This window comes from Amia ocellicauda, chromosome 7 (assembly GCF_036373705.1).
Source record: "Amia ocellicauda isolate fAmiCal2 chromosome 7, fAmiCal2.hap1, whole genome shotgun sequence".
NCBI lineage: Eukaryota > Metazoa > Chordata > Actinopteri > Amiiformes > Amiidae > Amia > Amia ocellicauda.
This window is the reverse complement of record NC_089856.1, coordinates 10,269,127-10,507,225: the sequence shown is the minus strand read 5'-3', so window position 1 is coordinate 10,507,225 and position 238,099 is coordinate 10,269,127. Positions and strand designations below refer to the sequence as shown.

The following is a 238,099-nucleotide window of genomic DNA, read 5'->3' as shown; positions in this document are numbered from 1 at the left end:
CCAATTTCTACCTGAAACTACATATTTTTCCCCGATGCAGAATGAGCCGTGCTTATTGTGGGAGTGTGTGATTGTGTTGCTTTCTACCTGTGCCTGCACATCATTAGCTGGTATCCTATTGGGGATTATTTAGCTGGAAACAAACCTTAATTTTAAAACAAAAAAGCGAAACTAACAGAATTCTGTTGTTTCTTGGCAACAGCGATCGCCAATAACAAAAGCTGAATGCAGGAAGTGGAATAAAGAAACAAAAAACTAATTAAGAAAATACTTAAATTAAGGGTTTAGTAAGTGATTAAGATCTCAGCTGGATAGAAATCCACAAGACACAGGGGGTCACTGAGACCAGGATTTGGGTAGCCCTAGTTTATTACATGTGAATTTCGAATGCGTACCTTCAATCCAAGTTTATAATACAATTTCGGGAGTAGGCAACTGCTATTCAACGCTCTCACTTCTGCCCAATGAGGTATAAATACCCCAACCTTATCACACACCCCCAGCTTTTGTCGTTCCGCATTCCAACGCCTCCCCAGTAAACTACTGAAAGTCGAATGACCGGATATCTGACCTGTCACCTACTTCAGAAAACAACCTTTCGCCTCAGTCCGTTCGCCCTGAGCTCCACCATTCAGCCGCCGCAGATGGTTTTCATTCCAGCACAGAGCACAGAGTTTAACTTCAGCCTCCGGTGAAGAACAAAACCAACGACCTGTGCGAATCAATGAAGGAAAAGACATTGCGGGGAAAAAAAAAACAAGTAACAGTTAAGTTAGCAGAGCGTTGCCTCGCATAGGCACCTCCAACTTCTGTTTTGATTCAGCATCCCATTAATAATGCAACAACCTCTCGTCCCCTTTCTCTCTCTCGTTTTTGTTTCTTGTTTTCGTTTTTAATTTCCCATCCCAGGCCACCGTCAGCCTCATCCCGTATACTGTCAGGGGGGAATCCCGTGTTTGGCTGGCGGGAGATCGGCTCCGTTTCCTCTCGGTGTTAGTTTGCACTAGGAGCTCGTCCCAGAGTCTGCTGGAGTGTGACAACATTGAGCCCAATCTGCTCATTTAACAGCCTTTAATTGCAATTAAACCGCAAGGGAAACAATCGATAGAAGCCCAGGTCTGGCAGTTCTGAGAAGGTGGATTGGGGGGAGGGCAGGAGAAACGCGATCCGTGCTGAGGTTGGGAGATCGATCCAGGACAGCTGTCAAGCGATCGTCGTCTACCCCGGGGCCGTTATTAGACATTCCTCAGCCTCCTGGTGGAAATCAGGAGACGTTCTGATCAGATAAAAAAGAAATAAAGATTATTAACACTAAGCACTGCTTTCCCTTAATGATATGGATTATATTTGTGTGTGTGTATTGGCTTTATTGTGCTCGGGAGCACAGCTTTTAATGATTGCAAAGTTTAATCCGAGCTTTGAGAGGGCTCACTTTCTCGCTTCTGGTAGCCTGTGTGAGGAGTCGGTGTTGTCACTGAAATGACTCACTCTCACTCTCCGTCCCCTTCTCCCGGTAAAAACTATGGAGGCTTAAAATTGTGGGGCATTTCACTTAGACCAGTCGAAACAGCTGAATGAGAGCTAATCGCTAAAAGCTAGGCTCCAGAACCTGACGTCTTAATCAAGTCACACACCCTTATTACTAATTAGAATTAGTCACGCTTTATTTGGCGGTTTCTTCGATCCACTTGCCCAACCCGTACTACCCAGAGATCCTTAGTGTAGAAGGTGTAGTGTAGACAGTCGCACCATGACCTCCTAATGTGGGCTTCCATATACCTTAAACACAGCACACGGGAGAAGACCTCAAACAGCTCATGCTAGACTTCACACGTTTACTGCAGAATCGCTGTCAGACTGTTGACAGCGGAAAGACCGCTGTATTAGCAGTCTATTGTAGAGGTGTGCAGAACTATATGTTTTTGAATGGTCCTACTTCTGCTTAAAAGAACCTTTTGCTGTACAGTTTCGATACATCAGTCCAGGAGACGCAGAGACGAGCAAAGAAACCTTCTTTAGTTGCGACGCACACACTACCGCAGTAGTTGACAGGCAGAACTCAAAGACGCTTGGTTCAAACAAGTTTATTATACAGTCAGTGAAGCTAATATTGTCCTCAGGTGGATATGGAATCTGTCCGAGCTGGTTCCTATTCCTCTCTTTTGACCACTCTCGTTATTCTCGGACCATAGGTAACCTAGTCAGCCTTCGTGAACGAAAAACTCTTCCCTTTGAATCTCATGAGTGGAAACACTATGTGCCTCTTCATTAAGTAAAGGGGAAACAAGAACAGTGCCTAGTACAGAACATAACCTCTCGTCTAATTATATAAACAAGAATAAGTCTTCCCAATTAGTGCAGGAACTTATTTTTGCTCTTCTTATCTCATACATACTGAACTCGCTTGCAGTTCCCAGCAGTTTCTGGTTATCTTCAGCCTTCCCTCCCGTTCAACACACTTAACACTGACACCCGAAGCTTTCTCAAAATGTTTGTTCAACAGCAAAACCTAACCTACTTTATACACAAGTATCTTTTAGTGTTGCCTATTAGCATTCAGAATTGTATATATTTATTGCTATCAATACCAAACCCTCAATGCTGCAACATAGTACAGAAGCCGCATGTCCGGCACTCTTGATATTTGAATTGGCACACCTGGGGTTACCAGTCAAGCAGGGAATTCAAAAATAAATAAATAAACACACACTGCGTGACTTCTCCACCGAGAGCTGCGTTGCCGAGCCGAGGATTACGTCCTCTATCCAGAAAGGGTATAGAGTTAACCTCCTTTCACTGTAAAGATCTGATATCTGACAGGGACTGCAGCAGCGTTGACAGGAAGGGAGCTTGTCAGAGCCGTTGTATGAAATGTGGCATCGTAATCAATCAAACCCCTGTTCTACAGTCAAACCGAGAAACATGCTGCGGTCTCTGTTCTTTCTGCCTTAAGCGACACCTAGTGCAGTACAGTTTCATGGGTAAGGGTGTCCAGATGTTTCTGAATGACATGAGGTCAATAGCTGCAGGGACCCAGACAGGAGGTTTTAAAACTTTTTAGAATCTATAGGCAGTTATTGACCCAGAAAGTGAAAAAACAAACACTTTAGCGGGGGTGTGGGGGAAGCAGGGCAGGGGTTTTAAAGTTCAGCATATATTCTACCTCTGGTAACCAAGGCTGCAGTCTGCTTAAGCCTCTCTTCTGCACAGTCTGAAATTATCTATTCACAGTAGTGCTTCCTGGTGCTGTAGGAAAAGTGCGCAGTGAAAGGAACTAGCCTGGGGGAGTTGTATATATATAATTCTCCTGGGCATTATATATATATATATATATATATATATATATATATATATACATACATACATACACCGATCAGCCATAACATTATGACCACTGACAGGTGAAGTGAATAACACTGATAATCTCGTTATCATGGTACCTGTCAGTGGGTGGGATATATTAGGCAGCAAGTGAACATTTTGTCCTCAAAGTTGATGTGTCAGAACACACAGTGCATCGCAGTTTGTTGCGTATGGGGCTCCGTAGCCTCAGACCAGTCAGGGTGCCCATGCTGACCCCTGTCCACTGCCGAAAGTGCCTACAATGGGCACATGAGCATCAGAACTGGACCACGGAGCAATGGAAGAAGGTGGCCTGGTCTGATGAATCACGTTTTCTTTTACATCATGTGGATGTGACCGTGTGCGTGTGCGTCGCTTACCTGGAGAAGACATGGCACCAGGATGCATAGGTGAAGAAGGCAAGCCGGCTAAGGCAGTGTGATGCTTTGGGCAATGTTCTGCTGGGAAACCTTGGGTCCTGCCTTTCATGTGGATGTTACTTTGACACGTACCACCTACCTAAGCATTGTTGCAGACCATTTACACCCTTTCATGGAAACGGTATTCCCTGATGGCATTGGCCTCTTTCAGCAGGATAATGCGCCCTGCCACAAAGCAAAAGTGGTTAAGGAATGGTTTGAGGAACACAACAACGAGTTCAAGGTGTTGACTTGGCCTCCAAATTCCCCATATATATATATATATATATATACACTCACCTAAAGGATTATTAGGAACACCATACTAATACTGTGTTTGACCCCCTTTCGCCTTCAGAACTGCCTTAATTCTACGTGGCATTGATTCAACAAGGTGCTGAAAGCATTCTTTAGAAATGTTGGCCCATATTGATAGGATAGCATCTTGCAGTTGATGGAGATTTGTGGGATGCACATCCAGGGCACGAAGCTCCCGTTCCACCACATCCCAAAGATGCTCTATTGGGTTGAGATCTGGTGACTGTGGGGGCCAGTTTAGTACAGTGAACTCATTGTCATGTTCAAGAAACCAATTTGAAATGATTCGACCTTTGTGACATGGTGCATTATCCTGCTGGAAGTAGCCATCAGAGGATGGGTACATGGTGGTCATAAAGGGATGGACATGGTCAGAAACAATGCTCAGGTAGGCCGTGGCATTTAAACGATGCCCAATTGGCACTAAGGGGCCTAAAGTGTGCCAAGAAAACATCCCCCACACCATTACACCACCACCACCAGCCTGCACAGTGGTAACAAGGCATGATGGATCCATGTTCTCATTCTGTTTACGCCAAATTCTGACTCTACCATCTGAATGTCTCAACAGAAATTGAGACTCATCAGACCAGGCAACATTTTTCCAGTCATCAACTGTCCAATTTTGGTGAGCTTGTGCAAATTGTAGCCTCTTTTTCCTATTTGTAGTGGAGATGAGTGGTACCCGGTGGGGTCTTCTGCTGTTGTAGCCCATCCGCCTCAAGGTTGTACGTGTTGTGGCTTCACAAATGCTTTGCTGCATACCTCGGTTGTAACGAGTGGTTATTTCAGTCAAAGTTGCTCTTCTATCGGCTTGAATCAGTCGGCCCATTCTCCTCTGACCTCTAGCATCAACAAGGCATTTTCGCCCACAGGACTGCCGCATACTGGATGTTTTTCCCTTTTCACACCATTCTTTGTAAACCCTAGAAATGGTTGTGCGTGAAAATCCCAGTAACTGAGCAGATTGTGAAATACTCAGACCGGCCCGTCTGGCACCAACAACCATGCCACGCTCAAAATTGCTTAAATCACCTTTCTTTCCCATTCAGACATTCAGTTTGGAGTTCAGGAGATTGTCTTGACCAGGACCACACCCCTAAATGCATTGAAGCAACTGCCATGTGATTGGTTGGTTAGATAATTGCATTAATGAGAAATTGAACAGGTGTTCCTAATAATCCTTTAGGTGAGTGTATATATATATATACACCAATCAGCCATAACATTATGACCACCTGCCTAATATTATGTAGGTCCCCCTTTTGCTTGATTGGATTGAGATCTGGGGAATTTGGAGGCCAAGTCAACACCTTGAACTCGTGATTCGTCAGACCAGGCCACCTTCTTCCATTGCTCCGTGGTCCAGTTCTGATACTCACGTGCCCATTGTAGGCGCTTTCAGCAGTGGACAGGGGTCAGCATGGGCACCCTGACTGGTCTGAGGCTACGGAGCCCCATACGCAACAAACTGCGATGCACTGTGTGTTCTGACACCTTTCTATCAGAACCAGCATTAACTTTTTCAGTAATCTGAGCTACAGTAGCTCGTCTGTTGGATCGGACCACACGGGCCAGCCTTCACTCCCCACGTGCATCAATGAGCCTTGGCCACCCATGACCCTGTCGCCGGTTCACAGCTTTTCCTTCCTTGGACCACTTTTGATAGGTAATGACCACCTGTCAGTGGTCATAATGTTATGGCTGATCGGTATATGTGAGAGAGAGAGAGAGAGAGAGAGCGTGTGAGAGAGAGAGCAGATAAGACTGTGCCACTGTTTCACACTGACCACTCCCTCCCCACTCTACCTCCTGTTGCCTTCACCAAGTCCCCCTACACACAGTGGCATTTAAATGTTACAGGGAATCCCCCCCTGCATTTGGTCAATTGGGCAGTTCATTTTATGTTCATGCTACCGTGTGTGTTTTGTGCATGTGTGCGTGCAGTCTATCAGTGGGTTTCTGTGCTGGAATTAAACAGAGCACTGGGAAAAAGGGGGGCTCATGTACTGTAGAGTCACTGCAATCCGCTATTTTCAACTGGTCTCTCTCAGAGTGAAGCCAGGAGTCTGTCCTAGAGTCCCACCATCCAGCAGGATAGTTAGCAAATCCATTTGTAAGGCACCTGACTAATTTCTTCCTCTTAAACACAATTGCAAGACAGTTGAAGTAGACAGCCAAGAATTATAATGCAAAGACGTGTAATGCAATTATGTAATCTGGCTAAGGTGTAAATCAGATCCAAATGTTAACCCATTTACAAACCCAAAACATTATAATGGCCTTTCAATTACTGCCCAATGGAGACCAAGGAGGGGGTCACTGTTTACTTAGCAGGCCTTGGACTATGCTTTAGAATCAAGTCATTTCCAGCTACCTAGAGAGTCCCAGTATCTAGACAACCAAAGCGTCCGTTTTGACAACTGAAACACGCAACTGGATCATTTTAAGTAGCCAAGAGCTAGAATTGAACATAAATTAGGAAGGCTCAGTGCATCCTAAGCCCTGGACCTGACCCCTAGGCATCGAAAACTCATGGCCAATTATCCAGACACGGCAACTTCTTCAGATCTGACAAGCTGACAAGCACACTGCCCCCTTAGTGTTACATAAAGTGCGTCAAGCTCTGCTGCAACTCGGCTCTGTGTGACATAATCACTTTCACGAGTGGAGCCACTTCGCTCCGTCTGTCGGCGCCTATTGCCGCACCGCTGCCGTGTCGACTCTTGACTGGCTCGGGAATGCGTGCAAGAAAGCGAGCAAATGCCAACCAACTCGCACCACCGCGTCCTTCAGAGCCGGCGCCGAGTCCTTGCCGGGGAATGACTGTGCAGCCCACGTCTCCAGTCTGAAGACGCCTAATGAAGTTTTCGCTCAACCTCAAGCTGCTTATTACGTTGTGTTAATTGTATTTGCTATAAAGTTAAGTCATAGCAACTGGCGATATGCTCACCCGTACTGTCACTGAATCTTAATTTGTTTTTCTCCCTCCCTTTTTCAATTGATCATTTTGTTCTCTGCTATCCTCAAAGGGCATTTATAAGACTTTGGGCGAGATTAAATTCTATGATGTTATATATATATATTAAATCACATTCTGGAGCATCATTTTGAATCAAGTCCCTGCATGTGTTGCTCAGGCCTGGGTACAAAGCCCTAGACAAAAAAACGAAAAATAAAGGTTACACTAAAAAGCAAAAGACCATTACCATTATTTTAACATATCAATATCTCAGCTCTATATTATGTCATCAAATGATAACAATACAAGGACTAAATGCACTTTAATCCACCACTGATCCACCAAATTACTACAATAATTGTCAAATATTATCTGTGAGTCATTTTACGACATCATTTAATGGGAATAAAAGGGTAATCAAAAACATACAGATTTATGTTGTTCCTTACTTTGGGGAAAAAAGGAACTAAAATCTACTAATCTGATAACCAAATCCTGCAGTCGGTGACGGTAGGTATTGGTTACACGCCTTATTAGCCTTTCCTTTCATTAAAAGCATTAGAAAGCTGACTATAATTTCCCATTTGTCCTCACTTACCAGCAATCAAACAACGTAATACTGCAATTTCCCTTAAAAGAAATCCAGTCCTACAATCATGTTCAATTTTACCACTGATGTAATTGGTGTTTGTCTCCTAATCAGTTTGATTTCCCCCACTGTGCGCCTAGGCTCACACCATACAATTCCCGGGTATTGAAAGGGAAATCAATCTTGCGGACTGTTATGTTCTACTTATCCCGTTTTCTTCTGGAACGTTCTCGTGTGTGGATGGTTTTCTTTCCTTTTCTTATCCACTATAGTTAACCACCACCCCTTTCTTTTCTGACAACCTTTAATAGCATATAGTTATCCTTTGAGCCACTTATTTATGCACCTGTTTCTGTTTGTTTTGTTTGTTAGTCAGAGATATCTGGCAAGGGTGTTGATATGGTACTGAATCAAAATCAATCGGCATAAAACGAAAAAGCAATCCAGTGTATCATCTATATCATTACAAATAAATAAAAAGAAAAGAAAAAATATCATACTGATCTGCACATCATAATTTAAATCAATGCAACAAATCCTAATCTTTCCCACCGGGCTGTGTTATTGTTCCTCACTATGGGCATACGTCAGTATGTTTAGTGCCCTGGCACAGTTATATCTTCTAGAGTGGGGAAAACGCCATAGAAATCTGTGTAAAATTACATTATGCTTTTCCCTGACCTGTCCTTTCCTTCTGTATTGTTTACCAGAGCAAAACCTTCCAATCCAGGGTCAATATGTGCCCAAGATTTGTTTTATGCATTGTGTGAGCACCAAGCACACTGCCAGTATGGTGCATGATGGGTGTTTATGTACCCAGATAGGTTTGCTTACGGAGATGTAAGCCATTCCCCACACAACTTTATACTTTATACTTGGCGGCCCTTGGGTATTTACAATTGCAATACTGACAGATTGCATCAGAGGTTTTGTGCTGTGTAGAACAAAGATGGGTTGATTTGTGTGGGCCTAGCCTGAAATGTAGGTGTTGGCATGGGTTGTGATTCAGACTGCTGTTAGGGTTTATGTTTAGGTTGTTTAAAACACACATTGTTTGTTAGTAAATTAGCAAAATTTTGCATTTAAATTAAGTTGTTAAAATGAAGGTTATGTTTTTCTCTGTGCTAAAGTTAGGGTCATTTTGGTCCCGGTAATCCAATACACTGCCACGTTTTTTAGGTAACCCTTTAATATTATCCTATCAGGCACCACTACTTGACTGGAAATATTTTCCAAGGAAGTTATGCAAATTAAATAAGTAGTTAAAAATATATATTGACTGCAAAGCACCATTTTATGCAACACTGTCACTGCCAATGCTGATAGAAATTTAAAGGGTCAGTATATCTAGCATCACCATAAACCACTGTCACTCAGGAGCCATTACTACATTTCAGGGCCTTACGTCAAGGGAAGACAGAGACCTGCTGTAGTAGAATACAGAAACCTAAGAAATAGACCCATATTCCACCAGCCATCTATCAAAAGGTTTACAGCAGCCATTAAGATCAAGACAGTGAAGGGGGGTGGAGATATGTGCCTTTAGTAAAAGGTAAAAGCATGTGCATTCCAATGGTCATTAAAATGTTATGATGAATCGATTGAATACTTATTGCTTCTCAGCTGTTTCTAGAAGTATACTGTTAAAGTCTTTTCTGTTTGTGTGTCGGTGAAGTCTTCGATTTCGAGTGATTGGGAAAGAAGTGAGAATACACACACACACACACAGGAATGCCACAGGTGTCTGGCTTGTTCCCCACCCCCCAGTACACTCTTACAGATAAGAGAGACGCACCGTGTTCCTTTACAATTGAAATGTCAAGAGTGGAGAAGTGTGGGCCGAGTCATGCAATTGGAGAGCCTGAGATAATGGCAACATCAGAATGCCTACCAGCCAGCAGAGGCCATCCGACCCACCCCGCTCAGCCAGTCAGAAGCGGTTTATTGTTCGGGGGAGAGGGGTCGGGCTGCCATTCTACGGATGAATCACCATCCAACAGACAAGGCCCTGCAGTTGTGCTCCACAGAACCCTGCCAGCCTGATTTTTCCTAAGTTGTGAAGGGGATTCACTTATGTGTTATGTGTTAGGGTGGTGCCGACTGTTACATTCTTACCATTTATCTATTTGCACAAAGTAATTGCAGCCCCCAGTAAATGGCAAATGCCTCTATAAATGACATCAATTTATAAGAAGCCAAATCCAAAATGAAAGTAAGTGTATTACAAATGAAGTATTTTACCAACTTTGACAAATCAGGCTGTTTTCATGTCAGTTACGGTCTCATCTGCCTGTGTTGGTCCCCTTGAGCAAAGCTTTTGAATTAAGTGGTGATGGGAGTTACAATCACATTTACCCACAGCATGGCAGCCTTGACCAGGACCCCTCGCTCCGTGCATAGTTGAAATGACACCCAGGAACAGAGTAGCTTCAAACACCCCTTGGGTTTTGTGTGCTTTCAGATAAACAGCTGTCCCCTACACCTACAACACCGTCACTGTGGCCCCCCACATGGTTTCTCCCCGAACTTTTGCCTAGTCTAGCTGTCCTCTCTCCCTAGACATCATGAAAAATGCCACCCCGGGCCGCTTTCTAACCATAAGGTTTTATGATCTCGTCTGTGGATTCTGCCGAGAGCATGTTGACTCCATTGAGGGGGGTCTGTAAGGAAGAGGAGGGGAGGAAAACACACATGCACGCTCATCCCCCATTAGAGGGAAGTAATAAGCACACATCCGTGTCACGCTGAGCCGCTCTCATGCAAAAATACCATCTCACGGGGGGGTTTCTTAATTACACTGGTGGATTCCGTACCATCTAGAAGGAGTCGCTTGAAAATATCCCAGGTAGCACGGCAAGCCTTTGTCAAGGGGGTTGGTGGGGGGGAAATAAAAGAATGCAGGGAAAAAATATATATATTTAGAAAGAGAGAGAGAGACACAAACATATAGAAAGACACACAAACATAGAGAGGCACACACACAGAGAGAGAGAGAGAGAGAGACGTAGAGAAAGATGCACAGGGAGAGAAAAAAGTGGGGGACAGATGTGGGAATAAACATGGAGAGATTTTTCAGACAAGTGTAAAGTAATAATCATTATCACCTTTTCTTCCCCCCAGAGATGTCGAATCCCACGTCTCAATATAGCAATAAAAACTGTGTAAACATGTAACAATCTAACAATGGCATGTTTTGTCTATACAAACTCACCCTGGAGAATAGTATTGTGGATCAAAGCATTCACATTGGGGAAGAGCCTCTATTTATCCCACAGCAACAACACCGTACCACTGAGTACAGCATATTCCCAAACATGTATTCTTTTATTCTTTTTTCTTTTATATTCATCCTATGAGGGCCTGGTCCCTATTTCTGAAGCATTAGCGAAGCAATAAATGTGTCAGTTAGGATCCCAAATTAATCCTTTGCGTCCTAGTTACCACACAAAATAAAATCCTATATATCGGATTGAATTTCACAAGAAGCTAATAGGTATACAGTTAAGCTATAGGGTAGCTGTCTGGGTGGGGGAGCGTTAAATCTACAGAAAATGTGCAGAATATATTTGCTCACAAACCCTGTAGACCCTTGTCTAATTCAGCCTTAACATGATCTTATATTCAGTCATATTTTCCTGAATTCTTGTTTCAGCTATAAGAATTTTGAAATGGCCTGATTTTATATATATATATATATATATATATATATATATTTAAAAAATACTAGTATTTTTTTGTATTCTTCTTCTTTACATCATATGCTGTATGTACAGTATGTATATATATTTTAAGCATCCAAAGGGCCCCTTAGGCACATTGCACTAGAATCACAGAAGCAGACGAAATACCTAAATATTTGTACATCCAAACTCCAAAGTCATTTAATTTGCCACGGATTTGCGAAATCAAGCATTTGAAGTTATGGATTAGTCTGGTCGGGGAGTGTGGGGGTGGGGGGGCTGAGACGGATCACCCTGTCTCACTCCTGGTTTGGGGAGAGAAGGTGGGGGGGGTGGAAGATGTATTGCAGTCGATGCAGTCTCGTAAACAGCCAGGGGGTCCACGCCTGCTGACAGACATGTCTAATAGCAAGCTGCAGCCTCAGACTGGCTCAGAGTAGCTCTTGGCTGTACACTGGAGCCTGATAATGTACTACAGGAAGTCCAAGGCAAATCTACCCTCACTTCCCCATCCTGCCCTCTCAACACCCCTCAATCCATCAGCTTTGATTTGCAAAAGGGAGACATTTGCAATCCAGGGAGAAGAGACAATTGAACAACTAGCTGCTTAGTGTAGCATGACACTCTCCCTTCGTAGCAAGGAAGATGTCCCATCAATAATGCACAAGGAATGAGGTCCATTCTCCCATTCTCTGCCTCTGGACTTCTGAAGCAGAGGTCATTGCTGGATGGAAAGAAAAATAGGGAAACCATATGGAGGTGACAGGACTTTGCAGACAACGGGCCAGATTAAATCAAAAACATTGACCCACCCGCTAATAGAAAACATTTTTAGTAAGATGACACTTTCTTCTAATCAGAAATTTAACCGCTATGATGAACAGGTTTGTAGTTTGCTTTTAGCAGGTGGGTCAAAATTTTGATTTAAGCCGGCCCAACGTCTACAAATATTGTTTGAGGGAAACTTGTCTCTTGGCTCTTGGTTTACCCCTTGAGCATCTGTGTTTTTCAGCTTCAATTTCGATACAAGAAGCTCTATATGTTTACTAGGTACCCTGGCACATGACAGTGTGCAGGCTGTATGGTCACCACACCAGGAATGTTTGCCAGATTCAAATGTGGCCGACTGTTGGGACCTCCCATGTAGACTCAGGACTTGGATGCAAGACACTTGCATAGTGGAAATGAAGTGAAGCTGCAGAGTCATATCCTACTCTATAAAAGCTGAAACTGGAGGGTAGTCAAATCTTGGATGCTTCTTGTTTATTTGCCTTTTGTTTATAAAAAACGTACTTCAAAATATCAGAATTGAACAACTTGTTAAAAATAATAAAACAGGCTGACACCAAACAATATTTGCCAAACTGCACTGCCTACAGCTTCTTCTAATTGATATAAAACAAGTCAAATACATTTTAGAAAATAGAGACCGACAAGAAAGGAAATGAAAAATGTCACTGCAAGGTGGCCTTAACTCGTACCGGGAAGAAATCTGTCTCCACTTTCTACAACTAGCATAGCTGATTCACTTTCAATTACTGCTTGTGTGCTGGTATCCAAACCTAGGTTGTGGCGGCCCTGTGCACATAATCTTCTAGGGGCTAGGTGAATAAATTAATAAAAAAAAACATGTTCTTTAACCCTGGGTTTGGATTCGCTGCAATGATGTAAAATGTAAGAGTATTTATTTACTAATGTGAAGGCATCAAATGGCAGAAACCCTCACATCCTTTAATTTGAGACTTTGATGAGTGGCGTGTTATAATGTATTTAGATATGACTCGATCTTGCTTGGCTGAGGAAACGATGGCCTGGCTGTGTGGACAAGGCATCATAACTAACCCCCCCCCATATGACACAATGCAGAAAAGCCAGAGAGTTTGCTGCAAAGGCGGTGCTTGGGGAGGATGAAGTCTTGTGAAGCAGTGAATGCTAGTCATTTATTATGCTGTACAATTACACTGATTCAATGTAACGTTTTGACATACCCCTTGCTTTGCATTACTAGTACTCATATTGTTTATTTTGATTTTCCCTATGCCTCCTTTCCCTTAGCTCTTAACGATGCCTGCACTTTCTAGCTTTTACTATCTAGGATGTAGGACTTGTCTTGTTTACTGTATATTTCCTACACACTTGTGTAAATTGGAATTTGTTAATTACATTATGCTTTGAACTGTACTGCACTTTGTATTGCTCTTATGTTTTGTAAGTTGCCTTGGTTAAGGGCATCTACCAATAAATTAATAATAATAATAATAATAATAATGCTGGGAAAGTAGTGTTCTGCCAAAATATTGTTTACAACACAGTGATGTAAAGTAAACCTTCACAATCATCATTGTGAAGAATAGAATTGTAGAATATCATTGAATATCTTTGTAGAAAAGTATACAGAGATATATATATATATATATATATATATATATATATATATATAAATAAACACAAATAGTAATCTTACTACCCACTCTTTGAACAGCTAGGGAACTACAGAGTGCCAGACAATGGGGGTGGGGGACGTTGAGTTTGCAAATTAAGATCCTAATAAGACATATGGCTTCTGTTCAGTGACAGATGTTCACTGGCATGCAGACGCAGGCTCCGTTATTAATTTCAAACCCTCAGTGTTCAGATCCGCTGTTGAGATTGTTTTCCAAATAAAGTTGCTAAGGCATCTTCCTACTTCTCCAAACTATTATTTTCATAGCTCAGGAACCCCTTTCCTGACCTTCCCCCTTTTTCTCCTGACACCCTCCATTGCCCCAGCATGCAAAGCATATCCCTTGTGGTTGAAGAATCCACGCAAAGGTTTCTTTTATTTTTATTTTTTTAATTCGCTGTATGTTAAGAGTGGCATGGTGTCTCACAGCTACTGGGACCCGGGTTCAGTTCCGGCCTTGGACCTGTGTGGAGTTTGCATGTTTTCCCTGTGGCTGTTTTTGCCAGGTGCTCTGGTTTCCTCCCACCAAGCTTGTCAGGTACAGGGCTGAAAACAAAATTATATTTGATTTGCTGGAACATAAAAACAAAGCAAGTTCAGATAAAATGAGAAGTAATCCTCCAAGCCTCCATCATATTCTTGTAAACAGCCTCATACGCAAAGTTGTCATTGAAAGGATTCACACCCCTTGCTTGTGAATCCTTTCAGAAGAAGACTGAACAATCTTCTTCTGTTCGTTAAATAAAAGCAGTTTTTTAAACTATACTTATGTGTCACTGAAGATTTGACCGTCACTGTTGATTTCAGCTGCAGCTGGATGTGCGAACAGCAACACTCTCGGGCGATAAGCATCTCCAATTCAATATATTGTTAAAGGCACTTGAATGTTGGAGTGGTCCTGCTAAGTGTTTTGAAGAGAAAGCGAGGGGGATTGGGGGGTGCTTTTTCTTCCGAATCATCTTTCCTGAAATGACGATATAGCGCGCCTCGTTATTACCTGTTTAATCTTCCATCTCTGAATAATTATTGCAGGTTCATCTCAGAAATGGACACGCAACGTTTTTCTTGCTGTCGTCACTGTTGTCTGTACTTGTCTGTCTTTGTCTAGAGCCAAAAATAAATACAAAAGGCCCTTAACCAGCTGGTAAGACGGTCAGATCATGCTCACACAGTACAGCTTCCCAAGTGACAATCTCCCTGCTCTGTAATCACTGTCACTGAGCTGGCTCTTATGTCTGAACCGGGGTGTGTGTGAGGGGGTCTTGAAAGTGGCTCTCAGTGAGCAAGTAAACACGATTGTCCTTGAAGTGTAGGCTAGTGTAGCTACTGCACGGAGACTAACAAAACGCTTCCGACAGGAAGTATGGTTTTGCATGACTGCCACCTGATCTCAAAGCCAGTCTGTGGAGTCTTTATTCCAAAACACACAGATATATCTGCGCTTGTTTATTCCCAGTCGAAGGAAACTAAAGTGACCCAGCTAGGAAATCACTTGTAACCGTGTTCCTGTCATATCCAATATGTTATATAACAGTGGACACACAACTGCATTCGCTTCACATAACTGAAAGTAAGCGTTACGGTATCTCGGATCAAAATCAAGTTTTACTGTAGTTTCACACACACACACACCTGCTGGAGCCAGTGTTATTACTTTCTAAATATAAAAGCTGTCAATCAAGAATATGCACATTCATCATCTGCTAATGAGTTTTCAGTTACTGGTAACTGGGTGACTACAATGGGCTCAAAGATATCCTCGTTTGTTACTTTTACACTTTGTTCTTTTTTTTACTTTTTGTTATTCTCCGTACGAACCTGCCCTTTAACAGCCTACATTTTCATTATTAATTAAACTTAATTAGCCGCACTTAATTATCAATCCTGTTCGCTCCCCAGCTCAAATACACCTGCTGCTAATAACAAAGACAGCTACCAAAAGAAGATGACCAATTTAAGTTTTTAAGCACTCTGCCTGTTTTAAACAAAGCTTTCCCCAGTTATATTTATTTGATGCCTTAAAAAAATATATAATGTTAACAGATGGGGCTCTCCAGACCGGAGTTTCATCAGAGAGAGGTGGTGAAGTTTTCTACTGGGCTCCTTAGTGGTGCATCTGGTAAAACATTTCTGATTAGAGTGCATGTTTGGGCCCTATACTACTAATATTGCTTGGCCAAATCTGGGCTGTAAAGTAAAATATATTAAAAAAGGTATGCATTTTGCCATTAGTAGACCTCATTAAATTGAGTCATTACATTATTACAAGAAGAATCGGGAAGAATTACAAGAAGAATCGGGAGACTTCAGTTAAGCAGATTAATCTTGTTGTTATTATTATTACTGCATGTTTGTAATGCTTTAAAATGCTTCTTGTGTAAACTGTTAGTCGCCCTGGATAAGGGTGTCTGCTAAGAAAGAAACAATAGTAGTAATAATCTCATCCAGAACACCCTGGAGCTAGCAAAACACACACTGACTCCAGAGAGTAAAGATACATCTAATATACTTTGCAGGGATTATGTAACATATTGTATGTTAATGGTTTTAGCAAAGTGAGTTTTTCCAACAACTGTCCCATCCCCCCAGGTCAGTATTGGTGTCCTAGAAAAGGACAAATGCTTTTATTTCCTTGGCCAGTCCTGTTGACAGTGAGGCTAAAGGTTTGGTGTTGTAGGGAAACCTGCCTCTCAAGACTCACAAACAGAACTCTTTCTCCACATGCAATTTTGAACACAAAGATCAGTCTTGAGAGGAAGATTACAAGCTGTTAATCTCAGCTCGGAATTCCCTATGAGTTAATGTCCAGAGCCCTTCACCTGATTGCTGTATATTACAATTCCAAACTATAGGCAGGGCCAGCAGGAGGAAACGCACGCTCACTCTCTCTTCTCCTGATCTTGTCTTCTCATTGCCTGGGGTGTTGCAAACGTTTGTCTGCCGCTTTGAATAAAAATGCAAATTTCAATCACCATGATGTTCCTTTGAAGTCTCTGTGTCAATGGCTTTCACGTTGCCCGGGGGCTGGTGAAAGTGAATGGGGAATAATAACCCGTGTCGATGCCTTGCCCTTTAAATCAGTGTACCCTGATAGCCATATCCTTCCTGTATGACTGTAGCAATAAGTATGGCGGGCAACTAATTTATTTTGCACATGCAGTCGCAGTCCAGAGCATAGGGCTGCACTTCAGTCCAGCTGGTGTTATACCACCTGATTCATAGGGTGATCGAGGGAGTCAAGGGAGTCAGGGAGTTGAGGTTCAGCTCCGGCTCCAGGCTTTTTTTAATCCGTTCCAGCTCCGGAGCATCAAAAAAACTGCACAAACTATGATGGGATCATTATTTAAAAGTTTTTTAAGTTGTGATGCTTTGCTATACATTTTCTAAGATTATAAAAGAGATAAGAATATAGGAATCTGGTATTAAAACTTAAGTGTTTTATCTACTATTTTTTTCAACTTTTGTGTAAATAACTGTTTAACAAAACCAAAATATGAATAACATAATCGTCTGTTTAACCATTCAAACATGAAAAAGTCATCAAATTGTAAAATGTTGTCAAATCACCACCAGCACAACCCCCCTGTCCTCAAATCACCAGCACAACCTCCCCCCGGTCATCAAATCGCCAGCACCCCCCCTTGGCTTACGTTTTGCCAGCACCCCCACCAAAAGCCAGGCGTCCAGTATTTTCATATCTCAAAAGTGGCAACCCTATTGGCAATCAAGGTACAGGGGGCAGGACTCCAGCATGTGACTTTAACTTCCTGGCAACCAACTTTTGGTCAATCTAGAGTCAGGACATTTCAGATAACAGTTCACTGTAAAATTAGGTTAATTTAGGCAGAATGTGGTTGAAATAAAATAATTTGGAGATACTTAAAATAATTAAAATACAAACACAAACAAATAATAATTGTCCAGCTCAGCTCTGGCTTCAGCCAACTCTACTCTCGAGTTCACATCCCACTAGTGGTGACTTCCCAGTCTGGCCTGCATTTACAAGTGAACAAATCATTGATTGCTGTCAGAGCACTCATCCGTTTCCTCATTTCCACGATTTCATTACGGTCCTGCCCATCTCACTCATTTAGGTTATAGTAACGAATCAATCCCAGGGTTTAATCCTGGCATTTTTGGGGGGTTGTTGTTTTTATTAGAAATCCCAGGAAGTCCACTTAAGTAAAAAAAAAAATGTTGGGGTAGTTTCTCCCAATTCCTTACACCACTGCAGTTTAAACTGGTGGCTCCTATTCGTATGTTCAAAATGCATTTGTCCGCTTGCCCTCGTGAAACTGAAAGGTTGGACAAAGCCAGGGAATGTCAAGGCAGGGGGCAGGCTAAGTTTCCCCCCGGGATCTGCGTCTGTGCCCATCTGAAGGAAGAGATGCCACGGGAACATGTCAGAGATAAAATGTGTGTTCAGAAGGTGTAGCGTGGCCCTAGGCTCTTACAAAATGGATGCAAAAGAAGAACATAATGTGACAACTGCTTTAATTTATTTATACACATCAGCTGCTATAATATGAATATGCAGGAGAATGGTGGTGTGCGTTTTTTGTGAGATAAAGAAACACTAAATCAGAACACAATGTATTGTTCATTTGTATTCTGTAAAAAACATGTATATATATTTAATTAACTATAGTCAAATGCTGTGGGCCAATCAGATTCATTGTGCAGTTTTTCTCCATAGTTCATACTATCTGGACTTGCCTAATTGTAAGCATGCCCTGGGCACTTGTAGCATACAACAGCTAGCCACTTCAAATTGCAGTCAATTTTCTAAATGCTGTGTAATAATCCTTATGGGTTTGGCAACATGTGGAGGACTAGAGAACTGGGTCTACAAATGCCAGGGAAATGCCAGTGGAGAATGTGCCAGCTGCAGCACTGACTTAGCTTTTGAAACCAGTCGTGCAAAACAAACGGAAGGCAAAACGATGCAATATTAATAACGCTAACAGGTATTTGCCAGCGCCCCATTTGTCTTGCTCAATCTAAGATGGGCAGTGTGAGAAAAAGCCCAGTGGCACAATGGCACAGCTCTCATCAAGGCGGATGCAGGTTAATGCAGTGGCTAAGAATAGCTCGGTGCCTGGTATTTCTGTGGCTGTTTCTGGTTTGTTTGTCTTTTTTTTGGGGGTGTGGGGGGACTTCTTCATCAGAGCCCATCAGTTGAAGGATCATCATTGAAAATTGCTGTGAAAAGCTTCCCCTGCCAGAGGGCTATATAACACTGCCACTGCGTCTGAAGCGTTTAAGCCTGTGTGAGGAAGGGGCCGTGTTTAGGATTGGATTGTGGTCTGTGTATCCAGATGGAGAATGTCCCCACCGAAGCAAACAAGGCCCAGGTCGTCTATCCCTTCTAATAAGGATGCCACGGATCACTCTCTGCCTGGTGTGTGTGGGAGTTCCTTTACTCACCTCTCCACGATGAGCTGTCAAAAGGAAAACAGACGGCTCCTCTCAGCAATTCTGCTTTCATCCATCGGTTCCAGTTTTTCCAGCTTGTCTTTGAATGGTCTTCCACACGAGCCACTCACTCTTAACAATGCAGACTATAGAAATATGCGTGCGTGTTGTATTGAAGAACTCCAGTTCTGCAATAAGCCTGGATCCTCTTGACAGTGTCCTGTAACTGCAGAGAAAATCTGACTTGCTGGAACACGGAATTAATTGGAAATGGTCCACTCTGACCCCAGTATGGTGCCATTTCTATCCCAGTGTGAGACACCGCTCTGCCCAGTGCCGCAGTCTCACAGCCTCTGCGGTGCTGGCATGCACTAACCCTCCTCTACTTGCCGCTAGGACCCAGCACGACCACATTACAGCTAATAGTCCATCTGTCCAGTCCACTGAGACCGCCAGCTCTCTGCACTTGCCCCTGCAAACCGCCCTGTCAGCCCTTTTCACGTAGCTCAAGTCTGTACTTCTGTAGCCAGACAGCCTGCCTGCTGCCCCTGTCGTAAAACACACAGTATCAAGCAGGGTGTGCATTTATCACTGTCTCTACCCTAGGAGCTGGGAGCATATGTGCACCTATGCCTCCTCTACACATCTGCTATCGCCGCATTACTACCTCTGAGCTCAAGTGCAATTCGATCAGCTCCTAAACTGCTACTGGGCAGGTCACTGGTGTGGTGAGATAAGATCCCAGAGGTCAAATGTGATTCACAATGAAAATGTAATGCGAACTTTAAGATGAACAGTTTGCCCAGCTAGTCTGAATGGTTCCAGTCTTCTTTGCATCGTAACTCAACCACCACCTGGCAAACACCACCAGTTAGACACAAGGGACCTCTCGCTACAGAGAAGCCATGCAGATCTCATGCTTTGTATCCACTGATGCACTGCTCTCGCTGGTCACGGCTGTCTCTTCCCCGTTCCGGTTCTGGCACTGTGATTTGAGGAGCCTTGAGCGCTTTGCCCCAGGTAGAATTAAATATCACGCGAGAGAGGGGCAGATCTTGCTTCCTGAATGTAATTACACCACATTAAACCTCCTGGGCAATAAGCTCGTTAAAACACATACAAGGGCACCAACTCCACCAAGGCTTTATTTATTTTTTGTTTATTTTTTTTCCTGTGATAACACCCCTTCTGCAAAATGCCTGAAACCTGACTTGCAGGAAAACGCCCGGAGATGGATGCCTGTGTTGAGATTGTGCATGTCCTTGTGGTAACAGACTGCAAGTCTGGAAGTTGCTCCCTGTTTATACAGCTGGGTTGATTCAAACAAGAGGGGTAATCCCAGTTTGTATTAGAGAGTCTCCATCGATTTCTGTTTTGAAATCCCAAGTCGGTACTTGCCAATGTGAGCTGGCATTTGTATTCTGAGTTGTGTACCATGCCTTAAGGTCAGTTGCTGTCTGAAGGCACTATGTACTACTTTTTAATTGCATTACATTGTATTGTAAAGCATCTTTCTCAGGTCTAGAGTCTGAACCACTGCACCATACTGCCCCCATAAATAACTATTTGTTGCAGAGGTGGAATTACTTTTCTTGGCCAGTTGCCTTGTTTTTCATCTTTTTCTTTTTTTCTTTTTCTGATTTACCTTGCCTCTCATTACTTTACAAAATCGATGCGTGACTTAATTCCCCCTCTTCAATCGGCGTGCAAGAAAAAAGAAAAAAGACTCCCTTGACATCGCCTCCTTCACTGAGGAATTCAGTCTTATCAACTCTCTGCCTTGAATAACTCCGAGGCCCCACTTACACGCAGCAACCAGCCATTTAATTTGGACCTTGCAACACCGTGTCAAGTACATTATTGCAAAAGCAGCCAGATCAGGAAAACTACATTAGCAGGTGTAATGGAACTCCATTCACCAAAGAACATGGAGGCAAATCAAAACCGCTTCCTCGATATTGTATATTTAAAAAAATGGCTTGCGAAATCTCTGATTGACTGTCTTGTTAAATAGATTTGTAATAAAAAGGAGTAAGATGTTTGCAGTGCCATGGTCAAATTAAGGTCCACTAATGTTCCAACTTCCAACTCAACACATGTATAATTACTTTATGTTGTTACTGATCTGTTTATTTACAGGTTGTCCAAAGCTTTCAGTGAAACTAACTCCCCCCTAGCGGCCGCTTCTGATAATGACATCTGCAGGTGTAAATCACTTATTTATAACAATGTAATAATAATATTTTATTGAGGAAGTCCAGTCGTTTTGTTTTACTCTTGCGGGCTAAACTGACCCTCAGGTTTCACAGCAGCATATCATATATTGTAGGCTAACAGCTTGTGGCAAATGTTTCAATTGAATTGTATCCCAGCCTCAAGCTAGAAATCCAAGTTTATATTGGAGTGAATGAAGTAAGTGTTCTGTATTATGTTTGCTAAGCACAGTCTGAATATTTTATACAAACTTTATACATTATTTCAGCCAGACCAAACCTCTAACTGTTAATATCACCGGACACTGAGGATGAGTCACACTTGAATAATTTAAAAAGTGTAAAAAAAAAAATCCAGATCTAAATCTTTCAACACGGGTAAGTAATCAAATTTCGGTCAAATATAGATGTGGGGAAAAAAATCAGTCTAGTAAATTTAGGACGGTCGCGTTGCATATTTAATGCATACTCATGTATAATAAATATTTCGGTTTATATTAGTACAGCCTGAACGGTTTCATAAGTTACGTAATATATTTTTTTTACACGAAAATGGACCAATAATACAGCCTCTAATTTCTGATATTCGTTTATATAGGCTAGACTTGTTTTCCCTACATTGGAGAGTCACATACTGTCAGACATGTGGTGTGTAATTGTACTACTCGATTAAAAAAGGATTACCGCTCCAAATAATAAAAAAGCCCTAATGTAAATGCCTCAATTAGATATGCATGGCATAGTAAACTAACGATTGGATCTTCAATGAGAACTGCAATGCACTGGGAATGTGCGGTCATTCCTCACGGGTAAATATTTAGCCTGGCGAGTTCAGTGACAATTACAGTGTTTTCTAATCCAATAACTAATTATCATGTTGATTGCAGTATGAAACCGACATTTTCTCACGCTTCTCGTAGGCGCAACACGCAACTGCTGGGCTAACATCAGGAATATGTCAGTGATAGACCTGTACCAAACCAATGTCACTAACGATCAACGGCGGATCGATTATCGATCAAGTGATCTGCTACGCCCAGGGATCAATATTAGCATGAATCGATGCCTTGGGTTAGAGACAACGGAGTGGGGGCCATTTCAGAAATGCACTGTTCGCCCGTAGGCCAAGCATACAGATTTATTTGTATTTATTTAATTATTAATGTGATCGAAGTGGATTTATCAATTGCACATACACGCGCACCTGACAATTGGCAGGTGCGCGTGTATGTGCAATTGATAAATCCACTTCGATCACATTAATAATTAAATAAATCCACTTCGATCACATTAATTGGTATACACACCGGATTCCCGGGATTTTCTATGCGCCGGCAGGGTGGATGAGTTTATATATATACGCCGGCCGCTTTCTGTTATGGGTGATAAAGAAGTGCTGCTAAAAAAACCGTGAAACTGTCTCAGATAATGGCACTGTGTGTGTGTGTGCATGGATTATTATTTGACTCCAGCGTTTGAGATTCACAGACCATCCACGTTGAGAGCGGCATCAGCAGTCGGCACCCTCCACTCTCTCTCTCTCTCTCTCTCTCCCTCCCTCCGACGAACAGCACCGCAAGCAACCCAGGCAGCAGGCGACCGCGGCGCAGCAGGAGCATCCCTCCCTCCCTCCGTCCCCCTCCCCTTCCGCTTCCCACCCCCCACTCCCCGCGCCTCGGCAGCGAAACAGCAGCCCCGCACTACAGCCCGAGCCCGAGCCGAGCCCGCGGGACCCAGAGGCCACCTCCACGGCACCGAGCTCAAGAGGGAGGCGGGACCCAAACCGCTCCAGGGTGCCTTTTACGCATTTGGCACGGGTGGCGTGTGGCATCAGACTTGTCTTTGCAATTGTGATGTTGTGAAGAACTCAACTTCTCCTTCTGCTGCGTGATTTTTTTCCCCTCCTCGGTCGCTGGTGTGTTTTGTTGTGATCGTCTGCGTGCCTCGGCTGCCGTCGGCCGGCTATTATATTATTTATTTTTTTGCCAGACTGATCTCAAATGCTTTCTCGCAGACCGGGCTGTTTCCACCGCCGGGGTGCTGGGATGTGACAGGCGAGCCGCGCTGCTGAGACAGGGGTCTTCTAGCGAGACGTCAAAGCCACGCGTGGGCACTCTTGTGAAATACTTCTTCACGCGTAAAAAGGCAGTCAGATGGGGGGCTTGGGATTGCTTCACACGCACACAGACCCCCACATGCCTTTGTGAATCAGTATAGTCGGACAGTTGTTGTTTGTGTTTGTTTTAGTTTTGCAGGAGTGGGGGGGTGGGGGGGTGGTCTTACTGAATCTGATTTTCTTGGGAAACGCAACACATGTGGGGCATTTCGGGTCAGGCATGCCCAAGCCTTACGCGAGAAGAGACCCAACTGGTGTGTTGGTGAAGGAAAAAAGGGCGTCGATTTAAGGAGTCATTCCGTGCCATCCCACCACCTCCTCTTAAGCACTTCATAAGCAGGACTTCGTCTTCAGGGGTTGTTTTGTGCGGAGGGGCGACCGCCAGTGCCGTCTTCGCAATGGATATCAAAGTGGAATCCGAGGAACTGGATTGTAACCGTCCTGCTCCCGTGGAAGTGTTCGCCGGCTCGTCCACGCTGCACGGCATCTCGCACATCTTCACCTACGAGCGGATCTGCATCAAGCGCTGCCTGTGGGGGCTCTTCTTCCTCGGCTCGCTCGCCTTCCTCGTGTGCGTGTGCGTGGACCGGGTCCAGTACTACTTCCAGTACCCGCACGTCACCAAGCTGGACGAGGTGTCCGCGCCGAGGATGCTCTTCCCGTCCGTCACCTTCTGCAACCTCAACGCGTTCCGCTTCAGCCGCGTCACCCGCAACGACCTCTATCATGCGGGGGAGCTGCTGGCTCTGCTCAACCGGCGGTGGGTATTTCTCCTCTGGGCCGTGACCGCAGTTCAATGCGCACCACTCAACGCATGTAGGCTACGGTTATTTATAGAGGGGGGTGTAAGGGTATGAGGTTGAGCGTTGCAATTCACTTTATGTAAAACAGATTGTTGTACTATACAGCGATGGCCCACTGAATTGGTAATCTTCATATTGTAACGAAAGTGAAAAGTGTGCAGCTGTCCTGACACCCGTTTCTTAAAGTTGGTCTCAGTACCCTGGACAGCACCCCGCATGCACTGCCAGGCGCAAACTGCTTTTTACAGTTCCTGCACCGATCAAGCAATAGCTCTGTCGGTCTGTACACTTACAGTTGCCATTAAGAAAATAAACTTTATTATTTGGCAAATCGGCTGTACAAACCTCCCAGGTAGTTCATTAGAATAGGCAGCAACTTCACTTTAAACTTGACAGGATAACTTTCCCTAAGACATTCTCTGTCTTTTCACCTGTTTATTCATGTACAGTTATTTTTCCTAGAAGAATGTGATGGAAGATTGACGAAGCTTATTTACTCAGCGACGGCGCTCTTATTCATATTAATATTAGTATTGTTATAGTAGTAGTAGTTGGGCACGCAGGCTTGGTGTAGTCATTGCTAATGTGTTGCGAAGTGCGGAGGAGTACTTGAAGTGATGGATGAGGCTCTTGGAAACTTAGAGGAATTGCTCTGCTCGGTTCAGGGAATGAATTTCGCTTTTAATTTACCCTCCCGCACACTTTGTTGCGCACTGTGCGAGAGTGCAGAGCTGGGATGCAGATCTTGTTTATCACCGCCGCCTAAATAACGAGGATCAAAAGCAAAGACGCAAGGCTCTCTACTCCAAACTCATTTGCAAAAATTCCTCCTTAGTATTTTTTCTTCCCGAAATCAAACAAACAGTACAGTTACTTAATGCATTCATGGTCTCTACTGTATTCGCTTTTTGAAATCGTGTCCTCAATGCCAAATTCGTGATAAATCCATTCAGTGTGGAGCCCACTGCTTCCAGCGCAAGAACTCTACACGCTTTAATATTCAACAGGTTCTTGTTGTAGGATTTGATTCAGGATATATGTATGTATATATGTATTTGTTTGTTTATTTGTAGGGTGTGGTGAATGCCTGTTTGTCCATCTGTCCATCCTCACCACAACTGTACTGCAGGGCAAACCTTCCACAATAATCTTAATCAAAGCGTTTTTAATTAGAGGAAAGCAGATGATCTGCTAATTTGATTGCATCTAGTTTGCTGACTTTTCTGTGCATAGTTCCCCCCAGGCGCTCCATGCACAGGGATCCACTCAGCCAGCCTGCTAGTTAGCTGAACACTTACCTGAACGTGGTGGAATAACCTATAATATCCAAAGTTTCTTACGTCAGATATGACCGGTTCAGTCGTTTGTAACATTTACCTAAATCCACCAAAATGACATTCCTTTGAAATATGAGCATACAGTTGAATTGATACAGTAGTCATGATATTAAAACAGATTTTATTTTTCTTCCTTACTAAACTCACACACACACACACACACACACACACACACACACACACACACACATACAATAAGATTATCAATACACTGGTGAGTGAAAAGAGGTCAGCCCACCATGCTTCACCAGTTATTTTTAGATCATTGATCCACATCTCAAGCTATTTATTAAAAGACAGCATAGAAATAACATCTACAATATGGCCTGCAAACATCCTTCATACACATACCATTAGTGTAGAGGAGCCGTATATCTCAAGCCTTGAATGTAAAGCCATACATACATACATTTCTCCTGGGATTTCACTTCACATTTCTATCTATCGAGCACACAATTTGTAATTAGCTCTATAATCTCTGCCTATTAGGTGTATATTATCTCTGGAGCTCTCCATCTCTGTATCTCTCTCTGTCTATGTCTCTCAATATCACTCTCTCTACACAGATGTATATACAAATAAATAGGCTCATAAATGTTTGCTTAATTACCTTTAAAACTGGATAAACAAATTACTATATTATTTTCTTTCCTGTAAAACTGTAAAAAACCTATAGGGAACGTGGCTGTTCTGAACATCCAGTGTCTGATATTTGTGTGTAGTCCAGTGTCTCTGATTCAATAAAAGCACAGTGGGGTTTTCCTTCTCAATCCTTTATATTCAATGTTGTGAAAGCGGGGGTGGGGGGACCTGTCCACATCTCATAACTGTAATTACTGCATGTTACCACGAGTAACACTCAGTGGAACAGATTTCAACCCTGAAAATAAGGTATAATCCCACAGATCCATTTGGTGGATTTTATTACAACTAGCCACGACTAGAATATATGAAGGAAAAAAAAAACGTGATCAGATAGCTAGAGCTAAGAGATGCAAAAACCCAGCATGATTTATGAGGAGCATTAGTATGCATCAGGAGCAGGCATGCTTTCTTGCACCTAAGTCTGTGTAAGCTAGCTGGCGTGAAACGACAAGACACTGACACTGCAGTCGGCGAGGTCAACGTCTCAATATGAACATTCAACTGTTTTAGTTTATGGAATCACTTATAGAGTGCTCTCTGAAAGATTAAAATTCAGATCTGTTTGTGTTTTTTTCTTGTTTTTTTCTGTTATTGTAACTATTAATCTCAGCTCATACCATCAGTTACATTGTTCTTGCGTTATGATCATATGCACAGGTCAGAGGTTAAGGCTTAAAACACAATAACCGTGGCTACCAGACTCTTTCGCTCTGAGACAGTCACAGAGGACACTGATTCAGCCCAGCAAAAACTGTAAGGTTCCCCTAGGTTGAAATGAGTTAAGAAATCAATTGAGTGGGAGTCAAAAGATTATACTCCTTAAAATAAATGCAATCCTTACAGTTTGCTTAAGAAACAAAAGACCTTGAACTATAACAAATAATAAACAAGTCTGGATTACATAACAATATTGTTTTAAACTAAAAGAATCCCAGAATGTCATTATTTAAAATGACGGGTGTGAATAAATTTGACCTTCTTTGTGTGTTATACCAGCTGAAATACTCTAGGCCTCCAACTTGAGTCTTGAGGGTTGCATAAGGTCAATGGACCATAGTGATCTGCAGCAGCCAGATGAAGTCAAACAGATGCCCCTCTTCCACTGTTGCCTTTTAAGAGTGCAATCAAGGAGCTGAGGGATTCACAATATGTATTAGTGTGTCCCACCGAGCGGAATGCAGTCAAAATCGGTTTGTGTCCTCTTTGGGGACAAATGGGAGAAAAATTAAAATTGAGTAATAATAAAAACATACAAACCGCTAACCAAAAATAAGTTGCAAGACTTCAGCACAGGACTTCTGAAGGAGAGGAATCGGAAGCAATTAGTGGCACTTTGCAAAAACAGCATCCGAATGGACTTCATCCCCATGTTAGCAATTAGCATCCTCTTTGAAACCTCTCTGTTCTTGCGCTGATAAACGGAACCCTTGTGTGCTTTTCTGCGTCTCGTTTAAAAAAAAAAAATCTTCTCATCCCAGCTATTATTGATGCGTTTATTTCTTTTTTTAAATAACGTTTCTTCCTTGTGTGATCCTTCCTCTGCATCCAGAATTAAACAAGAAGCCTAAATAAACTAACTGTACTGTTTAAAAACAAATGGGGTGCTTTATGGCCTGGCATAGACAATCCGATTCCTCCAGGGAAGCAAAAGATCAGACGACAGAGGGTGTCAGTGCCACTCATGCAGTTTTTTCTGTGGTGGAAGAGATGCTTTGCTTTTATGAGCAAAATGGGAGCTCCTGACTAGAATCCTTTTCTCTTACTTGGAAAGTCTTCACCTCTGGCTCTGACTTAGTGCTGCTGCTCTCTTCTTTATGTATGTATGTATTTATTGCTCATGGATTATTTCCCCATTGGTTTTTGAGAACTTTCAAAGTATCTTTTAAATAAAATAAATACATATATAAATAAAAGCCATGAGGTAAAATGTAGGCTGCTGTGTGGTTTTCTTTCCTTTTTCTACAGTCCCTGACCATTTTCTAGCATCTGCTTAAGACACACCTGTTCACACTCCACCTGTAATACCTCGAAATACTTTCTTGGCCTTTACACCAGTCTGCTCCCTACCCAGAATGCTTCGCTCCATTCCTCACTGTTATTTATTATGCATTCTTGCCCTTTTAACCGACTGTAATCTGCTATTGGTAATCACGCCTGCTCCAGCCCCACTGCACACACTTGCAGATCTTTATATAACTTTATTGATTAGGATTTTTATGTGGGGCGAGGTTAATTTATGGACAAGTGTATGAAGTGACTTGTGTAGATCGGTAGGTGCTTTGTATCATGCGAGTAACATCCAGCTCTGATGTGCTGAGCTGCAGCGTCTGGGCTTGATCATGTTTGACCTTTTGGTAGAAATCAATACATTTTAGTGGAACACTTCAGGCATTCACAGTGGGATGGCGGTGATGGGGGTAGGGGCTGACGAAACACATAATGTATTTTTCTTAATGAGGAGCAGTATTTGTGTGTGATTGTTTTATTACAATCTCAATTTGGAAAGCTCTTTCCCCATCAGGTTCTGTCCAAATGAAGGATGTTTATTGTTGTGTGAAAGGATGCTTCAGCTTCCGCGGGATCTGTGCTGTGAGATTGCGAGCCCTGTGGGGGGGGTGTGAGAGAGTCAGAGATACAGCAGCACAGCTTGTATTGCAATCAGTCAATCAATCCATTTTATTTGCTATTGTGCCCTCTGCGGAGCTGTCACAGTGCTTCACGGATTAAACCAACAGTACAAGACTGTGAATAATACAAAATGTAAAAGTAAATTACAAGCTTTGGAGGAGAGAGAACCAAAAACTCATACAGAAACATACTGCTTGTGTCAAGGGTGGAAAACAGACACTGAGCCTGTTTGAGATGTTACTGGAGTAAATCTGAGTTAGTGTTACGTAGCCCTAATGCAACAAAAGCAGGAGACCCTAGCATTTTCCAGCATGCCCTATATAGTTTGGTGGCTGACGACTACAAATACAATGCCACCCCCCCCCTCCAAGTCAAAACTTTTTTCTGCTATGCCTGGCCATGGGCTTATAAGGCTTAGAATCAAGTATGGGAGCCCTGTTTACTGCAGAGCCCGGGAGAGGTGCAGAATATCCTGCCTCTATTTATTAAACCTTCATCCGAAATTAAAGTGCTCATGGCGTATAATCCAATTGAACCACCCTCCCCCACCCCTTCCCATGTGCCTGCTATGATTGCTCTGGGGGTGGTGGTTGGGTGATATTAAGAATCCACACATTGTTACTCTGATATCTGCCTCCTCAAAGCTCCTAAACCCCTGGGATATATGAGCTCCTTCAAAGTGCTGTTCTGAGACTCTTATGTTGCATTCAATAAAGCACAAGCGAGAGGGAGGGTGGAGGGTGGAATGGAGCAGAGGGTGGGGGGGGCCCTGAATCAATTAACTTTTAATCAGACCAAGGGTGGAGGGAGTGAAGCCAACCCCCCCCCCCGCCAATCTCATCCCCCCAGAAGCTGGCTGTGTATATCAGCCCTGTAAACACAGCACATCTGCCTCTTCACAGAGTTGTTGAAGGGATTGGAGGAATGCTAGGAAATGTACCAGGATTGCAATAGTCTCTCTTTTAGATTACATTTCCTAGTGCAGGACAATAAAAAAGTATGCTTCCCACAACTGTGCAATTAAACCTTGAAAGGAATTCTGCTTTATATATTATATAGAAATCCCATGAGCACATACAGCTTGTACTATTGAATATTTCCCTCCAGGTGTCTTTCCTGATATTGCGCACACCCCTAGTCAGACTGCACTCAGAGTTTTGCGATCCTCCTTTCTGTCCAGCCTTGGAACACTGCATTTTGCCCAAGCGATTCCTAGAGATGGCTGCAGTACTGCATTCAAAGATTTAAAAAAGAAAGAAATGCACATCCAGAATCTTGGTGCCAGTTGAAATGGAAAGACAAAAAAGAAATGTAAAAGTAGAAATGGTACCCACACACTTATAAGGATGCTGCAAACAAGTTTTATTTAACCCAGAAACAGCTCAACATTTCAATCTTTTGGATATTCGTCAGGAGTGTGACATTCCCACAGCATCTCGTGGAGAGATACTAACTTTTGGCATGCTGGCAAACCGAAAATGAGGAAATTTAGCTTTTTACATCCCAGAAGGTATTAAAAATAGATTTTTGAATGCTGACCATCACGTTGACACAGCCCCTCGCCCGCCTACCCTGTCGTCTGTCTGCTGCTGTTTGTGACTTTCGGCTTCAAAAAATGTCTGTGTGTGTGGAAAGCTCAACCTGCTTGAGAATGATTGCAGCTAATTGGATTAATTTGCCGTCCATAATTGAAGCATTTCTAGAGCAGGTGTTGGGAGTTGGGCTCGCTTCTGGACAAATGAAGAGCGGGCTATAAAAACCCTTAAAAACATAAAAAAAGAGTCTTTGTCTGTGTCCTTGATGTGTAGGAGGACTTTCATTCTGACTAATGCTTTGAGTGAGTTTCCCTTTTTGTGGCGGAGAGCGTGAGAGCAGACACATAATAGACACAGGGAATCGGCCGCCCAGACGGTCATCGATTGCCCCTCTGTGACTCTCTGCACTCAATACATTCGAGCACCAGGTTTGCTCAGAAATCTCTTGTGGCTCTGAGAGACACTTAACTTCTTACCCCTGGCACATTCCTAGCAGGGCATTCGCCTTTCTCTTTCAACAAAACACTGAAACGGTGCCCCATGTGAGTGGAAGGTGTGTTGTGGTGTAGAGCAGGTGTTCCCAAAGTGTGGCCCGGGGGTCAAATGCGGCCCCCGAGGATGTTTTGTGCGGCCCCCCAAAGCCAGCCTTCAATCACACCTTTACTATACTTTTTTCACACAAATATTCTGTTACAAATTGCATATGTAATTTGGGGGAAAATAATAAAACAACTATTAAAGTTAATAAAAGTTCCCTAACAGAAATGTATAGGAAATAAAAAGGTATGATTTTGGACATACTTCATTTTCATCGGTGGTTCATTTTCTACTGCGCCCCCCCCATCCCTTGCAACCTCTGGAAATTGGCCCTCCATTACCAGGCATCGAGAACCCCTGGTGTAGAGGAAGCAGTTATGGTGACATCACTTCCTTAGACTTGGTAGAACGTTCAAACCCACCAGCCTCAAGGCGACATCTTTTGACATTATGGGTTTGTGTCTAGTTTGGGGCAGTCAGGTGCTCCGAGGTGGGCCCAAGACATTGTCGAATAGGAACAAACAATGCTGTAAACTTTGGAAATGGTTCTTGCTGTACAAAGCATATCCTAGATGTGTAAAAACAAACTAACAACAAAACCAGACAGCTGCCCAGATTAGATATAAATGATGCAACAGTCCTGCTGACTCAGAAGCTGATTTTACAGGTTGGATAACAGCTGAAAAACCCCAGACACCCGCTGATTTGAGCCAGACCAAATATCCGTGCACTGCGGAAAATCGTTTGAAATGGTCTAGCTGTCCCGAGGTGACTGGGGGGAAGGAGGGTTAGGAGAGAGGGTGCCATTTGGGACGTAGGCCAATGTGTGTCTATATGCAATGCAGAAATGCCGCTCTGAACCTTTGCTCGATTGCATTTGAAGTCCATTTGTTTCCGATTGCTGTGTATCGCCATTTGCAGTCAACACCCCCACCCCTTCCCAAGCTGTCACACTGCACAATTCCCAAGGGAGATCACTGTTTATAAGGGGCTAAAGAAGTGTGGGAAGAATTTTCCCACCATGCTTTTTGAAACTCTGCCAGTCTGACATTGGTGTACAGAGAGCTTTTTAGTAGAATGTGTTTTCCAAATCTAAATTCCCCCCCACACCATCACTGTCACCCTGCTCCAACATAATTAACAGACAAAGGATTTGCAGCTTTATAAAATACTACCTACTGTACATACTGGGCTCCCTGTACTGTCATGTACATACAGCACCTTACAATGGTCTCGCTCCACCTCTCTCTATCTCTTTCTCTGTCTCTCCCACTTGCTTGATGAATCTTTTAAAATATAATCTTTGAAAGTATGCTAAAGCTGGCTGACAGTCTGGGTTTGAAAAGGCGTCTGCGGAGGGGAAACAATATTGAGGTGGAAGTGCGTTTCTTCTATCATTTTCAAAACTCGTCCCTTCTTAAGTCAGAAAAAAACCCACATAGGTAACAATCACAGCCGTTTGGGGTGTTAATTAAGGTCAGAGCCGGCGACAAATTCACCCGTGTCCAGACCTGCGGGTTATTGAAGTTTTTTTGCCGGCCAACATCATTTGGACAATGAGACATGGACATTCTTCAAGTCTGACTGTCAGTTCAGTTCAATGACAGTTTTGTAAAATGTCATCCAATTGAAGAATAACAGCAACAATGTTTTAGATTAAGATTTCATTCGTATCCTGTGCCAAATCGAGGGATGTCTCAGATTAGACAGGGAGCAGTAAAATGCGACAATGTTTATGTAACAAATTCTGTGATTTATTGGATTCTTTTCAGGGACCTTGCCTGGTCCAGTTGATGGTCACCCAAAAGTGTTCAGAATAGTAATCAAAGTATGTCTGAAGCCAGCCTTGAAGTTTGCTTGTCAGCTCCTAATGAGACGATTCTTTTTCCCCCATTAGTGCACTTCCTTGTCGTTTTGGCCTCTTTTTCCTTTCTTCTTCTTTCCTTTTTCATTAGTAAGACGGAAAGCTAGGAAAAGAAAATGACGGGATTATCTGAGAAGTGGTTGAGTGCTGTTGAGGAGTTTCTAATTTATTTATGATTTTTGGGAAGAGAAATCCCCGAGCTGCTGACACGGTCTTCAGCTGAATCAGGACATGAAAGAAACCATCTGGTAATGCATGGTTCGACCCCCGTCCTCGCGGGAATTTGAAAGATTTGCAGCTCCACAGATTAAATGCCTGCGCGTGTTTGTGTGTCTCGACAGATCCACCTGTCAACATTAAAACATTGAAATTAATCTTTAATTGAAATGCAGAACCGGAATAGTGTGATGTATCAATTAGGTATTTCAGCTAGTTGTTGATCGGTGCCCTAACTGAGGGGGATAGCAGGGACTCATCCAGCCAGGTGGACTGGTTCAATAATCCTTCTCGTTACAGAAAAGGTCCCCTGGGAACAACACAAAATGCATTATATTCAGATTGTTTCTAAATCGAAAACAAATACTTAAGGGCTTCCCAATGATTAATAATAATGTTAAGCCTGCATACATACACTGTAAAGTAGTGATTTTAGATTACTTTATATAGGATTTATGCTAAGTATTGTACTTAATCCTTTAGTCTTATTACACTGCCTAGAACGTTACTTCTTAGCTTGCAGATCTGACACCATGGTGTGAATAATTCCACTTACTGTCATATGTCATGTTTCCAGAAAAGTATTTGTTGTGATTACCTGGTTAAGGGCAAATAAATCAACAAAATTAATAAATTATAGTAATAATAACCACAAATACATGTTGTTATGGTTCAGGAATCTTTACTGCATTAGTCCCTGTTTAGTAATTGCAACCGCTGTACAATTCACACTTCTGCTGTATCTAAACCGGCAAAAATACATTTGAATTCTTGCACTGTTAAATAAGAGATATACTTAGAAATCATAAAGGCAGTTGAACACGGCTTTAAATTCTCAATAATGAAAGCACTCAACGATGAAGGTCCCTGCACACCCAGGTATTCGCGCTGGGAACCAGAACAGGATGGTTCTGCATTATGAGCAAATTCAGAAGCACCTGGAGGGGCCTGGTGGGGTTACTGCTCTAGTTGCGGAAGTATTTTATTTCCTCCAAATACCTATAGTCTTTTCACTTCAAATTGTGTCACTTCCCCCTACCTCATATTACAATGGATAGATGTTACATCCATGCTTGCAATCGGATGCCATGGTGCTAATACGAAATCGAGCAAGAAGCTAACCAGATTGGGGTTCAAATGCATGTGCAGACACATTAAAGATTGCGTACACCTCCAACAAATTCAAGCCGGGCTGAACTCTCCTGTGTCTCACCTCTGCTCTGCCTTCTGATAGGGGTCAGTCGCCACAGTGGTCGAACGTACTGCACATGAGCACTTTTTGATGCGGCTTTATGGATGGGAAGTGGCAATAAGAAGTTCTCACTTTTATTAATTGATTTATTTATCTGTGTATCAGACTCTACCGAGGCGACCTCCACAATGGAATCAATAAGCAGCACTGTATTTTACAACATTACACAACACTGCTTATTTTATAAAACACAGCAGTACTGGAATACATGAAAAAAATACATAAAACATTGAATAAGAGTAAATTATCCATAGCCCAGAGTAGGCATGCGGGGAGAACATCAGTCTATAATAGGCACAGCGGGCAGTGCGTGGTACAGCAGTCAGAGGTGTGGGAGGAAATTCACAGGGTCTGCCAGTGCAGCCTGAGCAGGCGACTTCTGTGGAGGTACCAGCAAATGATGATGTAATAAGAGTATGGCTCTGAGCACTCTTCAACATGTTGGTCAACCGCATGAAACCAATGCTTTCTCTTGCTCCCTACCTGGCAGGTACGAGATCCGTGACCCCCACCTGGTGGAGGACAGCGTGCTGGAGACCCTACAGGTCAAGGCCGACTTCCACAACTTCAAGCCCCGGCCCTTCAACATGCGGGAGTTTTACGATCGCACCGGCCACGACATCAAGGACATGCTGCTGGCCTGCCACTACCGCGGGGAGGAGTGCAGCGCCGAGGACTTCAGAGTGGTGAGTGGGGCCACTTCCCTCCCGCTCTGTGGGTCTAAGTTTGTGGTTCTTTTAGTGCGGTATCGTGTCTTGCTTAGGCAAGGAGATGGGCTTCACTGGATTGTTTGTTGTGTTTGTCTGTCCTGTGTCATTGTGGGGTCAGTGTTGGAGTCCTGCTGGAATGTGAAGGTCAACATCAGCGTTGGCAAAATTGGATATATCGGTCTGTTTTAAGAAAATATATGGTGAGGTTAATTTCCGATTAACACAAATGGATTACAGACTAAAATCTGTTTTGAAATATAATGGATATATTTAAATGTAGCCAATAGGTGTTCAATTTGGGTATATGAAAAATATAAGGATATTCCATATATAAAAAAAAGTTTCTTCCATATGGGTAGGTCTTTGCCCTTACACCCGTTTCTACTTATAAGTATTCTTTGCTGGTGTCCGGTTTCATCCAGAATTAATTTAAAAGTGTTTGCAGCTGGTTTGTGTGTTGTATCATGGTATTACTGCCTTAAATTTTTATATTTCTGAACGCATTCCTTTGTAAATTCTTCAATCAGCTGCAAAGCCGGTCTCTTTGTTCCACTGCTCTGACTAGCAGGGATCCACTTTTGTCAAACCCTCTTCCTACAGGTATAAATTAATTTACTTGTATTTTTTCTTTTTAATGTACTAAAGCTTTTACTCAGGCTTTTTGACATAAAGTACCCTGAGGTGGTCTCTATAGAAAACTAAAGATGTTTTTTCGAAAATCTGTCTTATGTTTGGTGTTGCGTTGTCCACGTGAGAATCTCTCAAGAGCTTCTCCCGCAGAGCTTGGTTTTGGATTAAGTTTGTCCTCAATGGGGATCCATACTCCAAGTTCTCTTGCAGACATAGAAATGGGTGCTGCTGGATTCTCTGATCTCAGAACTGGCGCTGGCCTGTTCATTCTCAGCAGTACAGGTCAGTTGCTTTGGAAATGAACACCTGCGATTGAAAGTACAGTAATGATAGCAAGAGCTTGGTCATTTAAAGCTAATGTGAGACAGAACCTGTAGAAACCACCTGCCTTGTCCACCCCCATACAAGAAGTACATCAGTAACCCCCCCAGTGACCTGTAAAGGCATCAGGGTAATCGACATTTCCATGGAGAACCATGTGTGCTACCCATCTGTCCCCATGAACAGAGCTGACTGTGCAGAGAGTGATTGTAATTGACAGAAGAGAGTGGAATGGCCCCATAAAACAATAATAATAATATAATAATAATAATCTTTAAAAGCAGTCCCCTCCAAGAGCTTTTCGATGAAATATCGACACAATAAAACACTGTTAAAGCAAACGGGCACACAACCACCCAAGATCTGAGACTATTGCCGGTTTGTCTCCTGTCCTTTCGTCTCTCCCAAAGTATCCTAACTGGCTGCTTCGGAAACAGGTAATTAATGAGCCCTAACAGAGAGGATCCTGCATTACCGAAATTGAATGAGGGATCGGTAAAGCAGCACAGCGGAGAAGCCGTCACTGGTCAGGGAATTGGAAAAAGGAGGAGGCTGAGAGAGTAGAGGAGAGGGGACATGGTGAAAAGGCCGAAAATGTCACTGAGCCCAGGAACGACTATGAAGTGTTTCCTGATAAGTCCCAGATAGGGACTGGTTCCAAATAATGGACTGAACTGCAAGAGGCAAATTAAAACCCATTACTCTAAGTACCTTCTGTGTAGCACTAGCTAGGTGGAGATCTGCAGTGTAAGCACCCCCTGAGTTATACAACGAGAGGTGGACTTTGTGCAGAGGTTCTCTCTCTCTCCCTCTCTCTCTCCCTCGTAAACACAGTCCCGTCCTGCTCTTTCAATTGCTTTCTAAGGCAGGGTAGTGAATCTGTCGCTGTGCTCTGTGCTAAACTGCGCATAATCCCATACTTGACATTAGAAAACCACAGCCATCTAGACATCGCAGGGGTAGCATGAGCGGCCCATAGCAACGACAGGCATGCAGCGGGGGCGATGGGGTGTAAAATCACTTGACTGCACTTTATTCATGCCAAATAAAGAGCAGTATGATTTCAAACTCTAACAGACCCGAAGCCCTCATGTTTGGGGAAGAAATCAAATGTATTACCTTGCATAGAATGAAGTTGAAATTATTTGTGCATTGTGTTCAGTTGACCGCATCAAAGCAAACATTTTGATCCAGGTTTAGGTAGATTCCATAGCCTGTGTTACCAATGACTATGTAAGTCATCATTGTCGATTTATAATTATAATCTATGTCTCCTCTATTGTGAGTGAATGTATACGTTTTTAACTGCTATTCTGGCGTTTGCATCTCTATATCTACAAAGGCATCTCGCTATTGTGTCAAGAGTTGGCTGGCTTTAAAGTAGAGCGAAGGACGTTTCAGCATCTGTCTCGGGTCTGAGACGCCAAGGATAGGCCTACACTAGGCTTGTCAAGCAGCCGCACGTGCTCCGTACACAGTTCGTCTGTATCTGATTGTGTGGATTGCGCCAGAGCTTAACAGATGCTTTTCGGTATTTTCCGTAATCAGTTCATACTGTAATACATATTACACTTTAAAATGTTCCTAGAGGCTTAAAAAATACCCCAAAGGCAGGCAAAAACAACAACCCTTTAATAGTTTTCTGATAGAACAATGGAAAAACTGTAGCCCTAGTACAAACACTTTCTGATTATGGCTTATAAAGCCATTGCAGTCAAAAGCCTTATTAGCAGTCAACAGGGGCTATCGTTTGCAGGTTTTGTTTTTAATAGTCCTTCTTTCCTCTCACTGTGAAAGGATATCTAGCTATGCCAAACTGTTTATTATTATTTTTTTTTTGCAATTGTTGGCTGTTTTCCATCCTTCAAGTCACCCGAACAGACTTTTCTGCTTTCATTGCAGCATATAAATGTGTGTCCTCTGGATTACACTTCTGGTGGGGGAGTCATTTAGCTTAATTCTCCAAAACCTGGCCTCTTTTACAGTCCCCGGCTTCTGCGATTAGGCCTACAAGAATGTCGTAAAGAGCAGGGGCAGAACACCCCGGCCCATTAGAGTTCACTTCCTGGCCATGTGTTTAAGGAAACCCTTGGCACCACATCCACGGCATTGCAACCATTGAAACAACTTGGCAAACTATCATAGCCTTTTCATCGGCTTCCTGTTTAAACAAATGTTTAAATTTATCAGCACTAACATTGTTTCCCTAATCTGTCTTTTTTTATTGTTTTATTTGAACTTTACCACATCATACTGGACTAATTAAGTTTAAAATAGCAGCCTGAATCACATGCATACAGAGACGAAAAACAAACCATGGCGTAGGCAGAGTTGCTCCCAGGAGCCTTTGTGGGGCTAAAACTCCTTACAGACTGATCTTGCCTCTGGGATTTCTGCAGGATATTTGCAGAGTTTCTGAAAGGACTCTGGTTGGTTCCTTTCTAGACTTTGAAAGAGCTCAGTCGAGTCTCTCCGTAGTCAATGGGTTTTGAGGCTAGATATACACTCACCTAAAGGATTATTAGGAACACCTGTTCAATTTCTCATTAATGCAATTATCTAACCAACCAATCACATGGCAGTTGCTTCAATGCATTTAGGGGTGTGGTCCTGGTCAAGACAATCTCCTGAACTCCAAACTGAATGTCTGAATGGGAAAGAAAGGTGATTTAAGCAATTTTGAGCGTGGCATGGTTGTTGGTGCCAGACGGGCCGGTCTGAGTATTTCACAATCTGCTCAGTTACTGGGATTTTCACGCACAACCATTTCTAGGGTTTACAAAGAATGGTGTGAAAAGGGAAAAACATCCAGTATGCGGCAGTCCTGTGGGCGAAAATGTCTTGTTGATGCTAGAGGTCAGAGGAGAATGGGCCGACTGATTCAAGCTGATAGAAGAGCAACTTTGACTGAAATAACCACTCGTTACAACCGAGGTATGCAGCAAAGCATTTGTGAAGCCACAACACGTACAACCTTGAGGCGGATGGGCTACAACAGCAGAAGACCCCACCGGGTACCACTCATCTCCACTACAAATAGGAAAAAGAGGCTACAATTTGCACAAGCTCACCAAAATTGGACAGTTGAAGACTGGAAAAATGTTGCCTGGTCTGATGAGTCTCGATTTCTGTTGAGACATTCAGATGGTAGAGTCAGAATTTGGCGTAAACAGAATGAGAACATGGATCCATCATGCCTTGTTACCACTGTGCAGGCTGCTGGTGGTGGTGTAATGGTGTGGGGGATGTTTTCTTGTCACACTTTAGGCCCCTTAGTGCCAATTGGGCATCGTTTAAATGCCACGGCCTACCTGAGCATTGTTTCTGACCATGTCCATCCCTTTATGACCACCATGTACCCATCCTCTGATGGCTACTTCCAGCAGGATAATGCACCATGTCACAAAGGTCGAATCATTTCAAATTGGTTTCTTGAACATGACAATGAGTTCACTGTACTAAACTGGCCCCCACAGTCACCAGATCTCAACCCAATAGAGCATCTTTGGGATGTGGTGGAACGGGAGCTTCGTGCCCTGGATGTGCATCCCACAAATCTCCATCAACTGCAAGATGCTATCCTATCAATATGGGCCAACATTTCTAAAGAATGCTTTCAGCACCTTGTTGAATCAATGCCACGTAGAATTAAGGCAGTTCTGAAGGCGAAAGGGGGTCAAACACAGTATTAGTATGGTGTTCCTAATAATCCTTTAGGTGAGTGTATATAGAGGTAGATTCGATATCAGTCAGATGTTAGAACACAAACACGCAGCTTATTTTATTTATTTATTTATTTATTTATTTATATGTAATTATGTATTCCTCAGGTGGATAGTAACCTTACCTTCAGTATGACCTCGCTATAACCATGATTTTGTGAGTCATTTTCAAAGCTAAACTAATCCTCCAAGCACATTGCTTTTAAAAGGATAATCCCACTCTGACTACAGGTTCTCAGTGCAAGCTGGAAGGATTTCCTCGCTGTGTTAAAGGCAATAATGAAATCTAGAGGGGGGTCTTAGGGTGAAGGTGTAGGTTGATCTTATTGACCTTTAAGACGGGTTGATTGTGTGAGTGTGAGAGTGTGTTTGCCCTGATAATAGTTTACATTACAATGACAATACAATTTTAAGAGTAATCTGATCGTAGGGTTCTCGGTAAATCTACAGCAACGGCATCGTATCTGATTTGAACGCCATCATGTTGCCTTTCAAGGCGGGGTTTAAAATCTCGAATACATTATGTTTTGGGAGCTCAGTGCTGCTTAGACTGGGGTTTCTCTGGGCGCCAAAGGAAAAAGCAAACAAATGCTTCGTCTTACAGATTGCCCCCACAACCCCTTAACCTCACCGGCTTCTGCACCACTGATTTAGTTTTTAAATTCCTGTTAGAATCATTATTTTAGCTTTCTCCCCTCCTCGAAGGTTTAAATCACCACAGCGACTGTACATTACCAGCCAGTTACTCTTCACTCCCGCCTGAGGCAGAATATTGCAGCCACTTGCAGGAAACGAAATGAACGCGAACCTCACAGCTAACGAGCAATAACTGCGATCTCACTTCTCCCCAGCCTGCAGATACCAATCATACCAACGCTGTGCCTTTTATTTTTATTTTTTTTAAATCATCAGTCTTCACAAACTCACAAGACCTCTGTGTCCGTGTAAAAGCATTCACACTGCAGTGGGAGGCAGGTGATGATTACTATTAGATTTCTTCACAGATGCCCCTCATCCAGGGCGACGTACAACGGTTACAATATCTGTCACAGTGTAAAGGGCTGAGGCCCGCGACGCTGTGCTGACATTGGGAGCTCATAGAGGAGGATGCCCCCGCTGCTGCAGATGTAACCAGAACCCCGTGCCTGCCTGGCCTGAACTGGATTTCGTCCCTATTCCCCAAACGTCTTCATAGGCTTGGATTTAGTCCACTGTGAGCTCCTGGATCAACAACAGGTAGCTTAATTCCTGTTCTTTTCCCCTAGTGCTTTTCCTTTTATCTTTTCATCTTTCTTTTTTCTTTTTCTTTTTTTGTCCTGTGCATTCCTTGTGTGATATTTCTTTCTGTTGGGAAGGCATATATTGCACTTCTCCATCCAGGCATCCTGTATCACTGCCCAAACCAAATCAATTTTACCGTACAGCACCTGAAAACATCACTCTAGTTTAAAACCAGAAATTGCTCAGTGCATAAAATGAGGTTTATGGATTTAGCCCAGGGCCTTCCTTTCAAACACATGTATATGACGTGTCCAGTAGAGCATCTTACCACCGCCTGCTCTCCTCAGCTTTCGAAGCCGAGAGATATGAAGGGAGCTGACTTTTCTCTTCCTGATTAGAAGAAAAAAAGCCCACTTGATCCTGTTCAGTTGCTGAGGAGATTTGGCAGAAAGGTGACACCTGAGTGACAGCTGCTCCTCCACAATGCCAGAATGCCCTGCCAGCAGGGGAACAGAGGAACAGGGCTTTCTGTGGAAATAGTCTCTTTGCAAAAGCACCAAATCATCACCAAAGCATGAAAAACTGGCAGGGTCAACATAGGTCAAAGCCACTTCAGACCTTGGTGCTGGCTTGCTGATGCAGCTGCTCTGCGCACACCTGCTTAGACCCATAGAGCACATGGGGACTGTTGCCAGCAGTAGCTGCACAGCTTTGGCGCAAACTGACAGTCCACGGTTGCGCAATGTTTTAGCTGGCTGCGTTCAGAGCTGATTGGAAAACCCTCCCGTCTGCACATAATGGATGCCTTTGTCGGGATGATTACATCGGGGGCATTGGAAATTTCAGGCAAGAGCTAAATCGGTAATGACATTTTTTTTTTCTTCCCTTTCCTTCCCTTGTTTGAAAATGATGGCTCCCCCTATTCCACTAAAGCAATTTTCGAGAATGTCAGATGTTATTAGCTAGACAGTGCGTCCGTTATGCCTCTCTGAAACAAATTACATCTCCCCGGTACACTGTGCCGGACAGAAGTTCAGACCCTTCCACAGGCTGCATGGTGGGCCCGGTGACCCGTCTTTGCGTCACTGTGTTTGAGAGACTGCGGGTCATCCCACAGAGCGCGACAATATCTCTGTGTGATCGGCAGTTGATTGCCACACCGTCTAACTCCCTCTGCTGCCGAGACCTTTAGCTCACGAGTTTCTAACAAATATTCATTCACCTGGATCTTTTTTATAGATTGTTTTACATTGCGGTCAAAAGCAGCGCTCGTAAAAAATGGGAAAGCCACTTTTACAATCCTCCCTGCTCCCCCTTCCCAAAAAAGTTTTCAAATTTATCACAAACCCTGAGAGTTGCAGCTTAATCCAGAGCCAGCAGCGCTATTACTTTATCCCCAAAAAAACTTTGGCTCAGCAACAAGTAATGCTGAATCAGGCAGATAACTCTTTCTCCTCTCTAAATACCCCTGATTGCTCAATGGAGATCCTTTGAAAATGTCAAAAAGGATAAATACTAATTTTATCACCTGCAGAGACTCTTCATAAAATGAAGTGTGAAGTGTAATAGCCATGAGTCAGATTATTGTTATTCAACTAAATCAACTGCGTGTGTGTGTGTTTCGCCCCCCTCCCCATCCTTATCAAAATGGTGCACTCCTTGATAGAAGTGGAAAGGGAGATATTAAGTTATGGAAATTACTGGTCTCTCATGAATATGTTTGGTTGAGCAGCTTCACTCTCTATCTCTCTCAATTCACTCCTCTGTCCCTGCTTGCTAAAGTGCTCAACTCTTGTTCTGAAAGCTATTTCCATGACAACAGTATATGGCATTTTCCCTGTCCTCCTCCCAGTGTTTTTCCTTTGTTTGTTTCTTTCCGGGGAACACCTGTTTCTCTCTCTCCCCTCTTCATTCTCCCTCTCTCTTTCTCTCTCCATCTTGTTGTTTTCCCATCCCATCCCTTCCTCTCTCTTGTCAAACTCCTTCCTTGCTGCGTGCCCATTTACAAATGCATTCTTTATATGCCGTCACATTCCTGTTGGACACACAAACAACATAGCTTCTTAAACATAGAAAGACTTCTTAAAGTTTGATGAGAGGAAGTGACCAGGGGAAGTGTATTGGTGGTACACCACACTACTTGACCAATAGTCTCTATAAAGTGTTGGACATCATTCTCATTCATGTGTTTTCCACTCTCTACCTCTCTACATGTGCCAAATATTCCTGGCACAGCACAATCAATGCCAAGTGTAGTGTATCCATTTGTGCAAAACAGCACAAAAACATAGCTCTCTCACTGTGCCTAAGAGAGAGAGGCCACTTGGTTTCAAGGCTTGGTACCTCATTTTTCTGAGAAGGGTGGCTGAAGATTGGCCAGTGATCACTTGAGGGATAGTAAGCCATTTCACACAGGAATGAGAATAACCCTCCGACTCCCATTGTTTCACAGTGACCTGATCTGCAAAAGGCAGAGTTCTGCAATCGTGAGGTATGTAAGATGATGGCAGCAATGACAGGAGCAGCGGGGAAATGCTAATGGCAAATCTGTCTTCATCCACTTGATCATGACTCCGACACAAATAATCACAACACAGAAAAAGCACAGTTCCGAGATGGATGATCTTGGAGTGTGACATTGAGGGGTGCATAATTACACAAATTACAATCAGTGACAGGAGCGGCCTTTTTTTTTTTGGTCCAGACTGACAGATCAAATATAAATCTGCAGAAGCGTTTGTTAAGCCCCCACAAGACCGATCACGTCTCTTTTATTGCACCGATTCCTGCAGTGCTGGTTAATTGGGAAATTGCTATCAAATGGCGCTTTTGAAGCCGCTAAGATCAAAGGTGGATGTGCTCAGTTACCTTCAAAGATTAGATTAGCATTCAAGCGAGAAAGCACAAGAAAATAAATAAAGAAATCAAGAGTTACAAATTATAATGCGTGTCGTCCACTGATGAGTTTGGATTACCCAGCAATGATGATTGTGTACTTACTCAGCAACTATACAGATCAATACTTTCCACCTTTATTGAGCCCCTGCTGTATGAAGACCGTGTAAGACTCTTCCCCAATCTCCTGTCTTTGTCTATCACAATCCATTTGACTCCTGCAAACCTTTTAATTTCACCTTCCCATCTTCTTTCTTGGATGTTTAATTTTATTTATTTTGTCCCTGAGGATTCAGTCGAGTATTTCCTTCAGCTGCTCTATTTTCTGTGTGTGCAATCCCTTGCCATTGGCCGTCTCTTGAGTCAGGCCAGAGTTTTTCCACAAACTCCCTTTATGCAGTTGGAAACCATGCTTTTCACAGATATCGTTTAATTTAATGAACATTGTTCTTTTAAACCATACTGCTTTATCAGGGATGTTTCTGCTAGTGGGTAATGTGATTGCAGCTCTCTTGTGTTCGTCCAGCCGGTGATGCAGCCCTTGTTGAGGCTGAATTGCAGAACACTTCTCCGCCTTTGATGAGTTTGAAACCTTGCTTTCAAATCTCTTACACAAAACGGATCAATGTATTAATCCCAGTCTAGTTGAAAGAAAATAATAGTTATAACGACAGTTGTACGAAGAAGAAGAAGAATGCCCTTCCTCTTTTAACAATAACGAGCCCTTGACATATGTCAGCACAACTGTGGAGGGATTTAATAACAGCCTCTACATTCAATAACACTCTCCCAGCTGCAGGCGATCTAGCTGAAGCTTGGACATGCTCTGTTGGAGCAGCATTGTGATATTCTTCCTAAGGCCCTCCATTGACATAGAAGATAAGTGATGGGTGGATAGGTGTCCATCAGTGTGAAGTTATGGGTTTGCAACCGTTTAAAAGCAAAGTAAATGAAAAGCTGATGCCAGGTTCAAAAACGGAAACCATTTTAGTTTTCCCACTTCCCTTTATGTCTCAGATATGTCAGCAGTCCTGTGTAATTCCCCTCTTTTTTGGTCTGCTCGGATCACCAGCACCACCATCAGCCTCTGCACAGACTGTGATGCGCTCTATGAGAGGAAATGACACGGGGGAACGTTTCGCTTTTCCTGCCTGGCTGAGTGCGTAATGCTTTTCACTTAGCGGGCCCGGGGCCACGGTTCATTCGTGTGCTCGGCTCTCTTTCCGTCAATCAGCAGACGAGACGCCTGCCCGTCGGGAGGCTGATTGTGCCGGAGTAGGCCTTTACCGTGCCGAGAAGGGGGAACGAAAGACCTCTAATAGGAACGGAGCAGAGAAGTGAGAATCACACGCAAACCGTGGGGAAAGCCGAGGCAGACAAGTGGCTGCTCCTTCAAAAACACTGGAGCGCTATCTGCTTTGATCATCACCTTGAAAGGAGTCACAGACTTGGCCCTGTCTTCTTCGCAGAGGAGGGAGCTGTGGTGGATCAGAATAAAATCGATGGGAAAGTTGCCGGCGCTGTGCTCTCACTCCATCTGCGGGTCTCCATTCCACATGAGCCCTTAACGAGCAAACTCAACCCCTCACTGGCCAATTTAACAGCATTTAATCACTTTAAGGTGCTGGTGGGTCAGAGGGGCCTGGTATCCCTGTCTAGATTGTGCTCCACCAAGCCTAGAAGTACACAGTCCACTTCTGTCACCGTGTTAGTTCAGTTATGACTCTTGGGTTTGTACAGGCCCTTCAATTAAGTCTTCTGATGCAGATACTCAAAAAACTGTTAAAACAACACGGATTTGTAAAAGCACACTTGAAAACCGCTTTCCCGCTTCACTTCACTCAACAGCTGTATTTTCCATCAATAGTGCTGTGCAGGATTAACCCACAATAGACTTCAGTTCCTGAGAATGACTAAAAAACCACAACCACATTTTCCCATTCCTCCTGTCCTGTGAATCAAGATGGAGAAGATAATTACAGGGTAAACAAACTCTCATTCATGTCATGTTTTCATTCCAGCACATTTGACAAGGTAGAATCAGGATTTGATTTCCTATCAAGTGAAATATCATTGAATGTTAATCTTGAGGTGTTTTTTTTTAAGATAAGTGGCAGTGAGTGTGAGAATGTGTGTGTGTGTGTGTGTGTGTGTGTGTGTGTGTGTGTAGCCTAGTGTCTTTGTGTGTGTCAGTCAGCTTCTTTTTATCTTTTTTTGCCACCTCAAACTTCATGAAAAGCTCATTACTGATGTGTCAGCAGTATTTGCAACTTAAAAGTTTTTATAAAAACCCTCACTGATTTTATAACGTCAGCTTTTTTTCTTCTTTTTTTTTTAAGCCAGTCTAAAGAGAAAAGAATGAATCAAAAGGACTCGCTCTTCTCAGTGTCAAAAGAGATGAACTGCGGTTCAACCAAATTTACAGAGATATCTAAAGGTCTGCATCACAATGAACACATTAACTGGGTTCGTATGAATGTGCCTAAGGTTCATGATTCCATACAATGCCTATCAAGCATATTGACAATACCTATTTATTTTTTTGGCATATCCCTCTGTTCTTTAACATTTAAACAAGTTTGCAAACTGGACCAGAATCCAGCCTGTCGTATTGCACCATCAGAGCTCATATTTGAACCCAGAACTCCAGAACTGGAAAGTCTGACTGAGGCCAAGCCGGCCTAATCTTGGTCTCCCATTCTCCGTCACAGGCAAAGCCCGAGACTAAGAATCGACTCTCTAGCATCCCGGTGTAAGTGACCTGGACTGTTAGCCAGATCAGACTGGGGAAGCAAGACTGTGAAAGGATTAGGGAGGATTACAGAACACAGCAGCCCTTAATTTGTCTCGCTGAGAGAGCGTCTGGCATGGCAGGTCTAAATGCCTGGGATTCACCATTTATATATATTTTTTTATTTATTTATTACACAGTTTCTTCTTCTGTTTCACTCAAAAATAAATAAATAGTCACACGGGAGGGCGTAACGCTGTGAAATGGTTCTGCTCCACTGAGTGTTGCCCTGAAATGACTGATCACTAGCTGCTATAGAGAGAGTAGCTATTTGCAGGAGTCATGATCAAGGCTAGAATATTTTTTTTTGTTGATGTTGTTAGAGGGGGGGTGTGTGTGGAAAATTATAAATCAAGTAACCCGACAAGGCCCTATCCCAATCAGCAGGTTAGGCATGCGTGGGGGAGCATATAAAATCGCTAAAAGCTATCTCAATCTGATCATTACAGATGCACTCAAGAGGGTTTTCAGGGGGAATTAGGAAGTAGCATGTAAATTTTGTTCTCTTGTCAGCCCTTTAAAAAAAAAAGTCTTTCTGTGAGGCTCTAATTGTGAGGAGACTGAGTTGTATGTATGAGCTATAAATGACTTTGCAAAGATTAAATATGAAGAGATTGCACGGGTTATGAACACCACGACTCAGAGGGGCGTGTGATGAGATGAAGGAGTAGAAAGTTAACATGAAACACACAGGTGTATAGCAGGAAAACAATATTCCCTAGCTTAATGCAATCGACGATCTACAGGCAAGACAAATACAGGGCTTCACTGGAGCATTTGACAGCGGTTATACTATTTAAAGCAATTTTTTCCTGCCCTTAGTCCTTGAGTCCAGAAATACTCCACCTTCACTGTGTTTTGGCCCAGACATTGAGCACATCATGTGATACATTTTTGCTTTATTAGAGCTGTATTAAATAGCTCATAATGGGTGTCCAGTTAACGATGTCCAGATGCACTTGGTCATTATAGTGTAATAAACCCTCCCTTAGTAAGTGTTGTTAATTCTGCTGTGGCTTCCACTGGTTCAATTCCAGACACTTTGGTCAATGATACGGCTCACCACCATGAAGAAGCTGCACTTTGCTCCAGGGTTATGGCTATTTTTGAATGCCACATGATCTTATTAAGGACTGGAATGATTTTTATGTTTTATTTTATTTTTATCAAGCAAGTATCTAATTTAAAAACGTTTGTTTGGCCAAAGGGGTCAAGATGAAAAGGTGGAACTAAAAACAGGAGAGATGGGTTTCCTGGAGAAACACTGGAGCATGCGAGTTTCCAACCCTCTGAGATGGGCACGCAGACACACAACACTACTGCTATCCTATTGATTTTTCCCACTTGCCTAGAGCATGCAAAATCAAGTCTCAGTTCTCTCCAGTTCCTTTTGAAGTCCACTTCTCTGTGTTGGTGGCTGTGAGCTACAGTTCTCTCTCTCTTTTCTGAAAGTGATCATGAAGATAACATTGGGAATGGGTATTGTTATCCTTTGCAATGGGCAACAGCAGTGGTAGTAAGAGGGGAAAATACATCTGTCAAATAGGTTTGAAGCAAGGGTCTCCAACCTTTTTTAACTTGAGAGCTACTGTGATAGCTCTGAGATGCCCCGTGAGCTACGGTAGTTTCTCCGCTGGGATCCGGGGGGAGGTGAGGGGTGTTGTGTGTGTTGGAGACGCCTGGTGTACACCCTGCAAATTGACATTCTGATAATATATGATTACAACCCTCCGTGTAATAGGAATGGACACACACTGGATACACTTACAATCCATGCAATGTGGAGCAATTTGTGTCCTACTGGAATCACTGTACACACGAGGGAGTGGCAGTTGTTGATTTTGTTTATCTACTATATTGATTCAGCTGTTCTGTTTTTTTGTGTACCTGTCTGATGGTAACACACAAAGTGTATCTGGAGTTAATTCTATCTTAAGATTAAGTGAAAACTAAAAATAAAATGAGAAGGTACAATAAACTATGATAGAGGTTTGTCGGAAAACCCCCAGTGAAACTACAGACAGCTGCACAAATTTTATTAAAACGGCCACAGTTATCTTGTTAAAAATTGAAGTAGGTCCCTATTGTTCCTATTGCCATTAGTAAAAAGCTTATTTAAGCTGTGCGGGTATAAACGATTGAACCTGAGTACAATTAATGACCTGCTCTTAACAGTTTAATTAAGAACACCACATGGACTCAAAATGTGTTAAATGATAGTATTTCCTTTTAAAAGGGGTTGAGAACAGCCCAGCAAAACATTGATGCTAACCCTGAAATGAACAACTCTCATTACGAACACAAAGGCTGCCATCAGTCGGCAAACGGGGTCTCAAAAAGCCCCTTCAGGATTCTCCTAAATGATCGCTCTATCCTCTGCAATGCCCCTGTCACGACTGTAGGTGCAAGGAGGCCTGCAGCTTCCTTGGCTGCGTTGTGGCACGGAGCCAGATATCAATAGCTTCTCCTCCAGCAAAAACAATGATTATGGAAAAGCTGTCCCGTGTATCGCACTCCGTATGTAACAGCAGAGAGCCCCATTAATCCTGCTGCGAGGCGCACTGCTGCAGAGAATGCACTCCAGGCAATACTAATGCTATAGATCTCTCACTGTGGACTTCACCTCATCATCAACTAATAAATAACACCCCAAATTAGCAGCAATTAATATTAATACATGCTTGATGTCTTGTTTACCCTGGTATTTGCAAATCTGCGTGCTGGGGAGGGGGGGAGTTTCAAAAAATGTCAGATTACCTTGTTTTAATTAAAACGCACACGCATAACCGAATCAATCACACACACACGAAGACCGAAACGAGGGTTTTATTCACACGCACAACTGGAGATTTCTTCTCCAGCCGAAGTTGATTAAGAGTCTGCCATTTCTTAATTACCGGGGGATGGGGAGGTGGGGGTGGAAGGAAAGAGAACGGGAGGAAATGTTCCGGCGTTTGATTATTTTTGGTTTTAAACCAGACCCCGTCGAACATGAGGGAAGGAGCCTTTTGTTTCTGGAGCCTCAGACGAAGATCTTGTTATTTGATACGTGGCAGATTGTAAATGCAGTTGGCGTGATGGAAGACGGACAGCAGATATTCTCCGGGGTTATCAGTTATTACTGTAATGGTAATGCAATCTAATGAGTGCGGGAGATATAAATGTCAAGTGTGCTTGAAATAACTCATGAGGGTAGATTAGCACATTGACATTGACATACTAAACTACAGGCTTCAGGAGACACCTGTACGTCTGTGTAGCGTCTGTACTGCATATAACCATCACTTCAGGAAGATTACACTTTTTTCTTTGGCTGGCAAAACAAATCTTTTTTTCTTCTGCCCAATCCCAATCCCATCCTAGTCTGAGATTAGAGTGTGTATTAAATTATATAATTCAAGCCTCACTTTGATACCCCGACCTTCTAACTGGATGATTCCAGATTGAGAGAGATTAATATTCGATATAATAAAAGCCGACTACAGATCTGTTGGATATTTTGAATCCCATCAGAATAGTAGTGTGAACTTTGCTGTCTATTTAGATGGGTCATGTCACAATTTACGTATTGGGATTTTTAGTTTTGAGCAATACCTCAATTCAGCAGCCAATCATGATTTGTTTTATAATGCTCCACACAGTCCCTATGCCCTCCAGAAAGTCAGGCTACAATGGAGCACGGCACAGTTTGAGAATAAAGTACAGAATGTAAACCCACCTTTAGTTTAGATTTTGATTCTTATTAAAGCTCGACCCTTAAGGACTCGATTCCATGCCATTAAATTGTGAAATGTACGCCGAGCTTGTAGAAGGGAAATGGAATATGATCAGAGACTGGACGTATTTAGCAACCGTATATGTTGGTGGCGTGCTAGATTGTTGTCATATCAAATAGCTGTCAAAGTGGGAAGAACACACACAGAAAACCGGGCAGTCCTAATAGACTTAGAAACTCAAAAAGACGAGAGATTTAATTAGAGGAGATGCCAACAAGATGATCTCCTCCTCCTTGGCTGGCACTGTTGCGTCTAGTGGCGAGACCTCGTCCCTACGTCTGTCAGCAACTCCTTAATAGATCTGCTTCTGTTTTATTGTTGTCTTTCCCCCTTTGTGAACCAGGGGCGAGAAGTGCCTCTGATCTAGGCTAAAGCATTTCTAATTGATTTTGAAAGGATAAGCGGTATGGATTGCTTCTGATAGCCAGTTCTCTTTTTTCTTATTAAAAACAATATTTTAAGTGCAGAATGACTACAGGGCGACAGCTTTAATAGGTTTTGTCGCAGCTCTGTGCTGTCGTCTGTGACGTGTCGCCAATTCCTGCACACTCTCTCTCTCTCTCTCTCTCTCTCTCTCTCTCTCTCTCTCTCCATCATCCTACCTTTATTTCTCTCCACATCTCAGAGGGGAGAGAAAAAAAAATCAGAAAAGGCCATTCTTCAAGCAGGGCCAACCCATGTCTTTATTACCTATAGATGAGGTCCTGGAGCCCCAGCTGCCGGGGTGCGTGAAAGGGTGATTGAGCTCAGCTAGCGGCTGGAACAGAAAATGCAAACCTATTTTATGCTCTCCCTTCCCGGGGGCCACCGAGCTTATGAATTATTTCCTTCCTGGCAAAATGAAAAGTGACAGCCGCCTTGATTAAATCATAGGTTACGGCCCCACCTTTAGCTCTCTTTTCGCAATGGCAAGGGCACCGCCATCACCGTCGTTTTTAATCACATTCAAGCCTGTGCTTTGTCTTTTTTGTACCTGTGCGTGCCATGTGTGTATTTGCATGTCTGTGTGTGGGTCCGGTTCACTTTATTAGGACCCTGATGCAAGGGGACGATGGAGTGGGAACGTCAGCCAGTGCGTGACACAGTATCCACAAGTCCAGTCACATGTCAGGCAATGTCTTGAGAAACGCCGCTGTGACCGAGGCCAGCTGTTTGACCCGAGACCAGACGAGACGGGCCTCGTTTAACCACCTCTGTCTCTCGCCATTAAATCTCTCCTAATGACTTTCCTTTGATCGGGGCAACAGAACGTTTGATATGAAGTAGGGTTGACAGCCTTAATATGGTGACTAAGAGTATCATAGTTAAGGCCAGGTACTGTAATGCACTACTGTATGTGAAAAGAATAACTGAAAACTGCCTGGCAATCTGCTGGTTTTAAAAGTACAGTAATCTCTCTCTATCCATAGTCTAGTTTTAAGATGTGAAATGATTTTAGTTTGTTTATATCTTTATATTAATTATTTTTTATAAATACATTCTCTGAAGTATACTTGTGTGCTGCCTAAATGAATATTAATGTTTCTATATTTTATATTTTAAATTCATTAAATTAATCTCAGAATTTTTATGTTATTTTTAGAGTGTAAAAATTGAAAGAAAAGGGAGAAACACCCATGTGTCCACCGGGATTTAAAGGGCTGATGGCTTTAAATGTTGAAAAAAAAAAAATCAGAAACAATCTGCTGTTTATTCCGACGGCAGGCGCATAACCCTGACAGAAACGGGGCAATGTCACTCGGATTTTAAGCTATTCACATTAGGCCTTTGTGTTTTGAATACAATTAATTTCCACTGCAACAAGCTCATTTGAATCCCGCTGTAAGCGCCGGTTTCTGTGACTCCTCTGTCATTTTGACCTCCAGAGACTGTGAGTATTTCTGTGTCTGTAAATATTGATACATCTTTCTATGTATGTGTATGAATTAACATATTTACATACATATATACATTTGAACAGTCTAGATTCAGTTATAGGCTTGAGAATGATGTGGAAATATATATACCCTGTATAGGAACATTGGGAAGCTAGCCTATATGTACATGTAGTGTACATTAACAATGAAACAAATGAGCAGTGGAAAACAAGCTTCTCACTAATAGAATATCACAGAATTATTATTATTATTATTATTATTATTATTATTATTATTATTATTATTATTATTATTATTATATTTTGTTTTTTCCACCTGTATGGCAAATTGCAGCTTTTTGATCATACTACCAGTGTTTGACTACATTACTACTATAGCAGACTGCATGTAGAGCAATCTAAAACTGCATAGTACATTTTTAATGTTAGTTATACATTTTTCTGTTAAGCATTCAGGTGTAAAACAATAGAAAATCAACATTATAATTGTGTGTGTTTGTGTGTGTGTGTGTGTCCCACCTGTGTGTTTACCAGGGCTTCCCAGCCATCCACATAAGGCCATGGGCTCTTGCTTCGCCTCCCCATGTATGTGATGCAGGAATACGAACTGTGCCTCTCCTTACCCACAGTGGGCTAATTGCCGGTGGTGTGCTGGCGTGAGCGTTGCATACACAAGCTGCTGTATTATTGTCTGCACTCGGCAAGAAAGCCTCGGTCCAGGTCTCCCGCTGACAGTCATACCCCCCCCCCCCCACCAGTCGCAACCGTCCCTTAATTGCTTGTTTACCATTTTAATTTTTAGCACCCACTTAACCTGCTGGCCAGCGTCTCTTCCTAGCTCTCGGCAGCTGCAGAGCCACCGCTGTGGGAGGCCGGGGACAGGAGTGCGCTGCTGTCTGATGGAGGTCCCCACTCGATGACTGAGATAATGAATGGTTTTCAAGCGTGCAGGCAGGAAGGGAGGGAGGAGAGGGGAGTCTGGCTTGCAATGCAGATAAAGTGCTCATTCAGTAACAGGAAAGCCTGATGGAGTTTAATTTGCACTCCGATCATTGGATTCTACTGGTGCGCGTGGTCAACGTGCCATGGGAAAAGACGGGAGTGGGACACAGTGTTTCAAGGATGGCCTCGGGGGGAAGCTCCGCCCCTTCAAACACATCTGGGATCAACTGGAATGGAAGAAGGACACCGCAGAGACTAGCATCTCTCACTGCACTAGAAAACTGTGCTGCAGTGAAGGAAGTGTGCCGCAGTCCCCCAGCTCTCCATCAAGAGGATCACAGCTGCCATTAAGGCCGAGGGTTGGACTGCACCCAGTAAAGCACACTGTGAACAGCTTGTGTCTCTTATTCTGCCCTAATTTCTCTGTTGTGCTGAGGGTAATGCTGACATTTCAACAGAAGTCTCCTCTACAAAGGATGCCCTCTAACCTTAATGTCCAGCCACTGAACGGATCGATCAAAACTCTCCAAACTCTCGACTAAACAATCTAGGCTTCAACAGTGTGGCGGCTGATTTTAAACCATATCCATTAAAGCCTTCTTGTTCAGAGAGTAGTCAAACAGTCAAGGTCTGAGTGTGTTACAGTCTGTTTTAATTTCCCTTCATTTTGGGTGGTGTAGAATAAAAGGTTTTTCGACCTGTAACCTGAGGGAGCGATGGTTGAGGCTGTTGTTACCTGTGCAAGCTTAATTATCCCCTTTTCTCCAGCTGTAATAAATGTGCCCCAGCATCCCCTCCCTAGTTTAACTGCTTGTTACCACAGAGGGGCTGGAGTAGCTCAGAAAGCTATTTCTGCTCCACGGAAACGAAAGTCCAAATAAACAGCCAGTAATATAGATGGGGTGGCTGTAGGATTACTGAGAATGAGATCAATACCACAATGAAGGAAAACAGGAAAAAAAAACTACAAATCAAACAGAAGTCATTCTTACTGAGAATAGGCATGACTCACAGCTGTGCACAGCGAGAGCCAGGCCCCCTCTGAACGCCGCTGCTGCCCACACACCCTTCACTTGTCATTGAATTGCACTGCAAGTTGGTTCATGATTCTTCTCCTTTCACACAAAATGCGCTGATCATTTCTTCATGATCGCCGTGCCTTAAGTTTTAATAATAATAATAATAATAATAATAATAATAATAATAATAATAATCTCGAATTAACTGTTTATAGAAAAATCTACATAGAAAAACACACCAGTCAAATCTACATTGGATACTTTTGTAATACTCTCGATTTGAAGCTTGTGTGGTCAGGATTAAGGGGTCAGGTCTGAGAACAGAACAATGCAAACGAGCAACAACAACAAAGACCCGAAAAGGTCAACTATGTGGATGAAAGCGGCTACTGTGTTAGCAAAGCCTTTCAGATGGCCGGAGTGCGATAAAGTGCGTAGTGCAGTTGTGTTTCGGGATGCGCGTGACGAGGCCAGGCTGTGACAAGGGTGCGTCTCTTCCCTGTTAATGGGGTGAATGACACCTCAGAGAGGGATACCCAGCAAAGAGAGATGATTTAGTGCTTTTCGCTGTTGGTGGTGGTGGTTGATGGGGGTTAGGGGGTGTTGGTTTTTTGTAAATGATTGTACTTATTATTCAGGACTTGGCCTTTTCATTAAGAAAGTATTTATTATTCAGTAGAATGGCCCTAATTGATCGTTGTCTTATGTGCGCTCCTGTAATAAGCAATTGATTGGACGGTCCTATTGGGAGCAATAGCATCGGACAGACTAATAGGATTGCTAAATTTTCCGTGAAGGGAGTTCTTGCCACCACCAGTGGGCTTCTGCTCGAGACCGATGTGGGTGTGTGTGTGTGACTGCCTGACACCTGCAGGATCACTGTGTGCCAAATAGGCTACCATTCAGTGACCCCCATAGCTCTCCAGAACACCAGTCCTCCAGTCCTCCCCCATCGCCAAAACTCTGCCGTTTGTGTTTTGGTCCTGCAGTGTGAAAAGAGGATCATGTACTAATGGTGCCTATTTCAGGGAGCCCCACATCCTCCTCTCTCTGGTAATAAAAGTTATGAGCCAAATTTAATAACATTTGGCAATTCCTGAAACTGGAAAGGAAAAATATTTGATATGAAGTACAATACAATCTGAATCTTTTTTTTTCCCCTTCCTTTCCGTATTTGTTGGAAATTATTTGTTCTCGTTACAATGCCTGGCAAATTACAATCTGCGCCATAAGAGAATCACTCACTGCACACATAAAAGGAATGCAGAGGTAATATAACGGGCAATCGCAGCTCATTCAAAGGGACTCACCATAATACAAACGGTGCGGCATATGCAACGAAAACACAACACCTCCTGTTTCAGTGTCATAAAGAGAAAAGCTAATTTTAAGTTTTTAAAAATGCATGAAGCCAGTGGTTTTGCTGCAAATGTATACAGTTATCAGCTAGGGTGTGTGTATCTATGTGTGTCTGTCTGTGTGTATCTATTGGTGTTGTGTGTTGTATATATGTGTGTTGCAAGAACCCATCCTGTTGAACAATTAAAAGTGAGAAGCAGAGCATGCAATCAGAGCAGCTGTATAAATCAGGTAGTGTTCCGAAATGCTTATTGCTGTTTTGTAGCCTTTTGTTCATGGACTAGGATTCTGCATTTCCCCCCCCTCGTTTTGGGAGAACGTACGCAAGATTAATTGTCCTTCATCAGAATGCTTCCTTAAGGAAGGCAGCCTTTGGGAGGCATGGCGCCCAACTTGCCTCATAATTATGATGAATCTGGCTTTGGTTTTTGTTTTTGTTTTCTGTCCTCAGTGCCATCTATATTATATGTGTCATATATATATACATATATATATACATATATATATATATATATATATATATACATATATATATATATATATATATTTCATACAAAGGGTTTATATATATATATTTATAAAAACACAGTTTGTTTTGTGCCAAACAGATAATGGGGCCATTGCTTACAGAATAGATAGTGATCTTTTCTGTAGTGGCAGTGCTGCTCGAGATGATTGCAATGAAGCCACTCAAGGATGAAAAGACTCCAATGTGTTATGGGCTTATTGATAAGGGAGAGGCCTTTACTTGTCATTGTTAAGAAGTGAGATTACAGTCCCCTAAGTGATCTGTAAAGGAAGAGCAGTAGTGAGGCCATTCTGAAGGGTTTTCAGGGTCCAGGGCACGCAAAGTGGCGTTGCTTTTAAACCTAACCCTTTCTGTCTCCGGTTTCCCCAGTCCCTGCAAAAACATATTTCCGGCAGAGTGCCTAGGGAACGATTGCTGTTCTGTCGCCCAGTACAACATCAGTGCTTTGTATTTATACCTTCTTGCTTTGTTATTTCTCCTCTCACACTGAGCGAAATTGGTTTTCTTGTTTTCTCGTCTTTTTTTCTTTTCTTTTTTTTTCTGCTTCAATACTGTGCACCTGCAGGTTTATTTACAGCATGTCATTGTGTCACCAACTCAGTAACTAACTTCACCAGCTCGGCCACAGAACTGGACACAAGCCACATGGGTAGTGGGGTTCCCAAGCTCAACATCAGGGTGGAATTGGGGTCCAGAACTCCATCACCGCTCTTCAGATCAGAGCTCAGTTTCCTTAGATTTGACCAGGGACTGGAGGGATAACTACTTATTAACCAGCATGAGTCCTTCTCCACGAAGCCCTACAGGAGATGCAGTCCCCAGTGTGCAGGAATCAGTAGTGAGGTTAGCATCCATCCCGGCACCTAAAACACTCCAGCCAGAGCTAATGGAAGACAAGCCGCCCCTGGGCACACAGAGATTATATCTAATTGTCTGAGTCTAACAACATCCGCAAACCAGCCAAACAAATTTCCCTTTTAATTTAGATAGGTGCCCCTTTCGCATCGCACTACAGGAGGAGAGGGGGCATGCTGGGAAGAAGTAGGAGCCGCTGCTGAAATAAAGACTCGCTTTCAAACACAGAAGCTGTTCATTTCACCCATCGTGTGAATAGCGGGCATCAGAGGTGGACGAGGGAGATGAGCACTGATACTTAGAAGTCACCTCAGTCACCCACATAGAGTTCGCACAACACACTAGAACCAAATGTATTTTTTTCCTGCCAGTGATGTAATTGGCCACTTAAAAATGGCAAGGACAGGGGTAGCAAGAGAGGTGAGATTGAATTGCGTGGATGACGTCTCGTTTGCTTTCGCTTTGTTTGCTTTATTGTCATTTTGTTTTCACCCCCCCCCCCCCCGATTTATTACAAGAGATTACAGGCAGAAATCGCTATAGAGAGACAGAAAAGACAGATATAAGACTGCCCGTTTCCCTTTTTTTTTTACATTCGATCCAATCCAAGAAAGCAGAAAAAAATAAAAAAAAACACACCATCCCAGCACTTCGAAGCTTAAGTGAAGGGATGTGGAGAACAAAAGTCAACGTGCACGCATCGTTGCCATTACATGACATTCATTTTACTTTTACACCCTTGTTTCTCCCACCCTGGCTAAACCTGGCCAATTTACATAGTTTACATAATTTACATCTTTTTATGTGGCATCATGAAGGATATGTCCGGCATGAATTCTATAGAACTCCCCGCCCCCCCAAAACACACAATCAATTATATATTCATCTCACTTATGCAACCTGTAATGGGACATAGCAGCTGTGATGTCATCTATGCACAGCTTTGCAGGAGTAAAACAAAAGAGGCTTCATATTCCAGTGTTCAATACAGGAAAGGTGAAGCTGGTTACCAGGAGGGGCCCAGCTCGAGCCCTGTGTCTGTCACTGTACGTCTCCCTGAGCAAGTCACCCAACCGTCACGAGCTGTGTGGAGGGGACATTGCCCAAGGCCCCCATCATAACAGACTTCTGCAGTGGTGGTTGTTTGCAGAGATCACCTGTAGTACGTGGCCAAAAGTATCTGCAAAATGACTAATGCTGTGGACAGTGGGCTTTTCTTTTTACATTAGTTATTAGGTTTCCTTCACCACATTTATGAACTGAAAATTACATTGAAAACCAAGAAAGGACAGCTTTTTTTTGCATGTGTGGGTGTTTATTACAATTTTATTTGAATAACAAGGATATTTTTTTCCATTTATGTCAACGTTTTTGTTCATGTTCATTAATTCTACAAAATGAATGATTGGCATTACAGTTGCGTTCTAATGATATGTTTACACTGGAAGTTTAATATGGGCCTAAAAGGTATTTCTGAATTTCAGGTTCTGCAATTGTTGATGTTTACATATATATATATATATATATATATATATATATATATATATATATATATAATATAGATACAACATTAATGTATTAATTCAAAGTGTTTATTTTGAGGAAATAAGTTAGTCTTCTGAACCTGCGCCTCTGAAAATGCAAATTTCTCCATTGCGCCGTAATTACTCTTTTTAGATGTGCTAAGAGAGAAAACGGTGTCAAACAAAAACAGTGAGAGAGAGAGAGAGAAGGAATAAGTAACTCTCCAGTGGCTTCTCTCTGGGGGAACGCTGCTTCCTTCAAAACCGTACCGGGGGAACCGCAGAGTGTTTAAAATTAGACGCGTTTGAAGTTTCCAAGTTTGAAGTTTCCCCTAACCCCTTATTAGCTCCCAACTATTCTGGAGCTGACACTGTTCATCTTCTGTCGTAACTGATCTCTCCGGCATCTCCACGTGGAGAGGGGATATTGTATGTAGGCTGCATATGCTGGGGAGCATTAATTATGAATGAGTGTGTCTTCAGCTGCCACAGTCCCTAACTCTTTGGATTGTCAATATGAAAGGAAAAAGATGGTTAATGACACTTTAGTCAAGCTTATGCAGTGTAAGTGGGTAGGCCGGTGTGAGGATGACCATGTGTAATTATCCTGCACCTGAATGCACCTGATTACATTTTTTCCTCATCAGCAAGAGTTCCAGCTTGTCTACATGGCTGAGATCATTGAGTTCGCTAGCTTTAATTCAATTTCCATTGAGAAACGCATGTGCCGTCTAAAAGAGGCAGACGGAGAACCAACAAACGACAACACGGCCGACTGCCAAGGAGCACAGTCAGGGGGAAAAACAAATCTGCAGGATATAGTGTTGTGCTGTGGACAGCTCTGGCTAATCTGATGGAACTGAATGCTCTCAGCACATGATGACTAACAGGCATCCTTGTTTCACCTCACGCAGAAAGATTCGGGGGTTGTTGAAGCTAGTATTTTTTTTTGCCATGAGCGAAATGGCCTGATGCCTGCAAAATTTAACATTACCAATACATATCTGGTAGCAGGTATTGGAATGGAGGCAATTTTACTTAAAGAGCTATTGCTTCTCTTTTATTTTATTTTTACTGTTACTTTCCAGCATCCACTAACGATCTGTCATTGTTTTTGACTTTTCTATTTCTTTATTGATATCGGGACTCTGGAGCTTAACTCACCACGATTAAGAATTATAATGCATCTGATATCTAAATTGGTCTCTTGTCCAGTTGCTGTCAGGAGTTTGTGTGACCTCACGCTTAGTTTGTGTGACATCACTCTCAGTCTGTGTGACATCACTCAGTCTGTGTGACATCACCCTCAGGGAGCACCTCAAACTCCACCCACTGAAACAAAGTTGTTTTTCAACTGACAGTCATGTCAGTTAGCGCAGTGGTAAAGGAACAGAGCTGTGAACATGGAGATCTGGGTTTGATTCCCTACCAGTATGTGTTATTATCTTATTTGTAGCTTTTTGGGCTGCAGTGTGGAGTAGTGGTTAGGGCTCTGGACTTAGAGCACAGAGTTGTGGGTTCAATCCCAGGTGGGGGGGCACTACTGTTGTACCCTTGAGCAAGGTACTTTACCTAGATTATTCCAGTAAATGTCCAGCTGTATGAATGTAAAAATGTATGTGATATCTTGTAAAAATTTTAGGTCACCCTGGATAAGGGTATCTGCTAAGAAATTGAGTAATAATGTGGACGGGTCTTGGCAGTGACCAATTGATGCCCCTTGATGCCCCTTTATGCCCCTTCCTATACTGTAAATGCAAGCCCAACATGCTGAACCATACCGGGCTGGCACGGTGCCGCCCCAGCATGGCTCGGTTACGCTAATGTAAACGCAGCAAAAGTGTACCTACCAAGGACTGTATGGTTGCCATAGCACCTTTGTTGCCATGACATTTAAGTAGGTGGATTATATAAGATTGTACTAATTAGTTATCTAATGGCAAGACACCGAATCAAAAAGTACATTTAGCAGGGTAATAAGAAAGATGAAAACAAAAGCTCAGGATAGTGCATTCATTTCCACTTTATCAGGCAGTGATGGTGAGATAATAGGGGCTAATTGCGTTCTTTATGATCGTTAAGAAGAAAAGAATACAGTAAATGAAAATTCCAGTTGGAACAAGTAAAAAGACTCCAATTAAAATTAGGTAATGAAGCTGTAGAGATATCACTTATTAAAACTAATAATAATAAACTTGTTTTTTAGGGGGGGGGGGTTTGGCCAGCTTTCTTCAAATGCGCTCTCATCAATCAGTTCAATTACTGTGTTCAGGTCTGTGTTGAGTTATTGCCCTCCCAACTCAAACCATGTGTGCTTCCAATATGTTTTTCACACATGTGGCTATATTCAGAAAGCTATTATCACCGCGGCAGTATTTTTCCCATCGCTTAGTAGCGGAGGAGAAATCAGGTCCTTGTTTCTTTTGTTCTTTTGCTTTAGAAGAGTAATGAAGTCTAAAAGGGATCCCAATCCAACAGTTTTTTTAATTAATCCCCTGAGGTAGCGATTGCCAGCTTTTTGCTACAAAAGGGGGAAAGAAAAAGGGTTTTCAACAAAATCCACAACTCGTCTGTAATTTCAGCCATTTGGCGGCTTAAAGACATCGGTGTAATGGGAAGCGTTTCATTTTGTGTTGTCTTTTGCTCTTGAATGGATCTTTAATCCAGCTGCCTACCCGAGAGCAAAGACAACACGACGTGTGCCCACCCATCACATCTACAGATGATGAGGGAGAAGACGATTTCAGCATCACACTTCCATATTTAGGGCTACCCCGTTTCCCAAAATGTGGGAACAGAGCTCCTGCTTCAATCTAGACTATTGTGGACAGAAGCTTGTGTTCCCATCATTTATCTGCACTGTTTTAAGTTTTTGATCATTATCATTAGAAAGATCCTCAAATGGAATAAAGGTGTTCATGGATTACATTTCAAATGGGCTACAGATGTTCTGGAGGACCTTGGGTCGGCTGAGTTTGATTATGGAGATATTATTTCTCCTTTGCTTGCATATAGGGGCTCACTCAGTACTGTGAGGGAGATGAGTTCAGCAGTTTTAGTTAAGTGCAGCGGTGAGGAGTTTGAGCAGTTTGGGTAGCTGTGACACCTGCCTTGATCCCCTTGGATGCGTGTGTGTGTTTGCGTGTGTATATGTGTGCGTCAGGGGAGGGTCATGGAGAAACAGCCGTTCAGGACCAAGGAACCGCTTCTGGCTGCAGTTTATAAAGCCTGCCATCCTGCACTTTTTAAGGCTGCAATTAAAAGCAGTTATTAATTTAATGCTGTGTACTATTCCCCAGTGGCCCTATCTCTTCTGCCATCCTCGCTCCAACTCTCTCTCGCTCTCTCGCTCTCTTGCTCGCTCTCTCCCTTGCATTTGCCAGCCTCTCTATTCTTCAGTGTAAAATACTTCAGTAAGGTTGTGAGGTGAAGCGTGATTTTGAAAGCTGCCATCACTTGAACTTAAGAAGAGTGCTGAGTTTTTCGTTCCTTCTCCGGGGAATAAAAGCTGACAGAGGCGCTGAATTAATAGATATGTAACTATTTCTTAAGGTCTAAGTCATTTTTATAATTTATTTCCTTTCTCTCTCTTTTTAAACCATGGATCAATGGAACCAGGAAATCTTGAACCACAACGAGTACAGACTGTACGTTAGAATAACCCCTTGTACCTGTTCGATCATCATAAATTTAGTTGTTATGCACAGCAAACAAAATCCTAACAATCCAAGAAGTTACACATGTGGTTGCAATCCTCTGGTTGCATTTGTAGAAACTGTCATAACTCATATTTGCACTGAGATTGAGCGGGGTTTGTTTACAACGTTAAATGCGGACAAATGCCCAGCCCGCTTTTGAAGATCACCGAGTAGGCACGGTTTTAATGCATCGTGCTGTAGATATGGATGCCAATGTGGATTTAATCTGGGGCCCGAGCTGTATCGTCACTGGCAGGATTTTTAATATCAAAAAGTAATTCTCCGCAAAAGCTGAGCTGACAGTAACAGCGGATGCTCCGTGCTTAAGGTAGACATTGGGAGATTCGAAATGGCAGCTCATTGTACTCTGATGAAATATCGTGCTTTGCCAAACTGTGCTTTCCTTTATTGGTTTTATTGCCGCTGCCGTCGTTGGATTTGTTTGCTGGGATCTTTATTTGTTTTTCACCTGGGAGATGTGCGTTTTTGATGAAGAAAAACATTCCCAGGCGAGTAATTGTACAGATGCGAATTGATGTTTGTATAACAGCAATAAGCCCCACCACACAGTTTCTGTGATTCCCAAACAAAGGAGCAGTGATGCTTCTTATATGAAATCGGCAGGGCCAGGACAAGGGTGCACAAATGTGGCCACCAATAGGACTTTATGATGCCATTGTCCCCTCCCCACTTAGCACTTTCCCAAAATATGAGAAGGTTACTTGAAACACGTGTATATAGAAGGAATTTGCTCAACCCCTGGGCCACAGAGCTGAAACACTATTATTCTTAAAGCCAGCCTTCCCCACAACTGTCGTACTGTACCAGCTAGTGTGGTATAATATTTTACATTAATGTGATTATACGATGGAATAATGCCCAGAACATGAAAGTAATAATTATGCCTTGAAAATCCCCCTTTACTCTTGTTTAGCTATAATACAATGTAATGTAATGTAATATAATTTAATGTAGCCTTTCCTTTTCATTCTAATTCTGTTTTTATAAATTGTCGCTGTCACTGGCTGCATGTGGAGGCCAGCACATTGTACAGAGACCTGGCTTTCGCATACTCCTTGTCTCGTAGCTGGCTCTGCCTACTTCTGTAGACATGTAAAAATAGCAAAGGGCTGGGAAAACACTAGGTAATTGGGTCAGGCCACTGTGCGGTATTGTAATGTGTGCCTGGGTCAGTGTTGGGCATGGTAACATTTTTCGTATTCATTTATTTCTAGTCCCCAGTGCTGCAAGAAAGATAGACTGCTGTGTCTTAGATTAGCCGGAGCTGCTGTCAGAGCTGGGGGAGGCGAGTGGGGCATTGGGGGTACCGGAGGTGAGGTTGAGGTAGCTGGACTGACTGCTGTGGCTGTGGAGTCAAGAGGTCGGGCTCAGAGACCAACCAAGATTCGAGTCCTTCTGGCTGTGATATTGCAGCTGCAAAGAGAGCATGAAACACCCACAGGCTGCCAGTCCTGGGTACAATCTGTCTGACTGTGAAAGTTGTGTACTGGACAGAAACCGAAAATTAGACCTTTTGGTGGGGGGGAATAATTTCCTATTATTTCCACTGTAAGGAGCGTTATTAAAGCATGGGACTCGGGACAATGCTATCTCTGTCTTCTGCAAGGACTCCATTAGGAGAAGTACTAGTGGCATTAGGCTCAATTTTTCACTGCATTGTCCTTGGGTATGAGGGAGACAAAACATCTGTTCCTTTTCAAGATGTATTCAATAATCTTTAAACCTCTAAAATGTTGCATGCTTAATATATATATATATATTATTTAAACAGGACATTCATATACATCGAGAGGCCATGGGGTCCACCGATGAGATTGTGAGGTTTCCACTTCTTTCCCTTTGCCCTCGTTTCACCTCGTCTCACGCCTCACAATCGCTCAACAATGTGTTAAATAACCATGCAAAATTAATGTTACGTATTAAAGGATTTAATTAATTCCGAGGTAAAGCAAACGCGGCACCAAATTACACTAGTCGTCATGGGTTGTCCTTGTATAATTGAAAATATTAGTCACGCTTTTGCGAGGACAATCAACCGTGTAGAGTCGAAACATCAGAAATCGGTATAACATTAATCCTCGCCTTTAATAATATATTGTAAATGTTCTTATGTGTTTTGACTCTGACAAGCTTTTGTTTCCCCTTTTCTTTATTGTTCTCTCTGGGAGCGTTTACAAAAAATGTACTCGAGGGAACTTGCATGCAGATCCAAGCAGGGGAGTTGGGTTTTTGTAGATTTTAGATGGCTTGACAGCTGATGATGATTTTTTTAATAAAACTTTTTTTCCCCCCATAGAGAAAAAAAATGTTCTTTTCTTCTGTTGACAGAACCAGTTATTAAGCTGTGAATAACCCACATTTGAATCTTCACTTCTTATATTGTAATCTGACTCTCTGAGAAGATTTGAGAGTGTTTTGATATGCCAAGACTCCCTCCAAGGGCTCATTGTCTTTCTGTACAATAGGATGATCCCCTATTTTCTTCACATATTTTTTTGGTGGATATCACAGTCATATATCCAGGGTGCTTATGCCTGAAATCCTAATTAGTGGCCTTCAAGGAAGTGGAGTTGCTGCTGCTTTGAATTAATTTGCCTGTAACTTTCCCATGCAGGTTTTTAAAGTTCAAAGGGCTTCGTGCTCGTTTAGTAGAGATGCCAGCTTGCGTGGCACTGCACTTCAGTACAGTTGTGTGTCCTCCAGGCTGCTCCCTTGTCTGACATCAATCACGGTTGTTGGAGAAACATCATGCCAGGGATTCTCGAACTGTGGTCTGGGAGGAGGCTGGTGTGAATCCTCATGAATGTATGAATATAATATAGAATACTTCAGGATTAACATATGAAAATGTCATGCACTTCATCTGAGTTCTGATGTTAATCACATGTATAACAGTGTTGGGGTTAGATTGGGAAAGGATGATGTGCACAAGGTATTGATGTGTTAATCCTGAGGTGATCATTGTCCGATCCTTCTGTATCGTCAACCGCTGCTGTGTACCATACAAGCACCTGTATTTGCCAGGACCCTGCATTCAATCCTTGTGGCATCAGACAGAGGGCTGCCTTGATCGCACCCCTTTAATTCCTTAAAATGTCTGCTGTCCTTGGTGCATAAACTTTGCAAAACAGGCCTAGCGAGGGAGGCTGGACGCTGGCTGGGTGGTCACTAATGGCCTTTCCCTGTAAGAGAGGATGTTCCTCTGTGTTACGGCTGATGCTACAATCTCCAGGCTTGTACAGCGCTGCATGTTGTTTGGGGATGCGATGGGACCCAGTGAGAGGGGAGAGCTGATTGCGGCAGAGACGGTCCCTCTGATCGTGGAGTTGTCAGTCAATCCCCAGTCTCCTTGCCCTGCTGGGTAACTATGGTTACCCCTAACCAGGCACCTCGGTTCTCAGTATTCCTACTTCAGTGTGCGCTGTGTGAAGGCTATGCACAGTCAACACATGACTCCATTAGCGGGGGCCTGGAGCTCCGGTAAATTGACGCGTACTGTCATTCCTGCTGCCGTGCTGCAAAAAGACAAACACATCCGTTCCTTACCCCGGATTATTTAAATGCATTCGCCTTTACTTGAAAAGGACCCGCTGCAAACAGTGTGCGTACAAAAGCAGATTAAGACAATCTAAGCAGTTCACCTGGTCTTTAGGTTGTCAGTAAACCTGGATTAGTGCAACACACACAGATGCTTTTGTCACACTCAGAGTCTATTAAATTTGTAGGATACATTGTGTCAGTTTTCCCCCAGGGTGCTGGAGCTTCCTGGCTTTCTCTTCTAGCAAACCTGAAAGAACATTAAGCATCTTTATGATTGGTCTACAAGCCTGAATGAACGATAACTACATCAGTGCTCTCCTGTAGTGTATATTTATTCAACTCCCTCAACTGCGGCTAGTCAGTCCGAGCATCTTAGTTGTTGGGTACATTTACCCTGACTTCTGTTAAGCAAATAGTGCGGATTCTCAAAATGAAGGAACAAAGATGGTGTATCTGAAAATAACTATTCAAATATTACCCCTATCATGGTATGTATTTACTTATTTCTTGATTTTTTTATAATTTCCGTTTTGTTATGTTTTACTCCCTTGCTATATGCCCAATTAGTAAACGCCGGTTGTTAATCAATTAGCTTTCCTACTATCGCTAATAGAGACAGAAGAGACACAGATGACTCTTAAAACATGACCTGCCAGCGCAAACTGCACACTGCCAACCCTGCGGCACAAACCACACAGCGAAGGCGCCGGGCCGAGGATAGTACTCCCATCTTCACTTGATCATTTCAATTTGATTAACATACATACACATATCTCAATAAGGTACCCAAGGAGGACTGTCCCCAGACTTCATTACCGTGCTCAGTGAATCTCAATGGATCTCCTCCAAAACCTCTCCGAAATTACTCTGGGATCTCCTCTGACTGCTCCAAGCACTGTGTGTGCGTTTTAATATCCTGTACCTCAACAGAAAGGATGTCTGAATTAGATTAGAGTGATGTTTCCCAGTCTCTTCAAGCCTAAGTCACAGCTATTTAACATTAATTTTTGCACCATACACCAAGGTTCCCTTCCGTCCGTCCAGTGTGTTAAAAACTTTATAACATAACCAAGTCTCAGTTAATTAATTATCTATTGTATATTTTATTTCTCTAGTGTATCTCTTTTCCCATTATCAGTGACATCCCTGAAATTAGAAAATTTTACAATGGTGGTGTAATAAGGGATACAGGTGAATGTCAGAATATTCTTATGTTTTTAAGGTTTGGTTAGAGAGCATTATTTTGAATAATGTATTTACCTATATTTTGCATTTCAATTAAGTGTCAAAATTAGGGTAATATTTTGATCTGGGCTAGGGTGAAGTTTAGAGTCCCCAGTTAACACAGGCTTTAGATAAGATTGTGGTTTCCTTTTTCCAGTACCATAACCGGATTGGGTGTAGATTGGTGTGGGTTGGCCTGATGTTTTGATGATAGCTGTGGTTGGAGCTCAGGCTGTAGTTTAGCAATAGAATGTGCAGATAAGCTACAGATGTAATACAGTGTGTTATAAGTCTCTCCTTTCTGCTCTGCAATGCAGCATCACAGATTAGAAGACATTTTTCATTGCTAATTAAGTGTGAGATGAAGACGTTTTGATCTGTGACAGAAGAGACAATTTCAATATTAAAAAGGAATTTCGATAACTTGTTCATATAAATCACATTTGCATAACTTGCCGCACATCAATGTTTTTTGAAAAACAAAACAAAATCTCGAACTTCTTTAATTGAAATAAATGAGAAGTTTATACTTTGTCATTTATTTATGATGTTCTTTTTCTCATGTGCATCTTCTCGCCAATTCCCAGGCACACCTGTTCATGCCTCAAGGCACATCAATATGTCATGGCACACTGGTTTGGAAAGCTCTGGACTGCAGTCCTGAGCTATTGTGAGGAATAGAAAGAAGTATTTCACAACATGTTCAGGCCTGGGAATAACAATATTAACAATAATGATGATCAAAAAAATGTATAATTCTAATAATAATAAATTCCTCTCTGTTGCTTCCAAAAGAAGACCTCTACTACTTCCCGACTATCACAGCGATCTTGTTTACAGTTTCCCCATCAGATGATTTGTTTGGTCCCCCCCAGGCACAATGTTAGTCTGTGTGCCTCAGGTAGCGGCTTATCAAGATGTTCCCCGGGAGTAAACTGTAGAAGACTCTGTTTTGAGGGGCCAAGAAAAGAAATACAAGGTAAAATGAAATTGTGGATTTCAGTGGGAGATGTGCGGGGTCTAAAGCTGGCTGGGTCCTGTGGAGGCGGCAGCTTCATAAAACAAAATGTCCCAGGGGTCACTCCTGCTCAGGGTCAATGTAAAAACTCTCAAGGAACATTTTATCTTCTTAGATTCAAGGCAGGTGACCCAAGCACACAAAATATGACTTTGCAGCCTTTGAAATGCAGTCTTACCAGAACCTCAGAAGATAAGAAAGTAAACCCAGAGAAGGCTGGTGGGCTCTTTGATGCTCATTGAATTTCTATAAGAAATGTTATTTTCTTTCTTTATTTTTTAAAGATAGGGCAGAACCTAATAAAATCAATTCTGAACAAGGACAGCTGCCATGCCTCTTGTCCTGAGATGTGCAGAAAGATGTTCAGAAAGTTGTCAGATTCTTACATATTTATAATTGAGCTGAAAAATGGCAGATACTTGAGTCTCACACTCCTACCAACGCATGTGTGGACAGGTGAGCCAGTCGTTTTAGAAACTGTTACAGTGATATATATGCAATAAAAAATACCCTGTTCATACAGTATCACAGCATGGCCTGTAATCTGTATTCTAGACCAGCGTGATCTGATCTGGTTGCTTTACAGCATGTCCATTTCCATGTTGTTTCTTTTTTTTTTTTTTTTTTCTTCCCCACCCCGTATCACAGTTTACACTCTCTGTTGTCATGCCGCAGGAGACTTGCGATTTGCGAAACACATTTGTTTATTTCTTTCTCCCTTTTCTGAAGATTTTGCAAATGCCCCTGCATTTCAATGTCCACCACTGTCCACCACTGTCAATCGGAACGTTCCATCGTGTTACTTTGTTTCCAATTTCGTGGGCAGGCTTTTGGAGAGAAGGAAAAAAGAAGAAGAAAGACTAGTGCCAAATACACAGGAAAAAAACGTCCTTCATCTGCCCTTTAGTACCTCCACACAAGCCCTCTGTATTCTCAGCAGGCTTGCTCACAAGCAGGCTGCAATCCCGCGGATGAAGGCTTGGCCTGGGGAAATGCAAATATAGCTGGCAAAACAACTTTGATTGTGTAGCAAAATAAATCTGCTTCTATCTGGGGCGCTCGACGTGGGAGAGACAGCAAGGCAAGGGGGACGCTACGCCACAGAAACACTGCCGAACGGGCCGCTCTCAATTTAAATCAAATATGTTTTGCATCCATCATCAGGGATGCTCCATTTCTGTCTTTATTTCTATTATCCCCTCTCTTCCTTTTTTTCCTTCCTTTAATAATCTAGGAACATAAAACCAGACATTCCTTACAAGCTGGTTAAAAAAGAGCAGAAAAGAAAAAAGTGAGAGGCAATGAAACCTTAATAAGTGCACTTCAGTCTCTGTAACAACCGATACTTAACATAGATTGACTGCTTAATTGTGTGGAATGACACTGAATAAATAGGGTTTTGTGGCCTAGCTGGGACCATCAAACGCAGGCATTCATATTTAAAATCGAATGCAGATACTCTTCCTTCTCTCTTTTCCTCTCCCTCCTTGTTCTTTTTTAATTGAATCTTCATCATTTCATCGGAACGGAGCGCTGCGTTTCCCAACAGCCGAAGTAATATCTTCCCAGGTTCTGATCAGAGACTCTTTTTTTAATGTTTTTTTTTTTATTGCTCTGTCACTAAAAACCGGACTGGTCCCTGTAGCAATTAGCCAATTACGTGACAGAATCTCCCTTCTGACTCTCTCACTCTCCTCTCTCACTCACCTCTTTCAGTTGCTATCATAGATAACCGATGGCCATGAGAGAGCCACGACATCCTTTTCTCCTTCTCTGTTGTGTTCTATCCAAGCCAATTGTAAATAAACTGATAATTGTATATAAATGACAGCCCTGGACATGATCACAGCAGCAACTTCCAAGGAAATGTAAACAAACAAACAAACAAACATACACACTGAGATTTGTGCAATATGTGCAGTGGTGTAGCACAGTTCCATACAGCTTAATGTTATAGTTACACAAGAAAGCCAAAAACAGTACACAGCAGCTGTGGCAAAAGAGTTGCCAATTTAAAATACAACACACTTGATAGAACAGAAACTCTGTGATGTGGCTTCCCAGAAACAGTCACCATCTCCTGCTTCAAATTATCATCGCTTTTTGCCTTATTTTTTATCATAGGTATTTTACTAATTAGTTATTTTCCTAAGTTAATAAGTATTAGCTCAATCAGCTGGGCTCTCTTGACCTGCAAATCCTGCTCACTAGGTTAAATGTAAACTAGCTTGAGTTGAGCTCCCCACTTTACCTTGATCCCATGCGTGGATTAGCAGAACTGGGTGTCAAAAGGATGGGAAATTAAAAGCACCCTGATCTCCCTTTGTGAGCGGCTGGAGATTAAGAGGAATGATCTGCACATCACATGAGGGTTATACTAGACAGCCTAGCTAGTGGAATCGCACGGATTTCCTTTCTGCTTTCTGTGTATCAGCTGTATCTACATGAGTGTGTCGCTTCAGAAGGCAGAGCATGCTCTGTTTTATGCCGGGTGTTGTGTACAGGCCAGGTGATCGGAGACTGAGCCACACATGGGCACTCAGAACGCTGTTGTGGGTAGTGTTGGAAGTGGAGGAGGGAGACAAAAGGGACTAAACACTCCCACAAAGCATGTGAAAGTTTTTTAAATGGGAAAATGACAAGGACAGGAGCAGGGAGGTGGGGGAGGTTACATTTGGGTCATAAACATCCCTTGATACTGACTTACAAATTGCCCTCTCTTCTGTGTCTTGGTAAATATCAGACAGTTTGCTAGGGAACAAATTAACATGTTTGTTCTCACAGGCAGTGTCACTCAACAAGATCCTTTATTTATTTATTTATTAGTTAAACTTTTTTATATTCCACCCAGCGACCCTTGGGGACAGTTGACAACGAGTTGGTTATCAGAACGCTGGAAGGAAGAAGCACATGGTGACATTCAACACATCAGGGAAAGATGCGAAGCATGGCAAAGCACCACACTCTGAGGGGAAAGCTGATTAGCAGAGTGCGATGGCAGGTGATATTGATATTTGTATTGCACCCAGCGGTGCGTCTTTTGTAGTGAAACGAGCAATTAAGTGGTGGTAGGGCTGTGCGATATGACGATATACACTCACCTAAAGGATTATTAGGAACACCTGTTCAATTTCTCATTAATGCAATTATCTAATCAACCAATCACATGGCAGTTGCTTCAATGCATTTAGGGGTGTGGTCCTGGTCAAGACAATCTCCTGAACTCCAAACTGAATGTCTGAATGGGAAAGAAAGGTGATTTAAGCAATTTTGAGCGTGGCATGGTTGTTGGTGCCAGACGGGCCGGTCTGAGTATTTCACAATCTGCTCAGTTACTGGGATTTTCACGCACAACCATTTCTAGGGTTTACAAAGAATGGTGTGAAAAGGGAAAAACATCCAGTATGCGGCAGTCCTGTGGGCGAAAATGCCTTGTTGATGCTAGAGGTCAGAGGAGAATGGGCCGACTGATTCAAGCTGATAGAAGAGCAACTTTGACTGAAATAACCACTCGTTACAACCGAGGTATGCAGCAAAGCATTTGTGAAGCCACAACACGTACAACCTTGAGGCGGATGGGCTACAACAGCAGAAGACCCCACCGGGTACCACTCATCTCCACTACAAATAGGAAAAAGAGGCTACAATTTGCACAAGCTCACCAAAATTGGACAGTTGAAGACTGGAAAAATGTTGCCTGGTCTGATGAGTCTCGATTTCTGTTGAGACATTCAGATGGTAGAGTCAGAATTTGGCGTAAACAGAATGAGAACATGGATCCATCATGCCTTGTTACCACTGTGCAGGCTGCTGGTGGTGGTGTAATGGTGTGGGGGATGTTTTCTTGGCACACTTTCGGCCCCTTAGTGCCAATTGGGCATCATTTAAATGCCACGGCCTACCTGAGCATTGTTTGTGACCATGTCCATCCCTTTATGACCACCATGTACCCATCCTCTGATGGCTACTTCCAGCAGGATAATGCACCATGTCACAAAGGTCGAATCATTTCAAATTGGTTTCTTGAACATGACAATGAGTTCACTGTACTAAACTGGCCCCCACAGTCACCAGATCTCAACCCAATAGAGCATCTTTGGGATGTGGTGGAACGGGAGCTTCGTGCCCTGGATGTGCATCCCACAAATCTCCATCAACTGCAAGATGCTATCCTATCAATATGGGCCAACATTTCTAAAGAATGCTTTCAGCACATTGTTGCATCAATGCCACGTAGAATTAAGGCAGTTCTGAAGGCGAAAGGGGGTCAAACACAGTATTAGTATGGTGTTCCTAATAATCCTTTAGGTGAGTGTATATCATATGACGATAGAAAAACGTCAATCGTTTCATATTATGCTCTATCGTTTATATCGTGGTGTCGCAAATCCCACTCTTTACTGTAATATTTTTCGTCATTAGGACGCTTTGCGTTCTTCCCGGTTCTTCCACACGTGTCAGATGCGGCAAGAGAGCAGCATCAGAAACACAAACAGACCTGGAGGAGAGAGAACTGACACACAATAACCAACATAGACAAAAGAAACTTTAATGCGCAAGCGCACACGTTCCGCCCCGCTGTCGTTGCCGGGCTAAACGAACTCTGCAGGCACCCCGACAATACGTCATTGCACCCCCACCCCTGCTAGTTTAGACGGATATAATTTGTATAAAAATTAAAGAATAATAGTTTGCATTTTAATGAATTGCAAAGTAATGCAAACAGAAATTTTCATTAGATGGTGAAGTGGTACAACAGCTTTTATTATTATTATTATTATTATTATTATTATTATTATTATTATAACTATTTTGTATTAACAACGTGCTGTACTTGTAAGTAGAATCGAGACGCGACAGTCGGAGGAAAAATGTCTCTGTCCAGCAGATGCGCCACTATAGACCCGGCTGTGCTAAATCTGCCTGAATCTGTACCTTTACAGCGCATGTGTTGCGTGATCACTATTACTGGTGTTATTGTTGTTATGTGACAGTAAATCATACTGTGTGTATGTATATATGTGTCTATATTTATATATGTGTATGTATGTATCCCATAACATAACACACGTAATAGTAATCACACACCACTTGCGATGTAATATGTTGCATTCTGCATATATTTACTAAGACAGCCTGCATGTAGTATTTGTTATTTTTGTATATTTAATGATTAACGAAATACCTGTAGTTTGGATGTGTTTGGTCTTATTTTGTAGCTTGATTGGATAAAAACAAGAAATATGGAGATATATATTGTGTATCGCCCAAACTTCTAAAAATACCGAGATATTACTTTAAAGTCATATCGCCCAGCCCTAAGTGGTGGTCATTTCCAGCTTTTGAATTATTCTCTCTCTCTCTCCCCCAGACATTCTCTCTCATTCTCACTCACTGTCTCTCTCACACATTTTCTCTCTGAATATATATATATATATATATATATATATATTAAATCCATCCAAGATCTTAATTATTTAACTTGACCTTGCAGTGGTCTCTAATGACAAATGGACAATGTTAGGTTAGGTCTACAGAGGAATGAAAACTGACACATTGTACCAGTTTTAATCATAATTATATTTCTGTACCTCTGTAGTTCATGGCTTCAGATGAGATGTTCTTGTTTCTCACGTCAGTCAGGGACAATTTGCATTAGGATAGTGTGATCTTTACTTTCCAAAATCCATAAGTGTTTGATCAACGTATCTAAAAACATATTGTGCAGAAAGTGATTTAATAAAACACGCAACATTATTATTACAATTCCTATTTTGACAGATGCCTTTATCTCAGGTGACCAGTTCCATAATAAGAACATTCAACAAATTAGATTAACATAAAGAAAACATAACACAACATGGAATGAAAAATTAATAACCTGAAAACAAAATCCTCACAAATGTGATATTTAAAATCAGATTTCCAACAAGCCGGGTCAGATTCATGTTCCAGGTCACTGATTAGTGGGATTGTTTCCCCAGTACAGGCTGATAGTCAGTGGCAGAGAGCTCTGGCAGAACCCACTCTAATTACACCGAGTCGTGTCTGTCAGTAACACACAATCCAGCAGTGGGGAGGAGGGCGGGGAGTGGGAGTCGCAGCGCAGGCCAGCCGGGCCAGCCAGGCCATGACACGGGCTTGATCCCATTTCACCAACGCGTGGCTTATGAAAGACGATCCCTCTTAAACCACGTAATAAAAAGCAATTAAAGACTTGGCCTTGGGAAGCCAAAACAAGGGGTGTCAGACACAAAAAACTAACGATCGCCACTGCTGTGCCTCCTGGAGCGCTTCTCTCCCAATCGATGCCTCCTGTCATTGCATTACCAGCCAATGCATTTTAAATGATCCGTGTGGGCAAACTTACACTTACAGTGTCCTGTTCAAAGTGTTTAACCATTTATTTGTTGAATGTAATACTCATAATGGTCATGGAAACAGTAACCGTAATGATGAGGATAATTATAATAATATTAATTATAAATAATAATAAAGGAAGACCCTTCTTGATGTACAATTTTCTATTTCAGATTTCTCATTGATCTGTAGCGCGGACAGGGATTTATTTACCTGCATAGTGCGGCTTTTGACGTCATACTGTAACCTGATAGAGATCACATTTCTGGAAATGTTTCTGTAACTGCAGACTTTGCCCCCCCACTAACTCTTACATTCGCAGTGCAGGGGTCAGGTTATGGGGGTCACGGAAGCTCTACTTATACTGGATTTAGGCTGCATTGCAGCTTGCAGAATAAAAGTTGCATGTGTGAACAAACTGACTGAAGTCTTTAGTGCCGCGATGATCCAGACTTCCTGGAGGGCTACCCAGAGCGCTGTTTAAATGTATGCAGGCCAAGATAATCCCCAGGTGAGCCTGCCTTCTGCCGTCTAAGTACTGATCATTTACCATGCCTGCCTTGTCCCAGATTGGATTTTGTTTTTGAAAATTCCCATAGAAAAAATAAAAAGTCTTCCTTGTAGCGATTGGCATCATGTAGGAGTTGTTGCTTTGTTTGGTTTGTTTCCAGTATTTGCAGTGTTAAAAACAAATCTTGAGCAGGTGGATTACTTTCCCTTCATTGCATCGCAGTGTTCTTTCTAAAGCCGCTTATTTTGATATTTATAATTATACTCTTATTTCTCCTGTGTTGTGTTTTTCTGTCTCCTCCCCCCTCTCGTGAGTCAATAGTCTTTTTCACAGCCCTCCAAAGGATCCTGGGTGTGCATCTGTCACCTTCAAGGGTGACTTAAAGAGCAAGTTACAACGGGAAAAACAAAGTCTTCCATTGCCATTTATCACTATGAATGTCATTGTACTTTTACGTTTATACAGTACAGTTCATGTCATTTCTGAATACTAATTTGCATACCTACCTACACAGTCTGTCTTGTTCACCCAAACTTCCACTGCGTATGGAAAAATCCAATTTTCACTGAGGTATTGTAATAAAGTTTATATTCCGATAACAGTGGTCTAACCAGTGGGATTGCGATTTGTGTGGCTATATTAGGTCCCTGTGGTTTTGAATAATCACCCCTTCTGTATCGGTGTGACAGGCCCTGTGTGAATTCCTTTATTAGAGAACTGACAGGGGCTGCCGATTTGAGTTTGGCCCGATATGATCTAATTCTCGCTCAATGATCCAGACTAATTTTTCGGTTGGCATAAATGGTGTCCTTTGGTGTCACGCTGTCGGACTGTCAGAGAGAGAGGAAAAATATTACATTAATTAACAACTGCGAGAGAACACGAGTGTTGCAGATTTGACCGTTTTTTCCACAGGGTTGCAAAATAATTGCCCTAATGGGTTTTCTATTGGTCCATAGCTGTTGCGATGGCTTAATGGAAAATGAGGGATTATTTTGTTGTTTGTTTTTGATTTTTCCTGGGGACCTGATTTTGCAGCCTTTGTACAGGAGAGCGAGCAAAAACTTCCAGGTCCCTTTCCCTGCTAATCTCCTGTCTGTGATCCAACAAATAACACATACTGTATTCAAAAGTCCACTATGTGAACATCTCCTTTCCAGAACCATGCAGGAGGATTCTGGTTTTCAACAGGAGAGCCACATGTCTAGGAAGCCTTGGTCAAGAAATGGAATCTTCTGTTCCCTCGTCGCATTTCCAGCCTGATTCAGCACCAGCCTTATTTGCCAAACTCTTGGTGTGGCCTCCAGAAGTGTCAGTCAAGTCGGGCCTTTAATATTCATGGCTGCACAGTGGGATTGAGATGCAGATGAGGGCACTGCTAAGGTCATCAGTTGCCTTTCTCATTTCTGGAGAGATAAAAAGAAGAAAAGTAGAGAATAAGCAGGTGGCCGCCCCCCCGAGGAACTCATTCTGATCAGGACAGCTCAGCAGGCCAAGATTACTGCTCCAGCTCCACAGCTCCCCATAAAGGACACATGCGTCCGGTTAGGCCAATACATGGCTGTAGACCAGGCAGTAGAGTGTGCTGAAAGAGCACCCCCTTGCCCCCCCACCCCCACACACACACGCACACACACACACAGTCATAATCAGCTAAATGAAAACCACTCCATTTGATTGTCTTAAGTGCCTTTGTGTCATCCCCTCCAAGAAAAGGCTTCGTAAATGAATCGGCAGAATGAAAATGCCTTTCAGAGTGCTTTCCCACAATGGCAGTTTTCAATCTCTCACTGAACCTGGCATTTCTGGAATTATAGAATAAACCACCCACCCCCCGGCCTGACCCCTCAATGCCAGTTGGACATCTTGTGCTAATTTTGCCTTTTTTGGTGTTATAAAATGGATGCTGTGTTCAAGCCCTCAAACAATGTGGAAGGAGCTGTGCACTCCGAGACCAATTGATTGATAGATAGATAGTGTTCTTTTTAAACTGACCGGCTGTACAGTCCCTCAGAACCTCCCTCGCTCCAGGGCCTAAAGACTTCAGACACTTGGTGGGCTAACATGAGATTTTTGTGTTGCCATATTAACTCGCATTAGGAGTGGCAAACATCTCGTTTACATTGGTTTGGATAACTAGCCAGCTTGTTCTCCAGTCGGCATTTAGTTTGCCTTACCCTTACCTTCTTTTAGACAAGTGGAGAAATGGAGCAATAATAATAATAATAATGCAGAAAGAACATGGATATACAGTAATTGAAAGTTGGCGTATTATCCCCACAGTACAAGGACACCTGCCTGGGCCATGTGGCTCCTACAGGCTGACGGTAGAATCTGCCTCCATGATCGCAGGAGGTTGTGCTTTGTCTGCACGGAGAGAATTCGCCCTTGGCAAGGACGGCCCCTGCTAAGCCTGGCAGGAGATGTCAATACACGGTCAATACACAGGTTAGCCTGGTGTCCGCATGGGGAATCCTGGGCAGAATATCAATGGCCATTAACCACCTGGAACGAGCAGGTGAGGCATATGTTGGTAATGATGACAGGGTTGGGCAGTCAATGAACAGAGCTGCTCTCCCTCACCCAACCCTCTCATGGAATCCATGTTAATAACTAGCTGTTTGGCCTGCGCTGGGATGCGATCCGCTCTCTGACAGCAGCTGCAGGGCAGAGCCGAGAGAGGAGGGTTTTTATTACTGTGAGATTCGCAGCTTTTTGTTTGTTTATTTATTTTTTGTTTCTTTTCCCCCACCTAAGTGATAAAGTGTGATCGATTTCAAGCTTCCTCGCCAGTCTACAGGCCTTGTGTATTCGCCGGGAGGTGAGATGTTAAGTGGGTGTCTTGCGATCGCACTGTCAATCCACTCTCTCCTATCTGTCTCAATGTGCCATCTGCTCCCCCAGGCCTCCTCTGCTCCTCAGTACAGCTGCCCATTGTCCCCCATTTTCCATGAATGAAAATGCAAACCAGATGTGGAAGGTGTTAGACAGAGCTCCTTCACTGGGACTGAGATGGTTTGTTTAAGGATTGATCGTATCAGTGGGCATTTAAAAAAATTCTTGCTGGTTCTAATTATTGAAATATATTACTGGATTCAATAGCTGGCAGCATGGAGCCTCGGGGGGGTGTTTATCTGAAGCTGAAGTGGACGCTGTGCTGACGTCGATGAAAGAACACTGTTCCTCTGTGTTCGACAAGTCGCAGGCGATCAGCCCCCCCGCCAGCGCCCCCTCCCCTACTGCGCATATATATAGATGTTAAAGATGGAATAATGTTCTTCACCGGATGAAACTTTAATGGTCCTCGCTCTATCCGGAGTGATTCGGGTCATAATCCTTCAGCATATTTCACACTTATTAAAGACATCCGTATTTGGGCACTGCCTGCTTTTAAACGTAATTCAGGGAGTTTTATGATCCTCCCCAGGCCACTTTTGCTCGACCCTGAGTCACAGAGGGCCACAGGGAAATCTGATTTTCACTCCAAACAAGCTTTTAATTAGGTGGTTGGAATAATAATTCACCTAATTGCTACAGTTTCACATTTCCCCGCCTCCCAGGTGATGTCTTAAAAAATATCTAGCACAGACCTGCTGGATTTGTTCCCTGGCGCTTTGGGAACATTGCCACAGGTACCTCCTGCATAATACAAGCATGCTTTCTCGATTTCTCCGTCTTAAACGTCCCTCGAAGTCTTTGTGTGCAGCATCTGCTTGGTCTCCTCTGGGCTCCTGCCTCGGGTTGAAGGAGGGAGGGGATTTGCAGTTAAGGCGTAATTTATGTAGAAAACAGAAAACATCCATTAAGCTCTAAGTCACCAATGAAAAGCGAAAAAAGAAAAATCCTCAGCAATTCTGCAGTTCGCTTCAGCCCAGCCTGACCCGAGAATCTGTCAGCAGTTCCCTTTGAAAAACAAAAATCAAGAAAACAACCCTCTCCCTATTAGGTTTGATCAGGGAAGCAGGGTCACCGCAAATTACTGAACCCACAGAAGTTCTGTGACAGAGGTGGCTTCTCTCCAACAATTAAGTATTAAGACCGAAATTACACCGTGCGCTCCTCTATGATAATTTGTCATCCTCCTGCCTGCCGACTTTCACCTAGGCTTTGCCGGCTCGCGCCTGGAATTGCTACCTTGGCAGTGTATAATTGGGCTCTCTGTGCAACTTAAGGTCATCCCTTTCCAAATCAGTGCGAGTGCTGTGGGGCTTTTTGTGTGTGTGTGTATGTGTGTGTGGCCAGACAGTCTTGGTTAGACTTGGTTAGAATCAAATAAGGCAAAAAAAAAATAAAAAAAAAAATGGGTAGATGACATCTTGGGTTTAGAAATTGCTTGGCCCTGGCATTTGTCTTCTGATTGAGCCCTAAGTGAATCTTTGTAGAGGGTTTCATCAGTGCTAGTTATCAGGGAATGACGAATGCCCTTTTAGGAAACAAAGTGTAAGATGACACTTAACAGAATGAGTGGGTCCTCCGTGGCTCTTACTTTTGGCTCGAAAGAACTTGCTTTCCTGACTCACTTCCTATTATCGTTAATAATTCCCTCTCCCTAATGGCTTCCGCCCGCCTCCCCCCTCCATATAAGTGCCAAGCGACAGACATTCACTACAATTCTGGAATGCTTTAACGTCACGTTCCAGCGGCGCCAGACTGATTTCAGTGAAAATCTGAAAATAGGCATTTGCTGGGCTATATAGGGAGGAAAGGACAGCTCGGAAAACTGCAAATCATGTATTTATTTTAATTTTTTAATAAAAAAAAATCGCCAGCTTGGGTTTCTGATTTTCATTTGCTGGGACCTGACTAAGCACCTGCTAAACTGCATGCAATAGAATTCAGCCTGGAGCTCGGTAACAGCAGGACAGCGTCACGAGAAGACGAAGAAAATTCTTTCAGAAAATATTTCAAAATCAGCAGTTTGATAATGTCGTCTTGCAATACAATACAATCCAGTACCGCATTTGAACACCAAACAAAAATAAGAACAAACAGATGCTTTTCAGTATCATAATAGTACATTATGGAAGTGCTTTTTCTCTATGCATACAATTATACCTCACATAATGAACCTCTGAGAATTGTCCTCTGATGTAGAATTGCAGGGGATTTAATATAGGGATTTTCTTTGACTTGCCTTCCTGCTTAATGCAATCATTAACCAGTACATTTTGTGCGAGGTAATCAGTAATAAAAAAAAAACCACACAAACAGTGCTTGCCACAGCCAGGTGATTTGAGAACAATCCTGGTTCAAAATCACTCCTGGCTAGCACGGGGCTGGACATTACAGGCTGTGTTACAAAGTGTCTCGATTAGGGAAGCTGGCCGTCTTACCCCGCTTTACATGGCTGCTATTGAAAGGATTCCCAAAGGTCGACTTATGTCAGCGACGGAGAGATGCTGCCATCACGTATGGGGGCTCATTTGATTTCTGCAATGATACAGTAAAAAAGCGTGCGGGTCCTAAATGGCTTTTGCTTTGTGTTTCAGGCCCCCTTGGTGTTCCCGTGGTGCATTGCAGTAAAGCACAGTAAAGACCAGGCATGTTGAACCCATAGGAAAGGACTGTTGAAGTATGGTTAAAAAATACAGTGAAACCATGTTAAAAGTGCAACGCTTATGAGAAATTAGGTAACCTTGCATATGGGTGGAGTCTGTCCTTATTCTCTTGCCCTGTACTTAGAGTCTGATTTACAGACCTGTCATTTCAAGGTCTAAGGTGTTCGCTCTCAAGTCTGTAGTCATGTTGCTCATGCAGGGGGTTGAGGGTGTCCTGGAGACGGCTGTCTATCTTTAGACATTCATGACTGATGCGGTTGTTTGCTTGTATGCAGTCATCTGATTTCAATATCTCCTCTTTTATCGGTCAATCAATGTTGAATCCAGGCTGGGTTTTATTGTTTTTGTTTTTGTTTTTGGCGGGGAGGGGGTTGCAGAAGGATTCACGATGATTTATCCCTTCATATTGAGTGTCAGCAGTGTTGCTTCTCCTCTGTTCTGTTCTCATGCAGTGTTTTTCAAAGACTCCCTATGAACTGAGCACATTTGAAAAGTCTGGAAGTAGATTTGACCAAAGAGATCAGAGACCCTGTGAGGACAGTGTCTAGGGAGATAAACTACAGCCAGTATTGACGAGAACTGGTTGATTTTCAAAGCGGTTCATGTCCAAGTGAAAAACTTTGCTCCATTTTTCCAGTCTCCAAATACAATGCTAGTGAAATTCAAAGACTGTCTCTGATTTTCATCTTAACTTTTATAGTTACTATCAGTAGATCAGGAGCTGTTTCTGTTCTAGATAACAAATGCTTTGGAAACTCTATTGAATGTGCACAGTAAGGCAAATATTAGCAAATTGTTTAACTTGTAATGTGGTACAGAACCATGAGGGAATTTTTTGTAACCCTTTTGTACTGGTTTCTGTTTAAACATAATGGTTGCCACAGTCATTCCATCTGCGCACATCTTTTATAATATCAATTTCACCTGTACATATATATATATTTTTTCTACACCATATTCGTATCTAAGATTAAGGTAATTTCAGTATACAGGTCACTGCTAAGGAGTGTAGCAAATCAGATCCACAAGTCTGCCATGTGTGCCTCATTCAGAAACACAGGCACGGACACATCAACACAGATGTGTTTGCTTCCACACGCTTCCACAACCCAAGTTCACCCCTTAGCTGGTTAGCAGTCTGTGCTTCAGCACATCTGTACACCTCAGACTCTCCTGGAAAGTATGTGATTATCCTATAACACTACTTGACATTGTTGCTGTACACTCACCTAAAGGATTATTAGGAACACCTGTTCAATTTCTCATTAATGCCATTATCTAACCAACCAATCACATGGCAGTTGCTTCAATGCATTTAGGGGTGTGGTCCTGGTCAAGACAATCTCCTGAACTCCAAACTGAATGTCTGAATGGGAAAGAAAGGTGATTTAAGCAATTTTGAGCGTGGCATGGTTGTTGGTGCCAGACGGGCCGGTCTGAGTATTTCACAATCTGCTCAGTTACTGGGATTTTCACGCACAACCATTTCTAGGGTTTACAAAGAATGGTGTGAAAAGGGAAAAACATCCAGTATGCGGCAGTCCTGTGGGCAAAAATGCCTTGTTGATGCTAGAGGTCAGAGGAGAATGGGCCGACTGATTCAAGCTGATAGAAGAGCAACTTTGACTGAAATAACCACTCGTTACAACCGAGGTATGCAGCAAAGCATTTGTGAAGCCACAACACGTACAACCTTGAGGCGGATGGGCTACAACAGCAGAAGACCCCACCGGGTACCACTCATCTCCACTACAAATAGGAAAAAGAGGCTACAATTTGCACAAGCTCACCAAAATTGGACAGTTGAAGACTGGAAAAATGTTGCCTGGTCTGATGAGTCTCGATTTCTGTTGAGACATTCAGATGGTAGAGTCAGAATTTGGCGTAAACAGAATGAGAACATGGATCCATCATGCCTTGTTACCACCGTGCAGGCTGGTGGTGGTGGTGTAATGGTGTGGGGGATGTTTTCTTGGCACACTTTAGGCCCCTTAGTGCCAATTGGGCATCGTTTAAATGCCACGGCCTACCTGAGCATTGTTTCTGACCATGTCCATCCCTTTATGACCACCATGTACCTATCCTCTGATGGCTACTTCCAGCAGGATAATGCACCATGTCACAAAGGTCGAATCATTTCAAATTGGTTTCTTGAACATGACAAAGAGTTCACTGTACTAAACTGGCCCCCACAGTCACCAGATCTCAACCCAGTAGAGCATCTTTGGGATGTGGTGGAACGGGAGCTTTGTGCCCTGGATGTGCATCCCACAAATCTCCATCAACTGCAAGATGCTATCCTATCAATATGGGCCAACATTTCTAAAGAATGCTTTCAGCACCTTGTTGAATCAATGCCACGTAGAATTAAGGCAGTTCTGAAGGCGAAAGGGGGTCAAACACAGTATTAGTATGGTGTTCCTAATAATCCTTTAGGTGAGTGTATATGCAGCACATTCATTAGCAGGGGAAGTTGTCGAAGCAAGGCCCAGCTGGTCTGTACCTGGCCTCCCCTCCGCCTCTTATCTGCAGCGACAGTGAGAAAGCAAATCAGATCCAGTGCCCTCTGCCTGCCCTGTGACATGCCCGTCGAGCACAGCGCTCCTCAATCCGACCCTGAGCTTCACAGATGCACACGTCAGCCGAGATCGGGCTGCCACTGCCTGTTAGAGTTTACCTCTCTCTCTCTCTCTCTCTCTCAGGTTTTCTTCTCTGTCTCTCTCACACTTTCTCTCTTATAGTCACTCTCCCTCTTTCTCTCCCTCTCTCTCTCACACTTGCTCTCACTTTCTCCCCCCCAGCTCTCTCTGTCAGAAATGGACCCTGGAGGTCTGAAAGCTGCCTCGCTTCCTTGCATTGGACTCGGCAGATTGCTCAGGACAGGGATCAATGCTTTTCCTTTTTAAAAAAAAAAATATATATATATATATAAACAAATCCAGTTGCTGCAGAGCCCCAGAGGCTTGGATTAAAATAAAATAAATAAGTAAAGGAGGGACCAGGGAGAAAACTTTTTTTTTCCTTTCTTATTAAAACTTGAAAGGACTAGGCAGGGAGAGGACCTAAGGGCAGCGGGGGGAGGACTGACTGATTTCACACTGCCTGCCCTGTGATATCCCAGACACAGTGCTACAAATCTGTGTTGGTATTTGTGCATCACTACCTTCTCCCTGCCGCCAATCCAAAACAACTTGGTGTATTTGCTAAATACATGCTTTTAAATGCACTTCAACCTTCAAATGTTTTTAATTGATTTATAGTACCAATCATAAAGATTATGTAGGTTTGTATACATGCATTTGTTTGACAATGTTGGTCTAAACCTTGCTTATGCAGTTCCAAGTTTCTTTTGGGACCCCCACCTGACCTGCAGGTGTCAATCAGGGCTTCCTGGGCAACGTGCTTCTCACACCGACTCTGAAAGCATGATCAAAAAGGGCTCTGTGTCGGCCGTGTCTTATCAGAGCAGGCTGAATACTGATGAAGGACATGCTGGGTTAACCAATGTTTAACGCACTGTAACACACTGAGGATGTGATCAAGCAGACAGGCTGAAATGTACAAAGTGCCGTGTCTTATTTGCAAGTCACAACGATCACAAATCAAAACTCCACAGAGGGAGCTATCACCAATAAGTGTTTCTGTCACAGTGTTTTATAATAAGCATTCACAGAGTGCTGTGTTCTTAACTCTCATCGGTACCGTCTCTTCTGTTATTGTTTTACAGTCTCTTATTGTATAGTTTGCAACAGGCGACAACTCCCTTGTGAGAATAGTGTTAATCGTTTGTGTGTGTGTGTTGTAACTTCACAGTATTGCATGTTGCTTAATAATAATGCACACGTACAGGCTGTTTTGTTCATAGCACATTGGTAGGGGGCTATGTGTTTCACCTTATAATATGCCTTATAATAGCTAATCTTATATACCATAGTTTTATCTGTAGGGGTCAAATATATTCCCATTTTATATTCAAGCAAAATGGCCTTTCAGTGAAGTTTATAATCTGTAGTAAAGTTTTTACTGTATGGTCCACTCTTTGTGCCTTCCTCTTTTTAAACCTCAGTCCCTACCCTTTCTCTAAAATCTCAATATACTTATTTCTAGTCTCTTCCAGAAATCTGTTACACCCGAGTAGAGCTATGGGATTTGCTCATTATGCACAATTTCTATGGAACTGTATTCCATTATAGACGTGTGTGTGTGTGTGTGTAATAATATGGGCTGCCAGTTATGCCTTTTACATCTAATTTGAAACCTTGTCAGAGCGGGTCTCTTTATAGCTCTGTTTACCCCAATATACATGAGTTGAACTGTGTATTTCATTGTAAACAAAACAATGAAATCCTGCTTTAGCTCCAAGAACACTGTCTATAAGAGAGAATTGTATTATCGCAGATCGATATGTACCTCCGACTCTCGTTGCTTCATGTGTAGATGAAAGAGTCCAGATCTTAAAAGGATAATTGCGTCGCATTTGCATATAAAAGCCGGTGAACAAGGTTGGAACACTTAACTGTGTTCATTTTGTTTTCTCATCTAGTGGAATGGCCAGCTTTGAAACCCAGTTATAAGAGCATTAATGCCTTGCTGTTCTTCGCAGTGCAATCCTGCCCTGTTAACATGCTTCACTCATCCATTCATTTGCATTCTTATTCAATTAGATGCTTCTGTGGCGTCTCGGTGTCACTGCTCCCGTTTGCTGTAATGATCCTTTTCTTCCCAAGCGCAGAGGAAGCGAGTACAGAGGATGCCTGTGGCACACTAGTAGTCCTCGACCAAATCCTGTTATTTTCTTGTGTTTCTATTATGTGTCCCTGGGCTGAAAAGCTAATCAGAGAGAGCGTTGATGAGGTCCACCTGACAATCGCACAACGTCTGTATGCTAATGACTTTGCATTTGTACAGGTTCTTTTGTTATTTGTTTTTATTTGCGTTTCTTGTTTTGTTTTGTGGGGGATCTCGGAGACCTCCTCCCTGGCTCCGAGTCAAAGAGTAGCCAGGCAGAAGGTGTTTGTCTTTCCCTCGCCAGTTTCTTATTAATCAGAGTCTGCTCAATCCGTCTCGTCGCGCAAAGCCGAGCTGACTGTAACAGCGCAGTCGGTGTTTCCTCACCGAAGTGAAAAGGTACATAACTCAGGACAACCTGGATGCACATTGGACTAAATATTTAATCGGTTACATGGACCCGAAAGACACTTGTGTGTGTGTGTCGATGCAAATCACGTAAGAGGGAAAGGGGGATACGGATAAAAATGGCATCCATCGCCAGGTCTTGCATCATGTCCCTAATGCATGTCTGGGATACTGTCAGAGTGGGGATCTTGTTTTCAGGTGTCTTGCATAATTTTGGAGATATTTAATTTCAATGCCTAACGAGAACCTTTTTATTCCTGGGGGGGAGATGGACATATTTGAATTAATCAGTGAAAACTCCCAGATCCCCCACAAGGCTGCTCTCACTGGGTCCTGATATCTGTATCAAAGACAAATTGAAGGCAATTAGAGGACGTTCAATATCTGTGGACAGTTTAATTTCTTTCAAAATCCTGCACGCCCACCTCCCCTAGTTTCCAGTTGTAAATTACGTCCTGAAACCGTGAAGAAAATCTGCTTTGTTACTCTCCCCTCTGTTGCTTTTTCAGTTCTGCTCTTTCTTTTTTAATCACGGTAATTTCAGCCCGGAGTACCTCTGAGCGCACGCATGGGAGCGTGTTTTAGGTGCGGGAGAGGTGTTCTCTCTGATTGCATTATTGGTTTTGCCCTGGGTGTTAACTCTGAGATGGGGGATTTCTCTGATGGTGATACAATGTTTATCACTCCCCTGGGTTTGTGAAAGAACAAGGCGAGAGAATTACCCAGCCCTGGGCAAAAGAGATTTGCTCAGGATAGTGCTGGCTGGCTCCCCGTGTGTAAATGCACTCCACTTTCCAGCCTCTTTATAAGGACTGTTTATCCTGGCTCCTTTGATGTATATAGGACAGTGCTCCTTTACAATCCTAATCCTGGGGACCCACTTACAAAATGTTTTCGTGTGTGTTTTTCCAAATCCATAAAAAATAAAACTTCTCAGTTCTCGTGTACGGAATCCACTCTTGTTATTATTATTACTTTATGTACTTTTTTAAATCAACCAGCACCAATCAATTTTACTTTAAATCTGTAAAACCGTGACTGAGAATAAAAAAAACTTCACTGCTTTCAGCTGTAGTTTTAACAACCTCATCCTTTTGGGTACTGAATCTGCTGATAGAATTTTCCAGAAAATAAATATCCTTACATACTTTTGGAGAACTAGGAAAGAGCAAAATGTCAGACTGACATTTTTTGAGTGAGACAAAATAAGGTAGGACTAGGGATCTGAAAGCCATGTTACAACAGCAACCTCTATTAGTGACTGTCTCACAGCAGGACTTGAGCCGAGTCTGTGAGAACTGGTCTGGGTCTTTTCAGTGGAGCTGCTTCTGTTTCTCCTGTACTTTTGATTCACACGTAAGACTGTCTGACTTTGCCTGGGGCCATTACTCTCAGAAAGTTACCTTGAAGTTCCCAGTGCAGGGATGTAACCAGTGTGTGTCAGCAGTTCACGTGAAGTCATGGGGCTGGGCAATCCCACTGGAGGAACATTTTGGCACTCCTGGATCGAGGCGGGGATGTCCACAGGATATCCAATATGGTAATATTGGTTGTTTTACAGCCGTAGCAGGTCCACCATGCATGGATGTTTACATCACAGCAACTGTGGGCGAAACCATACGCAGGTTGAGAAAGAAAAGGAAATGGATCTCACGTCTTTAAATGCCCTAACCATGCAGGACTGGAATGTAAACCGCCATGACAAGTTGGATGTTTCTGGATGTGTTTGACGTTGGGCAGATTTGAGTCCGTTCACGGTGACAGCTTCAATCACTGTCAACGGCTCCATGGTGCTCTCTCAGAGGTTCCCCATCTGCCGAATGAAAGTAACCGGGTGTAAGAAAAAACGAACAGATTGATCCATGACTGACCCATGTCCTAACATGAGGAAGCAGCAGGGGCCACTATACTTGTTACTGGCTGCAGGTTAACTGCACTACATGTAGTCAGATTTGGGAAAGGAACAATCCTCGGATGACTGCCTTAAGTATCGACACCTCCGATATGCATCAGGCAGTAACTCAAGAAATTTAAGATAGCATTACAAAACAGTAAAAGGATCTATTGTGTAAAGATTGCTCTATTGAGATTCACAGAATGACAATATAATCTACAATGCACCGTGAACAAGAGGAAATAACTCATCAATGCATTTTTTAGCCATATTCATTTTGAGTGTCCTGGAGAGCTATAAATGGGTCATAATGAGGATGCAAATGGAAGAAGAAGGGTAGTGAGGTGCTGATAAAGAAATGGCAAAATTCCATTTGAGTTTTGAAACGTATTTCAGTTATAATCCTAAAATTATCACTTTCAAGTGGTCAGCTTGCATCCCTGCCTCCTGGCCATTGGATGACACACCCTGCTGCTGAGGACACAGACTCTGTCCTACCTGGGATTTGATCATTGAAAGGGCTTTACGAGAAATAAAAGATTGGAAAAATCTGTAAAAATCTCCATCGCTCCCCCGCTTTCTGTTTGTTTGTTTCATTCGTTATTTAAAGAATAATAACACTATCCCCCAGTGATTTATCCAGCTCTCTGGCTATTTAAACCCCAGTCTTTAATTACAGCATCTCAACAACCCTCATTAAAATCTGTCAAAGACTGAAATGCAACTACTCACTGAACAAACTTTTCACCCCCTGTTATCTACAGGGATATTTAAAGCTAATTAGCCGACCCAGATGTTTGCTCGGTGCAGGAGAATTATTTGCCAGAATTCTTCTCTGAGTCTGTGCAGAAAGACTGCCAAATTTGAATCCATCAAGAGAAAAACATTTGAAACTTTAACATTTTTCTATTAAACAGACACATATGAGCAGTAATAATGATAATAATAATAATAATAATAATAATAATAATAATAATAATAATAATAATAGAGTACCAAAATCATATTAGCTGTTTTTAAAATGTTATTAGTATACTATAATCAGAAAGGCCGCAACAATAATTGTGCAGTGTGAAGTGTTGATGTACTATTGTCTATGCGGCCCTAATCTCAGCCTGGCAGAGGTGGTGCTGCCCGGTCCAGACCCTCATATGGCAGGGAATTCATTTTTTTAAAGACGGTTGGCAGGTGTGGGAAACTGACGCTCTCCCTGAAAGGATATGATTAAAGTAAGTCTCTTGGCTGGGCCACGATAAGACTGAAAATCACAGCCCAGATCTCTAAAACTGCAGATTGAACCCTCCTGCGGCTTGGTAGTCTGCTAGGCCTCGGCAGCAGAGACACACCGAGACAAATCTCTCTCCTCTGGTTCCTGGCGTGGCAAGTTGCAAGAGGCGGCTATGTGTGCTTGGAGGTGAAGGCCAACTTCCCAAGGCCCTGAATAGTCTTTTGGATCTCGAAATATATTCATTTTGCATTCTGTTTGATTTGTGTCATTGTGGTTATTGTTGCCGTTGAGCATGGATGTCTGAGATGTTAACAGCAATGTTATTATGTAGATGATTTGTCTTGATTAATAACACACTTAATAATACACACACACACACACGCACACTTTTCCTACACCTCATCCAAGTGTACCAGGGTATGATGTAGCCCTGACTAGAGTGTGTTTGTGTGTGTGAGAGTTTGTGTTTGTGACAGATGACCTGCCACACCAGACCTGTGCTGTGTGGCACTGGCCCATTGGTGCACCAGCTCTCAGGTGCAAGGGAGGAAATTGAAGCCATGCATCACAATGCTGGGGTGACAGAAAAACCCCATTAGACCCGGCCAGTCCTCGGGAGAGAGTGCACTGCTGTGTGTGTGTGTGTGTGTGTGTGTGTGTGTGTGTGTGTGTGTGTGTGTGTGTGTGTGTGTGTGTGTGTGTCTTCTCTTTAGTCTGAGTCTGTTCTTCTCTCTCACCCCCACTGCCACTGAGGGAGGGCCAGAGATCAAGTCCCTAAAAAAGCCAGATCTTCTGAGAAAAAAATTGAACCTCTGTGATCTGGGTACACCTTAACAGAGCGCTTTATATTCTTGAGTGCTGAGCTCATCAGGTCTCGGAGGCCATGTACGACTGGATCATGGAAGGTATTTTATGTGTCGCAATCCAGTTCCAGGTTTGGTAATACTTATGTATTCACTCCAAAGCCAAAATATCCCCAAAACCTGACACTTGACTTTCATAAATATCCCCCTACCTTTACAGGGGTTCAAGTTGTTTTCCTGTCCCTGCTTGCAGATTTCCCTTAAAAACAACAACAACAGATCTTAACATTGATGGAACTAAAATCCTAAAGAAGTATTGCATTTTGCACTGGTTTGATCATTTGCTCCTTGGCTTGTCTTTTAATGGCAATCCAACGTGTGCAATTTTACAGCATCGCATTCACCCTGGTGTGAACAGACAACAACATAAGATCCTTGGGAAATTATGTCTGGCACTCGCACTAATCCCAGAGAGCTCAGACAGTGGGTATCAGTTGCAGAAGAGGATCTTTGTGGCACTGTACAGCCCACATGGAGACCAGTAATCAGATACAGTAGCTTGCGGAGCCTGAGGTAATGCGAGTTGATTAGTTGATGCGATAGTGTGATTGTCGAGCTCTCTCAGTAATTATGAGAACTGGTATGGATGATTGAGAGTAGGGGGAACCGCAGGGAGGGTGACAGAGGTGAAAACAGGATGCCTGAAAACAACTGCGGGGGGTTACTCCAATCCCTCCCCCCCCTTGTCTCCCCTTCTTGTCTCCTCATCTCTTAAATCTGATGATGATTGTTGCTGTCTCTGGGGTGTCTGCAGTTCTGTGTCTGGAAATGTCGATCAGTTAATCAATCAATCAACGTATCCTTGAGTTTTGAGAGCACCGTTTGTTCACCATTGAACTCGTTAACCAGAAAACGCCAAGAAGCCCAGCGCAGGCAAAATGTGGCCTTATCAGTCACCAGTGAAGCAGGGAGGAGATATATTGTGTCTGGGATGATCCAAAGGCCTTGGGGCACAAACACTGAACGCTCTGTCTGCCATCAGTGTGTGTTTAATTACAATAACGCTATGTCGGCTCTTCTCCGACAGTGAGAAGTAAGGAAATGGACTCGCTTTGCCTCTCAAGTCAAGTGCTGCAGTGGTCGATTTGATAGCGCTGTCATCTGAGTATTTGCCTTCAAAATACTGTAGTTTAATCATGCCTACTGGTGGGCTTTGTCCACAAGGGGTATGGATTGTGCACTTCATCGGCCTTGCTCGAAGTCAAGGGTCAGGGGAGACGCCGTTACAGGAGACAGCTTGTGTGCAGCTGCTTTAAGCCACGTTGAGAGTGCAATGCTTCATTCAGACATTTATTAGAGGAAAAAAAAAGTGAAGGATTTGGCTAAGAAAGGCCCCCTACACAACACACAAGGAATTGAAATACTGTGCTGCAGTATTAGTGTGTTTTAAAGAGGTGTATTGCTGTCGTACTTGTTAATAAGGAGTTTTTAGTGCTGTGGTATTGATGTGTTTAAAAGGCTCCATGTGAAATAAACAAAAAAACTTCAGATCTTTCATTATCCATGACAGCTAATGATCATTCCTAAAAGCAAAAAAAGGAAAAGTTTACAAACAGCAAAAACGCATGCATTAATGCACAAATTCATTAATTATACTTAACGAATGAATTAATGAGTCCCATATGCTGTGTGAATAACATCCTGTCGCTGTCACAAACAACGCTGGAGAAGCGTGGGTGGGGGGTAGGAAACAGAGGAGGCCTTGATGTTGGAAATCTGTCCCCACTGCAACACAGCATTTCTTGTTCGACAGAGGACCCCCCCTCTTGACTGTGTGTATGCTTGCTTGCTCTGCACAAAACAGATCCTGAGGAGTGTGCTTTGGCATGGTTCGATATCGTTACCCGGTCCCACACTGTGAAAATGCGCAGAGAAACTTCTCTCCCAGTCTGACTCTCTCTCTCTCTCTCTCTCTCTCTCTGTGGTGCTGTGTCACTCTGTGCACAGAAGTGGGAGTGGGGGGGGAGGACACAGCTTACAGATTATTTACAGATCCGACATATTGGGCTAATTCGCAGTGTGCTCCTGTCAAGCTTAGACTAACATGCAAAGCACGGAAGACCAGAAGTTTTGTTCTTCTTCTTCTTCTTCTCGTGAATTAATAACGTCTTCATCTGCAGATAAGAGGTTAATGGAGGGAGGGAGGGATGGAGGGAGTTCTCAGGTCCACAAGGAGATGGTTTCGGCGGGGGGAGGTGGGGGCGGAGGGGCTGGCGCTGCCGCTGAGAAGCCAGGCTGTGTGCTGGAGATAAGAGACTGCCCTTGTCAGCACTGCCATCACACTCATTCACCGACAGGCAGGACGGATAGAGGGAGGGAGGGAGAGGAGTGGAGGGAGGGCTTGACAGAATTGTAATGGGGTGGAAATGGAGGACGAGAGCAGGACTGAAGGGAAGGGGGTTTGGCAGAACAGAAGGACAGATGAAGATGGAGGGGGGATAGTAAAACGTGGAAGAGAGGCTGGGGAAGGAGACAGAGTTGGGGAAGGATTGGAGGGAAAGCTGCAGGCAGGGTGAGCGAGGGAGGGATGGAGGCAGGGAGAAGAGGAGGGAGCGAGAGAGAGAGAGAGAGAGAGAGAGATAGAGGAGGAGGAGGAGGATGGGGGGTAATAAACTGATGAAAGGAGCAGGAGGAGGGAGTGCAGGAAGTTAACGGGAAGGGGACAGAGCTGGAGGGGCAGTCCTCCTCCCAACTGACTTCTGTCTCTTCTCCTTTTTATTTTCTCTCCCCGTTCCCGACGGAGACTTTGCTGAGAGTGGAATCGGTGTGGGGAGTCCCCAAGAGCCGCCTGTAATCGGGGTGAAGGGAAGGACGCACAATGTGTCAGAACGCATTGCACCTCGAGACGAGACATGACTGCCAGCACACAACACACACACAGTGCAGTTCTTAAGGAGACAGATAGGTTATCATTTTATATTTTTCCCTCTTTCTGTTTCCCCCAAGCACCAAGCACAAAAGGGAGTGGACACCAACACATGTGCATCTGATAGCTTGACTTCATCAGGAAGGGGAGACTTACTGTGGGGAGAAAATCTAGGTAGCCATGTATGTTTACAACATAACAATCAGTTCACAATCAGGGTTGTAAACTATTGAATACTGAAACACATGTTTTAGGTGAGAACATTATAAATCATGGGCAAGGGGAATTCACAGCTCGCCCAGGAAGTGCTAAGTGAGGAATCGTACCCCCGCCAGCACCCCGTTCTCCCAGTCGTCCCAGTAGAGAGCCCCATTAGCAGCTTGCATACAGGGTAAATTCACAAGTGTGTGGCCGCAACACATATGGTCCTCCTTTCAGATCTCAGCAGGGGAAACAGGAGTATCTTTGCAGGGGGGCAGTTCTGTACATCTGTTCACCTGGTGCAACATACTGTATCATTACTATTATTTTATTATTTATTATTTATTTATTTGTATTATAGTTGTTCAGTAGACGCCTATATCCAAGGCAGTTCACATGGTATATAGGCTTACAACATTGCTTCCAACATAAAATACGTTTTTGCCCACATTGCAGAAATTGCAGCTTTCTATGATAGGGAGTTCATACACACACACACGGGAGTTAAACAAAACAAGTAGGAAAAGAAGGAGAGGATTGCATGGAGGAATGGAGGAATGCATGTAAAGGAACGTCAGGAGTAGCGAACAGGTGTTTTATTCTGGTTGTTTTTTTGTTGATGCAAAATAGCATTGCCAAGGGAAGTTATTTTAAACATGGGATCCAATTTATAAGAAAAAAACATCTTGATTGACAACAAAATACTTAATTGAAATAAAATTTAAAAACCACAAAGTTCATCTGGAATTAGAACTAGTATCAATGCAAAACCTGCTTGTCCTGTTTTGAAAACGCTGTCTGTGTTGATTGTGTGCACTGTGTAATGTCTTCAACTGTTATTTCTTTGATTATTAGTGGTAGATGGGCTGACAGCTTTTTTCTCAGCCAAACTGTAGTTTGACACAGAAACAGGATGAAGAATGAAACAACTTAGCCTGTGATCTAATTTTCACCTCACAGCTCGCAGAGGAGCGAGATGGTACCTGTCCTTTTACTCCAATTGAAGAAGCCACTAATCAGTTACTGGCTTTGAAGGTTTGCGATTGGCTCACAGACAGTCTAGATTTTGAAGAGAACAGAAAGATATATATTAAAAACTGATTTCATTTGTCTTTAATGGGGCCCATTCCAGGTTTCAGACATTAGGAACTGGAGTCGGGGCCGCTGGTGTATTCCCCAGGCGGATCAGCTGTCACGTTAGTTAAAGGAGTCTGGTCTCGAAGAGGCAGGCGAAAGTCACACTGATGTATGGCTCAATTTCTGAGGAGTGTATTACAACTTACTCAGCCCAGGAAATATAGTTTGTTAGATGGCAATGTCCTTAATGTGGCTCGCAGGGTCATTACTTGGAGTGTCTGGAGATGAAGGTTTATGAGGTTTTGAGGGATCTGTCTCCGGAGTGTTATTAACCTAACATTGTGCTTGCGCTCACAATAAGATGTGGCAAAAAAAACCAACAGGAAAGTAGTTTGCAATCTCAGAGTCAAAGAGTTTTTCTCCCCATATCACCCCTTCAGAGCTTCTTAACGGTTCAGCTGAGCAGGACTTTGTTCATGCAAATGTTGCGATAAAACAGGATTTTCTCAATAAATCCCAGGCACTCATACCTAAATCCTCCAGCACGACATCAACCGAGTCCCTTGCCTTTCTTCTAGCGACACAGACTGATACTCAGAGTGGGTCTTAAAACAGGATTCGTTGGGTTTTCTGTGTTTGTTTGTTTGCCTGTATTTATTTTAAGCCTGGTCAGATAAGGGCTCACACAGACCTTGAGGCGTGGATGTGAATATGTAAAGAAGCAGTTCAGTTCAACAGCCATGCTTTACTACTGGGGATTCAAACTCATTTATTTCTAAAGACTTACTGTATCTTTTGGATTCCTACGATCGCTTGCCTTGAAATTCTTAGAAAATGTGTTCCCCCATTCCTTCAGAATCGTCTAAAATCAAGTGTGTCTATTCAATCATCACCCTGAACGTTTCCTAAGTATGTCCTGCTGAGAGAAGAAAATCCCATCATCTTGCAAAACCAGATTTTAAAGGTCAAGCGACCAGCCAACGCAAGATATATCCATGCAGTGGATGTATTAATGCTCGTGTGTTTATTACATCTCCGTCTTGAAATGTCGACCCAATATTTTGCAACAGTGCGTACGAGAACGCACAGTGGAACTGACACACGAGTAAGAAAATGTTTACTTTGTCCGTTGGGTAGCCGTTTGACCTTTGAAGCAAGCTTGAAATCTAGAAACCCCCGTAGGCCCCAGAGCTTGCCCGTCTGATACCTCTGCTGTAGAGTCCGATTTAGTCTCTGCTCCAACGGATGCCTCTGTCCGGGTGGTGTGGCTGCGATAGCCTGACACATCCCCCCCACCTTTTCCATGTCTGATTTGCTGATTTAACCACAGTGGCAAGGCACTATGGGATACGGCGCAATCCCACGATGCCAGGCCGAAAATCTATGCAAAATATGAGGACTGATTCAGCATAAGTGGGTGCACTAACACACAGCAAGAAAAGGAGAGTGCTTACTCCCCCGTAGCATAATGTACATTAGAGGGGGGGTGGAATATTCCCTCCTCTTCCAATAAGCAAATAAAGTTGGGGAGGGTGTGTATGTGCATAGGTGGGTCTCCGAGGAGAAGCCATCGGCTGTCAGTCTCTTTGATTGACGGCTCTCTCACCTCCCAGAGTAATCGCCACTGCGGAGCCCAATCCCAGCACAAACAGCACATCACGGCTCGTTAGACCAGACGGCCAGATTCCGTCAGCCCCAATTAGCTTCAGCGCTGGAATTCCATTCTGTGCGCCTTCGATGAGAGAGAGAGAGAGAGGAGGAGGGGGGCTGTGCATGGTAAACACACATTTACTGCTGTCACACTCGCAGGCAGTACAGCGGCAGCCAGTGCGGCGTTGTTCCTTTGAGAAAGCTAAACCTATCTGAAACCAACCTCCAAACAGGCCTGATCGCTTCTGACACTCACGCAGGAGACCTTTTCTGCTCCCACCGAGCTGCAGGACACATTAAAGTCATAGGACTCCACGGTCCTTCCCCTGATCCCCCCTCACCGCAACCCAGGCTATTTGTACGGTCACACGGTCTCTATCGATGTCTAAGTGTGCCACTTAATTGCTATTCAGTGTCTCCTGTGCTTGTGCTGCTTCTTGTCCCCTCGAGTGATTATGTGCACATCTCTGGCAATAGCAAGTTAACTTCATCGGTGCACAAGATAACGCTTATGTCTCCGGACGTAAAGAAGTTACTGAACTTCTCGGGGGGAAGCTTGTTATAAATCACAGAAACATGTAAAGCAAAATGGGGTTATAATTTTAGTCTTCTAAAATAGTATTTTTCCAATTATATTGGGTTGGATGGAGAGTCATCATCTCTCCTGCTCTTCTCAGAAGACCTATGTAAAAGTGTAATTTTGAACTGTTTTGCAGCTAACTGTATCTCAAGAGAGGGAGGACCTAAACACAGGCAATCGTCTCCCATCCTCTTGATTAAAATACTCAGTATTTGTTAAGGCAAACGAGCAACACTCTCTGATTGCTTCCCCGTGAAAAATGCAGATTCCCTGTAGGGAAGTTCTTAACTGGCATACGTTGTCAGTCATTTAACCAGCATGTTCCAAAACCGGAAGACGAATCTGACAGCCGCTTACTTTGGAGCGAAATCTCTTCTAAACATGTCATGAAACACACATTGGTGGAATCAAGCTAGAGGACTTTTCTCACTTATGTTTCTGTTCATTTTAATTTGCGCATATGACGTACAATGTATGCTGACCTACCCAGTAAGCTATTTCAATCTCGGTCCTGCAAGTTGTTTTATTTTTTTCCTACGCCCTCCAATGTTCTGTCATAAATGGCTTTCTTGGCCTGGGGTGAAGGATAGTGTTAAGAGAAGAACAGTGGGGATCTTTCACGGGCAAGTTGAAGTGTGCATCCTCAGAAATGACTTCAAAGAGAAGAGGATACAATTGGCATGTTTGCATGTTAGGCTGTTACCAAGCAAAGCAAAATAAATGTTGAGTCTCTGTGTGCTACAGGAAATAATGACCCAGCCTGGGATCCTGGAGTACTTGGGCAAGCAGACAGCCTTGCGTGAAACGGAGACTGCATTAATCAGTGCAGGAGATGTTGTCAAATCCATCCTAGGTTTATAGTAATGCCAGAATTTCTCTGTGGCGAATGATGAGAGATGCGCAGATCCAAATCGTCTTCTTTCTTTTGTTCTGCATTTGTCTTTAATGAAATATCAACAAAGTAACAGATGGATTCGATCATTGGTTTGGATGCAAGTTCACATATGTTGTTCAGGGAATTGAAATCAGATTGGATTATTTTTAACCCTAAAAATATATATGTTGTTGATTTTATTTCCGGACAAAAATACTGGATCCGGAAAAAGCAGATCTGATGGAATGAACGATCAAGCTATAACTGGGAGAAGGTACCTATACCAATTTAAATGATATAAATAATAATACATTTCTTACCAATCCATCCATGCATCTGGTCTCATGTATTTTTCCAACCTGATTTGCATTCAATAACACAATTGGAAAAAGTTCAGTAGTGTGAAATTGATGTAGCATTGTGCAGTGAGCCAAAATACACAAGGCACTGCAATTGTAAGGGATCGAGCTGGAGGGTTTGAATTCATTATGAAGAACGAACTTTGTGGTGGAACTTGGACCCTCAGACCCATGAGTGTTGTCCCTGACAATGCCACTGGGTTGGCTGAGAGACTCTTTCAAGCGCAGCACAGCAAAACGTTGCCCGTCGTGTGCACAAACTGAAGGATTGATAGATGGCCTCCCACTGTCTGCAGCTACCTTGACCCTTAACACAGGCTTTGTTTCTCCATGCATGAGCCCATGTGCTGATAGAGCACAGAGCCAGCGAGGCAGGAAGTAATAGGCTAAGAACCCCCCTCCCTCAGAGATTGCATCTTTACATAATCCAGCCCCTGCTTCCAGCAGTTAATGAAAGCTGCGAGCGCCTGGAAGTCAGCAGTGCGTGGAGCCATGACTGTGATCCAGTGCGTCTTATAAGTGCAGTCTCAATTACTCCTTGGTTATGGCGGGCGGTCTGGGCGCGCCTCGGCAGGGATGTGCTGTCGCATTGTGCCGGCACTGTTCGCGTGTCGGAGACATGTCCAATTAGCCGAGCAGGCAGAGAGCGGCCCGTCATCGAGCCTGACTCCCTGCTCCCCTAATAAGTGTCTTTCCGTGATTAATGCCTTCTGATCAAGTGTGCCAAGTCAACGGGCTTCTGTCATTCATGGCCCGCACCTTAACATTTATTCAATATGAATCCCATAAGAGAGAAACGCAAATCACATAAGGGCACGGTGTGACTGAACTGGAAGTGCTGGTGTCGATTAAACGAGCAGTTTGTGTTTGGTTTTTTTTTTGTGACTGTGTCGGCGAGCATGGCAGAGGGGATAAGGTTATTGTCTGTTACTAATGATCAGATCTGGGTGGAAACTATTGCTTCTTGCATTTGTTTTGCACATAATCTTCTCTTTTATTTTCCTCCTTTTTTTCCTCCTGTATTTGACAATGTCATTAGCGTAAGAATCAAAACAAACAAGAAAACATCAATGGAGTTTTTAATGAAAATTTGCATGATTCATTACTGTAGAGCTTCCTTATTTGAAGACAGCAAGAGACGCAGCTGTAGTTTGTAGCTGTGCTGGCGAGCTCAGTTAGAGAGAATGATCCTGACACCAATGGTAAAAGTTCAAGCCCCAAGTTAAACTCTACTACAGATCCCAGTTTAAATGTGGCCTAAAATATAGATCTGGGACAGAGATTGTAAAAACTGCTAACTACTGTCTCATGTTTAAAGGGATACTTTGGTATTCGGGAGTCATACAAATCCATGGAAACCTGTTTTAATTCTGTGTGTCCAGTTTGAAGAAATTAATTTGGGATAGTTCCAAAAGAAAAATACCTTTTAAACATATTCATCAAAATACTTTTGATTTTGTATAGAGAATAAATAATGTACAAATGTACTATCCACCCAGCTTTTAAGTATTTAAAAGGTCTATTAGCCGGCTTTTGAGAGTCAGCAATTTGCGACCATTGACTTACAGCAATTGTGATAAACTAACTAAATGATACATTCAAATTTCTACTGGACGCACAGAATTAAAAAGGTTTCCATGGATTCTCATGACTCTGGTTGAGTAAGACATTTGTCTATAATGCCAAAATATCCCTTTAAGAATTGTGCCCTTTTCCTTTGAATGTGAACACCATTATTTCCAAGCTGCACTGTGTTTTATTTTGTTTGGGGGGGGGATGTTTGCATTTAAAATTTATCACAGGAAAAATAAAATCACTTTCCTGTGGTAAACTAAAATGAAATAAGTGCATAATACAAACACCATAAAAAGCCTGTGTGTGGGAGTCCAGAATTATCCACTTGCTATGAATGGCACAGATTCATAAAGGGATGATTGATCTACTTGATTATGGATGAATTGGCATCCTTTCTGAGCATCATTGCCTCATTATCACCTGCGAAATGACAAAACAATTGAGGTCATCCCAGCCATTGAATTGTTTTTATTAGATTTTTATCTCTCCCCCCCTGCCTCCCGATTCACAATAAGAAACTTTGTCTCCATATCTGTTCAGAAAGTAGGTTCGAAAGGAAACAGAAGCTCTGATCTCGGGAAATTATCCTTTCCTCCGGTGTACCAGTTAAGCCGTCAGCCCTTCATCCAATTAAGAAAAAAAAAAAAAACAATGGCAAAGTTCTACGTCATGCCAAATCCCTATCAAATGCCCATTGTTGGACAGGATCAGTGTGCAGCATTTTCAAAGTACTTAGGCACTTAACGTGTCTCTGCAAAAAGCTCTACAACTGTACAACAAAGAGCCGGCTTTTCATTTTAATTTCTTTCAATCCATATGGAAGAAAAAAAGAACTGAAAAATACAAGATCAGAAGATTTGACTTCCTATAGCGGTTTGCATAAGGGCCACAATTTTTAACAGTGCTTTCCTCTGCGCACTGCCTAGCTCCGGCAAAATGAATGGAGGCGACAATCTCTATATGTCCCAGGGTCTGAAAAGCTATCAAGTGGATCTACGCTCTCTCTTGCAGATCAGTGAGGTATTGTGGGTGAAGTTTTTAATTTAGATTTTAAGAATTTGGGACCCAAGCGAGACTGTGGATTTTACCGTCCGCCGACGCTACTCAACTCGGCTGGAATGTGTCCTGTATCTGTCCTGGCTCATCCTTGCTAAATTGGGCCCTTCTAATGCATCTCTGCTGCTTGAGATTCAGCCACTTTTTACAAATCCCTGTAAGTATAATGAGTGGAAGCCCGGCTCTGGGGTGGCTACCAGAGGGAGAAGGTTGATTTGAGGGATTTAACTCATGCTGCCTACCCACCTGTCAGTGTCATTTAAAGCAGGGATCTCAAGCCAGTGCCGCAGGTGTCTTCTGACTTTTGATCCGAGCTAAGCTCCAAGTAACTTAATTGATCTGATTAGACGATTAGCTGGATCAATTAATTACTTCACTACAGGCTGCAAATTATGGTCCAGGTAGTGGTGATCTGTAATTGACCTTTAAATAACTGTGTGTGTGTATATATATATATATATATATATATATATATATATATATATATACACTCACCTAAAGGATTATTAGGAACACCATACTAATACTGTGTTTGACCCCCTTTCGCCTTCAGAACTGCCTTAATTCTACGTGGCATTGATTCAACAAGGTGCTGAAAGCATTCTTTAGAAATGTTGGCCCATATTGATAGGATAGCATCTTGCAGTTGATGGAGATTTGTGGGATGCACATCCAGGGCACGAAGCTCCCGTTCCACCACATCCCAAAGATGCTCTACTGGGTTGAGATCTGGTGACTGTGGGGGCCAGTTTAGTACAGTGAACTCATTGTCATGTTCAAGAAACCAATTTGAAATGATTCGACCTTTGTGACATGGTGCATTATCCTGCTGGAAGTAGCCATCAGAGGATGGGTACATGGTGGTCATAAAGGGATGGACATGGTCAGAAACAATGCTCAGGTAGGCCGTGGCATTTAAACGATGCCCAATTGGCACTAAGGGGCCTAAAGTGTGCCAAGAAAACATCCCCCACACCATTACACCACCACCACCAGCCTGCACAGTGGTAACAAGGCATGATGGATCCATGTTCTCATTCTGTTTACGCCAAATTCTGACTCTACCATCTGAATGTCTCAACAGAAATCGAGACTCATCAGACCAGGCAACATTTTTCCAGTCTTCAACTGTCCAATTTTGGTGAGCTTGTGCAAATTGTAGCCTCTTTTTCCTATTTGTAGTGGAGATGAGTGGTACCCGGTGGGGTCTTCTGCTGTTGTAGCCCATCCGCCTCAAGGTTGTACGTGTTGTGGCTTCACAAATGCTTTGCTGCATACCTCGGTTGTAACGAGTGGTTATTTCAGTCAAAGTTGCTCTTCTATCAGCTTGAATCAGTCGGCCCATTCTCCTCTGACCTCTAGCATCAACAAGGCATTTTCGCCCACAGGACTGCCGCATACTGGATGTTTTTCCCTTTTCACACCATTCTTTGTAAACCCTAGAAATGGTTGTGCGTGAAAATCTCAGTAACTGAGCAGATTGTGAAATACTCAGACCGGCCCGTCTGGCACCAACAACCATGCCACGCTCAAAATTGCTTAAATCACCTTTCTTTCCCATTCAGACATTCAGTTTGGAGTTCAGGAGATTGTCTTGACCAGGACCACACCCCTAAATGCATTGAAGCAACTGCCATGTGATTGGTTGGTTAGATAATTGCATTAATGAGAAATTGAACAGGTGTTCCTAATAATCCTTTAGGTGAGTGTATATATAATATATGTGTGTGTGTGTGTGTGTGTGTGTGTGTGTGTGTGTGTGTGTGTGTGTGTGTGTGTGTGTGTGTGTGTGTGTGTGAGTGAGTGTGTGTGAGTGAGTGAGTGAGTGAGTGAGTGAGAGTGTGAGAGTGTGAGTGTGAGTGTGAGTGTGAGTGTGAGTGTGATAAAATAAAAAAGGTTAATCAGGTAACTGAAAGCTCCACTTAGAAGACACTACAACCCACCAGGGTTCTGATTTCCAAAAAAGTCCACAAATGTCCCCTTGCTTATTTATAAAAACACACTTCAGTTTGTAGATTTTTGAACAGTTTTGGCCTGCTACTCATTTCAGATGGTGTCAGTAATTGATGTGTACTTTGGAAAAAGGAGAAAAAAAACATCCTGTTTGCAAGAAATATCACTTCAGACTCAAGATCCAAAGGGAGCATCCACAGCACAATGCAAACTCTCATCTTTCCAATAGCTGCTTCTCGGCTTACAGTAACAGCTTGGAAAACAAATGTAGTTCTTACCATAGTTTTGTAGAGGATTCACTGTGCTTTCCTACACTAGAGCAGAGGAATACCATGATAGACCAGGACAAATATTTCTATGGCATGTTGACTATGGTAGACCATTCTGGGTAGAGTGCAGTATAACACAGTGAAGGGATTTTAAAATCATAGGAAAGCACTGTAAAACTATGGTAAAATCATGTTAAAGGGTAAATTAACATGAGAAAACATGACCCACTTGAATACCCATATGCACAGATTCCCAAGAGGCCGATATCTCTTTCCAGTGTCCCCTCCTTCTCCCCGTTTACAGCCAACCTGTAAAATGACCTTCGACCCCAAGTGGGCAGATGTTCTGCTCATCCAACTTTACGCAGGGGAAAGCCAACGGCTATCTGGCCTTGAAACAACAGACATCTGTGAAGAGAGAATTTTAAAACCGAAGTTATGGTTCTGCCTGGCTCTCCTTCAAAGTTGGCTTCACTTCAGAGTCACTTCAGAGATCTGTGTTAGATGGAAGCGCTTCCCCACAGATGCTTCAAAAGATTTTTACTTTTCATTTGATTATTTTGGATTGTCTTTCTTTCCTAGGTTTGACTGTTGGTTTTCGTGGAAGTACTGTGACAAAGCCACCTCGTGTTGCTCAGCTTCCATCTGTTGCCCATGGCCAATTCCCCATCCTGTTTTGTTCCATGCGCATCCTGTCTGAGTGTGACCTTGACCTCTTAGTACCAGAGTAGGCTAGGAACTGTCCTGGCCACGTTAAGAAGCACTTCCCAATGCCTGTGCCAAATTTCAAACACTGAAGTTTAGCATTGTGCAATCAGCAGAAATCATTTTAAATCATTTTAAATCAGAGCACCATTTTATCCTTTTGTAAAACTAGAATAATTATTAATTTGGTATTTTATCTCCAGTTGTTGAAAAGGTGTAAAAGTAAGTGATGGTTGATACCCCCCTGCCCAACCCAGTGTGAAAACAGCAGGAAACATTCCCTTGTCTCAGGCTGACTGACAGACAGAGAGACAGACAGGCAGGCAGGCGGGCTGGCAGGCTGGCAGCGGGGGGGGGACTGGCACAAAGACAGGCAGCCTAGGGGTTTGTCTCTGTGATGAGTGTTAACATTCACATGCAAAGACTTGCCATCAGCCTCAATCTGTCACTGCGGAATGACGGTGAGATTGGGGGGAAATGAGTGCTGGGTTGGAGCTGTCACGGGCCTTGATTGCTCTTTAGATAATTGTCTCAAATTCGGCATTGGGATCTCCCCACCAATCCCTTGCTCTTGTGCAGCATCACGAGCGCTCCTTCTCCCGGGTTTCACTAATGACTGCTTTTCATGGTGTTCAGTATTCTAGTACGCAACCTTTTCGTCATTAAAACAAGCTGCCTTGACACCAAGATTATAGCTGCTTTTGAAGTGCTTAGGATGAACCAGAGGAGACATGTTCACATTTGGCAACCCTGCTGGTATCATGCAGGGCCAGGTCATGCAGAAGGGTGATATTTATACCAATCAGTTTAAGGAAGTGAGACAGCTTCTGTATTTTTCGGGGCACGCTCATTGTGTTGTGGCAGGACTGTAGAGGAACAGCTGCAGTCTCACTCCCTTGCTGAGAATTGTCATGGTATAGTGACTTACATTTTTAAACTTATGCTCTGATATACAATGAGGAAAGCACAGTAATGTGATTTACCTTGATGAGGATTTCCAAAAGCCAAGTGCAGCAATGTTTCCAGACGTGTGCAAAAGTACCACACAATGTAAACAAAGCTGATGATTGCTTAAGTTGGCATTGGACTGCTATTTTGAAGAAGTAAAATCACAAAGTAAAATAAAGCAGATGTGCTAGGGCAATATCTAAGATACAGTATCACTTGATGATCCATGACCCACTGCTAAGCACACAACATCTGGATCCACTCTCCCCCCTGTTGTGTATGCCAACAGCTGTAAACAGAACCAACGACAGCATCTACACATCTGTAATGCACACTCGGCTTGGCATGTTTCCAACTGGACTGTGTACTGTTTTATCGCATTGATACATTGTGTGAATAATGCTCTCTGGAGCTGTTCACCACTGACCTTTCCTCTGAACTCATGATTGTCAAACGGCAGAGCGGGTCGTGTTTTGGTACTAACCGCAACTTTCACTGCTTATGCAACAGGGCTCATTGTGAAACAAGCCTGTGACAGTGAAATCAGTCCCCTTTCAGAAGAATATGGGTTTAATATTTCTTCACTTTAAAAGAATTGGCTTTGATTAAACTAAATAGCCAACATCCCACATATGTGATTGGTGTATTTAAATGGACGTCTGTAGTGATTGGCCAGTGAGAACCTCAGTTGTGATTTGCTAGCGGGAATGAGACCACAGTGTGTTAAGAGGCCTAGTTTTAATATTCAGAGTGGATTTGTTCAATTCAAGATAATTCAAAGGTTGATTTGTACTTCTCAACTGCAGACAGCTCAGAGAATGACCTTATGGTGTTGGAAAATGATCATTTAAAATGATTTGTACCTTCCTGAATAATTATGTTAATAAAAAGAACCATATAGTGTAATTCAGTTTTTTGTTCTTCAGTGCGGACAATTGATTCTTGAGTTGATCTTGTGAGTCGACACACCTGCTTGAGATTCTGCTAGAGTGAGTTACTTCATAACAAAGTGCAGAGGTCTGCTATGACATTTGTCCTGGTACTTTAGTGCAATTATACTTCAGTGATGAGGTCAATAAGCAGTTATCCTTTTGAGGTTGATGTTGAGTGTAGAACATTCCCCAGTACAAAACATCTGATTGTTGTTATTTGTGGTGTAGAAATGTGTGTAGCAACAAAAACTGAACAGATAAGCATAGCATTACCTTTTGAACCATGACCCTTGTCACCCAAAACAGGACAAAACCTAAACAGAGAACATGATCATCTGAAACCTGCTTGTCTTGCTCTGTTTGCTTCTTTCTCAAGAGCCAAGATGTTAGAAATGACCTGTGATGGGTGTTCCTGTGTGGAAGACAATGTCTGGGGTTTGTTGAGTCTTGAGTGTCCATTGATTAAATACTGCATGTATCTCAATGGTAGCTTCCGAGATGATGTTGGTATGGTGAGAACACTTGGTCTTATTACTCTCTCCTTGAGTGCTCTATGGAAATAATCCTTTTATTTTCTTTCCTTCTCTCCTGGGCATAGGGGCTTTGGTGTTAATTTGTAGCTTTGTGGATCAGGCTCTCAGAGGTGTGTCTGAGGCAGCAGTTTGGAATACAAGGTCTGATGGCACAACCAGGGCTTTTTCTGTCGGTAACTAAAAAGCCATTTTGTTGCGCTTCATTCGCCCACATCTGGCGACTCTTTAAAGTTCAGTAGTTTATGTTAAACAGCTCCCTGGCAATTTGTTACAAAGTATTGGCAGTAATTAAAGCCCATGGGGATGTGAGGTGTGATTGAGGAGGGAGCTCCAGCATCTATCGGATCCGCGCAGCCCCGCTTCCCAGAGCGTGGGATTAATTAAGGTGTTCCGCCACTGATATTTTCTTTTATTTATATATTTTGCTGTCAACAGCTGCTGGAAGAAGCCAATGCTGGCTGTTGTTGATTTTTTTTTTTTTTTTTTTCTATCCCTCTGTGCGGTGGAGTCTCGGGGGGGGGGGGCCCTCTTTGCAGCAGACGTGTGAAATCACAGCTCTGACATATTATCAGTCTGGGCACATTAACACACACACACACACAGATAGACACACACACACAATTAAACTGCTGTTGGTTGATCAGACTTCAGCTACGAAAGGCTTCAAGTTTGACAGCCAGCGACTTCTTAGCAGCAGGTAGCCAGACAAGCAATCAAGGAGATTCCAAGGTTCCATGCAATTAAGGGAAATTACTTTTAATCTGAGCCCACCGGCGTTATTTATCCCATTATAGAGCCCCTGCCTAGCTTTTCTTACCTTATCTACCTCTTTGCTTGTCTTGGAACTTTATGAGGTAATTGGACAAAAAGACAAAAAAAACACACTAATGAATGGTTTGATGTGTGACAATTAAACCTGACTGGCATTGCATTGAAGCTACATTTGAACCTGGACTTCCACTGAATGCTGATATTTAGAGCTTGCACTTATACTGACCCCACTTTATCATCCAGAGGAATTAATTTTATTCCCATCGTTTAGTAATACTAGTCACACTGAAAAGCCTTAGAGAAATTTGTCTTGAGGACTACGGAGTTAAACTGTTTTCTCTATCCTTCAGGTCTAAGACTTGACAATCATTTAAATCTTTTAAAACATTAATCAAAATACACAATGATTTCCCTTTTCTAAAATTGAACTTGAATTAACGTTGTTCAGAAGCAGGTTAACCGAAAACTCAGGATACCAGCTTCTGCCAAGTCTGTGTTAAGAAGACGAGATTAAGGGGCTGTCATTGTCTCACTGGATCACACAGGGGAATGATTACAGACAATATTGCTGTAGTATTTTTAACAGTAGGTAGATGGATTATTTTATCACTCAGTAACTAACTAACACTTTCTGTATTCTGTTGTCATCTATTTAAAATTTTGTAACAGAAGAAGTATTAAATGCCAAAGCTGTAGCTCCAAGTGTGGAAATAATAGCACCAGCTAAATTTGTATAACAAACAGTCAACACAGAGCCGCAGTATTTGCCCCCTGGCGTTACATTGTACATATTAATAAAATAGGAGATGAACAGAAATGTTTCAGATATATCTTGTAGATGGTCTGGGCACTGATGTCTTGAATCAAATTATCTAAAGAAATCATATATATGAAAATGGGGGGACAACGATGACTTTCCTTCTCTGAATCCTTGATAGACTAGATGTTTCTAGGTCGTCAGCGTTTAAGTCACCACGCGTCCAGCACCGCGGAAAATGCTGCTGTACACAGACTTGCATTCGCAATCACAGCACAAGTGCAGTGTGCCGTATGTTTCAAGCGCATCCAGGACAGTGGCTTCAGTGCACTGCCAGCTCTGGCTCATAAGCGTTGTTTTGGGTGGCTTGGCAGCAAGTGCAGAGAGAGTTACCTGTGGAAGCATCTGTTGATCAGAGTTGTGTATTTAACAATGTTGAGAATATTGGTGAATGCTGGCCTTCTCCGATTAGCACATCGGTTGCTCTAATAGGGTATTGTTTGCCTCTTGGATTGACTAGGCCCTGCCTTGATCAACCTTTGAGACGAGGGAGATGAGTCTTAGCATAATTACAAGGTCAAAAACCATAACTGCTAGCAGGAAGATGATGGATGATAGACACCTTCTCCCATTTGTTTACAGCACCTCCTGATGAGGTTTGCCCCCTGCAGCTTCAGACTTGACCAGCGGAGATGATATAGACGTGTCCTTTTCACCTCGACCAAGGAATGCGCTCTGAGGGGGCGGTAAAGCCAACAGTGATGATAACCCAGTGGCTGTTATTACCTAATAATGTTCTAAAAATGCTCTTTTTCATACGTGAAAAGGGCAGTTGAGTAGATGTCTAATCTGTCTCAGCCACAGCCCTTCCTGCCCCGGATTTGATCACCCCCCACCCATGCAAGAGGCCTTCACATATTTAATACCCTCTATAATGGCTTTCAGATGAGCTAATAACAAATCTGTGAATTCCTCCCCGCTCATGGCTAGACAGACAAGAAAATGGAATTGACTTTTGTTTTTATTTTAATCTGGATATAACTTTTTTTTAAAGTGACTGATTGTATGCACAGTGGAGATAGGTATCTGGATTGGCTTGGAAGATCAAAAGTGAATTCCTGCAGTCCAAGGGGGGATTGGTGCCGATCTTCATCATGCTTGACACATGCCTTTTTCAATCAACTGCTAAATCTGGGGTGGTCGCAATATATTAAACAGGGTGTCAGAGCACACTGTAGGGCTAACATTGCTGGTCAAAATCTATTGATACATGGCCTGGGCAGTTTGTTGCCATTACTCCCAGTTTATAGACCAGGGAGAGATGCTGGTCTCTGCAGTCTCATCCTTTAGACCCAGTGCTGATTAAAAGGGTAGATGTGTGGGCCCTTACTGTAACATTGAATCAGTTTTTGTTGTTGTTTTTTAGACTTTTGTTAGGTTGGGGTTATTTTTCTACTGCCCAAACAGTATTGTGTGTCAGTTCTCCTGGGTCTAGCTTGACAAGGTAGTGTTGGCTGGAGTGTGTGTTCAGGGCTGTTGTTCGGCCTTAAAATGGAGCAGATAATATAGTGGGTTATATTGAAACGTCTCTGCTTTGTGCACAGCGGTGCATTATCACAGTTCAGCAGTCTGAATATTTGTGCGGTGTTGAGGCCTTTGCACACTGGATCCAATGATGCATGCGATTTTTACATGCATGAAAAGAGAACAAAACGAGTGTATGTCAGCATTCACACCTAGTCCATAATTGTCGTACAACAGTGATGCTTCAATTTTAGATTTGAAATATGTTCATTCCAATTTTATGTCCGTTCAAAATTACATTGAACAATGAGAAACGGGAGGAAGACATGTGGATTGATGGAAAAGCTTATCATCTGTGTGTCTAACCACGAAGAATTAGATAAATATAGCCAGACAATATATGGCAAGCTATCGCGGAGGAGCTGGGCATGAATGGTTCCTATTGATGTAGCGAGAGTTCTCCTAGAAAGAAGTGACTTACATTATTTACAGAGATTTGAACTTTCAAATAAATAGTTTAATGTTGAACCATGCACTCTGCTTTTGTGTCTTTATGGTGAGGTGTAGGTTTTGTGTTTTTTTTTTAATTTTATACTTGAGGAGGTAAAGAAACAGTGGCGTAGCTTGAGAGACACACACCAGTGGATGGAGGGGACAGGCTGTGTACCTGGTACAGTTTAACAGATCAATGTGTAATTTCCTTCACACACTACAAATAACGTGTCAGATCCAGTGTGCAACAGCCTTTAATCAAATCAATTGCCAAATCTGAATGAAATGCTCTCACCCCAGTCTTGCCTGGGTCACTGCACACTTGTTTGGGACACACTTGTATAGTGTATTACTTTGGTCCCATTACCCTGAATGAAGTCACAATTGTAACCCAATAGTCCTTTTTGCTTGGGGAAATAAGACCCTGTGCAATGTATCAACTCTTTCAGCTGCATTTTAATCCTCACTTATTTTCCCATGCTCACTAATGTGCTAATTCAAAATGCAAGTCCTCTGGCAGGCTTCAGGGGCAGAGGTAATGTAGTCTATAGTGGGGGCATTGCTAAGGTTGGCAGAGTTATCAGTTTCTCTGCTGGCTCCAAATTGCCAACTAGATGTCTGCAGCTGTGATGCAAAATAAGCTGCTCGCTGGTGTCAAAGTGTGAATCTACAACTGACACGAGAGACACTGGCATGGTGCAAAGAAGGGATTTGTTTGTTTGCTGTTTATTGCTTTGCCAAATGCAAATTAAGTAGATACAATACACCCCTCCTCGCCCTCCCCCTTTCAATTTAAATATTTTGAGGCTTTTGGCTCAAGGGTCATTTTCTCCTATCCTCCACCTCTCCATTTCTCTCTCTCTTTTCCCCTGGTTGTTTAATGTGAAATCCAACACTCTGCATCAGTATTGCACATAGTACACTAAATTGGGTACAGGAGGGATTGCTGCAAAATACCACACCATGGAAAATAATGTATCACTTTCTCCCAGACATCACCCCGTCCCCCCGGTCCCCCTTCCTGACAAGTTTGAGATTAAAGAATGTCATTCCTTATTTATTTATTTCTGTAAAGGGTCTCCGTTACCTAAAGTCCTTCGTCACTGGCAGGGCGACGCAATGCCATCGTGGCGGGCGCTTCTGTGAGAAAGGTCAGGCGGTATGAGGAATGAGCTGTCTCATTTTCGTTCGCTGTGGCCATCAGGTATAGCAAGGTGCTATAAATCAGTTACACAGATTTTACCGTCTGAAATTTCAGTTTTCTCTATGTCATACTAATTGCAAATTATATTTCATGCGGATGGGTACTGCTCTCATGGGTTGTTTACAGTTCTGGAAAAAGAAAATGGATAGGGCCAGAAAACAATATTTAACCACCTCTTACTCAAGGAATAAAGTATTGTAGTACCTTTCTTACTGATTTCAATAAATTATGGTTTTACCACTAGTATAATTACTACACAATACATTTATGTAACATAGGACATAATATAATATAGTGTCAACGAAAGATGCAAACTACGACATTGTTTTTCACCAGGCAACCATAGATGTCAGTGATAAACAGGTGGACTCCCAGGAAACAAACCATTTCTATTTGATTCAGCTTGATTAATCACAAAGAAACATTGTTTAAAAAGAAGGATGTGTCTTTCAATTACAACTGCATGCAGAAGGCACTCACAGACTAATCCTATGTAATGAAACGCTGTCATTCCACCATAGATTTCAAACTACCCAAGTTATGGTTTGTACTGAAAGAGAGGGTTGCAGACTATTAAACTCCAGGGCCTAAAGTTCCAGTCTGCCCTGATTTTGGAGGGCTCAGTAGGCATCCTCCACACTTCTGGAGAAGTGTGTGCAAAATGCACGAAACGTGTCCTGTGACAGACACTGAAAACATGCTGAAAGGCCCTGTGCAAAAAGCATACCGTAAGGAGCAGGGGAAAATTGATCTGCGCTGAATCTCATTTGCGCGTGTGAGAGCAGCAGGGGACTTCCTGCGGGTTAAATTTGCAGAGCTATATTCTGCAATTAAGAGGCACGAGCTGAGTTGTGTTGTTTGCACAAGCGCCGCGGGAAGCGTTTATTCGGGCTCCGTAACAGCGCTTCTTTACACTCGAGTCAAAAAGTTTCTAATTGCCCCGCCAGTCGCTTCTTTATCCACAGGAATTCCACACAGCTGACGTGTCTTTTTGGCGGAGGCTGTGATAAGTATCTGCGCAAATATGCCAGAGCTGCTGGCACAGTGGATCTTGGGGAGCAGGAATCACAGCTGATACAGTGTAAAAAAGAGGAGCTTCGGACGTCGGCACTCCAGTTGCTCCCAGAGGTGTTCTGTGCCCTTGAGGTCAGGACAGTGAGCAGGCCGTGACCACATTTTTCATGCTCTTCCCACTTGAATCACTATCTTCCACTTTCTTTTTATTTATTTTTCTTTGACTTTGAATTGCACTTTCTCGCATTAGCGTAGCCCAATTCTGGCCTGCTGTGCAGTTCTGTTCCACTGCTGTGTGTCAGAGCTCCTTAATTAGGGGGGCAATGATCTTTTTGTGGAGCCTGTTTGGAGCTGGCGAAGTGCTCTGTTGATTTCTCCTCTTGCGAGCAGAAGGCAGCGAGATAAGAAGCCTGTGCTGCCAACCCCTACCTCTGTCACTGAAGAAAACCCTAGTGAGGCGGCACTGAAGAAGACTGGACTAAATTAGACAGAGAGAGAAAGAGAGAGAGAGATAAGGGAGTCCATGTGCTTTTGGATTCACTCAAAGGAAAATGACCTCATGCGGGAAACTGAGGAGGACCAAAAATAAATAAATAAATCTTCAAAAAATAATTGGACTTTCAGGTATAGGACAGAGCTTAAATATTTGCCTGGAAATAGACTGGTTTCAGTCAATCGCAATGCAGCAGTAAAATAAAAATAAAACAATTATAGACCACATCATTTATACTGCAAGACATCAAAAGGTCCTGTATTATCATCGGGCCTGGGACTGTATGAGACATAATATCCCTGAATGTTACCACTCATTTCATATGCATTACCTCAATATTGGAGTTGGTTCACACACTCCCCAGAGATCCCATCTGAAACACGCATCTTATTAATTTATTTATTCATGCCTTCCTCCATGCAGTTGATGCTTTTCCCCAAAGTGACTGCCAGTTAATCAACACAAAAGGATTATATTTAGCGTAAGATTATAAACTCATTAGGAAAACCGTTCGATCGGCGCAAGGGCATAAGTGCTCCGACGGGCTGCCAGGTACCAGGTAACCGTAATGCAATTAGTTGCACAGAGGAGCCAAGAAGACGGAGCCAGATACAATGAGGGCATCCACAGCAAATAGACATTATCACAATTACAGGATGCTGGAGGGAGATGAAACGGACTTAGGTGGGGTGCAGCAGAAGAGAGTTAATTCACAGGTGATCAGAGCTCCTAGACTAAGAAATGTAGACTTCAGAGCTGATCCCAGACATGTGAAAGCATAGACTATTAAACAAAATGGGCACAGAGCTATCTTTAAAACTTGATCTCAGTTTGTTAGCCTGACCCTAACCCTCAGGGAATCCACTCTCTTGAACATCTAGTTTGAATACGAGGGCTCATTTTTAGATGCCACCTCAAACTAAGAGGCCAAACCTGATGGCTTGTATTCAGTTGACTTGGTTTCTTAGTGAACCACGAACTAAGTGTTTTAAGCACAGCATAACACTGCACACCATGTTTAGTATTGACAGTGCGTGTTGTATGGAGGAGGAGAAAATACTTCCAAGTCCACGTACAGATTGTTCTGCAAACTTGCGGTGAGGTACAGGTGGTCCTTCCAGTGCAGGGCTGTGGGTGGGCAAAAGCTGACAAAGCATTCCTTGGATAGCCAGAGGACTTGAGATTTCATGTGCTGGCTCTAAAGCAGCTATCACGAACGCTAAGTTTCAAAAACATAAATAAATAAACACACACATACACACACACACACAGAGGCCAGAGCATAAAATACCATTCTTAGAAAGAGAGTTTGTTACCACAACCAAGTCTCCTGGGGCTGCAATTTCCCTGATGTTTTCTCTCTAGCAGACTGTTTTTTGTTTTTTTCCCATTGTTTTTTCTAAGCCACGCTTGGTCTTGTGGTTGATGTGATTCCGGTAAATTGTTTTTTAATGATACCTGGAGGGGCGGAGGGGCAGGCAGAATGATGGGGAGATCCAGGCAGCCCTTGGCCTCTTATTGAAACGGCTGAAAGGAGCCATCCATCACTGTCTGTCTGCACTCCAGATGCCCCCCCTCACACACACACAAACACACACACACACACACACACACACACACATACATACAGTTCTCTCCTTCTCATAACCCTGGATCTCGCTCTCTCCTTCACATACACATATGAACTGACAACACCAGCACTCTCTCAAGCTCTGCACTCTCTCACTCTCTCCTCACTCGCCCCCAGTCTCCTCATTCTCCCTCACCCTCTCCCCACTCCCCCATTCACCTCACTCTCCTTCACTCTCCCCCAGTCTCCTCATTCTCCCTCACCCTCTCCCCACTCCCCCATTCACCTCACTCTCCTTCACTCTCCCTCAGTCAGCTCACTCTCCCTCACTCTCCCCTAGTTCATGAATCCTAGGCACCTTGACCAGATAGACACTGCTGCTGCACACTTCATCCCCTCGTCAGTCTACTCTCTCTGCATCCTGCTCCTTGGCAGTTGATGGCACCGCCGGCCGTATAGAGCTGACATTCAGCGGTGCTCATTGTCTCTCGGCTCTTTGTTTCTTTCAGCGCCTGTTCTCGATTTTAATGAACCTTCTCCTTGGAACGTTTCTCTCTTTTCTTCCCTCAGCGGTATCACCCGGACGCAGATTGACCATGCCCAGATTGCCATTGTCAAGGCACAGAGGCTGATTAAGCCCGGTGTCAATCCGTGGTCAGCAGTGCTGTGAACTGTGGTGGGACTCCTTTCACACAGCGAATGAGAGCTCTTACAATGCCCTCCCCCCATCCTCACCCAAACCTGTGCAAAGACACAGTAGAATATACAGGAGATTACACATGCCATGGCACTAGCAATGGAAGCTGTCGAATATATTGTGTCCTATACCTATGCTAGAGCAGTCAACGCTACAGGGGACCATGGTGTTTAAGTCTAAGGTTGTAATACCAGTGTACTGGTATTGTGTACTACACAGTGCAGCACACACACTGCATGGCCAAAAGTATGTGGACACCGGAACATCTCATTCCACAATCATGGGCATTAATATGGAGTTGGTTCCCCCTTTGCTGCTATAAAAGCCTCCACTCTTCTGAGAAGGCTTTCCACTAGATGTTGGAACATTACTGCTGGGATTTGCTTCCATTCAGCCACAAGAGCATCAGTGAGGTCGGGCACTGGTGTTGGGCGATCAGGCCCGGCTCACAGTTGGCGTTCCAATTCATCCCAAAGGTGTTGGATGGGGTTGAGGTCAGGGCTCTGTGCAAGCCATTGAAGTTCTTCTACAGCAATCTCGACAAACCATTTCTGTATGGACCTCGCTTTGTGCCCAGGGGCATTGCTGCCACAAAGTCAGAAGCACTAAATCGCCTAGAATGTCATTGTATGCTGTAGCGTTAAGATTTCCCTTCAGAGGACAGCCAAGCCCGGACCATGAAAAACAGCCCCAGACCATTATTCCTCCTCTGCCAAACTTTACAGTTGGCACAATGCATTCGGGAAGGTAGCATTCTCCTGGATAACCCAGATTCGTCCATCGGACTGCCAGATGGTGAAGCGTGATTCATCACTACTGAGAACACGTTTCCACTGCTCCAGATTCTAGTGACGGCAAGCGTTACACCACTCCAGCCGACGCTTGGCATTGCGCATGGTGATCTTCGGCTTGTGTGTGGCTGCTCGGCCATGGAAACCCATTTCATGAAGCTCCCGACTAACAGTTCTTGTGCTGACGTTGCTTCCAGAGGCAGTTTGGAACTCGGTAGTGATTGTTGCAATCAGTACAGATGATATTTAAAAGCTATGCGCTTCAGCACTTGGCGGTCCCATTCTGTGAGCTTGTGTGGCCTTTCACTTTGCGGCTGAGCTATTGTTGTTCCTAGATGTTTCCACTTCACAACAGCACTTACAGTTGACTGGGGCAGCTCTAGCAGGGTAGATATTTGAGTAATGCCTTTTTGGAAATGTGGCATCTTATGGCAGTGCCATATTGAAAGTCACTGAGCTCTTCAGTTCAGCCCATTCTACTGTCAATGTTTGTCTATGGAGATTGCATGACTGAGTGCTTGATTTTATACACCTGTCGGTAATGTGTGTGGCTGAAATATCCAAATCCACTAATTAGAAGGGTGTCCACATACTTTTGACCATGTAGTGTATGGAAAACATTGTCTATGTAGGCCTCTCATTGGCCAGTATAGGCCACAGTAAAGGCTCCATGTGAGGAAAAGGAATTGGCTAATAGTGAAAGATCAGAGACTCTGTCATAACCTTGCCTTGAACTTACATCCAACACAAGCAGAACACAGTTCTGTATCGCCTGGAGAAGATCCAGACTGGGCAGCAGGCCATTGGATTGTCAAGGGAGCAACAGCCCACCCCTCCAAATAAATCACTTCAAGACATGGACACAATCAGCTGTTGTTAACTTGCCACAAGGAAACTGGAGCTCAGACTGGTCTGGGATGTGAGTGTTGTGACAGTCAGAGGATTGTTCCAACTCTGTGTGCACTCTTTGTTTCTCGCTCTGCCCGTCCTCTGGTCTCCTGGACCCTGACCTTTCTTAATCATGTTTCTTTCGGTTGTTTTTGTGTGAGTACATTTTGTTTTATTTTATTTTATTGTAATGTACAGCAGCAGTTTCATTGTTTTCCCATCTTTTTCTTTTCCCTCTCTCCAATTACAGAACACTTTGTGGTCCCAACTTGGAGAATATAGGGTCCTATGGTAATGCTACATTGCAACACACAGTAAATGGGTCACTTCTCACTTCTTGGGGTTTGATGTTTTGGGAAGCATACCAGTCTCCAGCCAGCACTCACTTTACACGCACAGATACGGTTCTGCTCAGTCAGCACGTGAGCTCACAAATGAATGGTTCGTGTTTTGCATACTATCTCTGTGTGCTCAACCACAGCAGAGATTCATGAGAACACCTGGTGAATTAGAACAATTAGGCCGAAATGAGAAAGCACTCTTGAAAAGTACCTTTTATTCTCCCAGGATAAAGCTCTTTTGCAATTCCTTAACATACATACATAAATAAATAAATAAAAAATCTTGGTTAATGCATTCATCTGCCTTCCGTATTATTCATTCATAACACGAGCCGGTCTGTTTCTGGGGCTTATCTGTCCTGGAGTGAGAGAAGGAATGACGGTGTGTGAAGAATGCAAGAGAATCCTCTCTCTCCAGCTGTGCCCATTGTCCATCCGTTTATTCCACTTTAATCAGACGATTCTTCTCCTCAACTTACCACCACCTCTTTTATGCATTACCTTGAAGACACCTCTGTAAAAAAGAAAATGTATCTTTCCCTTCCATTGTTCAAATTCCTGGTAAAAATGCATTCTTGTCAATGAATACTTAATGATTGGCTTTTAAAGGGATTCCTTTTGGTTGCATTCCATTGCCTTCATTTGAAATCTATCCCTTGTGACACTAAAATTGTTTGGTAAATGACAAAGGACTTGCTGATTTATGAATTATGCAAACCTGTGTGTACTGATAAATTAGAAACTTTTTGGTTATTTAGAACTTGATCATAGATACCTGTGAAGTTATATTTAGAGAATCGCGACCTTTCTTGCATATGTAGTATTTGAGGTGTGTGTGTTTGGCTTGATCTCAAATGCAAATTAATATTTTTTAAGTAGGATTGCATTTTATCTGGCATGGCAACAGGAAAGCAATATGCACATAATAGAAAGAATGGGAAAAACATTGTCACATAAAACATATATATACCATATATAAACTACTGGAATTAACTATAGTTCTTTATTGTAGTGTATAGTTTCTTTTTACTTTTTCTGCCATACAATATTCACTTCTCTACTCCCCATAAACCCCAGGCAAAATTCCCAAATTAGCCTTAAATATAAATGTTGCTGATTTTCACAGGAGTCACATATTGCCTGTTGGCTATCTGTCTTCTCTTTCCCGTGCATTGCAATCCAGAGAAAATACACTATTTACATTCTCCTTTCAGAAACAACTGAGAGAGAACTGAGCCATGTGGGGGTCTAGGGGAGAGAGGAGAGAGGAGGGGAGGAGTGATTTAGTTGTATTTATTTTTACTTTTTTTTTTTTTTGTTGGTTCATCTGCCAGAAAAGATGACAGTGTTTTCACAGTTAATACATTCTCAATGTGTCTGTGCGGTCGGGTTAGCCCGGAGGTATGGGAGAGAGGCCAGAGTTTGATGAGCCTGTTCTCGGGATGGATGCCAAGGCAGGGGGATTGACTGCAGCCTTTCTGGGAATACATTGCCCCCAGAGGCACTTCCTGTCTACAGAACACGCTGCTCCTCTCTGTGATGTCTCATTCCCTGAGACGACTCCCCAGATACAGGCGGGCGGGTGGGCCGCGTCACTGACGTTCTGGTTGCTTGCCGACACAGTGATCTGTCACACGGAGTGGAGCTTCGGCCACAGCCATATGCCATGCATGCAGAGGTGGGCACGGGCTTTGCTTTAAATCACCTCGAGTCCACCGCTGCCACTTAAACAGACGTGGAGACAATGTGGTACATTCTGCAATTAAAAGATAAAAAATATCAACAAAATTAAAAAGTTAAAAAAAAATTACATAGCTCAAGACACACAGTGCTCAGCTCGGCTGCAAACTCCACTGCAGACATATAATTGGGGCGCAGTGGAGCTGCAGCAGATGCTACTTGGTTTATTGGCCTATCATACATACAAATATATATAGCTTGAGTCTTTAACCCAGTAGAAGAAAACAGCCCTGAATTAGCCCAAAGTGTGGGAACATTCGTGTATATCCACACTGCCACGCATGCTGGGACTGGGCAACTGTGCGCCAGTCTTCTGTCCTGAGCAGCAGCTGCGTACAGGAAGGCAGTGGCCGTGCCTGGGGGCAGTGAGCCTCGTGTGGCCAGTAGAGCTCACAGAATGACAGCTGGTCGACTTACACTGTTTACGACGCAACCACTCTGGACGCAACAGGCCTTTTGTTATGCTATATTTAGAAGCAACTGTATCATGTCAACTATTGCATCTCCAGAAGTGACTCGGGGGGGATTATAGACACTCTCCTTGCCAAGCGTTCTTCAGAGACCGATATTCGGAAACCTGCCATTCAGCTCCTGTACTTGAACGCTTATGAACACAGACTTATCTCTACGCGATCATCCGAGGAATGCTATAGACTTCCCCCTTGTCCTGTACGTGACTCATCCCTAGATCCTTCAGTAGTGGTCTCCAACCCTGCTGCGGAAGAACCCCAAGTCCAGTTAGTGTGATACAGTCATCTGTCATCTGTCTAGTAAAGAGCTGAAGGGCATTCACACGTTGGTCAGAAATGGCCTCCATAAGAGCGAGTTTAACAGAACTCCCTCCGATTGCTCAGGAGTGAAATGTTTGTACTACTTTATAAGTGGATGATTTGAGGGTGGCGAGTAAATCCTGCCAGGTTGGGTTTCTGCAGGACCAAGGATGGAGACCCATGGCTGATTGGAACCTGTGGAAAGCCTGCAAGATGGTATTGAGCCAAGGAGTTATTGGTATTAATTTCCAGATGAAAAATGAGCAGTCTGAATTTTGCTAACCTACACTATACAACTTATGTATTTATGTATTCATGTGGGATGAGTGCCAGTATTTTTATATATTTATTTTAGACAAGTTCCATTATTATTATGATTATTATTATTATTAATTAATGTGGCAGATGCCTTTATGCAAGGCGACTCACAAAGGTTTACAAGAGTGCAATATAATCAATAACCACTACGAATACAATACATTGCCAGCGCTTATGCAAGAGTAGATATAATACTGCAATACATGGAGTGTACAAAAGTGCAAAGACATACAACTTAAAAAGCACACAGTGTCCATAACCTGGAGTGATTCATTAGGCAGGGAAAACAGGAGTCCATGTAGGCATTAAGGGCAGTGCGTGTACACAGGCTGTCAGATTAATTATGTTATTGTGTTTATATTTTATAAAAGAACAAAGGGAACATACGAATACAATCCTACACAAATAAATGTTGAAAACAAAGGGAAAGGAATAAAATTGGACCAGAAATTCCAGTATAATGTATTTGAAACACACAGAAATTGAGATATTCAGCGGACAGCGTGACAAGCAAAGGGAGGAAGAGGAACTATCCAGCCCAGAGTGCGCTGCGTCAGCCATCCCCTCCCTCTGCTCACCTCCAACACCAGTCTGACAGAGCCCACAGAAAACCCTGTCTCTTTGTTCGCTGTGATTAGCTCCCCAAAGACATCTTGCCATAAAAGATGAAAAGTCAAGTCTTTTTTTTTTTCTTTTGCATAATTACTTTCCATTCAAAAAGCCTGTCTCCCCTTCCCTCTCCTCTCCAGCTTAGTGTTTGTGATTTTTTTTTTTTTTTAAATGAAAGTTCCTGAAGAAAGAGGACTCTTCAAAGGACACCATGTCCTCTTCACGTTGAATTTGTATCTCGCTTATAATGATTTGTGCACAGCAGGCTCTGGGTAGCCCTGGTGTGATTTATAAGCTGATGTGGCTCTAATTAGGACAACATTGTCAGACTATCGAGAGGTCTTCAGATGGTGTTCACTGAACAGCCCTCAGTCTCGATGGAAACCCAGTACACAGAGCCTGGGAAATATAAATACATCTCCCTGAACTGTGGCACTCTGCATCCTTAATCTTAATAGAATATGCTGTTCTTGTGTCCTAAATCCGCTGTTCACCCCTAACGGCTGCTTTTGTTGAGCTATGGGAAGGGAAATGTCTGTCTTTGGCCAGAACTCTCTCTCAGCGGTATTTCTGTGTTTCCGTATTCAATCGGGGGTCATTGTCCTGAGCCGCTGCTTGCTACCCCCAGCTGCCCCTTCCTATCTCTTCCTGTCTTGTCTCTCCTGCATTGCATTCATCAGGTGTGTTAGCTGGGCGGATCCAGATTTCTCTTCAAACCTGGGCTTACAAGACTTTGCAGACATTTCCCATTCAACCCTATAAAACCATTGTTTATTTTTTCCTATTAGTAGGCTTCAGAACAGAGCTGTAGGCAGGGCAGGGATTACATCCTCATCTCTTTGCTGTAATTGTGCTTCTGTCTTGCTGGATTTGTTACAAAAAAATAAACAAGAAAACAAACAGGCACACACACGCACACACACACACACAACACTGTAATTGTGTTAACTGTGTTAGGAAATGTTTCACTGCCTGGTTCACGAAGTTGGCAGATGTGACAGGGAGCATAGTGGTATTTAAAATACGCCAACTGTAGCAGATGAAGAAATGAATTTGGTCAACATCTGTCCTGCCAACCAGCCAACAGGGAATGCAGGCTGGGGTTGCAGTAATGGCTCACACCTGAGCCGAATTGCTTGAGCCCCAGAGAGCACTGCTTTTGGACTGTGAGCTACTGTGAGAGCACATGCCATGGAGCCAGGCTAGCCAAGACGCAGAGACGGCCAATTCTGGGGGTGGCATAGGGGGGTGGGTAGGAGTGGAGTCTTCCAGTTCAGTTCCAAAAGCAGAGCAGAACTTCCCCAGGACATTTCAGTAACTATCTTTGAAACAGATCACTTTGCACCCCTTGCCTACTCTTTATAAATATATGCAGTCTTGTGGGCCATTGTCTTTCTCGAGGAAGGGAAAGGTGTAAAGCAGGTGTTTCCAGCACTGGTACTGGAGAGCCCCTTCCAGCACGTCTCTGGTGGCACCAATGTAGACACACCTGGAAGTATTTCCTTCGGATCCATTAAACTGGTGATTTGGTACATTCAGCCATTTCAAATCCCCTGGGAACACTCCTCTGAAAACCTTCAGCCTCTCAAAGCAAGAGTTCCCTCAGCTTCTTTGATTATTAACCCATGTGCTTCAAGTATTTCACATTCAATGATTTTTTGGCTTTAAATTGACTACAATTTTATCAGCAGCTCTGTTAAAATAGAGGGTTAAAATAAATGGAAATCATTGGAGCCATTGCTGTCCGCTCCTGTGCCGTAGTCAGAAGGCAGTGTGCGTGATCAGGCTTGACGTTTGACTGACGTCACACACCCCACTTGGGCCAGAGAGGACAATGAAGGAAAAATCAACCCCCCCCAAGAAACAAACAAACAAAACAAAAAATGAAAGATCATTGCAGTGCATAGCAACACGTATACCTATACGCTTGACATTATGATGCATTTTAACACAGCAAGAAAACCCACACATCACAATCTCTGCTGAGGGGAGGTTAGTGGAGAAGCTTTGTTATGGAATATTCACTCTTTAATCATTTATTTTATTGCATTGATTAAGTTAATTATTTTATCCCAGAGCTGATGCCTTGATTTTCCAGCTGCTTCCTAGGGGGTTAATGTGACTAAATTTCAACTAATCCTAGAAGTGTAGATGCAAAAAATACAAAAGAAGGAGAGAGCACTCTTCATCTCAAGTCAGGGGTTTCATTTCTATGTTTTAGTGCACATCCCTGTACTTCTGCACTGTTTGTTTCTCAGCAGGAACTTCCTTTAAAATGTTTAGATCACTTCCAGAAATGCATTACAGCAGCTTCCCACAGTGGGCGCCTCCTAACGCCACCTTCCCGTGGTTATGATTGACCCAAAGGCACTGTTTTGGAGAACACAGTGAGGAAGGAAAGTGATGGTTATATTTGTTACACTAAAACCTGTTTCTGGCTTTGCTCCCTTTACACGGCTTGTCCAGTTTAATGCGAAACACTGCAACGGGTCAAAATGTGACCAAGGTCTTCCGTCTTAATCTCTCAATGTATGCCGCCCCCCTCCAACAACTCTCTCTCTCCCCCCTCGGTTTCTTGTCACATTTCTCATCGATCGCTATCAGCTGGAGGTTGTGTTACCAAGGACAGAGGCGACCACAGGTGTTCGCGCCAGCCTTTTCTTTTTTCTTTTTCTCCTGAGAGTGAATTTTATTTATCTTTTTTTTTTTGCGTGAAGATTGAATATTGAAAAAGCCACAGGGAGCCGGAGTGGGGAGACCTGTGTTTTGGAGCACAAGCAGTGGGAGGGGAGAGAGGCCCAGGGGAGAGAGAGACAGCCTCCCAGCGTCAGGTCACTCTCAGCACCGCGGACCATTAGGGTTTCTCAGAAATTCTGAAGGACATGCTCTTCTTGGAAGGAAAATGCAATTTTTACACACGCACGATGCCGGAAAGACACTGCTGTCCCTGCTTGTGGAATCACCAAAAGGGTACAGAGATGTCAGCGATTCCAGGCGAAAAAGCCTTGTCTGTCATGTTCTTTTTAAAGCAGGCCCTCACCTGCATTTTTGCAGATGAACTGTTTGAAGACATCGTTATCGCTGGCAGAATGATCAAGAGTCAAAGGTCCTCTGCTTTCCATTTCCACTCGGGCTCTTAATTAGTTAATTGAAGTGATCGTTAAGCATACAACCTTTTTTTTGTTTTCTTTCTAATCAATTGGTTTTTTTCTGTAAAAAAGGGTGCCAAAGGATACTGGCACTATAGCCAAAATGTTCTTTTGGCACCAGTTTTCTATAGAGAAAGAAAATGATTAATCAAAGTAAATAATGAGAGATGGGTTTTATTTTTCACTGCATCCTTCTTTTCCTCTTTTCTTATAACTGTATTGATCCTTAGGACTAGGCATCATTTCACTTTGTTTGAGTGAAATTGTTAGGAATAATTTTTGACAGCATGGACCGGATCATTGTCCTCAAGAATGCATTTTCAAAACCACAGTCCGGGATAGAGGACTTGGATTCTCTGTCCATGGCTGTTAGATATCCATTAGGTTGCAGTTACATAAAGACATTCATTGTGTATTGAATTAAATTGGTCTATGTGATTGTCTTTTGCAAACCCTGGGGATATAAAATGCCAGTATCTGTTTTCTCATTTTAGATCCATTTGTCTGAGCATCATCCATTTTTAAGATTGAGTCTTACCATTGGGTCATTGAGTGCTGCTGAACACTGCTCTAAAATTCATACTTACAAAGCATCAGTTTTATTAATGTTAATCAAAAATCAATGACTATTATGGCACAAGGCTTTTTAAGTGGTGGTCCAAGTTATTAGACTTGGTAATGAAGCACCGACTTTCTCTTTTGAAGCTGCCCATCATACCAACACATGGATTATCTGTTCTCTTTAAAAGCCTTTGTTTTGAGTGTGTGCGTGTGTGTGTTTACACAGCGTATCACCCGGCAGATTCAGTCAGCTGACAGCAATACTAGATATTCAATGTAAGTGCAGTGCTATTCTCCCTGAAGTGTGATAATGCTTGTTATTTGCTTGAGTACAAGGTTTGTAATTGATAGCCCTGTGCTCCGAGCTACTGTATATTGTCCCAGCAGGGATTCTAACCTTTAGCCCAGCACAAAGTGGATTTGGATACATATGCGCAAATTGTTTCCTCGTTAGTGCAAAAGTGTAGCCTAACAGCACTTATGGGAAATGTTGTGTAATTTGGAAGATTTCTGAGATGCTGAGTTAGATATTAATGTAAGAAATCCCTCCCCCTCCCCTTTTTTAAATCTGTAATAGGCTACTCAGCTACTTGGGGGTCCAATTATTTTTAAAGGGGGTAGTGGTAATAATTTACTATAATGTATGGTAAATGTATACTGCAAACACACAATGTATTCAAACTGCCACCATCTTCATGTCGGCAAGTGCTTAAATAAGCTACTAATGCTTAAAAGGCGAAAGGTCAGTTGCATACATTTGTTTTCTCCTTTTCGGTGTTAGTTTCAGGGTGCTATCCTGAAAACGCCAATGTCAATATGCCAGTGAAACACCAAGCTGTTCTATGGAAAGCTTCAGTAATTCAAAAATTCAAAACTCTACTGAAGCGGTTTGAAGCAGTTACATGCAGGGATGTGTGCACTGATGAGCACCCTGGATTTACTGTTAATTTGCCTTGATTTCTACCTGAAGAAACAGTTACTGGGTTAAAGGAACAGTGTGTGGTCAGCCCGGCGAGGAAGTGGACAGGGGAATCAAATGAGTGTCGCACAGAAATCTGAAGCACACGTGGTAAAGCATGGTGTATTTATTTATTATTTACTTTATTGTTTTGCATTAATTGTTTTGTTTCCATTTGGCCTTTTTTTTTCATTGTTTAAAAAGGCTCTGAAAGACCTCGGCAACAAGTATGGACCAAGAACAGCCGATGGTAAAATTTGCCCTAACTATCGTAGCGCTGTGAGTTTGAATAGCAGGATTGCTGCTCCTTTAATGAAGCAGCCAGGTAAATGCACTTCCGTACAGAGCGAGCGCGAGAGAGACGAGCAGGCTGCCACAAGGGTGAAATAAAGATCCAAATGGAGACAGATGGAGACTGGTGTAATGGCTCTGTGTTTTCTGTGTTGGCTAATAAAGCAATCTGGCCGAAGGGGCTCTCTTAAAAACAAAGGAGGTGGGGGCATTCACAGGCTGTTGCAATTTCCCCTTCGATTTACAAGCACTGCAATATGTGAGAGAAGCTGTGGAGGGAGGGGGAATAAAGGCAGGTGGAGTCAGGGTACTGAGAGGGAAGGGAGAGAAAGCAAGAGAGAGATGGGGGAGACAGACCAGATTGTTTTGGTGTGTGTTGGGGGGGTTCCCTATGCAAACAAATGGAAGGAGTTAATCTGTAGACCCTCCACACGTGAGTGATTACAGATTATAGCTCGAGCTCTTGTTGTAGGCATTGACTGCATATGTGATGACTGCCTTCCATTACTTAGTCCAATTAATGTAGTCCCTACAGTGGATGCCAATAGATCTCAGACTGTAGGTGCTGTCTGTTTACTGGCCTTTCGATGACGTGTCCCATGTTGAATAAATTGACAGCAATGTAAGAATCGCAGAAGGGTGTGGCTGCTTTGATGTGTCAGTACTCTTCTCATTCTTAATTTATGGATTTGACCAGCAGATTGTCTTGTCCAGTTGATCTTCAGATACAAACTCTTGCTCTCTGGACCCTCATATCTTTGGTGCATTCTCCTAAAAAAATGAAATATTTTCCTTCTTGAGTGGAGAGGCCTGTTCACTATAAATAGATGCTAATGGATGGTCTTTTGCTTCCACTGTAATACACCAACCGTTAAAAATGTTGCATCATTTTATTTCCGTGTGTCTGTGATTTAATTGTTTATAAAAGCATTATTGCAGTCATCAGAGTTCCCCATAGGTTTTATTTTGGGATTAAACATAGAGCTGTACATCAGAAGCTATTAGGAGGAATGGCGCTTGAGTATCAGTCTCCATATGGAATTCAGCAGTCCGGACGTTGGCGACCAAGACTGAATATGGGTACTCTCTCATATCAAGGAAAATGCATCAGGCAGTCCTGTTGGCAATAGCATCACCCTCTCAATCTGGCCGCCACAAGCTGTCAGTTTTGTTCCCGTAAGTCAAATTACGCGGTAATGCGTTCATTCATAACTGAGGATGACAACTGTCCTTATCAAAGGCCACCCTGCATCAGTCCGATAGGCTTACCCAGGCTCTATAGTAGACTGAGACGGGAGTGTGTTTCCCCTGTGCCATAACACAATGCAGACCTCTTGATTTATATGTTTACAGGCCTTATAGACGTAATCAATTTTATCGGTCTTTGGCAGAGACTGTTCGCTGTCTCGGAGGAATACCAATTACCGAAAACTTGTTTCCATCTTTCTGCGTTTTTTGTTGTTGTTTTTTTTGCTTCACATTAGCGCAGCTCATGATTTTAAAGCCAGGAGATGGGGATTTGTGAAGTAGCAGGTTTTATTATTTTTCTCACGCAACAGCAGTTTGTGATACCAGTCTCCACCTTTTGATTTGGTTTTCAGGTTCACCTCTTGAAGTACTTGGGAATAAATAGAAATGGGCTGCAAAGTTTCAGTACGCTTTTGCTCACCAGAGCCACCAGTGATTTGATTTGAGAGTTCCTCGTCTGTGGCAAATTGCAAATAAAATAAAATGTGGAAATGAAAAAAAAAATCCAATAATTCGCACTCCAAATACATTAGTTATACTCAATTAATCTTTTAAGTTGGCGTGGGTCAAAAGAAAGCAAAAAGCAAAAAACAATTACTAAACATTCTATTTGTAGCTTACCATGGAGATCGTGGAAGTTAAAAGTGCGTATCAGTGCTTAGTGCCCCTGATTGTGTGTGTAGATAGTTGTTGAGACTAAAGTAACACTTGCGACAAAGACCTATTAAGCGAGTTAATTACCCCTTCAGGTTCCTAATGAGCTAATAATAGATCTGGATGTGTTGGGAGACTGCAGCGCCAGAAGTCATGTGATCTGTGTTGGAGTGCCGAGGCTGTGGGGTGAGAGCGATGATTTCGCTTAGTAATATTCTACCATATGTGACTTGGCTTCCTGCCACTGCCAAGGCCTGGATCTCCTGCTCATCTATCATCCCCTGATCTTGTGACCCCGCCGCACCCTTCTTCCATGTATTGTATTTAACCCATCACCTCAATTAACATCTACATCTCTTTTCAGGTAAAAAACTAAAACACAGGTAGCACTTATTACACCACCTGTGTCCCATCCTGGCTTTGTGACAACAAGGGACAGACTGGTGCTTGGCCAATCCCAGGTGCATGTTGGAAGTGTTGTCGTGTGGCAATTGACACATGGCATCATAAGAACCATGATTCCAGTTGCCACTCTTAACGTTATAGATCTTCAGAACATCGGGGCGTGAACATTTCTGAGTACCCACCTGCGGTGATCTTAGATGTTAGATCTAGTTCAGTGGAATTAAGCAATGACAAGTGTGTGTCTGCTGTATTAACGAACAATTGCCGCTCTCTCATTCACGGATTGCATCACACCCAGGGAGCTCCAGACCCGATAAACATGTTTTCATTAAGTCCTGTTCAGTTGACCTTTGAAGGCTTTTAAGGCTTTGATATGATGCATAGACATAACACGGGGGATCCATACTGCTGCAGGGTCATTGACAGCTGTGAAAATCAATGAACACTGATCTGGTGTGCTGAGTGTGTTGACTTGAACCATTCGGTCAGATGTTTGGCCTAGACGTCTCGGAAAAGGAATAGAGGGCAGTAGACACCCTAGCGTCTTCTGAGTGCATTGATCATCTGGGGTTAGCTCACTGGGGGGCTTTAGCTCACAGCAGTCCCCAAAGATTGACGTAATTCAGCTGTCCTACTTGTGGGGAGTTAGGTGTCAATTCTGATTTTACTCTGAGCCACGATTCGGCACCTTGTACAGATACTTAAATAATGGAAAGAAATATACACATAAAACAAAAGTCACATTGGATCTAAAAGAAACCACACAAAATAAATGACATAGAGGCTCCTGAATACTTGATATAGACACAGTATCTTATCAATATTGTGTGTGTGTGTATATATATATATATAGGTCTAGGTGCACAGAGTCATGCGTTCATAGAGTGAGTGTGCAAGAGAGAGAGAGAGAGGAGAAAGTTGGAGTGAGGCCATAATGAATAAACCAAGTGCAATGTTCTTCTCGAAGACATCAGAGATTTGCGTTGTGGCTGTTGTTGGTGTGTTGAGGTGACAGGTGGAGTTTGTGGTTGTGGAGAGAGGAGAAGGAGGAGGAGTGGGGGGTTGTTTTGTGGTGGTGGGGGTGCATTGTTGATGTTTATGTTCATCATGTTGTTTTTATCCTCTGTCCGTCCGCAGGATACATCCTATCACTCTGTCATGCTTTCACCAGCTGAATTTCCTTTGCTGGGAGCTGCAGTCTGCTTATCTCCCAGCACAGGAAGATGCTCAAGGGCTTTGATATGTTGTGAAATGAGATGTGCCCCCCCCCTGCCCCAAAGGCCACCTCTCTGTATTAGAAGGGAACACTGTTCTGCTGTAGCTCAAGGGGAGGGTGGCTGCATCACAGTCCAGGTGTATACAGGGCTGTCAGTGTGGCCTAGTTGGAAATATAAGATTTGCGCCCCTGCTTCCGGGATAATTGGCATTCTGATACAAATCAAATTCCTTGTTGTCAATCAGGCTGTTATATTATGTAGGTTTGGTGTAAGGTTTATTTAGAGTGATGTATACGGAGGAAGCTCCATTCTTGAGGGGCCAGATTGAAATCATGGTGCCTATCTGGCGTCAGCTGTCAGCGCCTCCCTTTTTTGAAGCTCCGGTGTTTGCCGTTACCGCACAGACTCTCATTACCAGCCGCAACCCCGACCTGTTCCTGTCCTCCTGGTGGATCTTCAATCTGGGGAATGATCGTGTGTCAAAAGCAAGGCTAAACAGGTGATGAATCCTGAAAGCATGGTGGCTGCGAAATCAAGAATGATGTATCAATAAGCAGGAGGCATGGCGGGTGAAAGGCATTGAGCAGAAGCAGAAGATTAATTTTATTTATTCTTCCCCGAGACTTTGTGATGCTCGGCAGGAGATATCAAAGGCTTTTCTCGTCACTGCCAATGTGCAACTTTCTTTTATGTTGTCTTCCCATTTAATGCTGTCTTGCTAATATGATGCCTGTCATGTAACACGAGGACTGCAGAATCACGGTGCAGTGTATTACAGGGCAGTCAAAAGCCTTTCTCATGCTCTTGTTTAGTTTTCCCAACATCTTGTGAGTTAAATCTGCCCGAGCGTGGGATGGTTTTAATCTGCAAAAGGCTCAAGCTTGCCTACGGTTGCTTGGTTTTGACTCCTAGCTGGTAGGCAGCGGTGTTTACCAGAACGCTCCCTCTCCCCTGTCAGTCCCGGAGAGATGGCAGTGCTATACCGTAGTTAGGCTCCAGAATCATTAAGAGGCTCATGGTTAATCTCTCCACTGTTTGATGAGCCTCGCGCGCCGGAGGAGCAGGACAGCTTGTAAATGCAGCCAGCCAGGCAGGTAGGCACCAGGAGGCTGACCAAGGATGAATCACAGCACTCCAGACAACATTTGCACTGTCTCCCTGTGGGACTGCCTTGAGAGGCATGCCTCATCAGCTGGAGGACTGCAGCTACGAGCGAAAAATCTAAACAAGCAAAGATAACTTCAGGATGGTTACAAACAAGGGAAGTCCGTTCTACCTCATCTCTGCTTCGAGCTTCGTTGATTGCCAAAGTCAGGGCAAGTCATGTCTCAAAGGATCCCCAGGGAATTGGCATCTGATCCACACCCCAACCCCCAATAACATCCACCTCCCACCCAAGCTAATTCACACTCCTGTTTGTACAGCACAGAACCTGATTGATGGATTTGGGAGATCTTCGTCCTGGGATAACTCACCCCTGAAGTCTCGTTGGCTGCCAACTGAAGACACTGCATACTTTTAAACAGTTTGCTTGTGTGCATACATTTCCCTGTCAGATAGTGATGAGCTCACCCCAACCCTCACCTTGCTCTAGATGGGGCAGATGACAAAACAAGAATTAGCAATCAGCCATAAACCATGACTGCCCCCAATTATATCAGCCAACTGTAGCCACCCATCAAAAGACACTGACAACATTGGCACAGCAATTACTGGTTATCCGGGAAAACATTTCAGTTCACCACAGGTCATTTGGCAGTGGCATAATGTCAAAACACTTTTTAGCTAAGCGATCAAGACATATTTTCTTATGTTTCCGCTTCCCACGAAGAACATTTAAAGCTAATTAGTGTGTGTAAAACATGAATAACTTACAAAGAGAAAATAAAATCTTGTAAATTTCCTTGAATTCCTCAGTGGTTTGCTGATTCATTTACAGTTTTCTGGGTTGTTGTTTTTTTAAAGAAAAGCTGTTTGACTAGATCAGTCGGGAGTCTTTGATGGTTTTTGCAGGTTTGATGATGGTCCTTGATGGTGCTCCTCCGCTCCTGTTCATTACATTGTGCCTGTAGTGATGTTTTTGAAAGTGTTATCAGACATCGCTCTCCACTGCTGTGATTTTAACAGCTGCCTGTTCTTTTCTTAACAGCTGAAAGGTTCTTTTTTTACATTTTCTTTCCTTTTCCCTTTTTTTTTCCTAGACTTTTTCTCTTCCTGGCCCGCTCTGTGTCGTCTCCCCCAGAGATGCGATTCCGTGTGTATATCGTCTCTGATCTTTCAGAGTCTGAACACTAATCGAGACACCAGAGTTGGCTTCTTTGGAACAGTCTGATGTGTTTTCCCCCCCAAATCACATCTTTACCTTGATGTTTGATTATCGAAAGTGAACTCGGACAATCCTTGTGACCAGGTAAATGCACTGATTGTCAGCTTTGTGAGCCTGCCTGAAACTTGAGCTGTCAGTATGTTGAAGCAGCGCAAGGTAATGATGGATTCTCTGGCTATCTCTCTCTCTCTCTCTCTCTCTCTCTTTCTCTCTCTGCGTCTGCTATGATTGCTGTTAATAGGAGTGAAGGGGCCGGTGCTGGAAATAGAAAATCCATCATGCTACCTACACAACACCGACACGCTCTCCCCCATTCATCACCATTGCCTGCCTCCGACAGGCAGGATAGACTCTGAAGCTGTGTGTGTGTGTGTGTGAGAGAGAGAGTCGGGATTGTGAGCATAGGGATAAAGAATCTATGTCCATTTCCCTCGTTTGTGTGAAGTGTTTGATTTGTTCTGTTTTTTAACATCTGTGTGTCCACATGAACTCTAAAGCCCGCATGTGTGTGCAGTCTTGCCTGGTCCCTTACAATGATATGTGTGTTCCTGCCAGTATGGTAGTGTATGTGCAATGGGGGGATATAGTATATGTTGCAGTGTGTTTGACTTTATTTTCTGGTGATTTAGTCATTCAGAAATGCATAGCTCCCTACCATCAGGGTTTCCCCAAAGACTTGCCTATTTAAATCACAATTACAAGCTTCTTAGTGACACTGTTAGTTTCCAGACTGTTTTTGGAAAGTGGCAGCTGCACGACTGACAGAAGAGCCAATACCTTTACTCCCAGAAGTTTTGTTTTTCAAATAATCCCTTTTAACAACCCTCAAACGTTGCTTAAAACATGTAGAGACTTTGCAAGATTTCCTGCTTGTCTTTTTTTATTTTTTCTTCTTCCTCACTGACAAAGTGTCTTGTGACTATCTGATTTAAATGCTTTCTGTGCACACGTTTTCCCCAGTTTCTTTGCTGATGATTCTTTGATGTAATTTTGATTACATTTTTTTTTTTTGCGCCCAACTGTGTGGGCTGACACGGATCAAGTTATTTGCTTACAATAAGAGAGATTAAATCATCTTCCTTTTCTGATCTCTGCCTCCTAGGATTGTCCTTTATTATTGCACCTCCCGATGCGTATTAAACTGCAGCGTCAATCACACGCAGAAATAGCTCGCATTTTGTGTGTGCCGGAGAAATTATCGAACCTCGATTTGTCAGGAGACGCTTCTCTCGTTATCAGCAAGCACTCCCGCCGACTGGAAAGGGAAGGAAGCGGCAGGAAATCACACCTGAGAAAAAGTGAATGGATTTTTTTGTTTGTTTGCTTGTTCCTTGAAGTGGACATGAATACTTCAAGGAATACTCTGTCATCTAAAATCCTATTATTTTAAAGGCTTGATCCCAGAAATCACTATATCAGAAACCACAGACCAGAGAGATAATTCAGGGATTAAATCTGGTCTTAATTGCACTTGTTAACTGGTTAACGCGTAAAAAACAGGATTATCTGGAAAATCAGCTCCTGAGTCCTTCCTCTTCGATAACCTGATCATTGGCTTGGGCTCACAAGGGGTCAGGCAATCAATTGCCCATTACTATGGGTGGTGAACTCTCAGTGTTTTGCAAACCATCGTGTAGTGAGATAAAACGTGAGTTCAGCTCAGTGAGTCCCTGTATTCAGCTGGAGAATACATCTGGAGAACTGATTGGCTGGCTGACTATCATGTGCTCACACTTGCATCCCAGTCACAGGAAGATGCAGTTGGACCTTCTGGGCTGTGTCACTCCTGATGACATAAACCCTGATGCCATTTCCTGTTTATCTAAGTCACAAGAGGTCACTTGGAACAATATGCCATCGTGGCAATAAAGATATGTGGGCTCCAGGGGACGTTGTCAAAACGCTGTAAAAGAACATGATAAAACTACATTCCAGAGGAACCGTATGACACAATACTGAGAATGAGAAGTTGGCTTCACATTAAATGGAAAGCGAGAAAGAGAAAAGGACAAAATATACTGTGTATATGCATGCAATTTAAGCAAATTTGTTTGCTCTGTATTGTAGTTAGACCTGTGACGTGCGCAGGGTGGCAGTGTGCGAATATCGGAGGACATTCAGCTTGTGCTCAGGGTAATCTGTTTCAGTAAGATCTTACTCCCGTCATAATTGTCGAAACTAAAACCTCACTCAGTGTTGCCTGAACTGGGTGGTAGCGTTACAGCAGGAGAAGTCCGTACCGTTCTGTCTGTGCGTCCTGCAAATAAGACCCTCTTATTCCCCTAGCTTTCCTAATTGTTTTAGTTTTTTTTTTGTTGTTGTCCTTTGTGGATTTATTTATCTCCCCCATCCCCCCCCCAAGGCCAGAGAATCTCAAGCTAGCATCGTTCGGGACTTAATGGGTTTTAATTAATGACAGCCACCATATGTTCCCCTTCAGTGAAATGCACAGCCACTTCAGCATTACATCAATAATGCAAATTGATCTGGATAATACACAGACACTGGTGACAGCCGTCGATACGAGGGAAGAGGATTTGCTGCGAGCGGAAAGCCCCTTGTTTGTCACAGAGAGGGCCAGCACATGTTTCAGTAAGTGAATCTCATCATGATGAAACCATTGCAGTCAACAATGCAGTAGATAATAATAGAGCAGGTTACATGCTGATTGGGTGATTTAATAAAGTGGCCATACTCTGACCTGGTCTAGGACTTCAGACCTCAAGAGTGAACCATATCCAATGTGTGTGTGTGTGTGGGTGGGGGGGACTTATGAATTGTGAAGATATCTGCTCTGACATTTAATTCTACATCTAGATTAGTCAAGTGAGTGTCACGAGCCGGCGTGACTGGCTTTAGCTAATTATCACCAATTATTGTTTTGGGTTTTTTCTGTTTAATTAATTTACATATGCACTCATTTATTATTGTTACAGGGTGAACTGTCTAGTTTGTTTTTGTTTTGTACAATTAACCTTTTGTCTCCAAATATTTCCCTAACTTCCCTTCTTGTGTGACAATGTGTGAATGTGATACGAATGAGGCATGTATGAAGATTTACCTTTCCTTCCCATAAATCACTGCAGTGTTTCCCCCATATTTGGATATTAGGTTATATTGGTGAACAGGGGTTGAGTGAACTTATGAATTGAAAGATGGCCGCCTGGGCTTATCTAGAATGCCACATCAGCATTCAGAGGTCAGAGGTCAAATGAGTGTTTGATAAAAGAAATGGTATATGTTTTTATGCTTTGGTTTGTGTGTTATTCAAAGACATAATGGATATTGTCATGGTAATATTACATAGCAGTAAGATTAGAAGCCTGATGTATTAACCTTAACTGCAGGTGCAGAGAATTATGGGTAAATGGGCTATAATAGGAGCTGGGTCTCCTCGGATGGGAAAAGAGTGAGGGCCTGCAGACAGCTTGCTGCAGAAACTGTGAGAGATAAAGAAACTCCAATCATTTGGTTTTTTGGGATCCTGTTTCCTTTGTTTTGTTTTGATTAGTTTTTTGTGTGTGTTTGTTTCAAATAAACTGTTTGATTGACACAAAATCAAGTTGATCGGGACATCCTTATTTTGCCACACCCTGCTCACAAGGGACTGCTACAATTATATATTCACAGTTTTTCTTTGTTGTTTTCACTTATTTATAACCTTGTTTTGGTTGTGAGTCCTTCCTCTTCGATAACCTGATCATTGCCTTGGGCTCACAAGGGGTCAGGCAATCAATTGCCCATTACTATGGGTGGTGAACTCTCAGTGTTTTGCAAACCATCGTGTAGTGAGATAAAACATGAGTGCAGCTCAGTGAATCCCTGTATTCAGCTGGAGAATACATCTGGAGAACTGATTGGCTATATTGTTGTTTTGTTGTTTTGTTTTTCTTTGTTGTTTTCACTTATTTATAACCTTGAATTCGTTTATTTCCTCACAATAGTTGTATTAAGCTATTAGTCGTACACTCGCCTGGTCGCATTCCCACATGGACTTCCCCGCATCTCCTCCTCGATTACCGTCACCTGCACCCCTGACTCTATTGCCTTGCCTATAATAGCAGGGAGCTCTGTTTCTTTTGCAGACAGACCAGCAGTGGAGCACAAACAGGATACAAACACAGTAACGTAAACCTAAGCTTGCACTGGAGGAAAGGAGCGGGGATAAAAGATTGTGGAATTACAGCCTCTGGGGACCTGGGTCAGAGGAGGAACCCAGCAAGCCGACTACTGAAAAGATTACGCAAACAAATACTTGACGTTTGGAGACTGTGTAAGAAAGGCGGAACCTCCCTGCATGGATAAGTACTTTGTTTTCCTGTGGATGGAAGAGTGATTGCAGTAACGAGAGGCTTAGGAACTGGCACTTAGAGCACTTTATTGTACACACTAGAGACTGATGGAGGACGGTTGGGGTCCTCGGGAACCAGAACTTTAATTGTAACCTGTATCGTTGGAGGTCGCTGTTTTCCCTCGCTCTCCTCTGGTGGCTGTATAATTATTAACCTATGAACAAACCAAGAAAGAAACACTCAGATTGCGGATTTGCACACAGACAGTCTTATGGATAAACACTACTGACCTGTATCTCCTTTTAGAATTTGAGCGTTCGGTGCGGAGACAGTCCAGGTTTTGCCTAGCTCGAGTCGGCTACCTGTCTGGAAGGCACCGAACAGTAATTGCGTCCCGCAGTAGACCACTCCCTTACCTGCAGGTGGTTTGTGGGCTGACTACTACCTGGCAAGACAGAAGTTAAATAATTATAGTACTTTGACGAACCCTTTAGCTTGTACTGTTACTAACTCTAAGAGAGCAAGACGCTCCTGAATCTGCTGCTGCTTTTGTGTACTGTCTTTATATTGGGAACATTAGTGTTAGGTTTTAAATTGTCTTTTAGCTTCCTTATTTTATCATTTCATTTGGGTAGGGTATTTTAGCTTTTATTGTGCCCTGATCATTAAAGTCGGTTTCAGTTCTATTAGTATATTTATATTTTGATTATCTTCCCTGGTACTTACTGTTTGAGCACAGTCTCCCTGCCCTGTGCAATTGAAACCGACCTGTGAATAAAAATTATCACTTACTCCTGCTGTTGTGTCTTGGGGTCCGATCAAGCCTGCCCGGGGGAAAATAAATAGGGGGTTGTGAGTTCCTCTCTCGCTCACCAACTGAGGTGATGTAGTTGGTTATGTGTTCACACTGAACCCCCACCAGTCGTGACATGATTTGTAGGTGACGTTGGAGAACTATATTGTTATGGGGGGAGGGGAGATTTTCCGAACAATAAATCTCAGGGTTCAGGATTGGTCTTCTATAATTAGATTCTATTCCTTGCATGTGGGAAATTGTCCGGGATATGCAAATGAGAACCTTGGCAGAGTGGGCTGAGTTATAATGGCTTCAGTGGATTGTCCTGAGGAAATCAAACAAAAGCAAACAATTATAATCATAAAGAGAAGAAAGGCAAACAGCAAATAAAATAACAATAAGGGGCTGATAGGAGACCACATGATATTGTAGTTCTCAATAATGCTTCAGGTGTTCTTTAAAGGAGTTTGGTTATTAACTCTTCATGCATTAGCTGTTTTGTATGCACACGTGGGCACCAGTTTAAATATTAGTGCACTATAATTAGCCAGATGGTATAAAATGTATGGTTTTAATTAGATTTCTTGACCCGTAGCCTTTCGCTGCCATTAACGTATTCATTCTCGCTCAGTTCCTTTAATTATTCTGCCAGCTGGGATCCGATTAAATGCATAATTTCTACATGCTGTAAGGAAAAACAATTGCTGCTTCTTTACGTGGGGCTCATCTCTCAAAATCATGTGCAAATCACTCCCGAGTCTAACTACTTGCACATGCTTCCGGGCATATATACACTCTGTAATTAAATCGGGTCTGTATAGGTTTTTGACAATGCTGGTTTTGGATGTACACCACCAAAATTCTGCATGAACACAAGACTTGGAGAGGTCTTGAGGAACTGAAAGAACTGACCTCTCTCCGGGCAGGTGGGTTTGTGTTTGCCGAGTTGTACTTAAACCGCCTTTCCCCATTAGTAGTCTCTCTCTCTCTCTCTTTCGTCTCTGACTTCAGCCCTGCATGAGACAGTGGTTTAAGCAGCAGTGCAGAGAGACCAGCTGTGCCGTGGAGGCTCAGAAGTAGCTTTGAAAGGATGCCATGGGATCTTACTCTGCCGCTGGCTGCTGAGGGGTGGGGGGGAGGAACAGCAATAAGTAAGAAGCAAAATGACTCATTATGAGGGACCAGTCCTTACAGGAGGGAGGAGAGGCAGGTGAGAAATGGTCGAGTGGGGTGTGGGTCATTACTTTTAGACTCCTGAGCTATCCCCAGAGTTGACACTCCCCAGTTGTATGTGTTCTCTCTCCCAGCCCCCTCAGTTTGGTGAATCGCTGAACAATCCTTCAACGAAGCTCCTCAGCACCAGTTTATGAGTCTCAATCCCCATGTCTCCTCAAAGGGAGCTCCGGGATGGGGAGCACGTAGGCCTCTATTCGCCCTCGTCTTCAAAACGCAATCCATCACTTCTCCTGTCTTGCGCTTCGTTAATGGATGTCACAAGCCCCCCAACACTGATTGTCCTGTCTTTTTTTTTTTTTTGGAGTGATGTAAAAAGCAAAAAAAAGAAACAGAGATGAGACTGATCCGCTCGCTTCTGACAGGCAGAGATCACCTTTAAGAAACTATTTGTTGTTGGAAAATGAGTCATTACAGTTAATTATCAGTCATGTGGAAAGATCTGAGCCACCTCCTGAAACAGTCCTGATATCCCCTGTGAAGGGACGTCAGACACGGCTCAGAATCTCGGTGGCCAACCTCAGTGTTTGTTTTTCGTTTTAGAGACCCCAATACAATTTTTTTTTTTTACCTACTCTAAACATCCAAGGGGCAGGCATTCAACTCCAGCAAGGCTGCAATTCCAGGAAAAAGCGAGCAGCATTCAGCTTCCTTTTGACAGCCCTGCACCTTTCAGATCTAAACTAATTTGCCAGACGTTCGCTATTTTGCTAGGGCTTTATCATGCTTGCTCAGTGCCTCTCTGTCCTAGACAATAAGATTGCCGTGAATTACCATAATACACAGGTGCACGTGTGGCACTGCAGAGTCTGTATAAACACACTTCACGGTAAGTGCTGGTATTATCATAGAGTAGTCTGCTAATGTACAGCCAGAGCTATAGGGGAGATTTATAGCAAGACAGAGTGGCCGAAAAAGATGTCCAGAGTGACCGTTGGGTGGGGAAAGGGTTGGTAGTTAGGGGAAGGCATGTCCAGCCCACTGCAATCGATAGGGCTGATTCATTCAGGCCAGGATGAAGTCGTCTGTAAAATGAAGTATCCCGGCATCACTGCTAACACAGGAGGGAGGTCCGTGCTGGCAGACGGTGCTCTGGGTGCACTGCAGGAGACAACGTGCTCCGGCAACTTAACGACTCACTCGCTGCTCTCCCTGAGCCCGATTTGATTTCAGGTTCTGTTGTGTGTGTTTTTTTTTTTTTTTGCACAGACTGCACTGCAAGGTTCCCTTTGACCGTGGTGCAGCAACACACTTTGATGATCTGGCTAGTTTATTAGAAGGTTTTGCCTGTGCGGTCGTGCGTCTACCCACAATGCAACTGTGGACTGTATTGAAATGAGTGTGTGCGTCAGATTGGTGTTTGTGTGTGTTTGAGTTTCGGTGTGTGTATTTCTTTCTCATTGATTTTAACAGTGAATACTGTTAGCAGGTTTACATTTAAGTGATGTTTTTACCCTTGTAATGTGTATATGTGTGAGCAGTGGGCAGCAGTGGGTGACTGCTTTGGAGTCCTGAGTGGAGGGTCAATCCCAGGTGGGGGACACTGCTGTTGTACCCTTGAACAAGATAATGTGTCTAGATTGTTACAGTAAAAACACAGCAGTATAACTGGGTAGTTGTATTTTAAAAATGTGATGTATTGTAAGTTATCCTGTATAAGGGGTGTCTGCTAAGAAATATAATAATACAAAAATAATAATGTATAACGAATAAACCCCGTCAGTCTCCATGTAACTTAAGAAGCAGCAGCATCTATTTCCTTCTTATCTGTCTGTAGGATAGGCAACACCTGTTGTAAAAGTAATGGTATCAATCATGCAATAGTCAGCCACCAGTGAGATTCAAATATCATCGGTGGATGTAAACAACTTTACATTAGGGGAGTAAAATAGGCTAATACATACAAAATGAGTCGGTAGAGCCATTGAACATTTTATTCATACATTAACAAACTTGTTAGCACTAGTTTGTGCAATTAGCTGTGCGTCTTTCCATTAAACCATAATCAAGTGTGTTGGGCTTTTTCAGGAGCATTATAACGAGGTAAAACTTACTTAATTAAGTACATGATTTTCACAGTAAAAATGGTGCTTGTTTTTGTTTTGTTTTTTTTAATCTTGAAGTGATTTATTTATTTCAATGCATTAACAGCCAAACAAACACGGGTAGCGGGGGGGGTCTGCGGTGTGGTGAGCTGCTCTCCTCGCAAACACTCAAGGGTTCCGTGGATGTCCTGTTTCCACGGCAACAGCAGGTTTGATAACCGTCAGCGGTGCTTATCGGCGGCACATCAAAGGAAATGTTAAACAGCACTCTGCCCTCTCCAGGAGCTCTGTACAAACACGCACGGACACTTGTGCACACCGCCCCCATGTGGCAGTAGCCAGACATTTAGAGACGTCTTTGCTGTTTCACATTGACATGTGCCTACCAGGGCTTTTATATGGAGATCTGATCATATAGAGATTATACTGGTTGATGCTAAAATAAATTAAGACCTCTCACCAGAAACGTGCTGAACTGTGCACGTCAGCGCAAGTAGACACATGTACTAATGGACCTCAAAAAGTGCTGATGACCCGGATTGGAGTATCTCTGGTTTCTTGTCCAGTCCATTCCTTATTTCCGTGTTGGGATCTACTGTACACCAGAATGTGTGTCCTTTTTTAGCAGTCAGGCAGTTAACCTTGCTACTGTCACTTACTAGCACAACCCGAAGTGCCAATTCCCAAGTAAACTACAGTACCATCACCTTAATAAGCAATATAGTTTTCTCACCAGCTGCATTCCAATAACTATCTTTTCCCTGCACACCATTGCAAATTAGGCAAACACAGCTACTCCAGTTTACCAGTTAGACAAATGAACTAGCTTGTGCCAGACTGGTTTCATAGATGCAATTCTGAGTTAATCCCAGTCATAGTAGCAGCAGCAGTAGCCACAGTGAGGAGAACGAGAATCTTCTGTTTTTCTTAGTTTGTGACTGTCGGGAGCAAATCAACCAGCTTTGTATAGGTCTAGTTTAAAGCACTGCCTGGCTGCTTTTGCTGTGACACTTTCTGTTGTGCCCTGTGTGCACTTTTGATTATCACTGTGCCTCTCTTCATGGCAATCCTGTCTCGGGGATGTCACCGCAAACGAGCAGCCCGATCTGCCGGGGAGAGAAGCGCCTGCTCGAGCATGGTCTGGCCTGTCTCTGCGTGTGAGCGTCAGCCCCAGAATAACAATGCGAAAGGGCCTGTGTATGTCTTACCAGGCACAAATAGCTCTGGCAAAACTATGTTGCACACACACACCCACTTCATTTCATTTTCCCTTCTACGGACTGTACACGGTTTAAATAATCAACAATCGTGCGTGGAAGAGTGCATTGTCAGATGCCTCCTGTGGGGTTGCGCTTCCATCTAGTGGCACCAGAGGGAACTACCCTGATTTTGGAATGAGCGCTGTGGCCAGTTTTCTCGGAGCAGAGTGCATTATTGAGTGGTTGTTTATGATGTTGGGGTGTTTATCAAGGCAAGGTCTTGATTTGTGGTTCTCATTATTCCTTTAAATTAAATTACAAATAGTGAGGATATGACAAAGGGATTGAATTCCGATCTTCACAAATGTTGATAGTCAACCCAAAGGAATATAACTGTGACATCAGCATCAGGGGGTCACAAGTAGAATATTGCAGAGACTGAGAATAGGGTGCACTTCTGTACGTAAAGAGTTGTGAGGGTCTGTAACAAACAAACCCCAGCCATGCCATAAAACTTAATTCTCTTGGTTCTTCTAGGAAACTGCCGGATGAAATTCAGGGGTGATTTGGATGATCCCAATGTGTCAAATTGAGTCTTCTCACGTATGATCTTCCTCATGCTTTTATATTCTATTGCTTTTATATTGGTTTTGTTTAATTCCTCTGACACCCTTTATCTGAGGGGCTACATCTGTTTAAGCCAATAGTCATCCAACAAAAAGTGTGTGCAGCGTACTTCAAAAGAAGGAAAATATTCCACAGGGATCACTGCATATCTGTCCACTTCCTGTTTTCATTGAAAATAGTCACCCAGTGGGCTTGACACTAAATGTAGGTGTCAGTGAAGCATTTTCGTGAAGTCAGGGGCAAGTCACTGCCCAAGCAAAACAAGCAAGACCACTATCAAAGCAGCTTTGAAGAAAAGGCTTTGTTAAGTATTACTTTGGCTGTGCTGGAGACACTTGGTAGTGCTTCTCTCGAGTCTGACGGTATATAGTTTGTACAGCCGAAACTTCGACCTTGTGCATTCTGGGTGATCTCTGCAGCATTTCTGTGGAAATGCTGAGGCAGTTCTCTAGGGTGTTATATGAGTACTTTTGGAAGGAGGGGGATTTTCACAGAGTCTGGAAGTCGCTGATGTATGAAACCCAACCGCAGGACAGTGATTGAGAAAGAGGTGGGGAGGTTAAAAGGGGTATGTGGAGTGGGACAGAGGCTTATGAATCAATGAAGAGGACAAAGATATGACAGATGTGATCATGTTTCTGCAGCAGGAGCTGATAGTTAAACCCGAGATTTGACTCTGCCGAGGCCAGACTGTAGCTCCGAGTGAAAAAAGTGTGATTAAAAGCATGAATTAAAACCTTTGCTTTTCTCTGATGTAGCATAGATGTGTCTGGTTAGGCTGAAAACCTTGAATTCATAAAGGTGTTAATATCAGACCACTCGTGGCTCAATGCAGACTGGGAGGAAGTGCCCTGGGGAATTATTTTAGTGATGCACAGACCTCCCAGTGCAGAAAATGCCTCTAAGTCCGGTAGCTTGGCAATTGATAAGGGTATGTAGGAGTTGGAGCACAATCAATGAAGCAGACTTCAGACTTGACTGTGAAATGCAGGGAGAGGAATGGCCTGAGTATCAGTTTCAGCTGTTTCAAGTTTCCCAAGCTGTAACCGTTATGCTTGTTAACATGTTTTAAGGCCATTTGAACAGTGAAAACGGCACATTTTCTGCTGCACCAGGACAGTTTTGCCAAATGTGGAAAATCTGAAACGGATCAGCCTGCTACACTATAAGAGTTTGGTTTACAGTGTATGCAGTGTGTATGTCTCTAGACTAGGCTGTTGGAGGCCAGATCAGAAACAGCCAGACTTGATTATTATTAATGTCAGTTTGACTGCAAAAGAAAAAAAAATAGTTTTTCTGATCTGGTGGAAGGGAAAGTAGTTTGGCTGAAAGGATCTGGTTTTGCTGGTGCTTCTGATGGCAAGGCACCAAAACATAGAGGCTGTGTGTTCAACAGATACAGATCATTAAAAAAATAAAAACGAGCTTGTGATTATGCTGAAGGTCAAGTGAAAATAGGTCATTAGCTGATTGAGAGCGAGTGTTGTCACGGCTGTGAAGGATTTGTGAAATTGCATTGCAATGTGGCATCCCTGTCTCTCTCACCATCCTGCCCCCTCAAATTCCCACGACCACGTTTGCAGTTGAGGTAATGAAACGAGGTGGGAAGACTGACGCAGAGACGATTGTGGCTGAACACAAATGGCACACGGGCCCGGACTCCTGCCAGTTTGTAAATCCAATCCAAGAGGGCTCGGCTTTTTATATCACAGCTCCCCGTTGCCCAACACTGCAACCTTTTATCCCAGCCATCCCCCTGTGAAAAGCATGTGCATTTCAGATTGATGTGAGACAATTATAATCCCTTACAAATAATCCCTGGGTGGATGCAATCTTTCTGTTAGTCTGATTGCGATAGCGGTCGGTCTTTGGGCTCGGAGAAGGTGAATTTGAATAACCTAACAGCATGGAAAGAGGTTGGTCGGATTTTAGCCTCCCCCCATCCCTTCTTTCTCTGGTCCCCACATCCCTGACCCTCCTCCACCATCCTCTCTTTCCCTCTCTTGCATCCTGCCAAAGTAGAGAAAGGGGATCCTTATGAATCATTAAAGCAGGCTCTTTAATGAGCAGTGCAGGCAACTCTCAAGGGGAGGATGTGTTACAGACCTGAAGTGTGATCCCAGTTTTTCTTTTTTTTCTTTTTTTTTCTTCCTCTAACCATCTCCCATGTCAGGGGAAGGGATTTTGTTCTTCCTGTATTCAACAACAAAGCACTGTACCTCTGCCTCACAAGAAGACGAGCCGCGACCTGAGAGAGAGGGAGAGAGAGTCCCTCGGACTTTGTACCCTCTGTACTCCGTGGCCTGGACTAATGGTTCTTCATTGACTGCTTTATTTTTCTCTCATGGTTTTGTTTGTTGGCAAAACAACCAAGTCCAGTTGAAAGAAAAAACTGGAGCCAAGGAACTTTTCTCCTCTAGTGATGGACAGAAAGGAGCAAAGATCTGAGGTTCTGAAGGACAGTCTTTGGGTCTGTACTTTCCTGCTTGCTCTCACCCTTTTCCTTTCATAGTTCAGTGTTTTTTGGCTGTTTTTAGTTTTTTCCCCTGCAAATAATTTGAATTGCAGTCATCCTAATTCCAGCAGGAGGATTTGTGATACATGGGTCATCGATGGACGTAACCAAACATCCTCAATCAAATAATTTATTGCGGACAGCAAGAGGGAAACCTAACACTTCCTTTATTTAATTATTGTTGTTTTCTTTTGGATTGTGTAAACCATAAAGACTTTTCCCTGTGACACACAGTAGATGCAGAAGGGTGAGAATAGATCTTCTGACATGGTCCCGCTTGATTGGGTGTTAATCTCTGGAATTGTCTCTAAGCCAATCAAAATACCAGCGACAGCTTAACAAATCGGACTTGCGTTTGCAGCATTCATAAAAATTCTCCCAGGATCTTCACCAGACCCCTTGTCACGTTTCAATCTGTCCGACTCGCATGTACCAGCCGGTTTGAGAAACGACGCTCCCGTGTTCCCGTGAGAGCAGCCTTACAGGGGACCCAGAGGACACTTCTTGCTGCAGCTTGTGAACACAGGGTCGCCCAGGTCAGAAGCCATGCCTATTCAGATCTTCTGCACCATCTCCTTCCAGGCGGACGATGACTGGAAGAGCCAGAAGGATGGAGAGGACCGCTACGGGAATCCAGGCTGGGACAGGGGCAGTGAGGGGCGAGAAGGAGGAGGAGAAGGAGAAGAGGGGGAGGAAGAGGAGGATTTTGACGAGGACGACGAGGACCTGAGTGACGTGGAAGACTTGGCCAGCTTTGCAGGCAACTGCTCTCTGCATGGGGCCAACCACGTGTTTGTGGAGGGGAAGCAGTTCGGTGTGCGACAGGGGCTGTGGGCCACAGTCTTCCTCTTCTCCTTTGCTATGTTTTTATACCAGGTGGTGGACAGGGTGATGTTCTACCTGCAGTACGCCCATGTCACCACCCTGGACGAGCTGGACACCTCCATCATGACCTTCCCCGCCATCACCTTCTGCAACTACAACACCCTCCGCCGCTCCCAGCTCAGCTACAACGACCTGCTCTTCATGGCGCCCCTGTTGGGCTACGAGGAGAGCATGGCCCCAGGTATCACCCTGGCCCCCGAGCCGGACCGCCAAGGGGCCGGATTTAGCATCGCTGAGGTCTTCAACCGCACCAGGTACCGCATCGAGGACATGCTGCTGGAGTGCAAGTACCGGGGCAAGGACTGCGGAAGCGAGAACTTCAGAGAGGTGAGGCCAGAGCTGGGGGGCAGGGGAGGGTTGGGGGAGCATGGCGTGAGAGGCAGGTGTGGAGTTGTGTCTTAGAGACTCCCTAAGGGGCCATAAAAATTAATCCCAGACATTTTCTTGCCCAAAATGTTTCCCTCTGCTCTGTGCCAGCAGAAGCACAGAAACAATAGTAAACCCCACAACCCCCTGGCCAGAAGACAACTCTCAGATGAACGCGCTGTGGTGGGCATGGCAGCCTACTCCGATGGGCACCTGCTTTTAGGTGAAACCAATCTGAAAGTGCAAAAAGACTATGATAAAATTTACACTGGTTTCCTAATAAATTCACAAGCTGCGTCGGGCAAGTAACAAGGAACGCAGCCCTTCAAACCAGTTAAGCCACAGAACAGTGCGTTCCCAAAATCCCAAAATGTGTTTGTCACCATCTGAGCTCTTAATTATTTGAGCTAAATGATCCTTTAATTAAAGTATATCCTTAATTAGATCTCTTTAAACTGCCGTTGTGTGTGCAGTGTGGTTTGAACATTAGTAGTTGCGGAGACTTTGCTTGGGTCTGTCTTCAGCTTCCTGCTAGATCAGTGCTGTATAAAAGGTGTATTAGGGATTGGTGTTGGGGCTGTTACAGTTGGCGTAATGCAGCACAAAGACGAAAAAAAATACAGAGGTCATGGCTGAGCATTCTAGGTTAATGTATGCAATAAATTACATTTAGTATTAGAATGTGTATTGGAGTTACAAACGGTATGGTATGGATAAGGTGGCATTTTTAAGTTCCCGTCCTACTTTGACTGAATGTAACTGTAGATGTCCATTTGAACTGACTTCACTGGCACACACATACGTATTGCTTTGGTTTAGTTTCCAGGAAATGTTTGGCTAGGGTCGGATACAGTGTTTGGTGTAAGCATGGGGTACAGTTGGGGTTGTTCACGCTTACTTCCAGTTTAAAGGACAGTTTACTCTGTGAGCTCAGTTCAGTCATTTGAAGTGAGGTGGTTTAGCAAAGTCTGTTTGTGTTTGTAGGACTGAGTTGTTCTAAATGGGAAGAGCTCTCTAAGACCTGAGCAACAGTCGAAAATCTGTGTCTTTAGACCGATCTTGCTTGTTTAGGAGCTAGTGCTCAAGTTGACTCAAAAATCTCCATTCCTCAGTTGATCCCAGCATCAAAAGCATGACTGAGCAATGTCTTCCCCCGTACTGTTGGACCAAGCATTAAAAACAAAAATAAACAGAAAAACACATCTGTCTTTTTAACTCCTTTCCTACCAGCTACATCCTATTCACTGTTTCTCAGAATGGACAGATCAATCATTTTAATATTTTTATGCTGTTTTTTTGACACTTGACAATTAAAACTCCCCTTGAAATGTAAGTGATTGATTGATCACGGACAACTGATCTCCCCTCCCCTCGCCCCGCCCACACAGAGGCTGCTGCGATGGACTCCGGTGCTTCAGTGCACTGCTGCTGGTCTGCAGTTCCCATCTCTCTCAGCGTCAGGTCTTATATTTTCCCCTGCAGGCATTTTTTTTCCTAACTGGTGGCTGTGTTTAGGTCCCGCTCCCTGGCCTGCAACCTATTTCCAAGTCATTATGCACAGTAATTGAGAAATGTGCACTATCAGATCCCGGTCCTGCCTTGCTGTGCTGTGTGCCCTGAGGCTCAGAGGTGCTGTAATGAGATCTGGGCCATCAGAAGCCCCGGCCATTATGAAATCCTTAAACCCCCTACTATATTCCACCTCTGGCCCTGGCCACCACTTTGATGGGACATTTTATGTGCTGTAGCTGAAGACTGAACTTAAGTGAGCAAGGGAATTAAACCTTACATTTTGTGTTTTTTTTTTTTAAATACAAAAAGTTCTTCCCACCCAAGAGGTCTTTGTCAGAAAACAAATGCCAACCTCTCTCTGCAATGATACTGGTATTTCTGCGAACTGTAGTTTGTCCCAAGCTGAACTGCTTTGTACCCTGCTTTCTGCCCCTGCTCCTCTGCTGCCCAGCGTCTGTAGCCTGTCGCTCTCTGCGAGGCGACTCCACTCATGGTAGAGTGGTAGGGAGCAATTGTGCAGCAATTAAGAGCCTGTACTGAGTTTAAAAAAACATTAAAAAACCCACACAATAGCAATTGAACTTGTCATGGAGGGTCAACAGCTCTTGAAAGAGGAGCGATTGTCTGCTGGTGGAGGAGGCACTTAGACCAGTTGGGATCAGCCTTCATTAATTTCTCATAGCTTTGCTCTTTAGTGTGGTGGAAAACCCAGGATACTCATCTGAGGAGCACTTTAAGCAGATGGAGATGGGGATGGGACTGACTAGTCCACATGGGCAAGGGTTGAGGTGACCTGAGAGCCGACCTGAGTTATCTTTCAGTGCCTCCTCATCTATATTGGGTAGTAGGTCTGTTTAATGTGCATCTATGATACTTTTGTCCATTGTCATATCTCAATAGACAACCAGTGTGGTAGGGAAGTGATTTTCCCTGTCATGATTAAACCTTCACGAGTAGAGTCTGGAGGTAATGTGAGCCATCAACACCCACTAGGAGCCAGGAGGAGCCATGGGGGCCCGCAGACTCCTAACAGGCTAACAACTAGTGACAGACAATGAATGGGCAGCCGAATCCAACATCAGTCCTCTCCAACCAACACATTATGAGCTATTATGGGTTGTGTGTGCGTGTGTGTGTGTGTGTGTGGTCATGCAAAAAGTGGCATTGATCTGAAAGCGCTTCCGAATTGAGGACCCTCATCTGTGTGGGGGGGGGGAGTTCAGCAAGAGCCTCTGTTTAAACAAACCTCAAGCAGAAACTCAATGCTGTGAGAAAAGGGGAAAAGAGGACAGTTAAGACAGGGGAGAACTCAGCTATAAGACTATAGAAACTGTTGGTAATAATACTTAATGGCTGAAATTGAATGTTACAGCCTTTTATTCTCTTGTCTTTTTTATCATCTTTGCCCATAACTCTGCAAGCTGTAACTTTAGTGTTTCTCTCTCAAATGGTATTCATTAAGGTGGGCTGGCAGTGGGGTAAGTGCTATCTTCCTCTATGTCAGCTCAGCTCAACCCTGTACTTCCACTTGATGACTCTGGGAGTATGAAGGAGAAAAAGCAATTAAACATTATTGGAACCCTTGGCCACCATGAGATTTTAAATGTATATAAAATCAAGACCTTGAAAGTGTAAAAGAGAGAGAGAGAATCAGAGGAAATGAGCTGTCTGCTTTATGGGGAGGGTGTCCTGCTAATTGGAGCTAATGGATCAGGGGCTGACGCACAGCGGATGTGCGCCCCTGTACTGCACGTCTCGTCTTATCCGGAAACCGAAAGCCATCACCGCTTTTGTCTGGCGTGTGTGGTCTGATCAGCCCGACTCAGTTTACCATCGATCTCCTCCTCTCTGTACAATCAATCCCTGTATTAAAAGGCATCTTGCTTACAGAAATGGGACCAGGGTTATGAGAACGAGGAGACAGGGAATGGGTGAGCAGCAAACACAGCATGGAGGTATGGGAGGCTGGAGAGTTAAAGCTGGTAACCACTGACTTCAGCATCACCACGAATAGGCAAAGAAAATCCCAAAGGGTTTTCATGATCAGTCTCAAAAAGTCAAATCTCTCTATCTCTCTCTCCACACACACGCACACATTAACAGACAGACAGAGACAGATACACGCACACACAGACAGACAAACATACACTCACACTCACAGTCGAATCTCCTCAATTTGGGATTCAAGCTCAAAAACCTAATGCAGCTCCTCCCCAAATGTGTCTTCAAGCAGTTTAAGTAAACAAGTTTGTGCTTGTCTTTCACGGACACAACCCCCTCATTCCCACACCCAGTACGAGCGCTATCACTCATTCTTAATAAAGAAAAAAAAACATGCAAGTCCTCAATTGGAACCAGCCTCCTCTAGTCTCTTTGGCTTTTCCTGGCACTTTAGCACGGACTAATCAGGTTTTCAGACAATCTATTTTAATTGCTTTTTTGTGCATCCATAGTGCACTTTCTATAATTTATTTTTACTTTTTAATGCCAGCTGCTATTAAATGAAAAAGTGTTTTGTTATTCCTTTTGGGTAGGCAACGTGGGACAGAAAAAGCTCGATCTCAGTACATTTTAGCAGGAGTAAAATTAATGAATGAGGAATGGTGCTTTATTTTTCCTCCATGGGAATATTGTTTCCCAGCAGCACTGTAAAGAGCCGCGTTTTGATGGGGTCGGTTTGCCCTGCTCCCTAGGCAATTTCCTTATTCAATTTGGACAAATATCACGCTACACTTGATCCTCTCATCACATGACTTTCGGTTTAATATCCCCCTCAACGGCTTTTATTTAGTCACCACGCCCTGATTGCTCCATCAGGGGGGAGAGGCAGTCATTGTAAAATTATGTTTGGCACAAAAGTGTAATAGAGCTCATCTGATTCTGGCACGCTGTGGGCTAATGAAGTGTAATGCAGTTCCTCGTTAAGACAGGAGTACAGCTTGTGTTCTCGCCGGCTCCAATTAACGCAGACTTGTACATCGATGCGCAGCAAACGAGGATGCGAATAGAATTGAACTAGCAACCATTAGGATGGTCTGTTTGTGCCTCTGAACTGTGCATGTTATCAGAGTGGCGGTCAATCATCTTCATTTTCCTTGCTGCTTCCTGTCTCACTATAAGGGTTCGAGTCAAGGAAGCATGTGTGAAACATTGGAGTGGGCTCTAACTGATGTTTAGAGCAAGAACTCTGACCCCATGTTCCAATCAGCCCAGTCGTTAGCCTTTGAAGGGTTGATGAGTAAATCCTATAATATCATTTACACACTCCAATTTTCTTACTCTGTTTCTCTACCTTCACTTATAATGTTTAACTGTAGTATACCAGGACACAATCACCCTTAGAGACACAATATAACACACCGTGACCCATACCTTTGAAAACCGTGGCAGCATGCACGCTACAGCCGACGGGAAAACCACCACGGTGTACTCAACTGCACTGTAATCGGATTTAACGAGGGCAACCTTCAAAGCATAGCTGTAGATTATTTTTAATGCCTACTCTTGCAGGACTCTCTCTGGATTTTGCCCTGCAGGGTTCCTCCAAAACACGAAAAATGGGCAAACCGACTCAAACCAGTCTTGTGGGATTTAGGCCTATTTCAGAGGGGTTACAAAAACAAGCCAGCCAATGATGGATGGCAGCTTAATCACCGCCAGGAAAACAATAGGAGCCAAAAGATAGCCATTTCGAAAGCATGGTTCCGAAAAATTGTTGCATTCAATGTTGAGTTTGAACTGCCACCCTCCCGTTTCTCCTCTGTGTCTCTGCCAGGCTGCCGCTATCTCTCTGTGCTGGGTCCCGACAGACTGTGATTGTGTTTCCATGTAACTGTACTCTGGTGAGAGACAGAGAGCTAACGTGCCCTTGACTTGAGAACACGTCCTGTAACAAGAGCTCATCTCAGAGAGTTTAATTAAAGCTCCTGAAAATGTGTGGTCCGGAGGGAGCTGACGACAGCACCTCATCAAACATTTACCACCATGCAAAATTGTTGTAAAGTGGTTTTTGGTCTGCAATTCCCTCTACTACGTCCTTTTTTTGGTTTGTTTTTAACCCTTTTCATGTGCCATTCAGATGTATTATGATCTGGCTGCTGTGGCTGCATTTGATCATTATATAATAATACTGAGTTCAAAGACCTTTTCATAATGCCAAGGTATTGACAGGGAGAATGTTACTCTCTCGATAGGCAGACGAAGAAGGAACTGATTAATTGAATACCAAAGTAGGTTATTCATCAATAGCACAGCGCAGAGTTGGCGAGACTCGTTTTAAGTTTAAGTCTATACAATATCTTATAGAAGAGGACTCCCTTGGTTACATTGACGTGAATCAGATTACTAAGCTGCCCCAAACTTTATCACAGACTTCTTCTGTGTATTTTGTTCTCTGTATGGCCTTGATGAAATCATATTTTCTTTCTAGAAATGGACTACACAGACAGTGTACTGAACTTGGCCTGCCTGGAGCCAAATGCAAAGCTGAAATTCACACACAGGTTACACAATGTCGCTGCAACAATGGAACACATTTGGGATCTAGACCGGGCCGTCTTCCACATCTGTCCTAAAGAGATTGTCTTAACTGTCCTAAGTTCCAGGGACCTTGAGTGATATACACCTCAAGGTCCCTAGCGATTGCAGGGAGAGGGAAAAAAGGAAATTGTTCTCCTGAGCATAAATTAAGACATCAAGTTTGAATGAAAAAAAAGTCCAGCTGGTTTTTGTAGCTGAACTGTTATTCTGCCATTCGTTCAGTTGCATAAATACTGTCCATTAAACTGGACTCACTCAATGAAACCCTTTCAGAGTTTCACCCCGATTCAGTCTGGAGAAAAACTGTCAATACTCCAGCTGAAGGGTATGAATGCGCTTTGACTGCAACAGTACGTTATTAATAACAGAATAATAATAGCGGATGACTGAGAGATTTATAGCCACTCTCATTTTTCTTCATGGATGTGATTGTGGGAGATGGATAAAATTGCTGATCTTCGGTTTGCCGGGGATGATCGATATGTGTTAATGGCGTGCTTTATGGTTTTATATGCTCCGTTGCCTCGATAAGGGAGGGCTTTGAAGGAGACTGTGTGCGCCGTTCTTGGCAGTGTTGTAAAATGTGGCCAGTGGGAACTAATGAAATCAAAATGAAAGACAATAATGGTGTAGAAGCATAAGGATCAGCACTATCTGAGACTGAAGCACTCACTTAGACTGCGGGCCAAAGCATTTCCAGGAGTGATATAATTTAATGTCGGGTGTACTATTAAATGGCTGTTAAGTTGTTGGTTTTTATATAGGTATAAATGCAAATAAAATAATTAATCGATTTTTAAAAGGCTGTCTATTTAGTTTTTTGCTTTTCTTGTTGCCAAGCTCTTGATATCTTCGATGGAAAAAGTGCCCACAGGAAATTAGACTCTAGTGTCTGCTTTTCTCCACTAGAGGGAGACCGGCAACAGGACAAATGAATCCATCACTCTACCTCCTGCGGTATAGGGAACATTGGGCTGAATGGGACCAAGTGAAGTGTTCTCTCTCGCTCACAGTGTGTCTTGATGTGTGTGTATATGCCCAGTGTGTCACCAGAACTTTGAACCATCTTCATAAATCCCCCTCCAGTCGAGTGAATTAAATATGCTGCCCTATACAATCTAAACGAGATTCAAGTGGGCACACAGTGGTGGCCAAAAAGCTGTGCCAGAGCTGCTGCACTGCTGCCCAGAACTGTCATTTAAAAGGCAGCAACACACAGGCACGAATAATAGACGTTGGGAAGTAACAAGCTGTGCAAACTCTGGACTGCTGCTGCTGGCGTTAAAAGCTAGATCGGTATCACATATTTCCAGATCCGTACTGTGCAGCAATAAAAGGCAGTTCTGCACCATTGTGACAGACAGTCTGTGTTGGCTTTTTCCTTTCCCTTCCTCTCTCTCTACAATCTCAGCACAATCCAAATATATATACACATTTTGAAAAAGCATAAGTAGAAAAACGCGGCCAGGAATCTTTCATAAGATCTTTAGTTTCAGGTGGTCTCCATTCCTCACTGCTTTAGTGTTGAAGGGTCTGAATGACGATGTAGGGGCTGAGCATTTCTGACAAGGTGAAAATTGGTATTTGTTAATATTAACATTGATCTATCTGATTAGCAGGTGAGACAAGAACTCCTTATCGCCAAATTACTGCCGGTTGTTATTGTGCTTGACCATAACGCACTGTATTTACGCTCTTCTCACCTGTGACTCTGGCTGAAAGGAGGTCATATGACAGCCAATGAGATTAACCGGTCTTTCCTCCCATTGAAGAACTTCAGTTTAAGCTCTGATCTTAGGGAGACCCCTTCCTTTGTGTGTTCAGTGTTAGGGCTAAGTGACTCATACGCTCCCATGCTGAGTTCAGGGTCTTTAATAGAGGCCTGAGTTATAGTGTAGCCATCTACTGTGCGTCAGAGATGAGAAAAACATGTTCAGTGCCATCTCAAATTGCCATTTTCTTCTGCGACACTAGAGGGTGCTGTGCTCTCACGTATGGGTGGGCATTCGTGACAGCAGATGGAAAAGTAAAACTGATTCCCTGTGCGGATCCGGAGTGCCGGTTGCATTACATAAATTGACACATTTGCGGAGCGAGCTTGGCTTCGGCACACTGTAACACGGCACAGAGCAGAACGGATGTGATTTTGTGCTGTTATATGCAATCTGTGGTGCGAAATAAGGAAGTTATGTGCCGTATATGGGTGTGTGTGGTTGTGATTTCTTTACATTAACTCTCTGGGGCAGGATTTTGAATGCAGGCCCTCTATTGCTCCCTATTATTTACGTACCTATCCCTGCACTTCCCTGAGTTACTGTAACAGCTTCTGTAGTAGCAGTTTTACCCATTCTGACCTCCCTGAACACAATATCAAAACTGTTGTACTACTGTATTTTGTCCTTTTTTTTTCTAGTTCACGTGAAGTTGCACTTGTGCTGTGTATTGTACTTAATTGCAGTATTTATTGTGACTACTGCATGCCAGTCTGCTAAGAAATTAATAATATCATTCAATAATCCCTATTCCTGTCGGTTTTCTGTGTCTCTGGATCCTTTATCACTGCATCAAACCTAAAAGAACAAATACACTGTGCTTCTGGGCCCCAGGGTTAGCTGTCATACTCAGTGAGAAACCCAACAGCTCGATCACACCCTAGGAAGGTTAGGGGTGAAACTGGGATTTGTTTTTCTCTGATGAAAGCCAGGCCACGACTAACAGTGGCAGCTGGCTGTTAACTGAGAGCTGCCATTTGCGCTTCTTATTAAAAGAAAAAAAAGCTAAAAGCAGCATCACGTCTCCAGTGGACGTGACTCACTGGGATGCAGCAGAGCTGTGCGCTGTGGGGAAGGTCCACTTTTACAGAAATGAACGTTAATCATCTTCGCAGCTTACTCATCTCATCAGTGCCGGATCCCACTCATCTCCTCTCAAAATCTGCTCTTTATTGAGTCGGTGATTAGTTTGTCTCCCACTTTCCCCCTGGCTACTGAGCGCAGTTGCTGTCTTGCATGCTGTCACACTCTCTCTCTCTCTCTCACACACACACACATGAAGGGGAGTGGCTGATGTAGATGAGGTGACAGTCCCGTCCCCCCAGTTTGGTTTGGGACTGTGCGCTGACTTCATTAACAGACTTGCACAGCTCTCCGAGGATGACGTGGAAGCTGGCGATTCAAAGCACAGCCTCTTTACGGATCAGACCAAAGCAGATACGGTTTCGCTGCAGGACACTGTTGAGTCCAAATAACTTTCCATGATCATTATTCATGTCTAATATCCTCTACAGCCTCTTTTTTATGATTATGTTCGATCCCCGCCTGGGTCTCGGACGCGAACACACGTCTCTATCTGTCACATCAGGCCTATGGGACCCAATTGAAGTCTAGTCCTTCCATCCTCCAAGATATTGAGAGCCTCACACCATCCCACCTACTTGTCTAACCCTCTTCTTCCCTCCGCACCTGTGGTGAGCTTAGAGACAGACAATCGCTGAAAGCCTAGAACATTTGATGTAAGCCCATATACAGTACTGTGCAAAAGTTTTAGGCAGGTGTGAAAAAGTGCTGTAAAGTAAGAATGCTGTTTTGAGGCCAAAGGGTGGTCACACCAAATATGGATTTGATTTAGATTTTTCTTCTGTTCACTCACTTTGCATTTAGTTAATTGATAAATATATTCTATTAACATTTATGTATTTTTGAAAGCATTCTTACTTTACAGCATTTTTTCACACCTGCCTAAAATTTTTGCACAGTACTGTACATATTTATATAAATATAAATCTCACTGCTGTTTGACCACTACTGGACCCTGATTTTAAGCAGACTGGAGGCAAGGCCAGCAATGCCCCTCCCCCAAAACAAAAGAAAATATAAAAATAATAAGGACCATATTGATATCTTCTTCCATCTCTTAATAGAAGGGAGAACAATCACCAAACTCTGATTGCCACGTCATTGTTAACCAGCCTGCTTAGCTGAGCTGGGAGCCCAGGGGTCTCGAATGAGAATCTCCCACTGCAGTTCTCCCTGCTATTGGGTAGGGGGGAGAGAGAGAAAATAAAGGCAAAATTCTTTTTATCTCCTGCTTTCTTCACCATGTCCTGATTGGATGCTGGTGGGTTTGGATTTCCCCAGGGGTTCCGGTGAGCAGAACCTAGTTCATTAAAGACTGACCCGAGACTGACAGGCAAACCCAAATTGGAGAAGCAGTCCCTAGCGACTTGAAGTGCCTCCACTTCTCGTAAAGGGTTAAACAAAACAGGCTTTTGAGCTTATTTGGACCCCCATCAATCTGACAGGGAATCCAGAGAGATGAAGAAAAAGAAAAAAAATCAACTTAAGCTGAAAACTGAAGAAATCCTATTTTGTATTTAGCGATTTTCACAGCTACCAAGCCAAGCAGCAGCCGAGGAGTTCAGATTCGCAGTAATGAGTCCACCTCCATCTCCACGTCCACGGAGGGGAAACTCCTGGATTATGTACAGCATCCTAGATCAAAACCTATAATGAATCTCACTGCAGCAATGAGGTTTAAATCCAAACCTACACAAAGGGATAGAGATTTCTGCAGCATCGCTTTACTAAAGTAATTCATTTATCTATAGATATATATTTTACAGTAAATGTACTACTGGTACTTCTTTCAGTCTTTGAAGCTCAATTCTACACCTGCATGTTACTAACACGTTTCATGTTTCAGGTGTCTTATGTAGACAGTGTGTGTGTTTCCTTCCAGGTGACGTATTTCTGAAGTAATATGGAGCCCATTTTGAAATATATACCCATCGTTTACAGAGATTTGTGGTAAAGACATGTGGAAAGAGTGGGGGGCAGACTGAAAGGAAAATTCCAGCATTTCCATTTCAGAAGTGGGCACTGCAGTGGCATATTGGGACAGATTTCACACAGCAGCCTACCTTAGTGGGTAAATAGCTATCGGCAGAATAAATGCAGGCTTAGAAGAGACAAATGCAACTCTGTTTTTCTTTGTGTTTGATTTGCTAATGTCTTTCATTTGCAATCTCATGGGCAGCATGTGTTTCAAAGCAGGCAGGTTCAGATACCATGCTTTGGCACACAAGGACCACTGTGGACTGCTTTCATTATTGAATGTTTTTTTTAAGTCTTCATATTCTTTTTTTTAAATTTTTTTGGGGCTGGCTTGTGTTCGTCTCCAGGCCCCAGCTCCTGAAGCGGCGCAGCTGTGAACCGGAGTGCAGTAAATCCACGCGCTGCCGGAGCCACTGCTCTGAGCTTCACGGAGAGAGGGAACAGCGAGAGAATTTCTAAAGATCAAGCAGCGGAAAGCTCCCCTCTACAAAGACACATTAATCTTCTCCCGGGTCCCGCAAAGTCTGTTTACAACTGGCTGGCTCTGAAAAGCATTAATCAGGGCTGCACACACACACACACACACACAGACTTGCCACCGAAAAAAAGAGCAACAGCTTTTTCTGTGCCCTGCAGGCTTGAGCACAATCCTCTACATTAAAAGTTAACTGTCCTGCTATTTATTTTTAATTCAGTATTAACACTGGCCACTTTGTTATTCATATTAGGATGATGTGTCGCTGATTTGCTTTATCGCCTTCTGCTGCCCAACTTTTGACAATGAATAATTTACATGTCCAGCGTCTGAAGCTGTCTCTCACTCAGACGCTTCGAGGAGTTTATGCAAGGGTTCTGTGTGATGTCACTCTTCAGCGCCCCCCCCACCCCTGTTTTAACCCTGTAGCGAGTACAGAGAGAGAGAGAGTTTCACAGGGAGGGGCTCTAGCTGTCTCATGAGAGGGAAGTCGCACAAAACCCCTCACACCGACTACGAGCAACAATGGAGTGCAAGACTACGTGGGGTTGATGACACTTTATAACAGTTAATCATTGAAAGCTGAGCTCTGGAACACATTACAGCAATCAAAGAGCATTTGATCTTAATACCAATGAAGAAATTGAGCGTTTATACTCAATACTGTCCTGTAGACCTTCAAAGTGGACCCAGTACTCCTTCAGAGTCATTGTCTCTTCTGGTTTGCATCCCTGAGAAATAATTGACCTTGAAATTGATTAAATCATCATCATGTCTATACTTTTCGCATGGTATAAATATCTTGTCCCTGTTCTGTCTTGGTTGGGAGTGGGGGTGGTTTTTTATCAATGCTCAGCTGACAAAACAACAGTTAAGGAAACTATTCAGTTGGGAAACCATGAAGAAAAAGTAAAGAAAACATTGTTATATTTAAGAAAATAAACATAATAAGCCACTACAGTTTTTCTCTTTCGACAGCTTTGCACAGCACTTGAAGTGAAACCTTTACTATTTCTGGTGATTTGCGCCAAGATTGACATTAGGGATGAATGGATCGTATCCAGCAGTGTCGGGAATGATGTAGCGAGGAACCAGAGCTGTCGAGATACACAATGACTGACGCAGTCAAGGTGTCATGCATTGATCAAAGCGTACACGAGGCCTGTTTTCATGTGTTTTTGTCTGCATGCGCATGGCATGCATGGCTCAGTGCGTTGTCAGTGCGCAGCTTCTAAGGAAAGCCATACACAAACAAACACTGTGTTCATAATACATGTTGGCCTGATGTGTTATTTAAAACATACTTTAAAAATAGGCCGTGAGTAGTGTTTGTGTTCGATCTCTACAAATCCACCTCAGAGAGAGGAATAAACCAAACAGGAAAAGTATATTTGATAAAGTCGCTCTGAGGGTGTTTACGTTTTGGCCTTTTAACTCTTTCTACAAACTGGGTAGCAGTATCTTGGGTTGAATCCCAGGTAGGGGATACTGCTGTTGTACCCTTGAGCAAGATACTGTACCTACATTGCTCCTGTAAAAACCCAGCTGTATAAATGGGTGATTGTATGTAAAAAAGAATGTGATACACTGTAACAATTGTTAGTCACCATGGATGAGGGCGTCTGCTAAGTAATATAATAATAACTGTTTCCTCACCATTGCACTGCAGTGCATCTTGGCTTGTCAGAAGAGATTTAATGTTTATTTTTTCTTTTTTTAAGCACCTGTTCAAATCTCTTTGCTGACATCCCAGACGCCCGTGTTGGCACCGAGCAGAGCTGTGCGCCGGCGCCTTCCTGCCAGGGGCGCTGTACTGGCAGGAGCGGGGCTGTGTCTGCATGGGCTGCATGTCTTGTGTCTGCCGGTGCTGACAGGTTAATAAGCGCGGTTCCTAGGCAGCCCGCAGACCAACTGCTGACAGCTTTATGAGCCGCGAATTAGCATGGGCGCCGGCCAAGATTCAGAAATCTATGTAGGCTTTTTCATGTCCTCCCCCCTCTCCAAGTCCTGACTAACCTCCCCTACTTTCCATCAATGTCATGTGCTCGCCTATCCCTAGAAGCAGCGGGGATTAGGAGGTGGGAGAGGGGGTACAGGCAGATGTTTGTTTCTTTTACAAGATACATTTTATTGTTGTGGTGATGTCATTTTATGGCCAAGCTTTATTTTGAAGCACAGTTAATTAAGTTAAATGCATTTAGTTAACAATAAATACCCAACTTGGCCTTTGTTTTCCTAGTTTTGCCCTTGAGCTCCCCCTTGTGGGTGTGCAGAGAACAAAAATATCCAACACAGGCAGCCCCTTTTCCTTCACACACCAGTGTTCCCACAGCGCTCCACAGCACCTACCCGAGGTCTGCGATTTTTCACTGAAGCGCAGCGGAAACTGGCTCTGAGGGCGGAACTCTACCGGATTCTGCAGCAGTTTTCTCTGCACTCTACAGGAAAACAGAGAAAGGACTCAATCCCATTAGTATTCACTCCTCATAAGCCCCTTGGCCTCTCAATCACAGCCTGGTCAGAGGGGAGAGACAGACAGAGAGAGAGAGAGAGAGAGAGAGAGAGAGAGAGAGAGAGAGAGAAAAACAAAAAAACAAAAAAAAGGCAGTGTTTCAAATTTCTTTCGCAGTTTTGAGGAGCCTGGTGATTGCAGCACCCTCTCGTCCCCTGTTCCTGACACCTTCTTCCTCTCTGTGTATCGCACCACGTGGGAGTCGGCCCTTGGTGACGTGCCGGAGAAGCGCTGAGTGGCTGAAGGGGCTGTGCATATGTAGAACACGTCTTTTTTTTCCCCCAAGCGTCATTCACAAAGAGCGTTTATTTTTCTTCTCCTCATCTGGGTGCAGCTCGGTAGGTTGTGGATTTCTCGGATTTCAGGAGCGGTCTGGGGGGCTGGCTGCCCATGTGGGTCTGGTTGCAACAGTGGCTTATCTTGGGTCCCAGCTGTGTTGTGTTGGATATATTCAGGGTCTGGGGCGTCAGAGAATTAAGCTAATCTTCATCTAGTTACAATATTGTAAAGTCTGAGATTTTTACTTTACAGACACAGATGCAGGGTGGTTATTTGTTACTGAATGGATTGATCCTTATTAAAAGCACATTCACAATTACAGTAATATTTGACGCATATTTTGACAACCCGAACAAAGCCTTCCTACTATTACAGACACTTGTTGCTCCTGGTTCTTCTCTGAGCTGAGTAACCAAATCAGCCTGGCTCCTTTACTGGAGAAAGAGCACGAGCCACTTTTAAAACATCCCTTTAATCTTTGGAGTGGCCATGTGCAAAATAAGCTGCGTTTTTTAATGACCAGTCCACATGCAGTACCTTTTCCGTACAGTAGGGTTTCATGAAGTATCGGAGCCAATTCCCTTTTTTATTGCAAATGTCTTGTTTAAGGAACAAAGTGTGCTGCTGAAAATGTAGCCAGCAGTGTGATTTGCAGAGCATGTGAAAACCTGCACAAGATCTTCAGCAGCGTGAACGGTGGACTGAAAAAAAATTATCAAAGAAAAGAATCTGGTTAAAACAAATAATTAAAGGACCATCGGTAGCCCACGTAAAGGAAAAGCACATCCTCTTCTGGCCTTCGCAGGTTTGATGTCTCATAATTCCTGCTCATTATAGCAGAGGCACATACGGAAACAGGCTGTCGAGCTCACTTAATCAGCTCTCTCTCTGGACCGGAGGGAACAGGCAGGTATTGATTTGAATCATCTGCTTGAGAATGAGCAGCAGTTCATGGGGTGGGGGGGTGATGGAGGGAGGGTGCCTGTGTGTGTGTGTGTTGGTGGAGGGGGGGTGCTGGGGATGGGGGGGGGGTCCTCTCTTGAGAATTGGGATCAGTTTTTCTCCTTCATCTCCCTGCCACTTAATGACATTCAGTTTTAATTATACCTGTGAAAAGGGCAGATCTCGACAAGCTTTAATTGGATGTGTGTGGGGGGGCGGTGAAGGGGGTATTAGCAAATACTACTGGTGGTGGCAACTGTGGAGGAGAGAGGGGTGGGGGTGAAGGAGGCCAGTGTGGATCTGAATTAAACCAGCATCGCGTTTGCAAAATCAATTGGCCAAAGTCCTGCCTTTGCTCTCTAAATCACCCCAATGAAGGGTCTTCAAATTGTTTTGAGGTTTGTGTTTTTAAATGTTACCCTTTGCAAACTAGCTGTGCTTCTAGATGAGTATGTAGTATCCTTTTGATTTTGTTTTGCCTCCAATGCCATACTGGATGGTGCATGTAAACATAAAGCCATTTGGTATGCCTTGCTGCCAAAGGCGCTATATGAAATGAATCGGTTTGACGTCAGCTCTGATCTTGTTTTTAGGTGTCAAAAAACAAACCAAAAAAAAACATGACGGTATGACGCAAGGCCCGGGTGTAGTCTGGTTCGCTCCGAGCCGCGTGTACCTCCCTCGCACTGTAACGGCAGCGTTCCATCATAATTAATCCATCATATTGAGAGCTCTAATGGGAGAACGTGTGAATACAAATATGCTTCACATCGATTCCCTGTCAGAACCTGTTTGTTTGCGTGCATAATTATTACTCACCCCAGATCAGTTAGGGGGGCTGCTGAGCCCATTACAACACCAAAACAACAGGGGGGTTCATTGTAATTGACTTGGTAGCTACCACTACATGTTTGGTAGGGATTATTGGTGGGGGAAGGATTCCACAGGATGATGAATGATAGAATGAGACCTCAAGACAGAACAAAGAAAAAGTCCATATATGGGATAAATTGGAAGACTCAATGAATATGCATGAAATGCTGATTAATATGCAAGTCTAAGAGATTATTTTGGCTACCGAAAAATCAACAGTGTAGATAATGAGTAAATATGGTGTCCCATTGGGTAAAATTCCACCCCTGTGATCTTGTGGATGACTCATAGAAACAAAAGGAAGGTTTGTGATGAATTGACCCATGTTTACCTCCTCCCCTGAACTTGTCAAAGCAAGGAAAGTGAAATGTTATGGGAATCCAGTGTCTGTCTGCTACAGACGTCTCAAGGTTCAGACAGAAAGGCCCTGTATAAGCCAATTGGAATTAGGTGCATAAGTTCAATAAAAGTGCAGCTGGCAATTCTCACATTGGGAAAAGAAAACAAAATGTTGCATTGTGGGTATAATTACATGAGCCTCGTGGGACACGGACATCTTCTCTGCCTTGAAGTTCTGGTCCGTGTCCTGCCCGTTGGGATGTAGGGCAGTGCAGTAGCGTTATGCTCAGTTCATTAACTCTGCCTAACTTGTTGGATTTGGCAGCCCAATCAATGACCCGCGGTGCGTCATCAGCTGTGTTTCGAGCTGGTTGTGTAAGAACTGCCCGGCGCCTCTCTCCATGTGGCATGTGTAGGCTGCAAGGATGGCGCTGCTCATGGCCCATCTGTGACTTCCGTGACAGAGACAGACTGACGGTGGCAAGCGACAGCGGGATCGGAGGTGTGTGTGAGAGAGACAGAGAGAGGAGGCGGGAGGGCGGCAGGAGTGGGATGTACAGTAATTTTCGGCCAGACAAATTCCTCTTGGGCTTTCGACCGCCACCATCAATGCCAGCTCCCCTGCCACGCTGCTCCCTTATTCCCATAAAGTGTGACGTGGTTAGCAAGATGAGGAGAAGAGGGCCTGAGGAGGTGAATGGACTGGGCTCCATGTTGTGGCAGAGGATACAAAACTCGGGCCTAGATTAAATCAGTACTTTAAATCAGAACCACCAACCACAAATTAGAAATATATCCTATTATGTTTGAATTTGTAAGTTGTAGAAAGCAGCTCCTGGCCACAGCGTTTTAGACTGCGAGAAAGCAAATTAAGGGCATGGTAGTCAACTATCCAAGAATGTGTGTGTGCATAGAATTAATATCTATCTGCGTGAGTATTGTATATTGTCATTTATAAATGTGCGTTCGTCTGTGCACAATACATCCACTGTGCTGGCACAACACATAGACCTAATTAAAATAATTAGTTGCAAAAGTGCTTCAGATGTCTATGGCACGGAGGTCAGTATACAGCCGAGGTCGTCAAAAGAGAGAAATTGAAGGGTTAAATGCGGAAAACCTGCAGAAAAAGGGTACATTGTTCAATAACTGGGGCTGAAATCGCACACTGAGCACAGCTCCCATCACTGGACTAGAAGAAAGGCAGGAGAAGGGTTATTCGACTCGGTATATGCAAAGTTAGAGACAGAGGTTTGCGGTTCTGCATGGGGGGGGCGGAGAGAGAAGAGCTGCCACAGACGGGAGGGGGGGCGCGGAGAATAGGTCTCGGATGGTTGAAGAAGCGCAAGAAAACAAATGGTTTGGTGGAACAAATAGAGAGAGAGAATGAATAAAAAGCTTGGTGGAGTCTGAAAAAGAAAAGTCATGTATAAATTGATAACAATGAAAGGGTTAAAAACGGGGGGATGAAGAGAAAAGAGGGGGGGTGAGAGAAGAGGGGTTAGAAAGCAACAGTCTCTCGGAGAAACACCGGGCAGCACACGGAGAAGTGTCCAAGACCAGGGGACGCGGATGAAAGAGGGGCAACGGGTCGTTTTTCAGAAGAGAAAAGGGAGAGAGAGCAGCAATCCTACAGCAGGAGTGACAGACCGAGAGAGGGAGAGCTGTAGTGCTGCCGGAGACGTCTCTAACACCGCCAGCTCTGCACACGCTATCCTGCGGTACACTGGGACCGTGGTCATTATTTTCCCACGCCCGGGTAACACTTTATCGGTTTGTTTTTTTCCCCCCTCAAATAGCTGGGTACCATGCCAGCGAAGTGGGCTCTGCATTAAAGCCCCGGACCTAAGAAAAGAGTACTCGTTATGAAACTGGATTTCTGAAAATGGATATTTTTCCGACTGGATTGCAATATCTAAATACAACTACACGTGTTTCATTGGGAGTTAATACCATTCTCCGCAGACTACAGCAATAGTCTAGTTGCGCTGAAGATATCTCGGTGCGGGCGTACATTGACCAACCTGCAGCATTACATATGGTGGTAGCATGTATATGTCATATTTCTGCTTTTATCGGTGTTTTGTCTATAATTGCTCGTTTTGAAATGACACACACATTTAAATCCATGCTCTGCTTTTAATCTGTCATGTCTGCCGCGTCGTGAAATGTCCAACTTAACCAAATAATTCACATACAGAAACAGAAACGTGCCGATTACAAGCCCGAACCTATTGGGCGTTTTTTTGATTCATTCATCCAAGAATGAATTAGCTTATTACTCAATTTATGTGTATACAGTATTGCTGGAGAGTTTATTGAAATTGTAGATATGCCACAGTCTTATTATTGCAGAAGAGGGATGCAAATTATATAACTATAAAACAATTATATTATTCTATATTAATGCAACATATTGGTTCATTTACTATACAAAATGAATTTTCGTTGACGTCTTTGTAAATCCAATGGTTTATTAAGATAGAGTAGTTTTCTGTTATTATCCGTCTCCTATCAAAAACTACCTGTTGTGCTCAGTGCATATCATCTGTACAGGTAGGCCTTCAGAATTAGGTATACAATCTTATCCTGTTACATGATTAGGTCTTAAATGCTTTTTTGTTTTATGCCTGGTGTCTTTGATTATGGAGTCTGCGCTAAACAGTGCCCGTGTACGTCTAATTAAGCAATTAAATATCTATGCGTGAAGTGGAGAAATCTGTATCCCGCGTAAGATTCAGCAGTAGGGGTGGAATATTTAACCTCTTTTGAAACTGTGTAAACACTGCCCCTGCGCAAGCCTGGACACTTAACTCTCCATCCAAAAGACATCACCTGGTCTAAGCCATCACCTGCTGCCCGGAGTGTCCCCTGAACTGCCCCGCACTTGAGACTCTTGCCCGTCGCCAATTCCTACCAGCGTTTATGCGTTTCCCCTCCGTGGCGAATCCAAGTGCCAAGCGCGCCGTGACGCACCGTTTGGGTTAATGCTGGGAGATGCTGCATGTCATGCAAGGTTGCGCATAGCCTCCAAATATGTGCCAGTCCAGCGCTTTGACTAAAAGCAGACCGGGTTCTCTGATCGAAGCGGGACAGCTGTTCCTCAAACACACCACTTTCCACGGGCTGCGGCACGTCTTTCTCCTCGGCTCGTACCCGCGACGCCTGGCTTGGTTGCTGGCTTTCCTGGCGGCGCTGGCGCTGCTCTTCACTTGGTCCTCCAATCGCGTCCGCTACTTCCTGTCCTCGCCAGTCCACACCAAGGTCCACATGGTGTACGCCAAGCGCCTGGTGTTCCCGGCCGTCACCATCTGCAACCAGAACATCATCCTGCCCCGGCGCATGGAGAAGCCGGACATTTTCAGCGCGGGCCGGTGGCTGGGTCTCCTGGGGAGGAACCTGCAGGTGTCGGCCGGGGCGCGGGAAGCCCTCTCCACGCAGGGCGCCTCCGACCCCCGCTGGTCCCCGCTGTCCCGCATCCTGGATTTCAGCCACTTTCTGCCCCCGCCGCGGGACGCGCAGCCCACCATGAAGCAGCTCCTGGACCGGTTGGGCCACCAGCTGGAGGAAATGTTGCTCTACTGCCGTTTCCAGGGGCAGCTGTGCGGCCCTCGCAATTTCAGCACCGTGAGTTTCAAAAGGGGGTCAATAAGTGCAACCGCCAACATACATCGCTTATATCGACAATCGGCCATGCTTTGACACGTTAGAAAGTTACATCCACTTGACACACATACATTATACCATCTCCGTACTCTAAAGTATTTATACCGCTATGTGAGCGGCATACAAATATGCCCATTTATTTTCCTTGCACGTATTTTGCAGTAAAGGTCATGTTTCGTGAGGAATTCGTCCGCAAGAACATATATTAAATTGCCCTCTTGCGTTTGTTTATTGATGTATTTTTCCAGCAATGTACTGTTTAGGTGGAGAACTTTATTTTCCACCTTCTTCTTAAACCAATTTAAAGGGTGCTTGGAAGGTATCCAACAATTCCGTCCAGACGTGCCTGGATTTGCAGCACACATCCACTCCAATTAAACCAGTCTGCGTTATTTCCGAATCTTTTTATGAATTAGGAATTATAGCTTCCAGTCGGAAAATCAGGAATTACACCTTGGCAAGATTAGGTATTTGCATAATTAAAGTTTTGTCTCAGGTGCTGATTTAAAACATGTAAATGAGGGAACAGTCACTAACTCACTGATTAACATCGGTTATTTATTTATTTATTTACAGGTTAAATTCACAATAACAAATCCACTCACACTTTGAAATGTACTTTGTTCTTTTTTTTTCCAATTATTACATTGATTCAAGGTCATTGTAAGGGGACATTCATGTGACTGACTAACAATTTGTGGAATTGCATGAGCTTCTGCAATTTTGCTTGCTATGGAAGAGTCTCAGCAAATAGTTACAAAAATAAAAAGCAGTTCATTCTCCAATATAAGATTTTGATTTTACACTTTGGCATATATCAGCAGTTTTTGTATAGAGTTATTCTTGCATTAAAGAAAAGCGATTCAACTCCCTCTCTTGCTGCCAACATTTTATTTTGTTTGTTTTCAATCTGGAAACACATTCAAATTGTTATATTAGGCTAATCTTTTATTTTGGTTCCCTTGGTAATGACATCTTTTTCTAATAGAAATCCTCACCTCCCCACTCCCATTATGACTTTGTCAGCGATCTAAAAACGTACAGTGTTTGAAAGGAGTTGCCCACTGTTGATGATTCATTTTCATAACAAAAACCTTTACAGCCCGCTGCCTGCTGAAATGTCAGAGTCATCTCACTTTCTCCTGAAAGCCCACAATTAGGCCTGTTCTAGTAAAGGGGAACCTTCTGCTGATCATATGTGAACAGATCAAGTACATGTTCCACTCAAACACAGTCAAAGCCTGATCAGTCAGCGTGTCACTGTGGAGGACTGAAACAGCACCGATTTAGTGGTGGATGTGGGAAAGGATAGGAAATGTACACACCAAAAAACGCCATCAGACTGTGCAGTCGGTGCTGATTGTCTAGGGTCCTTTTACAGTGGACGTGATACATGCCAGTGAACTGAAAAGCCTCTGCCCCTTATCTGCTGATTTTGGCTTTTCATTGATATCCAGGATGGAAGAGGCTCTGGCAAACATTAAAGAAAGAAAGAAAAGTAAGCAAATACCACTGCAGGGTGGCTTAAACGCACACTAATCATTTCTCCGAGCTGTCCTGAAAATGGCACAGACAGGAGAGCTTCCATTTTAATCTACCTGTAATTGAAGAACTTCAGCTCTCATCAGCCAGTAATTAAACTTTTTGACACGTGGCAAGAAGGCCATTTCAGGGGACGGCCTCAAAGTAATGCTAGTTGACCGAGCTAAGAGCTTCATTGATAACACATCATTTAGCTAAAGTAATGGACTTCACTTCATATTCAATTTCTGTTACATGTAGTGGTACAGTCAGTGTCACAAGATCAAGACCAAGGCACTTTAGTGAGATATTTTATTATGAGGCCGGTCAGTCCTCAAGATCAGTCTGGATTAAATCCAATACTGAAAATAACTTGTGTTTTAGCAGGTGCTTGCTGTGCAGACTGACTTACAGAGACGAGGGAATGAATGAAGCAGCTACTATTGTAAGTCTCAATGCTGCAGGAAATGAGCAGACATCACACTGATGGAAGTTTATGTCCCTGTCAGTATACAGGTGCATCTGGGCAAAGTTAGAATATAAAATAAAAAACGTGGAAAAACAGAATGGTGTTTCTTTTAAAACCTCGCAGATGTCCTTGGCATGTTGATTTATCCAGCCAGGAGAGCTTTACACTGAGATGCTAACCCAGGGAAAGAAAAACCTTCCTAGATGCGCCATATACTGTAAACTGAGGCTTGTACACTGGTTGACATGACAAGAAGTTATGGATCTTTGAGAACCGATTAGAATCTCGGTGCAGGAAATGACTTCGGGTTGTGTGCTTGAGAGAGGGAGATGGAGAGAAAGAGATTGAAAGCAGGGTGGCAGAGTTGGAGCAGTTTTGAAAGTGGGAAAGGTCCACCCCCCCCTCCTAATCTGCCTATCTATACTCACCCTTGGATATTTCCATTGATTGTCCTATTGAGCTGGGCTGGAATCATGAGGGAGCCGCACAGCCATCTGTGTAACTGCTATCGATCTGCGCAAACACACTGCCTCCTATCTCCAGGTCCTATCTCGCCTGCAGGCAAGAGCAGGAGGCTTCTGCTACCATGAAGGAGCATACCCTGCAGGAGGGGTGTTTGTTCAGTGATTGTCCTTTCCAGTGCAAAATACTGTGGTGTGAGCTTGAGGAAATATCTAGAAAGAATGGAGCTGCAACACAAGGTGACAAGTCACAAAAGAGAACCTGCATTTTGGTTAGCACCTGCAAGTGATAGGAAGAACACGGAGACCAATGTAATGACTTCTTGGGAGAACTCCTTGATACCATTTGCATTTCCCCATATTATCTGATTTCCATGTCACATGTCCTGTTATACCCAACGTCGTCCAAAATAAGAGTACAGTCCCCCCCCCAACTACTCGATTTTACCAGTGTTCTGCCTGTTATATGATGTTGGTTTTTGTAAAGGGTGCACAGGTGAGAAGCAGGATGGGTGCAGGGGTATTAAAAGTGTTGCGCCATGTATAAGGTGCAACACTCAAAACCTTCCCCAATATAGTCCTTCCCCTCTCTTTTTACTTCGTACTGGAGTAGGCTCTTAACTGACCATGTTACAATGTAAACAGACTGGATTTGTTTCCCAGGAACTCAGTGTGACTTTTACAGGATTAGTTTAAGGGCAGGCAGGCTAAGGGGACTGCAGTCAATATGCCCCAAAATCCCATTAGTATGGCTGTTCCAGCTTTCCAATCTAAGTTGGAAAAACATATGTGTTTGAGTTGGTGTACCCTGAGCTGGATTGACCGACCTTTCCGAGTGTTTTTTTTTGTTTGGTTTTGTTATAATAAACCCCTCTGGGACCACCTGGCATCGGTGTCAAGAGTCATAGGGCGAGAAGAGTCCAAATGTGATTTTATTGCAGCAGCAGCAGCAGCAGCAGCAGCAGCAGCAGCAGCAGAGAGAGCTAAAGAAATCTGCCACATAAAATCGGAGCGAATGGACATACCCAGATGAGGCAGGTGACAGACACCAATTGAAGTGTCATCTTGTTCTGCTCTTCCAAAGTTGGCGGCTTCAATGATTGATTTCGACTCGAGCAAGCAAGTTAGGCGCTCTGAACATCCAACTGTACTGCCGCGTTAGACTGGGTCAAGGCTGTAACTGTTGCAATCAAACTGTATCCACGGCAACATGCACAAACCATTTCACCTGGTGTGTCTGACGCTGAGAATAAGTGGCACCAGGCTCTGTGAAGGTACCCTGCAGGATATAGATGTGTGCTCTGGAGATGCAATCAACAGGAATGATATGCATCTCTGGGTCTGGAGAGGCCCCCATCCAACAGGTTTCATATGGCGCACTTCCATCCACAGATCTGTTTGATTATTGCTCGGTCTGATTTTATTTATTTTCTCTCTCTCCTTATTTATTTTCTGTAGTCCTCAGCTGCTAATTTGCTCAACGGAGACATTTTGAGATCTCTCCTGAGCAATTTGCAGCCCTCTGGGACAGTAAATGCCACTTTATTTTGAGTTCACTTGACAAATGATTGGATCGCCAACTCACATCTGTTCGCACTTCATTTGAATGTAGGAATAATGCCCAGCTATGAAACCTGCTGGATTGGAACTGGATTGGCACCATAGTTGGGCACCCCTGAATCATACCCTGACTGAATGTCCTACGCTGGCGGGCTTTTAGACCAAAACATCTTCACCATGGAAAAAAGACACCATAGGGGAAGATTTGCTAGGGATATTCAGAATGCTGGAAGTCACTACGCTGAATAAAAAACGCCTGTTGTTCAGAGCAGGAGCAAGGACACACATGGAAATCAAAAGCAGATGAATCCACAGTGAGAAACTGTGAAAAAATAGTTCCTTTACTTATTCCACTGCACTGCCCACTTCCTGGCCAAAGGGCAATAGTTGGAAATCTAAGAGGAGTTGCTTTACTGATTGGCTCAAGGCTCTAGCCCTGTACAATGATGGGGAGGTCCAGTGGTCGAGGTGAAGGGCATGTTATCATGAGGGGTCGCCAGTTCAGACCCCAGTTGTGGCAATTTCTAACTAAGGATGTTCTCTGTTCTTTGAGTGAACTATAGGTGTATATGTGTTGTGAAAAGTGTCTATTATTGGATAAGAGATGTCATCTTGTGCAGTTTGGGCTAGAGAACCACCAAGCAAAGCTCCACTTTGTCTTTGTTGCACTTTGTCCGTGTTTGATGCACAGTGCTTTAGTCTGAGCTATAATTAGTCTTTTAATTTTGAATTACTGATCATACTCTGCATGGGATGACATTGAGAAGAGGTAGCGTCATGTTAGGCAATGCGGCTCTGTGACTGGCCTGTTTTCTCATCTGTAATTTATAATGTAAGACCAAGCTCTTGTTGTGTGCGGCTGGCGCAGCAGTAGCTGTGGAAGTGGAGTTGGCTCAGTAGGCTCTGTGGTCGTTCTGGATAACGTTGTCTTCTCCTTCTGCTTCTCATAACGGTCTCTGTCAGGGATGACAGCTGAATTGTTCCCTGAGTTGATCTGAAAACGTGAAATACAAGTCAGGATTCTAACTTGTGCTTTTTAAGCTAATGACGGTATTATGACGAGTTCCATCACATCAATGCAGCCCATCATGATACACAGACGTATCGGTAGTGGCATTTTGGCTGACTTATTCCCGGTGGAAGCACTCTCTGTCAAATGGATGAAAACTGATGAGACACAGTAGAACAATGGTCCCTTAATAGTGATACTGAAATAGCAAATAGCACTGCAGGGCAGGAGGCAAGCAGCTGGTTAATGTGTTTGTGCAGCAACACGTTTCCAGACCGGGACTTGGCACCCTAACCTCCACAACGGCGACATAAGTTACTTGACACATCAGACCATTCCTCCTAATTAGTTTAATTACAGATCCTTCTTTTTGTTCATGTTGTCTTTTTCATTACTTTACAAACCTCTGACCCCTCTTGCATATCCAGCTCCCTCCTCACTCCTGCCTGTTCATATAATCTAATAGGACAACCTAATAAGATTCTAGTAAATTATGGATACCAAAACTAATACTGAAGAATGGAAACTCAGACACTCATAGAGACAGATAGATAGAGAAAGTGGGAAGTATTAATGCATAAGCAGGTAGCAGTGACATAAAAACTATTATAAAGTATATCCCTCTAGATCCATAATCTTTTTTTTAAGAGATTGATTTGACTTTACTAATAAAGGTAATCACAGCTGCCTGGATGCACTATGATCTAGTGAGGATGTTAGTGCTGGATGGGATTTTCTTGTGGTAACAAAAACTGTTAATAAAGGAGGGCTTATATATCTCAAATGTTATAAACCCAAGAAGATCAATTTCAAAATGTTAAATTAGTGTTATTAATCATACAGCCCAGGCCCAGCCTTCTGCTCTGGAGTGAGAATAGAGTGAGTGACGGGTTTAAGAGGACTAGAGAAGGGAAACAGACCCATTCTGCATAACAGAAGCAATGCCTGGGGCCGGAGACTGTCTAGTCACTGGCATTACCCATTTGTCCTGTTTAGCCAGACATACTATCAGTCCCTGTACAGCAGAATCTTACATAGTGTGGAAACATGTGCAACAATTGCTAATGACCATAACACAATCTTTAAAAAATAATAATCTGTAGACAGACCAGCCAAAAGAACTGTAGATGAGTCAGTCCACTTTTATCTTCTGTAGCGTTTTTTCACCATGCAGCATCTCAAAGGTCTTTACCCTGTTTATGTAACAAGGCACAGTACGTACCGAGCCCAGCTGTGAAGTAAGTCAAGCGGCCGAGCTGTAGGTACAATGGAAACAAATAGAGATTGCATTAAGGTCAACAGCCGTAGATAGCGTCTGATTATCCTCTGCTTTTGTAATACAAATTCCTTCTAGGCGATATCAATAAGTGCATAAGCAATTTGTGGCGGCTGCCTGTTTCAAATGAAAACGATTTTAATTATGATGCATATCCCTTTGCGCATGGGGTGCTCCTCTTGAGTGCAGCTAATCGATAGAATAATTGAATGATTGATGACTGATCTCGTTGTGTTCAGCTGACGATTCTCTTTAATGCGCTCTTGCTTTTGTTGTTTCCCATCTCTCCAGTCCTGGCGATTATAAAGATTGCTATTTGGCATGTAAGGACCACTCTGTGAACTTGTTTATATGTGTAGGCATAAGCAAGTGGGGATTAACAATGTATATCCCATCAACAGCACAGTTTCAACAGCTCTCTCTGTATCTGCCTCCCCCTGCTTTCCCAGACCAAGGTGTCAGCTAATCCAAAAGCACCCATCTATCTCCCTGCTGCCACCCAAGAAATGACACAACTGATTTAAGTTAGAGAACATGACAATTAGAGAGATAGTTTAGCGATGAATTACGAGACCATTCCTTTGTTGGTGATACTGTAAATTGTAAATTTGTAAATTGAAAATGTATGCTATATATGTATATTCAGTTTCTTTGTTGTTTTAAAAGCAACAGAATATGCAGTTTGTGTTCCGTGACCACTATTTGAAATGGATAAATTTCATAGTGCTCTATTTCCCCCTTTTTATTTTATAGTTCATTGCTGATATGTTGGTTTTTTTGTATGTACTGTTTGTCAGCAGTTATGAATTTTTCATGAGTTTCACTCTTCGCAGACTTCTGGCCAAGGCTGGTTTCCGATACACTAAAGCAATGGATTTTCAGATCTTTTTCCTTTTCATCCCAGCGTTTGCAGCATTTTCAGTCTGGCATTGGGAAAAAAACAGCAACAATGTAACCCATTACCTTATTAGTATTAAACGCACAAACCCACTACTGAATTGGCCCGGCCGCGTTGTCTTCAGTAGTGACTTCAGCTGTTCACGAGCAAAAGAAAATAAAATCTAATTGAGTCATTGCTTTGGAGCAACCGAAGTTCTGTTCTGCAAGCAAATGAAGATATTTGCAAGGCTTGCGACTCTGTAAGGGTCATTGAGTCTTTTCTTCTTGTGCGCGTTGGAATAATTAAGAAAGGCAGGCTGTCATTTGGACATTCTCCCAGCAAAAGATCCCCTAGCTGCTGTCTGATATCGCACTTGTCCCATACACTCACTCAAACGCACACACACACAAACATGCACACACACACATCTTCCGTCTCCTCTCTTATAATCGAGAAATAAGGTTTCTGAAGGAGCGTCACTTTTAATTCAACTTAACCATCCGGTGGAGGGTGGGGCGGGGGGGTTGACTGTTGTACAGCTGTGTATTAAAAGAGCCACGTCTCATTTTACTGTGCCTTGACAGCTGGCTTTTAATGGTTACATATAGGGCCCCCTTTATTCTTGGCTCCAGAACACAAGTTATTAATCTTTGCCATTATGATATTAAAGATTATATTCCAGTCCGGTTATTTATTTATTTTTATTTTTTCCTTAATGGAAAGAATAGATTTTACATACAAACGCCCATAAAAAAGATGAATCCGCAAAGCACTTTTACTGCGGCGAAAGGCTAAGAAGACTGCCTTGCATATTAATAATAAAAGTGAATCAATTCATAAACAGGCATGGTGTGAAGCCAGCTCATTTTGCTCTTTATTTATTTTTAACTGGTTAGTGTAAAAAAACTAAAAAAAAAACATTAAAAAAATTACATAACCTTCTGGATACAGGCAGTCATTTAATCAGGGCTGATATATTTTATCTGAAGGGTGTTTGCTTAGTATCCATCTATCAGTCTGGCTGGCTGGCTGGCCGGTTGGTTGGCTGGCTGTCCATCTAATAATCTGCATGATTCTTTATGTATGTATGCATAATATAAACATATATGTAAATGCAATGATCATATCCAGGCAGGGTTCTGGGATTTTCAGTTGTTACTGTGTCTTGGACAGGTCGTAAACACCCCAGTGCTGCTGACTGCACAGCCCTTCATGTTTTTTTTTTCCCCTTCATCATTAACAAGTAAAACCCTGAAGCAGAATCTGCAAGAGGGAGAGGACAGGGGCAGGGAGGGGGTGGGGGTCTATAAAAGCACTGCAAGAATCACCATCTTAAACTGGCAGCAAGAGCTCAGGGATATAATTTAAACCAACAGCTGAAAAAAGAAAGACACACACACACAAAAACTAGAGGACCAAATAAAAGATGGGAATGTGAAAAAATAAACTTTGCAGGTGTGACATTGTAAACGGAAGCTATAGACTGAAGCTAGCAGAAACATCTTGGGGAGGCCTTCGTCCAGCAGGGGATCGATACAGGCTGCTGCTGCTGTTGATGATGATGATGATGATATAAAACCCAACAAAGATCTGCCTCCTGTTACGAACAGTTGGCCTGTACATGAATTTTGTCACCGACACAATTGACGACTCTGTTCCCAGTCTGATTGGAGGATTTCTTTATTAGCATTGTCTTCAGCTTGCGCCTGTGTCCTATAGATTGGCCAACCCCCGCACTCTTAATGACCCTCAATTGGCTAAGGTTTTTATATATCCACAGGGTGATTTGTTCCACTCCCTTTCAATCACTCCTGAATCCCCAAGCTTATAGATGTTCACATTGCCCCCCCTTCTGAATGGAGTACAGTTCTATTGATCTGCCCAGCTGCCAGACAGCGAAGCCCAGATATCAGCCTTGGGTTGCTTTTGATCTCTGTTTCTTCTGAGATCTTTAATGTGTTCAAGTATGTAACCAGGCAAATTAGCCCTCGCCCTATTATTATCCCTGATCCAGCCAGGCCCTGAGAAATGCGACTGTTTCCATTTGTGAAGTAATTCAGTGTGTGCCGACGTAAATATATTCATATGTATTTACGTTTATATATCAATAAAGGTCAGACTTCAATTGGATTGCAATGTCTCTGTCCCTACATGTCACTGTGTGTGTTTGTGCGTATGTTTGTGACATGGGACACCTGTCTGTTATTTCCAATCTAGTGTGACTCTTTTCTTCTTTATCCTACCCAGCTCTTGTTTGCTTGTTTCTTAAACTGAACCAGTTATAGGTATAAGTAAGTGGTCCTTAGCCACTGATTGAAGATTAATCTCAAACTGGCCCCAGTTCATTCCCAGCACATCTATAATTTTCCAGTACAGAATGAAGGTTTTAATTTTTTCTATGTGTCTTGTCCTTATCGCCGCTCGCCTTGAAATCTGAACGGTGTTAAGATGTTACCCGTGTCCTAATTAAGAAAAATGTGATTAATTTGGGGTCAGCTACAACATTGAATGCAGAACACAGACTGGCAACTAAATCACAGTCAATTTGTAATAGCCAGTTGGATGTGATGGGGGTGGGGTGAGGGCTAAGTGATTGATGTGATTGGTTAACACTGGCAAAGTGATTTTATGTGATTGGTGGTTGAATGACAAAGGCAAATAAGTACCAGAGCTCAAACAAGACATGAACACATGTTCAGTTTAAAATACGGTGCAGTATGTGACCAGACATAAATAAGGGAAAAAACCCTATATTTCATATATTGTGTGATTCTCTTCTTATCTTGACTTCTCCCCTCCCGTATTGGTGCTGCTGTGTTTCGGGAACCCTCTCTTCTAATTGGTTCAAATCCTGACCAGTCGCTCTTGTCTTCGCAGATCTTCACCCGCTATGGCAAATGCTACACCTTCAACTCGGGCCAGGATGGTCGCCCCCTACTGGTGACCATGAAGGGTGGCACTGGGAACGGGCTGGAGATTATGCTGGACATCCAACAGGATGAGTACCTCCCAGTGTGGGGAGAGACCGGTCAGTAAGCCACAACCCCCCCAGCCATTTCTGTGCATGTATGTAGTAGTAGTAGGTGGATTTATTAGGACTGTAGGCCTCCTTCCTCTGAGGTTTGGTTTGGTGTGTGTGTGTGAAATGCAACTCACCGGTATCGCAAATGCTGTCATGAGAGGCCTACACTGATTGTCTGAGGGAAGGGGTGTCCTGGTCTGTAGGACTGGGGAAAGCACCACCTGATCACAAAATGCCATGGGAAGAGTATTGATTTGCTGTGCTTTGCAGAACCAGTCCTGACAGTAGTTTGGATGCCCTGTATTAGTCCACCTGGGCAGGACGCCCTTTTGCAATTCCTGTAAAATATATACACTGGTCAAAAGTTTTAGAATGCCTAAATTCCTCCAGTTTTTATTGAAATGTATGCAGTTTAATGTCTCAATGTACTCTGAAATTAAAGCATAGAACAAATAAACAATTGGAGATAAAAAAGAAATAATGGAATCGTCTTGTTTAACAAAATATAACCCCTTAAGCTGACAAACCCTTCTTGTACCAAATCCGTGTGCTTTTATTTAATCCCATGTGTACTCTTCACTGTTGTTTTGTTTGCCAAATGTTTGGTATCCCATGAAAGCTGAGACTCTCAGCTTTCTAATGATGTGAAGCATTCTCTGATGTGAAAATTTTAGTTTTTATACCCCCCTGCATTTACACCCCCCCCCCCTCTGCATTCTGAAAAAGGGGGGATACTTATTATAAGTAGGAAAACAAAATCTCAGAAAATATTGACAATTGTGACATATTCTGGAACCAGACAGTCTACTGATTAAAACAAGAACACCCACGTTTTGGTAGAAGCAACACACACCCGTGGAGAGCTCAAAATGTCAAGATGGAAAACTCTGTTTACAGTGTACTAATACACGATTTTACATAATTGGATCTGAACTTCTCTGTGTTTGATAGAATATCAAATAAAGATAAGATAAAACACCCAATTTGCAAAGAAATCTCATCGAAACTGAGTGATCTGTGACTGTTTGAATTAGACACACACACACACCCCAGCAGACTGCATATTTACCCCCTGGGCTCTGAATGACAGCGGGACACACGGAAACTGTAAATCAGATGTGTTTGAGAATAAAATGTGCTGGTAGCCAAGAGAATAAGCTTTCAAACGATGTGCGCATTGTAGGAATACAGTGTAACTTCTATGCACAGGAGCTGCGCATAACACTGCCAAATAATGCTTAAGGGTGTAGTATATAACTCTGAAATGTACATTATTTTTCAGTTTTTGGTAACCTAAACTTTGTTTTTAACCTCTGGCAGTTTACCACTTTCCTTTGTACCATTTCAGGTTATTCACTGAACTTGAACTGCTTAAATTTAAATAAAAACTGGAAAAATGGGGGTGTTCTTAAACTTTTGACTAGTAGTGTATATATATTTTTAAAGAATCGCATGCTGACCTTATAAGGTGAACATGTTATTTAACCCAGAAATAGAGACCTGTTGCTGGGTTAAAAAAAAAACCGTACCATTGTGGTTCTAAAACCCACTCCTGAGAAAAAACTTTTAGTCCAGAAATTTGGGCAGAGCCGCACAGAGACCTAACAGACAAAGCAGGCTGCCTCTCTTACCAGAAAACCCCTGCTTTCACAGCTCAAGGCCAGACAATATCGTCTATATAAAGACACCACACCAATACATTCTGCACTTTTCAGCGTCACGCAGCAGCCAGTATGCACATAGTGAGGCAAGCACTGAACCCAAGTGTGTTCTTGTCACCACAGAACGCTGCACCTCAAGGGGGTTGCATACATGATTTTCTCAATTCACTCCAGTCGTTATTAAGATTTGTTTAAGAGTCTGATGGTTTTTTCCAAGTCAAGGCCACTCTCATTTGAAACAGGCACTGTAAAAACAAAACCAAAAACAAAAGATCCTGTTCAACAGCTACATCTTGAGCATCTTGAATGCAGGAGAAAAATCGTGTTCAGGATGTAGACACTGAAGCAAGACAACAGCGCTCTTGAAAAGCAAAACGCATAGGACTGAACACATCATTAAAACGTGTTCCCCCCAAGGTCTGTTACACTGGACCGCTGTTGACTCAGTGCATGGTATAACAATGAAACCTTGCCGAGGCCCTGAAGAAAGGAAGTCTAAACGTTTATCCGATTTATCAGAACCAATTAAGCAAGCCAAAGCGTGGGCGCGACATAACGACAGACAGGGAAAGTGAGCTGGAGAATCCTGTGCGCCGCTCTCCCTTCCCCCTTCAGTCTCCTTTACATCGCAGCAGTCCGTTACGTAAGCAAGCTGACCTTGGTAAACACCATATGAGTTTTGCCCTTTAAACACAGTTAACATTAGCAATAGGGAAAGAATAGGAAACTGTTATTGTTATTATTTATTTCTTGGCAGACGTACTTATACAGGGAGACTGAGAGGTTACATGAGCAATAGAGAAATGCAGTGATACAATACAAAATTCTAATTAAGCATTACTTAAAAATGACAGAAGTGCACTGAAATTCCTTGTGCCTCCCCTGTACTCCCTCGCCACCACCAGGGACATTGACAGAAACGACCAGAGCCTCTGCCAAAAGACAGCACGTCCTCTTCAGCAATCCAGTCTGCGGCCGGCGGCGGAGCTCTGCGGCTCTCAGATGCAATTAATCTGAGGACGGTTGAAGCTCTTTGCATGTCAGTCCCGGTTCACCTCTTATCGTCACGCCGCTCTGGCAAAATAACACCCCGTGTTGAGAGACAATGCCACCTGCGACCCGCCCCCCCCTCGCCTGCCCCTCCACTCTTCCATTCTTCTGGTGGAGACGGACAAAAAAACTACAAAATATCACTCATACCGTGTCTCCCCCAGAGCAACTATAGGGCGTACCTAATCGAGAATAGCGAGCAGCAGTGGGAGCCCAGGTAATGGAAATATCTGCTTGGTTGAATTAGGAACCTGGTTTTTGTATTTATCATATCTTTTTCCTTCCCTTGTTTCAAAGAGTTACACACACTCAAATTAAAGATCAATTTCCCCCTTGACACCCCCCCTCTAAATCGTAATTCTAAATTCTCCCCATAGACAGATATCTGACATGGTTCTCCCATAATCAGACATTTCACAGCAATGCTTGGCAGTTCTTTTTTCTCTCACCCCCCCACTGCTGTTCACCCACTCTAAAGCAATCTGGCCTTGTAATGTAAAATCTATTATCCAATACTTAAACAGGAGAAGAGACCATGGGTTGCATTGATTTTATTTAATCTTTTATTTAATTTATTTCTGTGCAGGATCCCAGCAGATCTGCAGAAAAGAGGCGTCTTGTTAACAAATTGTGTGCATGGTTTTTAGTTTTTATTTTATTCAATTTTATTTATTGTTGTTTGGTCCGAAGCAATTGCCCTAAGCTGGTCAATGAAGACATGCGTAACTGCGGCCGTCAAAGTGTTTACGTATGATTTGATCACATACTTTCACAGGGTTTAAAGTTGTGGATGTGTACAATGTATTTTCTCATTTCTCTAGTCTCAAGTTGTAATTAACCTCGTTTGTTGCATTCACCCCAGGCAGAAACGGGAAGCCGCTATTCTAACAACCCTGATATTTAAACCACTCCACAATCACGCCTCCTCTGTGTATCCAAATTGATCATCATCATGCTAACTACCATTTCTGATTGGAGCATCTTTCCCTGAGCCAGTGCATCTACAACCTGCAAGAGCAATAAAAAAAAAGTAGATAACAATATTTAGACAGTCAATAAAGGCGATCGATATGTGTCTCATACAGGGCCAAATAGCAGATGCAATTAGCTCATCAGAATGATTCAATGACTTGCATTGGAAGATGTGACCTGAAACACAGGCGTTGTTTGGATTACATCATTATTGAAGCTCGGCACTAAGTATGGGTGATGATTTGTGATCAGAGTGTGGTGGGAGGAGGCGCCCAGCTAACCACAAAACACCGTGGCAACATTGTAATACAGTGCCAGAGAGAAAAATAGAAATAAATGGCAAAAAAGGAATGAAATTTAATTTAAGCTAAAAGAAGAATATTTAACAAAAGTGAACGTGTCTGTGCATGACAAGATAACTGCATTCTGGTTGAGATTGTTTTGCAATTCCAGAAATAGACATTTGAAATGGGCAATCGGCATTACTGTGCAACGATCAGAGAACTTTACCGTTCCTAGCACATTTTCCGGTGTCGTCTTTGGGGGAAACCAAAATACCAATCTTGCACAAGGTGTCTGAGCCAGGCCTGTGTGTTGTCTCTCCACCCGTCCTCCTTCCCCTCTCCAGACGAGACGTCGTTCGAAGCCGGGATCAAAGTACAGATCCACAGCCAGGACGAGCCGCCCTTCATCGACCAGCTGGGGTTCGGGGTGGCACCAGGATTCCAGACCTTTGTGTCCTGCCAGGAACAGCGGGTAAGAGAGGGGCAGGGGCGGAGGGTGGCAGGTAGGATGGGGTACTATAGGGAATAGGGTTGGTGTGTGACGGCAGATTGTTACCTGGATCCAAGTGGGTTTTTGGTGATTTAAGCCATTTTGCCTTCCCCTTTGACATCACCTGTCACCCTCCCCTCCTATTCACCACCAAAGAGATGACTTATTCATCTGCTGCTCAGCTCAGGGGGCTAGTGGATTGATGGCAGGGCGAGGCAATGGACTGCAGCGTGCCTGAGGTTTATTCACTGGGATCCTCGAAGCTGAGCTCAGCTTTCCCAGAACATTACAACACGTGATTGAGGCATTTCCTATGCGTTATTACAAAAATAAAATAAATAAACCTTTCATATTTTCCATATCAGATGTAACAAATATGCAGATTAAACCCAGACTGCATGCACTTCCCCCCCAAAGAGATTGCCAGTGTTATGAAAAATACATAAAAATAAAAAAAATACGTGCATGCAATCTGGTTTATTGCATGCCGGACGCCCAAAAGAAAGACTGAGATGGCATCGGATGTACATTAAAATCTATTCATCACCCCGGGGGGTAGCTGTGTATGTGAAGTGGGACGTGTATTGCCAGTGTTATTTACAGCCAGGATTAGGTATGCGTGTGGCATTGGGGCCGGCCAGCCTTCAGCGCCATCTCCCCGTCTCTGCGCCCATAGCGGCACAGTGTAATACCTGGCCCGGCCTTTCATTAATTGAATGAAATGCAACAAGATCCAACCTTTTGCCATTGATACTAATAAACGCTCTCGGGAGTAAATAAACTTTGAAATGGATTTTGCTTGTATTATAAATGATGTTACAGCCAGGAGAGAGTCTCTCCTTGAGGCCATTATGGAAAACAGGGACTCTTTGTGTCTCCAGGTAATTATAATGGAAGCTTTTAATCTGCCTGGTTCCATGGCAATGCATTTGGGTCTTTTTCTTTCTCTTCCTCTATCGCCCTTTACTCTCTCTTTCTGTCTCTCTTTCTCTCTCTCTGTTAGTGCATCAGATGTAACATACTGGCTGTACATAATCACAATTAATGTTTTTTCTTGTGTGTGTGTTAACACAAAAACAAGCACTCACACACGCTCACTCAAACAATTTGAAAGCCTGACAATTCTCCATTTAGTTGGGCCGAGCAAATCAAAGCACAACGTGACTAGGGTCGGATTTAATTTGGAAACGCAACAGAAGATGATCGTTCTTTTATTGATGGAGTCAAAAAGCATTCCTCTGCTGTAGCTGGTGGGACATAAGCTGAAGTGACAGTGGTTGTGTTTACATGCTGGTAAAAAAGCCATCATGATAGTAGAGGTAGTGGCACAACTGGATTAGGGTTTTGCTTAAAACTGTATTAACATTTTTGTGTGTGTTTATTTTTGTTTTATTTTTTTTCCAACCAAAACTATTTAAAACAACACCTTAAATAATTGAGGAAAATACCTTTACTGTAATGACTTATTAACCACCATGTAAATACAGCCATTGTGAGAGTTTGTAATTGTAACACTTAAGAAACTATCAGTGTCAAAGCAGAAATCGGCTTTGAATCCGAATCAGTGTTTCAGAATCACTGTTACTATGTTTTATATTTTTATATTGTTGTTGGTGTTTAGCATCTCTCTGCAAAATAAACACCAGGCAAAAAACACAGCGCAAGAGCCAGCCATTCCTTTTACAAACTCTTGTGAATGTAATTGAGCACCGTGTGGGTCCTAGTTTTGAGGGGATTCAGGGTCTTCCTTCCTAACGAGCTTTTGATTACTTAATTGATGTAATTAACAATAAGTCATTTAGCAGTTGCTTTAATACCAAATATGCCAGAGGTTGGGGGGGGGGTGGATTTACACATGAGCAACTGCTGCTGTAGTCGAGTCAGTGACACCGGGTTTCGTGATTCAGCTAAAAGGCGAGATCACAAGAATGGCAGGGCCTTTATCTTGACCACTGAACCATTTTGGCTCCTAATGCTTCCTTTTTCAACTGACCAGTTCCCTTAGGTGTCAGGCAGTTCTAAAGTGACAGAGAGCGTTACAAACAAAATAAAATGCAGGAGACTTAGCCCCCTTGATGAGCTGCTTTAAATCAGAGAAATCAAACACTATTCCTTGAAGGTGCACTATGACCTTTTGCCTTTGACCTGCATTGCCTGAACTGATCAGAGTATTGAACAACCTGGAGAAAGGTAACTCCTCTCTTGAGGCCTCATGTGTCATGTGTTTCATGTGTATTTCTGGATCAAGTACACTTGCTGCACATCAGATCTGTATGTGGGAACTGATGTGGCATGTGCAAAGGGTTAAATATCTTGTTGAACAAATTACTTTCCTAAGATAACCAGTTTAACTGCTTTTTCCAGGGCCTTAATCTGTGGGATAATATAAAGAGACCTATAAAAACTGCTGGGCCTAGATGACTTGAGAAATTGATCATTAATAATAACAATAGTTATAAATATAAATATCACTTCATGCAGTGCTGCAGAGTCCCCATGAACTCGGGAAGCTTTGTAGTACCTTTCTGTGTCTGAGCATACCAATACAGCAGAGTGTGCCGTAACCTCACACTGTGTGCTTGTTTGCTGCCAGCTGGTGTACCTGCCGCCCCCCTGGGGAGACTGCAAGGCCACGCCCATGGACTCGGATTTCTTTGATACCTACAGCATCACGGCCTGTCGCATCGACTGCGAGACGCGTTACCTGGTGGAGAACTGCAACTGCCGCATGGTGCACATGCCAGGTGGGGCGGGCGGGGCAGGGGCCGACGAATTTATTAGCAGCCACTGAGTATTATGTGGGCAAAGTGCAGAAGAGTTGTGTGGACAGACAACTGCAGCAGAAAAAGTATCTTGTTGTTATTTAAGCATGTATTTATTATTGTTGCTGATACCTTTGTCCAATAGTTCAAGGATGAACTGTAAAGAAGGACAAAGTGTCAATGTTTCTTAAGGCAACTGAGTGAATGACAGAAGAAAAAGGAAATGGCCCCTCCTCCATTCTTCCATCTCCTGCTGTTCTTCTGTCTCCTTCTAAATAGAAGTAGAATTAGTGGGCAAAAGCAACATTTTTACGAAAGCAAACTCGAAACCCTAACCAATCCATCAGTTGGCCCAGTAATCGTATGGTAATCTGCTCCATTTGCATGGTCAATTTCATGCTGAAGGATCTCTGAGAGCTGCACACGGAAGGTATTTGTTTTTCTGTCAACCGAATCAGGAACCTGACATGACTGTTGAAACTAGAAGTCACCCAGACAGAATCAGGGCTCTTGTTACTGGTGGGGGGTCCAGAGACAGGTTTTAGCAGTCCAGTCAGGTTCCTGTGTCCAAACCCCCAGGCTTGGGAGAAAACATAGATGAAACTTCAAATTGTTGCAAAGATAAAGTCCCCGTCCTCCAACCTGTCTTTTCTTTTCATTAAGAGAATGATCAGGAGTGGAGTTGATTGGGTCGTTTAATTGCTCCGGTGGGTTCGGCAACAACGAGAGTCATTATAGAGGGGGGAGGGGGGGGTGCCAGTGATTCACGCCTCATCCATTTACTGCCCTTTTCAGAAACGGAGGAGTTTCCCACTCAGATGGGCAGTAAATCAGTCGGGCGCTGAGCTGGGGCACAGCCGTGTCCTGGGGGTTCATGCAGACCGGGCCAGAGCATCTCCTAGGAGCCAGGAGTTATGAGGGAGTCAGTGAGGTGGTGACACTTGCACACCGTACACCTGCTCCTAATACTCAGCCTGTCGTATACTCCTTTAACATGGGACCAGGAACAGCGGATCGAGCAATGGACGTGTAGACACGTGGATGTGGGTGTCAGTGCTATCGATGGGCAGTTTTGTTTCTGATCTTAGTCTAACTCTGAGTATGGAGCAGAATTTAGTTTGATCTTTCAGGTATTCTACTTTTTTCTTTTTTTTAACCTCATCTGTCTTTTCCCAGGGGATGCACCTTACTGTACCCCAGAGCAGTACAAGGAGTGCGCGGACCCAGCTCTTGGTAAGGCCTCTTAAGCTGATGTCTTCTAGAATGTGATTCCCACCCTTCCCAGTTCACATCATTGCACAGGGTCCAGTGTAACCAGCTGAGGCTCCTATTTTGAACCAGTATCCCCACCCCCCGCCCCCGCCCCCGCCCCCGCCCGTCTCAACAGATTCAACTAAACCGTTTTCTTGGCAAGGGCAGGAGTGTTGATGCCACGGCACTAACAGTGATTTATTCACTGCCACGGCAAGAGAACATGGCCCTTACTGGGGCTCAAAAAGGAAGTGTGGCATTTTAATAAATGTATCACAGTTCTTCTCTGCAGCGTTATATATATATATATATATATATATATTTTTTTTTTTTTTTGCATCATTAATGTGCCAACTTTTAATTAGAATTTTAACTGTAAAAGTGACATCTGTTCTCAAGGTGTCTTTTCTCAAGCACTGTCTCCACTCCCTCCCTTCCTGTCTCCCTCTCTCCCTCACACACATACACACACACACCTTGCCTCCCCCTGTTCCCAGATTTCCTGGTAGAGAAGGACAACAATTACTGCGTGTGCGAAACGCCGTGTAACATGACCCGCTATGGAAAAGAGCTGTCCTTCGTCAAGATCCCCAGCAAGGCTTCGGCCAAGTACCTGGCCAAGAAGTTCAACAAGTCCGAACAGTACATCGCGTAAGTCGCTGTTCCCATCACCCATCTGCTTTGGATGCATTTTTTCTTTCTTGCTGTCATTATTATTATAGTGGCCCCCTTAGCCAGTGCGACTTACAGTTGTCACATGAAACTCTTCAAAAGCATTCAAAAATACAGGAAATACAATAAGTGCAAAATACAATAGGTTTCCTCACATCACTACATGTTCCAGTAGATATGAATGAAAATGCAGAATACAGCCGAGTCCCATCCCTGATGTGTGCAGAGAGGGAGAGCAGGCGTGTGTGTCAATATTACAGAAGCAGCTACAGTGAGATGCTAGAAATACAGAGGTAAACAGGGGCAGAAGGGAGCATGGCAGTGCAAGAAGGAAGTGTGTTAAAGTCAGATTGATATCATGTCCAGGAGAGGTGGCTGAGGTATCAGCAAGTGGTCAGGGATCGTGTAGTCCTGACCTTGGTTTGTAGGTCGGTCCACTGCTGAAGGGCACAATTCTAAAAAGGTCCTCAAAAGCCAATGGGCACATGAAACATTTAGTCACTTCAACACTCATGTGTGCAAGGAGGACAAGTGGAAACTAAATGCTGAGTACTGAAAGGCCCAAGTAGGAACAAAGTGCTGTGCTCAGAGCTGTAGCCATTAACCATTTCCATCATAATTACTCACCGGCTTTTTAGCTGATGACCGATCGATAGAGCGATGGTTTCAGACTGTCTGTGGGAACAGTGCCGACGAGACTTAAGATTTTCATGGTTCATTCCTGCCCCTCCCAATGAAATGGGCAATTAGTAATCATCCACTACAGGGGACTGATACACAAGTGCCTCAATACAAGAGTTTCTGGGTGTGCAGCAATGTGAGAAACACTGTCTTCAAGCCTATCCCACCCCTGTGACCTCTCGGTCAGTTGTGTGCATCCCCCTTGGGAAGCCTGGTCACAGCAGGCAATGACATAGCCTTCCCTGCCGACTGGTGATTGGACAACGGGGCGCAATCTGTGCTCCAATCAGAGGTGTTCACCAGCTGTAAGATTGTAGGAGTTAAAATTGGCTGAACAAAAGACATTCACACAATAACTGTTTCCTCAATATAAGAAACACCCACACCCAATCACTAGTTACGTATGAGCGCAAACTAAAGGCTGCTACAGAGACAGGTGTCTTTTTTTTTTTTCTTTTTTGTCGGCACCAAGAATGACAGTTGATTTGCAGGAAGCGTATTAGACCGTCACGCTGAGTGTTCTTCCTAGTCAGAGATTTGTTCAGATATGAAATTGGATCTGACGATGCAGGTGTTGTGCGGGAGTGGTAAAAGGGAGTCTGTCTTCTTGGCATATTCAGTAAAGGCTTGTTTTTTTTTCCCCATTTCGTTCAGCAGCCCACTTGTTACTTTGAAGACGTAAACAAGTGGGCTAACAGGACAGAATAAAAACAAAAGACTTGATAAAATAGTACTGCTTCATTTTTTCCCCTTAGACATCATTTGCTCTCTGGAAGCAGAATATCAGGGTATAGGAACGGGTCCTTGCAAATGGAACTTAAAGTTGGCATTGCTTCATGAGTTGGGAAACAGGAAAATAGATGCACTAATGGACTAGCCTCCAGCTTTAAGACTCAGAGTCCTTGCTTCCACATCAAATGCATTTGCAGAATGTAGGCTAGTGGAACTGCCAGCATTGAACCCGTGGCAGAACTGCTTCCCTTCCATTACCTAATCCCTGCAAACTAAATAGCTATCTGTCATGGGATACTGTGGTGGAACTGATGGAAAAACAGAGAAATGCAGAACCCCCCTGCAGCCCTTTATTTTTCCAGCCTTGTGCATCTTGTGTTTTTCAGTCCTTCGGCCAGAGCTAAAAAGCATTTCTCAAAGCTGTAAATATGTGTGTGTGTGTGTGTGTGTGTACGTGTGTGTGCATTTGTGTGTAGGCATGTGCATGTGTGCGTGTGAATTACTGCCATACGATGGTGTAAAGATCAATTTGGTGTTCTCTCTAAGGTGCCATCAAAACTATTTATCACACTGGATTAGGTTCTGACAGTATGTAATACTCAATCTCACCCCACAGACTTCCCTTTCTGTGGTGAAACAAAGCCCCAGGGTCAGGGGAATGTAAGCAGAGGCATTTAGGACTGAAATACAGGAGGCACTTCTTTACACAGGGGCTTTATGGAACAAAACGCCCACCGAGCTCTTATTTTCAGTTCCTTGGGTTCCATCAAGAAAAAGTGGATGAGATCCAGGGATCTGTTGAACAAGAGGGGACCAGCTGTCTCCGCTTTCTTGTAACAATTTCACCTCTTATTAGTCTCACAAAAATAACAAGGAGGCAACACTGTTAAAAAAAAAAAAAAGTGACCACAGGACAATATGATGTTGTGCAGATTGTAGACTCTAGGGGACGTTGTCAAAACATTGTACAATTGTTATAAAATGATTGTTATATAATTGCATTCCACAGAAGCAGACATTCACACATAATAATAAAAAATAACTTTGAATGCAAGTTTAATTTGAAGAGAATGAAAGAGATTTAAACAAAAAGTGTTGTATACATACATGCAACATGATAGAACTGCCCTTGATATGTATCGACTTCCGATGATGGACACAACGTGCAGACAATGGTACTGCACCACATTCAGAGAACATTTAAGGAAATCCTGTGCTCAGGGGTAATTAATTTGGAATTCTCAGTCCAATCGCCACTGCTATGAATCTTAAGATCTTAAGATTTCTACTTCTACAGATTCTTTAGCAGCCCTCATGTTTAACCATGGATCTCAAAGGAACTTGCTGCATTTACCCCTATAGGGAGATTGTGGTCTGCATCTGCTGTTATGAAACAATTGCTGCTTGATCACCTGGCACCTAGAGGTTCAGAACATTGTTCGATAGCTGATATTGCCATTTCAAAAACTCACCCCCTAATATAAAACTATGGTTTGCCTCTAAAGAGGATGACAACGGAAGTAGATATTGCTGCTTATGCAAATGAGACCACAGTTAGCCCTTGTTGTCAAAATACCAGGAAAGCAATGAACAAAAAAAGGCTGCATTAGCCTTAGAACACAAGAGGGTTAAGTCCATTGAGCTGGCCATTAAAACATCGTAGTACTTTGAAAGTCCTCATCTCTCTCTTCTCCCATCTACCTCCATAAAAAAAATGTATAAATCCCAAGGTAAAGAAAGGGCCCCTTTTATATCGCGCAGTGCTGCTTCCCAAACAAATAAACTGGCCGTCCTTGAGTCAAGTGTTTAATGGCAGGACGAGACGCTGACAAAGGGATTGTCCTTGGGATCTCCTCTCTGCAATTTACGGTCTGGCTGTGGTGGGGGCGGGGCTGGCTCCAAACATTCCTCATGCATTCAGGCAGAGGGCACGCTTCTGCGATGCTGTGAGACTACCGGAGCTGCCGCACAGTCTGCTCTCAACCGTCCACCAGCTCCCGATCTAGCCCTGTTTCTCCTGTATATTTATCTTGCATTTGTATGTTTCTTTTACAATGCTTTCCTGTACTCTGCTGTGTTAAGAGTGGGTGTCTGGCCATGCTTTCATGTTTCCAATGAGCCCCACAACACTAGCATTGTAAGTTAGACAGGATTATATGATGCACAAGACCACACTGTAATATGACATTGCAGATCTGAATGCTTGGGTGTTTGTCTTAAAAAACAGAATTGATTTGTTCAAAATTGACGAAGCAGAACTTAAAAGCGTGACTATCTTCTCTCGGAGCCAGAGCACAGTGTCTGTGCTCTAAGACAAATCGGACAGGTTCCCAAGACACCACTAAGCTGCTTAAGGGAATTCAAATTGACTTTGCCAGGAGATATGGAGGGTGCCAGGTCCAACAGATCCATCTCTCCGTCCTTCTCTCAACCCTTGATTTGATAATCGTTCCACAAAGTGATTCCTTTATCATGTGCAAATCCCCCCTCCCACCCTAAGTCAACCAGACCAGTGCATGAAGTTTCAAAACAAATTTAAGGAGGAGGACAACACCTTCCCAGTATTCCGTGCTTTGCCTTTTTCTTCAGTTTCAAACTCCACCTTTGTAGCTGCTCATTGGTTCATTCCCATTGGCGGGGTTACCATGACCTCATGGCCTGGTCATCATTCCCTTAGTCGAGCGAGTCTGGACCAAAATCAACTCTATTTACCTTCTACTGCGTATGTCTATTGGAGTTGTCCAAACTTCTGAAACTAGCCTCTAATGGGTGCCTGTCTACTGGTGTCTATTGGATGACTTTGCTGAGCATTACAGCCATTAGTATGACCCATCCTCAATCAAAGTGAGTCTTACCCATGCTCTCTCTGACAGCGAGAACATCCTGGTGCTGGACATCTTCTTTGAAGCTCTGAACTACGAGACCATTGAGCAGAAGAAAGCCTACGAGGTGGCCGGACTGCTGGGTAAGAGTGTAAACCCTTTGGTGTCCTGGAACCTTGGTGTATCAGGGCCATATCATGACATGGCATATGGTAATCGACACAGATACTAGCTGGTAAAGACATTCATCACAATGGGCTCTCCTTCCATTCCCACCCAGTGGCCAGCCAAACAGAGATCACTGGGAGAGTGGCAGGACAGGATTTGTGGATGTTTTCTGTGGTACAATTGCCATAGGTGTTTTGCACTTTGAGTTTGGTTTTGCTGTTGTTTGTACCCTCATTTTACAGTGGTTTCCTTTGCATTCAACATGCTATCACTGTGCTTCACCACACTAGACTGTTGGAATGCCAAGATATTTCAATATTTCTAACCCTGTTGAATATGGTACACTCAAGAGTGCAGTAAATCACAGTGAAGGCAGGTTATAACACTGTAAAACTATGGTACAACTGCAGTAAAACAGTGTTAAAAAATCCTGTTGTAAGTTTGAGGGATACAAAGACAACCTTAAATAGCAACCAACATCACAAATTGGATCTTCAGCTTCTTTCCTTTATGGCCTACTTGTGTCTGTCAGCAGGATCAAAAGCGCTGTTGTAGAAATGTATAAAGCGATATGTTTGAAAACAATCACTGCTAGCAGAGAGATGTATCCAGACAGGTGTAAAGCAGCATTTCCACTCTGGCCTGCTCTCGAGGAGAGACACTTGAGAGCTTGCAGTAATTGATGTGTATCTCCTGAGGTGGATCTATCCAATTTACAGTTGGAAATAACCACTTAGTATATATCAAAAGAAGCCTTGTCCATTGCATAAGCTGCATGTTTTTCCATTTTTCCCATAAGAAATCCCATATTTTTGTTTTGCAGGCTTCGTTTTATTATTTTCATGGTTGTTCTGATGAGGAACTGTATCTAACCAGGAACTGTCTGAGTGTGATGAATAATAATCCACGATCTTCTTCCTTGACAGGTGATATAGGGGGTCAGATGGGCTTGTTTATCGGAGCTAGCATCCTGACCATTCTGGAGCTCTTTGACTATCTGTATGAGGTAGGAGACGTGCACCCAGCACTCAGCCGCATCTTTATATAGCAGTGATGAGGACCCTGTCCTTGTCAGATCACACTGTTATCACAACGCTGCCTCCCTTTAATCAGGCATTATCACTGCAGCCTGGCAGCTTGCTGGGAAATGCAGGGGATATTTTGTAAAGGTTTAAAATCCCTTATGGTGGTTGCATTTTATAGAGATGATTCAGTTATATCCATCGGCTAAGCTGCCAAAAGAAAAAAGTTTATTCATGATTTGAGACAAACAATGTGTAATAAATTGTGACGAACACCACTCGTCATAATGTTCAGTGTGAAAGGAAATGCCATTAATACAAAACTGCTGTAGGAATTCTATGTTCCTGCTAACTTCAATCTTTAAAGGACATCAACAGGGTATGAACAGGTTCACCAGCTCACAATGTTATTATACTATATCCAACCACACATGTGACCTGGATCAGATTTTCCTACAGCTAGTACAACAAAACTAAAACAAAATGGATAGTCAAGCACAGTTTTGCCCCTGGTTTTGAAAAGTGTTAGTGCTGCAATGCACAACTGGTCCAGCATCTGGAACAAAACAGCTGGAGATATTGACTCTTTCTATTGTTTCTCTGCTTTTTTTCTCTTCAGCCTGACTTTACTAACAGACACACACAAATCAGGCTTTCACTCTGGACAGAAAAAAGTGTGTATGTGTGTGTGTATATATATTCGTTTGTGTGAGCATTTGTGTGGTGGATTGCGAATTAGCATTCCAAAGCAGTACCTCTGTATATAAAAAACAAAACAAAGCACGAGATTCACTGATTTATTGAAAATCCTACTCTGCAGAGTCTCGCCAAGGCTTTAGAGCTTATCTCCCTGACTGCTATGCTGTCCAATAGTTCTCGCCCTCACCCTGCAGTCTCATAGAGACACTGTATCAGATAATGCAGCCGGCGTTTATTACCCCGCTGTGGTGTGGCTGCTCTGTGCGCCCTGCCGAGAGGTATCCAGCCTGATATCCTGGATTTGTTTTGTTCTTGCTGTTGTCATCTCTGGCCGTGAGCGCACAGATAAGACACGTATAATAAACCCCAATTATTCTCTTAATTTAAAATCAATCGTGCAGTCTAGTGGCTCTGCTGTGTTCACTCAGGTCCTCCCCCAGATATTCAAATTAGAATAAAACGTGCTCCCCCCTACCTCCATTCAGCCCTGCCTGGGAACAGCAGTGGCTAGAGCTGCACAGAAATCAACATACACAAGTCCTTCCAGTGTTGCTGCCCAGTGTAAGAGCAGACCCCAAGAACAACTGTGGACTGCTCTTCCCTCAGCCTCACTCTTCCCTTGATCCAGCACTGGGAGACAGCAAGGGCTCCTCCGCTTGAGTGGGATTAGTATCTCCGCTCTAACAAATCTGTGCGAAGAGATTGAACAATGGACCAAGGCTGGCCGCTCAATTATCAGCCAAATCCCCCCTCCGTCCCACTGTCTGCCCACCATGGGAAACGCACAGCCACGATTCACTTCAGATTCTGTTTTTTGTTGTTGTTTTGTTTATTTTTTTAATCGTCAGGGGTGGAAGCAAAGGATTAGGCATATAACTTAGCATTGTCAGCCTAGATGGCATTGTTCCGTAAATTGCTTTGCAGTTCCAGACACACACAAAAAAGAAAAAGAAAGAAAGGCAGAAAATGGGTTTGTATTCATTGGCATAGTGCAGTACAGATGAGAATAACCTGACATCTGTCTTCCCTGTTGGTCTGGTGTTACTGCAGCACTGCAACCATCGCACTGGGACGTGCTTTTGCTTCAGTTGCAGTTTCTTTGGATCCACTTCGACTGAGTGTTTGGTTCGGGGGAAACAACAGTGCCCTCAAGCCTAACAGTGTTTGCAACTCATCTCTCTGGGGGGGGATGATGCGCAAAGGGCACCTAGATCTGACAGCTGGTCGGGGACAGTTTTGTGTTTCTGAATGAATTTAGATGATCGTTCATTCTAGATTCCTCAGAACACTGTGAAATCAGTGCCTGAAAAGACCAAACGCACTCTGTAAATTCCTACATTATTTAAGGCGTATTTTTGTGAGTATAATTATAATTTTTTTAGAAAAGCCCTGTATACAAAATTCTCAGCACCTTATATTGCGCTTTTAGACATCAATAATGCACAATAATCTCAGTTTAAGATCCGTTTTGTGTCAAACTCTCAAAAGTAGATTTCTGCTACTATAATTTGTGTCCCCAGTAGATTAAGTGGATTCACGGATTCAGTCCTTTAAAATTAGATACAAGCAAGATGTTTTTTAAGGAAAGGTGCTTTTCTAATACCCGGCAAGATTGTCTTATATTTCAGGTACTAGTTAAATGAAAAATCATATTACCTCCCCCAGACAATACACTAGGTAAGATTTTATGTTTTACAGTGAAGGTGGTGGTGGTGGTGGTGGTGTTGGGCAATAATAACTACTCTGTTTTTCTCCCTCCCCAGGTGATAAAGTATAGGGTGTGCCGGTGTACACGGAAAAAACACAAACGCAGCAACAACAACGACCAAGGCGTGGTGCTGAGTCTGGAGGACGTGAAGCGTCACGTCAGTAACTATCACTTGGTATTGTGCTGCTCCGAAGGAGCCTGACCTAACCCCCAACCACCTACCTGACCCCGCCCAGCAGCCCAGACAGCCATTGAGTGAAGGACAGGAGGAGGCAGGAGAGATGGGGAGGGGAGGGAAGGGCAGCTGGAGTTGTAAGCAGCTCAACGCTCCGTTTGATCATATTGCGCTATGAGAGATGAAAGCCTGCGGGGACTCGTGTCATCGGAGCGTCATGTTGTGATGGAGTGATGGAGACTGACAGCAGAGAGCCAGACAGAAGGGACTGTAACCTTTATGAAATGCTAATAAACCTGAAAGATAGATGAGTGAGTGAGTTGAGGTGAGTTGAGCTGAGCTGAGCTGAGCTGAGTGAGATGCAGGAGCAGCAGCCTTGTTTTAGAGGGAAGGAGGTAGAGAGAAGAGAGGGAGAAGGCTACTATTGCATTAGACACAGTGGTAAGTGAGGACCAGAGGGGGTAAGACTGAGGAGGGGGCAGTCCATTAGTTTGTCAGGGACAGCACCTGATTTCTTTACTACTTTATAAGAGCAGCTAGGTTGTGTAATAGGTCTGGGGCTGCTGGACTGTAATGCTATACTGTGTTTCTCACTAACATTACCACCTCTCTCTCTTTCGCTCTCTCTCTCCTTATAAAGGCCCCCTGTGAGAGTCTCCGCCCCCCTTCCACGTATCCTGGCAACATGCTACCTCATCACCCAGGGCGGGGCAACTTTGAGGACTTCACCTGCTGAGCCATGCGTGGAGGAGAAGAAAAGATTAAAAAGAAAACAAAATTTAAATGGGGGAGGGGAGGCGGGAGGCCCTCCCAGAACTACCAAAGTCACAAATGTATCCAACGCAAAAATGGCCTTCCGTTGCGCAGCAGGACAGGGAACAAACAAACAGACAAACAAACAACAACGCAACAGAACAACAAAAGGCCGAGGGGTGAACACACCACAAAAAGGAGCCGAACATAACCGAAACATACATTCAGTGGAACAATGAGCGAATGGAGCCTGAACTGTTTTTCCAACTGACCCTTTTGTTTCCCCAATTTGAATGATGTGAGGGTCTTGTTTCTTACGTAAATAACTGCTGCGCAAAGGTTTTCCCAAACGCACAGCCACCTTACCACAGCCCCGAACCGTTTCCACCCTGGCTCTCCGTAAGAAACTGCACTGCTTCTCCAACTCGTATTGTAGCAGCAGCTGTGGCAGCCTTTTGAGCCCAGGCTACAGACGAGGCGTATTTCTGTGAGAATGTACCTTTCCAGTTTCAAAATAATAAGACAAATAATAATAAGCCGGAGTTACCAAGGCTGGGGGGTAACGAGATTGGGGTAGGGTTGGTTTTGGGGAGGGGGCGGGTGGGGTTTGGAGGGAGCTTGAGTCTGCACACGCGAGGAGAAGGCGTGTGTTAATGCGAGTGTGTCTCCGTGTTCACACCTGTACTGCCAGAGGGAAAAAAGAACAAAAAAACTTATTTCCTTCAGGTCTCTATCCCGTATATGCATGCATGTCTTCGTTTTCTGTGCATGTAACTTTCTGTCAGTGTGTTTGCATCTGATACGTGTTGGTGTTAGAATTTTGTTTAGTTTTTTGTTGGTTCGTTTGTTTGTTTTCATTTAATTTTGCTTTTTTTCTTAGTTTAATTTGATTTGTACTCTGTATGTGTTGTGGGGGGGAGGGGGGTTTGACTTCTGTGTCCATCTGCGTGTGTGCTCTACAGGCTAGCTGCAGTCTGCACTGGGGAGAAAGGGAGAATATCAAACACACAAAATAAGAGATACGTACTCCCTGTAGACTGCAGTACCAGGATTCTACATTACATGCTGTGTGTCTAATGATGATCTGGAGAAAAAAATAATAAAAAAGTGTAGCGTCTTTTCTTACCTTCCTTCCGCACGGAAGTTTTTGCCATTGATTCCTCGCACCCACCTGCTCTGGTTGTCGAGAGGGTTAAGAATGTATCAGCTCCAGCAGCCTTGAAACGTTGATCTTAATTAATTATTTGATGGAATTAGAAACACTGAGAACTTTCCTGCATTAGTGGGAGGTAAGGAAAGTCTGTTTTCTTCGCCTGGTCTGAGCAGTAGTCATTTGTATGCAGGTAAGTAGGTAGCAGGGCCCAGATGTACACGGGATAATAACCACCGTATTTAACGCTTATGTGGCTCTGTTCCTCCCAGAGGAATTTCAAGGTGGCTGTGGAAACACGATTCACTCCCCAGTAAAAAGTTCTGCTCCCACCTTAAATTGTTACAGCCTTGAAGGGGATGGAGAAGTGAGGATCGATTTGGCCCATTTAACGTCAAAGGAAAGTGAGATGCTCTCTCTCTCTATTAGTAGTGCCAGGGGGTCTGTAAAGAGCAGTAGTCACCCCCTCAGTGTCACATCTACTCCATAGGACCACAGTGCCCCCTGTCACCGAAATATATTGTCTACATGGAGGAGTGCCACCTACTGGTCACCACAGGTCCAGCAAAGCAAAGCCATTAGGTTTGGAGGTCTCCTTTTCTAGTACAGAACAGCGTAGTCTCAGATAAGACAAGATCCCCTTTTTAAAGGCATTCATTTCACAATTGAAGAAACCAGAAGGCAGCAGCAAGATCACAAAGGACACAATCAAGGGAATGTATCATAGGAAGGCATACTTCGCTGGGGAAAGTTAAGACAGAGCAGTAAATCTAAACAACTGTAGGTGATGATGTCTAAGACAATCTATACATATAGCAATTGTGCAGTGAGTATGTAAAGAAAAAAGAAGCACATTGATTTATTGTTTTCTTTCTCTTTCTTGTTTTTATTTTAAGATCATACATTCTGGATAAAAAATATATATAATACCGATATACCTAGAATAGGGAAGAGAGTTCAGATTTGGTCTCAGGGATGTTATGACAGAGGTGAGAAAAAAGGGAATCCTGGCTTGTAGCCAATCAGCTTGTGACGTTCTCCAAAACCCAGCCAATGGATGAGCAATTTAGGTGTGGGTGACAGATGGGTGCGCCAAAGTAATCCCACCCCTGTTGAAGGGTACGTATGTCTTTTTTTTGGTTAGTTAGTTTTCTGAAATACAGCTACTAGAAATTAGTTAGTCCAGGAGTTGGTAGAATATCATACCCTTGTCTTTTTTCTGTATTCAACACCATTAAGAGTTTCTGGGGAAATCCAGCCTGTTTGCTATCATCCATGAGGTTTCTTTCTCAACCAATTGAAAAACTCTGACCTTTTTAGCCTTCAAAGAAATGGACTGTGTAGACTTCTGTCTGTTATTTACGCGAATCTCATAACGAAGCACAAAGTTACCACCATTATTGTAAGGTAATGTAACGGAAATGTATTTATGAAGATTATTATTCTATTTACTATGATCATGAATATCATTATTACTCTTATTATTACGAGGATTATTCTTATTATTCCTCTATTATTGGACAACTTTTCTTTTTCTACGACGGAAACGTACATATCGCCTGACAGTCTTGTTATCATTTTTACGAATAATTGGCTGTCATATTTACCTGACGATATACAGTAATAAAAAAAAAATAATAATAATAATTCTACACACGACTTGCTTGGCTGTTTATTTACATTATCACACATTTTGATTCAAGGATATGTTCATGGTCTTGATGTTATGTATTTTCCAATGCATGATTTAGAAATGTCAATTTGTGCATCAATCTTCCTTGGTGGGAAATAAACGGGCTTAGAAAGCGGAAGTGATGTAATGACCCACTTTTGGTTTACTATGGATACCAGAAAGGAACATTTGCATATGTCAATCATGTGAAACTGGGTTTTTGAAATAAGTGTGTTTGAGATATGGAAGGTGTACGAAGGAAACTGAGGCTCCGGTACTGTCAATTTTGTAAATGTTATTATGGAAGGAGGGCATTTATAAAAGACCTTTAAAGCACTTGTTCTCAACCCTGGTCCTGGAGGGTTTTTGTCCACCTATTTTGCTGGTTTGTATTCCAAGTGACTTTCAATTACTTCATTGAGCCCTTAATGGAAGTAATTATTTTGCTTACATTTGACTTTTTTAATTGTGTAACTGATAAAAAAAGTTGGTTCCTTAATAAGTTCCAATTTTATACTTAACTTAAAACCCCTACTGTTTAAAATAATGAAAAGGCTCTGATGTAGGAATTATGAGTTAAATTAAGGATTTGATTAAGTAATTGAGAGCTCGGTTGGAACAAAAAACAGCAGGATGGAGAACCACTGCTTTAAAGTGATTGGAACCAATGAGGTGAAGCCATTTTTCACAGTTTGTGAATCATACATTTCTCACTCTCTCAAACTGATGATGGCATCACCTACTTCAACCCAAGCAGACACCACAGGAAACTGGTTAAAATCACATGAGCTATCATCCCACATGTAGAACAGCTTCAAAATCCATGACATTTTTCTTTTTTTTTTCCTAAAATAAATAAAAATCCCTCGTCATTTTAGTTTTTTTAGGAGGGTCTATTTTACTTCACTGCAGATGATTCAGAATCCATCCCATCGAGTTCCATCACTGTCCTGTCTGCATTAGTATTCTATGTCACACACGTGGACATGTATCTATTTTTGGTATGAAGTAATGAAATTAAGTATTAAAAATGCATTAGCCACAGAGAGACAGAGAGAGGTTTGGGGGTGGGTGGGAGTAGCGGTTCCTGTAGTGAAAAGCCCATAATGGAGTATATGAGTGAGCAATGATAGGGGGGCAAGAAGAGGTGGGGAGATGAGACGGAGCGCCCATCTACACAAATCTCTCATATCCCAACTCCGAGGAGAGCAATTAGAGCCGACGCCGTGCTAACCTACAAATCCACCAAGATGACATGAAGATGGATATGAAATTTCCGGCCGGGGGCTTTATCACAGCCGAGACGCCGCAAGCCATTATCTCTGCAATTACTGGCACGGCAGGTTGGCTGCCCGAACCCGAGTAATTTCTCCAGATGTGGGCCGTCCTGCCTGGGCCCAACCATAACTCATAGTATACAAAACTCCATCACCAGAACCAAACTTTCACACACACACAAAAACTCACACCTGTGCATGTGGAATTAGTCTTCCGCTGGATCAAATAAAATGTCAACTGTAAGCCATAATCATACTCAATGTATCCAGCCCACGATCACAATAGAAAAAATTAATTAAAACAGCAAAATAGTTCTACCACACACAGCACCTTTTGTGTGTATTATATAAATATCATAGACGCACCCTATCACTATGCAGGTATTTCCATTTTACAAAATAATAACACATCAACAAAACACAGGGCATGAAATTAATAAATGCATCTTAAGACTTTGACAAGGACACTCTGGTCAGGCCATGGCATATTTTTCAGCGCTGCTTTGTCCCACACAATGTTTTGTGATGGTGCCTCATCCTGTTTGCATCAGTACAGGACCTTACCACTAAATTCAACCAATGCTGGTCACAGACCTGAGGGCAGACCTGTAGCTCAGTGAATAATTATTATAGCAGATGTTCCCTCATGCATCACATTATTACTTAATTAACATACTTTAAACAGTATATTTATTTTAAACAGTACTGATGGAATAGTGATAGTACAGTAGGAAAGAGAATAATGCAAATAATAGGCACTAAGTGCTGTTTCCCTAACAAACCAATCAAAAGTCAAATTTTATTTTTCATATAAAAACTTGCTCAGACCAGAACATTTGTGTCTTGTTCAATGTGTGTGTGTGTGTGTAAAATACTTACATCTGGAACTCAAAAGCAGTTTAAATAAACAAATGAATAACTACAAGCTAAAATATGCAATTTAATGCACTGTACCATTCATGAGAGGGGCCTCAGGGGTGCAATAGTTAAGTAATTACAGTTTCAATATCAACCATTCATTCATAATCCAAAGCTTAATTTGTAGTAGCAGCAGTCACACATTTTTCTGTGGGAGGGGGTAATTCCCCTGCTTTGAAAGGAAATGACCCACCCCACCCCCCGATCTGCGTGAGAGGGAAGGGCAATGGCCAAGTAACGCAGCTCAAATAATAAGAATAATTTAATAACAAAGAACTAACATATGTAATGCATTGTATATTGATTTTCTGTAGTTGGATTGATCACAATTGTCTCCACGGGAGATTCTGGCACAGTGACCCCAATTACCCATGCCATTCCAAGGGTGGGTGGGGGGGAAACAGTAATACAGATACCAACAATAAATTAATAGCCCAAAGATTTAGTATGTGCTGTAATGCATTGTACATTAAAGTTGTGTAGTGGGAGTGCTTACTAATTGTTGCCTGGGAGGGGGTGACTCGGTGCACTGACCAGAAATGACCCGAGCCCTTTCACGGGACGGGAGGGGGAAGCAACGGTTAAGTTTCAATATCGACAGTAAATGAACAGCCTTGCCTAAATCTTGAATACGTAATTGACTGCATTGGTCATTCAGCTTCTGTAGATGGTGCAGTCACTCATCTTTCTGCCCCCATAGTGTGGTTCCCTTCACAAAGAACAGCCTGTAATTGTTATGCATGCCAGTGCTTCGCAGCTTGAAAGTCACACCTACTTAACATGAAATTTTGTTCGGCACATCAACCACTTTCACCCGCCCAACTCATTATAAACCAGAATAAAGAAAGACTTTGAATAATCCTTATGTGTTGGGCTAATTAACTGCGGTTTCTGTATGAACTGAAGCTTTCACAATGGCAAAAGCAACATCCAGATTTACAGATGAAGATACGAATGGTGTCCCAATTACATTTAGATCATATCCAGTGCATTATTTTGAATACTTTAGCTAAATTATACATTCAAATAAATCGGGGTCACTTTTTGGTCTGGGCTAGGGTTAGGTTCCATAGCTAGGCTTTTAGTTAAGATAAGGGTTGTTCTTCTGTAGTCATAATCTAGTGTAGAGTTTTTTGGGTCATTTCAAGGTTTGTGAGCTGGATTTTGTGGTGTTTCTGCTGAGGTTTGGGTACAAGCTGCCGGGTAAGCTACTGATGTACTACAACAGGTTGCAGAGAAACATCTGTCCTTTCTGCACTGCAATGCATTATCACAGTTAAGAAGGAAGACTGTGAATGTTATTGGCTCATTAGGCTCATTAATGCCCACGTCTGTATGAAAAAGATTTAGGATATTTAAGATTTGTTTTTTCTGGTTTAGGTAAGAAATTGAAAACCCCAATAAAATCAAATTTGACTAAGTTTAGTAGGCTATTCTTTAGTATGTGACCTCCTCCTACTCTGACAGCTCCTGGTTTACAAATAACCCCCAATTCTCTCATATGAATGAGTCAGTAAACACTTTGAACATTCAAACCAAAAGAGTTAAATCCCCAAAGCCGTACATCTTAATTCTGTGCACAAACTCAATTATAAACTTCCTTTTTTATCCACTACAATGGACGTGTTCGCCCGTGATTGCTAGAAATGAGCTCTCTGCATAGCGGCGGCTTATCTCAGCAGAGAGAAGCCATTAATCTCCCTCCAGTCTCCTATACTCACAAGTGTAAATGCATTACAAATAAATTACACCCCCCCCATTTCACCACCAACCCACCATATACATTCCCTCCCCAGGAACGGCCTGTGTCTGATGAGCCTGATTTTTGTTCCACTGCCATCTGACTGGAATTTATCCTGTTGGATCACATAGTGCAATTAGAGCGACCTGTCGTTCATCACAGATAGGGCAATATCAGCCTTCTCCAGCTCCGCATGGCAAATGATTCCAAAAGGCTTTTCGAGGGGGATTAATAATTACAGACGAGAACAATTCTCTGCTCCCGCTGCAGACTGTAACGCCGCAGTAACGGTACCGGGCTTACATGTATGTATGCAGGCCGGCGTGCTTGTGTTTATTTACTTATTTGTACTCGCCCTCCCGTGATTCGTGACCGTTCTCATCGACCTCTCATTTGCTCTAACGGCCACATCTTTGAGTTGCAGGCTCTGCTGGAACGGCAATCGACAGTGAGATGACAGTAGGCAGTTACCCATAACGCATCTGTGCTCCCCTTTGCCTCTGGTGGCACCCCTCAGGCAGTTTGGGTCAGAAAGTCTCTCCGTTTTGGTTCACTTAGTGTGCCAAGAAATATTATCTGACTCTATTTTATGGCCAGTATTATTATAAACATCATTATTTTCCTGCTTCTACTTCTCACTATTATTAATAATGTGTATAAAAACCATCAGTTGTTTATTCTGTTTGTGTTTAGTTTTTTTGTCTGTGCATCATTTTCCTATTTTCTGTCTTAGGGATAGGAAAGAGCAGCCGAGTGTCTCTCTGTGTCATCAGTTTTGGCGCACACTTGAAGTCGATACCAACATAATAGGCTACGCATGATGGGAGCTGACAAACTAACAGGGAAAAACGCAAGCGGATGCAGCTGGAATCTTAAATTCAGCCTAAACTCTGGCTGTTCCAGTTGAAGTGTGTCTGTACACACTGTCTGCACAGCGTCTGCTGATTTGGACCCAAGTGGCCCCTTTAGGGTTGTGTTGTGTTTCTTTGGTGATGCTTTTCAGACCTTACGTATAGGATGGGGAATGTCAGCCGGGCTGAGGGAAGGCGCTGCGGCTCTGAGTGCTAGGTGGGATTTTTAAAGCGGGATCTTTAGACTGTTCCGCTGACACCTCTGTCCGAGGGAAAGTAACACAATAGAGAAACATGTAGTCTGACATTTAGGACGTATAGAGCGTAGAGTAAACCTTATGCACGCCTGCTTATATAATCTGCTATGATAACAGGCATTTAATTAAGATACAAGTTTTTGCAGTGCATTTGCAGCACAATGTGATGTGGAATTGGGGGCGTCCAGCCCCATTGCAGCAGACAACTTGGTCCTGATGCTTTTGTATCCCTCAACGATATTCAGGTTTTTAATCTACGAAGAACTGTTTTTCTTTTTGTTTTGTTTGTTTGTTTTTCTCTTCTCTGTGTCTTTGTTCTCAGTGCATACGCCATAATCCATGTCTCCCAAAACAGATGTTTTGCCGGGGCTCTCAAGGACACGTCTGTCCCCCCCCCCCCACACCTGTCAGGAGCTCGCTTCTGTCCTGAAGTGCTGACTGCTCCCGTCTCTCCAATTCTCCTGCTGCGGAAGCCATAGAGACAAAGCAGCGGTCTTTCCAATACATACAGCAACACTCCTCGCCCCCATGTGATGCCACAGCAACATACCTGTAACTTTGGGGGGGGGAGCAGGGACTGTGGAGTCAGGGTGGGTGTTAAAATCGACACTGGCTCAGGGGAATGTGGAGATAAACAGCCTGATGATGAATCAGATCTTCACAGTGCAGGGAACCAGAATGAACCATACTCACTCTTGTCAACGAGAGCTCCAGGGGGCTCGACAGCAAAGTGCCGGTCTTTAATTTAAGACTCCCTGATCAACAGAGGCCAGAGGGGCAGCTGCCAGCCTCGCCTTTAATGACATCATGGCGGCGGGATGAGATTCAACCCGACACAAAGGAAACCAAGCAGAAGGCAAGGCAAGTTCTGAAGCTTTATCTTGAGAGTCACGACGCCAACCAGGCAAAGACGTTTTCTTCAATCACATTACTGAGGAGTAGGAATGACAAAACAGGATGGGGGAAGGGCTGTTTAAGATTCTTGTTGTTGTGTTGTTGTGAAACTAGTTCAGTTATGGATGCAGGCAAACCTCTTAACAAGCCGTTCGTACCACACTGCAAGCTGGCATCAGTGATACCCTGAGCGGAAATGTGTTCAAGTAAATTAGTGTCATGGCTCTTCCGTTGGTGGTTGGTTGGTTTTGTTTATATTGTTTACAAAGGGGGGATGATTGTCGTCAGCATCCCCGGAGTGTGTGTGTGTGTAGCATTCACAGAGCTCAGCGCTTCTAGCCTGTTATTAGCGCTGTGTCGGATTGGGGGGGAGCTCCCAGGCAAGCTGTTGGAGAAGACGTGTGCCTCCAATTTCCAAAGGAGGCATGACACCTACCTCCCGCCTTTATAATTGCTTCGCCTTGAGGAGTCCTTCAATATTTTCCTCGGAGAGTGAGTCAGAATGATAAGCTGTGATTGGCAAGCCAAAAGAAGGACAAACAAACAAACAAAAACTCATTCAAAAGGAAGTTGACCAAACAAGCGGTGAAGCCAGGGGAGAAATCTGCAATAACAGACTCTGTCAAGTACCCCTCCTCTCATTAAATCATGGCTGGAACAGGTGCCCCGTTTAGGCCGGTCAGCCAGAAGGTGAAGTAGCATTATTTGAGAGCTAGTGGCAGTGGAGTGATGCTACAGTCATCAGTGGCAGCGACCATAAAAACTCTCTCTCATGCTCACACAGAAAGAAACAGAAAGAGGCCTGTCATCGATTGCTCCGGATCTGCAGCTGCTAATGGATAGAAAGTTTAATGATAACATCAAGGTCTATAAAAGTCATCCCCTGATTAATGCCCCCCCATTACAGAGTGCTGCCGGTGGGACCTGAGTTATTATCCAGTGTCTATAAGGAAACAGTGCGGCCCTTTTCATCAATCCTGTTGTAAGGGGGTTATTGGTAAGCCCAGGAAAGTGACTTACTGGGACTGTGCGCCGCTGGGGAGGAAAGAGCTTGGGGAGCCGAGGCACACCAGCGAGAGTGAGAGCGAGAGCGCAGTTCACCCAGGCTGCGCAATGGATTCCTGCCGAGGTGACGGACGTTCTTACACGGGCATTTCACATGACTGCAGGCAAACATTGTGATACAGCACCCTGGCGCTGGAGATCATACAGAGCTTTATAGCATAGCTTTCCTCTCGAGCAGGTACGTCTGTTCAGGGTCGCTCCTCCCCGCTCTAGCCAGTGTGTCATTAGCACTGCTTGCACTGCTTTGTTTGCCTGGATCCGGCCTAGTCTGACGACGCACCGGTTTCATGCTAAAAATTTCTGCCCCCATCTGCGTAGGATTCCACTCAGAGACCGTTGCCTTTCAGATCCCAGCATAAACCCGTGACCCAAGTCCCTTGTGCCCGTCGATCAGCTGCTGGCAAACGCCCTGTTCGTCAACGCCCTCCGCCCTTGTTACTACCACAGGTGCACTCCCTTTGAGTTCTGTACAGTTTTGGTTTTAGTCTGGCAAGCTGCAATGACGAAGACCACGGACATCTCATGTCAATAAAAGTCTCAACAAAGAACAAACACGGTGGGACTTCACCTTCAGTGCTCACCCCGTCTTCAATTCCCAGCACGCACTCCATTACACTCTGACAAGGTGAAAACGCTGATCTGACACCGTTTATTATCAACCCCCCCCTCTACTACTCCCCATCCACTCCACAATCACTTCATTGCAGTTAATTAAAGTGAATGAAGACGACAGGCTTTTTAAAATTTTATTTATTCCGACTCTGCCAAGAGAGACCTGTGTTTTAATGCCTGTAATGAATTATTTAATGGCCCAGATGAATGGAGGAGGTTCAGCCTGCTAATGCGAGAGGCCGCCCAGTGGTCAGTGACTGGGAGCTGTGGAGCTGAATGGCGGATGCATGGCTGTCACCTTGGCAACTGCATCCCACCTACCGTGGCTGCAGCAGCTGTCCCACTGTGAGTGCCCATCATTCCTGTAAGGGGTTTGTAACCCTTCAAGGCCAGGCGTCTTTATAAGGAGCTGTCTAGGATTCTTGGATCAGGAATCTTGTAAACCTAACAAATCTACAGAGTCTTAAACAGTTCATCCCAGCGGTGTGACAGCCAGCTGTCAGATGTTCAAAAGAACAGAGATGCAAGATACTCCAAAGGGTTTCCCAACACTAAGAGGTAGCCATAGAGTGGAAAAGTGCACCCATTTCCAGCTGTAGCAGTGTAGGATAGAAATGTTCTAGTAGCACAAAACGTCCCAGGTTGACTTCTACTTTTATAGAAATTTATTTTGTAATTTACAATGTTGTTATACAAGTTCACTACATTTCTGATTAATTGAAGGTGGGGAAAGTGTTTGAACTGTCTTGTCACCCCCAAAGTACTGCTGGAACATTTGGGGACAAACTTGCCCTCTGCTTCTTCTTAATGGGAGTTAATTTGTCATCTTCAAAACAGTTGTGGCCAGACCTACAATTGTAGTTCCTGGCTGGTTTGTTACACGGCCCTGCCATTTTCCAACAACGCAACACAGCTTTTGTAAAACATTGGAGCTGAAATTCTGGAGTATAATTTAAAATAATTACACAAAAAGATGTGAAATGCTGAGTCACTATAATCACATATTAAATATAAGGATTGCAAGCTACCACAGAACAGCGGGGGGGAATACAACATGATCCTGATTTTTTCTTTTTGGAAATAACTTGGACGGTTGCCTTTTCTTTCCCTGAGCCCGGGGGAATGGGCTCCTTGTGTTTGCTGTCACTATCGTGATGTCGGAGGAGAAACAAGTCTTTGGCAAGCGCTTTGGTGATTGTTTCTGTTGCATATTTCCATGAGTAATTGCTACAAGATGGGCGGGGGAAGCCTTGATCCGATTATTGCATTGATTGGGTGTAATCCGGGATATTGTCTACGGGCCAGAGCTGACTGTTTTGGAGAGGGGAGGCAGTCGCCAAACTTACTCTCTTGAGGGTGGAGGGGTGGGGGTTAAGGCAACGTCGGACCTGCTTCCGAGATTAATATGCGAAACATCCTCTTTCCTGCACGTCTTTAGCGGTTGTCTCCCGGTGTTTGATTAATTTGAAGAGACAAAACTCTTGTTGTTCTAATTCATTTTCTTTTTTGGCTCTCGTCTGTGCTGTGGTTGCTCTTCTCAGTGGGTGAGCAGGTATTAATCGGTGGGGGCAGAAGGCGGGACAAGGAGAGTGTGGGAGGGGGGTGATGGGGGGGCTGCTCTTGTGAGGGAGCAAGGGATGTCGTGAGGAATCGACAAAGCATCTGGTGCCATCAAGACTTCAGAGAAAGCGCCAGAGCAGAAACTACCAGATTACATTGCCATTAATACCGTTGGTTCAAGGCGGGCTCACTGCTTGGCACTATGGGGAAATAAAACCTGCTTTTCATCTCTCTGTGAAGATTTCCACTTATCCATTTCCACAAGCAGAGATGGACACCTTTCAGATCGCAACATAAAACCGAGGCAATAACAGTAAAAACTGTGGGCAACTGTTCCCTATGAGAAAATAACCCCCTTTTCCATTAGCCCATTCTCTCTCCACTGAAAACCACTTGGTATTCAAACCCAGTGTCAAGGGTAAACACCAATGCCCCTCCCACCTCCTTGACATCAACTCTGACGTACTCTAGAGATCTCATCCCCCCAAACCTGCTCAGATTTAGCTAGTGGAACATCCTGATTCAAACCAGCGACCTCCTTGTAACAAACCCAGCTAATCCTTTTACCTGATGAGTCTTCTAAGGAGCCCCTGGTGAATTGTATTGCTGTCTCTATTGTGTGGCTGTAAATCCCATGAGCTCCCCAGGCTACAGCTCCTTCACATCACACCAGCTATGAAACAGCTTCGGTCCTTGGCACTGCTGTACCCTTATCAGACACAGATAACAATCGCGTTTCAGCCCTGCCACTCCACGGACACTGAGAGCGAGGGCTACCCTACTCCGAGCTGGGATTCATTTCACCGATGCCCTTTACCGGTAGTAGACTTGGGTCTGTCCGTCCGTTCTGCCTGACTTCTCCAGCAGTCGCTTGCACCTCTAGATGGAACGCACCTTATTGTCCGGTGTCTCTGTGCGCACCATAGGTCAGCAGTGTATAACATCCATAGCCCCTAGACAATGGGAGGGAAGGGGACATCAGTCTGTTAAATTGGGTTTCATAATAGTTTTCCACTATTGGTTTTCTTGTCCTGGGGAGAGCTGTCTTCTCTGGGGGTTTATAATGGAGGATGAGCTGATCAATCAAGCTTAATCAATGAGCTGATGGCTTTGACTTCTGGTGACCTTATTAAAGCAAAGCCATTTTCCGGAGAAAGAAGGGTCCGTTTGGAGTAAATGGATTATAAGACATCCTGCAGGCAGCGGACTTTTCCCTCCTGAAATGTCTCTCTTTATCAATCCTGTGTTTGTTTGCCTGTTTGTTTATTTATTTATTTAAAAATATGACTTCCATTAGCTGATGTCTGGCAGCAAGCAAGACTGAATTAGTGTATTCATTCGGGGGGGGGGCTGCCTTCTTTGGAACGTGAAGGTGGCCAGAGGGAGACGGGCAGATCGATATGCAGGAAGCACAGGGGCCGACATTGACAGAGAGCAACAGATTGACCCGCGGGAGGCAACATCATGATAATGGACAGTCTGATACAGGGACTGACCGATTCCAATCATTAACATCTGGGAGGCTATTTAATTGGTTGTCATGGTGTCTATAGCTGGTATTGCCCATTATGCTGACTTGGTGTGTGTGTTATGTATAAGGACGTTAATTGTATTTATTGAATAGGTTATGGCATCAGGCAACCTCTACCTGTCATTATCTTTTTCATAATTTATTCAGCAATACGAAGTGACACTTAGGTCAAATGGTCAATCACCCAATGAAGGTCTATTAACAAAAATGTTTGTGATTGTTTATACTCTGCTTTGAATAAATAAGAAATTCGGAGTTGAGGACTTGTGGTGCACCTCCATTAATCTTTTGGACAGTGTGTTTTGGTCTGTCTTGCCAGGGAAAAGATTTATCATATTCAAAACGGCTCAAAAAAGCTGTATTTATCACCCTTGCAGAGCTGCCCCCCAAGACCATAAGTAACCCCCTGTCAAAGTGATAAGTCATTATACCTGTTCTTCTCCTGATCACATTACATAGAGGTGAAACTTGAATATGCAATTAAGGAATGACCTTCGATCTTCGTTGATATAAAAAATAAAAAAGCAGAAACTCCAACTGTGGTTTAAAGTAGCCTTCGTCCCTCTTCTACTTTCATTGCTGTAATTAATCTCCTCGCTCTTTTTTCAGTTAATTTGACCAGTGCTCATAATTATCCCTAATTTGAGGGATCCACATTAATACACAGCACGAGATGAATCATTACTGGACAAGAGGCAGGGATTTCCATATTACACAAACAACGGCCTCTCTGGTCTGTATTATGTGGAAACCCCTGTATAGCTCACTGTGTTCGGGTCCTGGAATTAAGACACTCACTCAGAGCGTCTCCCAGTGTCCCTGTGTCCCCTACACACTCACAAACAGTCTGCTTGAGTGGATTTAAAAGGGGCAAACCACAGGGGATACCAAATCAGCCAGCTAGCAATATGATCGGCTTACACTAGAAAAGTTTGTACCTGACAGGAATTTGTATTTTCGGCGCCAAGTGGCACACATTTGCTGGCTTCTCCTGTGCCTACAGATTAGAGTAGCCAGTTGTGTTTCGCTGTACTGTTTTCTTTGTTGCAAGACCAGCATTTCAACAGGCGTTTCTTAACCCCAGAAACCCACGCACACAGACATACACGGATACAGTGCTCTGTGAACTCGGTTGTATTGCTTTTTCTCCCTGATCCTATTTAGTTTTGATCACTGTTGTTAGACTTCTATTTATTTTTCACAGGGTTTATCTGACAGCACTAACGGCAAAGTCTCATCTGTAAGCAGGACTGCCCATGTGACCTCTGACCCCTAGCTGCCCATGCTCGTTAGTGAACCCTTCCCAGCCAGGGGGATTGATTTGAATCACTCTCCTCTCTTGATGTCACAATCAACCCTCTTGACGGTGTGACCTTTGACCTGTGAGCCAGCCGAGAAGAGCTGAGGTTACAGAAACGATGTCTGTTGTCAGTTAGAATTTCTCTTGATTCCCCCCGCCCCCCATCTCCATTTAAAGCTTAAATTGACACAAGCAGTGAGGTATGGGGGGTCTTGTTAGGGGTCGATAGAGAGGGAGGAAGGTATGGAGGACGGGCGGGGGGGGTGGTAGTGTAGGGAGGTTCGGGATGGGGGGAGAGGAAGTGTCAGATTCGATGCATTGTTTCAGTATAATTATCCTCCCAGGATCTGAGAGTGTTCTTTTTCTTCCGTTTCGCTGCCTTCTTTTTTTTCCCTCTCTCTTTTCTTTTTTCATCTGCCAGCATTGTATTATTAAAATGCCCGGTCCTGCTCTGCTCTACTCTTGTGGCTAATGGCGCACTCAGCCAAGTGAAACTGAACTTTGCCGCCCTCGCAAATGGGCTGTCAGACAGGGGGGAGTCCGGCTCTTTTATCTGGGCTGAGCAGAGACTCGCCGCGTTACGCAGCCCGGCCCAAACATCAAACCCAACTGCTGAGCCGCCCCTCTGTTCACCCTCACGTGAAATGGCCGAGCCTGTAATCCAGCTCTTAAATTAGGCCCTCAAGGAAAACACTGACACAGTGTGTCCTCTGCCTGCCTGCCTGTCTGTGTGTCTCTGTGTCTGTGTCTGTGCCTGTCTGTGTGTCTGTCTGTCTGTGCTTGCCTGACTGAATACTTGCCTGTTTTTTGTGTGTGTCTGTTTGTCTGTCTGTCTGTATCTATCTTTCAGATTGTGCAGGATATTGAACAGGTGTGTTTATTTTTTACTCACATGTGGGGAATGTGCTTGTTTTGGGGAGGGGTTTTATCTTCAGCTGATGATGTGGTTTTATTTTCTGGATTGTGTTGTTTATTTTTGGGGACTACTGTAATTGTATTTGGATGTAGTACATGTCATTTTTAAAATAAAGCACTATCTCGTCTTTCTATCTATCTATCTCTATCGTCTATCTCTCTTCCCACCCATCTATATTTTATATTTGCCTTTCTGCAACCGTGTATCTAACTCTGTATATGTCACTCTATTTGTCTATGTCTGTATTTTTGATTGTCTATTAGTCCATTAGTGTCTGTGTATCTGTCTATATATCTGTTTTTATAATGTCTATCTCATATATATTGTAATATATGCATCAATCTCTCAGTCTATCACAAAAGTGTATTAATTTCTGATGTGTGTGTAGCAAGTTCTGTTTGTGTTCTGATTTCCACATTTAGTATCTACCTCCTTCCACAGTCTGTTCCCTTTCTTCGGTTTCAGTTGATATCTACTGGTTTTGACAGCTGGTAAGGACTGTCAGTGTACTTTGTTCTCAAAGTTACTGGCATTTGCTCTAGACAATTTTGGTTATTTTTATGTTTGTATGTATGTATGTGTGTGTGCCATTTTATATGCTTTGCTAAATCTACTTGATATAACAGAAATTCATTCAAATCATAACCAATTATTCTGCTGGGGTAGCAGCTACTTCTAAATACTGTGATGTATGCTAATGAGGACGTTTCAAATATTATGATCTCTTTTTTCCAGTCTTCTCCGAAGTTCAATTCCTCATTGCAAATTGCCTTGTCTCTAATCCTGTTAGCAGAATGCCGTATTTAATTTGATTAAAACATGATTTATCTGATGCTGTACAGTTTAGGCCACCCATTTATGCGATAAGTTACTTCATCTCGTACTGCACTTTGACTACATATGCATCCCAACGATGCTTATAGAATACAATATGTACAGTCATGTCATATCTTGTGAATTATTCATCAGAACTCATGTTTTACTTATTTAAAAATAGTCCATTGATTTTACACGCACAGCAAATCATTTAAAATTGGTCATGGAGTGTCACGATACATTTGCTTACTCACTTTAATCCAAATATGATGTTGTTGGTATAATTAATATTTTAATTGAATGGCTTTAAAGTTGCTGCTTTTTTCTCTGTATTGGAATACATCGAAGGCGACATCGTGTGGTGGTTAATGCTTACTACAAGTACACAAGAAACATTTGAGTTTAAAAAGCAGCTTTCTGAATCTCAAAACCATCCTTCAGTGTCATTGGAATGTCCCTCAAGAGAAATCTGAGGTCTACATGTACAACCAAGGATGCCCAGAAACACTGGAGTTGTGCTAGATAATGCAATGTTTTGATGTCATAACCGAAATCATAATCTAGATTTGAGGAATTAAATCCAAAGCTACTCTTGTTTAAGGAGAGCTGAGTGGAGAAAATGAATCGATTATTATTAATAATTATTATTCCACCACCTGATAACTGATATAAATCAATTGCGATACTAAACGTCGTAAACCTAGTAGAGTTTTCATCAGGGAATAACCTTTTTGGAGCGTTTATTATTATTATTATTATTATTATTATTTTAGTAGTAATAGTAGTAGCTAACCTAAATAATTAATTGTAGAAGGAGCGATATACAGTCCAGTACAGCCGGTTTAACTGGATCAGCATTACTTTACAGTAGTACACTGACTGCACTGCATTTTAATTTGAAAATCTGGACAATAGCGGAAGTATGTGCTTTCCGTCTTTCCTTCAGCAACATGGCTGCCTTCGGCTTCAACGTGATTGGGCGGAGGGCGAGGGAGGAAGGAGTATTTTGCAGTCTCTATGGAAACCTTTGACTGAAATCTCGTACCCCCATTCTCGCGAGAGTCTGTCTGTGGTCTCCACTCGCTCAGCAGGGAGAAGATGGCGGCTCGCGGCGGCTTCCAGGCAGCGGCAGCGGGAGGCGGCGGAGGAGGGCTGGGCCCAGGGCCGCAGGGACCCGGGGCGGTGCCGGGAATGGGACCGGGGACCCCCTCAGGCAGGATGGGACCCTCGTCGGGGGCGCAGAACCACCTCTACCGCTCCCCCATGCCGGGGCCCGGATACCCGGTAAGGAGGAGGAGGAGGAGGCGACGACGCCGGGGGAGCAAACAAAGACAGCCGGGGGAGAGCGGAGCAGGGAAGGGGAGCGAGTAAACTAGATGCAAAGTCACCGGTTATTCCGATTTAGAGCTTGAACGATTTAATACTGGGAGGGGGGTGGTAAACGTCCACGCCGACAATAACAACTTTGAGTGGGAAAAACTGTTAAAATAGTTCTCCCTGCAGCGCCGCGTTATCGTTGATCAAATGAACAGTGTAAATGCGCCGCGCATCCCAGTATCAGCGCAGTTACAGACCTGATGCTGTCTGCTGGGTTTCCAGTGAGAGCAGGCCCAGCCGAACAACCCTGGACGAGGTGTCTATATGGGCATCTCTTCTGCACTGTTGTTCTATAGCAGGTACAGAAGTGATGCTGGCAGAAGTCCAGTTGCCGCTGTCTGTGCAGCTGTCATTGCCCGAACACTTGCCTAACTTTGATCCTGAAGGGACATCGTGGCCGACCAGCCCCGGACTTTGGCTTTTATATGGGAGAAGCGCACAGAAGCGCAGGTCCGAGTCCGGATGCTGTGAAGTGTTGCAGGCCTCGAATCTGAGAGTGAAAGCCCGGGGAGCCACACGTGTGACTAATAACCGATCCAGATGGTGGGGAGCGGAGGCAAACAAAGGACTCGGGGGCTGGCAGCGTTAGGGCCTGGAAAAGGAGCACAGACGTGATGTTCAGTCCGGGTGTAGTGGGCTCAACATTGCAAAGCGTAGGACTTGTGCACTGTGTTGTGTACCGAAAGTTAAATTTAGCGCCTTGACTTCACCTACCGTCGAAATAATGTATGAAAGTAAGATTGCGATGTTGAGTTTCCCCCCCCCCCCTTTCCTTCTCCATTGCGTTTGTTATGAGCGATGATGGTGTTTTTGTGTGTTTACACACACACACACACACACACACACACTTATATACAGGATTGTGACCCACTATTCGAAGACTGGACTATTTCCAACAGTGAACGGTGGGGGCGGGGGCAACAAAACGTATTAAATGCATTCACATGTGGGAAGAATCAGTTTATTTTTTCTAAAGCAAAGCTCTTGTCAACAGCTGTTAGTACCTCAGTTAGTTGGTCAGAAAGGTATCCTGCACCAGTATTAGTATAGATTGAGGGTTTTCAAAATCTGAGGGCTAGTGGTTGATTTATTAAGTGGCCGGGGGGGGAATTCTTATTGATTGGTACAAGTAAAGTCATTTGAGCTCACATTATGATCTAATGTGACTTCCTGAAACTGGGTCTGAGTAGCTGAGCCAAACCTTGCAAGAACTATAACTTTTTTTGCAGAGTGTTTTGGGAGGAAATGTTATGCATTAGGCTACATACAAAGGAAGCTTTCGTTACTTGAATTAAAAGGTGCAATTAAACTCTCTCCAGTGTTTTGCATCTATTGCATCTTGCTGATTGAGGCAGACCAATAAATTGAGCAATGCTGTAATCCAATGAGACAAAGCGTTGTGGAGAGTCTTTGCAGGGGTGCAACAGTGGCCAGAGGAAGATTACAGTAGTCAAATGTATTTATCATGAAATTTGAAGAGGATGCTGAAAGAAAGCTGGTGTGTGTTAGAATCAGATCAGGGTCTGTGTTTACCAGTTCACGAACAAGATGATTAATTTTGATCAAAGCATGCATTTTAGTTTATTCACCTATATACAGCCATAACAAATCAAATTTAATACATTCATTTTTTTCTGAACAAAGCTATTTTGCTTTCCACAAATTCCACAGCGGTGGGAAAACTTGATAACATAGCTACAGGACTGTAAGCTTAAGTTTTGAAATGGTTCATGTCTTGCTTTAATTTGGGTGATGTGCAGAAGTGAACTCTATGCTTTAAAGGTGGAAGGATTTGTTTTTGTGGTTCCTGGACTTTAGGCCTACATTGGCTTCTAATTCAATTGTCATCTTTCTACTGTTAAAACCCATGCAATAAGTTGTAGTGTTATCGAGCCAATCAATATATTGTAATAAATGGATAACTTGGCTTCTGTGCGCATCTCCTAACACTGTAAGCTTTCACACGGTCTTTTAATATTGAGGCACATAACTGCTTGGCTGTGTTTTGAAGCCTGGAAAATAAACAGCCCATTTCTGACACACCTGAGGTCATTAAACAAATGGGGAAACTGTATTGTCACTCAGGTGGTGGGTGTTATCTCTGCTTTTATGTAGCACTGGAATTAAGAGTCATAGGAGAATGCAGTTAATTTCCCTTGTCTCGCTGGCTAGCGTGTTTTTCTTTGTGCGTTCATGGTCAAATACCTTTGGAAATTAAATAATTGGCTTTCGGTTTGACAGAAGCTCATGCGCATTGTAGACCGCGCACGCGCACACGCACACGCAATCTCTGAAAAGATGTTCTGTTCTTCCCGGTGTCCTTCACCAGCAGCACAATGTGTGCCTGACTGCCTGCATTTAAGCAAGCGGCTCGAGAGCCTGCGTGCTTTCATAGATGCACTGATTGTTCAGGGAAGCCCAAGGTTAGCTCTGCCGTGTATGAAAGGAGTGAAAGGCGGCAATGTTGCGGGCGAGAGGGGGAGGTTGTAGGTATCTGTGATGTGAAATGTTCCTATTTGCTGTAATTTATAGTCGATGGGACGCAGAGACCCGGCTCTTCCAGAAGTGTGTTTTCGAATGGAGGAAATGCCCCTACTGGGCATGTAACTTTTCCATTGCATTTGTAAGAGGTGAAAGGAGTGGAGAAAAAATGCACTGCTTTGCTGCTATGGAGCTGAAACATGCTTACTTCTCCATATGTGATCTTTTAAGAGCCCAATGACAACTTGAATTGAGATGATCATGAATATGATGTGGTCATAATGGTCCAGTTGCTATTCTTTTTTATACGCAGGAAAATAGGGGAGGGGATTCAATACCAGTCTCAGCCAGGAGGATTCCTCTTTATGCGCTGGAGTTTGTGCTGTTCTGCAGTCTGTATGCTGTGTGACAGAGCCAGCGTGCTCTGAGTAGCGTCTGCTTGCTTGTTAGGTACGGTACTGGTGTTGCAGAGAGCAGCGCAGTGTCGGAGATGTGCAGGAATGTGAGCTGACGGCAGGCAGAGTGCTGGCTGACTGCTGCTCATCAGCTCGGTGCCTCTGATGCAGAGTGGCTAGGGGGGGCATTGCCCTGTGTTGGGGACAGTTGCTGGCTGCGATGCACTCGGAGACACGAAGCAGACTCTTTGAGTTCCTGGCACACGGCTGGGTGAGTGGTCCCGGCTGCGGTTAAAGCAGTCTGTCCTTGTCCTGCTTGTTTCCTTGTCTCCGTGACGTTGAATGTTCTCTCTTCAGGTGCTTGTTTTACAAAATAAGTGTAAACCTCTGCTTTTTAAGTGGAAAGTCAGCCAGAAGAGTAGCATTTCAGATTTAAAAGATTTTTAATAACTGGTGAATTAATGCACTTTTGCTTGCATAGGTTTTCAAATTTTTGTAGTGGGATTAGATTTGATTTTGCATAAGCCTCCCTTTTTCTTGTTCAGGCTCATGTAGTAAAATGGTGTTCTCGCAAGTTGGTAAGACCTGCATAGGGGTTTGTGATTTAGACTTATTCTTCTCCGTTTGTGGTTGACCATACTTGTGTATTGGAGTACAGTTGGCAGGGATTTACTGTTAGTTGGTATTTCAGCTGACTGGCCCTGCTTTGTCTCAAGGGTGTGAGATGATGAGATTGATGGCATTAATCAAGACCTGCTTGATCTATTAAATGGTACAAAGAGGCTGCACCTGTGTGTGCCATTAAAATGTAATCTGCAGTTCAACTGCAAATATAACAACCTAACAAGCCTTTATTGTAATACTGAAATCTCAGTGTACCTACCATTATCTTTTATTTGATTTGTAAAAAGGCAGTATTTTATCAAATTGAAATCAAGATTTTATGTGTAAGCCTTTGAATATACTTTAATTTTGTTGGTCTGTGTAGCTTTTTTTTTTTTTTTTTTTTTATACAGTACAAATTGAATTTAACTGCTGTGGAAATGCATTGAATGTCAAACACATTACACTGGAATTAAAGCCTAGGCTTGCATCATCCCTTGATGTAATTCTACTAGGCACACTGCAGAAATCAAGATACAACATGCCCAGGGGGTAAAACACACCTCTTTCACAGCAGAAACTCAATGAGTTGCACTCTTCCCCCTCTACAGCGCCCAGGGATGCCCCCAGGTAGCCGGATGACTCCCCAAGGCCCGTCGATGGGCCCTCCTGGATATGGTGCCAGTCCGGTCTCCAGACCTGGCATGCCAGTGATGGACCAGTCCCGGAAGAGACCTGCCCCGCAGCAGATCCAGCAAGTCCAGCAGCAGGCAGCACAGAACCGCAACCAGCAGTAAGGGAGGCAAAGAATGCTTTGCCGGTCTTAACATATTCGCTACACACAGTTAAACACTGGCCAACCTGGGGAGGGCGATTGGAGCAGGGCTGGGCTGTAGCAGATGTAATCAATTAAGGGGGAAGGAAAAAATGCTCAATTATTTGCAAAAATGTGAAGTTTTGATTTTAAATGGAACAGGCACTTCATAATGGCATAGAAAGCCCAGTTCAGACTGGCACAGTATAAAATGAAGCTTTTTCACCTTCTGTAATGTGTATTCCAGTGCAATCCACATATGGCTAGCTTTCTACAGCATAGCTAATTTAAATGAGCCATCTGTGTTTGAAAGAATAAGATACTCAGTAGTGGAGTTGAAAGGAGCTGCTAATGTATGAAGAAGGAAAGACTATAATGATAGAAACTGCCTGGAGATTATAGAGCTGTTTTCATTTTATGACTTTGAACAAGAGACCCAAAGCGCACATGGATTTTATTTGCAATGCAAATTGCAAAATTGAACTTCAGAATGTAGTTTAGCTTATTTTAGTTGTGGTTTGGGGGGGGAAGATTGTTAAATTTTTGTATTTAAAATTAAGCAAATTTCCTCTTCTACACAGCGCAAAGAAGAAGAAAATGGCTGATAAAATTCTACCTCAAAGGGTGAGTGTCGTCTTAAACACGTTTTCAGTGTCCTTGGAAGAAAGAAAGAAGGAAAAAAATACAATTTTCTCGCTGGGTACTTTAAGTCTGTATTATAAAGACATGTTTCTTTTAAATCAGTCCAAGGAGAAAAGCAGCAAGAGTCATGGTTGCTAACCCAGTGGGAAAGCTTCAGACACCTTTCTGTTGTTCACGTCATTAAGGCCACGGAATAATTAAAGATAACAGACGGTATTATCCAGCACTCTGTCATTGTAAATGCTATTTCCAAACTATTATCTTTCAGTGGTGGACAAATCACTTCTATGTGTGGTAGTCCAGTGGGTTACCAAAAGATAAACTATGGTAGCCCGCCACAGTTTTTTGTAGCCCACATTTTTCATGTCCATTCAACGCTCCAATAAATTAATTGAATGAGAGCCAGGGGGGAGTGGCAAGAACAAGGGTGCTATATATATTTCAATGGTCACTCATTTGTTTTGCCAATCAGTCAAATATGGAAATTCTGTGTCCATGTATATTCAAAAAGTACCCAATGTAATTTCAGCAATTATGAGGCTGTCATAACACCAAACACATCTGTGAATGTTATAATGGTAGACCTGGTAGTATCTCATAAAGTAATTTAAATTCTTCAGTTTTATTTCTGATGCATTGGACTCACGTCGGTGTTTATAAGTTAAGGACTCTTATCCGTAAAAGAGAAATGCTCTCCTTCTCAATGTCAGCACTCATCCCTACATAGACTATTTACAGGTACCCTACATTTAATAAAATACATCACGTTACTGCACTTTCCCTTCCCACCTGCACAATACAATGACTGCCAACGATCTTCAAAAAACAGATACAATGGTAGAGTTTACCTGTGTTCTGACATTACTTGAGTCAATGTGCTCGAGTCACAGATGAAATGCCCCTCTCCCTGTCGGGGTTTTCATAGTTTTAGTTTATTGCAATCGAGACAAGCTGCCATTTACCTGACGTATTGCAAATTCATAGCGAAGACATTAATATGTAAATTAGCTCTTCATACAGCTCTCGCACTGTTTTAGCAGGAACATCCCCGAAAGGGTGGTTCTCATGCGCGAGAACAATACTTGAGACACTGGCTGTATTCAAAACTGCATAATACACAAACTACTTACGGGCATTTCATTATTACTGAAGTGTTATGTAGTACGTGTAGTGTGCAGTTTCGAACACAGCCACTGACATAATCGATGTCAAAATAATGTTCAAATTAAATTGTTTTGCACGATGTACACTACTGAACAGTGCAAAGCAATATAGAAAGCATAATGATTAAAGGGAAGGAAAAAATAAGAAACTGCTGTCCGCAGTGCCATTAACCTGAAATACCCCATTGCTAACCATGAAAGGTCCTTCAGCAACTTATTTTACCTTAATTACTTTAAGGAGAAAGAGAGATGCACGATTATGTCCGCAGCATTTGCATGTGTTTTCCCCCATGGTTTACTCATTTTTACGTAATTTACTGGAGTATTTGGGATTGACCTGCTTTTTTGGCCACAGAACTGATTCTCCTGATTTTCAGGCCAAACGTGCACACGTGTCATTGCTTCACAACTTACAGTATTGCATGTATACTCCCCCTTAGTGTCTATATATCATAAACTTGTATGTGTGTATATGTGTGTGTGTGTGTGTGTGTGTATATATATGTATAATAAAATCTCAAACGAACCAGCAACTACAGATGTCTACTACTGTACAACTAACTCACTTCGCCAACACAAATATTATAATTAGGCTTAAAAGATTGTCGCCAAACTTAACACACAGAGCTCGACGTAAGTTAGTTCCTAGTAAATTTGCCTTAATTATTTATTTTATGCATTTTTAACGTTTCAGCTTCTTATGCAATTCAGATAACTACAAAAACACCCGCTTGCAAGCCAAACCATGTGGAACAACCAATCACAGCTGTGTTCAGCATAAAGCCCTCCCCCATAGGCCTAAGAGTCAATCACAACTCGCATTCAACACAGAACTCGACTCCCACGTGTTGTGTAAATCAATACCAGAAGTCTATAAACAATATTGTTTTAGAGTCGTAGAAGTCCTGCAGGCTTTGGGACATTACAGTTTGGTAGTCTGCTCCCAATTTTTGGTAGTCCCGGGCAATTTATCTGCTCCTGTCTTTAGACAGCGATTGGTGTTACAATACTCAAGTTTAAAACACAAAAACGAATGCTTAAACTACACTTTCTCAGTGCCATATGTACCCCCTGTCTGCATATGTCCCTGTGAAACTGAAGATCTAACCGCTGCTTGCCACCCCTCCCCCCTCCCCAGATCAGAGAGCTGGTCCCAGAGTCTCAGGCCTACATGGACCTCCTGGCATTTGAGAGGAAGCTGGACCAGACCATTATGCGAAAGAGACTTGACATTCAGGAGGCCCTCAAACGGCCCATTAAGGTATTTCCACAGCTGGGGGCCAAAACAGGAGCATTAAAACGGTGTCATTTGTGGCTTTAATGCAGTGTAATCCCCTACCTAACCTGTAACTAATTATATTCACTGCATTTCTTGTACAGGAACCTGATATTGCAGATCTTCATGTTGAGTAGTGCTCTGAAGCAATAATGGGGTCTTTGCTCTAATTTGTGAGGCTGCCATTTTATTTGGTTGTCATTCAGTTTCAGACTTCAGCTGTCTGCCTTCTGTTCATTACTCTTTTCCATGCTTTTGCTTTGGATACACCACTCCCTTGATGTGTGTAGAGCAAAGCTGTCTCCTGAATCCTCTGCCATCTGGACAGATGTGCTGCTCTGGTGGCACAGTGTCTCTCTAAGACGTGTGCAGCTGTCTCATTTTGTCGCGACCACTTAGGAATATATGATGTTGATCTTCAATCACTTATTTACTCTCCCCCCTCTTATGTTCTGCAGCAAAAGAGAAAGCTTAGGATTTTCATATCAAACACCTTTAACCCAGCCAAGCCCGATGCGGAGGATGGGGAAGGCACTGTGGCATCATGGGAACTCCGTGTGGAAGGAAGACTCCTGGAAGATGTGAGTGTATCTGTTGGTTTTCCACTGTGGGCCCTTGAGGAGGCAGGGGGTCTAGATTCCTTCTTGCTTAATTCCACATGTGGGCCTGGTGTCCACAGGAAGCCCAGCTAGAGGAGGATGTGTTGGCCTCGTTGCACCACTGGTCCCTACTGAGCATCTGGCCAGTAACACAAGCTGGGCTTAATTATCTTGGCAATATTCACGCTTGATCATCTCCAGGGGATGTGGCATGAATGCAAGTTGGCTTGTTCTCCATGATCTGCAGCTCTCCTCACTATGCGCTGTGGTGTCAGCTGAATTTGATGAGACCCTAAAACGGGGACACTAAATTACAGCTGGCGCAGTGCATGAATTAAGTTACTTTTTCAGACCATATTTAGTGTGAACGTAGAGATTGTAATGATTTGTTAACCACTCTTTCTTCATCTGGCCTGTATTTCAGACGGCAGTGTCCAAATATGATGCCACCAAGCAGAAAAGGAAGTTCTCCTCTTTCTTCAAATCCCTGGTGATCGAGTTGGACAAGGATCTGTATGGACCGGACAACCACCTGGTGGAGGTGTGTGTGTATAAAATATATATAAGGGAGATGGATCTTATCATCCTATATTGATCCACTGCTGGATGAAGGCCTGCCCAAGATATTTCCACTTTTTTTTTTTCCAGTCTGTAGCTTCTGATTTCATTTTGCAGTCAGCCAGCAAAATGTATCATTCCATCTACCCATTTTTTTAATGTTGTTGTCTAGGTTTTTTTTCATCTTGTATATTTATGCATGTAGCTAATTTGACGGTTGGGTTGTGGCACAGAGAAGGTTAAATAGTTTTCCATCTCCACTCTAGGTAAAGATGACATCAGCCACCTATTTATTAAAACAAAGACATTGTTCAGAGATGAGTGTAGAGAGCAGTTAATAGAGACATAATTGAAAGGATTTTATATAACAAGAAAGCCTTTTAAATTAGTGTTGGCTTCACAGAGCGGGGCGCTTTCTCTCCATGCAGTGTATTCTGTACATTATTTGTTGAGTACAAATAAGGCGTATTGAAGTCAGATGGTGACAGCAGTTGAACACGTCCCTGTTAATAGGTTCCGTTTGAATTGAGATTTGGCACAAAAGAGATTTTAAGGCAATTTGCCTTTGTTGGAATTAAAACCTGAAAATGAAAAGCCCTTTTAATGGGATTCATACTCCTTAATAGTCGGCAGAAGAGTAGTACAGAAGCAGCCGTGTGGGCGGTTTTCCACTTAGGCTTCAATCGAGAGTTTTTGAAGAGCTTTGACAAGTTGAAACAGATGGTGCTGTTCAAATTAAAAAAAAAACGACCACTTACAGTACGGATTGTGACACCATTGAAGCCTTAAAATATTCTCTTGACTTTCCCTTAATTGCCTTTTGGAGCTTCTCTCAGAGTTCCGAGTATAGACCGTCGTTGTACAGCGTCCTCCTATTCTCACTGCACTTTTGCGGATCATCTTTCTTGTACCATATTAAGGATAAAGCGAGATCAACAAACAATATTCCAGCACAGTGTTCCTTTTCTGTTGTGCTGTATTGTGTATGAGGATGTTAAAACCAGTATTGTGATTTTACCTTTCAAATGGATTTGTGCAAGATAATATACAACCTCCTCTTTGTTATTCTGAATATGTGAATATCTGAATATGCAAATGCAATTGAAGCAGACATGCTCCTGCTTCCTCTGACCTGAATATCAACCTGTTGCCTATTTTTCCATTTTCTTTACCTAGTGTGGTAAGCTGCTACTTTCCCAGTCAGTGCATTTACTGTTAGTTAGTGTGCTCACCTGTAACTGTTAAACCGAAGACAGAAGACAGTCCTAATTGCTATGTAAGCCAGTGGCCACCACCTTGCTTTTGGCACTTGGGCAGCCACGTCCTCCTCTGGTTATGGAGTTAAGTGTGTACACATTCCTGGCGATACGTTGTGTAATGGTGGCTACTGAGTATTAAAGAGCTCTGTTTGTGTTCAGTGGCACAGGACTGCCACCACACAGGAGACGGACGGGTTCCAGGTGAAGAGGCCGGGAGATGTGGGAGTGCGCTGCACTGTGCTGCTCATGCTGGACTACCAGGTAAACCGCCTCTCTCCGGACAGCAGCCAGCAGCACCAGCTGTCACTTAGCAGTACTGGGTCAGTATCCGTACACATTAATTTGGATTTGAGCATCTGTTTCTTCTCAAGGGACCGCATACTGCATCCAGAGACACGTCCCCTTTAATTGAAACTTAATCAAGAGAGCCACGTAATGTTTTTTTTTTTTTCCTCTTCATCTCACGTTTCCCTGTGGTGGCTCCCTCAGTAATTTTCCACATGGCAGGGAAAAAGTGGCACTTTTGGGCCACAATCTGGTCCTATATGGCTGAGAGCAAGCTTATCTTTATTGTTAGATAAAGATGTACATTTAGTAAGCAGTGGTTCCCACAAGGTGGCAGCAGAGCAGCACCGTGAGGCCCTGGCCTGAGTGCTCTGTAGAATGCATATGCAACTGTGTAGCTTAGGACAAATACATCTGTATGAACTGTACATGAGCCTCTCAGATTTTTCATATGTTGTTAATCCAGTCCTATGAGAGCGTTAATACTCAGGCATATAAGCATGTTTGGGCTTCGGCTAGCTTTGTCCTCCTCTTTGCCCAAGGTGTCCCAGTTCAGTATCAGCCTGACCCTCATCTCTCCCTGTGCCTCCGCAGCCTCCTCAGTTCAAGTTGGACCCCCGGCTGGCCCGCATGTTGGGTATCCACACCCAGACCCGGCCCGTCATCATCCAAGCCCTGTGGCAGTACGTCAAGACCCACAAGCTGCAGGATCCCCACGAGCGCGAGTTCATCAACTGTGACAAGTACCTCCAGCAGGTAGGGACCGGCCTGCCTCCTTACCCTGGGCTTGCTCAACACTCTCCAGTCTCACCTCCCACGATTGCTATTTTATTGTTTTTCTCTGGGGTTTTCCCCAGCATGCAAGTAAAGTAAAATGTATGTGGTATGTGTGGCAAAGAGGAATATTAGTGACTGCTTTTTTTGTTTTGTTTTGTTTTTGTCTGTCTAATGTCATTGGTCTTCCATTAGATTAAATTATCCTCCGAGGCAGTTAGTTTCACCTCTTGTCATTTGTAGATCTTCGAGACCCAGCGAATGAAGTTCTCCGAGATTCCTCAGCGCCTGCATGCCCTGCTGATGCCTCCAGAGCCGATCATCATCAACCACGTCATCAGGTGACTGCTGGGGTCATGACCTCAAATTTATTTTGGTTTGGATGACCAGGGGCAAAAGTGTGTCAGGATACCAGATTTATCATGTTCTCCTGTTCTAGTACATTGTTCATTTTAAAGGGGGAAATACATATTCCTCTCCACTAGTATCCATAGGCAGAAACCATATATTTAAGAGCAGCACAAATGCATTTCTTACTTAGCCATAATTATTAGAATAAACCTAATGTTGAATGGTCCGTATTTTCAGTTTGCCCGAACACTCCTCCAGGTTAGTCACTGGTGAGCTTACCAGTCTGGCAAGGGCTTGGCAATCCAAGCCTTCTTGTACTAGGAAGTTTTCCAAGGAGTTAAATGGAGTCCTTAATCAGAACCGCTGCAAATGGCCCCGTGAGAGCTTCTGTTCGATTTGGTTAGATCAGTCCCCAACTCGCAGAGCAGTTTGTCCTCTCAAGGCAGCCTCTGACCCGTCTCTGCCCTCACATCTCTGTAGTGTTGATCCTAACGACCAGAAGAAGACGGCCTGCTATGACATTGACGTGGAGGTGGATGACACCCTGAAGACCCAGATGAACTCGTTCCTGCTGTCCACTGCAAGCCAGCAGGAGATTGCTGGCCTGGACAACAAGGTAACTCGGTCTTATTTATACTGGTTTAGTGAAGCATGACAGTTTGAGAGCTGTCGTGAAACCGTGTTAGGGCTGAAAGGGATGCACTGTTCAGGGTGATACAAAAGCAATAACATTACCTGGGCCTTGGTTTTGCAAGTTTCCTTTATTAAATACCTGATTCTATTTACGAATTGGTTAGATTTTGTTCGACATCCCCTCCTTTATATTGCATACATGTCTACAGAATCCATAGTCTGATTACAGCCGGATTACAGATTTTGTAACTAGTGCTTCGGCTACCAATTTATTAGATGCCTGTTGGTGAGATTTAACACCAATGTGCAATGTATCTAATCTTTGTAGCTACTTCAGGTTGTGTCCCATTCCACATGAGCTTGTGAAACACTGCGACCCACTGTTAAAGGTGTTGGATGGAGTTTTCACAGACCGCACAGCAGTCCTTGCTGCACTTGATCTTTCATTGGCTGTGATGCTCACTTCTGTTTCCGAGCCTTTAAAACAAAGGCCTCGATTTTTAACTTTTCTGCAATGCCACTCTCCGCCGTCATGAAGCCCACTTTTGTTCCTGTAGACCGACTCTCATATGTGCACTTTAGTCTGGTGTCTTTTTAAAGAGCTGACAGTGGTATAGTTGGACCTTACCTGTAGGTAAATGCCAAAGCTTTTGTTCCCTGTGGAGAAATTAGAGGGACCTGGAGAGCAGGAATGTCTTTCTTGGTCCTTGTTACAAGGTTGATTGTACTACGTGCTTTTGATTTTCACTTTTAAACTTAGAGAGAATCTAAAAGTGTCAATCTTGCACTCAGACACATGAACAACACCTTAAGCTTGCCCATCCAAAAAGTTAGAAATGTGTGAATTTCTGTGTGCTATTGAGATTGCAGATCAGGTCTCTGATTTTTCAAGGACCATCTTGAAGCCTGGGGGTCAGGCCTGAGTTTGTGGCTGCTATTTCAAGGCAAAGCAGCTTGTTGTCCAGGAGATTGGTTCACTTTGAAATTCTTTGAAAGCTGTCGGTTGTATTGATTTCTGCAACACTTTAATACTTCAATTTTCCTATCCTATGCCCTTCTGTATCATTGCTTTGATTGTCTTATAAATATATATTTAAATTCAACATTGGAAATCAAAAGCTTTTAAAATCCAACTGTACCACATGATTCAATGCACATTTAAAAGCATTAGAGGTACAGTACATACATTAACATAATCCTCATTGTTATCTTTTTCTAAAACCTAAAAATGCAAACTTTCCTCCCCTGAGATTTTTACTTTATAGCCTATGGTGTTTCAGACCTTATTACAGATTTACAAGTTGAAATACTTGGCCGTATCCCTCCTGTTAGTTTGTGGATCTCTGTGTTGACATGGCTTTTCCTGAGCCAAAAGCAGGTCTATCTGCAGTACCAGACAGACCTATTGATGATGATGCTCGAAGGCAGCCAGGCGTGTGGTTTGCAGCGCTGCGGTGTGTGTTGTCAATTCTGCACACGCTGCTCTGCTTACACACAGACCCTGCTGTCTGCTTGTCTGTGAACAAGAAGGTGGTTTAAACTTATTTCTCTCAGCTTTAGGAATTCTTCACCCAGCACTTTTTTTGGATACACTTTTCGTTGAGTTACACCCACAATCTGCATTGAGCAGTTCAAACAGAATGCATTTCTGTGGTATAATCATTAATGGGATGATATGGTGTGTGTGCAATGTATTGTGCGGAGGGCGTTGATCTCGGTTTCTTCCTACATTGTCCTTCCCTTGGGTTTGTGGGACACGTCTCTGAATACTAGTTTTCTCAGTGTTACTTGGGGGTGAGCACAATGCAGTGTTGTGGGAAAACTACAGCTACTGCATTCTTGTTTTTCTCTCCTTTCTCCCAGAGCTTGTGGAACCATTCCCGGATATTGACGGAACATGTAAATGATTTAACCTCATGCAAGGGTGGGGGCTGGGTGACCACAATCTTACACCGAAATCCTGTATCAATCGGTTCCATGTCCCGATGCATTAACAGCACTGTAGTCCAGAGCTGCAATAGTATCCTGGTTGTTCCTGGAGAGTGGACACTGAAGGTTTCAGTTGAAATCCCAACAGGATATAAATACTCAATATGACATGTTCTGCTTCTAAAATCTTCCACTTTTATATTTTCTTGTTCAATATTCCACATTAAGACACTAATGAATCACTTCATTGGTATGGAGTAACATTTAAGATTCATTCTCACTGTCATATACTCATTATTTTCCTTCCTGCACTTTGTCTAGGCTTCACAGCTCCTTTCTTTTAAGGCTTTGCTCTTGTGTGTGCGTGTCTTCCTTCTCTCCGTTCGCAGGGACCTAGTGCCATACCCGTACTAAACTCAGTACCTCATCTCCCCAGATCCACGAGACCATTGAGACCATTAACCAGCTGAAAACACAGAGGGAGTTCATGCTGAGCTTCGCGCGGGACCCTCAGGGATTCATCAACGACTGGCTGCAGTCACAGTGCCGGGATCTGAAGGTGCATCTCCTGCTTTGTGGGGCAGCTTTGTGAAGGAAGGAGAGAGATCCTGTATCAGGCTGTTTTTCCTTCTTAATTTGAACTATGCTGAAACCCCACTTGGTCGTTTAAGAATTTGATACAAGTGCTCTGGGGTTTTCTCGGGACAGGCTCAACCTCCACATGCATCCATCATAGTTCACCATACTTTTCATATATTAATCAATTAACTGGGTGAATTTAACGCTTCTCTCCAGACTGTGAAATGTTCTGTGGGTTCAATGTTTTGAGTGATCAGCAAATTGTAAGGTGGTGGCTATAAAAAAATATTAAAGCTTACCTAATTAAATAATGACATTAAGTAATTGGACTTTCCTGTTGGAACAAAAACCAGCAGCCACTGCGGCTCCCTAGTACTGGAGTCTGACGCCCCTTTTAGAATGTATTACCATTATTTGGAATGCATCTGTTGTAGTGTTCCCATCTCCTATCCCAAACCACTGAGAACCATAAGAAACAGTTACTTCCACTCACATCTAATTTTGTTACATTACCTTCCATGCCACCTCTAGTTATTCCCAGCCACATTGCGGTGGACGGTTTGAAATTGGTCATAGTAGCCTCGGAAGAAAGGGGGCCTGTATTCGTCTGCCTTTAATACTGTCTCTCTCCCTCGTCTAAACACTTGTCAGTAGAAGTGGTTCCTTGTATATCGGCTGCCATGTTGGAGTTAAGCAGCTGCCTATTGATTCTACCAGCACTCTGACAGTGTGTTGCAAAGATAACAGCTTGCCACTCGCTCAAGAGGTCAAGCACCTGATAAAGCATTGGCTTTGTAGTGTTGAAATGTAACCTACAGCATTGTGTAATGCCACTGTGTCCTGTGAGGCTGTTTCATCACTGTGGAGGGGGTTTCCTATACCCACAAAGTTGTAAATTGTCACTTGAAGGCTTTTTAAGGTTCTGTCCACACCCTAAAATTAGGCACAGTCCAGAGTGTGTAGGTCTCATGTTGGCAGTTGTAGCATGTCCCTTTTGGAAGGCAAACTTCACTAAGGTTACCGCTTATTACGAGAGTCAACCACAAAAGCATCAAAGGTACACTGATTGCACTGAGGACAGTGTACAGATCACACTTGCAACTGATACGGTGCATTCATGGGAGGGGGATAACATTTGTTGTCAGGGTGTATGGTTTGGAGTCAGCAGTTTTGGGAGTCTTGGTTTAAGTCAGCCCACTTATGCTATGTTTATTAAAAGATGTATATTTATTTATTTCACAATAAATAGCCCCTTCAGAGGCATTGTTAGCATTTATGCCAAATGGCAGGTGACAGTTTTGGTATGTGCGAGGGCCAGGGTGTTCTTGGCAGAAGCGTGGACTCTGAGCTGTTTAACCCAATGTGCTGCCCTGTGCTGTTCACAGACCATGACCGACGTGGTGGGAAACCCGGAGGAGGAGCGCAGAGCCGAATTCTACTTCCAGCCCTGGGCCCAGGAGGCCGTGTGCCGTTATTTCTACTCCAAGGTATGCATCCACACAGACCGCCTGCTGTTCCTATTCCAGCATCTTGTCATGTCAGGATTTAGGCTTTCTTCTATTTATTTATTTTATTTATTTTTATTTTATTTATTATCAATTTGAATACTAAAAAAATGAGGACCGCACTTAACTGCAGCCCAGTACTGTTGAAACCCTGTTAAAACCAGGCCTTTTCTCTTCTGTTTCAGGTGCAGCAGAGGAGGCAGGAGTTGGAGCAAGCTCTTGGAATCAGAAACACATAGAACTGAGACAGCATCCAGGAATGAGAGAGCCAGGGGGTAGGGAAAGGAAAGGGGAAGCTCGGGCGGGCTGAGGGGTCAAGGGTCAGCACCCTGTTCCAATTGAGAGCTCTGCTGGGGACTCCTACTACCCAGTATTCCAGCTTTTGACCCTACCCCCAAAAAAGTGCTGCTGCATTATGACCATTTCAGATCCCTTTATTAAGGCCAGAGATGCCGTCCTTCTCACTCTCATATACCTGATGATTTGAGGGTGATTGTTCTCTCTGCCCAGTCCATCCCCCCTCTTCCCACCTGGGCTCTCCCCCAACTATTTATACTGAAGCCTTCGTTAAGCTGTCCACACCTGCCTCTTCATAGTTTACCTGTCTGTGTACAGTCACGGTTAATTGTCATGATCTGAAGAAACGCCACATTTGGACACGACCCAGAATCCTCAAGTGGGCATTTATCAGAATGGCCTCTGCAGGTGTGTGGTCCTTTCCCTCAGTGTTGCCTCTGAGTGGTGTTTGACTGTGTTCAGTGCCGATGTATCTCCTAACATACAAAACGCACACGGGTTCTTGAGCAGGCTTGTTGGAAACCGTGCCTGAAACTAAAGGCCCGGCCTCGAAGGCGGATCCCACTTTGTCCCAACTCCATCGTTGTCGGCCGTGCCACATTAATCCCTTTTTCTTCTGCCTCAGCTGCGCTCCTTCTTGCTTCGAGAGTAAGGATAGTGAATTGGTAGCGAATGAAACCGACCCGCTTACGGACTGCGGTGTCACACATTTTCATGGTTTTGCCAGCGTGCGGACTGACTCCCAAGCAGACTGTACTGTGTGTGAGGGGTCTGAGCTGAGACATCTTCATTTTGCCCATGTTTTTTTTGTTTTTTTTGTTCGCTTTCCCACCCTTTTTTCAAGGCCCTGGTCCTTGTGTTGTGACATAACTAGAAACAACCACATAACCTTAGAAAGCAGCCTGGATTGTTTGTTTTCCACACAAGGCCACCAGTGAGATAACCACAAACTGTGTTGACCCGCTAAACCAGCTGGTGACCCGGGGTGGGGGGGTGGGGAGACACGGAGTGTTAAGTTTCTATCATCTTTGAAGACGGACCTCAAAGTATGGCTCTGCTTTCTATAATTTACTGCTTTTGTGATCTTGCTTGACCTAGTGGATTGACACTCCCCTCCATCTGCATCTTTATCCATGGTCCTGGAAGATGCTTTAGTAGAGACCAGTTGAAGGCAGGTGTCAGACATTTTATATTCTGGGATCAACAAAGAGTTGATGGCTTATTTTAATTTTCATTATAAATACTAATTACCTTGTTAGATTTTTCCCCATAGAAATAGCTTTCCTGTAGTAACCCAGACGTACTACTTAAACCCATGGGTTAACTTAGCTCCCCTCCCCCCCACTTGTGTCAGGAATGCATATTTGCTAGGCAGCTCCATTCCACACCCTCCTCTCCATAGCTCCCCAAAGCCTGTTTATATACTTTTATGGACTTTTGGGCTGGTAGAAGTTGAGCAGCATTTTAAGTGTTGTCGACCATTTTTCTTTAAGGCACTGAAAACAATTAACTTTTCAAAACTTTTCAAAGGTAGCCCTCTACAGCCCAATTTCTGTGAACTGCTTGCTTGTCACTGGTTTGCCAGGACAGGCAGCTTGAACCAGTCAAAGTCTTTAATGAGTATTGCAAATGTATTATGAATTTGAGCCCTTTTTTCCTTGCAAGGGGATTATGGAGAGAAGGTCATGTGAGGCCTAAATAACCCAACTAGTTTTGACTCCTGTTTCAGAACCATTCATAGTTTAAATCTCTTCTGTGGTGCCCAATTAATGTGGATAAAACATTTTGTATCCCCTATTAATTTACCCCTGAGAGTTTAAAAATAAATAAATACTCCCTTTATATCATTGTTTTCTTTCAGATGTTTTATTGAAAAGCCTTGCATAAATTGCCATTGATGAATTAGATGTTCATATGATTAGTTACTTGTTATGCATATTAAATACAGGGATAACTGGGTTTTTGAAATGTAGCGATACACCTACAAGAATGCATAAATTATTCAAGTACTCTCTCCCTTTGGTATCCCATTTTGAAGGCATATAGTTTTCTTGTAATTTTGTTGAATTAGTGTATCTGCCGGAGAATTCCTTGGAGACTAAAGCGTAAAAAGCGAGTTTTGAGGATTTTTTTTTTTCTCCCCCTTTATGGACCAAACATTTGTTGTATTTTGTATTTACTGTATGTGTTACCCAAGTTTTAATAAAGAGCTTACACAAGTTTAAATGGGTTGTGTTGTATTTTAACGCCATATTACTTTATATTTTATTTGTCTGGATCACACTAACCGCTGTGTATGCATTAAAGGCGATCCCACGCTTATTCACTCAGTAGAGCTCAGTACATTCACGATTACAGTCACAGATCTGGGATGCGGCTGGAGAAACGGAACCCCAGGAGAATTAGAATTTTTCAGTGACTTACCTTCTCGGTCCCAAAAAACCACAATAGTTTGTCTGCTGCAAGTGCATTGAATATCCTGTGTTCTGGTTTAAGAAGACCTTCCCAGTACTCTGAAAGTCCACTGGATTCCCCTTGTTGTAATCAATGCACTGTACTGAACGATCCTCTTTTAACAGTTCATGTATGGAGGAGGCAAGGAAGCACAGTGTTGAAACGAGTGGGAGAGGGCTTAATTATCTCTAATACGAGTCCTATCGCTTTAATTGACTGGGTTAAAGATCAAATACCACGACAGGAGGCGGGAGTAAATCATTCTACATTGTCCCGGTTGAGCCAATCGGGCGCAAGGGGGCGTCTTTGTGCGGTCTGTGCAGCCAATCAGACGTGATGACGTCATTGTGCGCCACGTGCGGGACATAAATAACGGGGGAGCGCAGAGCCGCCGCTCAGCACCGACGGTCCGCCGCACCCCCGAAGGTCACAGCCACCATGGCAGCGCCCAAAAAAGTCTGTATTATCGGCTCCGGCAACTGGTAAGCAGCGGTGTGAGCTAATCATTTGTTTTCCTTATGATGGTACAGTCAGGTTTTCATTTAGCGAGACTGTACAGCAGGTGTCCTGTTTTCTCCGGCTGTGTAGCACTGCATGGGGAGCACAAATGAAGTGCGTTGTCAGTATGTCCGAGTCTGGCCGAGCCTGTCATCTGTCTGTGTGTTGCAGGGCGGTGTACTGAGTTTCTACAGCCTCGGGGTTTTAAAAAACCTCGCGTCCAGGGACCAGTTCAGTGCGTGCAAGTCCAACAGGTGCAATAAAGTCCACTACTATTATACACGGCACCCTAATTCGACCACCGGGATGGTGCTTTTGAATTCATACCAATAACAAGCTAGATATGTCCCAGAATGCAGCATTGCAGACTCCGGGTTACTGCTGTGGTGCCATGAGCTGCACAATTAAAATCTAATATAATCCCCAGTCTCTTCATAGTAGCTAAAATACCAGATGTTGTATGTGTACAATTCGTCTGCGCTTGATATTCGCATTGTGCAAGATGAATAACACTTTCCCCTGCAAACGGATTACTATTATTATTCGTATAGGCTTTATATATATATGTGTGTGTGTGTGTTTAAACCCCAAGCTTCAACTTAAAGGTCACTGGCTAAAATCATTGGTCCCTAATCATTGACAGAAGCAAATATTTGTATGAGGACGATTAGCAAGGCGCAATTAAGCATACATAAGACTCGCATAGTTTAGGAATCCATAGTGCGATGCATGCATTTATATATTTATTTTATGAAGTCTTTCTAAATAAGTGTTCATTGCAATTTGTGAAGCAGGCAGTATGCATGTATTCTCCACAGTCCTGGCTCCTGAAACAATCGTCGATTGTCTCCAGAAGCACAAACGCCATATTATGGGAAAGGGTCTTATTACTGAAATCATGTGGCAAGGATGCGCTCATGATACAGCCCACAGTGACCACATCTGTTGTGAACAGTAGCAGTGGTTGTTGTGTTTTTTCTTCAGTCCTGCTTGGAGAGTCACACTGAATGAATCGGATTGTATTTTTACATTTAGTTGTCAATCCACAAGCATGTTGTTGATTCCAAGGGTGTCCAGTTTGACAGCTTTTACACTAGGTTGTTAACTCCAAATCATAACACGGGTGGTTGGGGATTCATATGCAATGAGCACAATTTAATGCTTTTGAAGTCTATGAAAAGTATTTGTTATAGATACCAGGATACAGTGTCATGTCTTCCATGAAGTATGTGTGTATTCTGTGTTTCAATAAAGCTAGAAGTCTTAATATCATACATCACACGCAAGCGGGCCGGTTTTGTACTTTATCCCATCGGTCTGTTGATGACATCTGCCACCTCTTGATTTACATTTTTAAAACTTTCAAAAATGGTCCGGCTGCCACAACACACGCACTGCACGCACTAGAGAGGGAGAGAGAGCAAGAGACAGCAACTCAAGAGAATAGGCAGCCAAATCCCCCCACCACTAACTTTAAAATAAGTCTTGATTTACAATGAGGCATGACTGGGGGAAAATAAAACCAAACACAAGGAGTCTGCAAAACTCTGGACTTAATACTGTTTTTCTTTTCAGCCTGGGGCACTTAATATGGAAAGAAGATTAGTGCTTCATACAAAACTGCCCTTTTATTTCAAGCCTTAATGAAGGGTATCAATGCCCTTTTTGCTCAGTTGGGTATTAAATTACAAAAGCAAATTGGCTTTCCAAGTTAGCTTCACACCATGGGCCTCTTTTAAAGACCTCAACACAATGCTGAAGCCTGACTGTCTGTTTTGTCTGTGTATGTGTTGCTTGCTAAAAGGTTCAGGCAGCAGGGGGGTGACACTAAAACACACTGTTCTGATCTGGGTTCTGCTCCATAAACTGTTATCACATGGGAGTTGAATTGCAGCCTGAGTCCAGTTGGTAGAGGAGTTGTCCAGATTGAGCTGATTGAGTTTATTATTGCGAGAGAGCCCTAGTCTGCTCTGTGTAAAGCTTTCAGTTACTGGTTGCCGTGATCCGTTTCCCTAATAGCCCTGTTGATATTAAATGAACTGAATGGACAGCGTTCCCATGGCAGCAGGCTGGCATTATCTGTTCAGTATAGCAGTTCAGTTTGATTTTTCCAAAGTCATACCTTGTTGTATGTCAAAACTTGTTTCAAAGTGACGCTGTACACTGTAGTGATGGGGGAGGGGTGTGAGCACTGGGCTGCCTCTTGTCTTGAGTCGCTGTCTCTCTCTCTCTCTCCAGTGCTGTGCATGTGTTGTGTCGGCCAGACCATCTTTGACATCACTATGTCTTCCCGTAGCAGCCTTACCTTCAATATAGTGCTGCTCCTCTCACAGCCATCTTGGAACCATTACAAGGCTGTCAAATGTTAAGAAACTAAGCGTTGAGAGAGGTGGGATGTTCCTGGAGGGGCTGAGACCTGGATCCCTGACCTTTCTCTTATGCCAGTCTGATAAAACTGATATCTTTTTGGGCAGCATTTTTAATATTTTTTTTCTGACTATACTGTGAGGCATAGTTCAAAATCTTGGCTTATTTGTGCGAGACGGTGTTGCTCTTACACACTTTTGATGCTTCTCTCTAGACTAGACAGTAATACACCTACCATCCTGAGATCTTGCATCTCTTAGCCTCCTGTTTTAAGGGGTTGCCAAGAATTATCTGAAATAATTGCATGTAATTGTTTATAATTGCAGCTTTATCTTGAGCAGGGTAAAAGTTGCCAGCAGCAGCAAGCAGCCCGATACTTTGCCCTGTTACATAACGGCAGTGTGAAACCTGAACTCTGGCTGGCTGTATATAGTTTATTACAGCGTCCCTCAGCTCTTGTAGCCTTGCAGCCCAGCAGGTTTTTAAAGGTCTCTGTACATGTTAAAGTGGTGCAGACAGCATAGGGTTAAGTTGCTCTGACTTGGCACCTACAGGAGCTGGTTGTGAATTGTTGTTGTGAAACCTGATCCCATAATCCTTTGAAGGCTGCAGATGAGGACTCTTCCTAATTTTAGTGTTTTTAGAATGGCTAATGTTAGAACATAATAACATAAGACCATAAGAACGTTTACAAATGACTGAAGGCCATTCGACCCATCGTGTTTGTTTGGTGTCCATTAATACTGTTGTAGGTCTTGGAATTAAGTCAGCTTAAAATAAACTGTTTTAATAAAGTCGCTGTATTTATTTATTCCAAACTCCCCATTGTGCTTCTTTTTTTGGCCTTATTATAATTTAGAGGTCCTTATTTTGACTCTTAATAGGAGATAAACAGTTGCAGGTGTGCCTTTGCTGATTGATCAATGGGAATGGAAATGTGCATCACTTGCATTATTCACTTATTTAGTTCATTTAATTGCCATCTGCCTGTCATCAGGCATTCAGTGAAATCCACACACCTGTTCCACTCACATGCACAACAATGACAGTAGTAATAACCCTTGAACTGAAGGGTGAACCCTTGCTTTAAAAGGCACTGCTTGTATCTCATTGGACTTGGCGATGCTGGGAGAGGGTTAGTGAGGATTGGGGCTCTGTAACTGACTGGCCGTCTCCGCTCAGGGGCTCGGCCATCGCCAAGATAGTGGGCGTGAACACGGCAGCGCTGGAGAAGTTCGACACCACAGTCAACATGTGGGTCTTCGAGGAGATGGTCAGCGGCCGCAAGCTGACCGAGATCATCAACACAGAGCACGAGAATGTGAAATACCTGCCCGGACACAAGCTGCCCACAAATGTGGTGAGTGCAGGGCCGGCTACTGCCATGGCTCTACACAATCCTTTCCGGCACTCCACAAGCACATGATGGCTTTCAGTATAACAGGTCTCTTCATTCACCAGGTGCTTAAGGAAAATGGATGTCCTTATATCTTAGGAACCCAGAATGATACATACATCATATACAGAGACCTGCTACAGCGTGATGTGTTTTTGCTTTGTCAAGTTAACTATTTGTGGCGCATACATCACACTGGGCCCCTTAGGGTTTGACTGGTCTGTATCTCAAACCCCCATTTTGAATATTTTATTAAGCACAGAGTCAGGAGGCAGTTCCCTCCCAGAATGGTCCCAGAATTTCGCCATATCTTCCTTCAAGAAGATGCAATATCCTGTATGAAAACTCAGAGCAGGCACATTCGCGTGTGGAAGGATCAGCTCTGAGATGGAAGTTACTCCCCCCTGGCATTATTTCATGCATTGGGAAAAGCATGAATTAAACTGAAAACGATCGATTTGGAAGTGAAAAGTATGGAGATTAACATGCGTTTTCACTGCAAACAATCAGTCAACTATTTGAATTAGGTCTTCAAGGTTAAAGAGTTTGTTTACTTCCCCCATGTGCCCTCTGTGCCCCCACACCCCCCCGACAGTTCAGAGTCTGTATCATGAGAGAAATGGGTCCTATTAATCATTATGTGCAAACTACCAAGACAGAGCCACCTTTGCCTTGCTTGCTGTTTCATAAAATATGGGGCACGTTGCTGAAAGCCATGCTCAGTCCTATTCGAGTCATTGATTTTCTGCATGCTTTTGACAGTATCTGGGATTGTGCTGTTTTAGATACAATATCGCCCCAGTCCTAACTGCAAAGCGGGGATGAGTCCAAGAGCCTGGCGGCCAGCTGTGCTGATTAATAGTGCTTTAAACACACATGGACTGAATGCATTGCACTTCTCAAATAACACCGACAGGGCTCCGCTATGCATAGTCTTGTGCTTTTTAAAACGAATGGTCTAATTACTGGTCAGTCGTTGTCTTGTTAAAAACTTTTACACCCACATGTAAACCCAAATGAACCTGGTCCTGCTGTGTTGATAATACCCAGATTGCTTTCGATTTAAAATTAAAAAGAGAGAATTTTCAATGTGCTTCACGTTTGCCAGAATGATGTCTTTTTAGAAAGCACAAGACTGTGGGCAGCAGATTGAAACACCAACTGCCACGTGTAGATGAACACTTAAAGGATGAATAAGCATGACAGCTGGCCTCCTGACAGTCCGAGTCCGTGATGCCTGTCACTTTGCTCACCTGGTTCCTGTAGGTGGCCATTCCGGATGTGCTGGACTCGGCTGCAGATGCGGACATCCTGGTGTTCGTGATTCCTCACCAGTTCATCAGCAAACTGTGCGACACTCTGAAAGGCAAGATCAAGAAGGATGCTATTGGGATCTCCCTCATCAAGGTGGGACAGGAGAGGTGTAGACACGGGCCGGTTATGTAACACAGTTACCCAAACCACAGGGATTGGTGAGCTTCGACTGGCAGGAGTGTGTCCTTCATTTGAATGTGTAGCTGAATGTTTATGTTGATGTTGATACCCCTTGTAATATCCTGTGCATGTAGAACGTTATATCTTACTGTTTTTTAAGTCACACACAAAGGCATTTGCTAAATGGCTTCATCAAGATAATGGTAATAATCACCACAATATAGCAATGCTACCCTGCCTGGTGCCCTGTGTCTGCCGTGTCTCTGGCTCACCCAAACCCTGTACTGGATGAAGCAGTTTTTGAAAATGGATGGCTGTTGCGAAGCTGTGCTAGTTCCTAAAGAGGGTGGTCTTTGCCTGCAGGGTGTGGACGAGGGTCCCGATGGGCTGAAGCTTATCTCTGATATTATCCGTGAGAAGCTGGGAATTAACATGAGTGTGTTGATGGGCGCCAACATCGCCAATGAGGTGGCAGATGAAAAATTCTGCGAGACGACCATTGGTAAGACTCTTTCTTTTTTTTGCTGAGCACAAATAAGTCCTTTTTAAATGTGTGCTTCTGAAACCTGTTATGCATCTTCATTTATTTTAAAGTAAACTTTAAAATCAGCCAGAAGGAATGCTTGTGTATCCAGTGTCTGCAGCCCTGGCTCTGCATAGCCACAGAGTTTATGGTTTTTCATTCAAACAGTTCTTGCAAGCTTGTGTGATCTTTATCCACCGATTCTGGGACCTGGGCTGGAGGTCACTGCTCCGTATCTTGCTACACGTTCAGCTTGCTTGTGATGCAGCAGCACTGGGAAGTAAACACAGAGGGTTATATGAGAACAGCAGAGGCAAGGCAATTGTGTCTAATGTAATACTGTCCATGTTTGTAGGCTGCAAGAACAAGGAACAAGGAGCTTTGCTGAAGGAGCTCATGCAAACCCCCAACTTTCGCATCACAGTGGTGGAGGAGGCCGATGTGGTGGAGATCTGCGGTGCCCTCAAGGTGGGTGTCCTTCCCTCAACAGAGCCCCCTTGCACAGCATTCCAGGAATTCTAGCTCCCATTATTGTGCATTCTGGGTAAACAGGTGGCAGATATCCAAACACGTCAGGCTTGAGACTGGATTAATCAATTTCCTCCCTTCTTGTCTGTGCAGAATGTGGTGGCGGTGGGGGCGGGTTTCTGCGATGGCCTGGGCTTCGGAGACAACACCAAGGCAGCAGTGATCCGGCTGGGCCTGATGGAGATGATTGCCTTCGCCAAGTTGTTCTGCAAGGCTGGCCCCGTGTCCTCTGCCACCTTCCTGGAGAGCTGTGGGGTGGCCGACCTCATCACCACCTGCTACGGCGGCCGCAACCGTAAAGTGGCCGAGGCCTTTGCTAGAACAGGCAAGGTGAGCTGAGATGGGGGGTGGGCTGGTTTGGGATACAAAACTTCCCAGCATTCATAACTTCCCATGCTGACTTCAGGTGCCATTTGTTTTTGTTTTTTAAAGCCTTATTGTGCCTCTTTGACTGGGGATTCCTCTAATTAACTGTTGTGAACCCAGTCAGTCAACGCCATCGAGAGCACAACAGTGATGTCATCAAGAAGCGGCAGCAAAACCAACCTGTATCAACAAGGTGGACAGATAACGTATAGAATAATTATAACACTTTCTCCACCTTTGTTTAATAGATATTAATTAAGAGAAGGTGGACTGATGCAGCGATCACGTGTAACGGGTCTATTCTTCAACAGCGCTGCTTCTTCATCGGGGTGACAAACAAAACATAATGTCACCACCAAGTGCTGAAATTGTGTTTTTTTGCTTTTTGTAGTCAGTTTGTCAGTTTTCCCTCCAGCTTCTCTTTCTCTTTTGTACTTTTTTAGTGCTGTAAATGTGTCTTTTGTGTACACTGACAGCTCTTTTATCTGTTATTACAATTCTCACCCCAAACATGGAATAGTCAGGTAAATATACACCCTCCATATATCCCCCCGCCCCTTGTGGGTGTTCAATGAAGTAGCCAAAGTCTTCCTTCCTTAGAGTCCTTATTAGACTTACTACAAATCTTCAGTAGATCATAAAAGACAGGCCTTTTGCAGCCTGATGTAACTCTCCTCTTTCCCTTTGCCAGTCTATTGAGGAGCTAGAGAAGGAAATGCTGAATGGCCAGAAGCTCCAGGGTCCCCAGACCTCCGCTGAAGTCAATCGCATCCTCAGTCTCAAGAAAATAGTGGACAAGTAAGTGCCAGTTCCATTTTGATGGGGGTGGGGTGGGGAAACTAAAGAAAAACATACTGTGAAGAGCATCTGTTAACCTCCCTACTGAAACCTCACTGGAGGATTAAGTGGCTATTTCTCTCTACCCACCACCTACATGTCTCATGCTACTCCCCCTTCTCTAGACTAGGGCTTTACAAGTCCAGGCCTTGCAATCTGGGCCTTGAGGAAATGGAAAATGTGGTTAAATCAGTCCTGTGTAGCAAACTCAGTTAAGCTATTAAGAGCTCGGATGCATCATCACATTCATCACCATCTAGATTATCATCTCAAGCTTTTCCCATGGTAGTCGTTAAGGATTTACAGACCCCCTGAGGAATCAGCCATTACCTAAGTCCCAGACACAGGTGGATACTGGAAAAGTCCATGTCTCCAGTGGGTCAGTGTGGTTGGGTCCGAGCCCTCCTGCAGTGCAGTAGCAGAGCGCTGTATCGCTTTCCCAGGGTTTGTGAATTTTGGGTTATCCTTGTCCTGCCACCCCCTCCCCTCTCCCTATATTCACAGACACTTCCTTTCCTTCACTACCCTTAACCCTGTTCTCCCCCACCTCCCCTTCCCCAGGTTCCCCCTTTTCAATGCTGTTTACCAGATCTGCTACAAAGGACATCCCGTTACCGAGTTCATCAGCTGTCTGCAGAACCACCCTGAGCACATGTAACCCTCTGCCCACGCTGGCAGGAAAAGGATGGGAGGAAGTGGGGGTGATGGGTTTTTCTGAACTGCGGGGGGGAGGGAGTGCCATCTTAAAAAGTTCTCACGTTGCCAATTTTTTTTTTTTTTCAACAAAACTAAAAACTAAAAAAAGGAGAGAGAGTGTATTGACCTGCTGCAGGAATAGGGCATCACATGCCTTATAGTGCCGTATTCCCTCCAGTGTTGGCCAATCAGCTTTGTCCTTAGTGAACTGGTGTGAAATCTATTGGCCCTGGGTGTTAACAGCAGCCAGGTGATGTGCAGACTAAGTTTGGCGCCCTTGTCTTTTCACTGGCGCCGGCAAAGTGTTCTGTAAGTGCCTTTTCTAAAGAGTTGTCGTCCCAGTGCCCCCATCCCCTGACCTGACGGGGAGCAGGCCTGACACCACAGGGGGCCCCCTGAACAGTGAGGCCCTGTCCATCCCCCCGTCCATCCCCCAGTTGGCACGGCGGCTGCCCCGGCCGTATTCCTTGCTGTTGTGGAGGAGGTGTGACCTGTGTCAAGATTGTATCCCAAAAATCTATTTAAGATTTTTAATTTTGAAATAAATTATTTGCATTTAAACCATGCTTGTCTGTCTGATGTGCTTAATCTAGCAAAACCAAACCTAAATTCACATCTGTAGTTTGACCTTCTGTGCACACTGTAAATAAACTGTCTGTGTGCATGATCTCTCTCTCTCTCCCTCTCACTCTCAGTCCTGCTGCTGTAATGTGAGCTCCGCCGGCCTGGCAAGCTTCCTCTCTCTGATACTCAACTCTTCACCTTTAGCATTTCTTCTGTGCCCTCTTCTTAATGCTATGCCAGCTAATATGACATCTCTGCTTACTGCCCTCATTGTTTGCAGGCTATGTGGCCTTTGCTGTCCTCCCACCTCAGGGCACCTCTCTGTATGTGTGTGGGTGCTTCTGTTCAAGAGGGAGCCAGGAGTAGCAGTAACATTGGCATAAACTTACTTGACAGCCCTTCTTAGTTGAAATGTATCGTACCATACCA

At 43.4% G+C, this 238,099-nt stretch overlaps 3 protein-coding genes across 10 annotated transcripts; all 3 read left to right on the top strand.

Annotated features, from left to right (window-relative positions):
- Positions 1–23,063: 23,063 nt before the first annotated feature.
- On the top strand, positions 23,064–192,488 carry asic1b (acid-sensing (proton-gated) ion channel 1b). Of its 4 annotated transcripts, XM_066708317.1 has the most exons (11): positions 23,064–24,257; positions 34,805–35,000; positions 173,881–174,031; positions 178,337–178,464; positions 181,076–181,226; positions 182,421–182,477; positions 182,993–183,146; positions 187,454–187,545; positions 188,497–188,576; positions 191,055–191,156; positions 191,815–192,488. In XM_066708317.1, exons 1-11 carry the CDS (start codon positions 23,896–23,898, stop codon positions 191,908–191,910), a joined length of 1,569 nt encoding a protein of 522 aa, XP_066564414.1. In that variant the 5' UTR covers positions 23,064–23,895; the 3' UTR covers positions 191,911–192,488. The 4 variants fall into 4 exon arrangements, with proteins under 4 accessions (XP_066564414.1, XP_066564413.1, XP_066564410.1 ...); XM_066708316.1 differs by lacking the exons at positions 23,064–24,257; positions 34,805–35,000 and adding an exon at positions 142,168–143,819 and having other exon boundaries at positions 191,055–191,160; XM_066708313.1 differs by lacking the exons at positions 23,064–24,257; positions 34,805–35,000 and adding an exon at positions 142,169–143,819.
- Positions 192,489–209,569: 17,081 nt separating this feature from the next.
- On the top strand, positions 209,570–228,233 carry smarcd1 (SWI/SNF related BAF chromatin remodeling complex subunit D1). 5 transcript variants are annotated; one of them, XM_066708308.1, is made up of 14 exons: positions 209,570–209,771; positions 213,955–214,136; positions 214,739–214,781; positions 217,101–217,223; positions 217,697–217,819; positions 218,262–218,378; positions 219,814–219,915; positions 220,534–220,695; positions 220,957–221,054; positions 221,545–221,680; positions 223,561–223,596; positions 224,063–224,185; positions 225,591–225,692; positions 225,896–228,233. In XM_066708308.1, exons 1-14 carry the CDS (start codon positions 209,586–209,588, stop codon positions 225,947–225,949), a joined length of 1,587 nt encoding a protein of 528 aa, XP_066564405.1. In that variant the 5' UTR covers positions 209,570–209,585; the 3' UTR covers positions 225,950–228,233. The 5 variants fall into 5 exon arrangements, with proteins under 5 accessions (XP_066564405.1, XP_066564406.1, XP_066564408.1 ...); XM_066708311.1 differs by lacking the exon at positions 209,570–209,771 and adding an exon at positions 210,578–210,598; XM_066708310.1 differs by lacking the exon at positions 209,570–209,771 and adding an exon at positions 212,946–213,011.
- A 591-nt stretch (positions 228,234–228,824) lies between these two features.
- Positions 228,825–237,670, top strand: LOC136752747 (glycerol-3-phosphate dehydrogenase [NAD(+)], cytoplasmic). Its single transcript, XM_066708307.1, has 8 exons — positions 228,825–228,943; positions 232,509–232,686; positions 233,989–234,129; positions 234,520–234,658; positions 235,035–235,147; positions 235,301–235,537; positions 236,265–236,371; positions 236,972–237,670. The coding sequence occupies exons 1-8, from the start codon at positions 228,900–228,902 to the stop codon at positions 237,066–237,068; spliced, it is 1,056 nt and encodes a 351-aa protein (XP_066564404.1). The 5' UTR covers positions 228,825–228,899; the 3' UTR covers positions 237,069–237,670.
- The last annotated feature ends 429 nt before the right edge of the window (positions 237,671–238,099 follow it).

Coding starts and splice junctions, on each gene's coding strand:
- asic1b (XM_066708313.1), top strand. CDS start 143,154: ATGCCTATTCAGATCTTCTGCACCATCTCCTTCCAGGCGGACGATGAC. Junction 183,147..187,453: donor AAGTCCGAACAGTACATCGC/GTAAGTCGCTGT, acceptor TCTCTCTGACAG/CGAGAACATCCTGGTGCTGG. Junction 187,546..188,496: donor CGAGGTGGCCGGACTGCTGG/GTAAGAGTGTAA, acceptor CTTCCTTGACAG/GTGATATAGGGGGTCAGATG.
- smarcd1 (XM_066708308.1), top strand. CDS start 209,586: ATGGCGGCTCGCGGCGGCTTCCAGGCAGCGGCAGCGGGAGGCGGCGGA. Junction 223,597..224,062: donor CCCGGATATTGACGGAACAT/GTAAATGATTTA, acceptor TCATCTCCCCAG/ATCCACGAGACCATTGAGAC. Junction 224,186..225,590: donor CACAGTGCCGGGATCTGAAG/GTGCATCTCCTG, acceptor TGCTGTTCACAG/ACCATGACCGACGTGGTGGG.
- LOC136752747 (XM_066708307.1), top strand. CDS start 228,900: ATGGCAGCGCCCAAAAAAGTCTGTATTATCGGCTCCGGCAACTG. Junction 228,944..232,508: donor ATTATCGGCTCCGGCAACTG/GTAAGCAGCGGT, acceptor GTCTCCGCTCAG/GGGCTCGGCCATCGCCAAGA. Junction 234,130..234,519: donor TTGGGATCTCCCTCATCAAG/GTGGGACAGGAG, acceptor CTTTGCCTGCAG/GGTGTGGACGAGGGTCCCGA.